The sequence below is a fragment of the Rhinolophus sinicus genome, linkage group LG10 (genome assembly GCF_036562045.2).
Source record: "Rhinolophus sinicus isolate RSC01 linkage group LG10, ASM3656204v1, whole genome shotgun sequence".
Taxonomy (NCBI): domain Eukaryota; kingdom Metazoa; phylum Chordata; class Mammalia; order Chiroptera; family Rhinolophidae; genus Rhinolophus; species Rhinolophus sinicus.
In genome coordinates, this window is record NC_133759.1 from 6,739,116 (window position 1) to 6,958,424 (window position 219,309).

Here is a 219,309-nt window from a genome sequence, read left to right on the forward strand (position 1 = left end):
CTGTAGAAGCGCTGAGGCGAGGCTTGTGGGCTGGTGGGGGAGCTGGGGAATAAGGGATAGGAAACGAGGTGAGTGAACGGCCCAGGCCACAGCTGAGGCCTGAGAGCAGAGCAACAGCTCTTTCAAAGGACAGTGCTAGGATGGCCGTGGGCGGGAAACGGATTGCAGTGTTCCCCACATGCTGGCCATTGCTATCTAGACACATGGGTCTAGACCAGTGTCTGAACTCTCGCCAGGTGAGCTCTGGGGGCCCTTCTGGTTAGTAAGCCTCTGTCTGTGTGGCTCCAGCCAGCACAATAGGGCACGGAGGCCTGCCTTCTCATCTCTGGCCCTCAGGGTTCCCCCTCCATTGCCTCCTGCTCCCCTCACTAGAGGAATAGGGGAGCTACCTCAGGACCCACCTGCTCTGGCTCCCTGGCACTGTCCTGGACCCTCTACTTCCAATCCTAGGGAAGAGTCCCAGGGGGTCAGGAGACCAGGAGGAAGGTGACAGACAACATGGGGCCCATGCCCCTCACGTTTGCACCCGGGAATGTGCTGGTAGCACCCACCTCATCTGGGGACTTGTGAGCTGTTAACGATCAAGCTGATGAAAAGGCTTTGCCAAAGAGGCCCAATTCAAGCCAGTCTCCCTGCTCCAGAATGGCCAGGCCACGGGCTCACCTGGTACCAGAGTGGCACCGCCCCTAAGTGAAGCACGAGGCCTTTAATGTGGCAGTGAACGAGGCGTGCAAATGAGGGCGGCCACCATGCCTGCCAAGGCTGGCTGGCATCGCGGGACCACCTGAGGCTCTGGCAATTTGCTTTCTCCCTGGAGTATGTAGAAGGACATTAATATTTTAGGTTCCAGTTAAATATTTATAGAGCGAACAAAGTTTTACTCAGGAAATCTTGACAACGGATCCAGTCCTAGGGGGGATGGATCTCTGTGGTAGGCCAGCTAGAAACTGCCTGATTTGATGAAAAGTTTTAGCCTGAGGCCTGGCATGAAGAAATGTTCAAAACTGCTCAACGCTTGTAGGAAGCAGCTTTTTTTTTTTTTTTTTTTTTAAAGGCAGAAAGGCTGTTGTATTCTGGGCACTTTGGGTGGAGAGCGGCCTGGGAGAGAAGTGGGCATCTCACAGGAGATGCCTCATCAGGAGCCCTTTGGAACTTCTGAGACAAAACCCAAAAATGTCAAGTTGCAAGGGGAGGCTGAGAGTCTGCCTTTCAGGACAGGGCTGCGAGGAGCTGTGTGAGTGAAGAGCCCGCAATCTCTTCCCACAGGATGTGTTTGTCAAGTGTGTACGCGTGTCAGACACTGTCCTGGACGCTTAGTGGACATGGGGAGGAGGCAGACGCTGCTCTTTCGGTTTATATGTCATTGGGCAAGGCGGTAAAACACTGGTATACACATTAATACATCCTTTCGGGTGGAGCTGTATGAGAGAGAAAAATGGAGCAAGGGAATAGGCCCTGAGTACGGGGAGCTTCAGACGGGGAGAGGTCAGGAAAAGCTCTCTGTGGGTGACATTTAAATTGACACTTGAATGTTAAGACAGTGAGGTGCTGCCGCCGCGGCTTCATTTCCATCCTCAGACTGTCTGGAGTTGTATCACAGGGAGGAGCCGCTCGGTCGCTCTCTGGGCCCGACGCCCATGGACCTCCCACCACATCGGCTCCTGTGTAGCCACATCTGCGTGTCCCAGGGACGCGCCTGAGTTGTGTCACACTCACCAAATCTGACGGGAACATGGGAGTTAAAAAAAAAGCCTTAGGAATAAAATAAGAAACAGAGTATCCTTTTCTGACAATTGCCAGAGACAGGCAGTGTAGTTTTAATTAACCCAGCCTTGTAAGGAGATAAATTTACTGCTCAGCCTACAAAAACACTCAGCTCATGGAACATTGAGTCACTCTGACCTTTGACTTCATGACATAAAATAAAATACTTCTGAAGAAATACAAGAGTTCATAACCCACAGCAGAATCAGGACAGAGGATCCTGCTTTGGCATTACAGTTGCACAGACCCTTCAATGCGAAGGCCATGGTCATAAATACTATGGAGTTCTTTCAACAGGTCTCAACTTTGAATTAAACTGATTAAACTTGTCAACTTAGAGCAATAAAAGATTTCCAGATACAGACCCTCTGGTCTGTAAGCCTCATGCTAACCGCTCAGTTTGGAAGTTTTGGAAGTTTGGGAAGGCCTGGAAGGAATCCCTGGCGTGCCTGAGCCCTTTCCGCCCAAACCAGCAGGGCAGGCAGTGGAGGCTGGCGGAGGGCGGGTGAGGCAGACCCTCTGACAGGGCTGCTGCCATCGCCTGCGGCTCCCAGCTGGTGCCCGGGACCCCTGCCAAACGTAAAGCAGGCAAACTAAACTCTGGGGCTTCTGTAGGATACACACCCCTGAAAAGAAAAAATATAAAAATAAGAAATCAAGAACCATTGCATTTTATAATGGTTCACACAGAGGTCCCAATGTCATTCACTGTATGGACTTGAAAATGGGCAAATTCTGGAAGCCGTGCATCCCATGAAGATTTTTACTTTCATACAATAAAGGAAAAATCAGGTGTCATATATTCAAAATCATCTTGTGAGAAGCCTACGGAATAAAAACATGGTTTGCATCTTACCTATTTGATTGTCTTAAGTAAACTGATGGCAGATCAGTTCAATAAACTTAATGAAAGGAAAAAACTATGCTTTAAAAGTTTTATCTTTTATTTATTTTTTAATTGCAAAAGAAATACATATGTATTGCAAATATTCTAAAACAGCAAGATATAAAAGGAAAACCAAAGTCTCACAGGCCCACTCATCTCCAGAAATAAAACAGGGCCCACAGCTGCTCCATTCACTTTAAAAGTGGTTGAAAAACAGGACGCGGGGCAAAGGAATTGTGTGGCTTGTGAAAGCCGTGCTCTGGGCATCTGGTGCTGTCACCTCTCTGTCACTAGTAGCTTTAACACTCTCTATTTCTCTGTTCACAGAAGACTGACTTAATGTGTCCTGTAACACGTCCATTGAAAAATGCAAATGCCCTGGCAGCAAAACGGGATAAAAATAATAAGAAAAAAAATCCTGAGGCCTGGAAAGGTATTTGTCATGTGTAGGGAATACTGTGAAGACCAAAGATGTTGTGTTTGAGAGTTCAGCTCCCACGGCAACAGTTCTGAGAGAGCCTTCTGCTACTCAGTACTCCCTTTGGGGACCAGCCTTCCTTTCACCAACTCAGCCCTTCTTCCTGATGCCCCACGCCAGGCTGCTGCCCAGCTCTCATCACCACCATCTTCATTCCAATAAACAAGGATGCACTTGTCCCTTACGCCCTGTCACGGGCAGCACCTGGTATCCAGGATGCCAGACCTGCACCCCCCTGAGGGTCCCAAGCAGGCTTGGGGGCTTTCTGCTGTTAGCAGCCCAAGTGTTCTGTGCTGTGTCTTTCCAGCGGAGACCAGTAAACCCTCAGCTGAGGTCACTGTGGCTGGTCAGAACCCATCGTCGCTGCTGTCGAAGCCTAGGTCATAGAGCAGGTTCTTCTCTGGCTTCATGCACAGAGGGGACTCGGAATTTTCAAGGTTGAGGTCACTGAACCAACTCATCTGCTGGTCCCCGTGGGAGCTGTTGTCTTGAGAAGAGTACTGTCTGGGCAGCAGGAGGTCCCCTTGTGCTGCATTTGCCCTCTTTCTGGGTGTGACTGTCCCTCCCGGAATGGGGCAGGCTGGCCCTGGGGGGCTCCTGGGGCAGCACCGACGCAGGGGCTGAACAAGGGGTTCCTGCTGCCCCAGGGAGGAGCTTTGGGAGCCCGAAACTGGAGGTGGAGGACATTTAAAATTGAAAGCATGGGTTTTGCTTGAGTTTTGCTTTTGCTTCCTGGCGAGGGGCCTGCTTCTGCGGGCTTTCCTGGGCCGCTGCTGTTTGCCTGTCCCCCCCCTTTTGATAGCTGTGCCTTTCTGTTCAGTCACTGCACTTTGTTCACAGGGGTTGGCTCGACATTTCTGGCGGGTGTTCCTACTGCTGGTCGCAAAGTTGTTTAAGTCCAGGGACAGAAGCTGTGGGGCTCCTCGGGCAGCCGCAATGCCGGCCCCGTGCCTCTCAGGGCCTGTGTCAGTAACACCCCGCTTCTGGCAGTGGGTCTGCATGGCCTTGTCCCTGATGCGCCTGCTTCTTTTGCCCCCTCCAGCTGCCGGCAACGCAGCCTCTGTTTGGAGAGCAGCACTCTTGGCTCCCTCACCCCAGACACCCACGTCCTCAGGCCGCAGGGAGCCCATCCTAACCTTCCTTGCAGCAGGGAGGGCCTGGGCCTGCCCCATGACTGCTTCCTCAGCGGCGAGTTCGTCCTGCCTGCTGAAATGCGGGCTCTGGGCCAGAGGCGGTGAGGTCTGGGAGGTGCTGTCTTTCTTGTGCCTGGGCACCCGAGGCCCCGACGATGTCAGTCTCTTCAGCTCTGCTAGGACACTGGGCGCAGTCAGCTGGCCCAGCTGCTCACACAGCTGCTGGATGTCCTTACTCTGCTGGGTCACTAAATTTTCAAGGTGCCTCAGGCTGGACTTCATTTCTATAAACTCTGCTTGTCTCTAGGGAAAGGCAGTGAGAAAGAAGATAGTTATGGACAGTGCAGCTCAGACGCTCAATGCAATGTGCGATCAGACCAAAGGAAGTGCCAGCAGAAGCCAAGCTTGTCCTTTGCTGGGCATTACAGGGCAGCAGGGCCACACTGAGCTGGCGAGCTGTGGGGCAGGAAGCTGGACTCTCCCCTGGCCCATTACCAAGGAGCTGGTGTTGGCCTCTGTCCTTTGCTGAAAAATTGCAACATTAAAGGTGTCTCTCTGAGTCTTAGTGACAAAGCCAAAAATGCGCTTGAGGAGAAGGTTGGGGTCTATACTTACGGCTTCAGATCTCTTCTGCATTTCAAGGATGGCCTGTTCCATGTTGCCTTTGTCCTGCCCCATTTCCAACGCCCGATCACTCTGGGCCTGCGCAGCTTCTTGCACTAAATACGGAACAATGACAGGTGACCTCATGCAGACTCTGGTAGGCCCCACCCTGCCCAGGCCACACTGGTGGAGAGGGAGAAGCGAGGCTGGCCTGGGCCACGTGAGCCTGCATGCAGGCTCTCAGACGCTATCCGCCCAGACCAGCCTCGGTGAGGAGAAGCCGGGGCAGATGGTTTCCCCTCCCTGAGAACGTCCTGGCCATGGCACACTCAACCTGAGCACCTGCTGGGGACCCTGAAACCTGTCCCCCAAATGACAGCACCAACCTCCTCCTTGGCCTGCCTTCTTGGCCCTGTCATCAGAGTTACCTTCCTAGAATGTAGATTTGATCATGCACCTTACTGGCCATGGGATGAAGTCCATACCTTTAAAGTTGGCTCACTTCCCCTTCCCATGACTCGCCCCTGCGAGTCTGAGCAGGGTTCCTAGGCAATCTCTCTGTCGCCATTGGCCTTGTGCATGCGCTTCCCTCAGCCTGGAGTACTTCTGCTTCTATTGCTGTCACTCACCCATCCCTTCAACCACCACCTCAGTCCAACTCTTCTTCCTTCCAATTCCTGTTCTTTCTTCTGCCCTCGGCAGTCACCTCCTTGGAAAACACCATTTTCTGGGTGCTCCTCTCTGCAGTGGCAGTTATGTGTGTTCTGCCATCACTTCTCACCATCCACTTGTTTATCCTGCATTTACACTTGGGCTCTAATGGGCTTGGAGAACTGGGTGCTCACCACTCAGGACTGATTGGTTCCCCTCTTTCTAACAGGGAGATTTTACACACCCATACACCCACACACACATTTATTTAATAACACATATTTTGCAATTAATTATTGCCATCCTCTTGCTAAACTACAGGTCATGTGAAGATGCTCTTATCTTCATTCAACAAACACTTAACGGGCATCTATTATATGTGAGGCGCTGGGCCAGGTGCTCTGGATTTAACAGTGATCAAGATAGATAAAACCCTCTTGAAATTACAACTTAATAGGGAAAGTGGGTAGTTAATGAGTAATTATACAAAGAACTATGTATGCATGTAATTTATAGATGCTCCAAAGGAAAAGTATACTGGGGTTGAGACCATGTATCAGGCAGATCAGCTCTAACCTCAGAGGTGAGTTATGACTTCCGGACAGAAGTGATATTTAGCTGCAACTGCATTAACCAGGGGGAAAGAATATTGCCTGCAGAATAAAGAGCATGGTCTCCAAAGAGGAACCATGAGATCAGCATGGCTGAAGTATGATGAGAGAGGGGAGGGAGGACACAGCCAGACAGAGGAGTCTGTGGGCCATGACAAGGTTTGTGGCTGTGATGCTAAGATTTTATTCATTGACTGAGGTTGACATGATTACATTTTCTCTTTAAAAAGAGCACTCTTTCTGCAATAGGGATGATAAACTGGATGGGGAAAGACTGGGTACAAGACCAGAAGAGAGATCAGAAATGACCCAAACAAAAACAGGAATTTGAAATCAATGGGGAAAAGATGGATTTTTCAATCATGTCATTGGGACAAACTGGGTAGTGATTTACAAGAGAACCTGAATCTCTACTACTATCCCGTTAAAAATATCAAAGTTCCACTATATGTTTTAGTTTAGAAACCATCAGAAGTTCTTTTACTTCTGACTCAGGCTCATTGCAAATACCTGCAGAAGAGAACAAAGAATTGTAATGGCCATTTCAAAACCCCTTTCCTGGCCTTTTCTGCTTTGGAGAATGAAGCCTGAGCCGTAGGAGGGAGCACAGGGAAACTACTGCAAGTTCATGTACATCTCAAATGCATAACAAGTACAATTTACACCAGATATTATTTTATCTTCTTATCACTATCTAAAACATGTTTTAAGGTTCTTGACATTTTTTTTCATTTCAGATGGGTCAAGACAATCTGGTGGCAAGAGTGCTTAACTCTTCACAGTAAATGGAAGGAAAAACAGAGTAACCTCTAGTGCTCAAAAGACAGGAAAACAGACTCAAGTCAGTCTTACTTGAAAACTTGCCTCAATCTGATCGGTGCTTTGGTTACTTCCCTGTCTTCTAACTATTTTTTCTCTTTTGTCTTCTCTTATCAGCCAAGGGCAGCGATTTCATAAAGGTTCTTTTAAGTTCAAGTGATTTACTTCAGAGTTTCTCTTTAAAATAAAACAAAATTCCCTTCCTAAAAGGAGGCTTACATTTCAGATTTCTCATCTTAACATAAATTCTACATAGATTAACAATTTTAGTATAATCAAATAAACCATAAAAATAAAAGAAAGAAACATGGGGGGAAATGGTAACCTTATAATGGGGAAGGCCTTTCTAAGCAAGATTATATATATATATATATATATATATATATAAAATATATATATAAAAGGGTGAGTTGTGTGTCCTTATTAAGTTTATTCCTGGATAGTTTATCTTTTGTGTTGAATTATATAAATGGCAGTTTTTCCCCATTATATATTTTATTAAGTTCTGCTACATTACTAAATTATCTTGTGGTTTGTGGCACTTCTTTGGTTGAGTCTCACAATAGCAAGGTGAAATTCAAAAAATGTCCATAAAGGGTTGGGGGGAAGAACCGATAACATAAAGAATCAAGAAGCAGAATGGCATCAAACATCTCAACAGTCAAACGAACTAGAAGACAGTGGCGCCACGCCTTAGAAATTCTGAGGGCAAAGTATTTCCCACCTAGGATTCTACACCCGTGTGGAGATAGGAGACATTTTCAAACAGGCCATGTATCACAGAAGTTACCTCCCATATACCCTTTCTCTAAAAGTTACTGGATTGACATCATATGCTGTACAGACAATACCATTGAAGCATTTTCACAGTGAAAAAAAAGTTACTGGAGTATGTGTACCACCAAAAGCATGTGCAAAACAAGGTCCAGGAAACAAAGGGATCCAAGACTGGGGATGAAAAAAAGAGCCTCAGAATGAGGAGGAAGAGAAGTCCTAAAACTAGGGCCTAATAAAGAATGATCAGCTCAGCCTCGAGCTGCAAGACTAAGCTCCAGGCAGGACGCCTCCGATGAGCAAGTGAAACAGAAAGAATTCCCGAGGTGTTTGAACATGTTGATTGGAGATTTAACAATTTTATCTGAAAGTTTATTATTAAACACTATGCTAGGAGCATGGAAACAATTTTGAATACAACTGTTTACTTACGTGAATTTTGCAAGTCTTGAAGAGGAAAAAGGAAAAAAATAACAATAGACAAGTAAACACACATGCACATAAATAAATGAAAATTGTAATAAATGCTATGATAGAAATGATAATAAAAGTAAGAGGGTGGGGGCACCTACTTTAGATACGGTCATCAGAGAAGGAGACATTTAGGTGAAACCAGAAGGCTAAAAAGGGCTGGCCCTGCAGACATTAGGAGAATGTTATTCAGGTGGAGGAGACAGCCGGTGCCAAAGAGCCTGTTAGGACTAGGAAGAGACAAGCCAGTGTGGTCTTGCAAAAAAACAGTGATAAATGGTAAATTTTATATTCTGTGTATTTCACCACAATAAAAACACAGTAAGAAGTTTTTAGAAAGCAAATCTTCTCTTATTGCCCAATGCAAGTTAAATTTCAGGGGCCAACCGGTTAGAAAAAGGCTGTTTACTTATGTTTCAAGTACTGGATTCCTGTTCCTAAACTCAATTAGTCAAATATTTTTCCAGACATCCATGAAGATATTTGTAGTAGAAAGCAAATGTAATTATCATACCCTAGATGAGTTCCTAAATAGCGATGCTTCTTAGCAACAATGAACATCACCAACCACAAACGCAGAGCATGAGGAAAATAAGCAAAGTGTTCAATTCTAGACTTAGCCTGTCCCACATTGTCTTTCCTTGTCCCCTGGGAAACATGACTGGGGGCTTCTTTATAGGAACTTTTGTATGAAGCTCATTACTTTCAAAGTCTGTCTTTTCTTTCTTTTAAAAAGTTTATTTCTGAAAATAACTCAAAACCATAACAGTATAAACAGGCATACAATGAAAAATGATCAACTCCATGCAGACCTTGGTTCCACTTCCTGAGTTTAACATGAGCAGTCCTGGAATTTTGCATTAATACAGATGCATATCCATGGACAGAGTGTAGATTGTGTTGTGCGTGTGTGTGTTCTCCAGAAGGGGACTCATTTCATTTCTGCTTTGGCTATAAACCTCAGATATTTTAAGCTTTTTTGTAAAAATGCCATTTAAAATGTATTTCCATATTCTGGACAATATCTGTCTTCTTGTGAAGATGATTTTTAAAAATTTGTTTCTATTTTAGTGACTTGACAAAGGCGCCATTGAGATGAGATCAGATTCTGATGCTTTTCCATTGCTGGCCAGTGATTTTCCTGTTACTCTGTAGTTTTGTTCTTCCTGCTGTGCTGAGAGCCTGAGCAAAGGTCTGGGAGCCACCGTGTGTAAAAGGAGATTCCTCAGACCCCTTTTTTTGGGTGGGAGGGGGGTTACCCTTCCCAATTTTCACTGACTGGTCACACTCCCTTACGAGATATGTCCTGGAGCAAAAACTATGTGCACATGAGCTGTTTTCACTTCACAATGAATAAGTATTTGCATTCCAACATGGTTCCTACAGATGGACCGCATTCTCTTCAATAATTATATGCTACACAAAGGAAGCATCCCTGGTTTGCTTCTGCTCTTTGTCTTGCTACTTCTTTGGAGGGTAACAGTTCTAGGCTTACAGAACCGGTTTCCAAACAGATGCACAGTTGCCCTGTGTGTGGGATACCCAGGTTGGAAGCCAGCAGACAATACAGTGCTTCTTTGCAGACATATGGGGATTGATTTCTAAGCCACACAGTGATTAATTTTTGTAAATCATGAGCAATCCAACCCATGGCATTTAAATAAGTTGGCTTCAGTTTATTTAAAATAAAAAATAAACACACAGGCAAATGCAAACAAGTGCAGATGTAGCCATCATCTTGCTGTTTAGCTGAGAAGCTGTTGGTTTCAGGAGGAGTCTGCCTAAGGAAAGCTGTGTAATGGCTCTCTCCTGTTTACCAAAGGCCAGGACCATCCATGGTTTCAGCTAAATGCAAATAACTGATTGGCAGAGCCTGGGACTTTACAAGCCACAAACTATAATTGAAGTTGAGAAAGATGCTGTGATTCACTATAAAAAGCTCTCATTGAAACCAAGGCAGCCAGAAGAACAGTAGGTGACTGGAGTATTTTAACTCCTAAGGGAGCAGTTTCTTTCTTTCTAAGTCTGGAGGGAGCAATGTCTTCATAGACATCACAGGCGGCAACTGTTTGGAACTCAGGGAGGCCACTGTGTCATGTCAGGCAGTGAGATGAGAAATGGGGCCGAGCTTCTGTGGAGTCACTGGCTGAAGGATTAGAGCGTCACACAAGTCATCCAGGGACAGGGGCGTTCCCTCCCAGGGCTGGGTCCCTCTAGCTAGCTGAGTGTGCACCACGTGTCTTCAGGGCTAACTATGCACCCGACCTCCCATCTGAAATGCAGTAGGAACCTCACCACTGGCAGACACCCATCAAGGGTCAGCAGGTTCACGTTTACTGCTCGCCAGTGCCCTCTGCTGATAGCCACAAACGCGACACACTCACATGTCTTGGCTACAGTCTCCAAAGAATCCAAGATAGATTGGCTTCTTGCACTGAGATGTTCCTCAGACTTTTCCACAGATGTCTGCAACTAAGAAACCCAAAATGACGAAAGGATTCACAGACTGTTGCCTTATTTTACTAACTTGGAGAATTGTCATTTAATGATTAAAAACAGTAGTTAAAATATTGCTCCTCTACATGAACTAAAATCAATACAATATAAATAAAACGTAAGGTGTTCTAACTCTGAAATGTAGCTATACTTACCTTGTGAATGCTTTCTCTGGTATAGGAAATGAAGTTGTACAGAGTCTCGCTAGAGTAGGAGAGAAAATGAAAATAAATCTTTTTGAAATACTGAAACAATATGTAACAGAACAGATTGCATGAAGTGGCAGGCCTCCATCTAGTGTGGCATCAAATAGCGCTTGATCAGAACTGGAGACCCAACCCTGAGAAACCTTAGTGCCCAGCTGGAAAAAGAAGAACATAGACTTTTCAGGACCATTTCCAAGGCAAACCACTTTTTTCTTTTTTAAATTCACTCTATATGTATCTTAAATTAGATTAAATTTTAGCAACTCCAGTGGTTATCTACTGAACAGACTAACTTTTGCAGTCACGTGCTGCCTCACTACATTTTAGTCAACGATGGACTACATATACAACTGCAGTCCTGTAAGATTATACTGGAGTGGAAAAATTCTTATTACCCAGTGACTCCTAACTCCTGGACACAACTTAGTCTAATGACCATTATTTTGATTGTAAGAATGAGGTAGTACAGAGACAATTCTGGGAACAGTATTAATTTCTAATGAAAAAGAAACGATCACAATTATTCCTCAAATAAATATCCTACTTTTGAAAAAAATCAGACATGGATTGTCATTTAAAAATTTTGCAGATTTTGTCTCTTTAATCTACATAATACAAAAGCAAATATTAATTTTGAACCCCAGTAGAGCAATTCTTCATACCAAGTATTTTGCATGCTCCAACTGACCGACTTTGAAAGGAGAATTTAATAGAACCATTTGGAAATCTAATATATATATATAATATATATATGTATATATGAAATGAAAGATATTGGGACATTAGTTGAAAACAATAAAAATATTAAAAATGAAAAAAATGAATTAAGGATATTAAGAACAGAATGTCATTAAATTATAAAAGCAGAGAATAAGGGTACCTAGAAATTTAAAATAGCATTGATTAAACAAGTAGAATAGTTAGAAATAAGATAGAAATAGAACTAGAGATGGAAATATGATAGAAATAGCTAAGGAAATATGATAGAAAACAAAGCAAAAGACAAAGAGATGGAAAATAGTTTTAAAAAATTATAGGATCAATGCAGGAGATCCACACTGTACCCATAATTGGAGATCCAGAGAATGAAAATGGAGAGGAGATTTTCAAAGATATAATAAAAATTCCCAGAACTAAAAGACGTAAGTTTATAGGTCAAAAGGAACTACCCAATGCCCTGCGATTATGACATGCCACATCAAAGCACATTACTGTAAAATTTCAAAACTTTATGGATAATAAGAAAATCCTAAAACTTCCAGAAAGAAAAAAGCGAGTGACATACACAGGATCAGGAATCAGAATGGTATTATAATACCACTGACTATATTCCCTATGCTGTATTTTACATCCTGTCACTATATATATATTTAATTATAGTTGACATTCAATATTATTTTATATTAGAGTTCAGGAGTATTGCACAGTGGTTAGACATTTATATAAATTAAGAAATGATCCCACCTGGCACTATACATAGTTATTACCGTATTATTGACTATATTCCCTGTGTTTGCTTTACATCCCCTTGACTGTTTTGTAACTACCAACTTATACTTCTTAATCCCTTAAATTTTTTCACCTGCCCCAAACCCCCTCCCATTTATCACCTCAATAAATCTCGTACACATCTGACACCATACAATTATTACAATATTATTAACTATACTCCTAATGCTATACCCTACATCCCCATGACTACTTTGTAACAACAAATTTGTACTTCTTAATCCCTTCCCCTTTTTTCACCCAATCCCGCAACCCTCCTCCCATCTGCCAACCATCAAAATGTTTTCCGTATCTATGAGTTTGTTTCTGTTTTGTTTATTTTGTTTGTTAGATTCCATATACAAGCTTAATCACATTGCATCTGACACTCCACTCAGCACAGTACCCTCCAGGTCCATCCATGCTGCTGCAGATGGCAAGAACCCATCCTTCCATGGCTGAGCAATATTCCATTGTATATATGTACCACCTCCTCTTTATCCATTCATCCATCGATAGACACCCAGGCTGCCTCCACATCTTGGCCAATGTAAATAATGTTGCAGTGAACATATGGATGCACAGGTCCCCTTGAAGTAGCGTTTTGGGTTTCTTCAGCTAAATACCCAGAAGTGGGATTACTGGTTCTTTCTTTGTCTCTTGTTATATAGTGTTTGTTTTAAAGTCTATTTTTTCTGGTATAAGTATTGCTACCTCAGCTTTCTTTACTTTTTTATTTTTATTTCCATTTTCATGAAATAACTTTTCCATCTCTTTACTTTCTGTCTGTCTGTGTCTTCCAGGCTGAAGTGTCTCTTGTAAGCAGTTTATGCAAGGATTTTGTTTTCTTATCCATCAGCCTTGCTATGTCTTTTGATTGGCGCATTTAATACATTTAACGAAAGTAATTATTGATAGATATGTAGTTATTGCCATTTTATTATTTACAATTTTGTTTCCCCTCCCATCTTAAATAAGTCCCTCTAACATTCCTTATTATACTGGTTTGGTGGTGATGAACTCCTTTAATTTTTTCTTGTCTGGGAAGCTCTTTATCTGTCCTTAGATTTTAAATAATAGTTTTGCTGGGTACAGTAATCTTAGTTGTGGGTCCTTGCTTTTCATCACATTGAATTTTTGTGCTAAGTTTGTGTTTGTTTCTATGTACTAGGTAGATCTGCTGTGTTTCCTAGTCTTGGCTGGGTGGCCTTATGTAGCAGGTGCCCTGTGGGGCCCTACCTAGCACAGTCTCCCTGGTCACCTGTACTGGGTGCTCCAAGAGTGTCCGTGTGTGTTGTATGTGCCGTCCTGTTCTAGTTGAGCCTTGATTGCTATTGGCATATCAGTGGGTGGGATTGACCCTTGGGCTGACTGGCTGTAGGGTTTGGCCACATCCACAGCTTACGGGCTGTGTAGGGCGCTTACCCCACTGAGTGGGAGTTGCCCCAGCAGACTCTGGTGCCTGTTGAGACCATCCTTTGGGTGTGCCACTTGGGCTAATTCAGCAGTGCTCTGCTGTGGTTTGAAGCCAACCTCCAAGTATGCTGGTTCTGGGGTCTCTTGGGAGGGGCTCTGGTGCAGGCCCAGGTCACCCACTGCCTGTGACTACCCTCTGGCTGGGGACTACCTGGTAGAAGCTACAAAGTGATCGGTGGTTGTTCACTGCCTGTGCTAAAGTGGAAGGCATGTGGGAGAGGCCACACTGTGAACCGAGGATGGCTGCCACCAGTAGTGGGCCTTGGGTAGCTCTGCAAAAAGCCAGGACACCTGGAGGCCTGCTGCCACCTGACGGCTCCCTTAAGGTTCAGCCACTGATAAAGCTTCTGTGGTACACGAGTTGCGTGAAGCAAGGTCTCAGGGAGTCACTAAAATGGGAAGAGTTGCGGTCACCAGGTTAATGTAGACTCTGGTTTAGTGCCAGTGCTGAGCCTGGAGCTACTCACGAAAGTCTCAGAACACACCAAGGCCAGGACTCTGAAAATTTTCCAAGAAAGAGGGCAATTCAGGTGGGACTGGCTACTTCAGACAAAGTGCCTATAGCATTGGGGAAGTTGGGTGGGGCAGGGTCCCAGCAGAGTCAGCAGGGTGGAGCAGCAGAGCTCACCAAACCAATCAGATTCAGATTTGGCCGTAAGTGTAGGGGGAGGGCTCAACACAGGAAAGATGGTGACCGCCTGCCGGTTGCTCAGGAGAAGGACCCCATACAGGGGAAATGGCGACTGTCCTCCAGCCTTCCCACTGAAGCCTGAAACCTCAGTCTGCCCCCTGAATGCCTCTGATACCTCCTGAGTCACTGTCCCTCCACCAGAGCCCAAGGTGAGTGTCTACTAGCGAGTGAGTCTGTGCGCAGGCTGTTTAAGAAGACGTTTGGGTTTCCCGCAGCCTTCCGTCCCACCTGATGGTCGGAACCCCCACTGTTTTTCACAGCCAGATGTTGTGGGGGCTCTTCTTCCTGGCACCAGTACTCCAGGCTGGGTTTCCTCGCTCCTCTGGGGGGAACCTCCGTGGCCAAGTTATCCCTCCTGGTTCTCATCGGCCACACGCAGGTGTGGGGCCCATTTTGCGTCTCCAACCCTCCTACCAGTCTCGATGTGGCTTCTTCTTTATATTTTTAGTTCTAGGACTTCTGTTTGGCTAGACTTCAGATGGTTCTAGAGGTTGATTTGTTCTGTAATTTAGCTGTAATTTTAATGTGTTCACGGAAGGACGCAGGGACTGCCTACTCCACCATCTTGGATCCTTGACCTCCAAGCAGTCTGCAAACTCCAGATTAATTGTCCAGTTTCATTTTTTTTGCACATATCTGTCTAGTTTCCCCAGCACCATTTATTAAATAGACTGTCTTTACCCCATTGTAAATTCTCGCTTCCTTTGTCACAGATTACATGACCATACAGACATGGATTTATTTCTCTATTTATGCTCTCTGTTCTGTTCCATTGATCTACGTGTCTGTTTTCATGCCAATATCATGCTGTTTTGATCACTATAGCCTTGTAGTATAATTTGATATCAGGTAGCGTGACACCTCCTGCTTTGTTCTTATTTCTCAGGATTACCGTGGATATTTGGGGTCTTTTACGGTTCTACATACGTTTCAGGATTGTTTGTTATATTTCTGTGGAAAATGCCATTGGTATTTTTATAGGGATTGCATTGTATCTATTTATTGCTTTGGGTAGTATGGACATTTTAACTATATTAATTCTTCCTATTCATGAGCATGGTATGTTTCCATTTATTTGTACCTTCTTTAATTTCTCTCTTCAATGTCCTATAATTTTCTGAGTACAGGTGTTTTACTTCCTTAAATTTATCCCTAAGTATTTTATTTATTTATTTATTTTTGATGCAATTATAAATGGGGTTGTTTTCTTAATTTCTCTTTCTGATAGTTTATTATTGGTGTATAAAAAGGCAACGAATTTCTGAATATTAGTTTTGTACCCTGCTACTTTACTAAATTCATTTGTCAGTTCTAATAGGTTTTTTTTTGTGTGTGTGGAATTTTTGGGGTTCTCAATGTATAGTAGCATGTCATCTGCAAATAATGACAATTTTACTTCTTCCTTTCCCATTTGGATGCCTTTTCTTTCTTTTTTTTTTATCTAACTGCTGTGGCTAGAATTTCTAGTACTATGTTGAATAAAAGTGGTGAAAGTGGGCATCCTCGTCTTGTTCCTGATCTTTTAAGAGGAATGCTTTTAGCTTTTCCCCATTAAGTTTGATATTAGCTGTGGGTTTGTCATACATGGCCTTTATTATGTTGAGATATGTTCCCTCTATTCCCACTTTCTGACAGTTTTTATCATAAATGGATGCTGGATTTTGTCAAATGATTTTTCTGCATCTATAGATATGACCATATAATTTTTATTTTTCATTTTGTTTTTGTGGTATATCACATTAATTGATTTGCAGATATTGAACCAACCATGCATACCAAGAATGAATCCCACTTGATTATAGTGTATGATATTTTTAATGTATTCCCGAATCTGGTTTGCTAATATTTTGTTGAGGATTTTTGCATCTATGTTCATTAGGGATATTGGCCTATGTAGTTTTTTGGGTTTTTTTGTAATGTCTTTGTCTGGTTTTGGAATCAGGGTAATTAATGGCAGCCTCATAAAATGAGCTTAGGAGCCTTCCCTCCTCCTGGATTTTTTGGAATAGTTTGAGAACAGGTGTTAATTCTTTTTTGAATGTTTGGTAAAATTCACCTGTGAAAACATCTAGTCCAAGACTTTGTTAGTTGGGAGCTTGTTGATTACTAATTCAATTTCATTGGTAGTAATTGGTCTGTTCAGATTTTCCATCTCTTCTAGATTCAGACTTGGAAGATTGTATGCTTCTAGGAATTTGTCCATTTCTTTCAGATTGTCCAATTATTGACATATAGTCGCTCATACTATTTTTTTTTAAAAGATTTTATTGGGGAAGGGGAACAGGACTTTATTGGGGAACAGTGTGTACTTCCAAGACTTTTTTTTCCAAGTCAAGTTGTTGTCCTTCCAATCTTAGTTGTGGAGGGTGCCATTCAGCTTCAAGTTGTCCTTTCAGTCTTAGTTGTGGAGGGCGCAGCTCAACTCCAGGTCCAGTTGCCGTTGCTAGTTGCAGGGGGCACAGCCCACCATCCCTTGCGGGAATCGAACTGGCAACCTTGTGGTTGAGAGCCCGCGCTCCAACCAACTGAGCCATCCGGGAGGCAGCTCAGCTCAAGGTGCTGTGCTCAATCTTAGTTGCAGGGGGCAGAGCCCACCATCCCTTGTGGGACTCGAGGTATTGACCTGGCAACCTTGTGGTTGAGAGCCCACTGGCCCATGTGGGAATCGAACTGGCAGCCTTCGGAGTTAGGAGCATGGAGCTCTAACCACCTGAGCCACCGGGCCAGCCACGCTCATACTATTTTCTTTAATTTTTTTGTATTTCTGTGGTGTCCGTTGTTACTTCTTGTCTTTCATTTCTGATTTTATTTATTTGGGTCCTCTCTTTTTTTTCTTGATGAGTCAGGTTAAAGGTTTGTCAATTTTGTTTATCTTTCCAAAAAACAAAAAAACAAAAACTGCTCTTGGTTTCATTGATCTTTTGTATTGTTTTTTTAAGTCTCTATTTCATTTATTTCCACTCTGATCTTTATTACTTCCTTCCTTGTACTCACTTTGGGCTTTGTTTGCTGTTCTTTTTCCAGTTCCCTTAGGGGTAAAGATAGACTGTTGATTTGAGATATTTTTCCGTGGTTTGTTGGGCAGGGCCCGCCATCCAGGCACCCAGAGTGCCCCTGGCAATGCAACTCTAGGTGGGTGGGGCGGGGTTCCAGAGAGCTAAGGGATGTGGTGGGTGGTTTCTACAAAGTTAATATAGTCTTGGCTTCTGCACTGGTGCTGGGCCCGTGACCACGCACAAAAATGCCCCACGAACACCAGGGCCAGCCACCACCCATCTCAGGCCAGTAGGTTCCCAAGAGCTGCCCAAGAGATGCTGCAGTGCAGGTCATGGGTTACTGCCCACCAGCAAATGTTTCCGGGGCTACTGCAGCCCATTTACCCCTACAGACTGGGTTCCGAAGCTTGTGGGGTAGGGGCAGCAGTCCAACAGTCAAGAGTTTCCCGGACAGTGGAGCACCAGCTATGCGGGGGTAGGGAGATCCAGGACATCACCAAAGTGTTGCACATCAGCAGATTCCACCAAACCAATGCAGTCCAAGACATGGCCCTTTGGGGGAGGGCTTAACACTGAAAAGATGGCGTCCTCCTGTAGGCCATACATGTGTCTGGCTCCACACAGGGACAACAATGGCTCCTCTCCCTCCAGCTCCCACACCGAAACCACACAACTCAGTCCTTCCCCACGTGTCCCTGGGTCTCCTGAGCTGCTGCCCCTCCACCAGAGACCAGGTGAGTGCCCACAAGTGAGCGAGTCTGTGTGCCGGCTCTACACGAGGGTGTGTGGATTGCTAGCCACCCTCTGTCCCACCGGAAAGGGCAGACACAGTCCTCACTGATTTTCACTGCCTGATGCCGTGGGAATTCCTCTTCTCGGCACAGGACCTGGTGTGGGGCTGAGACCCTTCCCTTTCAGGGGGGCTTCTGCCACTGAGGTGTCCCTCCCAGCGTTCAACCACTATCTGTGAATTTGGCATCGGCCCATTTCATGTCTCTGCCCCTCTTCGATGTGGCCTCTTCTTTATATCCTTATAGTGGTTTTGTTCAGCGAATCTTCAGATGATTCTTGAGATTATTCTATAATTTATTTGTAATTTTGGAATTGTCCTGGAATGCAGTAGGCATAGTGTTTACCTAATCTGCCATCTTGCCACGGTGTGTCTGGCTCTGAGCTGTTCAACTCTAGAGATGAGGGGTGTCTTCCAGGTGTGGAGAGGATACCTTTTATCATTGGAGATTTATTTTCTGCCTCCAAGGAGACAAGTGAAGGCCAAGGTGTCCTTGCACAGGCAGCTTGTCAAGTAATCAAAGTAATCAACTTGCCATTGTGGGATATTTTGGAGTGGCCTGTCTCAGGCACCAAAATCTTCTTTGGAAAAATGTCCTATTCCGTTCCTTTGTCCCATCTCTTAGTCAGGCTATAAGGCTTTTTTGGTATAGAGTTGTAGGAGTTCCTTATATATTTTAGATATTAACCCTTTATCAGATATATGGTTTATAAATATTTTCTTCCATTCCATAGGTTGCCTTTTCATTTTTTTTATTGTTTCCTTTGTTGTGCAGAAACTTTTCAGTTTGATATAATCCCATTTGTCTGGTTTTGCTTTTGCTGCCTGTGCTTTTGGTATCATCTCCAAGAAATTATTGCCAAGGCCGTTGTCAAGAAGCATTTCCCCTATGTTTTCTACTAGGAGTTCTATGGTTTCAAGTCTTATGTTTCAGTCTTTAATCCATTTTGAGTTGATTTTTGTGTATAGTATATGGGTCCTTTTTCAGTGTTTTGCATATGGATCCAGTTTTCCAGATTATCCTTTCCCTACTGTGTATTCCTGGCAGTCTCTCATGCTGTATTAAATATTAAAAACATAGCCCCCTGAAAGATCCATATGATAGAGTACAATGCAACCATTAGAAATGATTTTGTAGATGAAATACAAATATAATCATTAAATACTATTAACTTTAAAAAGCAGATTACAAAATAGTTCCTAGGAAATGATCACATTTTTATTTTTAAAAATACAGAAAAGCAGAACAGTTATACAAAACAGTTTAATGATAGTTCACAGAGTAAGTTGATTCATAGGCAGACTTGAGAATCTGACAGACCCAAGATCTCTGCCCAAAACTCCCACTGAGTTTAGATGTGCTCCCTTGGATGGAATCTTTCCTGACGCCCCCATTCAGGGCTGGGAGCCTATCCTCAGGGATCCCAAAGCATTTGGATCCAACCTCTACTACAGAATTTACAACTTTGTACTTAGAGTGGAATGTCTAGAGTCTTATGTTTATTCTTCATCTGCCCCTCTTTTCTGTTTGAGGGGTTCCTCAAGTTAGGGATCTTGAGGGGAAACAGAGCCTCTTTCCTCCTCTAGAGACTGAGAGTACCAGGTGTTTGCTTCTTTAGCCTCTCCTGAGCCCTAGGCTCTCGTCTCACACATGCCTTGTCAGATCGGGAGGCAGGAGAAAAAGTCTATGAGCTCTCTCTGGTAGCTGTGGCTACAGTAATAGGAAAATGGAATTCCAGGGGCTAGGTAAAAATGTCCAAGACCTACACTGGCTACAGTGTGGGTCTAATGCACTCTAGGTAGGGGTGGAGGGCAGTGGAATTTGCACTGGACTAATTTTGAGACTTGTTTGGAAAGTTGTCCATGGTAGGTAGCCCTTGGCAACTGTATGACAGTGGAAGAAACTTATAGTGGCCTCATTTTCTTCCTTGGAAATCAGAATCCTGATTTCCCCCCACCCCTGGTTTCACTGTCACCCAGAGAGATGACATTCCCAGAGCCCCTTGCAGGTAGTTGTGGCCACATGTGTAAATTTTAGCCAGTGTGAGATACAAGCAAAAGTGTTTCATGCAACTTCCAAGAAGAGTCCTAAAGGGAAGGGAAGATACCTTTCTTACCTCCTTCATCCATCAGCTGTATGGAACTCTGATGTAATAGCTGGAACCCCAGCAACCACAAAGTACTGTAAAGATGGGGGGGTCACACTTTAGGGATGGCAGAGCAGCGTGCTGGAATGAGCCAGATCCTCAAGGACCATGGAGCCACCATTCTAGCCCTGGACCACACACTTCAGGATGATTTTTGCATTAAAGAAAAATAAACATCTATCTTTTTAAAAGCTTCTGTTATTATGAGTTTATATACCGGGAGTGCCAAAAAAAATGTATACACATTTTAAGAGATGTTAACGTTGGTCAACATTGCTCAAGCAGTAGTTTGCCGTAATCAGAAGTGTCTGGACGCTGATTGTAACCACTTTGAGCACCTCTTATAATTGCAGAAGTCAAACGTGACTTGCATTCATCTTTTGTTATTGGTATATATTAATACAGTTTTTTCCTTTCTTAAAATGTGTATACATTTTTTTTGGCACCCTCTGTATGTTATATGCAATTGAAAATAATCCAACCTAATAAAATGAGCCACCCATATCTTTCACTAATTCTTTAACATTTAAAAAATTTTAAATTAACATACAAAATTAATGTGTGTGTGTGTGTGTACACAGTTCTATGAGTTTTAACACAAATTTAGGATTCATGTTATCATCACCACGATCAAGATATAGAACAACATCCAAAAAAATCCTTCATGCTGTCCCTTTGTGGTGAAGTCCCTAACCCCTGGTAATCACTGATCTATTTCCTATCCTCAAATTTTGCCTTTCTCAGAATGTCAAATAAATGGAATTATATAGTATGTAACCTTTGTACTGATTTCTTTCACTCAGCATAGTGCCTTTGAGATTAACCCGTGTTGTTGCATGTTGACAGTTCTTTCTTTTTTATTGAGACCTTCAAAGACACTTACCATAATTCTTCCCTTTGGGATTACCAGTTTGTAGTATTAGGCCTAGCACAATGTTTACTGGGTAGATAAATGAACAAATTTCACTATGGTTATCAATAATTGTTGAAAAAACATGATCATTTATATAATTTATTTGTGGTCCTTGGCTTATTTGTTATAAAACTAATCTATTTTCTCAAATAGTACAGATAAAAAACAATAATCTGGGTAATAGCCATCCATTGTTTAGTGTACCCAGCATCCTCCTCTAAGGGGAACTTCTTTCTGTATCCAAAAAGTGGCTCTGGTGAGGACTTCCAGTCACACCCCTCTACTCACCTACATGACCTAAGCAAACCAATCAGATGCCTTCACTAGGATTTTTCAAATTGAGGCTAAGGGAAGAGAGTCTCTTCCTTTATGATAGTAGGAAGTGGTCGCTAGTAGGAGAGAATGAAGTGTAGATGGAGAGAGAAGCACAGAAAAGAGATTCTGATTCCATTTCATTCTCTATCTTTCCCAGGTTGGTTAAGAGAGATAATGTATCCTCTTTTTTGTCAAAACTATGTATTTTTTTGCCATCTTGTAAATAATTGCTAACAGAAACTCATTTCACTACAAAAAAAAACACCAAGGAAATGAAACAGAGAAAGGAAGGAAGGAAAGGAAGAAAGGATCGAGTGGGACTTAATGTTTCAAGAAAAATTTTTTTAGTTCAGAAATCTTGGTCAAACAAAATATAATCTAACTGAGAGAACAGCAACAACAACAACAACAAAATGAAGGCTGATCTATCCGAAGCAGAATGAGAGTGAGGGCAGCCTTTGTCAGCAGTACACTACCATCGCCTTGAGGGGCCTTTGAGAAACCACTCCAGTGCTAGAACCTGGATTCCTAGGGGAAGGAAGTCCGTCAATGTCTGGGAAATGTTTATTTATCAACAGAATCAAACACTTCAAATAGAGCATTTTGTTTTTCTCAATGAAAGAAAATAGTTATAGTAGCAAGGATACCTAATCTAGGTATTCTTTAAGGAATTCTGGCTCTTTCAACATGAAAGTACTAGTTGTGACGCTAAGCAATATATCTTCACTGTCACAGAAATAATAAGGCATATCTCTGCTTGGGTGTTATGATTTTTATGATATCTAAAGATGTTGCCCTGATAAGTTACTACAAGAAATGAACATGTTAATTTCCTCAGTGACTTCAACTTATTTAAAAATTATTATTGCAGCCCTAATTTAGCTCACATATTTGCTTTCAAAAATACACTAACGCATAAGAATATGTATAAAATTTAGAGTATATCCTAAAAATTGCAATATTTCAAAGTGAGAAAGTCAGGCTGAACTATGACTTAAGAATACATGTGATATATTCTTGACCCAAAAATAATGTTCTTATTTTCTAGTTGTGATCTAAAAAGAAAACAAATTAAAGGGCAGAATTTTAGGCAGAATAAACATATTACTTGAATATTGCATTTCTCTAAGAAGTCCTTTAGCTCACTTTTCAGAGGGAGCTAAAGGACTACTTAGAGAAATCCAAAACTGTGACAGTCATACAGAAATCTGCCAAAAGTCACATTGACAAGAAAGTCAATGAAGAGTAATTATTAGATGAGTTATAAAGGCAAGAGTGCTATCATGCACTTGAAATTGAATTATTTCACTATAGACATTCCATTTTCTGTTTCCCTCAGAAAAGAGGAGTTGTCTTGTCTACTTGAAAGGTCAACATACCTGTCACATTTATCTTTGGCCCTTTTCTTTTTCTCCTCAAACTGTTCCAAGAGGCCTTTTGATTTTCCAACTGGCAAAGGAAGAGGAAATAAGCCTCCACCTTTTGTATCTCCTCCAAACAGCTGGGGCTTTGTCTGGTACTTTGTGAAAATACTAGGTTCACTCTGTTAAAGTAAAAAAAAAAATCATTATAGCATTTCACATATAAAAATACTTATAGCATTTACTATTTTCTATACAATGCAGACTCACATTAAGAGCAAACCATAATACTAAATAACAACATAGAATGTAGTATTTCCTTTTATTTCATATATGCCAGAAAATTATATTAAAATAAAGCAACTCTTTATTAATACAGGTTCTGTCTTACCAGCCCAGAGATATTTAAAATGTCAACTAAAATGGCTTAAAATTCACTGCATAAATTTAAAGGCTACAACAGAGAATTATTTTTTTCTTCTATCAACTATTATTTAAAAATTCTTAATTATAGGTGACACATAATATTATATTAATATTATATTAATCTCAGGTATACAACACAGTGATTCAACATTTCTTTTTTTTTTATTATATTTTTATAACGGCTTTATTGCATAAATACGTATATGGTCCTAAACACTATATTGTTCAGTTTTGCTTGTATTTATTTCTGTTTAGAACATTTATGTTGTAGACCATAACATTACCTTTGAGTGAATATGTTACATCTCTAAATTAAACAATAAGTAACATACATTAGTACCATTCAATAAATTGCTTTCACCAAACATTAAGTTCTCATAGTTAAACTTTAGACTCTGAAAATGACAAGATGAGATGTCAGAGGGTTCCTAAATGCCTCTTTCCCTGTTGAAAATCTTCAAGTAACTCATATCTGCATTTAGACTAGGTTTCATTAATTTTAAAAAGTGAACATACTCTGAATTTGAAAGTAGCATATCTCTTTCCCTCTGTAGTTTTGCTTGTTTTTAAGACTTATAAAGCGTGTCATACTTTATGTAGTCTTCTTGGTCTTGTTTGTTTTCATTCAATAGGTTGCTAGTATATTGATCCATATATTTTTTATATTTATCTTTTAAATTTATTGGGGTGACAATTGTTAGTAAAATTACATAGATTTCAGGTGTACAATTCTGTATTACATCATCTATAAATCCCATTGTGTGTTCACCACCCAGAGTCAGTTCTCCTTCCATCACCATATATTTGATCCCCCTTACCCTCGTCTCCCACCCAATTCAACATTGATATACCGTACAAAGTGATCACCACCATAAGTCTATAACTATCTGTCACCGTGCATAGTTATTACTATATTATTGACTCTGTTTCCTATGCTGTACATTACATCCCTGTGACTTGTTTTCTAATGGAAGTTTGTACTTCTTAATTTCCTTCCCTTTTTCTGCCTAACCTCCCACCCATCTCTCCAGCAACCATCAATTTGTTTACTACAGAGAATTATTTATGCTCCCTCTGAGATGATTTGTTAAAGTTTTCATATTACTAAGTGTAACTCAGATTGCTGCTGCTCAGCTGCTAGCCTTGTTGATAGGTTTGACATGGACGGCCCAGTGGACTGGCATGCCATTTCCCGCATTCTGAAGCAAAGCTTGCTCTGAAACATTCAGGGAGGACCTTTACTCTTTCATATCACTGGGTACCAATGTTTGCACTGAAATACTTACCTCAGAGCATACCATACTAACTTAAAACACTGACCTAGTCTTATTTATTAAATCTCTCTTTAGTGCAAGTGAGTCTGTATATAAAGTCAAATCTGGTTCTAGACCAAAATAAATAAATAAATAAATATATAAAAATATTTCTGGCTCACAAAAGAGGACATGCTAGTCTCAAAAAAATCAAGGACTCAGGAGACTTGGTTCCTCATTCTGGCCCTTATTCATTAACTTAGGCCTCAGAATCCTACTCTCCGTCTTCAAGGAGATAATGTAGCACAGTACACTAAAATCTACAAAGCACCTGAAGTTTCTTAGAAAAAAATGTCCATCTAAAATAAAATTTATGTTACTTTATTCCTATTTTTCTAAAATTATGTTTTCTTATGAGATTTTTATAAATAACAGTATGACTAATCTTAGAAAATGTCATGCAATATTTGGCTCTCCCTAGAAGTTGTCAATGTACTGACACTTTTTTGTATTGCTTTAGCAATAGAAGAAACGGTAAATATATTTTTTCCATTTCAGACTACCAAGTCAAATGAGTCACCAATCAAGCACAAATCCATTTGAGAGAGTATTCCTTAGAGATGTACAGTTCTAAAATAGAATCCAACAGAATAAGTCTCCTTTATAGCTTATCTCCATAATGACTGTGGAATGTGTGCAGAGAAATTCTGGAAATCAGACTCACATCCAGAGAATTCTGTTGTGACTGCTTGGGCTGTCTCAAGTGGGCACCAAAGTCCAACGGTGCTGACAAGGTCTCTGAACTTTCTGGACAGAACTGAGACCCAAAGAGGAACTGGGAATCACTGAGACTGGAGTAATCAGTCTGATTATTGGTCCAGGTAGATGACTTAGTGGGCCTGGAAATAAGCAAGAAAAGTGTAGCAAATGGAAAACATCCTGAACAAATGAAACCATAATTTACAAATAGTCATTTCAGAATATTCTGGACAGAGTACTGGCTTGTCCTGACCTGAACACTGCCAGTACTACCTATAAAGATACACAAGAATATTTGAATGCCAGACATTTTGATTACAACAACCTGGGAACAATCAGACGGAAATTCCAACAATAACACTGTTATTCCTTGTATAACAGCACTGTGGGCTATAACACCATTTTGGAGGTCAAAGTTCATAAAGTCTTTAGGGATTAAGAGAACATTATCTTTTAAAAAGTTGAATCTTTTCATCACTAAGAGAATAGATAAAAAATAAAATACGATATATGCATGTAACTGATGCACTAGTCAGAAGCAATAAGCTAGATTTACATATAACCACATGGATAAAGCTCAAAAATTTAGAGTGCAGAAAAAAGGTAAAAGCTAAATGAGAACTAGCACATGTCATTTATATAAACTTTTAAATCTACATCATACATACTATGAGGGTGGGGCCCTCATGATGGGATTAGTGTCCTTAAGAGAAACCAGAGAGCTCTTCCTCTCTCTTTTCCTCACTACTACGTGAGGACACAGAGAGAAAGTGGATGTCTGCAGGCCAGGAAAGGAGCTCTCACCAGAAACTAATTATGCTGACATAAGGTTCTAGGACTTCCAACCTCCAAAACTGTTGGAAAATAAATTTCTGTTGTTTAAGCCATCCAGTTTATGGTCCTTTGTTTTGGCCACCCAAGCAGACTAATGAAGGCCTCATCCAGACTGAAGGATGATCAATTCAGATCTGCGCACATGAGGATGCATTAACAATTGTTTTTGAAACACGGTATTATTCCCTTTCACACTTGCAGCGTCTCATCCAATTTGCTTTTAATGGATATCTATGGCAGTCTTTGAACCTCACATATGAAAGGGATAGTAATATCGATAATCATACAATCACATTTGAACTGTGTACTAAGCCTACTACAGAGACAGCACATAAGTAGGAAGTAAAACACAGTCTTCAAGTTTGTACTTGAAAGACGCCGTAACAATTTATGTTACATAATACTGTTGAGTAACCCAAGAAAACATGCATTTCGTTAAAACACACACACACACACACACACACACACACACATCATTCCTTTTCCAAATGTTAAATTTCAAGTAATTAGATAAGCTAACGAAACCATCATATATTAATACATACAAGACAAAAAGAAACACTAAAGTTCAGACACAGGAAAGAGCAATTATTTTGACTCGTAGAACCATTTTCTAAGATTAGCTAAGGTAATAAATAGGCTATACACACATAGTACAATTTAGTTTGCATAATCATTAGTCAAAATAGCTAAACAGCTCTCTGTGACTCCCCTCTTAGGTCAAAGAGACTAATTAGGTGGGCTGGGGAAATAAAACACAAAACTCAGTGAGCCTGAAGAAATCACGTAGGATTTACATCTTAAAGCTATGATCTGGATTAAACAAAGATAGATTTTCCCTACTCTATATCAACTGTAAGCACTTTTATTTTATTTTCAAAAAATAAAAAGAACAATGCTCTAAGTTTTTGCTAAATCAACTGTGTTTAGGAAGATGTCAGAAAGAAAATAAACTATTCAATGATAAAAGCATACCAAAAGCAATTAAAAATCCCTTCGATCTATACACTGCTGGGACACACCCACCAAGTTAGCAATGACAGGCCTACTGCATGGCTGGTGGACACCAGTGGAAGTACCTCCGTGGTGTAGTAGAGGAGGCAATATCTCAATGAGCCTTGTCAACAGCTGGATTGGCTCTTAACTCCACAGTAACTACAAATTGTACTACATAACTGAACACATATCTGAACATTGTTTTGATTTTTCTTCTTGCTATCTCAATAGCAATCATTCCAACTGAGGTGAGAATTTCTGGATGTTGGACCATGTCTAACTCTCACAGGCCTCAGAGTCCCTGGGCCCAGTGCTGGACACAGAGTTATTGCTCAGTTAACACATATATGAGCTGAATTGCCATTGCTTTTATAATCAGAAAACAGGCAAAAGGAAAAAGACAAGTATGGGAAGGTGCAACAGGTGGGGGGAAGAAAAGGGAAGAAGCTGTAAGGGGTAACTCTATTACTATAACCCAAAGGAAAGAAAGTGTCTTTCTATGAAATTAATATAAGTAAAAGATCTTAAAGTACCAGAGTATGTAACCACAAAACTTACCCAGAGCCTGAGGGAATACTGAGCATCTCTTTGATATTCCAGACATTAAAATTCATTTCTTATGATTATCCCTATTAAAAAGAAGAGGAACATTAAATTAGAAGGTTAATATAGTATACTTTATTTCCCCAAAGATTACTTTACTGGTGACTATTACCTGTAGATGAGGACACTGCAGCAGTTAGAGTCCCATCCAATTGATGATGATTCCCATTACCAATGTGCCAGAAACAGGTATTTTCTATTGTTAAAATGCATACAAATTTCTCTCCTTCTTAATACTACCAGAGAGTCCAGTCACCTGTGAAATAGTAAATTTGCCTTTCATGCTCTGCTCTCTTGTCCTTTTTGCTTGCCACCCTACCAATAATCTGCTTTTAAGAAAAGACCATTAGGGGATCAAATATATGGTGATGGAAAGAGAATTGACTCTCTCACTGGGTGGTGAACACACGATGTGATATATATAGACGATGTAGTACACCCGAAGTCTATGTAACTTTACTAACAATTGTTACCCCAATAAACTAAAAAAAAAAGACTAATAAACGCCATCTTTCATTGCCTGATACAATGAATGATTTAATCTATAACCTCTCCCAAGAAGACTAGACCAGACCACAGGGTATTAAAATGCCAAGGAAGCTGTGGAATCAGGCAGGAAAGAAGCTGAGTGAGTGTTTTGGGCAAAAGTGCCTTCCCAAACCTCTACTAAGTGGATGCCTCACAGCCATCCCAATACACTGCATGCTACAGTTCATTATGATGATCATACAGCTTGGATTTTATGAAACAAGTCCAATTTCTAAATTTTGTCTCCCTGGTTTCACAGAACGTTCATATGTATCAGATTATATATTGCCATTGAGGGCATTAGAAAATGATTCCTACACATATGGTGGACATATTTGATCAAATACCAAATACTGTTCCAACATAGATCCGAATAAAATGAAACAGAAGTTCTGAACAAATATAGACATTTAGCATATATAATTTAACCTTGTTGACAGAAATGGGTTACATTGAAATTTTCTAATTTTCTAGAAAAACAGATGCATTTGGGTGTTTTTAGCCACCTGGTATGCAAGCATGTTAAGTATAGATCACACGATCAAGGGGCTAACGGCACTACCACTTACACAGCCCCTATTATGTGCCAGGACAGTGCTAGATACTTGCAAGATACAAGTTTAATGGTTTTGTAAGGCAGGTGTTTTTAATCCCCATTTAGAAGTTTGTGAGGACAGAGATGGGCTAAATAATTAGCTCAAGTTCTCTCTAATAATTAGAGGTAAGTAGGTTCTATACTAGGTCAGCCCAGAAACAAAGTTCATGCTGTTTCAAGCACCCCATGGTCTTGTTTCTCAACACTGGCTCTGTTTTAGTTACTTTCTAGAATCAAGCCATTCCGTATTTCTCTCTTTATAAGCAGCAGGGTAATGACTTGCAAGAGTATGGCTTTAGAGCAGGGGTGTCCAAACTGCGACCCGTGGGCCTAACACACCAAGTCTCTCAAACTCACCCTAGATTGCTACAGGGTTGGGACAAAATACAATTAATTATCTTATTTCACCCTTATTGAACACAGTTTAGATAATGTCTTCTTTGTAGACTACCTTCAAAGGAATTCAGTGCAACATTACATTCCCAATAAATTAATAAAATAACTTATTGATATGAAAACCAAAGAAAACTCAATATTGTCCAGATGGGTTCACAAGTGGATACTACCAAACACTTAGGGAGAAAATTATACCAATTCTCTACAATCTCTTCTAAAAGACAGAAACAGAGAGAATACTTCCTAACTCATTCTATGAAGCCAGCATTACCCTAATATCAAAACCAAAGACATTACAAAAAAAAAACAAGTTCAGACCAATATCTCTTACGAACAAAGGTGCAAAGTTCTCCACAAAATATTAGCGAATTGAATCCAACAATGTATAGAAAGAATTATACAAAACTAACTGGGATTTATTTTAGGCATGCAAGGCTAGTTCAACATTTGAAAATCAATTAATATAATCCATTATATCAACAGGCTAAAGAAGAAAAATCATATGATCATATCAATATATCTCAAAAATTATTTGATAAAATCACCATCATCTATAATAGCAAGACCAGAAACAACTCAATGTCCATCAATTGGGAATAGCTGAACAAACTATGGTACAGTCATTGCAATGGAGTTCTGTGGAGTTATTAAAAGGAACAAGGAAGAGCTCTTCTATATACACTGGGAGTGATCTACAGGATATACCGCTAATTAAGAAAGCAAAGTGAAGAATAATAGTGTGTATGGTATGTAATATTTCATCCAAGAGAAGGCAGAGGAACATAAGTATAGATAAATACACACACATACAAATATGCTTATATTTTTTCAAAGGAAGGAAAGAAGGGAGGGTGGGAGAGAAAGAGAGAAGATAAACTGAAAACCAATAAAAATGGTTACTACTTTTAGGGGGAGAGTGGGAATAGTTAGGGTGGAGAGGCTAAGGTTGGAAACTAGACTTCTCCAAATGGGGCAGTTTTCAAGGTTTCAACTTTAGAATTTTGTAAATATTGTTTATGTGTAACCACATAATTACAACACAAAATTAAATCAATATAGGAAAAACAGAGCAATCCCTACAAAGAAGCAAAATGAAACAAATGAGTAGGTGAGCCAGCCCCACAGAGAGGGTTAATTTCTTGTGCCTCTAAACATGGTGATTTGACTCCATATCCCTAGTGGAGTGTATCCTAGAGACAAAATAAGCAGCAAAGGAATCTGTGTATCTGTTTTTAATAATCATACTTAATAAAAAAGGTACTGTACATATATATATAAATAATATCTCAGAATAAAATAATTATATTAATGTGATTAGGAATCAAAATTTCCAGTGTATGAGAAAAGAGATACAAACACAAAATCAACGAAGTTAAGCAAAAACCCTGTAATCCCAGACTTGAAATAAATTGAAAATCATTATTAATGTCATGTATTTTTCTCTTTAAAAATGTTTCATAGCTCTGTCCACTGAAAATGCCAGGATATAATGACCAACCCTAGCACCCAGCTTTCAGTCTTGAAATACCATTCCTCATATGTAAATATGTAAAAACAGTACATATTTTTAACAAAGGAGGTGAAATGAAGTAAATGTAAGATTCCTGACTCTTGTTTACTTATTTCTTTGACAGCCTGAGTTTTTTTTCTTCCAGCGACACTAGCAGAAATTCCTCCTTCTAGAGTCTAGATTTAGGATCTTATACAGTTTTATACACATCACTACAAGGCCATTATTTAAGGCCATTACTACTACATCTAGGTGATAAAGCCTGTTGTCTTCCATTTGTTTATGCTGATGGGAGAGTAATTTATATAGCATGTGGCTTGGGGTTTAGAATACTAGTCCCAGGGTTCCAGACCTAACTTATTCTTAAGAGGTTTCTTAAATGTGGTTGAAGAAATTCCATGGTTCCACCCTTGCCCATGTCTAAGGACGACTGGGGCTTGATGTGCTCAGCCTCAGGTTTGTGAAGAGGCAGTCAGTCATTCTTCAGTAGGACACGAGTCATTCTGAGGTAAATGAAAACTGAAACGCACACGTTAAAAACTTTGCAGGGCACGGTTCCCTCCCCCTCTCATCCTGCATCTCTCTTAAAGAAAGCATAAAAGGAAAGGTGTGAGTGCAGGCAAAGAATGCGACTACTTCCTTGGGAAAGGTCCTGGCGAGGTGGTAGGCAGAGGAGGAATAGCGGGCTGAAGAGCGCCCCCGCCAATCTGACCCCGTCTTCAACTAGGAGGGCCTCCGAGTGCCCCTCCGTTTCTCCACTGGGTCGCAGCAGGTCTCTCCCTCAGACTTTGTGGCCCCTCTGGCCTCGACCCGGCCCGCCTCAACCTCCTACAGCCGCTCTCTCCCGTCTTCTGTCTCTTCTTTTCTATCAGGAGACAAGCTCTGGGCTCCTAGACGCAATCATTCCGATGGCCTTTCCAGAGGATTCCACGGGATTTTCCGTAATAATAAAGACAAATCCCGGTGAGTTTCCCTGGCTTCCTGTTCACCCTGACTTCCCCCGGCCAACGCTCTTCCTTGTCTGGGTACTAGGGACGGGAGGCGTGGCCCCGTGGAATCTGACAGAAACATCTCTCAGAGGATAAGCGCAGAAGTCATGTCTCTGCGGAAAACCAGAGCGGCCTTCCGTCGCAGGGAAAGAAACAGCGGCTAGGAACTGGAGAAGCCACGTGTGTCCCCGGAAACTCCTCACAGTCCCGGGGAATCTTGCACCTATCGGCAAGGCCCATTCAGATACCCGACTCTCCTCTACCTCCCCCGACACCACTCCTAGGGCCTCTACACAAACCCCACCTGCCCTCTGAGGGCTACACGCACCACACCAGACCTGAGGCGGCCCGGAGTTGGCTTCGAGGCTTCTTGGTCCGGTGAAGGCCGCCTAAGCATGTGCGGCCCCGCCCCTAGGGCCTGCTCTGACCAATGGGGATTAAGCCTCAAGCTCTGGGCCCGCCCCTGCTGCAGCACGTGACTAACGGTTTTAACAGTTATAATGGTTTTAACTCTGGGATTATTGGCCAGGCCTGGTGGCCTACTTTGCTCCGCTCCCCACTACACAGCACACTCAGCCCACAGACATGTCCTGAGATGTACCCTCACACTTCCACATCCTGCTGCCCACGCACACCCAACCCGTCACCCCATCGCTGATGCAGACCTGCTGAGGGGTCACCAGGCGCATACCCTGCTGTATGTGGAGTGAACTGTGTGTTCATGGGTCAGGGCATGGCTGGGGCCTGGTGGTCCTAAGGAGAGCTGCAGGATGGGTAGCTGGGGCAAGAGATGCTGTGGTCAGAGAGAGACACACAACTGGGGGCCTGGAGGGAAGAGAAAGGAGGAAAGAAAGCATTCAAGGTTCCTGGCCTGCTAAATGCTGCGGCAGCCTGATGGCAGGTTGGGCAGAGGTCGAGGGTGTCAGGCAGGAGGGGTCTATTGAACTCTGCCTCTGATGGCTATAGATGGATTTTAAAGGCATGAAACAGGATGAGATCACCAATGAAGGAGTATGGATGGAAAACATAATTGTACTGAGGCTGAGGACACTCAACATCCAGAGGCCTAGAGGAGGAAAAAGCAGCAAAAGGAGCCAGAGCAGGTGTGGTCAGAAACAGAGGAGGGACACCAGGAGAGTGAGGCACTATGGAAGCCACCTAGAACATCTTTCAAGGAGGAGGAGGAGAACAGTTGTATCAAATGCTGCTGACAGGGCAAGGAAAATGAGGAGGTAATTATTGGTGACTTTTGACAGAGCAGTCTCAGTGGTGAAGTGGGGACAAAAACCAGGTGGGTGTGTGGGTTCAAAAGACATATCTGATAAAGAACTGCTATCCAAAATATAGAAAGAACTCTTAAAACTCAATAATAAGAAAACAACCCAATTAAAAAATGTGCCAAAGACCTGAAGAGACATCTCACCAATGAAGATATATAGATGATAAATAAGCATATGAAAAGATGCTCAATATTACATGTCATTAGGGAAATGCAAATGAAAACAACAATGAGATAACACTACATACCTATTAGAATGGCCAAAATCCAGAACATTGACAACACAAAATGCTGGTGAGGATGTGGAGCAACAGGAACTCTCATTCATTGTTGGTGGAAATACTAAATTGTACAGCTACTTTGGAAGATGGTTTGGCAGTTTCTGGCAAAACTAAACATACTTTTACCATACCAACCAGCATTAGCATTCTTTGGCATTTACCCAAAGGAGTAAATACATTTGTTATTTACCCAAAGAAGTTGAAAACTTAATGTCCACACAAAACTTGTACATGCATATTTATTGCAACTTTTCATAATTGCCAAAACTTGGAAGCAACCAAGGTGTCATCTTCAGTAGGTGAGTAGATAAATAAACTGTCATAAATCCAGGCAATGAAATATTATTCAACACTAAAAATAAATGAACTATCAAGCAATGAAAAGACAGAGAGAAAATGTAAGTGCATTTTACTAAGTGATAGAAGCCAATCTGAAAAGATTACAATACTATAGAATTCCAACCATATCACATTCTGGAAAAGGCGAAATTGTGGAGATAGTGAAAAGATCAGTCATTGCCAAGGTCTAGGGGGAGGAAGTAATGGATAGGGAGCACAGAGGAATTTTAGGGCAGTGAAACTATTCTGTATGATACTATAATGGTGCATATATGTCACTATACATTTGTCCAAACCCATAGAATGTACAACACCAAGTGTGAACTCCAAGGTAAACTATGGATTTTGGGTGATAATGACATGTCAATTCAGGTTCAGCAATAATAGCAAATGTATAATTCTGGTGGAGAGGTGTTGATAATAGGAGAGGTTATGCATGTGTGGAGGCAGGAAGTATCTGAGAAATCTCTGTATCTTTGATTTTGCTGTGACCCTAAAACTGCTCTAACAAGTGTATTAAAAAAAAATTTTTTTTTAAAGGCAAACAGAAAGATTTGGCATATCCATACAATGGAAAACTACTAAACAATATAAAGGAATGAATGATTGATGGGCACAGCGGCATGAATAATTCTCAAAATAATTATGCTGAGTGAAAGAACCCAAACACAAAAGAAGACAGGCTGAATAATTCCATTTATATGAAATTCTAGACAATGCAAATTAATCTATAGTGACAGAAAGCCAACCAGCAGTTGCCTGAGGCCTGAGTGCCACAGACAAGGATTAGCAATAGGCAGAAGGAAACTTGGGGATGATGGGTATGTTTACCATCTTGATTGCAGTTGTTTCATAGATGTACACATAGGTCAAAATGCACCAAATTGTACACTTTTAATATGTGTAGCTTATTGGGTGAATTTTACCTTAAAAAGCTTTGAAAAATAAAAACATTACAGGGTTGAGGCTCCACTCTCCCTTCCCTGATACCATTTTCCAGGTGACTTCTATCCTGAATTTGATGCTTCTCATTTCTACGCCTGCTTTATACTTTCAGTTCATATGTTCTAGTCATAAACAATATAAAAACATTGTTTTGCATGTTTGTATAATTTTAGAAATGGTATACTTTGTGCATCTTCCTACAACTTGACTTTTTGACTCACCATTTTTAAGATTTATCTCTGTGGATTCAAGTATCTATAGCCCATTAATAGTAATTCCAGCATTTCAGTGTGTGACTGTAGGTCAATTTCCTCATTGTCCTGTTGGTAAACATTCAGGCTTCTTATTGTTTTTCCCCTGTACAGATGCTGCAATGAAACTTCTTGTACCTGTGAATACATATAAGAAGGAATTTCCAGGGTAATTATACTAGGGTGGACTTGCTGGCTAGTAGGTCTTGTACCAATGACACCAGCAGGGTTTGAGAGTTTCCTGTTGAACTTTTCATTGGCACATTTTCAGAGGCTGATTGCCAGCTTCTTTTGCTTAGCAAAGGAGGTGAACTGTTCACGTTCCTGTGTTATGAGAGAGAGACAAAGACAGAGACAGACAGACAATTATTTGCCCAGAGATAGCTTGGAATGAAACCACGATGTGAAATATTTTCATGTTCCTTCTTTTGTGCCTCTGTTATGCTCTCCTTCAGTCAGGCCCTTGTAACATTCACCTGACACAATCATGTTCCCAGTCACCACAAACTCCTGAGAAATTGACAGAGCCTCACTCTGAAGCAGCAATTTTAATCTAAGAGCCACCAACACCTTTAACATTTCTTCTGACTCCATGGAATGCTTTCTAAATTTATAACCCTGGCATTTGGGTTGCACAGTTTTAAAAATCCCGGATTCGCCTCTAAATGCTCTTTAATATTTCATTGACTGTGAGTTCATCAGACTCCACTGGAGCCTTATGTGTTTCTATATAAGGACTTTCTCAAGCTGTTAATGATGAGGGGAAGATTTCTCTCATAAAGAAGTGAAAACAGGGGCAGCTGGATGGCTCAGTTGGTTAGAGAGCGAGCTCTGCACAACAGGGTTGCCGGTTTGATTCCCGCATGGGATGGTGGTCTGCACCCTCCACAACTAGATTGAAGGACAACAACTTGGAGCTGATGGACACTGGAGAAACACAGTGTCCCCCAATATTCCCCAATAAAATGTATTCTTTTTAAAAAAAAAAGTAAAAACAGAGCAGGAAGCACAAAGGGGTAGCCGGCTAGGCGCCGCCTCAACAGTCAGCAGCATTATGCAGTCACAACCTCCCTTTGTCACTAAGCAACAAGAAGTTGACCTCCTGAGATTCTCTTCCTGAGATTCTTTCCTTAGCCTCAGAAAGACAAGAGGGAAGTTTGTCTTTTCTGCTCCTTTCCCGAAAAGATGCAAAGTGCTTTAGTGGGCTCCTGGGTAAGAATGCACTTTTTAGTTAATCCTGGCCCTGGGGTAGTACTTAAAATTTGAATGAATCATGAGAGTAAAGTGAGCAGGGTTTCATTCAGCATCCAGGCTAGTGGAGGGACCCAAACTGCTCACTCGCCCTCTGCCATCCTGAGGTCACCTTGGAGCTTACTTAGTCTTTCTGACACCATGCCACCTTCCATGTGTCCTGGTCTTGTGCTAACCAGCTGAACTTTCTAGTCCTCTAGCCACCCCATCCGGTCCCAGTCCTATGCTTGATTCCCCCAAACTTCTGGAGTTTGACTGCTCGCTAGATTGGGAACATCTTGAGGGCAAAGATTGTTTTCCTTCATCTGTATATCCCATGCCCAGCCCCATGCCAGAAATACAGTTAAAGCCCAATAAATATCATTGAACTAAACAGAATATAGAGCAAGGGAATTTCAATACATAATAGAAGGATGGACAGTAAAGTTGGATGACCCAAGTCTTCAGTGGGATGAAAAAATAATGAGCTTCCCAGTCATGCTTAGGACCCCACTGTGATGGCCAGAGGCTGGCTTGGGACAGGTCCTTTCTGTTCAGGTATGTGATCATGGAGGACCAGACACACCATCCTCTCCAAGGAGCGCTCGGGACACAGAGGATGGGCCACAGGAGCTCCGTGGCCGGATACCCACAGGGTGTCTGCCTAATGACAGCAGCACAGTGCAGCCCCTCCTTAGACCCCTAATAGATGCTCATTTCTGTCTGCTGCCAGTCCCCATCTCTGAAATTCTCTCCAGATGGTATCCACTGTTGGTGAAACTTCTATTGGAAAGTTCATCCTTTAGGTGCTCCAGTTTCAGAATAGCTGCAAACAGGTGTTCATGACTTTGCAATGGATGGATCCATTCGGTCCTTGCTCTTCGGGGACCTTTGACCTATTTGTTAACATTGCGGGGAGGACAATGAAGGCAACTTCCTCTCAGATCCCCCAGGGAAGGACCATGCCACTAGACAGTGGCCCTGTCCTCAAAACTCTGCTCAGTGCTCTGCATCACCCCAACTCCCCAACTCAGAACTTGTCTGGCCCCTCCCTGAAAAGTCTTCTCTTGCTCTTTGAAGAGAATCCATATTCCTAACCTTGTCCCTCCCTAACCTCACTTCGCTTCTCTCCAGCTCATAATCCTTTAGTCGTAAGGCCTTTTGTTGTTGTGGTTCTTCCAACATCTCTCTTTCTGGCCGCTGAGCTTTACAATTCCCACTACATAGAATGCTCTTCTGCTGCTCCTCACATGGTTGACTCCTTTTTATGTTCAGATCCCACCCCCATTGTCACGAAGATCTGTCCCTGTCCCTTGTCACTCTTGAGCTAGTCATCAGGCTATTTTTTCCCTGACCTTATTCACTGTGTGTGACTCCCCCTCAGAAGGAAGAGTCATAGGGGCCAGGATCCTTCTGTCTTTTCACTGCTATCTCCCCAGTCCATATTAGGACCTTATTAAAGAAAGAGAGAGAGAGAGAGAGAGAGAGAGAGAGAGAGAGGAAAGGAAGGAAGGAAGGAAGGAAGGAAGGAAGGAAGGAAGGAAGGAAGGAAGGAAGGAAAGAAAGAAAAGAAAGAAGGAACTCCTTCACACACACATAACCCTCGCAGGTGAGCCAGCACAGCTGAAGCCGACTATTCTAATGATTGATGGGAGACACCTCTTCATAGGCTCCTCTCCAGGGATGTCCCTCCTCCTCAGATTCTTTCTAGTCTGTCAGGAACTCCCACGAGAGGCTTCCAGCCTGGGAGCCCTGGAGTCTGGGGCTGTGGGTGGGGTATGGGTAGGATTTACCCTCACACCTGACTTATTATAGCACAACAATGGCTTCTATGGGCACTACAGAGGCCAATTCAAGAGTGAACGTGCTCGAGAATACCGCCTTGCAGCCAAGCCTCAGCCTCCGGCAGTGTTCCAGCAACGATGTCAGGTACGAGCAGCCTTGCGGGTAGCTGTGGTGGCTTGGCCAATTGCTGCTTCTCTCAGGCCCCAAGGGTACCATCCTCAGCCCTACCATAGTTAGACCGGAACCTGGGGCCAGCCTATCCCCAGGACATGCATGAGGCATGGCCCGTCTTCCCTGAAATGTCAGGTCTTCCCCCTATAGACAGGGCGGAGAGGAGCCAATACCACGATGGACTGGAAATACCAGTCTTGCTCAGTGCTCCTAGATGGAGGAAGGGTCAGGGCCCAGGTGGGGTGGGCAACCATTGGAGAAAGAGCCTCCAGAATCCAGGAAGTAAGCCTTGAGTTTTGCTGACCACAGCCCTTAGGATCAGATTCATTGAGGCCATGGAAGCCCATGGGCTAGCCTACAGTGAGCCTCATAGCCCAAGGACTCAGGGGTGAGTGAGGGGGAGGCCTCCTCTGATCAAGGAAGCAGCATAGGAAGAGGCTGGGTACCCATCCGCATGCCTGGCCAAGGAGAACTGGAAAGCGATGATGGCAGAAATGGCCTAGAGTGGCTGGAAAGGGCTTCCCATAGCAGAAGAGGGATGCAGGGCCCGAGGCCTAGAGATGAGGAGGGAGCACTGGGCATCAGTTGGGCTCCCAAAGGAAAGAGCCCACTCAAAGGAGAACAACTCAGGAGGAGTAAGTGAGGGGCCTCAGGGGAAGGCAGTCTCACAGATTGCCCACAACCAAGTGGTCAGTACAGCTGGGCCCGAAGGGACAAGTGGAAGGCATGGCTCCTAGAACCCAGAAGGACAGAGTGGTATGGAGAGGGCCACCCTGACAGCAGTGGCGATCTTGGGTAGAGAGACATAGCCAGGTGGGGGCTGGCCTGGGAGGGAGCCAGGAGAAGACACACTTCTTACCTCCGTCCCCCCGTGTCCTCCCAGGGCTTCCTAGGTGCCAGAGGGAAGGCAGCCTGATGAGACGTGCACTCAGATTAGCCTCCTGGGCAAGAACAGGGTGGAGGAGGATTGGGAGGGTCCTGGAGGGGTGCCTGGAAAATGTCCACTGCACCTTCTTGCTTCCCAGCCTTTAGCCACGTCCTACTTGATTTGCCATGTGGATTCTCAGGAATCACTTTCCCAGGCCAAGAGAAGGGTCCTGGAGGCTGCCCTGCTGTGAAGCCTAAACTGCCTTAGCATCCCCAGTGAAAGAGCAGGCAGGCCCAAAGGCAGCCCCAAACTGCTCGGCTGGGGCCACCTCCCTTGTGAGAGTGATGGGCCCCAAGTAGTACAGGGACTCCCTACTGGGTGTTTGTAGTAGTCCTCAGTGGCAGCGGTTACCCCAAGACAACATCCTCTCAACCTGTGCCCCAGGGACAGAGTAGGGGGACATGTTTTGGTGGAAGACTTGATATATAAAGCATTTACTAGCATTATCAGCAGCCACAAACATCATGAGCTGTGTGTTTGGGGCTCAGGTTGTATAAATGCCAGTCTCGTAGCTCTTTCTAGGTCTAAAGCTGTTTTAGTTAGTGGGACTGTTAAGGGAAGGTGCACATTTTATTTTCTTATTTGCTGAGTGATACAAGGTTTCAGCTGGCTGATTGCAGCTATTGTTGAAAACCTTTCCAAGAGGTGGCATCCGCTTTAGTTTGGGGCAGGTAGAAATTTTACCCATGTCATTCAAATGCAAGGAAATTCTTTTACTTCTACACTAGATAAATTTATTTCTGTCCTTCACCTGCCTGCCTCTTGGGAAATGTATCCTGGTCCTGTTTGTTCTTAAGGTGCCATAAGAGTCCTGGGGCTCATGGTTGGGGTGGGTCCTTCTCTGGTGGTGCCATGGTTGCTGCGTCACTGCCCCCTGTCCCCACCATGCCTCAGACTGCCACGGATACTCATCTCTCAGCACCCCATGACTGCAGACTGCCCAGCCTCTGCATGCAAACACTACCCCTCCCAGGAAACCTACCCCTCCTCAAAGTCTTCAGCTGGAACCCAAGCCCCACCTGGTCAGAGACCTGGGGTTTTAACACCTCAGTGGAAAAGAACCCTGGATGCTAGAAGCGAAGATGTAGGTGAAATTCTCCTCAGGGGCCAGAATTCTCAGAGCTGCCTGGGTGGAGAGGAAATGACTGCACGTTTTACCAGGCTCCCACAGCTGTGAGAACAAAACTCCAGTCAGTGGGCGTCGATAGAATATCCTACCATGGTAAGAATAGTGGGTTTCCAGAGTCAGAGCTGCCTCCCATACGAAGGCGAACACATTGCAGGGCTGTGTACAATTCTACAGCTGAGGATAGTGATGGGGGAGAACTTGAGGTCAATTGGAACGTGCCCCAGACCCCCAGATGTTTTTATTAGCTTCAGGTATACAGAACAACATATCATGTTTCCCTGAAAATAAGACCTAGCCGGGCCATCAGCTCTAATGCATCTTTTGGAGCAAAATATAATATTATATAAGACCCAGTATTATATTATATTATACCCAGTCTTATATTAAAATAATACCGGGTCTTATATTAATTTTTGCTCCAAAAGATGCATTAGAGCTGATGGTCCGGCTAGGTCTTATTTTCAGGGAAACATGGTAGTAATTAGACATTTATACCCCTCACAAATTGATAACCCCAACAAGTCTACTACCTATCTGATACCGTACATAGCTATTATAATACAATTGACTACATTCCCTATAGTGTACTTTACATTCCGTGACTATATATTTTTAAGTGATAGTTGACATTCAGTATTATATTAGTTTCAGGTGTACAGCATAGTGGTTAGGTATTTATATAATTTATGAAGTGATCCCCCTGATAAGTCTAGTACCCATCTGACACTATACATAGTTTTTACAGTAGTATTGACTCTCCCCCCCAGATTTTTTACAGTAGTATTGACTCACATCCCCTCCCAGATTTTTTAAATTGAAATTTTTATTGAGATTCATAAGCAATTGTAAGAAATAATAGATTCCTTCTACACTTGGCCCAGTTTCTCCCAATGACAACATCGTGCAAAGCTATAGCATAATGTGACATCCAGGACACTGATGTTGGCGCAATCCACTTGTCAGTCAGATTGCCCCAGTTTTCCGTGTACTTATTTGTATGTGTGTATAGCAAGATTTATAAATTCTTATCACCTCTGTAGGTTTGTGTATCCACCAACACAGTCAAGGTCCTTGCCAATGTCACAAGGATCCCTGGTGCCACCCTTTTATGGCCACATCCACCAGCCTTCCACTCCTGCATCCTTCCTCTGTCCTTCACCCCTGGCAACCACCAATCCCTCCTCCATTTCTAAAATGTTGTCACTTCAAAAATATTATATCAATGGAATGATACAGCATGCAATCTTTGGGAATTGGCTTTTCTTGCTCAGCATCATTTCCTAGAGAATAATCCAGGTTGTTGTGTGTATCAACGGTCATTCCCTTTCATTACTGACTAGTATTCATTGTATGGTATGTACACATCAGTTTGTTTAACCCATTCACCTATTAAAAGATATCTGGGCTGATTCCAGTTTTTGGCTCTTACAAATAAAGCTGCTATGACTATCTGTGTACAGGTTTTTGGGTGAACATAAGTTTTTGTTTCTTTGGGATAAATACCCAGGAGTGCAACTGCTGAGTCATATAGTAATTGGATGTTTAGTTTTTAAAAGAAACTGCCAAACTGTTTTCCAGAGTAACTATGCCATTTCACATTCCCACCAGCAGTGTATGAGGAATCCAGTTTCTCTGCATCCTCACCAGCATTTGGTGTTGTCTCTTTTTTTTTCACTTTAGCTATTCTGATTGATGTGTCGTGATATCTCATTGTGCTTTTAATTTGCATTTTCCTGATATTTAATGATGGTGAACATCTTTTCATGTGTTATTTGCCATTTGTTATATCCCCTTTGGTGAAATGTTTTTATGTTGTTTGCCCATTTTCTAATTGGATTGTTTATTTTATTGTTGAGTTGTGAGAGTTCTGCATTTCTAGTTGGTAGTCCTTTATTGGGTATGTGGTTTGCAAATATTTTCTCCCAGTCTGTAGCTTCTCCTTTCATCCTCTTCACATGGACTTTCACAGAGCAAAAGTTGTTTTATTTTGTTTTTTAATTTTGATGAAGTCCAATTTATCAATTTTTAAAATGGCTCTTTCTTTTGGTGTCAAGTCTAAGAGCTCTTTGTCTAGCTCTAGATTCTGAAGATTTTCTCCTGTTTTTTCTTTTCTCTAAAAGGGCCCTGGGTTTTTAATCCCAGTCATGTCAGCTTGCTTTATGAGGAATGAAAGGTAAGGCCGGCTGGCTACCCACCTTCATGGAGCTTTCATTCTATTTGGAAACTGTCAGTGGCTGTCTAAGGCAGGAAGTCCTAATATGGGAGTTTGTTAAAGACACATACCTCCCTGAAGACTCTGGCTCAGCAATCTAGGATGAAGCTAGTACCTGCCTTTTACTTGGGAACCTGCTGTCAGCCATTGCTCATACCCCCAACCCAGCCAAGACTGAACTCACCAGATCAGGTACTATATTGGGCCAGGCACTGTTCTTCAGGATGCAGTTACAGATGTGAGCAAGACGATAACATCAGACAATAAGCAACATCATAATATATAGTCATATAGTATGTTAGAAGGTGAAAAATGCAGAGTTGGGGTGATGGGACTGCTGGTGTAGCACTCAAGGAAGGCCTCCGAGGAGGTATGTGAGAAGGGGTTATATGGCCAGCTCGGCAGAAGGAACAAGGGGTTTGAAGGTCAGAGGTGGAAGTAGCTGGTATGTTTGAGGAGCAGCGAGGATGCCGGTGTGTCTGGAGGTGATGGAGAGATCAAATATTGAGTGGGTCTCACGGGCCACTATGATGACTTTGGCTTTCACAAACATGAGGAACTGTCATGGATCTTTGGCAAACAAGGGATGTGATCTGACTTGCATATTAAAAGAATTACTCTGCCTGCTCAGAGGACAATAGACTGGAATGGCAAGGTTAGAAACAGGGACACCAGACGGGGATGCTCTTGCAATTATTCAGACAAAAGAGGAAGGTGGCTTGGACCAGGGGACGTAGTGGCCATGCTGAGGAGTGGGCCAATCCTAGGTACATATTGAAGGAAGTAGCAACAGGATTTCCTGGCACATTAGACATAGGGTGTAAAAGAAAAGAATCATGGGGATCTGAGGTGTTTGGCCAGATCTAGCTGCCATGACCTGAGCTGGGGGAGGCTATAGGTGGGGTGGGTTTGGGGAATGATCCAGAGCTCAGTCATGTGTTTGAGATGCCTGTTAGTTATTTGTAGTTGGCTACTGAGTCCGGCATTCAGGAGAGCTTGACTTATGGAGAAATTTCAGTGTTTTTGGTGGTATTCAGGATCAAGTGTTTGGGTTGCTGATGAGGGGTAGTAAGTGTGGACAGAGAAAACTGAAGCCTAGTCCTGAGCAATATAGAGTTAAGGGCCCAATGTAAAACTTGAACCACTGCCCCCTGATGGCAGGATATCCTAGATAATAGCTCAGCCCTTTCCTCAATCAGAGGCCCCGGAGGCTTCTGTTTTAGGGACAAGTGCCAGGATGAAATATCCCAGAAGTGAGGTGTTGCTTTAATTTGTATCTGTCCTTTCAGGGTATTAGCAGTTTAGCAGTTTAAGGGTGGTGGGTCCTGGCATCTTCCCCCCATTATGGGATCTGAAGTAATATCTTGGGGGCAGATAAGCATCATTTTCCCCCACTACCTTCTTTTTCCCTGTCTTTCAAGGAGCCAGTGCAGCAACACTTCTTCTCCAAGCATGACAACCGTACTCCCTTCGACAAAGTGAGTGCTGGGCAGAGGAAGAAGAGTGGGGGCTCCAGCCTAGGTTGGTGTGGAGGTAGGATGGAAGGGGTAAGACACTGCAGGCAGGGAGAGCTCCTTATACAGACAGGTGAGTGTCTGTCTTCCTGACAACCTCTCTCCCATGAGAAACAGCCCATGCCCCGAAAGAAGGTGCCTCTGCTTTGGTTTCCTTCACCAGCTTGCCTGACAATATGCAAATATCCTAGGGGTCACTGACTGTCTGGGGGCTTCACCCTGCAATGAAACACATGGCCGACCACAAAGGCTGGGGTACAGGCCAGGGAGTCCAGGCACAGGCCAGGCATCATCAAGAGGCTGGGTTTAGGAGGTGCGCAAGGCAATGTGTGGTGCCAGGACTGTGGGCTAAGGGCCTGTACCATTGAGGAGGGCCCCTACTGCCTGCTGCAGGGAGTCGGAAGGCGGAAATACCTGGAACGCCTGCGGCAGCAACACACCTTCCTGCGCTGGGCACCCTGTGAGCTGGAGTTCCACCCGCAGCGGCCCCTTGAATCCTCCTACCAAGCCAATTTCCGGTCAGGCCCAAGACTCAGTGATCTCCCACAGCGCCTTGTCCACTTTATGCAGATCCAGCTTCCCCGTGACAGCACTACCTACCAAGAGAACTTCTGCCAGCCATCCCGAGGTGGCCATCGTGGCAACAATGTGGGACCCCAGGCCCCTGTCACTGACACACTGCCTAACCTCCCAGGGAGCCCAAGACCCAAGCTGCTGCAGCATTACCTTCATGCCGGGGTCTCCGAGTGTCTTAATTGGTCCAAAACATTAAACAAGAATGGCTGATACAGCAGCCTGTCTGTGCTTGCTGCCCAAGAGGTCTCAGAGGCTGTAAGAGCAGTAAGGCCCTACCAGGCCCTATGCCTGACTCCTACGGTGCTTGTGCCCATGGTGCCTGGGTGCTGGGTAGGGGAGGTGCTGTCCTGGGAGCCCTGCCACTGAGTGAGAAGGGGTAAAGCCTACAGGAGGCTAAGGGTCCAGAAGGGTTACCATGGCCACAATAGATGGGTTCCGGGACCCCAAATCCATTGTTGCAGCAAACCCAGCTGTAAGATGCTTGCAGTCAGTGTGGCTGCAGGGAAAGCAGAGTTAATAGTCCCTATTAGTGGGCAGCAAAGACTGGAGGAGGAGGCCTGGGCTGGCAGCTTTGCTTTCTCTGGGAGGCTACCACTAGGGATCTCATGGGTGGCCACACAGTCCTGCCACAGCTGGGACAGAGGGAGACTGCCCTGGCCACAGCCCCCACTTGACTACCCCTCCCTATGGAGGTGAGCAGAGGCTTTGAGGAAATGCTACATGACAAAGACCGGGAGCACATCCTGACCCGATGGTGTTTTGTTGTAGTTTTCTCAGCTCTTCTCTGGCCATCCTGACCATGCCCTCTAACACCCAGGACAGTGGGGGACAGTAGTCATCCTATGTCACCAAAAGAGAAGCTGAGGCTTAGGAGCGGCTGAGACACCAGAACACTTTGGGGGCAGAGGCCAGATCCAAAAGGCTCCTTTGGACCCTCATCCCTTGGAGAAGTGAGGCCCCCAAAGGAGGGCCAGGGGCTGCAGGGGTAACATAGGAGTTTACACCAGGGGTCATACACCAGATTTTAGCAGCACTTTTACTTCCATATCTAAACTCCCTGGATCCTCACAACAGCCCTGTGAGGTAGGTAGGGCAGGAAGGTTTCAGAGATCCCCATTTACAGATGAGGATGCTGAGGCACAGAGAGGTGAAATGACTGGCCTAAGGTGACATAGCCAGAAGTGTAAAGGGTCCAAAGCCAACATTATTCTGGCCCTCTGGAGGTTCCCACATCCACTCTTCCATTCCCTCTGTGTCCCCGGCACTCTCTGAATTCTGGTGCCCACAGGGTCTTCAAGGCAGACTGGCAGCTAGGATTTTTCAGGAACAGTCATTGGGGTGGGCCTGGTCAACTCCAGGTAGCCACTGACCCTGCAGGGCATGAGGCCAGCTCTCCCTTCCCCCCACTTCCCTATAGGACACAGGGCCCAATAGGTTCCAGAGCAAGGGTGGAGCTAGGCATGGTCCATGAATGAATGGGTGTAAAGGTGGTGTATGCAGACGTATGTCCTACGCTAAAGACGAAACACCCCCCCCACCATTCCCCGAGGCAATGTCTCAAATTCCCATGCCTGTGCCTCCCTCATCCCACAGAGCACAGTGCGCTTCCCTAGCAGCAGAAGGAGCGACAGACATCTGCGTCTGGCACTGAGCTGCTCCAGTGGACAAGGTCCCATCAGGCATTCAGACTCCATCACGCAGACACAGAGCCTCCACAGCTTGGCTGGGACCCTGGGCCACACCCCCAATCACAAACAGCCGAGGCCCAGCCTGCAGACTAGAACAGGAGCAACGTGCTGTGGGCATGACAGGCAGTGCCTCCCAGCGCCTCCGTGCAAGGCTGAAGCCCTCCACAGAGCCCAGAGGGCACGGCTGGTTTCCTGCAAGAAGGAGACAGAGGTTGTAAAGGGTACAGGCTACAGGGCTCCAGCTCTATTGCTCCCTGAGCCCAGAGTATGGCCCAGCAGGCATCACCCCAGGATGGGCTATCAGTACCTTACTGCTCATTGCCCCCATTTACCATTCATTCATTCATTCATCCATTCGTTCGTTCATTTATTCCTATTTGTCCATTCATTCCATGGTCATTTGTTCTGTTTCTGTCTCCTAGGCCCCTGCTGGCACAAAGTCCTGAGTCAGGCACTGAGGATATCCCAAGGGCTGGGCCATGCAGACCATACCCCCTGCCTGCTTCACAAGTTGGGAAAGGGAAGCTCACAAAGCCCTGAACACTGGAGAGCCTAGAGAAGGGCAGGAGGTGGTGCTCAGGCTGGGGGCCACTCCTTCCTGTCTTGAGCTGCCCTCCATGTCTAGCCCCAGAGACTCACCAAGGCCCCCGATGGCCACGATGTGACCCCCAAGGGAGCCAACCACAAAGTCAGCCCTCTTATCCCTCATACGCAGGCCACGGGGCAGCTTGGTCCAGGACCCTGCAAGAGAGGGGAGGTCAGATCTGGCCCCCCCACACTGTGCCCCTCCATCCCATGGAGAGAGGGAAGACAGCCCAGGCCAGTCACTGCTCACCATGCTCCAGGTCGAACATCTCCACAGTGTTGACAAAGTGTGGGCGAGAGTAGAAATTGTGGGGCCCAGGCTGCTGTAGGCCACCCAGACTAAAGACGCTGCCTTCGGCCATGGCGCAGCCAGCAAAGGCCCGGCGGCTAGGCAGGCTTGGGTGCCGGGTCCAGGTACGGGCCTCCAGATCAAAGGCCTCAAAAGCAGTCACTGGAAGCTTGCCCTGGCGGCCCCCTGCCAATGGAATTGGGGCACCTGGGAGGGAGCCCTGGGGGCCTGGCAGGCTTCTCCTCTACCAGTTTGCTGAGCCTTCACCACTGCCCACCCCAGCCACCTATACCCAGCTGTGTGCACACCAAAGAAGGGATGGCCCACCCCTCAGATCCTCAGGCACTGGGGTTTGGTTTTCCAACTGCAGCAGTGCCACCACAGGTCGGAGCCTACAAGCAAGCCTGGCTCACCCCAACAAAGCTTCTCTCGTCCCTCCATCCTGCACTAAGCCTAATCCCAGCTAACTACAGGGATAGGTGCTTCTGGACTTCAAGCCCCTTTCCCACATCCCCCAGGCCCTTACCCAGGACATAAATCTTGTTCCCGTGCAGGAAGGTGGACGCCCCATAGCAGGGTGTAGGCATGGAGGGTAGCGAAAGCCAGCAGTCCCGGCGGGGCTCATATACCCGAACCTGGGCCTGGGGTGCCGTGTCTGGGCCCATTCCCCCAAGAGCATACACCATTCCATCTGCATAGAAAAGAATAGTTCAGACTGTACCATGGCCTGGCCAGAGTACCCCACACTGACAGCTGCCCTGGTCAGGCCTAGGGGTGGCTGGGGACCTGCCAGGAGTGAGGGCTAGGAGAGCTAGGATTCCTGCTTTGGCCAGGGCCCCTCCAAGTGAAGAGCAAGAGGCAGCAGATCTAATTATAATCTGTCTCCGTCTCCCTGGAGACGCTATGGCAACCAAGTCTGGCATCCAAGCAGAACCAGACCTGGTCAGACCTGGAGGCCACAAGGTGGGAGCACCCCTGGGGGAAGGAGGGTAGAAAATGGTTTAAGGCAGTAGTGGAGGGCATATGGGGATCTGCTCAGCATGGAGCTCAGACTAGGGAGGGGCTCTGGGGATCAGTGAGGGGGTAGCTGGTAAAAGGGCTTGGGCCTACAGGATGGGGGTGCTGGCCATAAGCCTTCTGCCCAGGAGCTCTGCCAGCACCTCTGCACCCTGCCTTTTCACTAGAGTAGGTTCTTGCCCTGTTATGCCCTCAGGGTCAACTGGGGGCATGTCTGAGGACCTTGGGGAGATAGGCCAGTCAGCTGGGGGTTTCCATGGCAACTGTCCCCAAGCCAGGTTGGCCTTTGTCCATCTCAGGCTCCCTGGTGTGTGTATGTGTGTGTGTGTGTGTGTGTGTGTGTGTGTCTGTGTAGGGGGACAATCTAAGCACTTGCCTGGTTCTGAGCCAAGGTCCTGCTCCCTTCCCCCTCCCCCAGACTATTTATAATCATGGGAGTCATTGGACCACCCCTCCTGTCTCTTAGAGAAGTAGATGGGGCAGGGAAGGGGTTGGGGCCTGGCATCATGCTGGGGGCCAACCGGAACGCTACCTGTCCTCCCACAGCTAGAAAGCTAGAAAAGGCAGTTAAGGCTGCTGCTAGCCTAACTGGGAGGTAAGTAGGGGCGGGTACAGGAGGCAAAGCCACGTCCAAGGCACCCAGGCAGAATTTGCAGCTGTTATCCAATCTCTGCGGGTAAGGGATGAAATCAGAAAAGAATGTGGGTGTTGGGGCACCTGAGGGACCTTTCTTGGGATGCCACTCACCTCTCTCCACAGTCGCAATTCCCATGGCTGCCTGCGGGAGGGTGGCCCGACGCTCCCAGCGGCCCTCCTCAGGCAGGAAGGCCTCCACAGCAGCTACTGGACTCTGGCCCTCATCCACACCACCCACCACTAACACTTGCTTGTCCAACACCACGGCAGCCGCGCCAGCCCGGGCAGTGGGCAGGGGCGCCAGTGCCAGCCATGTATGTGAGGCCATGTCCAGTGTCTCGGCAGTGTCCAAGGGCATTCCAGCCCGGCCACAGCCCCCCAACACTAGCAAGTGCTCATCCTGGTATGCCACGGTGCCATAAACCCGGCAGGTGGGCATGGGTGGGAACACCTGCCAAGCAAAGGCCCGGCTACCTCCTGTAGCCATGGTGTTCACCTCCAATAGCAGTTCATGCTATCTGCTCAGGCTGCAGGCCTCACTGATGAAAGCCTCATCTTGACTCTACCAGGGCTACAGGGGGCATCTGACCAGTCCAGGGACCTGGAAGAGAGAGGGGAAATAAAGGGTCGGGCCACTGGCCAGCCCTCAGGGTATAAATGAGCAGCCTGTAGCTAAGGGCAGGGCTGGCCCCAAATCACTGGTAGGAAAGGCAGGAGGACCCACCCCAGCTGGTTAGCAAACCTCTGTGGAGGCCTTCCTGGAGGGAGAAGGAGGGCAGACTCCCAGATACCGAGGCAACTTGCCCCCTTCCTCTAGGGCATGTGGGATTCTCCTCCCACGCCCTTCCCTCACCTAAGAGCGCCCTGGTCATATCTAGGTCTAGGTGGGAGATAAGGTAATTAGGATAGGACTCTCCATCCTAGCCCCCTTGCTTTCCCCTCAACAATCCTCACCTTGGTGCTCTGCAAGAACGGAGTCCTACTGTACGTTCCCCCTAACTGGCTTCCTGTGTGCCCTGGGCAGCCATCAGGGTCTCCCACCCGCTGCTGGGATCAGACTCCAGGGTCTCCTTAAATCCCTTTGGGAGCCATAGAGTTCATCCATTCTCACCACCAAAAAGCCAGTATCAGGGCATTCGGGACTGGGAGGGGGAAAGCTGGACGCCAGGGTCCCACCTTCCCACTTGAGGTCTACCCTCAGGGGGTTGCCCACGTCAGTTCCCCAAAGGCCAGCCTCTTTGGTGTCCAGATTGGGGGAGGAGGAGGATTTGGGGATCCCATAAGCCCAGAGTCTCACAGTCCAGGGGGGTTCCAGCAGGAATGGGCAGCTAGAGACTTCTGGGTCCCCTCACAGCAAATCCCCAAGTTCCCCAGCCTAGCCTTTCCGGAGGGAGCCACACTCCTGGGACCCCTGGAGCGAGGGCCTCCCGGCACCAAACTTCCAGCTCTCGGGACGGCAGGGGGGCGGGTCCGGACGAGTGCGCTTAGGGTTCTACACCCCACGCCCCAAACTTCCCCTGAGCGCAGCTCCCGCGGGACTCACCGGCAGGGGCTCCGGCGGCGCGGGGTCCGCTGTTCTGGCTCCGCTGGTGTGGGCTCTGGCTGGGGCTGAGGCCGGGCTCCCGCGGGGCTCTGGCTCGGCTCTTGCGCTGGGCGGGGCTGCACGGGGTCCGCCCCTCGTCCCCCCTCCCGACTCGGGAAAACCTCACCCCCACCCCCCGCCTTAACCCTGCACCTGCCGTGGCTGGAGCAGGGCGCGCCGACCCATAGTCACACGCAAACGGGCAAACAGACAAACGGACATGTGGACACCCGGCCTTCCCAGAATTGAGGGTCCGAACTGGGGCTGGGGGAGAAATGAGGCAGCAGTGAGCAGCACATACGTATATGGTGGGGGGCCGTTCTGAGCGGGACCCAGCCTGGGAGCATCGGCGGGGGTTCCGACCAGCAGAACCTGGAGGCTTGAGGGACCAGCGCCCGCCCACTAAGACTGAGCTCTGGTGAGCCTAGACAGGCTTCGTGGCGGGGCCCCGGGAGGCTACTTGGGGCGTGGCCTGGGCCTCTCTGGTGGGAGCAGCCTCTGGGTCGCTCTTCCCCAGGCACAGAGCAGGGCACGGAATATAGGTCTATGGGGTACATTGAAGCTAGCAGACGCTGGAGGAGCAGACAGTGCCAGCGTCAGTACTTGACAGGCCCTTCCACAGGCCTGAGTGGGGGGCCTCCTGGGAGTAGGGTAGCTCTAAGCAGGGGATGAGCTCGAAGAGTCCAAGGCCAGGCAGGGCACTCTGGCCTCACGTTCTGTAAGGCTTGAAGCCTGGGCTATTCTGGGGCTCAAGTCACTTTGTGAGGACTGTCCATCTTCAGGTCCTGGGCTTGCCTCTCGCCAACTCTGGGGTCAGGCCAGAGCAAGTTGGTGTGACAGAGGACTACCCACCTCAGACCCAGACCCTGGCCCATCTTCTGAACACTCAGAGTCCTGGCTAAGTCTGCGAGCTAGCGGCTCATTCATGCAGGTCAGTGGTCACCTAAGAGAAGAGGTGCTGGGGTTGTGCTTGCTACTCTCTTGCCCCTGTTTCATGAACAATGTCTGTCTCACTTTTCCTAGAAGAACACCTGGAGATAAAGATGCCAGTGCATCTGGTTAATGTGGGAGATGAAGCCAGGAAGCACCAGCAGAGGAGTGGCAAGGAGACAAGGGAAGCAACCAACCAAGGGGGTGTCACCAAGCAGGTTACCACTGTGGGCAGCTGGGACCAAATCCTGCTGGGGACTCTGGGAGCCAGTGTAGAACATGGGCCTCATAATATTGTTCTCTCCCAGAGCAAAGGTTGCTGAGGTCCCATCCTCAGATCTCCATCAGTCCTGGGTTGAGACCTGCTTGGGGGCATTAATTGGGGGCCTAGCTCACCTGACCTCTGGCCTGCCCAGAGTGTGGGCAGAGCCTTGACTGTGACCAGAAAGAGTCTTCAGCCCCTTTTAGGGGCTGGCAGTTGGAGTTGGAGGGCCTACATAGAAATGGTGGTGCCAAGGCCAGTTATAGATCATGGCTAGAGGGTTTCCATCCTTCCACTTCACTCTGCCCCAGACTTACTCCTCACTTAGGGCACTGGTACCTTCGTCCTCGGGGTGTTCACACTGCCTTGCAGACCTTCTCACGTTTTCCACTATTCCCTTTCCAAGGCCCCTTTCCTTCTCCTTTCCAGCAATTAAGCACTTAAAAGCATCTTATCCTTAGATACTTCCCAGCACCCCAAGTCCCTCCAGTCTCCTTTCCCCTCCAATCAAACTCGTGAAGCCATCTGCTTTCACAGTTTCCACTGCCTTGATATTTGCCAGCTAATGTCTGCTGCCACTGCTCCCCAAAATTCTTCTTGCCAAAATCACCATGGCACACCATATAGCTAAAACTAGGAGTTCCCTGTGGTCTTCGTCTCAACTGAAATGTTGCTGGCATCTTCAAAGTTTCACCCCTTGTGACTTTGGCTTCCTCTTGCTGCTGTCCTGCCTCTCTCTCTTATAGGCCCTGCTTCCTCTCCCTTCCCAGGACGTGGCTCCTCAAGATCTGGCCCTGGCTTTTCTCCTTGGCACACAGACACCCTCCTGGGGTGGTCCCTCCCAGGCCACTGGCCTCACTCACATCTAGATCTCCACCAGATCTCTCTGCTCAGGTGGATATGGGTCTAGGGTCCATCCTGCAGGGCTATAAAAGATACCAAGTGGAGAGCAAGGGCTGGGTCTTAGGAGGACCCTGTGGTCTCTCCCAAACTCATCCCATCTGATCCCAGTTATGCCTATAGGGTCAGCATCCATCAAAGTCTAGGTCAAGGAGACTGCTCTGGTGAATGTTTCCAGAGAGTTCCATCTGGGCCATGCCGGACACTAAAAGGCAGGAGGATCAGCCTCCACTCAGGAAAATAGGTAGTTCATGACCCTTACCTCTTAACCTCTATCACCACCCCTAATGTCTGAAAGGGACACAACCTGGGGATGGAGCTTCCCTTCCCAGTCCTCCACTTTACACTGACCTCTGGGCTGGACATCACCAGAGAGGGGTCCCCTTTCTAGAACACACCTAGGTCCATGAAATCCTTGAAGGCTGGGCTCTGCCTCTTCATGAAAGTGGCTTCTGTTTACACAGCCCTGACCCCACCTATACACAGGAGGCCAACACTGCTGGCTTTGCAGAAGCTGTGGAAGACAACTGGGGCAGAAGATGAGGCTGGATTGGTCCTGAGAGTGAAGAGCTAATCCTCAACCATGGATGAAACAGAGACAGGGAGTGGGAGTGCTAAGGTGGGACTTCCTGGTTGCACCCCCTAAGACTCTGGCCCTTGGGACCCCCACGCTTCCCTTCTCTCTGCCAGGATGAAGGGCTAGAAGCACTGACCCCAGAGGGACAGGAGAGTTTACATTTCCTGTTAAACACTTTGGCTATACTTCAAGGCACTGAGGACCCCACCATCATGCTGAGGCCCTGGGAAGCTCAGGGGCACCAGGGGAGACCTAGGGTAGGGTGGGTGTTTCTCTTTAGGGGTGCCCAGATGCCTCTATATAGGCAGGGAAATGTAGAGCAAGCTGAAGACCCTGGAGTGAGATGGGGAGGGAGGAGGTCTATTAACCAGGTCCCAAGTGAAGCATCCAGCTACCCTCTTGTGACTGTCCATAGGCTTCCACCTGCCCCTAGCTACCAAATTTGGCACCATTGTGTCAAGAGTCACAGAGTTGTGGCAGTTTTTCTGCCTCCTAGCTCAGGCTCTGACTCAAGTGCAAATGACCCCACCATCTCATCCATGAAACCAGGGCTCTCATGCTGCCTCCCAACCTGGATTTGGGGGCCTTGACCAAGAGAGTCCTTTGGTCAGAGCAGTGGAGACCTTTCTAACCTCTCAGACTCCTAGGGTTAATGTTGACCTGTGTCCTTTCACGTGGTGCTTCTTGGGCAGTGGACACTGTAACCACCAGCCCTATGCTGGCCCCAGGGTATAGGTGGAAAGACTGAGGTCTCAGTCTCCTAGGCAAAAGGACAGAGATTCTGGGCAGAGTAAAGACTGGAGGGAGGGCTTCCTGTCCTTGAAGGGGCTTAAGCTGGCCAGGGTCCTCCCACCACACCCATGCACAGGTTCCTGTGCAAGTTCCCTCAGGCCCACACTGGTACGCTGGGACACTCAGATTGGACATGCCCAGCTTTGGGCTTGTGTAGCACATGTGTGCACACCAGCCTTCCATGACACTTCTGGGGGGCTCCATTCACAGGAAGAGAGGAGGGCCTACTGCCCTTAGAGGAGGTACCCCTGCTGCTAAACAAAGAGGCTCCCTGCTACACTCCCAGGTAGCAGGCACTCCTCTTTTACCCTCTGGTCAGACGCCTGGAACAGAGGCAGGCCTTGTCAGTGGATGCCGGAGGCCTAGAGGGTGGAGGGTGGCTTGGATCTTGCTGCCAGTCCCTCCCAGATGTTGCTGCACTACCAGATCCCTCAGAGAGGGTGCCAGTCGGGCCCCTAATCCAGTCCCCGCTAGGCTCCAATGGAGTCCTGCCTGGGAGTGTGTCTGAGAGCACCTCTACTCATCAGAGTCCAGCACAGGCCCGGAGGGACTTAGAACGGTCCCCGCGGCTACCTCCTCCAGGAAGCCCTCCTTGGTACCCACCTGTCCCGCCCCCAGACTTTGGGGGAAACGGGGTCTCGGGGTCAAAGGTCACGAGGGCGTGCCAGGTCCCGGAAGCGGAAGCGCAGCGCACTTCCGGTGCGCAGCGGGCGGCCATGTTGGAGCAGCGGAGGCGGCGCAGAGGCGCGTCCTGGGTCCCCGCGGCGGCGCCGGTAGGTTGGGGCCGTGGGCCTAGCCGCGCCGTGGAGGGGCTGTCCGCGAGGCGTCAGGGCAGATGGGCCGGGCGGCCGGCCCAGCCGAGACCCCCACCCCACCCCCACCCCCACCCCGTGCCCAGCGACCGCACCCTGGGGCTGCACGACCCGTCGGGCTCGCCCCGCCGCCCAGAGTATCTTGTTGCTTCTGAGACCCCAGCTTCTACTCGCGGCTCGGGCCCCAGGGACGCGGACTCCTATACCGAGGGCTCTGATCTCCCTCCTCCCGGCGTCCGCTTGGAGGAGGCCTCTCCGGTCCCCCATCTTTCATCAACTTCCCTTTCCGCCCCCTAGGGCACGTATGAAGGGAATTCGGGGGCCGGGCTGCAGTCTTTTTTTCCGGAGCTTCTTGGAAAGTCCAGAAGACCCCTCCCAAGAGTCCAAACCATCCTGGGAGGAAGAGCACCCAGTTCACCCCTAATATCTTTGCCTGGTATCTGAACCCCTCCCTGTCCTACAGTTCACAGCCCTGGGAACTACACCCCTTTGAAAAATAAAAGAACTAAAGCCACATGTAAGGATTGTATTTGGGGAATGGCCTCTGGAGAGGGGAAGTGCCCGAGACACCTGAGGATCCGAGAATGTTTCCAAACAAAGAGCCCCAGGGCACGTCCTCCAGGGGATTGTAAAAACTTTTTCTGCTCCATTAGGGCGGTAGGAAGAAGCTGCACAGACACGCTTTCTGGCCCCAGGGACTTGCCTGATCCCAGCTGATCTTTTAATGCTCCCTTGCAGATGGGGAGCTCCCTCAGGGGGCCCTCAGTACTGGGTTGGGCTTTAGGTATTAGTCATGATTGACAGCCTACAGCTTCTTCAGAGAAGCCTGGGCCAACTTGGGTGTTCCTAGACAGCTCCATCTAGGTTGTACCGAGGTCTGCAGCGCTTCAAGCCCTAGTTCAGACAGATCACATCTCTGCTGTCCACCTTATTAACCGTCCTGCTTGGAGCCTTTGGATCCCTGGGTTAGACTTTGGGCTCTTGGTCTGGCTGCGTTGCACCCAGGTTGCCTAGTTGCCTAGAGCTGTGTCATTAGTACCTGCTGCTCCTCATCTTTAGTTTCTGTTGAAGGAGAGTCTGGTTGGTCTCCATGACTCCAGTGCTAGGAATTGGACCTCCAAGTGGCCTGTCTGGGAACTCTGAAAGCAGAACTTCTGGTGAGCAGGGAGATTCAGCCCTGGGCACCTGAACAGGAGCAGCTGGAAGAATAGAGAAGGGGTGTGGACATTGGGTGTAAGTCTGGACCCTTTGGCTAGCATTCAAGGAGTATTAAAGGCTTGTGTTGCCCTGCTTTCACCTGTTTTTCCAGCTAGATTCTCCCATCCCTGACCACAGACTCTGGTTACACCAAGGGTGCCTTACTCTTTCTCACTTTGGAGTCATTTCATAAGCTGTTCCCCTTTTTTATTTCCATCTGGTCCTTTCCCATTCACTCATGTCCCAGCTAGGTGTTGCCTCTCCCAGGAATCTTTTCCTGATTCATTGGCAAGCGGAGCTGGCCATTGTGTACTCCCAAGAGCTTAACGATGTCTCTGACTTGCTTTCTGTACAGTGCTCCTTGAGGACAGTCATTCACCTGTGTTCACAGGGTTGATTCTAATACTAGATTTCTGGCCTTAGAAGATAAAGAATTGAATTAAAATGGGCTGGCCAACCCCAAATCTTTCCAGGGACCCAGCAGAAGGTTGGATGGCTCTGATAAGCTTGTGGAATGTATCCTGAAGGCCCTGCCTCTGACCCACATGGGTCCTCTCTCCCCATCCCCCACCCCGCCACCATGGTAGGTCAGGAGAACAGCATTTTGCTTCAAGGAATGGCTTGCTGTGGCCTGGCCCCTCTGCGTCAGTGGATGTTATCATGGAGAGTGCAAGCCCTGATTGACCCATCTACCTACTCCCTATCTTCATGCCATTCTTACTGACTCTTTTCCTCTTGCCTTGGAGGTGCCGAGTGCTGGTTTGCAGATACCCAGGCAGATCTGCAGTGCCTAATGCCATGAGCGTGGTGGTGCACCATGTGGAGGAGAAAGCTGTACACTCTTGGTCACGGATCTCCACGGCAGGGAAGAAGGCCCTGGAGGAGGCGCTGCTTGTCTTTAACCCCATGAGCCAGGATCTCAGTGCCACAGAGGCCCAGCTTGTGGCCTTCCTGCAGGGCCTGCGGGATGATGGCTTCCAGCCTACCATCCTGCGCAGTGGTGATGTCTACGGCTATAGTTCATGCACAGCCAGTCCCCCAAGCCAGACGAAGCTGCAAGCTCGTGCCCCCACCCCATCCACCACATCTCCTCCAGCCAGTGCTCCCCGAACTGCCATGCGGCTGCCTACAGGTCGGACCACACTGCTCCCCGTGGCACTGTCTGGCAGGCTGGCCAAAACGTCCACACCAGCCCTCGCCAAGCATACCACCACCAACCTGCTACTGAGCTCCTTGAAGCAGTCAAGTGCCAGCCGTGCCCGGGGTGCGGCAGTGGGCTTCCCCGCCCACCTGTATCCAGGTGTCTACCCTGCCATGAGGCTCTCTGTTGTCCTTGAGGCCCTGGTTCCACTCAAGACTTCCATGCCCTGCTTGGATGCCAAGCACAAGACACAGTCACTGCAGCTCTCACTTGCGGACTCTCCCCTGAAGCTGCGGAAAGGTCCAAGGAAGGGCCCAGGGGGTCCTCAGTTCAAAGCTCCCAGAAAAGCCACAAGCAAGGGCCCTAAGTGTCTGATTCGCAGAGGCCCCAGGGCTGGACCCAGAGGCCGACAAAGTACTGGGCCTCAGAGCAAGACCTACAAAGCCACTAGGTCTCTCAGTGGCCCGCGGATAAAAGGTGTCTCTGCTTTGGGCACCAACGCAGCCCAGGCCAAGGTGGCTCAAACACAGGCCAAAGCTGCCAAGGCCCGGGCAAAAGCCAAGGCCGCACGGGCCAGAGCCAAGGCCAAGGCAGAGCAGATCAAGGCCAAAGCCAAGGCAATGCAGGCCAGGGCCAAGGCCAAGGCAGTGCGGGCCAAAGCCAGGGCAGTGCGGGCCAAGGCCAAGGAGGCTCGGACCCAGCACAGGGGCCGGGGCAGGCCGAAAGGGTCTGTTCAGGGCCGGACTGCAAGGAGGGGCCAGAAAAGCTCCCCTGGAACTGGGGGACAGAAAAGGAAAAGGACTGAGGAGGCAAAGGATCTTCCTCCCCAGAAGAGAACACGGCTTGGGCCCCGAACCCCTAAGGCTTGGCTAGGGCCTGGAACAGCAAAGCTGCTGAATTTCCGGGCCATCAAAGTGGACAGGTGGTCCTCGGATGATGAGGTGCGACAGCGAGCTCAGCGGATCCTCCGTGTGAACCTGTCCCCTGTCATACAGCTCCAGCCGTTGCTGCCATACTCAGTGATTCCTTCACATAGTAATGTTTGGGGAAACTGAGCCCAACTGTGTGTGTTGTCAATGGCACAGTGTGCAATGCCCATGGACTCCACAACTCTGAGGACTGGGTGCCTCTCTACGGCCCTGGCAGCCACCAGCCTCCTTTCAAAGACTGGAGGACGTGGGGTAGGGTGGACGGGCGGGAGGGGTGTTATGGCGCAAGGCACTGTGACTTGTTACTCTTCAAGTTGTATGTCCACTGTTCCATCTATCATGTTTTATACCTTTCCACCTTCCAGTCTCCCTGCCCACCTTCCATGGGTGTGTGTGTGCGCGCGTCTGCAGGAAGTCAGCTTGAGCATAGAGGAACAGTAGCCCCAGCAAGAGGGCTGCCAGAGGGTCCTGGTAGCTGGGAGCAGGTCATCAGTGTGAGTGATGGGTTGGTGTGAAGGGGCAGCTTCCAGGCCCCTCTGGAGTTGCTGGCCTCTGGGTATGTGAGAGGTAGCCCCTGAGTGTAGGGACAGAGCCACTCAGATGGGACACCTCCCCTTGGGGCTGCCCTGGTTTGTTACCCAGATAGGCCCCATGCAGGAGGACAATAGGTGGCTGTGCAGGGAACCTTGCACCCTAAACGTTTTTAGGCCAGGGAAGGGGGTTTTGTACTGCTCCCCAGAGGCCTTGCTCCCCAGAGGCCGTGCAGACAGCCTGGCCTTTGCCAGCCTGCTCTGGCTGAAACCCTAAGGGTTTGCCTGGGCTTGTCAGGGCCAGGGCCAGCCCTCAAATGGCTGACATGCCTCTGCCTCTCCCCTCTGCTCCTTCCAGGAGAGTGACTAACCTCAACTTCCCCAGTTTGCCGCAGGGGGTTTGGGTTTGAGTCGGGGGCCAGAGCTCTGGGTTGTAGGGCCACAGAGTCTTCTCTGACCAAGGGATTTTCTCCTTGGATGGGTGGGGTACTGTGGTATCTGAGCCAGGTGAGTGTCCAGACTGCCTCCATCAGCAGTGCTTTCTGCCTGGGTTCCATGTGCTCTGTCTATTCCCAGGTCCAGCCTCATCATGCCTCCCGACGGACCTGTATGTTTCAGACTTTATCAGCTCTTCCTGCCTTAGAGAGGGGGCTGGGCTTTAAGCCCTGAACAAAACTTGTTCCCTGCCCATCTGCCAGTCCTTTGCTGGCTGCCCAGCCTGAAAAGCAGTGGCTGGGGCTGGCAGGGAGGGGGATACATTCCCCAGAGGCTCCTGGAGAGACACAGCCTTTCAGTGCTGGGGGTGGGAACCTCATTTGAATGAGAATAAGATCTTTTCTGTGTCTGTGGGTTAGTCTGAACCCTGGCCCCACTAGCCCCAGCTGCCTTGGATGGCGGACCTGCAAAGAAGCTCTGCTTCTGCTCGTTTCTTGGTGGCCCTCCCCACCCCTATCTGGTGGCTGTTACTAATCTTTCCCCTGGGTTCAGCCTCCATTGGTTTCCCTTGCTCCCAGCTGCATGGTGGCCCCACAACCTGCATGCGCCTTATCTCTGCTTTCGTCAACCATGTAAGTATGGGGAATGAGCTGAGGGCCACACAGCTCTGCAAGGGCAGCCCAGCGTGGGGCCCACTGCCTCCTCTCTCTCAGGCCTGATTCCAGCTCCCACCGCTCAGGACCCCCAGCTGGGTTAGGCCCCTTCCTTTCGGTCCTACTGCTGCTGCCACCACCAATGGGTGAGAGATTGGCTCTTTCCCTGAGAGCGGTCCAGAGGGGAAAGAAATTTCCAGGGCTCCCTGTGGGGTGGGGTGGGGGGGTACCCCTCGGATCTCAACTCAGGCCCTGCTCCTCCCAGTCCAGGCTCCCAGAACAATTACCCAGGAGGTGCCAGACATGCTTCCCCCTCCCGGCTGCTCAAGCAGCATCTGCTACCCCCCCACTGGCAACCTGATTGTTGGCCGTGGCCAGAGCCTTCGAACCTCATCGACCTGTGGACTCCAAGGCCCTGAGCCCTACTGCGTTGTCAGTCACCTACAGGTGGGAGGAGGCTGAGGGCTCTGGACATGGTATCTTAGTTTTCCTGGGAGGTTCTGCCCTGTGGGATTTCAGGTCATTGCTGGGGACTAGAGGGAGAGGACTGTGCTGTGACGTTTTGGAGCGGGGGGTGGGGGGGACTGACCATGTACCTCCTGCCTGATCTATCTCCTTGGGCACTCCCCCAGGACTCTGAGAAGTGCTTCTTTTGTGACTCTCGGGGAAGGGGAGGCCATGGCATTGAGAATGTGATCTCCCGGAGTGGTCCTGATGGCAACAAGACGTGGTGGCAAGCAGAGAGCGGTGAGGGTGTTGTCGTGCTTATATGTGGGGTCTGAGGTCAGGGCCTGGTCACTGACCAGGCCTTGTGCTTACAGGTGTTGAGAACGTTACCATCCAGCTAGACCTAGAGGGTGCCTTCTACTTCACCCATCTCATCATGACTTTCAAGGTGACCCAGTGCCCCACATAAAGGTTTGCTCTGTGCCTCCTAACCTGATGGCTACCAGTGATGCTTGCCCCTGGTGACCCAAGGACCCTCTCCTGTCCCCAGACATTCCGCCCAGCAGCACTGCTCCTTGAGCGCTCAGTGGACCATGGCCACTCCTGGCACGTATACCGATACTTTGCCCACAACTGCTCAGGCCTCTTTCCAGGGATCCCTCCTGCCCCTGGCCACAGTGTTAATGACCTCGTCTGTGACCAGCGTTACTCGGACATGGAGCCTTCCACTGAGGGCGAGGTTAGGCCCAGAGGAGGGGGGGGTTGGGCCGTGGGGTGAAGCCAGAGGCTCAGGCTTGCTTCTTCCTCTCAGGTAGTTTTCAAAGCCCTGGACCCAGCCATTCTGGTGGAGAACCCGAACAACCCCAAGATTCAGGGTAATCATCCCACAGCCAATCCTGTACTCCCTGTGTGTCAGGAGAGTCAGATGCTGCGGGGAGGTGAAGCCCTGCCTGGGTGTGTGTACCGGTGGGGCAGGGTGGTAGGCAAGCCAGCTCAGTCCCCCAGCTCTGCCCCATCATGGTCCTCTATTGTGGTCCCTGGTATGGCCCCCATTTCTGTCCCATCATTGTTCCCCATACCTGTGCCCAGTGCATAGGGACTGTCATGAATAGCAGTTTCCATCTCTGCCCCATCATTGAACTCCTTTGTGAGGCCCTGTTGTGGTCCCCATCACTGCTCTCCATGCCAGCCCCCGACACTGTCCCCCATATCTCTGCTCCTATCACTGTACCTCAATTCACTCCTTTGTGAGCCTCCATCACTGCGCGGAGTCTTGGTCCCCCCCTGTCATTACCCTCCCACTTGATGGATTATCCTGGCCTTAGTTAGTGCCCTGCATCCCGGCAGCTACCTCTAGGTGGCGCCGAGGTGTCTCTGGGTGTGACCTCTTGTAAAGCCGAGTCTTTGTTCAAGGACAGAGATTCAACATAATCCAACAGGGCAGCCCCGAGCCCGGCCAGGATGATGAATGTCCACAGCAGGAGGACAGACCCCAAAGTAGCTTTTTCTCTACGTTCTCCACCCTCCTTGACTGGTGATTACCAAGTGCTCACCCTGAGCTCCACACTAGGTCTCCAAGCAACTGGCGCTTGTTCCTTTGATCAGGAGAAAGGGGAGACCTGATAAGGGAGAGATACAGAAAATAGACTTGGCCTGGTAACTGACTTAAGTGTGAAGCAGAAAGAGGAGCTGTGGACCCATCTATCCATGTGTACATTTAACGAGTGCCCATCGAGTCCCACTGTGTGCCAGGCACCTGAGCACTGCTCAGTGGGGAACAGATAGACAAGGTTCCTGTCTTCTTGGAGCCGACATCAAAATGAGACAGTTGACAAATAAGCAAACAAGCTAATACCTTATGTGGTTTGGATGATAGGCTGATTTCTAGTTTGGGTGATGAGCTGGGGAATGCAATCCTTTACAGCACTGGGGAAGCAGGTTTCAAATATCTAGAGAGGCCAGAACGGGGTGTCCAGGAAGTAGTGGGATGTGTAGGTCGCAGCTCAGGAGAGACATCAGGGCCGGAGCAGCGCAGAGGCGGAATTATCACCATTAGGCTGTGATCATCCTAAAATGTTCTGTCCAGGGATCAGTGGGACTCTGACAGCAGGGGGTGGGAGGAGGTGGCTGCAATGACGCAGAGGGGAGAGGGGAGGGACCTCCCACCCCCGATTCCTTCCCCTCCATCCCTGCCATGGAGGAATGACGACCAACGCACATGAGGTCCCACAATCTGTCTCTAGAGTTCCTCCGTGTGACTAACCTCCGTGTGAACTTTTCCAAGCTGCACACACTGGGTGACAGGCCCCCGGGGGGCCTCACGGGACACCCCTTCTACTACTACGCCCTCTATGAGCTCGTGGCCCAAGGCAGCTGCCTGTGCCATGGCCATGCCTCTGAGTGCAGGCCCGTACCTGGGGCACCAGCCAATGTGGAAGGCATGGTGAGCCCCACGGGAAGGTCTTCCTGTGGCTGGTGGGGTGGGCAAACTGGGGAACTGGGGCAGACTTGTCGTGTCCTCCTTCCTGCCAGGTGCATGGCCTTTGTGTCTGCCGCCACCACACAGCTGGTACCCACTGTGAGCTCTGCCAAGACCTGTACCAGGATCACCCATGGCACGCAGCAGAGCCTGGGCACTCCCACGCCTGCCGGGGTAGGTGCCCTACTCTGTCAGGCCATACGTGCCGTGGGTCAGCTCACTCCATATCCACCTTCCTTGTTCTTCCCCAGAATGTGAGTGCCATGGGCATGCCCGCAGTTGTCACTTTGACATGGCCCTTTATCTGGCATCTGGCAATGTGAGTGGAGGTGTGTGTGACGCATGTCAGCATAACACAGCTGGGAGCCACTGTGAGCTCTGCCAGCTCTTCTTCCACCGAGATCCACGGGAAGATCCCCGTTCCCTTCACTCCTGCAAACGTGAGCCCTGCGATCCCAACCCTGACCCCGCCTATCCTTCCACTCCACGGTGACGTCTGACCTAACTGTCCTCACTCTGACCCCTGATCCAGCCTGTGACTGTGACCCTATGGGTACCCTGGAAGGTGGTTTATGTGATACACACACAGATGAGACCCGTGGCCTCCTCTCTGGGCAGTGTCGCTGCAAAGTAAACGTCTGGGGCCAGCGCTGTGACTCCTGCCGGCCCAATCACTATGGTCTGAGCGTTACCCAGTCAGAGGGCTGCCAGCGTGAGTGACCCTGAGAGTGGACCCCCACCCCTATGTCCTCCTTGCTCTGCCCCCAATCACTGCCCTGATAACACATGCGCCCCCCTACCCCTGCAGCAGTCCCATGAGCACCCTGAGAGCCTTGTGCCTTAGCCTGCAGGTGCGACCCCCGGGGCCGGGTCCCTGGCACTCAGGCCTGTGATCCCTCCAGCGGTGCCTGTCATTGCAAACGCTTTGTTTCTGGACGGGACTGCAGCCGTTGTCTGGTGAGCCTTGACCGACCTTCTGATTTGACCTTGATCTTGGGTCCTGAGCTTCTAGAAGCTGACAGGTATAAGGCTATAATCAGTGTGATTGTAAAGTGGGCCTGGCACATGAGGTGGTGCCGCTTCCTGACCTGGTCACCAGGTCAGTGGCACCTTGGCCAGCTGACCCAGCATATGCCCTCAGGTGGGAGCTTTGGAAACAGAAGGAAAAGCAATGAAACGAGATCCAGCAGTATTATATACTGGGTTGAAAGGTGTTTCACAGCCAACGTGTTTGAAGGAAGACTTAGTCCAAGGAACAACACCATCCCCTTCTTGCCGTCCCTCAAACATTACAAATCCTTCGTTTAACTTTTGTTTTAACCCTGGCAGTGTCCTCTTCTTGCCGCTTACCTCCCGTCCATGAAGCAATGCAGGCATTACACCAGGGTCTCCTCTGCCCTCTCCGCCTCAGGCAGAGGAGCATTCAAACCCTGTACCCAGCCCCTTTCCTGCAACAGGCAGTCCCAGGCCCCTGACCCTCCTCTTCCTGTCCAGCTCTTCCTGTCCTTCCTCCACCCCCCTGCTCTCTTACAGCCCGAGTTCTGGGGTCTGAGCAGTGACTCTCTAGGCTGCCGGCCCTGTGACTGTGACTTTGGGGGTGCCTACAGCAACAGGTACAAGGCAGGGCCTGGGGGTAGGGCAAGTGGCAAAAACTGGGTGTTGATTCTGTCCTCTTCCTGTCCCCATGCTCACTCAGGTGTTCTGCAGGGGAGGGCCTCTGTCTGTGCCGCCCCCATCTTCATGGCCGCCGCTGCAATGAACTCCAATCTGGGCACTTCTGTGCTGCCCTTGACCAGGCCACTGCTGAAGCGGAGCTTGGCCAGGGCCTCCAGCCAGCTGACCCCCAGCTGCCTGTACGTGTCCAGGACGGTCAGAGGTGGGAGGAAATCAAGGCTCAGCCCTTGGAGCTCAGGGGAAGGAGGGAGTGTCCAAAGAGAGCTAGTTGGAAGAAGAGTCTGGGCAGGGTTAGAAGGTGAGGAAGTCCAGGTGGGGGGTGTCAGCATGGTCAGAGGTTTGGTGTCTTAGGCAGAGCCCATATTCCCAAGACAGTGTAGGAGAGGATAGGGCCAGAACGTTGGAGGACACTGATATCCCACTTGCCCCCAGGGAGGCCCCTGGCCTGCTCCTCCCAACTGTACACAAGCCCCAGGGACCTCCCCTGGTTGGCTCTGGCCCCGACTTCGGAGACAGCGTGACCCTCGATGTGCCCTCTACCCTGCTAGACGGGCCCGTTACAGCCACCAGCTGCCCAAGGTGAGGAGGCTACAGAGTGGGCTAGGGTCCCTGGTTCTAGGGTCTTAGTAGGGACTGGGCCCAAGCCCTGGGGATCTTGAGGGAAGGGAACCTAAGTGTTGAGAGGATCCTCGGTCCTGGAGTGGTCTGAGCCTGGGAGTCTGTGTCTCGCATCCAGGTCCCAGAAGAGCCCGTGCCCCTGCATCCAGGAGCTGGCTCTGCACTGTGGACTGGCTGGGACTTTGCACGTGTGGTTGATGGAGCTGGCCTCTCTCTGCTGGCTCCCACAGTGCCTCATGCCCTGGAATATGACATTGTCTTACGCTATGAGACCCAGGTCAGTGGCATGAGTGCCAGGCAGGTGGATGGGTGGTACTGGGTGGTGGGTAGGGGCATTTCTGTGACTGCTGACCCTTGACCCTAGGCACCTGAAGACTGGCAGGCATTAGTCAGGGTCCGTGCCCAGTCACTGCCCAGCAGCGCTCGCTGTGCCCATCTGCTGCCCTCAGAGCAGCTGTTCCAGGCGACCTTGACCCATGCACACAGGTAGGCAGGACCCTATGACTCCCAGTACCAAGACCCTATTATGTTGCCAATACATTTGAAACAACACCCAGTAGAAACAACATGGAAAATTCCCAGTATGGAATACTGTGTTTCCCCGAAAATAAGACCTAGCTGGACCATCAGCTCTAATGCGTCTTTTGGAGCAAATCTTATATAAGACCCGGTATTATATTATTATATTATATTATATTAATTTATTATATCATACCCAGTCTTATAGTAAAGTAAGACTGGTCTTATATTAAAATAAGGGGCCAGCCAAGTGGCTCAGGTGGTTGGAGCGCTGTGCTCCTAAGGCCAAGGTTGCCGGTTCGAATCCCATGAGGGCCAGTGAGCTGCACCCTCTACAGCTAAGATTGTGAACAATGGCTCTCCCTGGAGCTGGGCTGCCGTGTGCTGCTGTGTGCTGCTGTGTGCTGCCGTGTGCTGCCGTGTGCTGCTGTGTGCTGCTGTGTGCTGCCGTGTGCTACCGTGTGCTGCCGTGTGCTGCCGTGGGCTGCTGTGGGCTGCTGTGTGATGCCAGGAAAGGCTGGTGGCCAGTGTTAGTGGCCGGCAACCAGCCTGAGCACTGACGATGGGCGACTGACTGCCTCAGCCGGGGGGGGGGGGGCAAGGAGCACAAGGCTCATAATACCAGCATGGACCAGGGAGCTGTGTCCTACACAACTAGACTGAGACACAATTGCTTGAACCGGAGTTTGGGGCGGGGGGGGGGAGGTGAAAGAAGGGGAAAAAAGAAAAAAAAAGAAAAAGACTGGGTCTTATATTAATTTTTGCTCCAAAAGACGCATTAGAGTTGATGGTCTGGCTAGGTCTTATTCTTGGGGAAACACAGTATCATCACGTCAAAGAACAATTGAAACAGGGACTTAATTTAAAATGGAGCAGGATTTAAGAAACTGGTCATTTTCTATGTGCTCATATGGTGAAATGTTGGATCCAATAATTGCATAACGGAAATGGGGCACCCTGGGACCACATGATTATGACCTCCTTACCCCACCCTTCCTCCTCTCCCCTACTCCCTGTAGAGCTGTGGTTCTATCCAGGCCTTTCTGCTTTGAACCGGGAACACGCTACTCCATGACCCTGCGGCTATGGCGGACCAAAGCTGTGCACAGGCCTGAGGCGAGCACCATCCTTCTGGATTCGGTGAGATCCTAGGGGCTCCACCCCACATTGGGGGTAGAATAAATCATAGCAGGCCATTGCAGGCTGGGAAACGGGGGTCTCAGGCGTCTGGAGTTGTACCAAGAGGACTGAGGCAAGTGGGAGGAGGAGCCAGATGAGAAAAGCACATGCCAGAGAGGAGGTGAGAATAGACAGGGACCTTACAGGATGCTGTGGGCTAGGAGAGGGGCTTAGCCTTTATCCTGGGGCAGTGGGGAACTGTGGAAAGGACTTGAGCAGGGAAGAGACATGGGAAGAATAGATTGTTAGGAGGAGGCTGCTGCAATGAGACAAGTGGCATGGCCTGGACTAGACTGGGGGCATTGGAGGGGAGGGAGAAACAGACTCAAAAGAAAAATAAGAAAAAGGCTGGGAGAGGTTGTGAGGGCCTATGCAAGAAGGGTAATAGGTGTTCGTGAGTGGGGCTTGGCTCGTTGCCCCCCTGCCTGCCACCCTCCACCCTCCTACCAGATTGTGCTCCTGCCACGAGTGAAGGAGTTGCCTGGGCTGAGATCCATGGACCCCGGGGCCACAGGGCGCTTGCAGGAGCTGCACAAAGCGGGCTGCCTGGATGCAGCGAGGACGGGCCTCTCTAGCACCATGGCTGAGGCCTGTGCCCGCCTTGTCTGCAGCATCTCGGCTCTGCTCCACGGGGGTGGCCTCCGTGAGTGTGTGCCCCTGGGGGCTGCAGGATAGGGGTTACAGGAGGCACCATGAGGCTTGTCTGATCTTCTCCTTTTTCCTGCTAGCCTGTGAGTGCCACCCCCAGGGTTCACTGAGCACTGAGTGTGCCCTGCTGGGTGGGAAGTGCCCCTGCCGTCCTAACATCATTGGTCGTACCTGTGACCACTGCATGCCTGGAACATATGGCTTCGGTCCCACTGGCTGCAGTGGTGAGCCTTCAGGGTCAGTGGGTGTGGGTATGGGGTCTGGGACCAGCCATATCCTTTCTCTGCATGGCTTGATCACCCTATCATTCCCCACAGAGTGCCACTGCCACTCCAAGGGTGCCACCAGTGCCATCTGTAACCCTATGAGTGGGCAGTGCACATGCCGGGCAGGCCTTGCTGGTCGCCGCTGTGATCGCTGCCTCCCTGGCCGATGGGGTTTCCCACACTGCCAGCCCTGTGCCTGTAATGGGCATGCAGAGTTGTGCCACCCACTTACAGGCATCTGCCAGGCCTGCCATGGAGCCACAATAGGCCGGCACTGTGAGAGGTGAGCCCTGCCACTGGAAGGGTTGGGTGGGAATTAGAATGAGTGGGCCAGGCTCCATTCCATGTGCTCCTGCCCCAGGTGCTTGGACGGCTACTACGGAGACCCCACCCTGGGCTCAGGCCAGCAATGCCGGCCCTGCCTCTGTCCTGGTCACCCTGGCTCTGGCTTCTATCACGGGACTTCCTGCCATGTGGACAGTGCAAGTGGACGTGTCCTGTGCCTCTGTGCACCTGGCTATGCAGGTGAGGCATGGTTGGCAGTGGCAAACCTACGGACCTGCTCTCTTGTTTATAATCCACTCAGGTCCACGAGGCGAATCTTTGCCAGTGCCATCTGTATGTTGAGCTGCAGGTTGGGTACCTCTCCTCAAGGGATTCCCATTAGGGGGAGGGAGGATCAAATGTGAGGAATTACAGGCATGGAATTTGGAAGCCAGGAAGATGGGCCATAACATAGCTATTGTGTTCTCTGCCCTCCTGGCTAGACCTTAGACTTTCTGGCTGGGTTTCAGGGACCCATTGCCCCCAGAGTTCCAGAAAGACGCTTGAGACAATCTACATATACCCCAATCCTCTCCAGGCCCCCGCTGTGACCGCTGTTCCTCTGGCTACTTTGGGCGCCCTTGGCCAGGAGGAGACCCCAGAAGGAGTCCATGCCGACCCTGCCAGTGCAACAACAATATTGATCCCCATGATCCTGCTGCCTGCGACCCCCACAGCGGGCACTGCCAGCGCTGTCTACACCATAGCCATGGCCCTGGCTGTGCCCACTGCAGGCCTGGCTTCCATGGCAGTGCCTTGCGCCCAGGGGGCTGCCGGCGTGAGTGTGTGTGGGTGGGGTGGGTGGGGACATCCCAGGTGGGTGGGTAGGTTCTTGTTCCTCTGTTGCTGCCAAGCCCTTCCTATTCCTAGGCTGCAGCTGTGACCCCCGCGGCACTGTTCCTGCTAGGTGCCCATCTAGGGCTGAAGCCTGCTTCTGCAACCAGGTCAGCGGGCAGTGCCCCTGCCGCCCCCACACACTGGGGCGGGACTGTAGCCGCTGTGCCCCCCTCTTCTGGAACCTGGGAGGGCCCCGGGGCTGTGAGCCCTGCAGCTGCCATGCCCAACACACTTTGCAGCTGGTGTGTCACCCGGTGAGTGAGCTCATGTTGCACATAGCACGTGGCGGTGTCCAGGTGTGAGTGAATGGGTGTGTGCCTATGACAGGTTGTAACTCATGGCTGGTGTGAGTATTCACATGACCACCAGCACTGGTGTATGTGTGGCTGCAAGCAGCTCTGTGAATCTCTGTTCTTGTGTGACATTAACTGAGCTAGTGGCGGGGCCTGGGGAGAGCAGACAGGAGCCTGCATGTGCCCTAACCCATGCGTTAGTGTATAGGTGAACCCCCGTGTGTAGGTCATGGCTGATCCCCGTGATCCTGCTGCCTGCGACCCCCCACAGCGGGCACTGCCAGCGCTGTCTACACCACAGCCATGGCCCTGGCTGTGCCCACTGCAGGCCTGGCTTCCAAGGCAGTGCCTTGCGCCCAGGGGACTGCCGGTGTGGGTGTGTGGAATGGGCATGGCGGTGGGGGTTGAGGGGTGCTGGGAAGGAGACTGAGGAGACACAGGCAGAGGGTTAGGATGGAGAGCTGGTACAGGAGAGAGGGATGGCCACGGGAAGCGAATGTTTCCAGGAGAGTGGTGGGCCACTGAATGAGATGAGGCATGACGTGTTCTTGCATCCTTGGTGAGGAGAGGGTAAGAGCTGGGGTGACGGAGGCATGGGAGTGAGTGTATGGAGACTGGGGTGTTCAAGAGGTGCAAAGGACCGCAGGTCATAAGTTGAGAACCCAGAGAGTCTATGGGAGGCAAGGCTGGCAAAGTGGGGAGGTGGGGCTGGTCAAGGGGGTCAGGCGAGAGGAAGCAGGGAGCAGCCAAGTGCAGGTGTGGATGTGCCAGTAGCCGGAGCAGGGCTCAGAGGGGAAGACGGTGTGCTCGGCGAGCATGTGCTGCCTCTGAGCCCCCGTATCTTCTCCGTCTCCCAGAGGAGCCTTTTTGTTCCTGCTGACGGGTCTGCATGCTTTTCTCTCAGGTCACGGGTCAGTGTCCCTGCCGGGCAGGATTTGGGGGCCGCACATGCTCCAGGTGTCAGGATGGGTACTGGGGTGACCCGGAGCAGGAGTGCAGAGGTGAGGGGGCATGCACGTGAACCACCACCATGGGCAAGGCTGCCGTGAAGGGGCCACTGGGTGTGGAGCAGCAGGGGAGCGTGGGGTTTTCCTGAGGGAGAGTATAGCATGCTGATCACTGCTCCAAAACTTCAAGAAAGACTTGTGAAAACAGCTGTAGGGAAACAGTGTTGGCAAAACCGGGTGGAGTATGCCTGCAGAGGACACATTTGTGGCTCTTTCCTGACCCCACCTGCCAGTCCTTGACCCTAGTTGACCCCTGACTGGGCTATAGAGCCTCTGCATCCCTGTGCTGTTTTCCTGCCCAAAGGCTGCCATGCAGTATGGCCTCTCTGGCCAGGGTAGATGCCAGGGCCCATGGCAGATCTGAGCAGTGGCTTAGGCCAGGGCAAGTGCTCCCTTCTTCCTGCCCTGACCCTGTCTCTCCCCCACAGCCTGTGCCTGCGACCCACAGGGCTCCATCTCTCCCAGCTGTGACCCATACACAGGTGCCTGCCTCTGCAGAGAGGGCATCTCAGGGCCGAGGTGCCAGGCATGTGCCCGTGGCTCCAGAGGTGGCTTCCCACACTGCACGTCCTGCCCAACCTGTTTCACCTCCTGGGACCAACATCTGGCTCTACTCCAGCTGCAGCTGGAAGCGATGGCCCTAGAGGTGGCTGCCCTATGCCAGGGGCTGCCTGGCTGGAGTGCTAGGGTCCGAGGCGGACACCTGCAGGCCCTGGAGGGGGTACTCCACCAGGCACAGGCGCTCCTGGAATCGCCTTCACCCACTGTGGGCACCCTGCAGCAACTTACCGAGTGGATAGCTGGACTCAGGCAAGGGGTCTGGGGTCAGTAGGGAGGAGGTCTCCAGCCAGCTTCCCAGAATGAGGGATTCAGAGGGTCACAGGTTGGCCTGTCAGAGTCCTGGGTGTGGGAGTCAGGTGGGTTTTGTTGAGTGAGGACTCATGGAGGAGAGGACATCTCCAGCCATGCTGTTGCTCCCTCTTCCCACAGGAGGGAAATGACTACTCTGGCCCAGACACTGGGGGCCACAGGACAGGTTGTGGCAGAAAGAGAGCTGCGGGTTAGGGGGCAATGTGAACGTCTGGAAGAATTATCCCGGGAGCTAGCCTGTGTCAAGGGCTTGGCTTGGCCCAGGAGGGCCACCAGAATCCAAGGTGAGGCCATATGGACGTGTGGGTGGGCAGCAGGAGAGGGCAGGGGCTAGGTTGGGTCAGGAGGAGGGGATCAGGTGCCCTTGCTTACATACCTGGGGGACCCAGGAGGTTGATTGGCCCTGCCTCAGCCAGTGGAGCCCTAAGCCACCCCTCTGTCTATCCCTCCCATCTTCTGCAGATGCTGAGGCCCAGGTCTCTTCAGCTGCCCTGCTTTCCCAGGAGGCCATGCTTGGAGCCCAGACAGTGGCCACACTTGGAGGACCAGACAGCATCCTGGGACAGGCCCGAGAGGCCCGGCGGTGGACGGAGCAGCTGCTACGGGGGACAGCCCAGCCTATAGGGACAGCTGTGTGGGAGTTGAAGCTGAAGGGGCTGGTCAACAGGGTCCAGATGCTGCACCCACAGCTTCTGGGACTCCTAGTCAAAGCTGGAGTGGTGGGTGGAGATATGGATCACTGTGGGGGTTTTGCCAAGGCGAGGATTCTCTCCTAGGAGTAACCTGGGTGGAGGGCAAAAGGCAAAGGGAATCTGAAATGTGCATTCTGGATCCCCTATCTTGTTTGCAGGAATGTAGGGGTCAGGGACCTGGGCTGGCCTGTGTTCCTCTACCCTGTGGTGTTCCCTCTTGCTCTGGGACGCTGCCCACTGCCCAGTGGGCTCTGGTTGCCTCCCGTAACTCCTCCTATAGCCTGGACATAGCAATCACAGCCTTGGAGCAGCGTCAGCAACTGGTACAAAACCATGGTGGCCACGGATGGGAGCTTTGGGGGGAGTCACAGGGGACCATGGCTTAGCCATGGGATTGCTGGAGACACATTCCATATCTGAACCCCGCCCACCAGCTGCAGCAAATCCAGGCCACAGCAAGCTCCACGGGAATCCAGGCTCAGGAGATCTGGCATCGTGCCAGGGGGCCCTGGGGCGTGGCCACCAGGGCCCCTGTGCAGGCAACTGTGCATGTCATCCAGCGTTTTCTCTTGGGTACATGTCTGCTTGTTGTGTGTCCACATCTGAGGGCAGGGGCAGGCAGGTATCCAGGTCACTGCTATGACACTCCTTCCAGAATAAGGAATACACTGAAGGGCTGACCAGGGGTCAGATGGCAGCATTAGTGCGCTGGTAAATGTTTCACAACTGGCTGGGGCTCAGAGGGAACTGATTAGTGTTTGTCAATTTCTATGATATAAGTAATCCCACCATGGCTGATGAGTCTCCCTACCATTTAACATCTGATTCACAAAATTTCTGAAAATGTAACAATTGTCTCTTGTAAGCTTCCAGCACACCATGCATTTGTGTCAGAGGCAGGGTCAGTGAGAAAGAAGTTAGGGTCAGGGGTCAGAGTTCACATCCAAGATTCCTACGCTGGTCCCCACAGATGAAGGTGCAGATGCTAAGAGTGTGGAGCTGGTGGCATGGCGTGCGCTGGCAGTGCCCCTTCCCCAGGGTGGGGCAGCAGGCATTGCCCTTCTGCTGGATCAGATTCAGGGTGCCTTCCCTGCACCAGACGGAGGCCGGGAGCTTCCCAGAGCTGAAAGTGTCCTCCGTCAGGCACAGGAGACCAGGTGAAGGGCCAGAAGGCTGGAGGCAGAAGTCAGAGGGTGGGGAGGAAAGGGATGCCCGCCTGATCATCTGTGCCCTTCAGGGAGGGTATAGCCTGGGCCCATGACCAAGCGCTGGATGTTCAGGGTGTGCTGGCTGAGGCGGGAACTCACGCAAGAGCTGCAGAGGAAGGTCTCCAGGTGGTGAAACAGACACTCGGAGGCCTGGAGGCCAGTGTACAGGAGGTGATTCCCCCTTGGACCCCTCAGCTCCCTCGTATCGTACCTCTTGTTCAGTTGCTGCTGTGGCCCCATTCTCCCCCTGAGGTCCGTGACCCGCTGTGATCCCATGATGCTGCCATGTAGACACTCTACTTAGTTGCTGACCTCCCTGTGATCCTCTGACCTTTGCCTCAGGTGGAAGGGCGCCTAGCCCGGGTGACACTGGCAGTAGATGTGACCCCAGTCCTGGGGCTTCTGTCCAGTGCAGCTGTAGCTCTCAGGACTCGCCTGGCATTGAGTCAGCGACAGGTCCAGGAGGCAGAGGAGCGTGCAGCACAGGCCATGGGCTTGGCTGGGGGCCTGGGCAAGGTGAGATGGGAACAGTAGACATTGGGCTCTCAGGGACCCTTCTGGAACAGGGTGAAGTGGGGTTAAGGTGGGGACTGGGCTATACTGGGCTGAGGCAGGGTCTCCATTCTAAGACCCCCTGCCCCCCAGGAACCTTAGGCAACGATGTGTTTGGGACAGTAGGGTCTAGGTGGGGTAGGTTTCAGGTGCAGTCCTTCTCTAGGAGATGCAGGTGGCCCGGATAGGTGTGGCGGAGTTGCAGGAGGGCACATACAGCCTGATGGCTACGGTGCAGGACGCTGAAAAGAGAGTACAGCAAACGCGAGCTGAGGCCCAAGAGCTGCTGAAGTGGGTGCAGAACAGCTGGAGCCGCCTGGAGGGTGTGTGGCTGGGCCATGGTGGGGTGGGGACCAGGTGGGGCAGGGTCACAACAGGGATGGTATGGGAGGGTCAGGGCTAGGTCCAGGTCAAGTCCAGAGTTGTGTAGGGATCAGGGCTGGGGTCAAAGTTCAGAATAGGAGGTCAAATGTAGATTAGGGTTAGAGTTCATTTAGGGATGGGGTCTGAGTCAGGGTCATGACAGATATGAGGACCAGGGTCAGAGCTCAGAGCCTGGCTCAGATGACTGATCCCTAGGGTTGGAGAGCCGCCTGGTGCAGAATGAGCAAGCACTGGGCAAGAAGGTGGCCACCCTGTGGGCCCTGGAGCAGCGGGCAGCAGAGCTGCTTGAGCACATGCAGCTGTGGGCCACCGCATATGCCACTTGCTGACTGCTGTCTATGGACGCCAAAAAGGGATTGTGGGACTACCTGGGTGACTCAAAGTGACCCCAGAGTGACCCAGGAATCGCCTGACCTTGAGGGACCACAGACCCGATTGAGTGCCCACTGACCCTGAGTGACCGCCATGTTACCCCATGGTGTCCTTCAGTGACCCTCGACCCTGAGAAACTAGATAGATCATGTAAAACTCTGAGGCCATCTGGTGACCCTGACCCTGCAAGTTCCTTATCTCGGAGTGATGTAAAATTCTGAGTCACCTGTAGTATCCCTGAGACCCCCAGGTTGACTACATGACCCCCAGGGTGACTGGGGTCCCCTACTGCAGATAACGGGTAACTCCCAGAGACACTGCAAGTTCAGCAGATTGACCCCCTGCCCAGACTCTCCTTGTGAAGCCAGGTGATTCCCCTAAAGAACCCCAGGCTTCTCCCCTGGGTCCACAGCTCCGGGTACTCTGCACCGGGCCCCACAGAGCCAGCCCGACCTAGCCCTACAGATCTTCCAAGTCGAGGTCCCAGCCGCCCTCCCAGGGGCCTGGGTGGGGCAAGCGATCGCCGGCAGCCCGCATTCCAAGCCTGGGCTTCAGCGCTTCCGGCAGGCCAGAAAGTCCGGAGCGGATAACGAGCTATAAGATCTGGATCCACTCACTGCTTCTCCTGTTGGTCTGTTGTTGGCAATGCAGCACCCAATTTCTTACCGGACGACTGAGACAGAACCTCTTGTGCCTACTCACTGTAATGACTAAGGGAGGCGGAGACCCCTGGGGCCATGCCTCGGGCAGGGGATGGCCTTTCTCTATCTCTCTCCCTAACCCCATCTTGTCTTGTCCCTTGAGTGGGGCGTCCTAAAGCTTTCCAAATCCCTGAATAGAGGTGCTTGACGCCCAGTGTGGGTCCTCCCATTCCCTGCTGATGCTGGATCCCTGGGACTGAATACCTATTTGCTCGTAACTTCCACAGCACCCACGACCCTGGGGACAAAGATTAGCTTTCATGGGCTGTTTGAGGTCTCAAAGAGCAGACTCCTCACTTTTGCTCATGCCATAGCACACTTGGTGTGTCCCTTGACTTGTGGCCTAAAGCCCCAAACCCCTACCTTCCCCTTGCTCTGCAGGGGTCTGGGCATGGGGGCACAATAAAGATTTGCAGGAAAGCTGGTCTGGGTCTGGCTTCTAGAATGAGGGTCTTTTTGGAGGGGGAGCGCTACATGATGTTGCACTCCTGCCAGTGATCCGCTCCACGCTTTCCTTCCTGCCATGCTTCCCAACTTTGCTCAAAGTCGCCAGACTACTAGCAAGTGGAGGGACCGCCTGACCGACACTGGACTAAGTGGGACGCAACCAAGGACCCATACGGGCAGGGTCATCACGGGACCTCAAGTGGGGGTGGGTGGGCACGGGCCCCAGACCTCTCATCCTTCCTCATCCCGATTCCCTTCCTCTTTAGGATGGAGTGGGCCACAGGGGAACAAGGGAGGTACCCGCAGGGACAGCCTGGGCCCTGGGAGCTTCGAGTGGGCCTGCTGCTGAGCGGTGAGAGGGCCTGGTGAAGGTCTGGGGGTTTGGGGATGCGATGGTGGGTCCTGGGATAGCGGCTACTGGGGCTACGGGGTGGGAGCACAGCAGAACCGTCCGATCCACTGTTTCCAGTGCTGGCCACTGCACTGGCTCAGGCTCAGGCCCCTGATGTGCCGGGCTGTTCTCGGGGAAGCTGCTACCCTGCCACGGGTGACCTGCTGGTGGGCCGCGCTGACAAACTGACTGCCTCATCCACCTGTGGCTTGCATGGCCCCCAGCCCTACTGCATCGTTAGTCACCTGCAGGTGCGTCTGGGGGTGGGTGGGGGAGTCAGTGTGGGGCTAGTACTGGCTGAGGCCCTGACCCTGACCCTGACCCAACCCAGGATGAGAAGAAGTGCTTCCTGTGTGATTCGCGGCACCCCTTCTCTGCTAGAGACAACCCAAACAGCCATCGCATCCAGAATGTAGTTACCAGCTTTGCACCACAGCGCCGGTCAGCCTGGTGGCAGTCAGAGAATGGTGAGGTCATGGGTGGGGCATGGGGTGAGCAGGGCTGCCCACCAGTAGCCTCAAGTCCCTGACCTCCAACTCCTGCCTCAGGTGTCCCTGTGGTCACCATCCAGCTGGACTTGGAGGCTGAGTTCCATTTCACACACCTCATTATGACCTTCAAGGTGCCGGCATGTCTGGGAGCCTGCTTGAATCCCCCTGCTTGGCTCCCCATTACCCCTGAACAGAGTCCCAGCTCCTTAGCCCAGTCCTCCTGAGCTCATATGCTGTGTGTGGGAGGTTCCTTCGTCTCCCATGCCTTCTACTGCCTTTTGCCTCCAGACCTTTTCACGTGCTGCCCCAATCCCAGGCTGGGTGAGGCGCTGCCTCCTTGGATCCCATGATCCCTGAGCCTCCCCACTAGAGGTGGCTACTCTCCCTGATCATTGCTTGGCTTCCCCTGGTCAACCCCATCTGTCTGTGAGCTGCTTGAGGGCAGGTCCTAGCTGGGCAGGGCTCTTGATGGGCTTTGGCTAGGCTTGGGTCCTGGTGCCGCTGATCAGCCACGCTCATGCTCCCCACCCAGACATTTCGTCCTGCTGCCATGCTGGTGGAGCGCTCAGCAGACTTTGGACGCACCTGGCATGTGTATCGATATTTCTCCTATGACTGTGCGGCTGACTTCCCAGGAGTCCCACTGGCCCCCCCACGACACTGGGATGACGTAGTCTGTGAGTCCCGTTACTCAGAGATCGAGCCATCCACTGAAGGCGAGGTGAGGGCTGGGATCTGGGCTTGGTACAGGAAAGGGGGATTGATGGGCCTGAGGCAGGGTCTGGTATCTCTAATGCCCCATCCTCCTCCAGGTCATCTATCGTGTGCTGGACCCTGCCATCCCTATCCCAGACCCCTATAGCCCACGGATCCAGAGTGAGTGTTCCACCCTTTATGCTGGCATAGTCCCAGTGTCCGGCTGGTGACTATTTGGGGCCTTAGTAGCTATTTTGGGTGCTTCCTAGGGCAGATGCCAAGTCCAATTTAGCTCATATAGCAGTAGACAGGAGGTCTCCCAAGGTGACCTTGGCAGCTGCAGACCCTGGGTGGGTATGAGGCAGCAAGAGCCTGCCTGGCCAGCTGACCCCCAACACTTTCCCCCCACTTAGACCTACTGAAGATCACCAATCTACGGGTGAACTTGACACGGCTACACACACTAGGAGACAACCTGCTTGACCCACGGCTGGAGATCCGTGAGAAGTACTATTATGCCCTCTACGAGTTGGTTGTGCGTGGCAACTGCTTCTGCTACGGACACGCCTCACAGTGTGCACCCGCCCCAGGGGCACCAGCCCATGCTGAGGGCATGGTGAGGGGCTTCAGCTGGCTGGAGTAGGGCTGGGGTCAGGGGCAGGCATGGCTGGACAGAGCTGACCACATGCTTGCCGACCCTCCTAGGTTCATGGGGCATGTATGTGCAAACACAACACTCGTGGCCTCAACTGTGAGCAGTGTCGGGATTTCTATCATGATCTGCCCTGGCACCCAGCCGAGGATGGCCACAGTCACGCCTGCAGGAGTAAGTGAGATCCTGGCCCCTGTAGCCCCAGAACTCTGTGGCCTGGTTGTGGCCTGGGTAGACCCTAGAGCTGGCTGGTCGAGCCTCTGACATCCAGACTGTGTCTGAAAGGTATCCAGGCCTTGATGCCCCTGGGTTCCCTCAACGCTCCTCCCCTGCTCTGGGTAGGGGCCCAGTGTGGTGCTGAAGCCTCAAAGTCCTGAGCCCCCACCCCAAAATCCTGGCCTATGGCAGGGACCTAAGGTGGCAGTGAGGCCCTCTACGCCATTTACCTTTGGGACACGGTCCCTCAAGAGGCCTTTTGCTCTGCCCTTCCTTCCCCTCCCCCAAGAGTGCGAGTGCCATGGGCACACCCACAGCTGTCACTTCGACATGGCCGTATACCTGGCCTCTGGCAACGTGAGTGGAGGTATGTGTGATGGATGTCAGCACAACACAGCTGGGCGCCACTGTGAGGTCTGCCGACCCTTCTTCTACCGCGACCCAACCAAGGACCTGCGAGACCCAGCCGTGTGCCGCGGTGAGGCTGGGATTGGGCGTTGGGCTGAACCTGGGGTAGGAGCCGAGGAGCCAGGCTGCTGTCCAGCTTGTAGAGATTTGGGGTAGGGGGCATAGGTGGAGCCACACTGGGAATCTGGGGGAGGGGAGGACTTGGGAGATGACTGGTTCTGGACTAGTTGAGATATGGTGACCTTCTACCTCTTCCTGCCCTCAGCCTGTGATTGTGACCCCATGGGTTCCCAAGATGGTGGTCGATGTGATCCCCATGATGATCCTGCACTGGGGCTGGTGTCAGGCCAATGTCGCTGCAAAGAACATGTGGTGGGCTCTCGCTGCCAGCTGTGCCGTGATGGCTACTTTGGGCTCAGTGCCCATGATCCTGTAGGCTGCCAGCGTATGTGCTCCCTGCCCTAACTCCTGTGCTGACCTTAACCCGTGACTTCTTACTCTTGACCCCACTGAACACAAGCACTGCCACAGCTCCCCAAAGTGCTGATGGGTTTCCTTTCCCTCCAGGATGTCAGTGTGATGCACGGGGCACAGTGCCTGGGGCCACTCCTTGTGACCCCAACAGTGGAACCTGTTTCTGCAAGCGTCTAGTGACTGGACGAGGTTGCAACCGCTGCCTGGTGCGACTGGAGGAGGCTGGGGATGTGGGGTCCAGCACTTATCCTCAGAGCACAGGGCAAAGGGGTAGTGTCCATGCCCCACGGGGTGGGTGCTGAGAGCTTCAGGTTTAGTCCTGGCTGGGAGGCCTCAAGTCTAGGAGCCAGTTTTCACCAAGGGGTGGTGGAAGCTAAGAGAAAATCATTGGATTCCCTGCTGGGTGGCGAGGGGTTCTGTTTCTGGCTCCCAGCAACCTCTTCTCCCACAGCCTGGCCACTGGGGCCTGAGCCATGACCTGCTCGGCTGCCGTCCTTGTGACTGCGATGTGGGTGGTGCCTTGGATCCCCAGTGAGTGCTATAGAAGGGCCCTGCGAGGGGTGGGAAATGTTACTGGGCAGGATAGGGGGTCCTTCTTGAGTAACTGTGTGCTCCCCAGATGTGACGAGGCCACAGGACAGTGCCGCTGCCGTCAGCACATGGTGGGGCGACGCTGTGAGCAGGTGCAGCCTGGCTACTTCCGGCCCTTCCTTGACCACCTAATGTGGGAGGCTGAGGACACCCGAGGTCAGGTAGGGGGGCAGTGTTGGAGGGCAGGTCATGGGTGCAACTATGGCTGGAGAGGTGGGGTTATGGGCGGTGCCTTGTGTGGGGAGGGTATATGGCTTTGGGCAGGGCCTCAGCTGGAGAGCTGGGGTTTGGGGATAGGCTGTGGCAGAAGAGGTGGTGCCTTGCCTGAACCCCCTCCCACAGCCACATCTCCTCTCAGGTACTCGATGTGGTGGAACGCCTGGCCACCCCCGGCGGAACTCCATCCTGGACAGGACGGGGCTTCGTCAGGCTGCGGGAAGGCCAGGCACTGGAATTCCTGGTGGCCTCTGTACCAAGAGCCATGGACTATGACGTGCTGCTGCGCCTGGAGCCCCAGGTCAGACTCTGTGACACCTAACGCAGAGCTGAACCTCTGGGTGTGGGAGCATCTCCTCCATCATCGCATTCCCCCAGGTCCCTGAGCAATGGGCAGAGATAGAACTGACCGTGCAGCGCCCAGGGCCTGTGTCTGCCCACAGCGTGTGTGGGCATGTGTTGCCCAAGGATGACCACATCCCAGGGACTCTGCAACCAGACACCAGGTAGGGGCACTAATGGTAGCACCTACAATGGTGGAAGGTTGTGGGTCAGCCCTAAGCTCCTTGAAGGGTACTTGGAAGACCCTGCCTCTCATTTATCTGTCCCTTCCTTCAAGTGCCTACTCCTAAGTACTGTTTGCCAGGTGCTGTTGGGCATGACACTGGTCAGAGGAAGAAAGTAGACAGAACAAGACTTGCTCTTTCTAAGTTCCAGCGGCTAAGCAGGAACTAATAATGGGAAACCATCCAGCATCACTATAGGGAGTGCCCCTGGAAGGAATGGAGGGCATCAGAACACTCTGAGCAAAGATGTGACTGGTCTGATTACTGTGTTATTACATTGTGCATAGTATTTGTTTCATTATCTTATTTCATCACTTTACTTCTTTTTAAACTTTTTATCATGTAACTATTCAAACACAGACAGAAGCAGACAGAATAGCATAATCAACTGGCTGTACGCATTATAGACATTTTGCCAACTGTGACTTGTGTTTAACAGAGATCCCTCTAGTTGCTGAGTGGAGAATAGACTTAAAGGGGTCAAGGTGAAAGCCAGAAGATCTGCTGGAAGCTACTGAGTTAGCTAAGTGACAGTGGATTGGACAGAGGTGTAGCAGTAGCGGGGCAAGAAAAGGAAGGTTCCAGAGGGTTCTAGTGGCAGAGCCAATGGTTTAGACATATAGGAAAGGGAGAGAAAGTAGAAAGGTGATTCTAGGGTTTTTGGTTTTGGCATCTGGGTGGGGATGGGGCTCTTAACTGAGATGGAGACATAGGAGGAACAGTTCTGAGATGCTCAGACATGGGGGAGAAGGCCAGCGGGAGATTGGATTTCTGTGTCTGGAATTACGGGGAGGGCTCAAGTTGGAAATACAAATTTGGGACTTGTCACTAAAGAGGTAGGTATCGATGAAACAACCAGAGAAAGGAGGGAAGACCAGAACCAACCATCTAGTGTTAGAGGCCAGTAGAGAAGGAGGAGCTGGGGTAGGGGGGAAATCGGGAGTCTGGACAGGATCCCAGAGAACAGAAGAGTGTCTCAGGAAGGAAGGTGCACTGATCTCATTGTGTGCTGCTGAATGCTGGCGCAGATAAGGAGAGAGAAGTGGCTGCTGGGTTTGGCTACACGGAGGTCATTAGTGACCTTGGCACAGGCTGTCTCCATGGCGTGGTGGGGCCAAAGCTCCACTGGAGTGAGGGGGGTAAAGAGGGGAGGCAGTGACTACAGTCAGATTTTAGGAGTTTGTTGGGCAGGAGAGCAACAAGGCAGCAGCTAGGGGGAAACTGAAGGGATTGAGGGAAGAGTTTTTTCAGGGGTAGAAAAGAACCCCAGCGTGGGTTTGCAGGCTGATGGGAATGACGTGGGGTGGTGGGTGATGCAGTCTTGGTGAGGAGGAGCAGAGGTTGGAAATTGGAGATCGAGGTCAGAGGAAGTATGAAGAGGCCACTGAGGAAAAATTGGCACGTATTTGTGCCAGGGAAGCGCTGTGGGTGGCAAGGTTGTGTGGAGTGTTTTCAGTGAGATTGGTCTGCACAGGTGTGTGATTCCAGTGAGGCAGGTTTGCAGGAATCTTCTGCACAGATTCTGTCAGGCTGTCCAGCTGTCTTTGGCTTGGCCCATGGTTTGGTTGCTATGTGTGGGTTGAGGGAGGTCCAGGGTGATGGGTACAGGGACCCCGGGTTATCCTCATGCCTGTTCTCGCCTCCTCCCAGGTACATGGTGCTTCCCAGACCTGTCTGTCTTGAGCCTGGCGTCTCCTACAAGCTGCATCTGAAGCTGTTGAGAACAGGGGGAAGTGCCCAGCCTGAGGCCTCTTACCCTGGACCCAGCCTGCTCATTGACTCGGTGAACAGTCCCTTCTCCTCACACCAACAAAGATGGCAGGGCCTGTGGGATGGAACCTATAGTGACTGGACAGGAAGAGTGTGTGACAGAAGCGGCAGGCCAGGGGTGGTGCTGAGCTCAGTGCTCCGGCAGTGCCCGTATGACCCCGGGTCTGAACCTCACTTCCTTGCTCATTTCTTCAGCTGGTGCTGCTGCCCCGTGTCCTGGTGATGGAGATGTTTAGTGGGGGTGACGCTGCCGCCTTGGAGCGCCGTGCCACTTTTGAACGCTACCGCTGCCACGAGGAGGGTCTGGTGCCCAGCAAGACCCTCCCCTCTGAGACCTGTGCCCCCCTCCTCATCAGCCTGTCCTCCCTGCTCTACAACGGTGCCTTGCGTGAGTGTCTGTGATGTGGGCTGGTGGGGCCGAGGTGTGGGGGTCCAGCCTAACTCGGCCCTGTCCCCACTCCCCACAGCCTGTCAGTGTGACCCCCAGGGCTCACTGAGTTCTGAGTGCAACCCCCATGGTGGTCAGTGCGTGTGCAAACCTGCAGTGGTTGGGCGCCGCTGTGACCTTTGTGCTCCTGGCTACTATGGCTTTGGCCCCACAGGTTGTCAAGGTATTTGCCTGCCCCTTCTTTCCCTCCGGCCCATGACCTTTCTGCCTCTTCTTTCTGGTTCTCCTTCTTCCTTCCTCTGTGTTGGACCCCATCCTCTTAGCCCTGGGTTACTTGAAGTTCTCTGCCATTCTGTGACCTTCCCACCCTGACCCCACCCAGGTTCCCCTCAAACCCCCTCCCTGGCTCAGCCTCTGCCTCGCCCCTAGCCTGCCAGTGCAGCCCTGAGGGGGCGCTCAGCGGCCTATGTGAAGGGATCAGTGGGCAGTGCCCCTGCCGACCTGGTGCCTTTGGACTTCGCTGTGACCGCTGCCAGCGTGGCCAGTGGGGATTCCCTAACTGCCGGCCATGTGTCTGCAATGGGCATGCAGATGAATGTGACACCCACACAGGCGCTTGCCTGGGCTGCCGTGACCACACTGGGGGTGAGCACTGTGACAGGTGAGCCAGCAGCAGCGATGAGTGGGTTGGTGGGAGGGCAGGCTGCTCAGGGATGACACCTCTTCCCGCCTCTCCATGCAGGTGCATTGCTGGCTTCCATGGGGACCCACGGCTGCCATATGGGGGCCAGTGCCGGCCCTGCCCATGCCCTGAAGGCCCCGGAAGCCGGCGGCACTTTGCTACATCTTGCCATCGGGATGGGTACTCCCAGCAGATGGTGTGCCACTGCAGGGCAGGCTACACGGGTGAGTAAGGTACAGGCATGGGAGCAGGGTGGGGCAGCTGGGCTGAGCACTCACGCCTTCCCCCTGACTGTGGGCAGGGCTGCGGTGTGAAGCTTGTGCCCCTGGGCACTTTGGGGACCCATCAAGGCCAGGCGGCCGGTGCCAACCATGTGAGTGCAGTGGGAACATTGACCCCACGGACCCTGATGCCTGTGATCCCCACACGGGGCAATGCCTGCGCTGCTTACACCACACAGAGGGGCCACACTGTGCCCACTGCAAGCCTGGCTTCCATGGGCAGGCTGCCCGACAGAGCTGTCACCGTGAGTGTGGAAGGGGAAAGGATGGTTGGGGTGGGGCTCTGCTGCTCGGGCTCCCCTTCATTAATGTGCTCATCTTGGCTGGCACAGGCTGTACCTGCAACTTGCTGGGCACAGATCCCCAGCAGTGCCCATCCACTGACCGGTGCAACTGTGACCCAAGCAGTGGGCAGTGCCCATGCCTCCCCAATGTCCAGGGCCCTACCTGTGACCGCTGTGCCCCCAACTTCTGGAATCTTACCAGTGGCCTTGGCTGCCAGCCCTGTGCCTGCCACCCAAGTCGAGCCAGAGGACCCACCTGCAATGAGGTATGGGTCCCTCCCATGAATCCCTGGGTAGATGGGGCCAGTGTCTGCCTCATATCTCAAGGGCTCAGCCTTTGATTGAGGCTCTGACCTCTGCCCTATTCCCACTCTAGTTTACAGGGCAGTGCCACTGCCATTCTGGCTTCGGTGGGCGAACCTGTTCCGAGTGCCAGGAGCTCCACTGGGGAGACCCTGGGTTGCAGTGCCGTGGTGAGGAAGCCAGTGGGCCCAGGGTGGATGGAGGACTTTCCAGGATGCCCCACTGGTGCCCTAACTCTGGTCTGCTCTTTCCTGCAGCCTGTGATTGTGAACCTCGTGGAATAGACACACCTCAGTGTCACCGCTCCACAGGCCACTGCAGCTGCCGCCCGGGCGTATCTGGCGTACGCTGTGACCAGTGTGCCCGTGGCTTCTCGGGTGTCTTTCCTGCCTGCCACCCCTGCCATGCGTGCTTTGGGGACTGGGACCGCGTGGTGCAGGACTTGGCTGCCCGTACACGGCGCCTGGAGCAGAGGGTGCAGGAGCTGCAGCAAACGGGTGTGCTGGGTGCCTTTGAGAGCAGCTTCCGGCACATACAGGAGAAGCTGGGCACTGTGCAGGGGATTGTGCGTGCCCGCAACACCTCAGCTGTTTCCACTGCAAAGCTCCTGGAGTCCACAGAGGAGCTGCGGTGCGGCTGGGCCTGAGATACGTGATGGGATGGGGTTGAGGCCCAACGCCAGGGCTGAAGCCTCTATAAACACCTCCCTCTCCACCGGCGCAGGCGTCAAATCGGGGAGGCTACTGAGCACCTGACCCGGCTGGAGGCAGAGTTGACAGATGTGCAGGATGAGAATTTCAATGCCAACCATGCACTAAGCAGTCTGGAGCGAGATGGGCTGGCACTTAATCTCACATTGCGGCAGCTTGACCAGCATCTGGACCTCCTGAAGCATTCAAACTTCCTGGGTGAGTTGTTGGCCAACTAGGCAGGTGGGCCACGGCTGATCTTCAGCTGACCGCCTGCCTCTGCCCAATTCAGGTGCCTATGATAGCATCCGCCATGCCCACAGCCTGTCTGCAGAGGCAGAACGTTGTGCCAACGCATCGGTCCTGACAGTGCCCAGCCTTGTGAGCAACTCAGCAGGCACCCGGCACCGGACTGAGGTGCTGATGAGTGCCCAGAGGGAGGACTTCAATCGCAAGCACATGGCCAACCAGCGGGCACTGGAGGAGCTCTCTGCCCGTTCCCAGAGCCTGAGCCTGACAGGCATAAATGAACTGGTGAGGCAGAAGCGTGGGGTGGGACACGTGTGTGTGGCCGTTCCTTCTACAGGGTCCTGACTTATTCTGTGCTTGGCAGGTGTGTGGGGCCCCAGGGGATGCACCCTGTGCTACGAGCCCTTGTGGGGGTGCCGGCTGTCGGGATGAGGATGGGCAGCCTCGCTGTGGGGGCCTCAGCTGCAATGGGGCAGTAGCCATGGCGGACCTGGCACTGGGTCGGGCCCGGCACACACAGGCAGAGCTGCAACGGGCACTGGCAGAAGGTGGTGGCATCCTGAGCCAGGTGGCAGAGACCCGTCGGCAGGCAGGCGAGGCACAGCAGCGGGCCCAGGCAGCCCTGGACAAGGCCAACGCTACCAGGGGACAGGTGGAGCAGGCCAACCAGGAACTGCGGGAACTTATCCAGAGTGTGAAGGACTTCCTGAGCCGTGAGCCTCCCGTGTGGCGCAGGCCATGTGGTTGTTTCCCCTGTGTCTGTGTTCATACGTTGTGTCCCTGGGTTCATGCTTGGTCAGAGCTGGCACTGGACCTGTGTTTATGACTCCATGTCTGGCCCCTAAGTCCTTGCCCATATGTGGTCCTCAAGTCCATGACCCTGAGTCTGTGCTCCACATATCTTCCCTGTTCTTATGGTTACATTGTTATGCCTATTAGCAAACCCATATCACATGTGCAGTCCCTGAGTCCATACCCCAAGATTGTGTCCCCACACCCGTGCTGGGGAATGTGTCCCTGAGCCCTTGCCTGTGTCCCCATAGAGGAGGGGGCTGATCCTGATAGCATTGAGATGGTGGCCACACGGGTGCTAGAGCTCTCCATCCCAGCATCACCTGAGCAGATCCAGCACCTGGCTGGCGCGATTGCAGAGCGGGTCCGGAGCCTGGCAGATGTGGACACAATCCTGGCGCGAACTATGGGAGATGTGCGTCGGGCAGAGCAGCTCCTGCAGGATGCACAGAGGGCACGGTCTGACCCCAACCCTGGCCCCCGTCCTTGGCACTTGGTCCTGATATTTGCAGGTCCTGATTCCTTCTCTTCCCCAGGAGCCGTGCTGAGAGTGAGAAACAGAAGGCGGAGACAGTACAGGCGGCACTGGAGGAGGCCCAGCGGGCACAGGGTGCTGCTCAGGGTGCTATCCAGGGGGCAGTGGTTGACACACAAGACACAGAGCAGACCCTGAAGCAGGTGTGGTCTCTATGGGACATCAGTGGGGAAAGGTTATGGGCATGCCTCATACATCTGTTTAACCCTGGGCTCACCCATGGCAGGTGCAGGAGAGGATGACAGGTGCAGAGCAGGCACTGAGCTCTGCAGGTGAGCGGGCTCAGCAACTGGATGGTCTCCTGGAGGCTCTGAAATTGAAACGAGCAGGGAATAGTCTGGCAGCCTCTAGTGCTGAAGAAACAGCAGGCAATGCCCAGGGTCGTGCCAGGGAGGCCGAGCAGGTAGGTTGAAGCAGAGCCAGCTAGAAGGGGTGAGGGTAGAGGCTAAGTCCCCACTGGCCTACCACAGTGATCCTGCCCTCTACATCCCCAGCTGCTGCAGGGCCCGCTAGGCGACCAATACCAGACAGTGAAGGCCCTGGTTGAACGCAAGGCCGAGGGTGTGCTGGCTGCGCAGGTGCGGGCAGAGCAACTGAGGGATGAGGCTCGGAGTTTGTTGCAGGCTGCTCAGGAGAAGCTGCAGAGGCTGCAAGGTGAGGATAAGGGTGGGTGGGCACTAGAGATGTGGGACTGTGGGAATAAGATCCTTCAACTGAGACCTGCCCCTTCTAGAGCTGGAGGGCACCTATGAGGAGAACGAACGAGCGCTGGAGGGTAAAGCGGCCCAGCTGGATGGGCTGGAGGCCAGAATGCGCAGCGTGCTTCAAGCCATCAACTTGCAAGTCCAGATCTACAACACCTGCCAGTGACCCCTGCCCCAGCCCCGCCCCGCCCCGCATGAGTTACTGCCTGTGCATGGAATAGGGCCCAACCTGGCAAGGCCCCCAATAAACCGTTGTGAATCCCTCCTGTGTTGTCTGGACTCTGATTTGGGGAGGGTGGGGTCTCTGGGCGGAACCTCAAGGCTGCCCCCAACTGGGCCGGGGCGAGGCCAAGGCACCGGAGTCCCGCCTCCTCCGTTCGGGCCCGCTCCCGCCGGAAGTGCGTCACCAAATCAGCGCTAGGCCACCCGCGGCCGTAACTAGAAATCGAAAGAAAACAAGCAACAGAGGCGGCGGTGCCGGGGACGGGGGAGGGGCGCGCCGGAACCGGAACCGACCTGACGCCGGAACCGGAACCGAGAGCGGGTTGCCAGGGCCCGAAGAGGGCTGGCGGCGGCGGCCTCGCTCGGTGAGTGGGACGGGCCGCTAATCGCCTGTCTGGCGGAGCGGGGAGGCCGCGACGCGGGCCCAGGGCGGCCTGTTCAAGGTCACGGGCCGTGCGAGCCTCTGCCCCTCGAGTCCCGCGGCGTGCCGGGCGCACCGATGAAGGCGGGGCAGTAACGCTACGCCCGTGACCGGCCTCCTGCCTCGGAAAGGGCTGGCGGCGAGCGAGGGCGGCTTCCTGGAGGAGGTGGTGGCAGGCCCAGGGTTCGGAGGTTGGAACTGGGTTGCAGCCCCGCTGGGGCGCTGGTCTGCTGTCCTGTAACCCCGAGCGGCCCTATTAGACCGGCATGGTTCTCTAAGGCAGTCCATTTACCCGCTCGAAGTTCCGGGAGGATGGGGGAGGGACGCGACCTTCAGCTGGGGCCCGGGTGCAGAGAGGCGGAGGGCGCCCGCTGCTTGGCTCTGGACTTGTCGTCATTAAAGATCCAGCCTACTAATCACACATCTGACCCATAGAAGGGTATCTGCCCCCACATACGCCCAGTGAACAGAAACTAGTCACTGTCTCTCCTGCTACTTGCAGCCAGGGGTCCTGGACCCATAGTTCATCCCCGCCCTTGTCTCAGTTTTGAGAACTTTATTTTGGATGGAGAAACAGCCCAGAATCCACTGGTGGGTCTGTGGGAAAATGGGTAGAAGGTCTCTGGCTCAGAGCTGATGAGTGAGTGGACCCGAGAAGGAAGGGGATGATGTCTGTTTCAATCTCAAACTGCCTGCCTGCCCTGCCTTGGCTCTGGGGCAGGATTTCTGCTGAAAGGGTAACGTGACATCTTTTCACCCCAGCTTTTGCAGTCCCCTCTCTGCTTGGGACAGCAGCTGGACAGAGGAATCTCTTTTGAGATGTAGGAGGAAAAAAAAAACACCTCAGGAGCAGGTTCAGAGGAGGGTGGAAATTGGGAGGCAGCAGGTGCGGGCACCCTTAGCCCAGGACCTTGCCTGGGCAGTGGTAGCACCTGGGCTAGGCCTGTTTTCAGCCACAGAGCCTGGTCTTCCTACTGCACGATCGTCTTTTCCTTTCCTGCCTTCCTCCTCCTCCTACTTCTCAGGTGGTGACTAAGCAGCCAGTGAGAGTGAAGGAAAAGTGAGCACCCTGCTCAGAGTGCCAGCCCTGTGGGCTGGAGCCGTGGCTCCTCTCCAGATTGGTGGAGGAGTCTGGTCCTAGGCCACGGCTGCCTTGACCTGGCGTCTCCTCAGTGAGGCTTCCATCTTTGGCAGTCTGTGTAGCAGGCATCTGTGAGGCTCGGCCAGATGTGGTTGCTGCTACTTGCATTATTTATTCCCCCTTCAGCATAGTCTGAGTGTGTCCAAGGCTACATCAGGTGGTGGAGAGAGATTGCTCTGTAGGGTTAGGAGTATCCCAGGTTGCTGAGCCCTGGATGTAACCAAGGAGCAAATTGTTGGGCCTTGGTAGTGATCCCTGGTCCCTTCTTGTTAGGCTGTCGGTTCCTTGCTGGAGAATTTAGCCACAAAGAGTTGCCAAAATAGCTGGGCCAGGAAGAAAGCGCCGTAGCCCTGACCCAGACGCCGTCGCTGACCCCGGGGCACTCTGGCTGTCGACCAAGCGGCTCAAGATGTCTGGTGGGACCAGTGCCACTGGCCCAAGGAGAGGGCCCCCAGGATTGGAGGAGGCCACCAGTAAGAAGAAGCAGAAGGATCGAGCAAACCAGGAGAGCAAGGATGGAGACCCTAGGAGAGGTGGTAATGAGATTTGTAGAGTGACCTTCTCCTCCTCCCTCCCTGTTGAGCACACAGATTGGGGGTTGGGAAATGACTTTTTTGCTGTTCCTTCTGCCCTGGTCTGATGCTGAGAGAAGGACCCATGGCAGGCTGCGTAGAGCCTCAGCTTTGATGTCTGGATACTTGGCTGAAATCCTAAAGATGGTGTCTGGTGGGGTGATGAGGTCTTTAAAGCTGTCTCTCCATCATCGTTTCTCTATTCTTTCCTTTGTTGTTAGGGTCAGTGTCCACTCCTCAAGAGGAGCAGACCAAAGAGGGTGAGTAATGAATAGGCCTTTTGGGTGCTAGAGTGCCAGGGGAGAAGAGAGGTCCCTGGGGGTATAGCCCTCATCTGGAGCAGTCCCATTAGGGCTGGCTCTCTGGTACCTGCCTATCCGTCAGGAGTTCGTGGAAACCCTCACAGTCTTATTGGCACTCCCCCTACAGAATTGTTGCTTGATTGGAAGCAGAGTGCAGATGAGGTGATTGTCAAGCTGCGTGTGGGAGCTGGTCCCCTGCGGCTGGAGGAGGTGGATACTGCTTTCACGGACACGGACTGTGTGGTGCGGCTTCCAGGTGCGTGCATCCCACCTGAGCCCGGCAGTGTCTTTGAATTCTCTGATATCCCCCACCCCAGCTCACTGCCGCCACCTTGTCTCCAGATGGTCGGCAGTGGGGTGGTGTTTTCTATGCTGAGATAGAAAGTTCTTGCGCCAAAGTACAGGCTCGCAAAGGTGGCCTCCTGCAGCTGGCATTGCCCAAGAAGGTGCCTCTGCTCACATGGCCTTCTCTCCTGGTAAGTTCCAGAGTGGGGTAGGGTAGGGATACCCAGTGTAGTTGACAGAGCCTGACTGTTGTATCTTTGGCAGAAGAAACCTCTGGGGACCCAGGAGTTGGTGTCAGGGCTACAGTGCCAGGAGAATGGGCAGGAGCCGTCTCCCATTGCCCTGGAGCCAGGCCCTGAGCCCCGCAGGGCTAAGCAAGAGGCTCGGAACCAGAAGCGGGCCCAGGGACGTGGTGAGGTAGGCGCGGGGGCTGGCCCCGGGGCCCAGGCAGGGCCCAGCGCCAAGAGGGCTGTGCATCTCCGCAGAGGGCCAGAGGGGGAAGGGTCCAGAGATGGCCCTGGACCCCGGGGCGATGCCCCCCCCTTCCTGGCTGAGTCAGCTACCCAGGTGAGAGGGGGGTGCCTTTGTGGGAATAGGGAGATGGGGGGAAGGGTGTGGGCTGCAGTAGTGGGACCACTTGCCAGGCCCATCGCTGATCTTGCCCACAATCTCACCATGAATAGGCTGAGGCTGAGGAACAGCTCCAGGTACCACTGCTGAACCCCCAGACCTGCCTCCTGGGCTCGGAGGAGAGTCTAGCACTTTTGGCAGGAGAGAAGGCAGTGTCCCCCAGGAATGACCCAGTCTCCCCCGCCATGACTCGGAGCCAAGACCCTGAGAAAGGTGATCGTTCCAAAGAGGAGATGGCAGTAGCAGCAGATGCTGCACCCTTGGTGGATGGTAAAGGTGGGGCTGGGGGTGGGTGGGCAGAGCCCTAGGTTGGGTTGCTAGGTTGGTGGGTGGGTAGGGAGTAGAATAGTAATAGGTGGGAACCTGTCCTGGGTGGCGCTGAACTGTGGTCTCGACATAGAGCCCGACATGGTGAACCTGGCATTTGTCAAGAATGACTCGTATGAGAAAGGGCCGGACTCCGTGGTGGTGCACGTATACGTGAAGGAAATCTGCAGGGACACCTCTCGCGTGCTCTTCCGTGAGCAGGACTTCATGCTTATCTTCCAGACCAGGTCGGTGCGTGGCAGGAGACAGGGAGACAGTGTGCTTTAGGCAGGACAGTGCGTCTCATGCTCTTCTTCCTGCCCTGCCCCCTCTCTGCCTCTGTAGGGATGGAAACTTCCTGAGGCTGCACCCGGGCTGTGGGCCTCACACCATCTTCCGTTGGCAGGTGAAGCTCAGGTGGGTGGTGCCCGGCCCCACCATTGTGCCTTTCCCACCCTGGGCTCCATCTCCCTGGCTCGTCTAGTCAGACCCCCACTCTGCCTCAGTTCCTGAGTTGAGCCTTTTTCCACAGGAACCTGATTGAGCCAGAGCAGTGCACCTTCTGCTTCACGGCCTCTCGCATTGACATCTGCCTCCGAAAGCGGCAGAGTCAGCGCTGGGGGGGCCTGGAGGCCCCAGCTGCACGAGGTCTGCACACGAGCTCCCTTCATTGCCCAACCTTCATGACTGGGACCCCCACCCCCTGCCACATGCTGCTAACCACCAGCCCCCTCATTCCCCCTTTTTAAGGTGCAGTGGGTGGTGCAAAGGTGGTCGTGCCGACAGGTCCAACCCCTCTGGATTCAACCCCACCGGGAGGTGCCCCACACCCCCTGACAGGCCAGGAGGAAGCCCGGGCTGTGGAGAAGGAGAAACCGAAGGCTCGATCTGAGGACACAGCGCTGGATGGTGTGGCAGCCCGCACCCCCATGGAGCATGTAGCCCCAAAGCCAGAGCCACACCTGGCCTCGGTGAGATTCCTGGGCGGTGGCGGGCCAAGGATGGAGGCTGGAGAGCCTCTCGGCTGCTCTCTCATGCCTCCCTTGCTCCCACAGCCCAAGCCCACATGTATGGTGCCCCCAATGCCCCACAGCCCTGTGAGTGGAGACAGCGTGGAGGAAGAGGAGGAAGAAGAGAAGAAGGTGTGTCTGCCGGGCTTCACTGGCCTTGTCAATCTCGGTAACACTTGCTTCATGAACAGTGTCATTCAGTCTCTGTCCAACACTCGGGAGCTCCGGGACTTCTTCCATGGTGAGAGCAGGGCCTGAAGCAGGGGCCACGGGCACAGAGGGTGCCTTCCCTTGCTTACACTTCTGCTTGGCTCCTGTCCCCAGACCGCTCCTTTGAGGCCGAGATCAACTACAACAACCCACTGGGGACAGGTGGGCGTCTGGCCATTGGCTTTGCCGTGCTGCTGCGGGCGCTGTGGAAGGGCACCCACCATGCCTTCCAGCCTTCTAAGTTGAAGGTGCTCTGTGGTCACTCCTATCCTTGGCTGGAGAGGGCAGGGAGGGCCAGCCAGCTGGGTGCATGGTAGGTGCTGGGGTTCCACGCTCACCCCTTATTCCTGTATCCAGGCCATTGTGGCGAGCAAGGCCAGCCAGTTCACAGGCTATGCACAGCACGATGCCCAGGAATTCATGGCTTTCCTGTTGGATGGGCTGCACGAGGACCTGAACCGCATACAGAACAAGCCGTACACGGAGACAGTGGACTCAGATGGGCGGCCCGATGAGGTCAGGGTTGGCGACAGAAGTGGGCATGTCTCATGAACAGCCCAGGCCCCAGTCTCCTGGGTGCTCACCATTCTGCCCCGCAGGTGGTGGCGGAGGAGGCATGGCAGCGGCACAAGATGAGGAATGACTCTTTCATCGTGGACCTGTTTCAGGGCCAGTACAAGTCGAAGCTGGTGTGCCCTGTGTGTGCCAAGGTGTGATGTATTCCCCTCGAAAGAGACTCCGTAGCTTGGCCTTGCTAGCCTGGTCCACTTGAGGCCAGAGGCCTGTGCACCTTTAGGTGCTGTGGACAAGGTTTGGTCGAGGAAGCTGACGGGAAGCTTCAGGCCCCTGGGTGGGCTGTGGGGGCTGGCAGGGTAGGCTGCTTGACTGAGGTAAAAGTGGAACTTGGGCTCGAAGACAGCTGTAAGGTGGGGCTCGAGTGTGGGTAAGGTTGAAAAGGCGCAGGGGGACAAGTGACGGGCACAGTGATAAGATGACTTGGCTGGGCAGGGCCTCAAGTGCCAGAAAGAGGGAGTAGTCTCTCCTGGTGGCCCTCCGGGTCTGTCCAGTGTCCTGAGAGTTTGCTGGTTGTCTGTGAGGCCCGGAGAGCCATCCGAGGGCCTGCGGCCTGCCCCTTGCCCCCTGTGTGGCCACCCAGTGCCACCTGTGTATCCGCAGGTCTCCATCACGTTTGACCCATTCCTGTACCTGCCAGTGCCCTTGCCACAGAAGCAAAAGGTTCTACCCGTCTTCTATTTTGCCCGGGAGCCCCACAGCAAGCCCATCAAGGTAAGGAGTGAGCGCCTCCTTCTGGACTGTCCAAGAGACCTTGGCCCACGTTCCCCATGGACTCTTGACTACTCTTGTCACCGCAGTTCCTGGTGAGCATCAGCAAGGAGAACTCCAGTGCAAGTGAAGTGTTGGACTCCCTCTCTCAGAGTGTCCATGTGAAGCCTGAGAACCTGCGTCTGGCCGAGGTGTGTCTGTCCTTCCCCAGGTTCTTAAGCGTGTGGACACGTGTATACTCACAGCACACAGACACTTGTGAACAGTCACTGGCATGTACATGCACATATGAATATGTGTGTCACTGCATAAAAACAGGTCACGTGCTACTGGTTGAGGCATGGTTAACACCAGGCATTTGGGCTGTGCAACATATACGCCCTCAGTTCCCAGCCATCGTCAGGGTTTACTCCCCCTTTTGGTGGTGGCCCCCAACTGCTTTTCCTTCTTTAAAAAAGGGTCTTGAGCTGTAGAACTATCCTCCCGCAGCTGTGGTTCTCTCTCCATCTGCTGCTCCTTTGTGTTGTCCCAGATCTGTGTGCAGTGTTCCCCAAAGGTCCCTAGCTTCCAGCCCGGCAGTGTCCTTTACCTCACGGGTACGGGTAGGGAAGAGCCCCCTCCATGGCCCCTCCATGACAACCTGTTGCAGTCTCAGCAGGTCCCCACTAGTTGACAGCAGGGTAGAGGCCCTCAGTGTGGAGAGCTGGTGTGGTTGATACCTGCCCCAGTCCTGCTCTTTCAGGCTCTGATGCACCAGGCTCCTTATTCCATTGGGCACTGAGGCTGGTGCTACCAAAAGCATACGCTTCTTGTGGGCCACCATCCCCACCCCTGCTCCCATAGATCCAGGTTCAGGGCCAGGCCTTGTCCCTGTGCTCTGGAGCAGGGCTGGGGGAAAGTCTAGTTCTCATGTTGGATCTGTGTGTTCTCTGTCCCCAGGTGATTAAGAATCGCTTCCACCGTGTATTCCTGCCCTCCCAGTCATTGGACACTGTGTCCCCATCCGACACGCTCCTCTGCTTCGAGCTGTTATCCCCAGAGTTGGCCAAGGAGCGGGTGGTGGTGCTAGAGGTACAACAGGTGAGTGGAGGCCACCGTGGTGGCGCAGGGCCCTGATGGGGTGGGGGAGGGAGCATTCCCGCCTGGCATGGGCTTGCTGAGCCGACCGTCCACCCTAGCGCCCCCAGGTGCCCAGCATCCCGATCTCCAAGTGTGCAGCCTGCCAGCGGAAGCAGCAGTCCGAGGACGAGAAGCTGAAACGCTGCACCCGGTGCTATCGTGTGGGCTACTGCAACCAGTGAGCACCCCACGGTCTGCCCCCACCCCTCCCCACCTGCCACCTGCTACCCTACCTTCCAGTTACATAAAACCACATATGTTCTAAGCTCTCTACCCACCAGCCCACTGTACCAGGCCCTGGGGGAGTCAGGGCTGGCATCCCCATTTCCCCAGCCCAGAGGCTAGCCCTCACTCTAGTCATAGGAGTTGGGGCCAAGGCCCTGTTCTTCCCTCCCCTGTCCCTCCAGGCTCTGCCAGAAAACCCACTGGCCTGACCATAAGGGCCTCTGCCGCCCTGAGAACATTGGCTACCCCTTCCTGGTCAGTGTACCTGCCTCACGCCTCACTTATGCCCGTCTTGCTCAGTTGCTAGAGGGCTATGCCCGGTAAGTGCCTTGTGGTTGAATTCTGGTGGGGTAGGTGGAGGGCAGAGGTGCCGAATGGGCTCGTCAGGATTCTTAACTTGCCTTGCTGCCTGTTGTCAGGTATTCTGTGAGCGTATTCCAGCCACCCTTCCAGCCTGGCCGCATGGCCTTGGAGGCCCAGGGCCCTGGCTGCACCACGTTGCTCTCCACTAGCTCCCTGGAGGCTGGGGACAGTGAGAGGGACTCCATTCAGCCACCTGAGCTCCAACTGGTGACCCCCGTGGCTGAGGGGGACACAGGGATTGCCCGGGCATGGGCAGCCCCTGATCGGTGCCCTGTGCCCAGCACCAGTGGGGTTTCTTCCGAGATGCTGGCCAGTGGGTCCATTGATGTTGGCTCCATGCCTGCTGGTGAAAGGGTGTCCCGGCCCGAAGGTAAGAGGCAATGAAAGGCTCTGCCACTGGGGGAGGGGAAGTAGGGGAAGCTCGTTTAGGTTCTGGTAGACAGGGGTGCTCTCCTGTGTTCTCTCATAGCTGCTGTGCCCGGCTACCAACATCCAAGTGAAGCCATGAATTCCCACACATCCCAGTTCCTTATCTATAAAATTGACTCATCCAACCGAGAGCAGCGGCTAGAGGACAAAGGTGTCATGAGGCGTGGGTGGGGGCCGTGGGTAGGATTGGCTGGCTGTCCTGCACAGCTAGGTGACTCCCCCTCTGCGCCCGTCTCCAGGAGATACCCCACTGGAGCTGGGTGATGACTGCAGCCTGGCTCTTGTCTGGCGGAACAACGAGCGCCTGCCAGAGTTCGTGTTGGTGGCCTCCAAGGAGCTGGAATGTGCGGAGGATGCAGGCTCTGCCGGGGAAGCTGCCCGTGCCGGCCACTTCACTCTGGACCAGTGCCTGAACCTCTTCACGCGGCCGGAGGTGCTGGCACCCGAGGAGGCTTGGTGAGGATGGCGCAGCAGGCAGGTGGGGTGGCAGGGTGGCGTGGAGATCTGCTGGTCTTGACCCGCCTCTGTCCCCACTCAGGTACTGCCCACAGTGCAAACAACACCGCGAGGCCTCCAAGCAGCTGCTGCTGTGGCGCCTGCCCAACGTGCTCATTGTGCAGCTCAAGCGCTTCTCCTTCCGCAGTTTCATCTGGCGTGACAAGATCAACGACTTAGTGGAGTTCCCTGTTCGGTGAGCCGATGGGCCCTGGTGACCGAGGCAGGGTAGGGGGCCGGGCAGGCATCCTGGGCACCTGTGAACTGTCTCACTTCTCCCACTGCCTCACAGGAACCTGGACCTGAGCAAGTTCTGCATTGGTCAGAAAGAGGAGCAGCTGCCCAGCTACGACCTGTATGCCGTCATCAACCACTACGGAGGCATGATCGGTGGTCACTACACCGCCTGTGCACGCCTGCCCAGTGACCGCAGCAGCCAGCGCAGCGACGTGGGTGAGGGCACATGCAGCCAGCTGGATAGGTGGTAGGGGTGGTGGTGCAGGTCGTGTTCACACTCTTCCCACCTTGCTATAGGCTGGCGCTTGTTTGATGACAGCACGGTGACAACAGTAGACGAGAGCCAGGTTGTGACGCGTTATGCCTATGTACTCTTCTACCGCCGGCGGAACTCTCCTGTGGAGAGGCCCCCCCGGGCAGGTCACTCTGAGCACCACCCAGACCTAGGCCCTGCAGCTGAGGCTGCTGCCAGCCAGGTGAGGCAATGGGCGAGTCTTCGCAGGTTAGTGGGCTGTCACTCATTGATGGGAGGGGGCGGGGCACAGCCTCCTCTCCTCCAGCCGTGGGCCTCTGCAGCCTTGGAATTCGTGAGTCGCAGGTATGGTTCTCTTACGTCGAAGCCTTAGCCAGAGGGATCCCCATTCTGTGGGGACACTTAGGCACATGCACCCCGACATGCTGCCATTGGAGTGCACGTAGGCACCCACTTGGCACAGGCAAAGTAGCTTCTCTGAACCTCACTGGGTGCGATGCCATGAACAGACTGTACCTGACACTCTCCCCGCTCCCAGCTTTCCTCCGCACTCTGCCCACATGCCAGCCCACAAACTCTCACTTGTGATCGTCCCTGTGTTCTGATGAGCACTCAGGACAGGGCCTGTCCAGGCTGGCCATGGCCTAGGATGGCCGGCACCCTCTCTGAGGTGAGCATGTGTCCCTGCTGAGCCATTGGGATCTTGTCTCTTACTGACATGGGGTGCCATAGGCCTAGTTGGTGGGCATAGCCACCTCTTTTTTGTACGAGTTTCCTCCTTGCTGTCCTCTCCTCCCTTGAGCCCTCTACACTCAGACTCAGAGAGATCCCTGGTAGGCCTGGGCTGAAAAACTGACCAGCTACCTGCCCCGCCCCACCCACGGGAAGCTGCATGTCAATTGGGAATGTTCTTAAAGCCAAAATGCTGTTCAGATTCGCCTACCCTAGTGCTCTTGGTTTAGACAACCCTGTGAATGGCCCACTTGGTTCCTGCCTTCCCACCTCCCTGCTGCTTGACCTGGGATGTAGGGATTTAATGCTAGTTACTTTGGGTAGGACTGTCCTGGCCAGGGGTCTCAGGGACACTGGGCCCACCCCCACCCCACCCCCACTCTGGCTGCTGATGGCCGTTTCCGCACACTATAGGCTTCCCGGATTTGGCAGGAGCTGGAGGCCGAGGAGGAGCCGGTACCCGAGGGGCCTGCGCCCCTGGGTCCCTGGGGGCCTCAAGACTGGGTGGGCCCCCCGCCACGTGGCCCTACCACACCAGATGAGGGCTGTCTCCGGTACTTTGTTCTGGGCACCGTGGCAGCATTGGTGGCCCTCGTGCTCAACGTGTTCTATCCTCTGGTATCCCAGAGTCGCTGGAGATGAGCTCGCCTGCAGGCAGCTGCTGTGAGCTGGCCCACCTGCCTGCCCACCAGGCATGCCTGCCTCTGTGGTGGGGACCAACTCTGGGCTTGGGCCTCAGTGTGTGCATCTGGAGGGAGAGGGTGGGGACTGTGGCTCCTGCAGGGGCAGAGCATCCCAGGGTGGGTATCCGTCTAGCTGTCTGTCCATTCGTCCTGCTGCTCTGACCCTTGGTCTGGGGCTTAGCCCTGCCCAAGCAGCTTCCTGTATTTAAAGTGTTAATAAAGCAAGACTGTTCAGGCCTGATCTTGTCTCTCTGTCTCAATGCCGCTGCTGTCTGCGCCTGCCTATGGGGCCCTCCCTTGGGTGCCGGGGCTCCGAGCCAGCACCCCTGGGATGCCAGGCAGCATACCGGGCAGCCCCCAACCCCTGTCCTCATATTCTGTTGCAGGGACTAGGCCCTGGCCAGGCCCCCGAGGTGGCCCCCACGCGGACAGCCCCTGAACGCTTCGCCCCCCCTGTGGACCGCCCAGCCCCCACCTACAGCAACATGGAGGAGGTCGATTAGCAGGTCCCCGGCTGGTGGGGGGACTGGGTTTGGGGACCCCACACAGAGGGCCAGCTCTTTGCCGCTTCTCCTTCTCTAACCCAGAGGACTCTGGCTTCATCAATGGCGAGTTCGGGGGTGTGATTTGAGGGTGGGAACCTCACAGTTTGGGACCTCTTGTCAGCTTGAACCCCCAACCATTGGGCCTTGGCTTCTCCAGCCACCCTCAGTGCTGCGTGATTTGATTCTCAGTTGTACCTTCAATTCTTTCTGACTTGCATTATAAACGTTATAATTTTATTCTAAAAATTGTAATTTTTTTTTTTCATTTTGGAAGTGATTGCTGCTGTTAAATATATTTTAAAAATAAATGATAAATAAGCAGACTTAGTGACTGTGATGCACCAGGTGCTGAGGCCCCTCCCTCCCCATCATCTGATCGTGTGTGTAAAAGACCCAGCAAGTGCTTTGGCCTGAGGAGAGATGGTGGCTCCCCACCTCAGGCCTCGTGGGTCATGAAGTCCCGTGCCATCAGTTCTCTAGGGCCTGCCTGCTGCCTTTTGACCCCACTGGTCCTGGGTCTCACGTGGAGGCAGCTGTGGTTGGCATCGTTGTTAGTATCTCACACCCAAGGGATGGAGCCCACGAGGCTCCAGAAGCTGACAGACAGCAGGTCAGGGGGGACTTGGAGAATCTTCTTCCTCCTTTCCCATTCTCAGGTCTTTCTTTGCTAGTTTGAGTACCATCTGGATCCCTCAAGGGAGAACACAGCAGGAAAAAATTGGGAAAAGAGACCCCACTCTCCAAAAGAGGACAGGCAGAAAGGATCAGAGCTAATCTTGGCTGACTTCCTGTGGGAGAGCGGGTACTGGGTCCTTCCAGGCCATTTCTTCGCTTGAGTCTTTGAGACCTTGGCTCCTGGCAACTGCCCCAAGCTGCTCAGCCACAGTGGGTTTGCAAGCTTGTCTCAGCCTCAGGGCCTCTGTGACTGTACACTCGTACAGCAAGGACAAATCTTGTGAGAAATCAACCTCCTTGCCTCTTCGGATAATGCTACCCCCTCCTCTCCAATTCTTGGGGGTAGCGATGGGTGTCTCCAGCTGGAGGGAGATGGGGAGCAAAGGTACTTATGAGGCAGGTATTCAGACACACCAGAAAGAGTGTAAGGCAGAGGTGGGACGGGTCCTGGCAGCCCTCTCGGACCATCCCCACTCGCAAGCCTGTGGGGCCAGTCTTACAAGAAGCTCATGTGGGCCCTGCTAGTACCTCTCAGCCTCAACTGGAGTTAAGAGTGGTGGTAAGCAGAGGGAGCTCCTGGGGAAAGCTAGCCTGTGATCAATGCTGGCTTTTCCCTATGGGGACAACAGCACAAGTGCCATGTGGGGTTGCTGGCCTTGGATAGCTGGGTGTGAGACCCTGCAGAAATGGTGGAATTGCCAAGCTGGGAGCTGGTGCTGGCATACTGCGGGAGGGCCTACTAGGCATGGGCTGCAACAGGATTGTGCTGGGCCTACACTGTGTAGTCCCAGGTGTCTGGCCACCAGTGGTCTATATGTGCCGGATGCACTGATCAGGGGCCCTGTTCTGTCCCTGATCACAGCCCTGCTGCTGCTGATCCTGCCACATTACCCTTCTGTGGCATCTATAGAAGGCTGCTGTGTCCATCAGCACTGCAGCCTCTCCTGCCGCTATGTTTACTGTTAGCCTACACTGCAGGGACCTGTCCATAGGCCTGGCTGCGGGACCCTGCCTCTTCCCATGCCACAGCTGGCCTTTACTGGCTGCTGCCTGGCTTTTCTCCTTGGTCTTTATCTTGATTTTCCTGGAAGTAGTGCCCGGGACTCAGGCAAGCAAGCCAGCCCTCTGGGCTGGGCTCATACAACTTCATGGTTCTGCTCTGTGCAAGTCATAGGGCTCCAGAGGACTGCTGGCCTGCCACTGCCACTTGTGGCCTTCTTGGTAGCACTGGCGGAGCTACTGCCTCATCCTGTGACATGGGGCCACAGGCTCCAGAGGGTAGGTATCCTGAGGCCAGGGAAGGGAGTGCAGGCCCTGACCCCATTGAAGGGGCCATTACCAGGCCTGCAGGACTCAGCGATGGTGCTATAATAAATCCTTCAGTGGTACCGGGTACAGAGGAGACAGTGGCATTGGCAGGCACTCTGCTCATCATAGACACCTTTGTGGTGGGCTGGGCAACTGCAGCTGTGGACTCAGCACAGGGCTGTTGTGGCCATGGCTCTGCTTCTTGGTGCCTATCTGTGGCCCACTGCACTCATCACCTGACCAGTGCCTGTTCCTGGACTTCACTGGGCTGTGTGTGTATTAGGCTGAGGCCAAGGGGCCCCACGGAGGTAGGAAGCCCCAAGACACAGGACTGGACCTGGATATTGGTAACTGTGGGGTGCTGGGCAGAACCTGGCATTGGTCATCATCTGGGACCCCGATGTAGGCCCAGAAATGGAACTCAGTCATTAATGGAATATGGCCACAAAGCAGGACACAGAATACAGATACAGACTGTAGTCAGGATCCTGCCGAGTCCTTGAAGATAGAGGAGTATGAGCGACACCAAAACCTCCAAAAGCCTGAGTTCCAATTCCAAATTTGGGGATATCCGGATATCCTCACCATCCCACCAGCAGCAGCTCCAGTTCCACAAAGAAGAAAACTTGTATGTTCTATTTAACCTGACGATTCCCAGCAGATTCTGGAAGTCCAGTGAGAGACTGGGGAGACCCCCCCCCCCAAGCACAATAGCCATCATAATGAAGATTCTACTTCCTCTGCCCCACTGTATCCCAATTTTAATAAAACACACTGTCAAATGCTTGTAGATGGATTTCAAGGTATAACATGCTTGTGGTTTTCGTGACATTTACATGCTTTGGCAAGGGGAGCTAAGTGTGCCAGGAGATTTTAAACCAAATCATCAGAGAACTTCTGCGAGGTCCTTCCTGGCCCTAAATCTCTCCTCCTGTCCAGGTGTGTCCAGGTGGTCCCCTGAAAGTGCCAGTCTTATGGGGCCCTCCAGCGGCCATTCCGCCCGGTCTCTGCGCTGGAGTATTGACCAGATTTCCAGGGCTTCATTTTGCTCAACTGTTTCCACGGCAACTCCAAAGCTGTGACTTCAGAAACACGATAGGGACTCACATTTGCTCCCGAGAAGATTGGGATGGTCCCAAGGTTTCCAGGGCGGAAGGAGAAAAGTCGAAGAGCAAAGGGCTACGCATGCGTCTGCATCCTGCCTAAAGTCCCGCTGCCCTCTGCCTCTTCAAGTAACCAGCAGCGCGGAGACGGAAATGAAGCGCCAGGAAAAGCTGGTGTGGCCGCACTGTGTCCTTTAAATGGCGCCGACATCCCTGAAGAGCCGCGCCCCAGCCCGCCAAGGAAAGACACCATTGGCTCTGCCTGGCGGCTCCGCTCTCCTATTGGTTAGCGGGCTAACGTCATCGGGCAGAATTGCCCCAAAGTTTTCTTTTGGTTTCCGGTGTGCCTGCCATGGCGACTGTGGACTCCTTGTCGCTCTTCACTGGCCTCGGCCTGAGCGAACACAAGGCTCGCGAGACGCTCAAGAACACGGCTCTGAGCGCGCAGCTGCGTGAGGCGGCGATCCAGGTGCGAGCCCCTCTGCCCTTGGCCCGACTGAGGACTGTATCCCCACGCAGCGCCCGTCCGGTCCCCATCCAGATCTACCCACCTGGTCTCGCGCACGCCTTTCTCACTGGGCGTGGTGCTTCTCTCCTGACCCCTCTGACCCCAGGCGCAGCAGACTCTGGGCTCCACTGTCGACAAGGCTACCGGGACCTTGCTGTATGGCTTGGCCTCCCGACTCAGGGATCCCCGGCGTCTCTCGTTCCTCGTGAGCTACATAGCCAATAAGAAGATCCACACCGAGCTCCAGCTGAGCGGTGAGACCCCCGTCTGTCCTGCCACTTCCACCTCCAACTCTCAGCCAAGACCCCTTTCTGCCAAGTCCCCCAATATCTCTCTAGATGCCTAGCTCAGCACTTTTCTCTCAATCAGACCTACTAACACTGAGGGATGGAGAGGCTTTCTGGTGAGACTGACTGGGGAACTGTGTAGGTCTGGGGAAAGCCTGCCTCAGAACACATACGTCTGTCTTACGGCCTTGGGGTTTCTCTAGAGTGGTGCAATGCTTGGCTTCCCAGAAGGCCAAACTGTAATTGGGGTTTCATGGGATTAGGGCCCAGTCTACCTCCTTCTTGGAGCTGACATGCCATAAACTCATTGGCTCTCCTTCCTCAGCTGCGCTTGAGTATGTGCGAAGTCATCCCCTGGATCCTATCGATACCGCGGACTTTGAGCAGGAATGTGGCGTGGGCATCACGGTGACCCCAGAGCAGATTGAAGAGGCTGTGAGTCTTTCCCCACGCATTGGCTGCTGCCTTAGTTCTGACTCTGGAAAGGAGTGGCTTAGCTTCTCCACCCAGGAAGACCCAGGGTGAAGGTGTGGTTCTGAAAGACACTTTCCTGAATGGTATGCTTTGGCTTTTTATAGGTGGAGGTCGCCATAAACCGCCACCGGCCCCAGCTCTTGGTGGAGCGTTATCGTTTCAACATGGGGCTGCTGATGGGTGAGCAGAGCCTGGGGAAGGGACTATACTGTTCTCTCTGGTCATGCCTTCTCTTCCGGGTGTGAGAGAGGGCGGTGTGGGGAGGCGTAGAGGAGTGGGAGCACCTTAAAAAGAGGTCTGGCTGGGCCCAGACCTCTAGCTCCTGAGGTCAGCCAGGACCTTTTCTTGGGAAAGAGGGTGGGAAGTGCCTTCCTTTGCCTTTCTGCAGCTCCTTGTGCCCACGTTTCTAGGAGAGGCTCGAGCTGTGCTCAAGTGGGCAGATGGCAAAATGATCAAGCATGAAGTAGACATGCAGGTGGGCGCCTCCTTGAGCTGAAGCAGACGAAGACCCTACTGTGGAAAGGGCCTAGAGTCCACAGAGATAAACGGGGGCCGGGGGGGGGAGACCCTGTCCCTATTCTGCTGGTGACTAGTAGAACCCGGCGTGGAGGGGGAGCACCTGGGTGGGCAGACTTGGGCCTCTGAGTTGTCCCGAATTTGGGATGAGTTACTTTACTCTGAACCTCAGTTTCCTCACGTAAATAGGAGTGATGTGGCCTTCATCTCATTTGAAGATGAGCATCTTCATTTAGGAGGCTAAGGGTGATGGCTGAGGCAGATGGCTTATCTTGCTGCTGGGCCCACAGTTTCTCTCTAAATGGCAGTTTTTGTTACCTGAGCCCAGTATGTTTGCTTAGGAGGGAAAGAGGCCAGCAGGACCATGTGAGGAGCAGAGGAGGGATGGGCTAGGTAGGTTTTTCAAGGTGGTACTGGTAAACAAGCCAGGTAGCCCTTGGGTGGATGGCGTCAATCAGGAGCTCTTGGAAAGAAACCCCTCTCTGTCTCATGCCTGACTCTGGTCTCTGCTCAGGTCCTCCACCTTTTGGGTCCCAAGACGGAGACTGATCTGGAAAAGAAGCCCAAGGTGGGGTTGAGCATGGTTCTGGGTCCCTGGGGATGAGGTGGTGAGACCTTGAGCTGGGGAAGGGAGTGTCTGACCCCAGTGATCCCAAGACCCTGCCCAGGAGAGACCCTGACCCAACTTCTGGGCTTCTTGCAGGTGGCAAAGACTCGAGCGGAAGAAACAGACCGGAGGACAGCAAAGGATGTGGTGGAGAATGGTGAGAGACTTGAGACTCCTGTCGCATTCAACTCCCTGACTTCTGGGCTTTCTACCTGATGGGTCCTTACTGCTTTGTCCCCTCAGGCCATTGGCTTGCACAGCACCCTTCCTTCTGCTGTGAGACTGGAAGTCTTGGTGTTTACTTTGTTCCCTTTACCCAGAGACAGGCCTGAGAAGTCTGGCTGTGTATCTCTTGTCTCTGGGGTTGGGGGGAAGAGGGGCCTGCTTGGTTCTGTTCTGGTTGCAGGATATTAGTGCCAACAGGTGCCTTTCTGAGCTGGATGTGGTAGCTGTGTCCAGAGGGTAAGTTTTCCTTGGTCACTTCTCTGCAGGTGAGGCTGCTGGCCAGACCCTGTCTCTGATGGAGCAGCTCCGAGGGGAGGCGCTTAAGTTCCACAAGCCTGGTGAGCAGGCAGGGCAAAATTCTGGCGAGGGCTGGCTCTTGATAGCAACTCTTGCAGCCAGGCCCCTGGGGTGGGGAGCCTTGGCCTGCAGCCTGGTCCTCAGACTCGTTCTGGTCCTGGCAGGTGAGAACTACAAGACTCCAGGCTATGTGACCACTCCACATACCATGGAGCTACTGAAGCAGCACCTGCAGATCACTGGGGGACAGGTGTGTAAGAGTATGGCCAGGCAGGCTAGTGCCATCGGCATTGGGCAGGGGCCTGGGCTGCCTCCATACTGCCCCGTCTCACTTATCACCATGGCCTCCCTGAGGAAGGGTGTCTGTTCCTTTAGGGTAGTGTGAGCTCTGACCTAATTCCTCTGCTCCCATTCCCCTCATCTCAGGTACGTACCCGGTTCCCACCAGAACCCAATGGAATCCTGCATATTGGACATGCCAAAGCCATCAATTTCAACTTTGGCTATGCCAAGGTGAGTGTGTGTCTGGGAACCTGGCGAGCAGAGTGACCACTTGTTGTTCCCATGACTGCCTTCCCTGCTGCTTCTGTAATGTGCCCAGAGCAGACAGATAGAGGGGAATCACACGTGTTACAGATACCTAGCAATCCATTGCGCTTATTGGGAAAAAGCTCTAAGGTGAGGCAGTGAGTCCAAATCTGAGGGAATGTCCAGTGCTACCTCTCTTTGATCCACGTTGGTATAGAGGTGCCTCGTTTGCGGCATTTAGATACAGAAAGATGAGTGAACTTCTGAAGATGTGTCCAGTTCTGACACGGGAGAGCTCTGAGAACTGCCTAGTTTGATGAGCGGAACTATGGGAGCTGATGACATGGGAGCTCACAGATAACTGCAATTCTCCTAGGCCAACAATGGGATCTGTTTTCTGCGCTTTGATGACACCAACCCTGAGAAGGAGGAAGCAAAGTTCTTCACTGCCATCTGTGACATGGTGGCCTGGCTGGGTATGGGCTGGGAAGGCCTGGGCAGAGCTGGTGGTCAGTGGGCCTCTCCTTGGGCCATGGTCATCCACTGGGTGTCCCTGGTTGGTTGCTCATACAATATATGTGTCATTCTGCCCCAGGTTACACACCTTATAAGGTGACATACGCCTCTGACTATTTTGACCAGCTGTATGCCTGGGCTGTAGAGCTCATTCACAGGTGAGGCCAGGGCATGATGTGGAGCCAGGCAGGCTGACCAGGACACAGCCATGCTGGGCACTCACACCCGTTCCCCATAGGGGCCAGGCCTATGTGTGCCACCAGCGAGGAGAGGAGCTCAAAGGCCACAACCCGCTGCCCTCTCCCTGGAGAGACCGTCCCATAGAGGAGTCACTGCTGCTCTTCGAGGTGGGGTTCTGCAGGGGCAGCTGGGTCCGGGTGGGCCAGGATGCTGAGGGTGAGATGCCCCTATGCTGAGAGGCAGCCTGAGCCCTTGCTCCCCTCAGGCAATGCGCAAGGGCAAATTTGCAGAGGGTGAGGCCACGCTGCGGATGAAGCTGGTGATGGAGGATGGCAAGATGGACCCTGTGGCCTATCGAGTCAAATATACCCCACACCACCGCACGGGGGACACCTGGTGGGTATGAGCATGGGAGGGTTGGTGGGCCATGGGTAGGGCAGAGTGGGGCTGGATGGTGGGGCTCACTGCCTATGCCCCGCAGGTGCATCTACCCCACCTATGACTACACGCACTGCCTCTGCGACTCCATTGAGCACATCACCCACTCACTCTGCACCAAGGAATTCCAGGCCCGGTGAGGGATGTGGGCCCATGTGGTGGGCAGGGCCAGTGGGATTCCAGCAGCCCTTCCTGCAGTCTCTCCCTGGTCTGAAGTCCTGACTCCACCCTCCCACCCCAGACGTTCGTCCTACTTCTGGCTGTGCAATGCCTTGGATGTCTATTGCCCTGTGCAGTGGGAGTATGGCCGCCTTAACCTGCACTATGCGGTTGTCTCTAAGAGGAAGATTCTCCAGCTTGTGGCAGCTGGTGCTGTGCGGTAGGTGTGGTTGTGGTTTGACTCATCAAGGATTGGTGGTACTAGTAGCATGTGCTGCCAAAGGCCTTCTCACCACCTCTTTGCCCACAGGGACTGGGACGACCCACGGCTCTTCACGCTCACAGCCTTACGACGGCGGGGCTTCCCACCTGAGGCCATCAACAACTTCTGTGCCCGGGTATGGCCCATTGGGCTGGGTGGGCAGGTGGGGGCTGAGCACCGCAGTCTGTGGTTGTGGCTATGACTGATGCTGACCTTTCTTCTTAGGTGGGGGTGACAGTGGCACAGACCACAATGGAGCCACATCTGCTAGAAGCCTGTGTGCGTGATGTGCTGAATGACACAGCCCCACGGGCCATGGCTGTGCTGGAGCCATTAAAGATCGTCATCACCAACTTTCCTGCTGCCAAGGTAAGTCTCCCTCAATATGTGTGTGTGCACGTGTGTGTCTGTTGGGGCGGGGGGTGTCCTAGTGCCTAGTGTGACTCAGACACCCATCTCTTGGTATAGTCCTTGGACATTCAGGTGCCAAACTTCCCAGCTGATGAGACCAAGGGCTTCCATCAGGTTCCCTTTGGATCCATTGTCTTCATCGAGAGGACTGACTTCAAGGAGGTGAATGGGAGGGTGGAGGGTCCTATTTGCTGCCGAGCCCAGCCCTGCAATCCATCTACTTCCTGCTTCAGACCAGCTAACCCCTGCCAGACATAGGGGTGAGGGAAGGAAGCCTCTTGTAACTTTCCGACCCTTGCAGCCTCTTGTGTCCACCCTACTTCCTACCTCTAGGAGCCAGAGCCAGGCTATAAGCGCCTGGCATGGGGCCAGCCTGTGGGCCTGAGGCATACAGGCTACGTCATCGAGCTGCAGCATGTTGTCAAGGTGAGAGCCAGCTGCAGCCTTCCTACCGCAGTGACTGCTGGGGAAGGATCTGGGTGCAGCCTGCAGTCCTGGTAGTGGACCCCAGGTCTGATTACAGGACTGTTCCCTCAACTTTCAGGGCCCCAGTGGTTGTGTGGAAAGCCTGGAAGTGACTTGCCGACGGGCAGATACTGGAGAAAAGCCCAAGGCCTTTATTCACTGGGTGTCACAGCCTCTGACATGTGAGATTCGCCTCTACGAGCGGCTGTGAGTGAGCAGAGCAGGGGTGGGGTCAGGTACGAGATGGGCATTGCCTGCTGTGGCTGCCCAGCTGGAGTCTGACCTTCACTCTGGCTGCAGATTTCAGCACAAGAACCCTGAGGATCCTACTGAGGTGCCTGGTGGATTCTTAAGTGATCTGAACCCGGTAGGCTCATGGGGTATGGGGGGCGGGGGGGAGGAGCTTCCCTGACTGGATGGCCATCTGAGTTCCCTGCCCACAGGCATCGCTACAAGTGGTGGAGGCAGCATTAGTGGACTGTTCTGTGGCCCTGGCAAAGCCCTTCGACAAGTTCCAGTTTGAGCGACTTGGCTACTTCTCCGTGGATCCAGACAGCCACCAAGGACAGGTGCCTGAATTTACCTGCCTGGCCTTTCCACAACAGTGATAGTGGCAGCTGCCATTTACTGTGCGAACCGCTTTGCCTACATTTCCTTAGTTAGTCCTCACCACCTGAGGTGGCATTCATGTTCTGTTGATGAGGAAACAGACTCAGAGGTTAAGTCCATGCACACAATTTTGTACGGACCCTGCCTTTCTTATTCCTCAAGGTAGGGGGCAGGCCTAGGGGTTTTATAATTCATATAAAACGGAGGCCCAGAGCCATTCAGTCTCTGATCCAAAGTCATAAAGTTATTGAGAACCTGAGTCTCCTGACTCTCAGCTCCTCTGGGATGAATGAATGAAGTGAGGGTAGCAGTGGGGTATCTGTGGTGAGACCCACCCTGGTCTCCTGGCCTGGTTCTGGCTTGTTGGTCATTCTTCCCCCTCTGCCCTTTAGCTTGTCTTCAACCGGACCGTCACACTGAAGGAGGACCCAGGAAAGGTGTGAGCTGGAAGCCCTGTGGACTTACCTCATCCTTCTGGAGGCCAGGGGAGCCCAGACTCCCATGTCAATAAAGAATAGCTCAATCTCCCTGGAGTCTGTGTTACCTGTCTGCCCTCAGCACCTGAGGGCCTTAGAGACACGCTGGGGGTAGGGGTTGGGGAGGGAATGATGCACTGCACACACAGCAGTACTTACAGCCTTGAAACCACTGGTGCACTTCTTGGTGCTCAAGGGCAGGGGCCTGAGTCTGATGAGATCTCCTCCGCATCAGGTCTGAGGGAATGGTGGGTCCTGAGGTGATGCTCCACTGCTTAGGAACCCCGTGCCAGAGGGATCTGGAAAGTTTGTCTGCCTGTGTGCCTAGTAGATGCAGAGAGGCCAGGCTCCCTGTCCAGTTATTCAGCAAATAATGATTGAGGGCCTACTACGTGCCAGGCACAGTGAAGCACTGTGCAGGAGAGGTCTCCCTGGGGCCTGTAGGTGGCTGGAGGAGGATCTTGAAGCCTGGGCTTCAGAAGACTACCCTCAGGAAGTGACTGCTGAGGGGAAACCTGAAGGATTAGGGGTAGTTTGCCAGGGCAGGAGGAACAAGTGCAAAGACTCAGGCCTTTTAAGAGTATTGCAGGCCGGATGCCCTCTAGGGAAGTGTGCGCTACTGCAAGGCCCACAAGTCCCACAAGCGGGTGCCTGCAGCTTTAACACCCTCCACATTTTCCCTGTATACAAACACCAGGCTACCAGAGGCCCGTTTTAAGGTGGACTGGGTTGTGGAAGGGTGAATTAGACAAAAGGTGGGGGGTAAGGAGGATCCCAGATGCTAGGGACACGAGAGGAGAGTTCCCCGGGGGGTCGTCCCAGGTGGGGCTGCGGCTGGAGGCGACAGGCCTAAGTCAGAGCAGTGAGGACCACCTTAAGCAAGAGGCCGGGCCCCGCCCTGCGTGGGGCTGCGCGACCTAAGGAGGCCCAGGTAGGCGGCAGAAGGTGGGTCCAGAGAGCAAGCTTGGAGCCCCAGCCTGCCTAGACTCCAAAGCTAGGCGAATCTCAGGCCCTGGCTCCGCCCCGCATGGAGGGGCGTTCGAGGGCAGCGAGCTCCGCCCTACACCCCTCTTCCTGCCGCTACTGCAGCCGGAGGCCCGGCCTACCTGCACCGCAGAAGCGTTCCCTTTAAGCCTAGCCAGGAGGCAGCCTCAAGTCTCGCGGGATCCGACGCTCAGATTATCGCGAGAGAGGCATTCAGCACCCATTGGCTGTGAGGGTTGAATGTAAGATGGCGCCCAGGGAGCTGTGAGGGGAAAATCCTGTCGGTCTTAGAGCGGCGACGGCAGAACCGGGGCCCCGAACGGTGCAGCGGGGCCGGCGGGTAGAGCGGCGGCGGCGGCGGCGGCGACGTCGCCGGGTGAGGGCTCCAATGGGGGCAGGGATGCGGGGAGGTTGCGGGCCTGAGATAGCAGGCCCACCCCACACAACAGCGGGCGGGGGCGGGCGGGTCGCTGTTGCTGGGCCCAGGAGACCTCGGGGCGGCTCCGGAGCGGAGAACGTCCCTGGCCTCGCGCGCCCCCGCCCCTTGGGTGGGGGAGGGGCGGGTCGGACATTCGGGTGGGCGCGGCGCGCGAACGCGCGCTGGTGCTCACGCGCGGCAGGGCCTGTTTATATGCGCGGGCGCGCGGGCGCTGTGCGGCCCTTTCGGGGCGCGTGGCCGCCGGCGTGCGCGTTCCCGGCCCGGATGTCTCGGTTCCTGGAGCTGCGGCCCGTAGGCGAGAGCGGTTTTCTGGCGCGCGCGCCCGCCCGCGACCCCCGGCTTCGGGGCGCGCGCCGTGCTGTTGGGTGGCGGCGCCGCCGCGAGGGCGCGCAGGTGTACACCCCTGCTGCGCGGAGGGGCGGCGGGAGGGAGGCTAGCGGTGTGAGGAGGGTTGCGGGTTGGGCCCTTCCTGCTCTGGTGACGTCCCCGGACCGCTCGGGAGAAACCAGCTGGATTTGCGGTCTGGGTAGCGGCCCCACTCCTCTGCGAGGCGGGCGAGATTGCTCGTTTTCCTCGAAGAATGCGGTGACCAGAGGCCCAAGTGCGGGGTGGGTGCTTGGGGTGGGTGCTGCCCTGCTTCTAAAACCGAGTTCTCTTGGTCTGTGAGGGCTGCGAGCTCCTTCGAGTTTCCTCACCTTGTTCTGCTGCTTTGTGTTGGGGAAGGAAGGTTAATCCTAGAAGGCCCTTCTTCCTTCAGCGGTACCTGCTTTCTTGTCATTAGAAAGTGATTCTTCCATAAGCGCAATTCCTACACATCTCTGCGCTCCGGAAAAGGGGATCTGTTTTTGTGGACGAAGTGAAACTACTCAAGCTCTAAAATGCCACTTTAATTACATCCTTAATTGCAGCCGCCTTCTGTGTGGATGGGAGGGACTTACTTGTACTGTTAGACTAAGGGCCCACTATTGCCCAGCCAGAAAGTTGCCCAGAACAAAATTGAACAACTTGAAAATCAGTGCTTTGCCTTCTTTTGTAATTCCTGAATTCCCAGCAGAAGAATGACCTAAAATCAGTCCGTGTATCACTGCATAAGTCACTTTTGATACAGGTTTCAATCCTTTTCGGCTTTTTTCTTTTCTTTTTCACTCCAGCACTGTGTTCTGGTGCCAGGGGGAGTTCTAGGTTTGTCCTAGAGAAATATACACGTATTTTTTCCTAAGACAAAACATCCTCTATGTTTTACAGTCTTTTATTAAGTGTAAGGGAAAAGAAGCTAAGAGGAAGTAAAATTAATCAGATTTGATAATGATGGGGGTAATTTTTTCTAATACAATGTATTATTTTAAGAGCAAGGTTAAAATTTAAAAAGGCTGAGGATGGAAGGAACTTCTTTGTTCTGTCTTCTTCAGAATGTTACAAGTCTTAAGAACTCAGGACAAGCAGCAGAAATACATGCAACATGGTGACTGGTGAGTTAAAATCGTTCATATGCTGGAAATATGTGTGCAGTTTTTTCTTGGTAATACTGAAGCATTATGAATTCCACCAATCATTCTGGGTGCTTTCTGCCAGAAACTACTAGGTGCTGGAAAATTGAAGATGTAGAAGAACTACATCTTTGAATCCAGCCATAGTTTGCTGCTTAAACAGTTTTCTCTTAAACTATAAGTCAGTGCAGATTTTAGGTTTTTAGCGTGACGAGGCTTCAGCTTTTCTAAGGACCTGAATGATTCAAAGAAAAGCAGTCAAGTTTATCTAGGATACACTTAAATTTTTAATGTATCTCTTAGGCCTTATTTTCTGGGATAGCTTTGTTTTTAGCTATTAAGTGTGAGATATGCCTTTTAAACTGGTATTTGCCGATATTTTTTGTAAGCTCATTAACTTAGATTTACCTATTAGATGATGTCCTACTTCCAGCCCTGTATGATGAATAATTTGTGTACCGCTCCATGAACCTCTGGCTTTCCACATCCCCTTTCCAGCTTATGTTGCCATTTCAAACAAAAGATTAAATAGTGGTTGAAATTTCTTGTAAATTTGAATTGCTTCAAAAAGGTAACCAAAGTCAACGGCTCTTGGGTGTGGCTGTCCTCCATTATGACATCTTCAGAATCAAGAATTTCTTCCTTCAAGCTTGCATGCCTTTAATCAGTTGTGAGTTGTCCTTGATGTGCCATATTTCTTGCTTGTTGTCTACTCTTTAAATCGTCACCCTTTATCTCTAATGGTCTTTTCATTTCTCAGTCTCAGATTGAGGTGTACATGGACACCTGTTGTTTTCTGTTACTTTGTATTTAGTTACCCTGCATTTTGTTCCATATATTGTAAGTCCTCTCCAGCCTTCACGTAACTGCTTCATTCATTTTTTTCCTAATTGTCCTACTGGATTGTGATTTCTGATTGTGGCTGCATGAAGAAATGATGGATTAACCTCTTGCTTTGCTGAAAGGGGGGAAAGAATTGTCCTTTGGTCTGACACTATAGGTAGAGCTGGTGGGCTATGTCAGAAAGCTCTTTTTCTTTTAAAAAATTTGTGAAATATCCATATAAGTTCAGGTGATCTGTATACAATTTAGTGAAAACTGTAAAGTGAACTACTGTGTGTGTACCTCCCACCTCTTCAAGAAGTAGAGCAATACCAGCATCCCTGAACTGAATCTTTCGGTCTTTGTTTTTCACTTTACTTGTACTACCGTGTATCCCTCAACAACATGGTTTGGTTTGCTTTTGAAATTTATATAAATGGAATCATGCTGTGTTTTGTGTCTTCATTTTTTTTTTTTTTTTATAGCTTGTGTTTGAAATTCGTCTACCTTGTGGGCAGCTAGTTCATTCATTCCCCTTTCTGTATAGTGTTCTGCTGGATGGATATACCATAATTTATCCATTCTATTGATAGACATCTAGATTCCTTCCATTTGGGTCCTATTATTAACTGCTACTATGAACATTCTAGTATAAGTACCTTTGTATATGTGTGTGTCATATATACCTAGGGGATAGAATTGCTGGGTTGTATGGAATGGATATTTTCAACTTCTCTAGATGTTGCAAGTGATTGTGCCAATTTACAGGACACCATTCTTTGGTACAAATGTAAATTTTAAGTTCCTGGTTGAAAATTTGTTGTCCAAAAATAGAACCATAGTTAAAATGCCCCTAAATGAGGGACTCCTCTGGTAAAAGCACAGGGCAGATGAATGGCCCAGTGGGATAATTTCTATCACAAACCCTGTAGTGAACCCACTTATATCTTTAAGAGTAGAAATATATCTCTGAATTTGCTTCTTTGAAATGACTGTTAATTAGGACAAATGTGACCGCAGCTCCTTGAAATGGAAATTGATTTTTTTTTCATGTGACTGTGTTCTTCAAACTAGACTTCCTAGGCTATGAGGAGCCATTGCTAAGAGTAGATGGGAGCCTTGAGAGGGGCCCAAGAGAGGGGCCCAAGAGCCTGACTGTTGGGTAAACAGGAAGAGGCAGGGCTTTGAGGCAGCTTCCAGTAGCTTAGTCCATCACATATTCAAGACCTACTCTGCAGAGCTGCATGGGGAGTCAGGAAGAGGTATCGGATTTGAGGGGCCCAAGAAAGGATAATTCTGCTGAGTACCTAGTTCTTTCCTTGGTACCTAAATAGAAAAAAGAAAGAAATTAGCAAACAGACTAATAGAAATATAATAGATTGCTGCTTTGGAGTAACCTTTGTCCCTAGTACCATCTTGTATTCTAGTGGTAAAATAATGATGTGTGAGGGCCTGCTCTATGTGAGGAGCTGTGCTAAGCTCCAATAAAAGAAAGTACAGGAGAAATACTAGTGATTAAAGTGTGCATACAAGAGAAAATTTATTGCATCTGTTGGTGGGGAGCTGGTTTGTCTGTTCATTGTTTTGCAAAGCAGCTATACCTAAGGTATTCAGAAACAAATGCTTGTTTACAGACTCCTCCTACCCCATTGAGCCCCAGGGTGTTTTCCCATCTCTTTTTTCTTTTCTGACTCCCAGAAATTGGGAGTACTCAACTATCACTTCAGCTTCATGTTTTTCATAAGTACTTTAATTAATATTTACTGCTCCTCACTAAGTCTTTGACGTGGAGCTAAATAAAATCTGGTTTCTTTGGGGGTTTTATTAAGTTTTTGCATTTCTCTTTATTATCAAGGTTTAGCCTTCTGTGTCTTGTGAGCAGCTTCTTGAAGAAGTTAACAATCTTTGTTATTATGCAAACTTCTGGTGCTTCTGGTTTTGTCTAAAAGTTTCAGATTGTGAGGGAAAAGTCATACTGTGAGCAACCAGAATCGTTTGTATGTCTGTTACTGTTAATGCACTATAACTGCTGTGCAAAAAAGATTGCTTTTTAATTAAATTTTTTGTTTAATAGAAATTGTGGAAAATACAGGAGAGTATTAAACAAGAAATTTAAGTCCTCTGTGATTCCACCACCCAGTTGAAACTACTGTTAGCATTTAGATGCATTTTTTGCCAGCTTTTTTTTCTTACGCATATGATTAAACAATACTGTAATATATAAATTGAATTGTGTTGGCTCCATTTTCACACATAGTGTGCTTCTGTGTCATTAAAATTTTTTTTTTTTAACCCAACTTGTTTTTTAAACCAACTACCTTCCAGGTACTAACATACTTTTTTTTTTCAAAGCTACTGTGTTATAGAAAGACCTGTGGAATCACACTAAAAGCATAGAAGCAGACTTTCTTTATAGGAATTTAGTATATAATGACAGTGGCATTTCAAGTCAGTGGGCAAAGGAATTTCAATAATAAATGATAAAGGGACAAGTTGTTTGGTCTTTGGAAAAATTAAAATTGGGCGTTTACCTTACACTATGCAAAATAAATTCTAGATGGATCAAAGCATTATATAAAAAATACTGTATATTAAAAAAATTGGAATTGGATAATTCCCTGATCTTACGGTAGAGAGGACTTTTTCTGAACATAAAAACAAAGGAAGAAGCTATTACCACTGTTGAGAATTTAATTTTTCTCAGTGTTTTTCTTTACTCACTAGTCTAAAATATTTCAATATATTTCTGAAACTTTTTTTCTTCTTCTAAGCAGCACTTTGTATCAGGTCAAATGCTGACTTAGTGTACTTTCATTACTAGGATGTGTCAGTTTGGTGGATAGTGCCAAGTGAGCCGGTTAAAAGGATAAGAAATGCCTGTGTGTTTTAGTCTGTATAAATGGACACATTGAAATGTTCTTTGAAATTAGCCTTTTCCATTAATTTGTTTTAATTTGCCATTGAATCCATTATTAATATTTTTTAGCTTCCTCTGATTCCGTGGTTCTCAAATGATTTGGTGGGCTTATACAGAGTCAGTGAAGAACCGCCTGCGGTCTTAGTGACAAATAGAGTATTTGGAAGCAAATAGCTTCTGGCACCAACAAAAGTAGGCTTTAAGCATGGAGCACTGCAGAGGGTTTTATACTTTGGAGTCTAAACTACTTCAAACACATAGCTAGCTACTAACCAAAAGGTGTTTTTATCATAGAATAATTGAAATATTTTCATAAAAAATAGGAATATAATGAACACCTGTGTATGAAACTTTTATCAACATTGTCTACGTTTTATAGAATTTTTTCTACTTCAAAGCTATTGGTCTTTTCCTTTTTTTTGATGAAAGCTTAAAGAATGAACTTTGAGACTTTGTAGCAGATACTTTTCTAAGATACTTTCATTCCATTCTTTTTGAGCACTGAATATCCACCTTATTTGTTCTTCTGCTCAGGGAATAAATTTAAATTTAGATTGGAGTTTCTTGTAGTGACTTTTGAAGGTTGTGTTCTATAAATTACTGACAGGTAAGATTTGTTTGGAGCAGAATGGTTTTTCTTTAGAACCTTGATTTAAAAATTAGTTCTGAGTTTGGTTTGATATGAAATACTGTATTCTAAAACTAAAAGATTGAACAAATTATACTCATTTAGCTAAATGCTTGTCAAAAATAGGGGACATGGAACTTTAATTTCCTTATGTTACATAGTGGAAAGTCTAGAGAGCCTCTAAAATTAATGAGTCCACAACTAGAGATTTACAGCTATGCAAGTGATCATGGCAAAAATAAAAATGTGATTGGCAGAGGTTGGTGAGAGGAAGTTGATTTAAATGACTTAAACTCACCTTTCCTAAAGGACAGATCAGTGATTATTTAAAATTGGTAGATCAAGAATCAGAGGTCAAAGCATACTTAGCTATTTTTTGCTTTTCATATTATACATTCCTGTACTACTTGAACATCTTTTTCTTAGAAAGTGGATGTATTACTTTTACCCTCCCCACAGAAAACCAAAACTTACGTGGAATTCTACACTGAAAACTGAAGAAAGCTTGTTTTTAGGAAGAAAAGTTGGTGCAATTCTCCTTTATACTTAGTATCAGACCTCTGGAATTACTGAAACTTGAAAAAGTGAAAGGAAATAAAATTTCTAGGAAGATTCTAGGACTGCCTTTACCAACCACTATTTTAATGAAGGTTTTCTGGTTCTATAAACTGAATTTGCAGTTTTTCTTTGTATTTGTGTTTGCTCACATTTCTCTTCTTGCAGATTGAGACAAAGTTTTTGCTGCATTATTCTCTATACTTTTTAAGAAAATTGCTTTGACACAGTAGCTGTGGTTCCAGCACAGGCAATCTTCAAAATTCAAGCAGCCTCAGTATTTTATAGGAATGCCACTAATTTTTGAAGAAGATAAATTTTGGGAAAAGTAAATTTCAATTGACCTCTACTGTTCTTTTATAATGGAGGTAAAAAAACTGAAATATGTACCAGCATGGTAGAGAACTGGTTAATTGCTGTTCAGATAATCTCTCCGTTGTTCCCTTTTGAGCAGAAGGGTATATGTGATTAAGTATTAGAGTCACATGTTGTGCACTTTGTAATGCCGTTAGGTCTATATTTTGAGAGGTACCTTCTTAAGACGGACATTCCAGCCCTGTGTTCTTAACAAAGGGAAGCTTTGACACATGCTGTGCCACGGTAGTGAGTTTGTGAGTCACCTACTCTGGAGCGGCCTGCTCTGAATATGTAACAAAGGATGGCCTGGATGCTCCTCCTACTCATGTGCCATTGCCATCATTGATAGCTTAATTTTGAAGTCTCACAGCAGACCTCCTAATTTTCTACGAGAGAAGATAACTGAAAGCCCCTGCAGACAAGGAAGAGCTGGACGAGGGAGATGGTCGGAAGAGAGGTGAGAAAGGGACAGACGAGAAGTAAATTTCAGGAGCACTTGTGATCCTGCTCCCCAGCATAGGTTGTCAGTTTGGCTCAAATAAACTCATAAAAATTTAAAAAAAAATTAAATTTGATAAGACAACAGGCCATCAGCAGCAGTTTCACTTTGCACCCCCTTGACCTGCACTCTATTGGGTTTCCTGAGAAGTGGAGGCTCTCCAGAGAGTAGTGGCCTAGGAATTTTGATTTTAGACAGGATAAGGTGTATGTGTTGTTCTTTCTTTATGCCGAAATCTATTTTATAATCTGTACGTCATTATAAAAGATTTATTGCTGGGTCTATTCTATTTGAAAGCACCCGAATACAATTTGTATGCTTACATAGCACCTCACAGAACTAATACCAGTGTCAGTAAGAATTACATTTTTTCTTTGATCTCTTGCCGTGGTTTTTTTCCCAACGTATATACTAACCATTTACTAGGGAAAAACATAACATTTACGGTGGTAAGTTATAGATGTTATACGAACAAAGTCAATTCTTGTTTCACATTGAACTCTAAATGCAATGAAGCCTACCATGTGTGAGCCATTCAGAGAGTACCAAGACACAGTCTTGTCTGCCAGGTAGAAGAGATGAGATACACACACCTTATATCTGTAACGTAAGGCAGAACATGTGGGCAGTGAAAGAGAGACTGATATTTCTAGCCTGATGGCTCAAGGACACAAATCACTTTTCCAGACATTTGAGATTGGCTGAGAGTCCTTTTGGCAAAAAGGTTCACTTGGTTTGTGTTACTCTCATACCGTGCTGCTGCTTTTGTTCTGGAGGTGGGACTGATCGAGAAAGAATGGTATGAAAGTAGCAGCGGCAACCATCCGTGGATAGATTGCATGGTTGTCCCTGGTAATTGAGAGTTGCTATCCACCCCTGCAGATTAATTCTTAAGGTAAATACCCTGATGAAAAAAATTGTGGAATAGTCACATAGCAGTGACTTAGTTATTTAAGGCACTATTCAATTCCCTCCCACTTATTCTAATAATATTAATACTTATGTAGCACTCTCTGTGTGTAATGTACTTTTTTAAATGCTTTACATGTTTTTCTCATGTCAAATTTGTGAGGTAATGCTATTTTATACTCATTTTATAGACAAGAAAACAAAGGTTAACTGACTTGTCCAGGATTACACAGCTAAGGAGAGATTGAACTAGTATTTGAACCCAGGCGTTCTGGCTGTAAAATCCATGCTCTTAACCAGTAAGCTATGTTACAAAGGAATGTGAGCAGTGCATGGCAAAATGGGATTTTAGGTGGTCCCAAAGGGAGGTGAAGAACACGTCCCATCTCTTGGGTCTTGCCACAGCTGGATGGTATACCTGTTCCTTCACTGTAGGACATAGTTGGCAGTGGACATAGAACATGGCAGCAGGAATCTCGAGCTTCCTTGGTAGTCCTCTCTGTGATGGTCAGATAGCAGTTCTGCATGTGACTTATTGTCCAGTGCTTGGCTCTGCAGAAAAGATGGGTTGGCCTAGTGCTGGGTGGAAAGTGTGTTTTTGGCCTGTTTCATCTACTACTGTGACGCATGCTTTTGTTTTTTGTCTTCAGTGTGGGTTTGATTTATGAAATGTTTATGAACATATTTTTCAGATGCCATTAACTGAAAAAATAAGGTGGTATAGTAAAACTTTACTTTGGATTCCAGATGTATACAGCTGCCCTGAATATTTCACACTCCTGCAAGAGTGATTGCCCTGTGCATTTCAAAGTATAAAAACAATAGCATAATTTTGACTTCTGGCTATTCATTTTATTACTAGGAACCCTAAGGACTCTACAATATGAATAATTCTCTGGAGAACACCATCTCCTTTGAAGAGTACATCCGAGTGAAGGCGCGGTCTGTCCCGCAACACAGGATGAAGGAATTTCTGGACTCACTAGCCTCTAAGGGGCCAGAAGCCCTTCAGGAGTTCCAGCAGACAGCGACCACTACCATGGTGTACCAACAGGGTGGGAACTGCATTTACACAGACAGCACCGAAGTGGCCGGCTCTTTGCTTGAACTTGCCTGTCCAGTCACCACCAGTGTTCAGCCACAAACCCAGCAAGAACAGCAGATCCAGGTTCAACAGCCACAGCAAGTTCAGGTAAAGGAAATGTTGAGGTGCATCCTATTTAATAGGCTTTATTTGCCATCACAGTTTTGGTTAGTAGGAGCATCACATCTAGATACAGATGCCAGAGGTTATTTTCACTAGGGGGAATACTCTGGTTTTTTTTAAACATTTTCTTTAACACAAAGGCTTTCATATTTCATAGTTAATGCAAACTAAAAATATTTAGAACCACTGTAAACTGAAAAGACTACAGATACTTGTCATTTGCTTTAGAGAATTGAATAGTATAGAAATTAGAGGTCTTCTGGGACTGATTTGGGTGTGACATAGCTCTGTGTGACTGAAGCTTCCCTCTGTCGCCCTGAGCAAATGAAGAATACAGGGTTCATCTTGGTTCATCACTAAAAAACATGACATTTGGCACTTGTTTTTAAATGGAAAGGCTGATATATTTTAGTGATCTTCGTTTAGTTGTATGGTTTCATGATTCAGGTCACCTGTAGATTTTTAGGTCTGCATTTGCTATTTAATAATGCTAATTGATAAGCTTACTGAAAGAAGACTAATAAGCTTCTGAAAGGAGAAACTAATACATTTGCAGACCTGGTAAAATTTTTCTTTTTAGGGGGTCTTTATGTAAAACTAGTAATCTCCAGTTATAAATGCTGTTTTCTTGATACTGTCTATTGTGGTTGCATTTCATTTTGCCCTCAATACGTTTTCCACCAAGAAAATAGGAAAGGGGGTGGAACATGGAGAGGCAGGAGTGTGGGGAGTTGTGTCTGATTGATAAAGGTGGCGCCTTTGCGCCTTAGGAGTGCAGGCAGGCACCGTATGGGAAGAGCATGGCTCTGGGTCTCAATTGGACTTAGCTCTTATTTGTTGACACGATCCTACTCTTCTTAGCCCTAGTTTTTCTTCTGTCAAACAGGGATGATACTATTTAGTGAGACTAAAGGAGATAATAGACAAGAAAGCATCTGGGACATGGGGATGCAGTGACTTATTCCAATCTTTGTAAGGAAGGAAGGGCACAGGAAAGTTAGGTAAGAGAAGGCTGACTTTTGGTTCAAGAAATTATTCTGTTATTTTACAGCTTGGACCTCCTTTTTCATAAAATTAAAATAGTTTGGGATTTGAGTTTAAAGTGTTGTTTGAGACTTTATGTTCAAGATGGCTGATTGAGATCACCTATTAATATCATCTTCCATAAACCCCTTGTAAATAAAAGAAGAAATGTAAATAGTAAAATCCATGAGATAAGTTTAATATGGTAGACTCGTAAGAACACATATTTTCGCCATTCTGTGTGACTAAGTAGATACTAGAAGTGCTGGAAAAAACAAAGGCCATCCACAAAAAAACCCCATTAAATCTGAGAAATTACTAAAAGAGGGGACGCAGACAGAATCGGGTGACAAATGAATTCATGTAGGAGAGAACTTTTAGGTGAGGTAGAGCAGTTCTTAGGGTGCCCTGAGCCTAGAAGTGAAGAATAGAGCCTAAAGGATCCCCTGGGGCAGTCTCAGACCCATGGCTTGGGAGTTGACAAAGGACACACACGTGACTACATACATTGTGAATAAATGTCAGGTGCAGGATGAAGGTGACGCTGCTGATTGGTAGGGAAAGGATATACTCCCATTTAGTGGAGTAAGGCAATCTGCTCTTCTTTTGGAAATAAAGTCAGATATTTCTCAGAATACAAATAAGATACAGATGGCTTAAAAGTTCAGATAAAAACAAAACAATAAAACCATTAAAAGACAGTATTGAAAATTTTTGTACTTTTAGGTTGTGGAAAGCCTTCCTAAAGAAGAAAGTAAACTGAGAGATCTTTTCCCAGTCTTTTACCCTGAAGAAATCCTTGAAATAATTTTCAGGTCTCAGGGAACCCCTACATAAAAATTATATTTACAGATCATGGAACGTTAACTTAATTAGCAAGTTAGAGATATAATAATTCAATAATAATTGTCAGTGCTCTTTTGATAAGAATCATTTTTTTCTGTGGATCTACATTTTGGCCAAACTGTTAGGCTACTTTTTGTTGTGATTCCCTTCACATAGGTTATCAATTTTAATTCAAATTATTAGTATAGGTAGAGGAAACCTCATTTTTTCCTTTTTAAAAAAAATTTCTCACTTGAGGTTTTTTTTTTTGGTTGTCTTTTTCAAGTACTCCTAAAAATCTTATGACAGATTTTTACTATACAAGTTGCTGAGTTATGGTTTGTGGTATATAGACTTGTATGTGCAAGCGTAGTTTTTTTCCCTTCTATTTAAAATTAAAAATGACCTTTTAGTCAAGCTTTCTTGGGTCAAAGTGTAGTTCAGCCTAGCTTATCTTTCTTGAGACTAATCTTTCTTTCCTTTTCATAAATTTTAAAAATTCTTAAGGCAAATATATTTTCATTAATAACTGGCTTAAGCCAAATGAGATTTAATTTTTCTAAAAGTTGGCTCTGCAGATTTAATTTAAATATTAAAAATTGATGTTAACTAATGTTACTTACATAAAAATTGAGTGTTACTAAATCTAAAGCTGAATTGAAGAAAATTGAGTGTTACTAAATCATAAGTCAAATAATAAAAATGTGGCTGAAAGTACAACTTTATATAAAACTCTGAAAAACATTTTCTTAGTGACATCAGACTAAAATATAGGCACATTAGACTCAAATATAGGCACAGCAATTGTAGAATTATTGTACACACGTTGGTTTCTTGATCTTTTTTATAGGTCTGTATATACTCCTTTAAAGTATAATTATTTTGGGCAGGGGGGAATGTTGGGGAACAGTGCTTTTCCAGGGCCCATCAGCTCTAAGTCAAGCTGTTGTCCTTCAGTCTAGTGGTGGAGGGCGCAGCTCAGCTCCAAGTCCAGTCGCCATTTTCAATCTTAGTTGCAGGGGGCGCAGCCCACCATCCCATGTGGGAATTGAACCGGCAACCTTGTTGTTAAGAGCTCACTGCTCTAATCAACTGAGCCATCCGGATGCCTTATAGTATAGTTTTTGCAACTAAAAGCACAGTGAGGCACAGGGAGGTTGTCATAGTCTGACAGCTGGCATTTGCACCCACACTGTTTTAACTCAAGCCTATGCTCCTAACTAACTAGTGTTTCTAACACATAAAGAACTCGTACAAACTAGAAAAAAAAACTAATCAAGTAGAAAAATGAACAGAGGGTACAAGTAGACAGTTAATCGAAGAAATACAGGTAGTATTAAATAGGCATATCAAAATATGCTTTGTGCTACTGGTGATTATGGAAGTATAAATTTTTAAAGTGAAATGTATCATCTAGGGCAGCAGGGATATGAGAGCATAATAATGTAACTTTCTTGGAAGTGAATTTGGCTATACTTGTCAAATGTTTTAAGTGTGCATACCTTTGGCGTTGCATTTGTGCTCACAGATATATGTTTATATAAGGATATTCACTGCTGCATTGCTTATAGGTAACATTGGAAACAAGTTACTCTTTCAATGGGGGGGTGGGGGAAATGGCAAATAATGCTTCAATTGTAACAGCGTCTTGTCCTCTGTGATCAGAAGAATGAGGTAGACCTATACATATTGACAGGATAGGGTGTTTAACAAATCCGTGAGCGTCAAAGTTAGTATCATTGGTTAACATAGTAGCAAAGCCCAAAACAGTAATTGGACTGGGCAGTCGGGTGCTAAGGAGGAGAGCTTGAATTTCTTTGTAATTAAAAACACAAGTGTTGCTTGGAAATGTTTTGCTCTTTGAACTGGTAGGTATAGGACAAAGATTATTAACCTTTCCCCCCATCCTAGACATTTCCATGTGCCTGTGTTTACATGGAAAGCCCTTTCTTTGCTAGATGCTTGAGTATAGCAGTGAACAAGACAGAAAGCTCCTTGACTTTGTGCAGCCTACATTATAGCTGGGAGGCGATAGGTGATACCTAAAAAAAATCTTGTTATATAGTGATAATTCCAAAGGAGAAAAAGCAGTGGGGATGGCCAGGGTAAGTAAGTCTCAATGTACTGGTGATGACATTTGAGTTAAGACCGAAGAGCGTTGGCAAAGGTGGTTATCTGAGGAAAGAGCATTCCAAATCAGAACGTCCTCAGGTGGGAGCCTGCTTTTTGAAAAACGGCAAGAAGGCTAAAGTAACCAGAGTTCACTGGGTGAATGGGTGAGACTAGAGTGTATGCACTGAAATGCAGCACTGAGCAGATCTGCCTTCTCAACCCAAATGTTAGAGGACTCTGCCCCATAGCATTGTGTCTCAGCCTAACTCTTGATAAGAATAAAAAATTATGTCTATATTAATATTATTTGAAATATTAAGACAATTTACTACCTTGAGGGCGGAGGCTGTTTTCTAGATTGCTTTTTTAAATTAAATTGTGGTAAAATTAGATTGCTTTTTAAAAACCATTTGTCATCACTGGCTCTGCTCCTCTGACTTCATCTTGTCTAGCCTACGAGCAGCACATATTATATAGATTGTTGAATTTGACAAAGGAATTACATCCTTAGAACAGTTTTAGTGAATTGCTGGGAGACGAAGGTATATGTCAAAGGTTAATTAGAAGAGTAGCTGTCTGAATTAAATTGTTCCTTTACTGCCTCCTACTATCACACATTTCTTTTTTTTAATGGGGTGACAGTTGTTAGTAAAATTACATAGAATTTCAGGTGTACAATTCTGTATTACATCATCTATAAATCCCATTGTGTGTTCAACACCCAGAGTCAGTTCTCCTTCCATCACCATATATTTGATCTCCCTTACCCTCATCTCCCACCCCCCACCCCCCCACACTCACATTTCTGACCACCAAATGTGTGGGTTTTTCCCCCACACTGACCAGTTCTCTAGCACTAGCTGACTTTCCTACAATTCAGTTCAGTTCTGACACTATCTACTAGTAATTAGCATCAGATACCACAAGTTAAGGGATCAGTCCCATAAGACTGACATCCACTTAAGACACAGTCCCAGGTCCCAGGACTTCTGACTTGATTGGCTATAAATTGGGGTTCTCACTATACCTCCTTTGGTTCAGTAATTTGCTAGAAAAGCTCACAACTTGGAAACACGTTTACCGGTTTATTATATAATAAAGGACACAGATAAACAGCCATATAAAGAGTTAATAGTGTGAGCTCTGAACAGCAGGGTTGCTGATTTGATTTCCACGTGGGCCAGTGAGCTGTGCCCTCCACAACTATCATGATTCCCCGAAAATAAGACCTAGCTGGACAATCAGCTCTAATGCATCTTTTGGAGCAAAAATTAATATAAGATCCAGTATTATATTATACCTGGTATTATATTACTATATTATATTAAAGACCCTGTCTTATAGTAAAATAAGACCAGGTCTTATGTTAATTTTTGCTCCAAAAGACGCATTAGAGCTGATTGTCCAGCTAGGTCTTATTTTCGGGGAATCACGATAGATTGAAGATAACAAGCTGCCGCTGAGCTTCCAGAGGGGGAGCTGGATGGCTCAGTTGGTTAGGGCACGAGCTCTCAACAACAAGGTTGCCGATTGAATTCCCACATGGGAAGGTAGGGTGCATCCCCTGCAACTAAAGATTGAAAACGGCGACTGGACTTGGAGCTGAGCTGCGCCCTCCACAACTAGATTGAAGGACAACGACTTGGAGCTGATGGGCCCTGGAGAAGCACACTGTTCCCCAATATTGCCGAATAAAATTTATTGAAAAAAGAAAAAAGAGATACATAGTGCAGGAGCTTTTGTCCCCATGGAGTTGGGGTACACTACCCTCCTGGCACATGGATATGTTCAACCCAAAAGGTTCCTGAACCCCAACTTTTGGGATTTTTATGGAGGCTAAATCATGTAGGTATGATTGATTAATAACTCAATTTCCAGCCCCTCTTCCCCCTCCAGAGAATGGCTGGTGGGTTTGAAAGTACCAAGCTTCTAATCATGTCTTGGTCTTTTTGGTGACCAGCCCCCATCCAGGAGCCCAAGAGTTGCCTCATGAGAACACAAGATGTTCTTAGCACCTTTATTATCACTTAAGAAATTACAAAGCTTTTAGGAGCCCTGGCCAGGAACCAGAGACAAAGACCAAAATATATATTGCTTATATCGCAATATCACCGCTGCTTATGTCTATTTAAGATAGGGAGGCACCTTCTGAAGACAAAAGGAAGCATTCCCATGTAAAGCCTTAACAGTATGTACAATACTAGGAAAGGCCCAAGTTTCCTGTTGCTGGCAGGTCTGCCTGAGCTAGGTGAAAGAGGTTCATTTGGAACTTCCCTTTCAAGAGCCCTCTTGAGTTGGGTACTTTCCTAAAGCATTGACATGGAGTGAAATGTGTGTGCCAGAAGGAAGGCCCACTGATGGTGAATCCTAGGGGTTGGGTTTCACTTAGCATCTGTAGAATTGCTGTTTCTTCTCTGCCCTTCCACAGGGCAGAAACTGAGGCTTCACGTAAGGCTGGTTCATCAGTCTGGCCTAAGTGAAGGATGTTTTGGGAAAGGACTTCACAGCACTTCTTTTGTTGCCAGAAGTAAGGTTCTCAAAGCTTCAGTGGCTCAAAGTGCACCTCTTCCTCATTTGTCATCCCAACCTCTATCCTTTTTCTTTTTGCTGTTGCACATTCCCTCCATGCTGGGACATTCCCTAACCCCCCATTGCAGAGTAGAATTGCTGAGAGTGAGGAAGGAGGTAATTAAGAGCCAGACTTGGTCCTTAAACAAACATGCATTTGGTCTGCCTCTGCTACGTTAGTTAATGTCATCTTAGGCAAGTGGCTTAACCACTTTGAGTCCATTTCCTTATCTATATAAAGGCATTACAAGAATTTAGGTGTTGTGGTTACTTTGAGTATTACATAAAATATCAAGTCCTAAGCACAATGCCTGGCACATAGTAAGCCCTCCGTAAATAAATAATAGTGCCGCTGTTTTCGTCTTCCTCTTCTCTTCATTAGTGCCAAACATTTATTTATAAATAAGTATTCCGTTTGCCTTTTTTTTTTTTTTTTTAATAAAAAGCATACAGTGTTACAGATGCAGTTTAAATTTCTAGTACCCCTCTGTGAACACCCACCTCTCCCAGGGTAAATAATGAAAGTTTTGGTATGATATTTTCTGTGTTCATCTGGGTTTTGGGTTTTAGTTACAAATACCAGGCAGCATCCCCCCTCCTTCCCCTAGTGGACTCAGAAAAAGAATTGACTGAAGGATAGTAGATAGCTCAGGGAATTGATGGGAAGGCCAGAGAATGGGTCCTGCAGGCCACAGAGCCAGGAACGGGACTCAAGTTGCGTCGCTAGCCTGCGGCAGAGATCTCAGCCATACCACTGGGCACATCCTTGCCCTGTTACAGTTTCTCCTTGGGATTTATGCCGTCCTGCTCCATTTCTGCCACATTCTTCCAGTCTCACCAGAAAATGGAGGTTGTGGTTCCTGTTGCCTCATGTAGCTCCCTTCTGAGTCCAAGATTCATGCAGTGTGTCTAATTTGGGAATCCTTGGTCACATGCCTGCACTCTAGCTGCAGGAGAGTTTAGGAGAGAGATCCTGGCTTCTGCCTTGGGAGGTAGCACTCATAATATAGTGCATTTTACAAACATGGGTGTGCAGCCAAAGACAGGATTCAAATCAGCTACTCTCTCACCCTGATCATCACTTTGGATCAGTGAACCTTTTGTTTATTGCTGCCTTTTCTAGCCTTCCATGTCCAGTCTTTTACCCACATTTAAATCTCTTCCCTGACCATGTTTCTAAATTCATTTGTATAAGAATTTGGTAAATGTTTACTACTTGAATAAAGACCACTTTCAGAGGAGCGTTCTTTGAACAGTGAAATTTGACCAAGATCCCTAAGGTTTTGCTGACTAGTTGTTAACAAGGCACAAGTGGATTTGGATCCCAGGTGCTGTGATTCCTCACCTAACAGGGGGTGGGGTGGGGCGGTGTCTTCTAGCACACTGAGCACTATTGTCAGCAGTCCCTCCTCATGAAACTCAAACATTAAATAGAATGGAAGCCGTATATGCTATTGTAAATTTTCTGGTAGCCTGTCTTTTAAAAGGGGAAAAGAGGTGAAATTGATTTTTTTAAATCACATTTTATTTAACCCAATATATTATTTCAGCATTTAAGCAGTATAATATTACTAATAAACTATTTTTCCTTTTTTTGGTATAAACTTTTGCAATCTGGTTGTCTTCTGCACTTGTCGCACATTGTAGTTTGGACTAGCCACATGTCAAGTGATTGCTAACTACCTGTAACTAATGGGTATTGGACGAGTACAACCTAAGAAAAATGTGAGAAGAGTTGTTTCTTATTTCTTGTGGAAATAAAGTAACTTAAAAAAGTGTTTATGAGGTGGAATTTGGAAATTGACCCAACATATAACCCAGTTTATTCTCCTTTAAATAAAGTATTAGTTTTATACTCTTTAAGTAGCCAAAAGGAAAAAGAAAAATCAAGAAATGGTATTATTTAGATATGTGGTTTTTTTTAGCTTTAGTGATTGGAAGAAAAGATTCCTAATGAGATAATGCATGTGTTACTTTATGGTTTCTCACTGTACCTTAGTTGGAATACTTAGTCCTTAATGTTGTGTTGAGCTCTGGATTACTTAGGTTCTGAATGACACTGAGGAAAAAGAAATAGATTATTCATATGCAAACTAGTTAAAAGCCTACACAAGTGAGGTCCAGTAAAACTTCTAAATTTGGGTACATTAGAATCACCTGGAAGGTTTCTTAAAACAAAAGGCTGCCCCCCCACCCCCCCCATTCTGATTCAGTAGTAGGTTGAGTCAGTTCTGAGAATTTGCATTTCTTTTTTTTCCCCAGTTGTATTGAGATATAATTGACATGTAGCACTGTATAAGTTTAAGACATACCGTTTAATGATTTGACTTATATCATGAAATGATTACCACAATAAGTTTAGTTAACATCCATCATTGCATGTGTATAAGGAAAAAAACTTGTTTTTCCTTGTAATGAGAACTGTTAGGATTTACTCTCTTAACAACTTTCATGTGTACTATACAACAGTGTTAACTATAGTTGTCATGTTGTTCATTACATCCTTAGTACTTACAACTGGAAGTTTGTACTTTTTGACCACCTACATCCAATTCCTCTCCCCACCCCCACTTCTGGTAACCACAAATCTGATCTCTTTTTCTACCATGTTTCCCTGAAAATAACCTAGCCAGACAATCAGCTCTACTACGTCTTTTGGAGCAAAAATTAATATAAGACCTGGTATTATATTTATTATATTATATATTATATTAAAGAGCCAGTCTTATAGTAAAACTATAAGACCGGATCTTATGTTAATTTTTGCTCCAAAAGATGCATTAGAGCTGATTGTCCGGCTAGGTCTTATTTTCGGGGAAACACGGTATGAGTTTGGTTATGTTTTTCAGATTCTGTGTATCAGTGAGATCATACAGTATTTGTCTTTCTCTATCTGACTTACTTCACTTAGCATAATGCCCTCAAGGTCCATCCATGTTGTCCCAAACAGCAGGATTTCCTCCCTTTTTATGACTGAATAATATTCCATTGTATGTATATTGGGGGTGCCAAAAAAATGTGTGCAAGTGGACACTTTGGTCAGTGTTGCTCAAGCAGTAAGAGTTCGCTGTAATCAGAAATGTCTGGACGCTGATGGTAACCACTTTGAGCACGTCTGTAATTGCAGAAGTCAAATGTGACTTGTATTCATCTTCTGTTATCAGTATATATTGAGTATTATAATTTTAATAGTTTTTTCCTTTTCTTAAAATGTGTGTACATTTGTTTGGCATACCAAAAAATGGTTACCATCAGCGTTCAGAAACTTCTGATTACAGCGAACTACTGCTTGAGTAATATTGACCAAAGTGTCCACTTGTATACATTTGTTTAGCACCCCCAGTATCTATTCCATAACTTCTTTATCCATTTATCCATTGACAGGCACTTAGATTGTTTCCATGTCTTGGCTATCGTAAATAATGCTGGTTTGAACGTGGGATCAGATATGTCTTTGACAGTGTTTTTGTTTACAGAGAATTTGCATTTCTAACAGATTCTTAGGTCAGCACTGCTGCTGCTGATCTGTGGACCATGTTTAGAAATACTTTCTAAAAAACTTTATTGATAATATAAGTGAAATAAGGAATCTAAGAAAGAAGTCATGAAAAGAAAAGAAACAGAACTAGCTCAGAAGTAAGATCTAGTCCTGGTTTGGTAGCTGTACAAAAGACCCAGAAAGCAGTCTGTCCAGGTTGAAGTAGAAAGAATGCTCAAAAGAAAGTAATTAGCACTGTATACGTTATATGATCAAGAGCCCAGAAGTACAGTTATTTTAAGTGTATCCCTTCTGAACAACAATAACAAAAAGGCAATTAAAAACTGGAAACGGTGGTGGAAAGGTCTGATGGAAATGTGAAGGTAACTAAAATAGATTATGTGGTATTAATAAAAGGTAAGAAACAGTGCTTTTTGAAGCAGTAAAACCAAACTCTTTTCCCCAGAAGTGTCCCCCTTCTTTTTCCTAGGATACACTAGACTTAGGGATGGTCTTTTTCCTTTTTGTATTTCTTGAGAAGCATCCTAAATCTAGGCTTCAAACTGCTTTAAAAAATTTTTTTGTTTGTTTAGATCTCTCAGTTGGTTTTCTGACCTAAGTATTATAACCTTCAAAATTACAGTCAAACCCATTAAGAAACAGAGTTAAAAAAAAAAGAAAAAAGAAAAAAAGAAACATAGAATTAATAAAAATAAAGCACAGTACCAACTTCTGAATGCCTTTCTTAGAATTTTGCCTTTTCCTTTTTTTTAAGGAATCTTTTCAGAGCTATCTTCAAGTAAATTTTTTTACTTTGCTGAGTTTCCAAATTCTTACTATGACCATGTAGTAATTATCTAATCAGATAAAAACTGTTTTATAGAAATAAAAAATGTAAAGGGAGGTAATCCAAATAATATTTAATTTCTTATTGACTCAGGATACTTCTGAATAAAAGTGATGAACATATCTGATTTCTTATTCACTGTGTTGACATTGGTAAAGAAATGTCAGAAAGCGCTTTAACACTTAGCTCTCACTCCCCTAATTTTCAATTTTAACTACTTCAGCTATAAAATTCCATTAGATTATTTAGGCTTATTTGTTTTGGAGTATTCCTTAGTATTTCAACTGACTTGTTTCTGTTGGAAGCTTGAGTAAGTGGTTTCTAAGACAAATTAATTAAAAGACATAGAGTAAAACCATGAAGGATATGAGCTGTGATTCAATAATGATAACCAGATTTTTGAAAATTTTTAAAAATCAAGTAATAATATAGTTATAAAACATACTGCGTATTTAACTCTGTAGCAGTGGGTCTTAAAGGGTGATTCAGGACCTGGTGGTCCCCAAAACACTTTCAGGTCATAGCTGTTATTATTATAACACTAAGGTGTTGTTTGCCTTTTTCACTCATGAATGTACAGTGAAGTTTTGCAGGGCAATGTGTGATGTTTGCACAACAGATTGAATGTAGAAGAATCCAGCTGCCTTCAGTTAAGTCAGCCAGTAAAGAGGTTTGCAAAATGTGAAACAATGCACCTCCCACTATAAACATTTTGTTGTGGCAAATAAAGTTATTTTTCATAAGAACATGTTATTGATGTTAACGTGATTGGTTTATGTGGTAATTTTTAATGAATTAATATTTTTAAGTTTTCTAGTTTTAATTTCTAATACTATAAATATCAGTAACTATACCCATATAAACAAAAGCTCTTTGGGTTCTTCAGTAATTTCTTTTGAGAGGGTCCTGAGACCAAAAAGTTCGGAAAACTGCTGTTCGATGGTAATTAGCTTCATAGTTTTCTTTCTGTCCTCAGTGTAAAGCACCCGTTCTCAAACTTGAGCATGCACCCGTCACTGGGGTCACTTGTTAACATACAGATCGCTGGAGATGTTCCCCAGAGCTTCTCATTCACTAGTTCTGAGGTGGGCTGAGAATTCTAACAGTCTGGGTGGTGACGCTGTTGGCCTGGGAACGACATTTTTTAAGACTCACTAGTATAAAGAAATAATGCTTATAAGGAAGAAAATCTGCTTTTTGAGCACCTACAATATGTAAATAAATATTGATTTATACTCACGCCAACTCTGTAAGGAAGTAGGCATTCCTTCCCTTTTTATACACCTAAGGAAACTGATACTTAGAGGACTCACAGCCAGAAAAGTACAGCCTTAATTCCAGTTTGTGACCTTAAGGCCTGTGCTCTTTACACAACTTCCTTGCTTATCTCTCTTTTAAAAATTAGTAACAGCTTTATTGAGATATAATTCATTCATTTAAAGTGTACGGTTAAGTGGTTTTTAATCTATTCAGAGTTATGTAACCATTACCACATCAATTTTAGAATATTTTCCCCACCTCAAAAAAGAAACCCTGTACCCATTAGCAGTTACTTCATATTTTCCCCAAACCCCTGCTCCTAGACAACCACTAATCTACTTTCTATTTCTATAGATTTCCCTATTTTGGACATTTATATAAGTGGAATCGTACCTATATAGTCTTTTGTGAGTGACCTCACTTAGCATAATTGTTTTCAAGTTTCATTTGTGTTGTAGCATGTATCAATTTCATTCCTTTTTATTGTTATAATCTGTTGTATGGAAATACTACATTGTATTTATCCATTTATCAGTTGATGGCTTTTATCATTTGGGTCCTTTACCCTTCTTGGCTGTTATGAATAATGCTGCTGTAAGTATCCATGTCCAAGTTTTTGTGTGGACACATTTTTAATTTCTCTTGAGTATATACCTAGGAGTAGAATTGCTGGTTCATATGGTTTGTTTTTCATATCTTTGTATGTTTAACCTTTGATGAATTGCCAGACTGTTTTCCAAAGTGGCTGTAACAATTTTACATTCCCACCAGTAGCAGCATATGAAGATTCCAATTTCTAAACATACTCTCCACCATTTGTCTTTGTTTTATAGCCACCGTAGTGGGTTTCAAGTGGTGTCTCATGGTTTTGATTTGCATTCCCTGATAGCTAATAATGTTGAGGAACTTTTCATGTGCTTGTTGGCCATTTTCATATCTCCTTTGGATAAATGTCTATTCAGATCCTCTCACATTTGTTTGTGTATGATACGAGGAAGATGTCCAACTTCATTCTTTTTATATGGCTTGCCAGTTGCCCCAGCACTACCTTTGGTTATCTTTTGTGATGTGTCTCCTTCTGTTATTAGATAGATACAATCTCTCATCTGTCTTCTTGTTTTCTACTTTCCTAATTCCTACCTATGTTTAGAGTAATTTAGATATGTGTATCTGGTGGGGAAAGCTTTCCTTTTAAAAATTACATACAGGTAACCCCCATATAACATGGTTGTTAGGGTCCTTAAAAATGCCGTGTTACGCGAATCCGTGTTATACGAAACAAAGAACTAATACGAAAAAGGAGGTTAGGTTCCAAAATTTTAAAAAACATACTATTATATTTTTATAATTAAAAGAAATATCTTTATTAAAGCAATTTTCACCAAAAGTGTAACATATTAATATGTATTAAATAGTGTTTTCTTTGTCATCACTATTGTGTTTCCCGGAAAATAAGACCTAGCCGGACCATCAGCTCTAACGCGTCTTTTGGAGCAAACATTAATATAAGACCCGGTCTAATTTTAATATAATATAAGACTGGGTCTTATATTAATGTTTGCTCCAAAAGACGCGTTAGAGCTGATGGTCCGGCTAGGTCTTATTTTCCGGGAAACACGGTAAGCACCATTAACCGAAGGCATTTTCTTTTTGACAAGATATCTTCATCCTCTGAACTTAATACTCCATAAACAAAATGGATTTAAAATTCTAATACATTTTAAAATTTTGCAGTCAAATCTGATACGACATCCACCCTTGAATAAAAAATTTCAAATGAGATATCTTTTGCTCTTAAAAGCTCTTATTATGTTTCATGTTGTTCGGGAATTTCTTTAATTCTCAAACCGTGTTAGAGTGAAACCGTGTTCTAGGATGCCGTGTTGTACGAGGGTTCCCCCCAATTCTCGAACCATGTTAGAGTGAAATCATGTTATAGAAGTGCCGTGTTATACGGGGGTAGCTGTACTATTGCATAGCATCTCGTCGTGCTGCGTTATGTGCTGACGTAGCAGCCATAAGATGAGTTGCATTGTTATCACAAATGTAATTCAGGATATCACACATAACCTTCCTTAGAGTAAATGATCAGGAATCTTGTAAGGTTTTTTTAATAGCTTCTCAATTAAAACAAACGTATCTTAAATAAGCACTCTGACAAAACAAATGAACAGACAAAACAAAATCAAACTCATAGATACAGAGAACAGATTTGTGGTTACCAGAGGGGAAAGGGGTTGGGGGAGTGAAGTGGGTGAAGGAGTCAGTTGTATGGTGAAAGATGGTAACTAGACTTTTGGTGGTGATATCTTTGTAGTGTATACAGATGTTGAATTACAGTGTTACTCACCTGAAGCTTATGTAATGTTATATACCAATTTTACCTCAATTTTTTTAAAAAGGCACTCAAAGGAATCATTGAACAGTGCCTGCTTTTTACCAGTAAAGTTGGAGATCTTTCCGAAAGAAATTTCAGGAGTTTTATCTCTACTGTGTTTTCTACCAGTTGTCTGGTGGGAGTGGTTTTGATCCTGAGTTGGGAATTGAATGCCTGTGGAACATACTTGTCTTTCTGACCTTTTAGAACAGTGGTCCCCACCCTTTTTATCGCTCACTCCATGGATAAACTATTTTTTGAATATACACATAAGTATATATTTCTAAATGATGTACTTATACTACTGTACCAATATGCAAAAACAGAGGGATCACATTTTACAAGAAGAGTAAACAAAGGGAGCGAAGGTTTTGCTCTTTCCTTTGTAGACAATGCAGCGTAGTGCTGGAGACTTCGGCATGTGGTTTGGGAGTTGTGGCCTCCTCAGAAGCCTTGGGTATGGCAGCTCTTCCCTTCATATCACCTGGGCTTCGGCCTGAGAGCCTCCCTTCCCTTGAGAGATGGATTCTCAGTGTTGCCTGTTTCACTGACTGGTGCATCTTATCGCTGCAGGTACAGGTGCAGGTACAGCAGTCTCCGCAGCAGGTCTCGGCTCAGCAGCTCTCCCCGCAGCTCACTGTTCACCAGCCTGCTGAGCAGCCCATCCAGGTCCAGGTGCAGATCCAAGGCCAAGCACCGCAGCCGGCAGCCCCTTCCATCCAGACCCCGTCTCTGCAGAGCCCCAGCCCCTCGCAGCTGCAGGCGGCCCAGATCCAGATGCAGCACGTGCAGGCGGCCCAGCAGATCCAGGCTGCAGAGATCCCAGAGGAGCACATCCCACATCAGCAGATCCAGGCGCAGTTGGTGGCTGGCCAGTCCCTTGCTGGGGGTCAGCAAATCCAAATCCAGACCGTGGGTGCCCTTTCTCCACCACCGTCCCAGCAGGGCTCACCGCGGGAAGGAGAGCGGCGGGTTGGCACAGCCAGCGTTCTCCAGCCAGTGAAGAAGCGCAAAGTGGACATGCCCATCACTGTGTCCTACGCCATCTCAGGGCAGCCGGTGGCCACCGTGCTGGCCATTCCACAGGGCCAGCAGCAGAGCTACGTATCTTTGAGGCCAGACTTACTGACAGTGGACAGTGCCCATCTGTACAGTGCCACCGGGACCATTACTAGCCCTACAGGAGAAACCTGGACCATCCCTGTGTACTCTGCCCAGCCCCGGGGAGACCCTCAGCAGCAGAGCATCACCCACATCGCCATTCCCCAGGAAGCCTACAACGCCGTGCATGTCAGTGGCTCGCCCACAGCCCTGGCAGCTGTCAAGCTGGAGGATGACAAGGAGAAGATGGTGGGCACCACGTCTGTAGTGAAAAACTCCCATGAAGAGGTAGTGCAGACCCTTGCAAACTCTCTCTTTCCAGCACAGTTCATGAATGGCAACATCCACATTCCAGTGGCTGTGCAGGCTGTGGCAGGCACTTACCAGAATACAGCTCAGACTGTCCATATATGGGACCCACAGCAGCAGCCACAACAGCAAACCCCCCAGGAGCAGACGCCGCCGCCACCGCCGCCACCGCCGCAGCAGCTCCAGGTTACTTGTTCGGTAAGTGCAACTTGTCTGTAGGGCAGCCTGCTCCCTCAGGGCCCAGTGCAACACAGAACTTACCTGGCAACCTCTAGCACCTGGCTTGTTTACTGCAATGATGCAGGTAGTTAACGTTTTAGTTGGGGCAGGGAAGGGGCAGAAGCAGCAGCTGAAGCTGTGCAGCAGTCAGGAGTTCTAGTCTCAGACCTGGAGGTAAATGAAAAGACCGGTAACTGCCTTGGAGGTTGCCCGGGGTGCTTCATTGTAATGTCTTTTTAGGAAGAGCAGAGTTCTAGATAGACACTAGTGGGACACCCCAAGTGTTACCTTGTCCCAGCAGCTACCTTCTGCATCACCAGTGAACAGACCTGGTGGAACCCCTGTAGTGTAGCCCACAGACTATAAACTCATCACAGTGGAGGCTGTGGAATTGTTCCTTCTTTAGTTGTCATCTGTGGACACAGTGTAGGTGAATTACTAATAGAAGAGGTGAAACACCTCCTGGTTGGGCTATTACAAGGGAGCACCTTTGGGAGTCTTGAACAAGCCACCTATGCAGTGAGATTGTCCAAAGGTGTTTTTATTTTCCTTAAAAATAATCAAGATAAGCCTTGGTTAACTGAGTTTTCTGTCATGGCAGCTATGTTGAAAATTTCTTTTTTACTTTGAAATAATTTAGATCTACAGCAAAGTTGCAAAAATAGAACTCTGTTGAAATTTAAACTTGAAAAGTGTTTGGCTCTTTCATCTTTAATAATGGTTAATCTTCTTAAGGCTCTCATCTTGTAAGACTGTTGGTAAACTTTCTGGCCCCTTTTCTAGCAGACGTCTAGCGTGGATGTGGGGCTCTGGTCTCAAGGAACTGCTGAAGACTGCCTCAGCGGGCGGGCCTCCTGGGAACGCTTGAGAGGGAGCCGCCGTAAACAAGGCCCTGCTAGACCAGGGAACACGCTCCTGAACGCAGGCCCTGGTGGATTACACAGACACTGACTGAGTGCTTTCAGAAAGGCAACAGTATATTGTTTGAGGTGACTTTGTTAAGGGACTATTAATTACCCAGTTGTCGGGCTTAGAAGAACAAGACGGAGTCATTGCTTCTGGTGGCTTATAGTCTGGCTGTAGGAATAAGAACAAGAACATGATTTCTGTTTCTTTGAATTATTTATAAGGCAGCATAATCAGGTGTGACATTGTGTGCCACACACACAAAGACAAAATGGGAATTCACAAATCATTCTAGGTTAAAAAGTCAGCAGAGGCATCTTGGTGCGAAAAGTGGCATATGCTCTGTGGTTTATAGCAGATTGACAGAAGAATGGAGCAGCCTGAGTACGAGTCAGAGATCGGAAGAAGGGACATGGCCTAGGGCAACATGAGACAGGAGCTGGGAGAGGGGTTAACGTGGGGGAAAAGCGGTTGTCTTCCTAAGTGAAGAGTTGAGTTTGAGCTGATGGTCTGTGGTGGGAAATTTTTCCAGAATCCTGAGTCTTGGTAACATGAAAAATCAGGTGCAGGTGATAGAATTGGTTACATGTAGGAGACCAGCCAGGAGACTTGTGATGGGGCTCTGTGCTCAGCTTTTGCTCATGGGGATGGAGCTCTTCAGGCCTCTTCTCAGCTCTCTCTTGCGCCTGCTGGACCAATTTGTAGGTCAGGCCTCTTGGTCTCATTGGTCTCTTTATAATTTGCATATTTGGGTCCTTCAGGAGAACATCTTTTCCGGAGTTCATTTTAGTGAGCCCATGTTCTTTAGTTCTATTGTTCCCTTTGGGAAAGTCTTATAGGAACTTATATCAAGTATTATTACTAGAAAAAGAAAAGTTGGGAAGAATACCCATCATGCAGTTTGTCCATTTACACTCCAGACATCCCCTGCCCTCCATATCAGGCTCTGTGCTGGAGAACAGCGATGAATCAGACAGTCTCCGGAGCATTCACAGCCCACGGGGAGAGGAGTTGTGCTGTGATGTCACTTGAACCCTAAAGAGAGCTGATGCCAAAGGACTGTGCCCCTTCGCTCCATGCCTTTTATGACAGCCCTCTTACCATACGCCTGTCTTTAAAACCTGATGATGGCGAAGCCTCCCTCCCTTGCCTCTGCTCTGCTTTACTCCGAGTGCTCAGAGGCCTCACCGCACAAGCTGACTCCACTTGCTACCCAGTTTCCTCTTCACCTCATGGCCGAGTCTGCTCTCGTCACGCGGTTCCTCCAAGCTCAGTCCCAGCCCGCTCTTCTCCCTCAGGGATTTCTGTCCTGCATGGCGCTTCTCAGCATCCTCTAGCTGCTGCTGCTGCTGCTGCTGCTGCTGCTGCTGAAGGTCTAGTCCAGGGGTGTCTAGACTTTGTGCACCGTTTGTCACCAAGGGCCACATGTGGTAAAATACACAAACAGCCGGGCAACTCACTCGAGGTGAAGTACGTATTGCCTCACCTGGTTTATTTAAGTAAACTAAATATATTTTTGGAATTTGCTGCGGGCCAATTAACAATGGATTGCGGACCATTGGCCTGCGGGCCGCAGTTTGGACGCCCCTGGTCTAGTCACTGACACCGCCTGCCAGCACGTTCTCAGTGTCAGTCACATGGTAACTCGCACAGCAGCCTAGTGAAGTATATACTACAGTATCTCCATTTTATAAATGAAGAAACTGAGGCACAGAGAGATTAGACGACAGTGCCAAAGCCACCGTTCATAAGTAGCAGAGTTGGGATTCAACTCGGCATCGGCTGGCCCTGCAGCCCGTCTTGGCCCTTGTGCTGCACCGCCACAGATTATGTCTCCTGCGCGCCTTTCCCTTTAGGGCCCTTCCTACGAGTTCAGCAGCCTGCGTATTTACATGGATTTGCTGAAGATACCTCAGCTCTTCATTAGCATCATCTCTGCCATTGTCGAATGCTTCCCCATCTCAGCCACCCATTTGTTTCAGCCAGAAACCCAGGAGCCCTCCTCAAGTCTGCTTTCCCTTACTCCTCACGTCCAGCTCATCAACAAGCCACGTTGCTTTTACCCTTTTAACCACCAAACTTCTCAGAATCTCTTAAATCATCTCCACTGCTACTGTCTTAGTCCAAGCCAGTAGCACCTGCTTCCACTTTTTGCTCTTCATTCTCCATGGATCAGCAAGAATAATTTTCTTAAAATGTAAGATTATGTCATTTCCCAGCTTAAAACTCTCCGAAGGCCCCATTGTAAATACGAAAAAAACTACACTAGTGTCCAAGGCCTCCTTCCATCAGTAGTTTTCCACCTGGGTGAGGTCATTACTTCTCCTACCCACTGATAGACATTTGGACACGTGTGGAAGAACTTTGGTTGTCAGGGTGCTTGGAAATGCTACATTTAGTGGGTGGAGGTGCCCAGTGGAGGGGCCCTGGCTAACAAGCCAGTAGAGAAGCACTGCTCCACTTGCTCTGGCCCCCACCTACTTACCAGTCAGAATCCTAGATTTTCAGCATGAGTAGATGGTGTTGCCATTGAACAAGGTAGGGAGCGAACTCTGAAGAGAATAGTTCCGGATGGGGTGGGGGGTGGGTTCTCTCTATAGACGTTAGTGTGAGGTGGCTGTGAGATGTGCAGTTGGGGGGATACAGTACCCACTGGGTATATTTAAGGGAGGTCTGGTTAGTGTAGTTGGAGGCACATATTGGCAGTTAGCCGTCATTTCCACAAACATGGAAATCCAAACTGGGAAAGGGAGACTTAACAAGGCAAATTGGTAGTTGAACTGAGAAGTGTGTCTAGAGTGGAGCTCCAGGGTTGATAAACATTTAAGGGCCCGGCACTGGTATTGTTTTGGCTCCTTGTTTAATTATGTTATCAAAGCTAGTAGGATAGTTTTTATTTTTCTTTGTTAATAAGCAAATATATGTGTTATAGAATTATTTTGCTTTCAATTTGAATGGTTTGACATTCCTCAGCCCTCAAATGGAGAATTGGTATGTAGCCAGGTGTGTGAGACCCAAGAACCTTTGTGGGGTATCTGTATTCATGTGGGGATTCCGACCTGGGCGTTCTCTGTACCTTTGTCTATGTAGCTCGGCTGTCAGACCATTGAGGACAGGACCACTCTACTTGGGACCTCCTGTCTTCAGAAAATGTCCTTACAAGTCTGAGCCGTATTATTGAGAAGGAACATGACAAAAACAACCTTAGATGTAGCGAGAGAAGCCATACAGATCTTCAAGTCTTACCCTCTCGTCTTGCAGTGGCAGGGAGAGGGACATGACTTGTTTGTTGTACTTTTATTTCTCTAAACAATGATACTCAGCCATGGTTGGACTTGAGAATCACCTGAGGAGCTTTTTAAAATACTGATAGCAGTAGGCCCGCACCTTAGACCCATTAAATAAGGATCTCTGGGGATTAAGGTTCAGGCATGTGAGTATTTTTTAAAAGCAGTCCAATTGATTTTAAGGGGCAACCAAGTATAATATTCACTGCTTTGGACACTTGATATTCAAAAATGTGGTCTGCATAGTAGCTCCCTCACTTGGAAGCTTGTTAGAAATGCAGGATTTCAGCTCCTATCTGAGACCTTTTTAATCAGAATCTGTACTTTACTAAAATCCTCAAGTGATTTGTTTGCTCATTATAGTTTGACAAGCAGTGCTTTGGGCCAGTAGTTCTGAGCAGTGACTAAACTTAGGATTGCCTTTTTACATGCGAAGTTTTTAAAAAGACTGATACCTCTTTAAAAAGAGATTCTGAGGTAGAGCTCAGGTACTGGTTTTTAAATCAGACATTCAAAAGTATAGCCAGGGCTGGGAATCACTATACTAGGCTTTGCTATCCCTGGGGTAAGGAGTAGAACTCCAAAGTTTCTTGACAAGTAGGACAGCAAGGAGAAGAGATTTAAAACAGAACAAAGCTATAACATTTTTCTGGCAGTTTTGCCAAACAGCCTGATGCAAAACAGTATTGACACATTTTGGTGGTTTCTTTTTCATAGGCTCAAACTGTCCAGGTTGCTGAAGTTGAACCACAGTCACAGCCACAGCCTTCCCCAGAACTTCTGCTTCCAAATTCTCTGAAGCCAGAAGAAGGGCTGGAAGTGTGGAAAAACTGGGCCCAGACCAAGAATGCTGAGCTAGAGAAAGATGCTCAGAACAGACTGGCACCTATTGGGAGTAAGTGGAAGGGAGAAGCGGGTCAACTCTGTCTTAAAATGCAGTGGCACTAAAACAGCAGGAGGACAGAATGGCAGGAAAGCGGTGTCTCTTGGCCCTGGGGACTAGGGAGCTGCATCTGCAACAGTATACTGAACTCCAGGCGAGCGATAAGCAGACCTGACCAGCTGCAGATGAACAGGATTTGTGGGATTTGCCCAAGACCAGGAATTTTGGTACACAGAGATTTCTGAAGTCAACCTAGATTCGGGGCAGAGCGACTTCTGGGAGGAGGTGGGAACCAGTGAGTGTGCTCAAGGCCGTTCTTCCTTATCATTCTGCTTATATACTTCCTCTTATTACAGAGGGTGGATTTTTTTTTTCTTTCATGTTGTGGCCCCAATAAAAATTGTCAGGATATGTGAGGTGGGGAGGATTGTGTAAAGGAAACCCTTGGTGTAATAGGGCATACAGGATTATTGCCTTAGTTGGCCAGTTTTGATCATAGATACAAGTGAGGATTTCCATCCCAGTACCCTGATGGACAGTATCTATCTGCTCTGAGCCCTCCTTTCAGGGATATGAGACACCAATAAAGAGATGATTGTTGCTAGGACCCTCATTGACCTTTGGCACTTGTGTTGTAGGGCGCCAACTTCTGCGATTCCAGGAAGATCTCATCTCTTCTGCTGTGGCTGAGTTGAATTATGGGCTCTGTCTAATGACACGAGAAGCTCGGAATGGAGAAGGTGAACCCTATGACCCAGATGTACTCTACTATATTTTCCTGTGCATTCAGAAGGTAGGAAACAGAACTTCACAGGAGCATGTTTGAGCTGTGTTCCCGCTGGGTATTTGCTGATTAGTCAAATTAGTAAAATGACAAGCAAGAGGTTATAATGAGGACATTCTCTTTGAACTGTATTATGTTTTTTAAGTGTGTATTTTTTTAATTGCAAAAGACCTACGTGTTCACTTTAGAAAATGAAATAAGTATCAATCATAATCCCACATCTAGAGAAAGTTCGGTTAAAATATTTAATGTATTAAAAAGAAGAAACAAACAAAAGAACAAAGAAAAACCCAAAAAGTAAATATTTGGTATATTACCTGAGAACCGTTTTTTTTTCCCCATCATGAAGCACTTTTCTTTTTAAAGTAAACATGGTTTGCATAAAAGTAATTCATCCAAAATAAAATCTGGTGCTAACATACAGCTTGTCTTACTGTTCCCTGTGTTAATATAAAATAATTAGAGGAGTCTAGTTAAATATACAACTGTAGTTAGGTTTTCAGGACATCTAACGTGAACCATAACAGAAATTCATTTTAGACTAACAGTTTAGGAAAGCGAAGGTGGATTTTATAGTGTTTGAATGCTCCTGTGGAAAAGCCCACACTAGGATGGGACAAAGCATTTGCCGGTTTGCACTCACCCTCTTGCCTGGGCCTGAGCAAAGTCGGCATCCCAGGTCTTCTTTCTTCTCAGTCAGGGCACTGGGTGAATTGCTTTACGTGCTGTCTCATTCCATGCCTTGCCCAGTCCTGGAAGGCAGACACAGTCATCTCCATTTACAGACAAGGAAACAACCTCTCACGAGTTATTTAACTTCCACCATAGCTAATAAAAGTCTGGCCCCAGAGCCTGTACCATTGTTTCTGCTACCACAAGACAGTGCCTTCCTTGAAATAGCATTCACAGAATCTGCCCCGTTGACCCAACTCTTAAGAGTGTTGTGAGCGTCGGTTCACACAATCTGAAGTGTACTGTGGAAATGTCACGTGCTAGACAGTTTTGACTTGGTGTGTTGATTTATTAAGGGGGAATGGGTAGGGAGAGGTGATGGTACTGGCAGAAAAATGTTTATCTCCCCTGAGAGTCTTACTTAGGAAACTACCAACAACTTTGTGTGTGTGTGTGTGTGTAAGGTTTTCAGTTTATTCATATAAAATGATGATAGCATCCTCACATTATTTTTAGTGTTAACTGAATTCGGATTTGTATCTCCTTTCAAATTTCTAATGTACTCATGCCTTCTGTCTTATTCAATCGCAACAAGGATTTTTCTTTTTTGTGTATTTATACATATTATTTTTGTTTTCTCTTTACTACCAACAACTTTTGTTGATTGTTTTTCTTGTAGTATCTTTTTGAAAATGGACGGGTTGATGACATTTTCTCAGATCTTTATTATGTTCGATTCACGGAGTGGCTACATGAAGTTCTGAAGGATGTTCAGCCCCGAGTCACTCCACTTGGTAAGAGTTCCTAGTCCTTGGATGTCTTTCCCACCTGGGTTTAAAAAAGATCAGCTGCCCGTGTGGCTGGCTGTGAGACAGCATGTGGGTGAGGGTGCTGTAAGCCCCAGGCACCAGCATGGACTTCTGTGCTGCGTGGCTTGATACGGAAGGGGCACTGCTTACCCAACACAGGACCCAGCTGGTCCCGGTGTGGCAAGGACACGGGGTATGCAGAGCATGGGCTAGTTACTTTTTTTTTCCTGTTAAAATTTATTGATTAGAATCATTGAAAAGATTAAGAATTATAAACTGTTTCATCTAGGTTACTCACGTTACATATTGGGGGCAGGTTTCCATGTTTGAACATATACGCTACATATATAGAACATATATTTTTGCTTTACCCATAGGTAATTTCCTAGGCAGCGTGTTGTGTTGGAAAGAACATAAGTTTTGCAGTAGAATGTCTGAAGTGTTTTTTTTTTAAATAAACTTTATTTTTTAGAGTAGTATTAGGTTTATAGAAAAATTGGGCAAGGGAAACAGAGAATTCCCATATACTCCCTAACGTGTTCCCCTATTATTATTTTGTATTAGTGTGGTATGTTTGTTACAGTTGATGAACCGACATTGATACATTATTATTAAAGCCTATAGTTTATATTAGGGTTCACTCCTTGTGTTGTACATTCTGTGGGTTTTGACAAATGTGTAATGACATGTGTCTACAATTATAGTATTATACAGAGTTTTCACTGCCCTAAAATCACCTGTGTTTCACCTAGTCATCCCTCCCTCCTCCCCCTGAATCCCTGGGGAGCCACAGGTCTTTTTACTGTCTCCACAGTTTTGCCTTTTCCAGAATGTCATATAGTTGTAGTAATTTAATATGTGGCCCTTTCAGGTTGGTTTCTTTCACTTAGAAATATGCATTTAATGTTCCTGAGTGTGTTTTTGTGGCTTGATGGCTCATTTCCTTTTATTGCTGAATAATATTCCATTGTATGGATGTACCACAGTTTGTTTATTCATTCACCTATTGAAGATTTTCCAAGTTTTGGCAATTATAAATAAAGCTGCTATAAACATTGTGTGTAGGTTTTTGGTGAAAGACTAGGTAGATACACTAATGGAACAGAATAGAGAGCCCAGAAATGGAGCCACAAAAATATCACCAACTTACTTTGGACAAAGGAGCAAAGGCAGTTCAGTGAAGAAAGGACAGTGTTTTCAACAAATGGTGCTGGAACAACAGGACATACACCTGCAAAAAAAAAAAATGAATCTAGACACAGACTTCACACACTTCACAAAACTATCTCAAAATGGACCATAGACCTCAATGTAAAATGCAAAACTATAAAACTCCTAGGAGATAAATAACATAGAAAATCTAGGTTACCTTGGGTTTGGCGATGACTTTTTACATACAACACCAAAAGCACTGTGATCGATGAAAGAAAAAAATTGATAAATTGTACTTCATTAAAATTAAAAACTTCTGCTCTGTAAAAGACACTGTTAAGAGAATGAAAAAACAAGCCACAAACTGGGAGAAACTCTTCTCAAAACACATATCCAATAAAGGCCTGGTATCCAAAATATACAAAAACTCTTAGCACTCAACAATAAGAAAACATAAACTGATTTAAAAATCCGAACAGATGCCTCACTAAAGAAGATATACAGGTAGTAGATAACATTATGAAAAGATGTTTATCATATGTCATCAGGAAATTGCAAATTAAAATAATGACATACCACTATACAGTTATTCGAATGGCTAAAATCCCAAGCACTGGCAGCACCAAATGCTGGATAGGAAGCAACAGGGACTCTCATTCGTTGCTGGTGGGAATGCAAGGTGGTACAGCCACTTTGGAGGACCGTTTGGCATTTTCTTACAAAAGTCAACATTTTCTTGTATGATTCGGCAATTGTACTCCTTGGTATTTACCCAAATGAACTGAAAACAGTCTAGTTAACATCCATCACCATACATAGTTACATGCTTAACCTTTTAAAAAAATTATTGGTTAAACAAATATTTTTGAGTGCCTACTATGTGCCAGGCAGTATTCCAGGTGTAGATAATATTACATGGTAACGAACAGAATGGAGCTTATAGTCTAATGAGGGAGACATTGTATAAATAATCAATTTATGATTAAGTGCTTTGGAGAACAAAGCACAAAGGAATGGAAAGTGTAAAGGGCACAGCAGGGAGGCCTCTCTGAGTGGGTGTCATTAGAACCGAGACCTGAGTAAGTGAATCATGCTACATGATTTGCAGATTTGCAAGTGAAGTGTGGCTCTGCAGTTTGCTTTTTAAAACTTTTTATTATGGAATTTCAAGCACATATAAAAGTAAACTATAAAAATAGATTAATGACACTTCCATGTACCTACTGATTATGGCAAATTTCGTTTCATATATATACCATCTATTCTCCCCTCCCATATTATTTTGAAGTAAATCTCAGACATTATCCGTAAATATTTTAATATGTGTTCTTAATATGTCACAATGCTATTATCATACTTTAAAAAAATGATAATTCCATAGTGTCATTAAAATATGCCCTCTGTTTGAATTTCTGACTGTCTCATAAATGCTATGGTTTTACCTGAGTTAAGGTGCAGATAAGGTCCACACATTGAAAGTGTTAGTGTACCTTTTAATGTTTACCTTTAATCTTTAATTTCCCCCTTGATTTTTTTGTTGCAACGTATTTATGGAAAAACTAGCCTTTTAAATTGTCACACAGTCTATATTTTGCTGAATACATCCCCATGGTGTAGTTTGACATATTCTTTCCCCTATATTTACAGTTAATTGGTAGTTCCATGTAGAGACTTGATTGATTAGGTTTTTTTGTTTTTGTTTTTCTTTTTGGCAAAGTTACATCACAGATGAGTTATTTCCATCAGATGTCCACAGTGCCTGGATCCATTAATTCATTAGTTGCAAATGGTGATATTCTAATGTTATTACTTCCTCATTATTAGCTGACATACAAAGAAACTTTCCCTTGTCAACTTTTTGAATTCGTAGCAGTGTAGATTATATAGAAGAGGAAATATAAGGGCTTGTTTCTTCTCCCTTGTTTAGCAAGCATTTTTTATAGGAATGAGTTGGTTTACCAGCTTCCCCCAGTGATAACCAATTAGCCAGATGGTGTTTGTTTGTTTGTTTTTAAGAATCATCGTGAACTAATGAATTTGAACTTATTTAATATGATTCGGTCTATTGCAGGTGTTATCTTTACTGATGTGCAAATTGTCCAATCTTTGGGTATTTGGAGCGTCTTTAAATTGGCCCTTAAGTTGTTTTGACACAACCCTTCTTCCTTGATTTGTGATTTACCAAAATATTCCAGGCTCATCTTGGAAATTTCCTGTCCTAATGTAGAATCAGTCTGTTCTCCATGGGGCCTGTTTATTTTAGTGGCAAAGGGTATTTCAGTACCAAAATCTGGATGCTAGACGTGCTCATTGCTCCTGGGTTGGTCATTGTTTCTAGGCTTTTCAGTGGGCAGAACTAAAAATATAAAAAATGAAAACCAAAATAGACCATTTTGATACTTGTAGTTTACAATCAGAACTCCAAGGCTTTTTTTATATGATGTCTCCATTTGTATCTCCCTTCTCCCATGCCAGGATTCCTGGTTTTCAGGCATTAAAGTTCTCTTTTTAAGTTGTGTTGTTAAGGCGCGATGAAAGCTAGGGAAGTAACACCAGGCAGAATGAACCCAGAGAAAATAGGACATGCCAAGGTATGTCTGGGACCAGTCCTAGGGCTGGCCTTCCATGAGGAGGGCTGTCTTCTGCTACTCCTCCGCTCCAGACATGCCTACCTCATTGTCACTGGGCCATAAAATACAAGAGTAGAGGCAGAGCTGCTCTAAAGAGATGGAAGTTCGCAAATGGAGTCAGAATGCCAGCTTTGGCAAGAACAGAGAAGAGGAATGTGTTGGGCAGAATATTTCTTTCCCTGCTCCTAAGAAGTGGCACCCGCACTGCCTGCCTGGAGAGTCCTGAAGCGCCTGCAAGAGAATGCTGCTGCCTGCTGTTGTTTTGCCATGGCCTCTGTGTCCGGCACACACACACTGGTACAGGGACTGTGGAATGAGCACATGAAAGGGGTTTGGTGATCAAACTGCTGGCCTTTGCCCTTGCCTAGCTGTTAATTCGCTTATGAACCAGGGTCTTTCAGTAAAACGTGCCCTGTGAGGGACACCTGTAATAGTTGTGAGTGCAGTCTCCCCTTGGGATGAGAATGGATTTGTTTTCTAGAGATGGAAGACGTGACAGAAGGTTTAGTAAGGGCAAACGGACATGATACCAGTTCTTTGAGTCCTGGACACCTTTGAAAATATGATGAAAGCTCTGTACCCTCTTTCCAGAGATGTATGCGTATATGCAGGGTTTGGTTTACAGTTCTGGGTGTTTCACTTTCCCTAAGAGCTATCCTTTTGCCCCATGTTAACCTTGGATTAAAGGGAGAATTAACATCAGGTAAGACCAGTCATGTGTGGGGCAGTGGTTCTCAAAATGTGGTCTTAGGAACTTGTTAGAAATGTATGTTATCAGGTCCCACCCCAGAAATTCGCATTGGAACCCAGCTATTTGTGTTATAACAAGCTTTCCAGATGATTCTGCCATGCCAGGGAGACTTCTGGTTAAACTTGTACTCTGGTGTGGTCCCTAATCGACTTGCACTTCCTGTCCTGCACCTGTGAGGGACTGCCTGCCACCCTCTTGTTGTAGCAGTCCTCTGTTCCTCCTAGGCTACGTGCTGCCCAGCCACGTGACTGAGGAGATGCTGTGGGAGTGCAAGCAGCTCGGGGCCCACTCCCCTTCCACCCTGCTGACCACCCTCATGTTCTTTAACACCAAGTAAGTGTTTTAGAGGCTCCATGCTTAGCCACTGCTGGCATCTGCCCAGTGAAGAGGGTGGAAACGATCCAGGCAGCCTTCTGAATTCCTTTGACACATATTTAAGAGCCTTTCGGCTACTGAAAGCCCTCAGCGCCACTTGGCTGCATTTTGTGTGGTGACCAGTGAGGCTGACATGTTTGCCAGACCCCGACCATCAGCCTTGATACGGCTTCTCCACTAGACAGTGTATTTGGGTGTGGGCCTGCCCATATCCTGGGAGTGTGGGCAGTGGTTCCTCTGAAGCCCTGATGGCGGAGGGTGAGTCATGGTCTCCCTCCTGGCATCCCTCCCTTTGCCTTGCTTTCACTTGCGGTGCAGGTACTTCCTGTTGAAGACAGTGGACCAGCACATGAAGCTGGCCTTCTCCAAGGTCTTACGACAGACAAAGAAGAACCCCTCTAACCCTAAGGATAAAAGCACGAGTATTCGGTACCTGAAGGCACTTGGGATACACCAGACTGGCCAGAAAGGTAGGGGAAGGAGGTGGGCTGCAGAAACAGGTGGTCTTGTTCAGCCCTGCCCCATGCCGAGTGGTGACTGAAGGTTGGGATTTGCTGGATAGGAATTCTCCATTCCCTTCTCGGCCAGAAACTTCAAACTCTTCAAGAAGCAGACATGCCCCAGAAAAGAGCTTGCCTTTTCCTTTCATAGTCACTTCCCATGCCTCACACCCTTTCCCCTTCCAGTATTTCCTAATTGGGATGGCTGGAAGCCTAAGGGTCCTAATGTGGGCCTGAGCTAAGGCAGTCTGACGCCATGTCTGTGGTGGGGTGTGTTTTATAGTTACAGATGACATGTATGCAGAACAGACGGAAAATCCAGAGAATCCACTGAGATGTCCCATCAAGCTCTACGATTTCTACCTCTTTAAATGGTGAGGAGGCTTTATTCTGAATGGATGACTGTGTGCATGTGCGTACCTGTGTACAGAGGCATTCTGTAGTCCCCAACTGAGTAAAAACACACTTCCCAAAAGCTAAATACAAAAGTATCCTTACTGTTTTTCCCAAAGCATGCGATGTGCTCAGCACTGTAATGTAAAAGGGGTCCCTGCTTCCTGATGGTCCCCTTTCATGGAGAGGAGATGAAGGTAGAGGGAGGCAGGTACAGAGAGGCTCCATCCCACTGAGCATAGCCCTGCTTCTCCCAGGGCTTATCGTTTTGTCACTCCCACCATCAATCTGGAGATGGGGGCGGGGAATTCTTTCCTTGGCTTTTGTTCTCTCTGGTCCCTGCAGTTTGGCTGTCATCTTCACAGCAATGCCAGAATGATCTTTGTCCCTTGTAGGTCTTCTCAAGTTACTTAAATTAAAGCTTGCAATGGTTTTCTTTTTCGCAGTAATCCTGGTGTGGCCAACAGGCCTTATATTCACTCCTCTTTGTTAACCTAATGTCCATCTAACTCTTGGCTCTCTAGCTACACTGCTTCCTCTCCACTCAAGGGCATCATGCTTGCCCTTTCTCAAGGCCTCCGCACAGAATTTTTCCTTATTGGCCAACCCCACGTCACCCCCAGCAGTTAACTGCTCCTCCTATGCTCCCTGTCCTCCAACACAGCTTTACGAGGGAAGCATTTTCAGACTCCCTGCCTATTCCCTCAGGCTGTTTCCTCTATTGTACTTACCACTGTTTTTGTCATTTTGTGTGTATTTGTGTAACTTTAATTACTGTCTGCCTCTCATCGGTAAACTATAAGGTAGGGACTCTTGGATTTTGTTCACTTCTTTAACATCAGCACCTAGTGCAGGGACTGGCATACAGTAAACCCTTTGAAAAATCTTGAGTGGATGGTTGAATAACAGGATGGCATGGGCTGAATACAGTACAACATTGAGGGGATAGAGGTGTGACCCCAGGTAAGGGCCCCACATCATAGCCATACTGGGAAGGCAGATAGAGGCCATCAGGTAGAACTCAGGAATTATCAATGGATTGGGTAAAGGAAGCGACGTGAACAAAGACTTGGAGATAGACCTCTGGGCAGTGAAATTGGTTCCACATAGGACATGGTTGGACTCAAGTAGTTGAGCCCAGGGACCCGAGGCAGTTTGTCTGAGGAATCGCAGCTGGCAGTGTGTGAGGGAGAAACAAGAGAGGCAGCCTATCCCTGGCATTTGCAGTAGTTCCAAAGGAGGGCCTAGGTAGGTATGTGTTGGCTGCATGGAGTTCAGTAACTGCCACCATACCTTCCAGAGCCTGTGCTTTCCCAACTGTTGCAGGCAGCATCTGTCTGGGAGGTTCAGGCGGGAGGGCTGAGACGGGGGTAGATTTAACCAGCTTTTACTGACATATTCTTCAGTCCCCAGAGTGTGAAAGGCCGAAACGACACCTTTTACCTGACGCCCGAGCCAGTGGTGGCCCCCAACAGCCCAATCTGGTACTCGGTCCAGCCTATCAGCAGAGAGCAGATGGGACAGATGCTGACTCGGATCCTGGTGATACGAGAAATTCAGGAGGCCATTGCAGTGGCCAACGCCAGCACCATGCACTGAGCTCCCTTGGCCACGGTGCAAGGGAGAGCATCCAGGAAAAAACGGACAGACTTTCACACTAAAGAAGAGGCCTCCATTTTTGCTTTTCTTTTTTTATTGGTGTAGTTATGAAGCCTTTCGGACTGCTTCTGTTTAAAATACAAAAGGAAACTTTGCCCCAGTGCATTTTCATACACCTGCTGCGGCAGACTCCTCAGCCCGTAGGGACTCTGGGTTTCCTAAGAGCCAGGTGTCCTAGAAAGTTGCTGGCTGACTTTTTCTTTTTTTTTTTTTTCTTTTTTTTTTTTTGTCTGGAGCCTTGGGAAAGGGCTTGGACTGTTAGGAGAAATGTGGCCCCTTCCCTTCCTCCAGAAAGATGGAATTAATGATGGATCGACCCTTCAAGGAGTCTCCCCAGCTGGCTTCCACTCTTAACTGGCCGACTTCGCAGACCACAGGGGAGCCACAGTCATTTCTTCATGCTCAGACATAAACTTAGCATCTTAATGGAAGGAAAATGAGGGGAACTTCAATTATGATTTATTAAAGACAATTTCTATTACACCCTCCTTTATGACAAGTGACATTTTAGATGTTAAAGTAAAAACTTTACCATGCCTTTTTTTTTTTTTTTTTTGGCCTAACAATGAGGCCTTAAACCTGAGGCTCCTGTGCCTGATGGAATTCTTGTAACATACACTTGTGTATCATATAAAGATACCACTCTGTTTCTCTTATGTATTCTTAATCTAGTTGTTTATTAAGAATGACAAGCACGTCTTTTCAACACGCTAGTGAACACCGCCTCTTTATTTGGGAGCAGATTGGCGGGACAGTGGAAGCAAAACCGTGCCTGTTAATTAAATGGGCCAAGGTCTTGCGGGAGGGGGCAGCGACGCGAAACAGCCCAATTCTTTGGCTACGGGCGTAGGTCGTACGCATGCGCCATCTCCCGCCAACCCCGCCCACGATACGCATCAGCCCCGCCTTTAGCGCTGCGTCCTGACGTCGGCGCGCAGAGCGCAGTGACGACAGTGACGAGTATATTGGCGCGGCCCTGACGCTACAGGCCTCTGCAGCGTGGTGCTCCAGGCACGCGACTTTTCCCCGCGCCCGCCATGGCTGACTACCTGATTAGCGGGGGAACGTCCTACGTGCCAGACGACGGGCTTACGGCACAGCAGCTGTTCAACTGCGGGGACGGCCTCACCTACAAGTGCGGGGCTAGCGGGCTCACCTGGGCGAGGAGAGGGGCGGCGCGCTGGGCTGAGGGGCCGGGTGGGGCTTCCGTTGACCGCACTCGGGCCGGGGTCGGGGACAGGTTCCGGAAATTCCCTGCTCATCTCGGGCCCACTGACAGATCGGAATCGGGGTGGGATGGAGGCGGTATCTTGACAGTACTTGGGAATTCAGGCTAGAAACTACATTCTCCGGGCACATGGAGTTGTCGGTGCCAGGGGCGCTGATGACAGCTAGGTGGCAGAAAAGGTCCCCTGTCGCCATCTCCACCTTGTGCTGTGCCTGGCCTGTGACACATGGGCTTAGGTCATTGTCATCTCTGCTCAAGTGCCTATGAGATGATCGATGGGGATGGAGTTTCGGGTTGCACTAAGCCTGAGCCTTCCTTTCAATTCGCTCCCCTCCCCCGTAGTGACTTTCTCATTCTCCCCGGGTACATCGACTTCACTGCAGACCAGGTGGTGAGTATGGCCAGGAATTGGATCCTTAGCATTAGGGGTGGGTAAGGTGTTGCTGTAGCCTGGTCTTTTGACTACCTCACCATATTGGGCTTGGGGTGCATTCTATGGAATGGTCTTACTAGCATGCAGGTCATACAGGGCACCTGTTTTGTGGGGGGAAGCTGGCACCATCATGAGGTATGTGAGGTGCTTTCCCACACTAGCTGGCCCTCTATTTTCAGGACTTGACCTCTGCTCTGACCAAAAAGATCACTCTGAAGACTCCACTGGTTTCCTCACCCATGGACACAGTCACAGAGGCTGGGATGGCCATAGCAATGGCGGTGAGCACCATGAGGTGTGCGGGCAAAAGCCGGGGCCTGATCTCTCTTCCCCAAAGGCACACAGCCATGCCTCTTATTCTTGTCACTTTCCCCGTTGTCTGCTTATTCTACAGCTTACAGGTGGCATTGGCTTCATCCACCACAACTGTACCCCTGAATTCCAGGCTAATGAAGTCCGGAAAGTGAAGGTCAGAAGGGCAAGGATTGTGGTCAGGAGTTCCTGGGAATTCCATTGATGTGGAGTGGGGTGGGAGTGGGGGATTTATTTTGCTTTAATTTAGAATCCTTTTTCCCCACTGTGGCGTTGAATTCCTGAGCAGAAGAGCCTGAGACCCTGGGTTTTAAGGCAACAGGACAGGACCAAATGGACAGTGCCTACAGCTCACCCATGTCTCTTGGGTTGAGATGTTGGTGTGATTTGTCCTGTGGCACTCACTGCCAAAGGGGGAGTTGGCATAGAGCCCAGGCTTCAGACCAAGAGCTTGGTGGAAGTGGTTCAGAAATGCCCTTTCTCACCATCCCTTCTAGAAATATGAGCAGGGATTCATTACGGACCCTGTGGTCCTCAGCCCCAAGGATCGAGTACGGGATGTGTTTGAAGCCAAGGCCCGGCATGGCTTCTGTGGTATCCCCGTCACTGACACGGGCCGGATGGGGAGCCGCCTGGTGGGCATCATCTCCTCAAGGGACATTGATTTTCTCAAGGAAGAGGAGCACGACCTGTTTTTGGAAGAGGTGAGTGACTGGCAGAGCAAAGCCAAGTTCTGGTAAGCAGGAGGAGGCATCTCTGAGGGCTTCTGTTGTCCAGGAAAGATGAGTGCCTTGCCAAGTTTTTGATCCCTTCGTGGGGTTCCTGCATCGCCCCCACCAGAGGCTCTCAATCTGCCCGATGTTTGCCAGCATACATACTGTGTACTTTGTCACCCCCAGGGTGGGGGCAGTGCTTCAGGACCAACTTCAGCCTCCTCTTCTAATTCTCTTGTCATTGGTCCAGGGTGGCCCTTCTTCCTCCACAATGTTAACAGGCTGCTCCATGTCCCATGTTGTCCTTTCTTCTCCATTCTCACGCCGGCCACTAGATTGCTGCAGACTGTTGGTTTCACTTGAGCAGGGTGGTTTGGGTGCAGGTGTGTGAACATGGTCTTTGGAACCTCACGTGAGTTACAGGCAGGGCTGGTCTCTGACTGGCCTTTCCTCACAGCTCCCCTCCCTCCTAGATCATGACAAAGAGAGATGACTTGGTGGTAGCCCCTGCAGGCGTCACATTGAAGGAAGCAAACGAAATTCTGCAGCGCAGCAAGAAGGGTGAGTCCTAGAGGTCTGAGGGGTTCTGTAACCAGAGATCAGGGTCCTGGTTCATGTCCTGCTCTGCCCCCAGGAAAGTTGCCCATTGTAAATGAAGACGATGAGCTGGTGGCCATCATTGCCCGGACAGACCTGAAGAAGAACCGGGATTACCCACTGGCCTCCAAAGACTCCAAGAAGCAGCTGCTGTGTGGAGCAGCCATCGGGACTCATGAAGACGACAAGTATCGGCTGGACTTGCTGGCCCAGGCTGGTGTGGACGTAGTTGTTTTGGTGAGCCTCCGCCCAGGGCAGGCTGGGGCGGAAGGGGCAGCTGCCGTACCAGGCTCACGGGGCCCTCCTCCCTGTCCAGGACTCTTCCCAGGGCAACTCCATCTTCCAGATTAATATGATCAAGTATATGAAAGAGAAATACCCGAGTCTTCAAGTCATCGGAGGCAACGGTGAGGCAGACAGGCATGGAGGACGTGGGGCGAGTGGGAAGCTAGGCTCCCATCTCGACGTTCTCCTGAGCCTTTCTTTGTTCCTCATGACAGTGGTCACAGCTGCTCAGGCCAAGAATCTCATTGACGCTGGCGTCGATGCCCTGCGGGTGGGCATGGGAAGTGGCTCCATCTGCATCACCCAGGAAGGTAGGAGGATGCTTTGGCAGGGCCCTTAGCTCCACGTGCCCTGGAGCCAAGCGCTCTCGTGGGAACTAAATGAGTCCTCCAATAGGGGCAGCCCCAGGGCCAAATAGGCCCCTTGGATGGGTGACCTGCTGGAAGCAAGACGAGCTCGTCATTCCTCACTTGCCACTCCCCCCTGCCTAGCCTGGCCTCCTTGCTCCTGCTCTGCGCCCTCTCTAAACTCTGGTCTGTTTGTTTTATTTAGCGGCTCCCAAGATCCCTCCAGACATAAAGTCCCACAGCCCCAAATGCCCTTCTACTGTCACGGGCTGCTATAGTAAGTCCGGCCCGGCTCACTGGCCCGGCCCAGCTGCCCACCGCCCGGCTGCTTGGTTGATTGTAGCTGTAGCTCCCGGGGTTTGTGGTGCTGGTGGGTGGGCAGGGCAGACTGAATGACAGACCATGGTTTTGGGGGCTGCTCGAAAACAGCTCCCCATCCTCTTCCTGGGGTGTTTACAGGGCAGACCTCCTTCCCCAGGTAGGCCCTGCTCTGCCCACATCTCCTGCAGTAAGCGCAGCTCAGGGACCAACTCGAACACTTTTCCTTCCACACAACCACTACTGATTTTGCCTGAGCTGCCCACCTTCTAGGGAGGAAGGGATGGGCCTCTGGGTACTAACTGCACGGTGACCCCCACCCCACCTGATACTAGTTTGGGGCTTTCTCAGCTGCTGCCTGCATGTGCCTGAGGCTGCCCTGGGCCATGCACATGCACGCGCACACGCAGGGGTGAGTGGTGGCCATCACAGCTGTTTGCACTGTTCAATGCAGGTTGGGCGGCAGCCGTCCCAGACATGACTTGTCCTCAGCCAGGCTGTAGTCCTGGTACAGGTGTAGCTGAGAGCTCCTGGGTGCAGAGTTGTGGCTACAGGGCCCCTTGCCTGTCCCCACTAACTCCACCCACCCATCTGTTCCTCTCTCTTAACAGTGCTGGCCTGTGGGCGGCCCCAAGCAACAGCAGTGTACAAGGTGTCAGAATATGCCCGGCGCTTTGGTGTTCCTGTCATTGCTGATGGAGGAATCCAAAATGTGGGCCATATTGCCAAAGCTTTGGCCCTTGGGGCCTCCACAGGTGAGGCCCAGCACCTAGGGAGCCTGGTGGGACTCCTTCCCGTGCGACTCAGGGTCTGCCACCAGCACTCCATCTGTCCCTAGTCATGATGGGCTCCCTCCTGGCTGCTACCACTGAGGCCCCTGGCGAGTACTTCTTCTCCGATGGGATCCGGCTAAAGAAGTATCGTGGTATGGGCTCTCTTGACGCCATGGACAAGCACCTCAGCAGCCAGAACCGATACTTCAGGTGGGACAGGAAGGTCAGTTACCGTGTGCCAACCCTGCACGGACAGCCTCATCTGTTCTCTGACTTTGTCCATATCTCTTGCCTTTCCCTGCAGTGAAGCGGACAAAATCAAGGTGGCCCAGGGGGTGTCGGGGGCTGTGCAAGACAAAGGGTCCATCCACAAATTTGTTCCCTACTTGATTGCCGGCATCCAGCACTCCTGCCAGGACATTGGTGCCAAGAGTTTGACCCAAGTCCGGTAAGTTGGGGAGCTTGGACATGGGGTGGGGGGGTGGGGGCCCAAGGCCAGCAACCCACATCGGACATCTCCTTTAGAGCCATGATGTATTCTGGGGAGCTCAAGTTTGAGAAGAGAACGTCCTCAGCACAGGTGGAAGGTGGTGTCCACAGTCTCCATTCGTAAGTGACTAACCCTTTTCCACTCCTGTGTCTTCAGGATGGAGGTCTCTGCTATGCCTCCTTCCTGCCACCCTCATCTCACAGCTGGTCCTTCTGCCTGCAGGTATGAGAAGCGGCTTTTCTGAAAAGGGATACAGCATACCCCATTGGTTTTTCAATAAAAGTTTGAAAAAAAGTGATGCTTGATTTTTGAGGTCAACAGGAAAGTGGGGCTGTGCAGCTGCCACATCACACAAACACACATCTTCATTTCCAGGGAAAGCCTCAGCCCCCTCCCCCCTCCATGAGGTAAGGATGCTCATAGACCTGGAAGGGGATAGTTCTACTAGATTCAAAAAGTGCCTCCTGAGGCAGCTCGCAAGCCAGCTCTGATCAGCTGGCTCCCAAGGGCGCCATCTCAGGTTCTGACTGGCTGCTTAAGGGACAAGTCGGGGAACAGTCCAGGGGCTTTGGACTGACATTCACAGGGCCTCCTGCTGGCCCAAAGCTTGGCCACATGGGACCAGGTTGAGACCCACATGCACCTTCTCTAACTTGACTCTCTGCTGGACCTTGTGGAGACAGAACTGCGATCACCTCGAGTCTGCATGTGAGGAAGTAGACAGATGTGCAGTTTGGGAGAGGTGTATGTGCCACCTCCTGGCCTCTGAGGGACCGTGTGGTCCAGATGAAAAGATGACCCTTTGGTTTCTCCACATCCCCCCCCCCATCAAGAGCCTACTGAGCCAAGCAGCCCTTGGCTAGCAACACACCTCGTACAAAATGGGAGAAATACATTAAATTATTAATTTGCTGGCAATAAGACAAGCATTACAGTGCCACAGGGGAGGGGCTAATGAAAGCACTGGGACCCCTGCAGTCTGCAAAAGGTGCCAGGGTCAGGTCAGTTCCTGGGACTCATGCTGCAGCTTGGGCCAGAGATGTGAGCACTGTCCCTCCAGGTGGGGGAATGAGAGCGGCTCCTGTCACTCGGCCTTCATGACACAGGAAGTTGAAAGTGGCACAGGCATTGGGCTGCAAAGAAAAAGCCAGCATGAGCTGGGCTAGGGCTAGGTCTGGGCTCCCCTCAGCCTGCCCAGGGCCGGGCACTGACCGTGTCCTGTACTTCCACAGCGATCCCCCGCTGCCTCATGGCTCGCAGCACCTGGGACTGCAGCCGCTCAGTCCGGTCTCCAGTGCCGACCACAACAATCTCTGGGAAAGGATGGGCAGAGTTAGTCTACAATCAGGTCTGCTGATGGGCTGGGGTGGGGGTGGCTTTGTGGGGCTCAGAGCACCTCAGCCTCTTCAATACCTATTCGCGGCTCCAGCATCCAGAAGAGAGAGAAGCTTTCTTCCGTGATGTCCTGGTGGGATCCTACCTGTGTGGGGAGGAGGCACGTTAAATACAACAAATCTACACAGCTCTCTCCGTAGACCTCCACAACGGGTCCACGATAAAGCTAAGTTGCCGGGGGTAAAATCATGCAGCCCTGGGGCTCTGGCCCTGATTCCTCACTGCAGGGAAGGGCTCACGTTCCACTGCACCACCGAGTGCGGGAGAAGCGCGCAGGGCCCAAACACGCGATTTCCGTTGACCACGAAGCCGCGGCTGCTATAGCTGTCGATGTACATGGTGTGCGAGGAATCGCGCTGCAACAGAGAGATGCGTGTCCGCTGATACAGCTCGTCATCCGCGGGAGTGAGCCGGTGCCCACGCCGTGGGGCCCTGAGGAGGGGTATAGTCAGGGTCTAGGCCAGGAGGTGCGGGGCCGGGGGCCGCCGGCCGAGGAGGATGCGGTGGTCAGGGACGCTGTGGCCGGGCTCACCATAGCAGATCGGCTGGCGGACAGCGGAGAGCGGGTCGCGCTCGGTACAGCGCACGAAACACGAACGAGGAGACCATGGCGAAACCGCGCGCAGTGTCAGCGGGGTCGTAGCGGAGCCCAGCACAGCGCGGCTACAGCGCCCCCTGCGTTCCGGAGGGCGCCGCGCAGCCCGGCGGCCCAGCTCGGGAGCCGGCCCGTGCCATCTGTCCAAGAAAGGCGCGTCCCCCGCGCGGCTCCGGTGTCTGCATCTGCCTCCCGCCCGCCCCGGGCCCCCGCAGACCGTCCTGGGGGAGCCGGACACCTGGTGGTGAGGTCGACCTCAGGACACTGCCTGGGCCCCAGCCGCGGCCTGGCTGCCGGCTCTCAGCCGTTACACAGGGCTTTGGGGGCCCGGGCGGGGCGGCCGCGCACCTGGCCCAGTCCCGAACACCTGGCCAGGGCGTGGTGCCAGTCTCCAAGCCCCTAATCCCGGCTTTGGGGCGTCGGGTTCCGAGGGCGGGGCGGACTGCTCAAGTTTCCCCCGCTCGCCGCTGAAATCACACCCCTCCCCAACCGTCACCCGCGCGACCGTTGCCGTCGCCTCCGCGCGCCGCACGGGGCGTGGCCGTGCGTGGATTGGCTTTTCGGGAGCGCGAGGGGGCGTGGCCGCCTGGTTTCGCCTTAAAATGGCTCCAGTCTGCGGCCAGAGGTAGCGGAAGGGGACGCCGTGATAGGGCAATTGTAGCTGTCCGGGTGGGACCGACCGGGCCGAACCGGACCAGACATTGAACTAAACAGCGGCTGGAGCATCGTTCTGTCCTCGCTCACTCTGCTCGCGTCCCGAGAATCCCCCGTCCCCGGTTTGAGCCGAATCAGAGGGCCTACTGGCGCCCGCGCGGTGCTCGGACATCGCGCGCCCACGGTGTCGTGGCCTCAGGGGAACGTTGCGGCGTCTGCTATCCGCGGGGGCGGGCGGGCAGCTCGGCACAGATGAGGACGGTCGCAGTGGATTCCCAGGGGTCCCGTCGCCGCCTTACGGGCCCACTGGGGCCCCTAGCGCTCTGGGCGCTGGCAGCTTCACCGGACAAAGGGCCCCGGGTGCGGGGGTGTCCCCAAGGCGGGCGCGCGGGTTTACTTCCTCCTCGGCCCCAAGGGCGCGCTTCCCTCTTGCCTGTCCCGAAGCCCGCCCCGCCACGGTCACCGCACAAGTGGCTCTGGCTGCATGAGACCAGCAGGACCAATCCTACCCCGCGGATCTAATCCGGATCGGGACTCGGTCCCAGGGGAGGTCCCCACCGCCCCTGCTATTGTTTGGGGGCCCAGGTGAGCTCCTCGTTCCCACTAGACTCGGTTTCACTGCCTACTCCTAGGTCTGCCTCCTGGGCCTGGGTAAGGGAGGTTCTAATCTGGCCCCAGGGCGAGGGACCCCTCCCCCCAACGGCTGGACAGCGGGCAACGGAATCCCAAAAGCAGCTGTTGTCTCCAGAGCATTCCAGCTGCGCTTGGATTTCGTTCCCTGCTCTCCTGCCTGAGCAGCGTCCTGGTCCAGATGGGGTGGTCGAGCCCCTGAGCCCCAGACTTACTTCACTGGATCGTTCTGGTCTCCGTCCCTCTCTCAGGTGCGCCTTCATGCTGGAATTGACGGGCGTAGACGTCTGAGAGCCTGGGCGGTGGCCATCTCCGGAACCCGGGGTAGTACTGGTGAGGGAGGGAGGACCCAAGTCCTCCATATAGGGCTGCAATGGCGGTGAGTCCCACAGGGCTGCCCCAGCCCGCAGCTAGCTAAAGATAGCCCTTCACTTCCTGAAGAAAAACCACCTAAACCGTCTTCGTGTGTGGAGAGTAGCTGAAGTCCCCAGCTGGGCCTCCAGGCTCAACCCTGTTAACTGTCCCCGAGGCGCACGCCTGCGGCATAGAAAGCGCTTTGGAATGACACGATCACTCCCGTTGAGTGGGCACCGAAGAAGCCATCGGGAATGTCGTGTCCGCCCAGTGCTCTTTCGGCGCCTCCCAGGAGGGCCTTGAAGCCCTGGCCCAGAGAGGGGCTTTGCCAAGCTTTTCCTGCCTCTACGGTTCCCTCCCTTCTGAGTTCTGGGCACTGTCACTGCTCCAGGGCAGAGATCACAGTTTTCCCAGCACTCTGTGCTGCGTCAGGGAAAAAGGGATTTAAGTTACATTGAAGTTAAAACATAGGGGACGGGAAAGAGCTTTCTCTTGGGCAGAGTGGGATGCTCCAGCTGAACTGCCCTTTAGCTGGCTCTTCTCATGGTCACAGTGTTTAGTTGGCCCACAATGGCTCGTTGCATAAACCAGGAAGCGGGAGGTCCCTGTTAAAGTACACCAGGTTAAAGGAGAAAGCTTTCAAAAGCCGGAAATTCTGGAAACCGTCATGATGGTTTTAATTCCTCAAGAATCAAGACGAGAAAACTGGCAATTCTATCAGTGGGAATAAAGACAACCCATGTTCTAAAGTAGGAAATGCAAATAACCTGAAACCGCGGAACACAAATTCTTTTTAAAATTAGATTTTTTTAAAATTTTTTTTTAGTAGCTCGTGAAGGTGGCATTAATGTTAGCTGCCCTATTCCGGTGACAATTCGTTTGGAACTTTAAACATTTTGTTCATGTGTAAAATGGGGAAATGAAACGCAGACTTCGATATGAGCAAGAGTCCCCACCAAGTCGCGAGGATCCTTTCCCTAGTTGGTAACGAAGAACCCTAGGTCCGGGAGGACTCCGAGATTTCGGACCCAGGCAGGTGGGCCACGCCGGGGCAGTCTGTCGAAAGCAGCCCCTACCGTTTCCCTTGGTGCACCTGCCCACTCGGGCCGGATCTCCGTCCCCGCCAGTCGGTCTTCCCGGAAGTTCGACCTCCCGATATTTTGCTTCCGCTTCCGCTTTCCGGTCGCCATGGCGACGGGGCGCCTTGGGATCGAAGAGACTCTGGGGGCCCTTAACGCGGCCCTGGGACCTGGCGGCCCCGTGTGGTTCAAGGAGACGCGCTCCCGCCACCTACGTGCCCGAGACTTCCTGGCGCCGCGGCGCGCGCTGGAGGCGCGCTTCGGGGACGGACAGGTGGGCACGGGCCGGACGGGGACGGTCTGCCAGGGGTAGCTGGGAGTACCCCGGCCGCTCACCCGCCTGTCCTTACGCAGGTGCCCGAGCGTGTGTTCCATGCGGTGAGCGACCTGCAGGGCCCCGGCGTGGCTCCCGTGCTGCGCTGCGCGCCGACCCCCGCGGGCCTAGCGCTCCAGCTGCAGCGGTCGGCTGTCTTCGAGCGCGTGCTCAGCGCCGTGGAGGCCTATGCTGCGCCCGCCGCACCCGCCACGCCGGGCCCGCGCGTCGTCCTCCACTGCCCAGCGTTGCGTGCCGCCCCCTGCGCGCTCCGCATGAGCCAGCTGCGGGTGATACTCGTGGCCGATCACCTGGCGCGAGCTCTGCATGCTCACGGGTGAGCGGGGGCGCGAGACAAAAGGGCGTGGCCCTTGGGGACTGGCTGCACCTGGTGGGAATAGGGGTGAATCGGGCCAGGTGCTCAGGCTGAAGCGGCCACCCTCGCTTCGCAGGGTGAGTGTGTGCCTAGTGCCCGCTGTGCGGGATCCGCACATGTCGACCTTCCTGCAGCAGCTGTGGGTGGACTGGCCTGCTACCTCGGAGCGAGCCGAGACCGAATCCTTGAGGATCCGCGCACTGGCAGAGCTTAGCCCTGCCGGTGACAGGGGAGCCCTGCCGCCTGGCGTTCTGGGCAGTGTGTGCTTGAAGGATCTGTTGGAAGAACGGGGACACGCAGCTGGCTATGACCCCAATCTGGACAACTGTCTGGGTAGGACCTGGAGCCTATTTAGGGCCAGAAAGGCGGGGACCCCTGCAGTCCTGGCTAGTCCCAGCCTGTGTGTTCCCTTTGCAGTGACTGAGGATTTGCTCTCCGTGCTGGCTGAGCTGAGGGCAGCACTGCTGCACTGGCCTGAGGTAGGTTCCCGAGGCTTGGTGAGGGACTGACACCACGCCCTGTAGGCCTCTGGCAAAGCAGGTGTTCTGTGTCCCTGCAGTGACTGTGCTCCTCCCCCACAGGCCGTGGCCCCACGTGCGGGTGCCGACAGCTGCATGGTGGTACATGTGGTGAGCTGCCAGGAGGAGTTCCAGCAACAAAAGTTGGACCTGCTTTGGTGGAAGTTGGACGATCAGGCTCCTCTCATACAGGTAAGTTAGTGATGGCAGAGCTCCCCTGAAAACCCATCCAGGGGCCTGCCAGCTGACTGGTCCAGACACGGACCTTTGACCTTGGAGAAACATTGGGCTTGGTGAACAGGCACGTGCAACAGGTGCAGAGTCCTGGGTGAAGGTGGGGTGGGTCTGGCGGACGTTAAATCGCTAGACTGAGTTCTGAGGGGCTGAGCTTGAGAGGGAGGCACTACGCCTGGTGGTAAAAGGCTGGGGGAGTCCAGGCACCAGATTTTAGTTCCTTGAGGGTTTTATTACTGGAAGGTGTCGACTGCTGGCTGAGCCCCTGCTATTTTCCTGACAGAAGCACCTGGTCTGTGGCTCAGTGAAAGTAGCTGGTGCACCCGGCACCCTGACTGCCCCCGAGTACTACGAGTGAGTGAGGCCAGAAGGCCACCAAGCCAGGGTAGTTGACGTGGGGACTCTGGCCACTGGCCCCCTTCTCACTCTTTTCAAAATGCAGGCTCCGGCACGTCCAGGTCTGCAAGGCCTCGGCACTGAAGTACAGCAGGGACCTGACAGAAGGTGCGCATGGGACGCCTGGCTGTGCTTTGGGGCAGGGCAAGGGTAGGTCATTTGCACCCCGCCCCTTGTTCCTTGCCCACGAAGACTGACTACCCCCAACTCCCTCAGACCCAGCCTGGACAGAAACCTTCAGGATTCTCTCTGTGGCGACCATCAAGTTTGAGATGCTCAGCACAGCCCCGCAGGGTCAGGTGAGCTTGGGTGCCCACTGCACCAGGACGCAGGGGACAGGGTGCGTGGTGGCTGCCCTCCCTCTGCAGCTGTGTCCCCATTCTTCAGCTCGTCCTGGCCCTGGCAGACAGCAGCATTTCCACAAAGGGCACCAAGAGTGGCACGTTTGTCATGTATAATTGTGCCCGTCTGGCCACTCTCTTTGAGGGTTACAAGCACAGCATGGAACAAGGTCTGTACCCCCCTTTTCCACCTGTGAGCAGTCTGGATTTCTCACTGCTCCACGACGAGGTGAGTGACCCACCCTGCCGGTAGCTGGCACCTGGCACCGCAGGAGGCCCGGATTTGCCCTTCCAGCAGCTTTGTCCCCACAGGGTGAGTGGCTGCTGCTGTTCAACAGTATCCTCCCCTTCCCAGCCGTGCTGAGCCAGGCAGCGGCCCTGGACGGCACTGCCGCAGGGCTGCACATCGCGGCGCGCACGGAGATGGTGAGGCGGGCAGACCAGGCCAGAACTGCACTCTTTATTCTCGTCTGGGGACAAGAGCAGAGACCCGCCAGTGACTCTGTCTGTCCCTAGGTGTGCAAGTCCCTGGTGAAGCTCAGCATGGACTTCAGCTCCTACTACAACCGTGTACACATCCTAGGGGTGAGCGCACAGCAAAAGTGGGGGCAGGGGTGGGGGGGGAAGATGAGACCACCAGGCCCCTCTCTCCTCTAGGAGCCTCGGCCACACCTGTTCGGTCAAATGTTTGCCCGTCTGCAGCTTCTGCGGGCCGTGCGTGAAGTGCTCCACACTGGCCTGGCCATGCTAGGTCTCCCGCCGCTGAGCCACATCTAAGGCTACAGAGGGGCCAATGTTTGGAATGTTCACGAAGTCATCAGCTGAGGAAAAAAGAAACCCCACAGATTTTGTTAGAGGCCTGGAGCCAAAATAAAGCGTTCCGAAGCGCTGTTCTGTCATGAGCAGTGGGGCCTATTCTTGGTTGGCCCGGGCAGCGTACTCACCTCCAGCGCCTGCTCCGAACTCAGGAGCCCGCGGCTGCCACCTCCTCCCCTCAGGCACACTGGGCACGGGCACAGACAGTCGCGCCGGCTCCGCTGTCTGCAAGCAGGCCCCATGCCCAGCGTGCCGGCCACCGCGGGCCACCTCAGTCATACCAGTTGTAAACCTCCAGTCCCTGGCCCCCAAGAGCACAACGATGGCCAAACTCGGGGCTCACAGGCCAGCAATCCATGTCGGCCACATCTGGTACATGGTATACGGTACTGTTCATGAAAGTGGGCTCGCCGTGCCCGAGACGCCAGAAGGTCAGCCGTTGGTCGATGGAGGCTGAGACCATGAGGCTTGGGCTCAGGATATGGAGGCCGGTCACGTGGGCAGCATGTGCACAGGGGACAGAGTATTCCTCTAGCACATGCAGCTGGGGCACCAGCTCAGCGCCCCCCACAGCCTCTTCCAGCTCTGGCACCTCCACCGCAAGCACAAAGACGTGGAGGGAGCCATCCTCACTGCCACTGGCCACCAGGTGGCCCTCATGGGTAGGCAAGGTGTGCAGGCTGTTGACACCACAGCTGTGAGCCTGGAGGGTCAGACAGGGGGTGCCCAGCCCTGGAGAAAGAAGATGGTTGTTAGGGCCCAATCTGCCACATGGGTGAAGGCAAAGTGGGAGGTGGGGAGGGACAGCCACAGTTGCACACTAGCTACTGACGGTAGGGAAGGCCAGGGTCCGCTGGGGGCTCGAGGGCGGTGGAGCCATGGTCCAGCACAGTGGTGAGATCCCAGAAGGCCAAGCTGCCATCGGTGGCTGCGCTGCACAGAAAGAGTCTCCTGGGAGCCAGGAAAGGGCAGCTGAGTCAGGGAGATGGAGAGCAACAGGAGCCCCCATAGACCCACACAGGCCCTTCATGCAGCCCCTCTCACCGCCGCTGGTTGGGTGCCTCATGCGTGAAGGAGTGGACCTTGAGGACACACCGCTTGTGGTGGAAGGTTTCAGCCAGGAGCTGCAGCCGCCGCCCAGAGTCCTGCAAAAGAAAGAGCCTGGGGGGGTGGGGGGGTGGCCCAGCTCAGAACCCATTCTGGAGAACCACCCCCCATCTTCTGCCCTGCCCACCCCATGCTCACCTCACTGCCCCATCACTACAGGCTGCAGCCACAAGGGGGCCAAGGTCAGGCTTGTCAAACTCACACACAGCTAGGGACATGTACCTGCAGAGAACAGAGCCATCAGGCAGGCGGAGCGCTGCCGTGACCCCACCCCAGGCCCCTGCCAGGCAGCGCACGTCACCTGGTCTCTGGGTCCACCTTGACCATCCGGCGCCGACTGCGCCGCCGGTCCCAGTCCTCGTCCAGCCGGTGAGATGAAAGATGCATAACATGGCAGGCGAGGCGGCTTGGGGTACTGGGGTCCAGGGTGACCATGATGCGGAAGCAGTGCATCTCAGCCCGGCCCCCCGCAGACACCACGTGGGCAGTCAGGCCTGGCCGAGGATCCTGGGGGCCACCTGGGGTGCCAATGCCCCACACAGCGACTGCACGCACCGAGGAGATGTGGTTACAAACCGCTGTAAGCGCACGGGCAGAGCCCATAGCTGTGGGGAGTGCCAGGACACAGATGGTGGTGTCCTCACTGCACGTGATGACGATGTCAATCATGCTGGGCCCCTCGCTGCCGGGCTCCAGCTGGTCAGGCTGCATGAAGCTGGGCGCCTCAAACTCAGGCCCCAGGACGATGGTGCCCACACGCTTCACACAAGTGATCTCACGGCCATGCAGGCTCTCCCGGAGAATCACGTGTGGCCGGGTGCAGCCACCCAGCGCCCGGTACAGCATGACATCCCCATCCTTGAGGTAGGCAAAGGCCATAGCTGCCTCAGTGTCAGAGAAGGCCCAGGAGCGGTGGCCTCCACCACAGTTGACAATGTGAAGCTTCTCGTGTGACCGGGGGCTCCACACCACAAACTCATTGGCGTGGAACCCCAGGATGACCATGTTCCCATCAGCCACCATGCGGAGCCCAGCCACCCAGTTCATGCCTCGACAAGACTTCTGCCTTAGGACTGGCTGGAGTTGGCCACATCGCACAAAGAGCTGGTAGTAGGCACCATCGCGTCCTGTGCTGTACACGTAGCCACCATGGCAGGTGACCGAGGTCACACCCTGCTTCCCATGCAGAGAAGGGAGAGTAGACACAGGGCCCCACTCAGCTGAGGCGTTCTCGTCCCCTCCACTGCCACTGCCCACTCCGGGTGCTCCGCTACCAATCACAGTCTTGCCTCCAACCCCAAGATCCTTGAGCAGAGCTGGTCTGGAGGGGAACAGCAACACAGAGCCCCGGCGGTCCCCGCACACCAGGAAGTCACCCGGGGGTAGGAAGGCACTGCATGTGTGCCACCTCTGCTTGCTTGGAGGCAGCAGGTACCGGCAACGTTCCTTGACAAAGATGGCCTTGCCAGAGGGCGCAGCTGAGATCTCCAGGCATGCCACCACGCCCCCAGGGCCCGAGGCCAGCAACAGAAGCTCCTCGTAGCCACGCAGGGCCCAGCTCACACTGTACACCTTCCCATGGAACAGGGTCAGGTCCACAGCTGCAGTCGGAGTATTGATGGGCACAACCTTGACACGACCCTCCCCATTGGCCATGGCGCACAGTCCGAAGCCCTCAGGCCCAGGGGCTGCCTCCAGGAGGCAGTAAGACTGGAAGCGCTTGTCCTCTAGCAGTTGCTCCCAGCACTTGACCTCGAGGTCATACAGGTACAAGGCCCCTGCATCAGTCACTGCCAGTACTCGCCAGGAGCCAGCCAGTGTCACCGCCTTGAGGGCACCTGGCCTGCTACGGGACTTAAAGCAGAGAGCCGAGACCCCCGAACCTGGGTACCCACGCCCTATCAGGTGCCACAGGCGGATGCCTGAGTCATCGCCCCCGGTGATCACCCAGGCTTGCCTCTCATGGGCAGCTAAGGCCCGGATGCCACGGCCCTGGTGGCCCCGAAATGCCTGGAGGATTTCACCGTCGTGGCTCCACACCAGGCAGACACAGTCCTCTCCTGCACTGATGAGGTAGTTCTCCAGCAGCTTGACCTGCCACACACGAGCACTGTGCCCAAAGCAGTGCCCAATATTCTGCACCCGACCCCCAGGTACCCGCAGGTCACCCACCTTCCAGATGCGAACACTTCGGTCTTCTGAAGCTGTGGCCAACAAGCCCTTGCTTTCCAGGTATGACATGCTGAAGATGACACCCACATGCCCACTGACCCGACGGTCGGGGGCCACAGGTTTACTGTCCATTAATGCGGTTGCTGGGTACCAGACCAGGAGCTGGTTGGAAACAGCACCCGCCACTACGGTCAGCTCCTTCCAGGTGTCTCCGATCAGACAGGCTGAGGAGAGGGTACACCTGTCTGTGCAGGGTACCTCCTGCAGGAGGCACCCTATCACCGGGTCATACAGCACCACTGAGTTGTGGCCCAGGGCCAGCGCTATGTTCCCCTCGAGCCAACGCGCATCCCAGATCCAGTCAGACATGTTCCACAAGCCCGAGCGCCAGAGCTCCCGGAAGCGGCCCTGTCCCCAGCTAAGTTTCACAATTCGGAGCCCCTTGCTCCCGAACACAGCCACCATGGCCTCAGAGTCAAGGTTGCCATTGGGTTCTGGTCGCACCCGGAATCCATGGATAAGATAGTGGCCAAGCAGGTTCTGCACGCGCTTCATCATCCGCAGGTGCCCAGCAAAATCCAAGCTGTACACCAGGACATCTGGCCCCTCACCTAGAGGGAGGCAAAGAGCCACATCAGAAGCCCTCACGTAACCGTGATGAGCCATGAAGAGGCAGGGAGCAGGGAACAGTCTGCACATGCAGCCTGTGAATGTTGGGACACGCAGTCCGACAGGCTTGAACCCTGAAAGATCCTTGCTCTCGGCCCCAGCTGCACTTTTAGTGCTGATGCTCGGATCCCGTCACTCCTAACTTTCAGTTCAACCACGAATTCCTCAAACCCACAGCCTCCTCCTGACCCCACGGAGAACCCAGACAGGAACCTTTTCAGCTTTACTCCCACAGTCCTTAGCCCCATCTACCTGTACATGAATTCTAATTGACCCTCCCTCCCCCAGGGGAGGGGTTGTCCCACTAAGACGATCTTTCCCCCTTAGGGCCATGGCAGAACCCCTCCTGACTTCCAGGAGCTTCTTCCCTATATCTCAGAAGATGTGAGCACGCTCAATTTCAATGGGGAGAACTAGGAGAGGCAGCCCCCACTTTGGCAGCAGGGGCTCCCGTGGCCCCCAGCGGCCTCCTGGCTGCCCCACAGGCACCTCCCACTCTATTAGCGCGTCCTCAAGTTCTCTTGGTGCTCCTCATCCCAGGGACCCTTACTCCCCCTCCCCTCCCCCAGCCCCAAACCAGGAAGCCCACAGCTTATTCCTCTTAACTTCCCACATCTTCTGTCTCCAAGTTCTGTGGATTTCATTTTCTAAAGAGTTTGCAAATCCTCCCCAGCAGTGACATTGGTCCTGGACATCACGTCTTAACCTGATATCACCCTCCTGCCATTCCTGGTCAGCAATCTCAATCGTGACATTCAATCAACATTTATTGGGCATCAATTACGAACCAAACAATGAACTGTACGCTGGCGTAGTGAATAAGACAAGCAGACCCTGCTCTGTGGACTAGGCAGACTAATTAAGCAATGCCACAGAAGTGAACTACATCATTATAATGTTGGTAGGTTCCAGGAGAGAACTATATAGGTTGCTTTAAGAATATAAACTACTCCAGTGGTTCTCAATGGGGGCAATTTTCCCTCCAGGAGACGTTGGCAATGTCTGGAGACATTTTTGATTGTCACAACTGTGAGCTGTGTTACTGGCATATAGGAGTGGAGGCCAGGATGCTGCTAAACATCCTACAATGCACAGACAGCCCCTCACCCAAAGAACGATCTGATCCAAAATGTCAACTGCACCAAGAATGACACCTGGAGGACACATCTTTGAGGCTGAGGAATCAAGGATGAGCAGTGGTAAGCCAGAGGAAAAGCAGTTAGAGGGTGGGGGAACCTTTCTTGACAGAGTATATAGCAAGTTTGATGTCCCTGAGGTGAGCAAGAGCTTATTGTGGCTGGAACCAGAAATGAAGGGCTCAAGGAGGGGCTAGAGAATGCTACTGAGGGGGTCAGGGAGACATAGCTGCATGGCCTCAAATGATGGCAATGAAGATACAGAAGCCACATGTACGAAGTCCGAATCAACCAGATGGGAAGTCACAGGAGCAGCTGAATTCACTTGAAGAGCTTTCTAACCTGTATTTCCCAAGTCATTCCCCTGCTTTAAAACCTTCAACGGGGCCTCCCCACCACCTTTAGCGATAAAGTCAGATCTAGAGCTAAAATGGTCTGGCCTCTGCTCATTTCTCCAGCGTCTTCCAGATCCTACCCCTGCTCCAGTAGCACAGGAATTCCCTTTCCCCCAAAGTGACAAATTCTCTCAGCCTCAAGACCTTGGCATGCTTACCCTCTGCCAGGAACACACCCCTTTTCTTCTCCTAATTCATTCTTGTGGTCCTATGGGTTTCTGCCGAGGCATCCTCTCCTCCAGGAGCCTCAGGAATTTAGCTCATGGTAGGAATAGGAACCCTGGGTTCCCAGAGCCCCCACATTAGATCAAAACTGGGCCATCCTTCCTCACCCCGACCTACCCCTCTTGGGATTGGTAGAAGCTCACTCAAGGCTTGAGAGACAGTAACCTGCCTTGGGACACATAAAACTCTGCAGCAGCAGGATCAGTCACTAGTGGCTTCCAGTCGGGCCTCACTGCTCCCCAGAGCTCTGCCGCCTCCGGTCCCAGGTCTTTGCCGGCCTGTGCTTCCCAACCCGGCCCTCCTCGGAAGGGGGAGGACGTCGGATTTCCACAAACATCTCAGGAGGGGCTTCAGCCTTCGCCTTCAACTGCCGAAGCACTGGCCTACTCAGAAAGGTCTCATCCTGGCTTTCCTGTGACCCCCATCCTCGTCACAGGATCTTCATCACCCCGCTTCCAGGGAACGGCTTCAACCAGCCCCGAAGCCACACGCCCGCCTTTCCAGGCCCTGCCCTCCTCCGAGGGCACACCGGGGCCCCCGGACCCGCCAGGTGGGAGGGGGGCCTCATCCGCACTCTCCCCGCCCCATCTCCTCCAGAAGGACCAAACCCCCGCCCTCCTCATCGAAGGGGACACACACCTCTCTCCCCTTCCCTCGCTTCCAAAACGACTGCGTGTCCCGGCACCTTCCCGCGGCCCCACCGCCCTTTCCACTTCAACTGCAGGTTGCGAAGGGCCTCGGTAGCCACATCGGTGTTTTTGTCTCCTGGGCCCCTCAGGTCGGGTCTCACACCCGTCACCTCCAAGGCTCTGTCCCACCTCCGGACGGACCTCCCCGTCGCCCGCCCTCCTCCTCCGGGCATCCCTTTGTTCCATGCCCCGCCCATGCGAGCCCTCGGCTGCTTCTCCGCTAGCGCGCTCCTCAAGCCAAACCTCACCCGCTAGCAGCCGTTCCCCCACGCACTCCAGACCCGTGACCGGGAGGAGTATGAGCTCCGAGGTTGCCCGCGGCCAAACGTAGTCCTCATGAGCGTCCATGTCGGTCCTCTAGCCGCTGCGGCTGCCACCGCCGAGAATAGCTGAGCTCTCGCGAGACCGGCCTTCCCCGCGCGCGGCGCTGCCTATCTACAGCGCCCTTAGCAACAGGTAGCCGAGCCCGCTACCGGTGTCCAATGACGACCCCTTGCCCCACGCAACCCAGCTAACGATTGGCGGGGCCGCCCTCGCCCCTCCCCCTCACGTGACACTCGCCGAGCTCTCCTGGTGTGGCCCAATCCCCCTGCCCACTCTACGTTCCGCAGACCTCACCTTTTCAGCCCAGCGGCTCAAAGCTGTGTGGTTTTATTTGGGCAGCATGGGTCTGTACACAATAAATAACACGAATATAGGAATTGTGCCCTAATCGCGGCTGGAGGCGGGGATGGGGCAAGACATGGGCCAGGCCTTTGGCCTACAGCTGGACAGGGGAACTGCAGGGTCCCCCGACCTTGGGTGGCAGGCGACCTGCGGCTGGAAGCCAGGGCTGACCCTTCCCTCAGAGCTCCACGCGCGCATCGCGGTAGGCCCGGTCCAGGGTCCACTCTGGCTGCGAGTCCGCACCACCTTCGCGGGCCAGGCGCGCCATCTCTTGTTGGAACAGCGCCTGCCGCGCCCGGCTGGGGTCCACATTGATCCAGTTGTTGGCAATCCACTTAGTGCCACGCGTGACCAAGCAGCCCCCGTGCAGCGAGTAGTCGTCCACATCGCCCACCCAACCTAGGAGAGGAGGATGGTGTGAGCCAGGGAGGGGACCAGAGGACCGCTAGGCTGGTCTGATTTGAGCTTGGCCTCATACAGCCCAAGGACACAGTCAGGATAGGCCCAGCTGTGCACATCTTCCGTGGCAAACATCTGGTCCCAAGGCCACCTTGGGGGCTCAGCATCTTTCACCAACTAATGCCTTGTCTACACCGCTGGCCCTCTGAAACCAGCTTTCTTGCCAGGCCTGTCCAGAGCCCTTCCCAGCCTTGGTTGGTGAGGTGGGAAGGCTGGGGCATCAGGGAATCACGGGTCCAGATAACCCAGGAGACTACACAGGTACAGGCCACTGAAGCCACTGAGGATGGTTTTGGGGAGGCATTAGGGGCAGAAAACCATTTGTAGGGCAGCCAGAAACAGCTCACCAGGGTGGCAGTCCCAGCTGGGTAAAGGAAAGCTTCCCTCAGGGCATCCCTGCCCTGGCCACAGGCTCTCACCTTGCCCATCAGGCAGGTAGTTGTACCAGAAGACTGCTGTGCCCTGCCGGGGCTTGACACGCAGGTTCCCTTTTTCACAGTGTCTCCGAGTGTCACGGAGGTCAACATCATCCTGAATCAGGCTCTGTGGGCAGCAGGGTGGTGGGTTTTCAAGCTGTCCCCATTGTTTGGCCAGCAACCAAGGCCAGATAGCCAAAGGTAGCCAGAGGGAAATGAGTCAGACGTGCCCAGGGGACCACCGGGGCCCTCATTCCAGATCAGGAGGGGAATGAATGCACCATGTTTGCCCAAGGCCCTGCCATCCCACCCAAGTAACAGCCCGGTTGGCTCACCATTTCATCATAGGTCCTGTTGTCTGCTACAGGGAAGACAGTCTCTCCCCCACCGGTGACGTTGTTCAAATAAAACAGCACTGTCATGTAGCTGTAAGGCAGGGGGGCCATTGAGCATGTCCCCAGCAAGGGCTGCTCCCAGGGGCTTTACCTGCAGGCAGGATAAGCTGCCCAGGTTCCCAAAGGCCACAGGGGCAGGCTGAGATCAGTGACAACAGGGCAGGTCAGTGCCAAGATATCCCTAGCCCGTTCTTCCCACAAGCCTGGTCTCTTCCTGTGTGTCACAATGTTTTTTGTGGCAGATATCACAGGTGCACTTGATTAAATTACGCGGCCCTGACCAAGGGCCCGATGGGAAAGGTAGGCTAGCAGAAGCAGCAAGATCATGGAGAAGAGCTGGCTGCGATGAGAAGGAGCTGAGTCACAGCTGCCACATATAGAGGAGAGACCTGCCTCCATGCCTTGGCAGGGGAGGGGGACACAGCTTCAAAGGAAGAAACTGAGGCCTCCGGCAGTGGAAGCAGGATCAATACCCAGAAGGTGGCAGAAAGAGCTGGGGTCTGGCCACTGAGACAAGATGGCCACCCCCTTTCCTGACACTTGGTAAACCACCTGGGGGGCAGAGGTAGAAGTATCCCATGCCAAGGGAAATGCCCACAGGGCAGGGCTGTGACTGTCATGGGGGTGCCTGGTCTGGGAGTTGAAGGCAGCCCCCAGGTGGGAGGTACTTGCCGGCAGGAGGTCTCGAAGGGTACAGATTCATTGGCTACTAGCTTGGTGTGGGAGCAGATGGTCTCTGGGTACACAGGCCCGCTGTCCACATGGGCATGGTAGTGGCCTCCCTCTCCGTACCGCACCACCTGCAGGGGCTCGCTGAGCTCCACGATCTCAGGTGACAGGCGGGTGAGGCGCAGCACCCTGGTGGGCAGCAGGCATTCAGCTGGGCATCCCCATGCAAGGTGGCACCCTGGAGGAGCTGGCCACAAGCTCTGCCCCTGCCCACCTCCCCTGGGAGCCCCTTAAGCCACCCCAGTCTGGCCCTATAGGAGCAGGAAGAGGTTACTCTTAATGAGCCCTTCTCCCTGGATGTTAGAGACACCCACCGGGTGGGAGAGAGGAGATTTCCACTAAATTGGGTGGGGGACACTCCCCCAGGAAGGAGGTTATCTAAAACCCCTGGATGCTCAGAAGCAGGGGGTCCTGTAGACAGAGATAAGAGGTCATGTCTCTAATTAGCAGAAAACAGACATTCAGTCTATCTCTAATCCCAACCGTATACTGTTTGCCCACAGTTAGGGCTCATTTGCCTTTGTTAATTGCCTGTCTTTCGATGGGTCCCAATCCTGGTCTAACAAGTGGAACTTCATCGTGAGTTAGCTAATCAATTCTGTCCTCTCCACCCCAGCCAAGGCCTTCTGTGGACGCCCTGCATGGTCTCCCCCGCTGTACCGGGAGGATAGCACCGGGTACTCACCTCTGGCGGATGGCGCGCATGACGTGATGGGCACCTTCCCCCTGGTAGAGCCATGTGTGGTGGCTGTTCCGCACCAGCTCGCTGGTCTCTGCCTTGTGTCTCCTCATGTACTTGTGGAAGTCCCGAAGATCCATGTTGGAGAACTCCTGCAGGCTCAGCACTCCTGCACGGGGCACCCACCATCAGTGCCCACCAGGCCCATGCGGGGAGGCCAGTGGCAGGCTGCACCTTCCTACCTACCCTGGCCTCAGGCACTGGGGGGCCATGTGCACCTGTCCCCCAACCTGGACTCCTGGGTCAGACGAACCTGGCTTCTGTCACATCAGGCCCTACAGGAAGACCCAGAGAAGTTCATTTCCTCACTTTAAGCCCTGAAGTGGCCCCCAGCCAGAAGAAGCCCAACTCCTATTAGATTGGCCAGAGCAGGGTCTCCAAAGGAAGTTTGAGCTACATGACCAGGACCCTAGGCCATGCACTGCCCCTGGCCCTCCAGCCTGGCTCTACAGAGCATGGTGACCACCCTTGGTCCTGTAGAGGGTGAAGAAAGAGAGCAGTTAGTGCCAGCTTTTGTCCAGGGCCTTCCACACTACAGTGTATAAGCTAGGGCTGGGCCCCAGAAGTCTTCACGACTCAGGTCCCATCCTGAGTGAAACATACATGTTCAGTCCTGCCTGCTGGGTTACCAGATTACCTCAGCAAAGAAAGCCACGCTCCTCAGTGAGAACACTCTCCCTCTGTTCCTTCCCAACCCACAAAACAGGGGCTCCACCCTCTTGGGGGTCTGGAACAGGAGCTGGTATCTTTGCTCCATATTATCCCGGCTAACCCAAGGGAGACACCTTCCACTCTTTTGTCGAGATTTCTCTGAGGGTGGGGGACACCCAAGGGCTTTGAGCCTGTCACCAGTTCTGTACATAGGGAAATACAGCAGCATGATGCCGCTCTAGCCACAGGTCTTGGGCAGATTTTTCACTCTGGGTTCACCAGCCTCAAGGCCATTCTTCCAAGTCCTATTTGACTGTTGTATCTTCCTAACTTGGTCAAGAACTTGGGCATGACAGAGGTGACTACACCTCCGAAACCTCCTGAGAGTGATTGTCAAAGGTGGGGGGCACTTGCACGAGAGCTCCCCTGCCCACACGCACACCCAGCAGTTAGAGTGACTCCAGATGGGCAAGAGGAAGGCAAGGGAAACCTTGGTCAGACCACAGACGGTGTCTGCTAGAGCGGACCCTGTGCCTGGCTGGAGAGAGGCAGATGGAGAAGGTGAACAGCCAAGTTCAATCTGTCCCTCTCTGTCCCTTTGCTCTCGCTTTCCCACTGTGTCCTCTGCCAGCCAGCAACTCTACCTCCTGTACCCCAGACTCTGCCTGATGAGATCAAAAGAGTCTCCAAAAACCGCCCTCTAGACGGTCACTAAGGAGAATGGGAAGGCCTGCCTCCTGCCTATTTCCTCAACTTCTTGCCTGTGGCTACTCTAGAAGCTGGGCATTGAGGCAACCTGGCTATGGGGACAGGAGGCTCCCAGGAGCAGAACTGTGGCGAGGTATGCACTCACCATCGCCATCAGGGTCGGCCTTGATCGCAGTGTACATCTCCTGAATGTTCTCCGGAGTCATCCACCGTCCATTTCCCAGGCGAGTCTGGGCCAGGACCTAAAGCACAAGATGGTCCCTCAGTGGGGTGGCCCCCATGATGGAGAGCCATCAGAGTACAGGCAGCTACCCAGTTCTTGCTGTGGGGCTAAGGTTTCAGGTGACAGGTCATGGGCGAGGGCACAGGACAAGCCTGAGCTGAAGTGGGGGTAGGTGGCGAGGTCAGGCAGCATCTGGGGAGGAGACCAGGAAGACAGCCCACAGCCCTGAGGGCCATGGGCACATCCAGCCCTGCTGGGACTAGGGCCTCCGTGGGGAGCACTGTCAACTGGTTGGAGAACACAGTGAAGGCCAGGCCCGTGTCTCGCTCAGATACCCCAGGTGAGCGGTGGGAGGTCAGGCCTGGGTGTGAAGAGCAAACAGGCAACGGGGGGCGGCCTGGCCATGGCATGAGCACCATGCCCCTTGGGAAGACCAGGCTCAGTGGGGCACTTGATATAGACAAGGACCCCACACCTCGCCAAGACCTCTCTCAGAAGCCTGGGTGTAAGAGGCATGCCGAGAGAGAGATGCAGACTCCACCTCAGAGCTGCCACCCCATCCACCATGAACAGTTCCACGGGGCTCCCACCTATGGCAGCCAGGAATCCAGACACAGATGGCACAACACCCAGGAACTGTGGTAATAAGTGCCATCACTCCCAGGCAGATTCTTCTGTTAGCCTCTGGGATTCCTGGGGCAGCAAGGAACGCCCCGGGGAATGAAGGGGCAGTGGGCCTGGGCGTGCCCAAGCTGATATGATATCATCTGACTGTTGGGGCCAAGCCTGAGCATGACAAGTGATCTGGCCACCAGAAAGATAATTCTGGGCACTCCCCACCCACATCCTCCTCACCCCCGCTATGCCTACTCCAGGCCCTAGGATCCCAACCTCGCGGAGCTGCAGGCGACCATCACGATTCTGGTCCAGCAGCTGGAAGAGGTCCAGCTGGCTGACCTGCATGGTGCCCATTGCCTCCTCGTACTCTTCAGTGGGCAGGATCTGGCTGCGCTGTAACCCCTTCATCTGTGCCAGGTGGATGATGAGCCGACACTCCGCGTCACTCAGGAAGCCAGGGATTTCTGCCAGAAGAGGAGGTAAGTGAGGCGAAGGATGGGCCAGGGCATGAATACACCCGGTAGCTTCCTCTCTGCAGGGTTCCTGGGGTACTCCTGGCCCCCGGTAGTCACCAGGTTAGGACACACACCCCTTTACATCCGCTCTAGACTCTGAGTTGTCCTGCAAAGGTTGGCCAGCGTTTAGGATGTGCGGCCTCTCTGATGCTGAGAGCACACATTTTCCAGGAGAATCCTGGGAGGTAAGCCAGAGGTACGCTGGGCATGGGCTCACCCACCTTGGGGTGGGACCAAAGGCCAGAGGCTGGACCTGAAGGGCGGAGGGTGGACCTCCACTTCTTATTTGGTACATATTCAAGAAGTGGAGGGATGGTGCCTGACTTTTGCTTTCATTTGTGCTTTTCAGCATTAGTCAAATAAAAACAAAGTATAAGACGTTCGGCACTTTAGGCTGGTCCTTCCCCTCCATCCGGCTGCACAAGTGGGCGCTGGTTATCTGACCGCTGAGTTGTCCGATGCTGGGAGGTCAGTGTGGGGGAGTCACTCAGGTTTTTGGCAGACGCTCTGAGAAGATGCCCCGAGATGGCTTTGGGAACAAATGTACACTGAACATCTGTTCCATGCCTCTAAGTCCCTGAGAAAAGGTCATTGAGGCCTGGGCTTGGCCCCAGTGGCTGGATGACCCCACACCGGCCCCCAACCAGTTTGGTGGAGCTGGACCGTGGGCCTCACACTTGGGGAGCCCCCATATCAGTGGCCCCAGGCACTTCCAGGACAGAAACCTAGGCCGTTTTCATTCCCTTGTTCCTGGGAGAGAAGACGGGGAGGGTGGGGGGACACAAGAAGCCCACAAAAGGAACTGATTGGAGGAAGGACCACACCGCCACCAGGACCCCTGATGGCAGAGTAGCCTGCCACTTCTCTGGGTTACACTTCCAGCATGAACTTCCAGTTATCCCCAAGAAGAAGGAAAATGGCCATTCAGCCAGGATTGGAGTGGTTTTTAATAGTAATCACAGCAGCTCACACTTAGGAAGCACAGACTGTCCTGTCCTAAGCACGTCATGTCCTTAATCTGTACACTTTTCCTAGAAAGCCAGGCCCCACTAACTCGCCCTTCCTACCCACTGGCCCAGGGCCACCCAGGCTGTTGTACTCCAAAATCCAAGCTCACGACCAGAGTCAGCTTCCACGGGTAGGTAACCCAGATGTGATGACCCTGAAAACAGGACAAAGGCCCCCACCTCTGGCGTGCTTGACACCCCAACCAGGCAAACCCAAAAAGAGTGTAAGCCACCCCTTGGGGGGTAGCGCTGCAGGACTATGACTTAGAGTGAATTGCTAATGAACAGTTGCCTCCTGATAGCTTAAAAAATAAACACGCGAACAAGAAAAGCCGAAAAAAGCAAGCACAAGCCCAGGTTTCTTCAGTTTATTAGGTGCTATAATGTGCAGGCCCCTGCCATGTGCTAATCAAATGCAAATGGCCCAGGCCAGCGTGCGGGGCTTAACCAGGTGGGTCCTTGCACCTGGGACCTGAGCAAACATTGATTCCTGGGGTGTGGGTATAGCCCCATAAAGCCCTCAACCTCAGCCTATTAAGGCCAAGGCAGAGAAAGCAGGTGGCAGCTCAAGGGCTATGGCTGCTGCTGGCACTGGTGGTGCTGTGCGGTGATGGAGGAGCAGGGCCTCCCTGGGGCTCCATGCGGTGCATCCCATTCCCCAAGGACATTGGCTACAGAGATGAGGCTGCCCAACTTAACTGGACCATGCCACAACCCCTGACGCCACCCAGCAGTCAGTCAGCTGGCTGCCCCTGCTGGTCAGAGTGCCATCCTGATGCCCGCCTCTTCCTCTGCTCCTTCTTTGCCCCGGTGTGCATCGACATACCTGTCGAGGGGCTCCCAGGTGAGGGAAGGGGGCCTCTCTTCAGCCAGGGCCTGTACTGGCCGCTCTTCACTAACCATTGCTGGGCTCCATCAGTGCCAGGTGCTGACAGGGGCAGGAGGACGAGGAAAGATTTTTTTGTCAGGGTGTTCCTGGCAGAGGGGGCAGGTGCCCATGGGACAAGGAGACACAGGCAGGAGTTCACCCATGGTGAACACCCTTGGTCTGGCCCCACAAACCATCAAGGGCTCTTGATATCAAGGTAGAGCCAGTGGGCAGGCTGCTTTAGGCTAGGGGCCGGGAGTCCCTCTCCAGTGAGGTTTGGAAACTGCTCATTAGGTGGCCTTTTCTCCCAGAGATGGCAAGGCTGATTCCTCTTCCCTAGCCTGACCTATCTGGTGATCAACAGATCCCTCACTTCCTTCTTTGCAGAGCAAGGGCCCTTCCCAGAGCCTCGGGGTGACCATGCCAGTAGCAGCAAGACTGTGTTCTTTCAGTACCCGAGGCTGGGACCCCTGTACTTTTTGCCAACACCAGCCCAGGCCAGAAACTGCAGTATCCTGCAGGTCTTTCAGGACAGGAGTGCAGCGCCCCTCCTACATCCCCCCACACCGCCAGGTATTAGAAGTCCACCAGAGCTGGTGGGGGTGGGGAGCTGGAAAGGGGAAAGCAGCCTGGGCTAAGGGAAGAGGCGTGGGGATAGAAGACAGAAGCGCTGGCAGTGGGGATGCGGGGCTGAGGGCTGAGATTCCAGCAAGCACGAAGCAGGGCTGTTGCTAGGTGACCAAGTGTTGCTCAGCAACCGTGGAGTTACAGGCCATACCTCAGTGCTCAATACCCAGAGGGTCCAGCCTGGAGTCCAGGAACTCTGGTCCTGAGCGCCCTGCCACCCCACGCCTTTCCCAGCAGATCATCTACTCGAGCCGCAGCCCGTGCGAGGTTGTGCAGGCCAGCTGTGCACCCATCATGGCCTGCTATGGCACCCTGGCCAGCCATCCTGCATTGCGGAATCTTTCCCCTCTGGCCAGGGCCTCTGCGTGGTGGCCATCTCCCGCCCCGGCTGCCCATGTGAGTCTCTGCAGCGCTTCTAGGCTGGTTTTCCCCTCCGTCAACCCCACCTTTTCTAATCACTCCCCACGGAGGGCAGGTAAATGGGGTCTTGGGTGGGAAGAAAAGGGACCGCCGACAGCAGCTGTCTGTCTGAAAAAGGGGAAAGCGGGAGGGACCTGGGCTGATGGCCCACCTCCGCCACGAGCAGCCTGGTGGGAGCCTCACTCAGCCCCTCCCCCCAGTGCTATGTGCCAGCTGCAGGAGTTGCAAGAAGCCAGCTCCTCCAAGGAAGTCCTGGACATGATCTGTGCCAGCGACTTTGGTGAGCCCCTAGGGTCCAGCAGGCCTTCCACACATCTTAGAGTGCCTTCATTCCAGCTCCTGGCTTGGTGCTAAGACAAACCAAATGCTATGCCTGGGTTAGCGCTAAAATATGAGTTCCTTTAATAAGTGTGCGACACTGCTAAAACAACAAATCTGCTATGGAGGGTGGCAACCAGGGGGACAGCATTCTCTAGGACCCCAGTTCCAAGAGCAGAGTATTAGACAAGAGGGCCACCAGATGGAAGGGATGGGGGAGGGGTACTACCTGAGGCCGGGCTCATCAACCTGCCCCTCTGATCCCACCCAGCAGTGACTGTTAGGTTCTCCTGGCACAATGGGTCGTCCTCTGGACCCTCAGACTTCGAGCTGGACTCATGGCTAGAGGTGCTGAAGGCAGGCCCACTGCCCCCTGTGGAGTTAGCACCCACTCTGCGAGGCTGGCTGAAGCTGGATGCCACATGTGTGCACAACCTCCTGTGAGGAAGACATGCTGGCAGCTAGGGGCTGAGCAGGGAGGTGCAGGGCCACCCGCTGCTGGTAACCACAGCCTATGCTTGGACACCGGGTCACAGAAATCTGCAGCTGGCTGTGCGCAGGTGGCACCATCACCAGTGCCCAGAATAGGGGCTAACACAGGCAGGGAGAGCCTGGGGCTTTGTAGCCACAGCCTCTGTGGTGGCCATGCAAACCTGTGCTCCCCTGGACACACATAAAACCCTCTTTCTGCTACTCCCGTGGATATTTGCTGATCAGAGTCCAGAAAAGACCCAAGGCTCACCCACAAACAGCTCAAGCAGGCAGAAGCCCACTTCCATGGTCACAGCTAGGAGCCCCTTTCTGAGCGGGTAGTGCTCTGCCCAGACAAAGGGGAGGCCAGTGCCCTGGTAGCTGTGTGTGCTGGGCATGCAAAGCCACCTTTTTGTCCTTCCTAGGCCTGGGATGACAGTGTGGCTTAATGTCATCTACTACCCACAGCCCCAGCACCCCACGCTGAGTCTCAGGGTAGGCACAAAGCCTTGGGCTATGCTCACCCTGGGCCTGCTTGTCAAGCCCCAGACTCAGTTATACCTGTGACTTTTACTGAGTCTAGTTCTGCCAAGCAACAGGCCCATGGAACAGCAATGGGGTGGGGAGGGGGTCCATGCAGAAACGTGCTTTAAGCTGCTTACAAACCTGAACTAACATGCACCCTTAAAATTCTTGCCCTACTTCTGGGCCTCCAGTGTTTGTCAAGAGCACAGTGGTCTTAAGTAGCTGTCTAATTTTTTCTTAAGCTGAAAAAGAATTGGGAAATCCTGTGAAAAAGTAGTCATGGTTTTAAAGTAAGTTGTGTTGTGTACTGGTGTCCATCACTCATTTACCTCAAATAGTTAAGAAGAAATGGATTAAAACTTTGCTGGCCCACTGGAAGTGCCCCTTGCTGCTCTTGAAGAGGGTGAATCAGGGGCACCTGCCCAGGATGGTGGTACAGGCCTCTGCGCGAGCAGGCGGGCGCTGAGTGCCCAGGAAACCCTTCCAGCTGGCCAATAGTTGTCAGTAGTGCACAGGACTCTGGCTGCTGGACACACAGCCAGAACAAATCAGGCCTCCCACACATGCAGCTCACCTTGAGAGGCTGAGGCACACGTAATACAAATACAGAATATTGATGCTAAGCGCTGAGAGAAAACCAGTCAGGCTGATGCAGCCGAGTACCTGTGAACCTCTTAGGACCAGTTTGAGGCCAAGAGGTCTCTGCAGTGGGGATGTCTGAGCAGAGGCCGGGCCGAGCTGAAGTCCCCCTCCGTGGGAAAAGCCATGTCTGAGCCTGCTGGTGGAGGGAACAGCACATAGAAATGCCCCGAGGTAGCAATGAGCTTGGTGTTTAGAGAATCAGCAGGGAGGGCGTGAGGGCATGGCAGGGGATGAGGTCTGAGAGGTGACAGGGCTTGCGGGTATCACATGAGACTTAGAAGTGAAATGGGAAATCTTGGAGGCTTTTAAGGGAGTAATGAGGTCTGATCTGCTATTTAAATACAGAATGAGTGCGGGTGGGGTAGAGGGAGAAGTGAGCCACTTGAAAGAAAGTAGAGTTCCCAGAGAGATGACAATGACAGAACTGCAGCAGCTCCCTTCTGAACTGAATAGGGCCAAGTCCTCAGCTAATGGTCCAAATCCTTGGGAAATGCCTACCACAGTCAAGCAGGTATTTCCCAGGAACTCGGGATGGAGTTCCTGAGTTTGTGGCCCAGGTCCCATTTGCTAAATGTCTCTAGTTACAAGGGTGGGAAACAGGAAATGTTCCCCAAAGAGAGGGGAGATTGCATGGGGCCCTCCCTGTGAAGTGGCGGGGTTCCCTTCCACGGAGATGGAGGCACCCTTGGTAGAGCCCAGTTCCTTTGCCCCTAGCTTACGTTCTGGACATACCCCTTAAGCCCTGGCATTTGGGGCCCCGAAGGCTGGCAGGTCACAGGTTTGGAGCCAAGAGCAGCAGGGCAGAGGTGGCAGAGCCCACAGCACGCCTGTTCTCTTAGGGCCCCTCCTGCCTCTTTAGGGTGACAATGGATGGATGGACAGGCAGGCACAGAGGACAGGCAGACATTGCTCTTTCTTGGGATGAGGCTTCCTTCTGTGGATTTATCCAACACCACAGCTTTCAGGAGCTGCCTTCCCACCCCAGATGTCCCTCCCCTTTGGTTTCCCTCTCTCACAACTGGACGTGTTGTAACCACTGACCTTGGCTTCATTCGTCTCATCTCATTTCACCAAGCAGCAAGCCCCAGGGCTTTCTGGGTAAAACTGGGACATCTTCCACCAACAGACTCAAAGGTAACATAAAAGTCTGGAGGAAATGAGGACCACAAGCAAAGCTGTTGCCGCAGCTGCCCAGTTCTCCTATGCGTGCCCTTTGTTCATTTGTTTGCAGAAAGAGACCCATCTGATGGCTGAACCAGAACCAGTTTACCTTTTGACAAATCTCTTCTGCTTCTTGTAATTTATCCTTGGGTAACTTTGGGTTTTTCCTTCTCTGTTTTGCGAGACTTTAATGCAACAAGCTGCATGTTAGGGGGTTAGGGCGAAGGATTATGGCCTCATGGCTCACTTAACCTAACATACATGTGAATTAAGTACATGCAGGTCCTAAGAAGGCTGAGAGAAAGCACAAACCCCTCAGATGTGTCTGGTCATGGCAGTGTGGAGGTGATGGGGTGCTGTTCTCTTGGCCTGGATCACCCTTTCCTGACAGCGTCTTTGCTCAAATATCTTTCTCAAGGAGGCCTACCTGGCCACCCTATTAAGAGTTTCAACCCCACTTGAAATCCTGCCTTACCTGTCTGTGATCACTTATCCCCACCTGATCACCATGTATATTTATTTATTAGTTTATTTATTGTCTGTCTCGTGTGAATGTCAGCTTCTGGTGTTTTTTGTTTTTGTGTTCCTATTTTGTTCAATGCTGTGTTCCCAGTACCTAAAACAGTGCTTGGCACAGACTTCAACGTTATGCACTAGTAATAATAACAGCAACAACAACCCCCTTTTAGGGCCCCTCCCACAAAGGGACTGACCTCATAACCTATTTCCCTCAAGTAGCATACATGTGAAATCATTCTCCCGGGTCTAGGCATAATCCCCCACCAAGGCCCTCTGCTCCAGGGGTGGTGGCATGTGCTCAGATCCTCTGCTTTGGTCCCCAGCCCCCTCCGGCCCCCTCCATCCTCCAGCAGCCGGGAACAGCCTGGCTCTGCAGATAAGTGTGTCACCGAAGCTGGGTACCCAGGGCTGGGCTCGGCAAACCTATCGTATGCAAGGTCATGGGTCTGGGGCCCTCACCTTGTTGACAATGATGGTCTTCGAAGGACTTCAGAGTCTTCACAGCCAGCACGCTCGCTGGCTTTAGAGTGCAGGCTCTAGAGGCAGGCTGCCTGGGTTCTACTCCTAGCTTCACCACTGAATTAGCTGTATGAGCCTGGCCAAGCAAATGCGGCTCTGTGTGCCTCGCTCTCTCACCCACTAGCCTGAGGGGGGATCTACACCCACCTCATAGACATAAGAATGAAATGAAACCGTCGCATAAGGCCTGCCCCATAACGAGAGCTCAGAAAATGTGAGCTATGATGCTGGTTCCAAATGAGGTCACCTGGGAAGTCTGTGCCCAATATGGCTGAACACAAGACTCCATTCTAAGAAGGATCCAGAGTGCTGGTAGCAAAGATTGCTGCCCCGGTGGGGCCGGTTTGGAGGCACCAGTTTATCCACAGTTGGACAATCTGTTTCTTGTCAGCCCACAGGACCCACTTTAGGAGTGAGATTCCTCTTTAGGGGCCTGAGATCAGCGAGGACCAGTTATCAGTCTCTCTCACCCTTCCCCCATTCTAGAATGTGACAGAATTAATGGTGACAGAGTGTTCAAAGACACTTTCAATGAACTGTTTAGACACTAGCCTCAGGGTCACATTGCCCAGCCCTGTGATGGAAGAATCCTCTGCAGAGAACTGGGGTCAGAGAGGGGAGTGTGGAAAGGTCACCCTGTAACCCTATTACGGAGGTGGGGCAGGCACTTCACTTTGGTAAACCTCTAGATGGGGGGCAAGGGACGGCTACTGGGAAGCAGCCTTTTTCAAAACAGAAATCACGTGGTCAAAACAAGCCTCAAGGCGGCCACCGCACAGCAGCCCCCGGCCCCTCCCAGAGCACCCAACGCACTTACCGAAGAGCAGCGGCTTGAGGCTGAGAGTTCGGATGAAGTGATCCCTGTCGGCGACCAGCTGGACCTTCCGCTCGTGCCCCACCTAAGGGAAAAGGGCACAGTGGGCAGCTCGGGTGCCAGGCCGCGACGCCCGAGGAAGGAAAAGGCGCCCGGGTTGGGGCGAGAAGGGGGATGCGCGCCCGGCAGACGGGGAGAGGCGCCAGGAGCATCGCGGAGGCCGGAGCTGGGCTCCCTGGGCCCGGAGCGCGGCGAGGCGGGGGACCTCACCTTGATGCCCTCGAGCCGGGTGAGGGGAGCCAAGGTTGGCGCGGGCCCGGGGCCCGGGACGCGGCGCTGGGGTCCGGGGTCGCTTCTCTCGTCGCCGTTGCTGTAGTGTACGAAGAACAGCAGCGCCAGCACGTTGCCCAGGTACAGGTGCACGAACACCATTAGCACCAGGAAGTAGGCGCGCGAGCAGATGCCGCGGGGCTTGCATAGCGGCCGGACCGGTGCGTCCTCGCAGTCGCCCAGCCCGGCCGCTGCCCCAGCCGGGTCAGGCGGCTCACACTGCGGACTCGCGGCCTCAGGCCTCGGGCCCGCCGCCGCCGCCGCCATGGCGCCCAGGTCGCGCGCGCGCCCAGGGGAGGGGCTGCAGGGATGCCCGCGCCGCGCCGCGCCGTGCCGTCGTCCCCACCACTGCCGCCGAGCCCGCGCGCGCCGCGGTCACTAGGAGACAGGACCTGGTGATGCTGCGCCCGCCTGCCGGGAGCCGCCCGCGCTGCGCTCCATCTCTCTGCGCCGTGGACCTCGACCCACACTGGAGTTTCTTTTCCCCAGCTGGGTTATCGTCAGGGGGAGATGCACTCCACCCCCCAGGACAGAAGCCGACCCCCCCCAAATGTAGATGCAAACAAGAGCAGCACCGTTCAAGGAAATCCCAGTGGAAGTTTCTCCGTTTCCTAGTTAAGACGCACTTCCCTCCTCCCCGAAAAGTATGGTCTGCATATTCTCGCTCCTGGGAGTGGGGTGGCAGCAAGGAGGAGGCAGTGCCAAAGGATGACTCAATACTGCGGCGGTTTGGGGCCGCTGCGGATGCCGATGGCTGCGCATAGGATGGGGTAGGACCCATGGCTTTCGGCGCTTGACACTCGCCGATTGGCCTTCTACACGTAGGAGGCCAGTAAGGCCTCAGAGGTCCGCTGAGGTCGGTCAGGACCTCCCGGGGAGGCCTGCTGGAGCCAGGCTTAGGAACAAGCTGCCTGATGTGCTGGCTCATAGACGACACGGTGGGACCCAGCCTGGGGTGGTCAGGGAGGGCTTCCTGGAGGAGCGTGGCACTAGGAACGTCAGATCCCTAACAGTAAGTAACCCGCAGGCATGCAGCAGGTGTTTTTAGGTGCACAGAAAAACTTCTTGCGTCAAATCTGGCACATGGGAGGGAGAACGGGATTTTTCCATAATTGAGATACCATTACCTCTGAGGAAAATTTAACTCAGATTATTGCCAAATATGGAGGTGGGAGGACATACAAGTAGCCAAGTGCCAGAGCCTGGGCATTTTGGGGCTCCCTGCTTTTCTAGGGCTGGGTTATCCTCAGGCAGAGGTGCACATGCCCCAGGGCAGAAGCCAGCCCCCCAGGTGACCATGCAGACAAGAGCGACGCCACTGCAGCAGGTCCCACTGGTGCTGTCTCCTTACCCTGTTTAAGACCCACTGCCCCTCCCATTTCCAGAAAAGCAGTCTGCATTTTCTGGTCCCAGGACAGGCCAGGGGCTCCAAGGGGCAGGGTTCCAGCTTCTTCTCAGAGATTCTACACATAGGGGATGCACACCAGTGGGTGCATCCACTCATGCATCCACCCTCAGGGCCTATCTTCTCTCCTTAGAATACTACAGATGAACTGTCCAACAAAAGGAGAGGTTCTGGATGTTTCCAAGGGGAGAGGAGGGCGCACGGCAATGGGAGCTGTTGTGGCTCAGCCAAAGCTGGGATGCTGACCAACCACCACAGTGGTCCAGCATCCCGCTTCAAAACTGACAACCAGGCAAGCCTGGATCCCCCAACATGGATGCGAAGACAGAGGCAGTGAGGATCTGGCCTTGCTCCCTGAAATGAATTCCAAAAGAAATGGAATGGCTGCAAAAGTAATGCTTCTTATTCAAATAGATGAAAATTCTATTACTAATTTAGGAGTGTTCAGATTTCCTTAAATCGGCGTTTCTTTTAATCCACTCTAGTTAGGTCAGATGTCTCGATTTCTTTTAATTTTTATTTTTCATGAAGTCTCTCAATTTGACTACAACAGTATAATGGAAACAAAGTTTTCCAAAATCATACAAATCTCCTAAGTTCTTAAATATGATAAATACAGAGTCACAATTTTACCAAGGATGTCACGGTGTTCTGGTACCCACGAATGAATGTTGAGACCACTTCCTTTTCAGCCTTTTAAGACTTACAATTAGATCACTAGGAAATCCCCATGTTCCTTAAACTATTTTTCTGAAGGAAGCAAGATTGGGAGAAGAGGGGGTGCTGCCTCATCCCCGCTTTCTGCTCTTCCGACTGTTGGCTGTGGGAATTTCACAATCACCTCATAAATTTCTTGGCCTTTTAAGACCTATGGCCCTTTTGATGCCTAAACCTCTCATCAGTTAGGCTGGCTCACCACGTGAGAGTGGCAGGCAAGTCTGGGCCTGTGCTGAGCTGTGTTCTAATCTGTTACAAACATTGTGTTTCCTTTCCAGTTTGTAGCAGTGAACATGTTTTGCCATTTACTAGCAGTGGTGACCTTGGGCAAATCACTTCTCATTTTGAACAGCTACTTGTGGACTGTGACAGCACCTGCTTCGCAGGGCTGCTGTGAGGACTAACTCAGCTCAGTCCACCATTCGTGTTGACTTGTGTTTGGAGACAAAAAGTGGTTTAAGGGGCCGGCCCGGTGGCTCAGGCAGTTAGAGCTCCGTGCTCCTAACTCCGAAGGCTGCTGGTTCGATTCCCACATGGGCCAGTGGGCTCTCAACCACAAGGTTGCCAGTTCGATTCCTCGAGTCCCGCAAGGGATGGTGGGCTCTGCCCCCTGCAACTAATATTGAACACGGCACCTTGAGCTGAGCTGCCTCCCGGATGGCTCAGTTGTTGGTTGGAGTGCGGGCTCTCAACCACAAGGTTGCCAGTTCAATTTCTCGAGTCCCGCAAGGGATGGTGGGCAGCGCCCCCTGCAACTAAAAAAATTGAACACGGCACCTTGAGCTGAGCTGCCGCTGAGCTCCCGGATGGCTCAGTTGGTTGGAGCGTGTCCTCTCAACCACAAGGTTGCCGGTTCGACTCCCGCAAGGGATGGTGGGCTGTGCCCCCTGCAACTAGCAATGGCAACTGGACCTGGAGCTGAGCTGCGCCCTCCACAACTAAGACTGAAAGAACAACAACTTGAAGCTGAACAGAACCCTCCACAACTAAGATTGAAAAGGACAACAATTTGACCATTGTTCCCCAATAAAGTCCTGTTCCCCTTCCCCAATAAAAAAAAAAAAAAAAAAAAAAAGTGGTTTAACATGCCATCATCAATGGCTGTGACCTCAGTGCCCAAAATAGAGCCCTGTCTACAGGCAATGCTCAGATTGTTGCATGAACTCCTGGGGCCATGTGGAAAGACCATTCCTACAAACTTTGCTAGGACATGCTATCTTTTCTTACTCCTTTTTAAGACGACCAAAGGGTATGGTACCAAGGCCATGGTACCCTGCCCACTGATCTGCAGAAGTGGCCCCTGACCTTGCTGCCTCCGTGACAACATTCACCAGCAACCAATTCCATCTGTGTTCCCCATGTTCTGGAGTCTCCCAGAGGGTAGAGCCCATGTATCTTTTGCACACCATTATATGCCCAGGTGCCAGGCATGGGGCTTGGCAAACCCAAGGTCCAAAGAGGAGCAGCTGTGGAGTTCAGACTGGCAACGTCTGTGGCCTCTCTGGCTTTGACTGCCCTGTCCATGCAGCCCACAGCTATGGAGGCTTCAGCCCTGAGCTGCCACTTAATTTGCTGCTAATTTGACACCACAAATGGACCCTCTCAATCAGAACTCACATTCTATTTCCTGTCCTCAACCCTTGGGATTAACTCCAAACATTTCCAGTTTCTATCTCGAGTCCTCTCTTCATAATCTAAGGCTTTCTGCGAAGCCACAACTCCCCCTGCTGAACTCCACAGCACTTTGCTCCCACATCGGCTTTGGAGGGACCCAGGGGCCTTCTGAATAAGGGGCTCAGGGCCTCAGCAAGGGCTGTGGGGCATCTGTACCCAAACCCTACCACAATCCAGGGATCCGTCTGAAATGGGGAGTGGTTTGGCCTGTACCCACGAAAGGAGAGGAGAGCCGAAACTGCCAGGATTCTACTTCCCTCCACAGGTGCCCTCCCCAGGAAGCCAGAAGAGAAACAAGGCTGAGCAGTCAGGCCTTGTTTCTGTGAGCAGAGCCCTCACAGCCCTCTGGAGGAGGGGGCTGACCAACAGGCAGGCCTTCATTTGGTGCTCAGTGCCCACAACCCCCTGGGGGTTGTTTCAGGGGTCCACCTGGATCCTCTGAAGAAAGACTCTACACACATACTTTTTATAATCAGAAACTTTCAGTTTATTTTGAATAAACTACTCAACTTGGAGCAGACGACATTACCTCAAATTTTTCTTTGAAGAAAACAAAGATATATGGTCAATTCATGAAAACACAGTGCCTTCTTTGTCTTCTGTCCTTTGTAGGACAGAAAAATTCTGCCTGATCTTTCCCACTTAGGACAGCCTCTGGGAGCACAAAAGGACGCTCTCTCTCCACAGGGCAAGGGCTGCAGGCTGTGGTCTGGGCACAGAACCTCCTGCAGCACCAGTGGTTGGGGCCATAACTGGATGCAAGGGCACTCACTACACAGTAGCTGTGCAGTCCAAACAATGCAGAGGTGTCCAGGGGCGTGACTTAAGGCGCAGAGCGGCCACTCAGGTCCTGGGCCATGGGGGCAACACAAAGATGGAGGTAAGACTCCAGGATCTTCCATGTACCAACTCAGCATTCACACCCACCCCAGATCCCACAGCAGGCACTCTCCTTGTCCAGTGAGCTCCCACAATCCAATTCTGGGCTCATCCTCTACACTTCTAACTTGTTTTCCCACTCCACCCCCAGTCCCTCCTTTGCAAGAGATGACAGGAAGACACAAAACCTGAGTGGGGAGAAAGGGAGGCTGCAGCTAGCTGTGCACGCCTGACTCCAAGAGTCACAGCTGGCCTCTGTCTTCAAGAGTGATCCAGTTTACAGTTTACATGGCACATGGGAAATTGCTGACTGTGGTGAAAATGTTTGAATATCAAAGAATTTCCAATACAATATTCACGTATCTCTCAAGCAACTCCTTCAGGTCAGGTAGGCCCTGTCAAGTATAGACAGCTCTGCCAGTCTCAGAGTGGAGGCACGGAAACAAGCTACAGAAACCCTAGAATCACAGATTTAACTTTGCAAAGGCCCACAGGACCAAGCTCAGGACAGGCAGGACACCACACACCCCACTTGCTCCTTTGCGCTCAACGGTGCAAAAACTGGCACTCTCCCCTGGCCAGCCTCTCCAAGTACAGGAGCCGGGACCACGAACCAAGGACCCTCAGGGCCTCAGATTCCCAGGCCCTAGAGATGGTGTCCTCCGACACCTGAAATCAGGCGAGGGGGAGAGCACCCAAGCCCCAGAGCAGCCGATGGACACACTCCAGGAAAACAACTTGTGCAAACAAGGCCCCTGAGCCAGGAAGACTAGTGCCCTTGGGAGGGCCAGGCTGAATTCTGACCCCGAAGCTCACCAGAGTGTAGCAGGGCAGTCAGGTATGGCTGCACGTGAACCTGGTCAGTTATACCACTGGGACACTGGCACAAAGAAGGGACCAAGGTAAACAAACTTATGTGGGGGAATAATTCCCTTAGAAAGTACATCTCTATCTTTAGGAGACAAAAAGAAACACTGTGCTGAACTCTTGGCCCCTGGTCTGGAGGACCTCAAGTCTACCCACCTATCTATGCTCTGCTGCAGGCTCTGGCTGCAGCAGCCAGACCCAGGTAAGCTTCACCTTCAAGAATAAAGATGAAGCCACAGATGCGCAGTGCCATCAGAGACAATCAGACACCCGTGGCAAGACCCTGTTCTGTACTGTCTCCTCATTGCCAAGATATGGAAGGTGCACCTGACCACAAAAGGGTCTGTGAGGACCAGGTGGGAGGCATGATGTGATTCCCTGGGCGCCGTGCCCATTACACAACCCGACTCATTTCCCGTCTGCTACCCATGCTCTTCCCTTGGGACTCCAGCTGCAGCTGTGGCCAAACACCATGTGAATCTGGAAAGCAGAGACCACCCTGGGGCTTTCTTGCAGGACAGGTTTGGAGGCAGGGTGTGCAGGCAGCAAATGTTACATTCTAAGTAAAATACCTAGAGGGTAAAACACTCCAATGCCAATTTATTTTTTAAAAGGGTTTTGTGTAATTCTATGGTTGCATTGCCTTTTTTTGGTATAATTGCACAACCTTTGAAAATTACATAAGTTGTATTGATCTAATACTATTAACAGTCATTCAGAAAAAACTTCCCTCCCTCCCAACAACCATCCAGGGGGAATTAAAAGTCCTGAAAAGAGGCCAACTCAACATGGCCGCTTCCATAGTAGAAACAAAAAGCGAAAAGATGAGAAGGAAACAGAAATTGACTAGGAGGTGTGTGTGGCCAGTGTCTCTCAGGAGTGGGGCCCTGGCTGTTGCCTGATGTCGTGAAAGGCAGAGCCTTCAGCATGCAGCATGGCAGCTGGGAGAGCTCGTAGCCACGTCTTCCTCACTCCGGCACGTCCATGCCCCAGCCTAGGTGTCGTGGAAATCCTTCAGCAGGGTTCGCCTCCGCTGCTCTGCTATGTGCATCTGGTTTTCTAAGTCCTGCACCAGGGAAGCAAGAAGGGTGATTGCATGGCCCAGCCTCATGAGCAAGGGGCTGCCAAAGCTACGCCCACGTCAGGGGCTCCGAGAAGTGAAGGCCCTTCCCACCCTTCTCAACACAACAGCAGCTTCCAGGCCACGTTATTAACATGGCAGTGTTCACCTGCCTGCAATAGAGGGTCCAAGAGGACAACTGGCACTTACCCCTCTGTCATAGCTGTCCGCACGCTCCACTTTCCATGACAGGTTTTCGATCTCAGCCTCCAGCTGAGCCTGCTGGTATTCAAACTGTATGGGCAGAGCAGGAGGGTCAAAAGGAGAGGGGGCTGTAGCCGGGCAGGGCCTGCAGATGGAGGGGCAGACGCAGCACCTCAGGCTCGCATGAGCTACAGACAGCCCTGATGCTGTCCTCAGAGAGCAGTGCCAGCCCCTGTACCCGGAGCTAGAACCCAATCAAAGGCTACCTAAAGAGTACAGCCAAATGGCAAGGCCACTGGCTCTCAAACCCCAAAGAAAGGGCAAGAATTTAAGCCACTGAACAGAAAGCTCCCAACATACAGGGAAACAGATGCTGTAAAAACAAGTCAAAAGGGATATCCAGACACTGTACTCCCTGAATACTGCATTTCTTTCCAGCCCTTCTGCAAATCAAGTCTTAAAAATAATCAACCCATTTGACTTAGTAATTGTACATCCAAGCTCTATGCACAAAAGCATTCCTCAGTGCCTTATTTATAATAGTAACAAACAAAAACAATACCCCAAATGATGGTACGCCCATATAATGGAACACTTATGCAACTATTAAAAAATGGTATTCACCAGCCTGGTAAATGACAGCTGCCACAAAAAACTGCTATAGCGATAAAATGTTCTGCACACACACACAACCTTGATTATATACACAGTATTAATTTTGAAAGGCTGAAAAATCCTAACAGTGGCCATTTTTTCTAGTAGGATTATGGATGATGTAAATGTTTTTCTGTTTTTCAACACTGAAACAATAAATGTGAATTACTTTATAATTAGAGGGCGGGGAGACAACTCATATCTAAGAGGAAGAATTAAACAAAGATGTACAAAGTCCACTCGCTTTTAGAGACATGCATGCTGGATATCCTCCCAAAGCATGGGCACTGGCCTCCCAAGTAGCCGTAGACCTTTCCAGTCCACTGCCCTATAAATATGGTCGCATTCAAGGGCTTCAGTGTATCTGCCTTATCATTACCCAAAATGCCAGCACCTGAGACCTATTTTGGAGCTGCCTAGAGAAATGCAATTTGAAAACTGACAGTTGCGTTGATTTTGCGTTCTTCTGGGCACCTCTGAAGGAAAGAGGGCAGAGTGGAGCGAATGCTTTGCCTTACCAGCTTCTTCCTGGGTCCAGACTCCATGTAGTATGCGTACGGGTAGGTGTATTGCAGGGTATATCGACACTGCGATGGGAGACAAGAGAAGGTACCTGTGTCTATGATCCCAACCCATGTGCAACTCAGGTGGCTTTCACAATTCTTACCCCACCATGCAAATAGCTTGGCCCTACACTGGAAGAAAGGAGGCCAACCCAAATAAAGGATTAAGTGGGGGGACAACGTGGGAAAAAATGAAACCAAAGTGGCCACAGAACACCCACAGTTCCTTTTTCACAGATTTATCAGCAGCTGTCTCAGGAGCTGCCTCTTGAGTCGGACATCAAAGTCCACACATTATCTCAGTAACTGTCCAGAGACAGTCCCTTATTTTCCTTTGAGTGATGCATGGATGGGAGAAAGAAGAAAAAGGCTCTAGTTCTGCTCACAGGCAAAGGCAGTGGAGTCTTCCTCCTGAAGCCCTGGGGCACCCAGCTGAGGCCTGGGTCCTGAGTGGGCACAGCTCAGGGAAATGAAGTGTGCAGGGCCGCACAGGGAGCTAAATCCCCTCCCCGCTACAATGGCCCCCACCTTCAGGGGTCTGGGCCTGGCTGGGCCAGGCATTAGACCGGGATCAGAACAGTGAGGGGTACAGACCTTGGCCAAGAGCTTGGCAGCGTTCTGTAGGTACTGCCAGTCGATCCACGTCCCCAGATTATTCATGACCCTCTCCTGAATCTTCTCATGAATCCGCTGGTATGTCTGTGCCTCCAGCTGCAAGCTCTTGTTGTGGTTTTCCCACTACAGGGCACAGAAGGAGAGAGCTGTAACTGTAGAAGGTACAGAGGTCCACAGAGGAGTGCAGAATAGACACGGTGGCTGGCAGGGCACGGCCACAGCTTCAACTAACTTATGGGACTGTGTGTCCTTGAGACTGCAGGAGGGGGGACTTCTCCAGTCCACACGACTAACCCTGCCCAGAGCCGCAGTCTGCCTGCCAGATCATTACGCCCCTCTGGGGCAATAGGGCGCCCACCTTGAGGACTAACAGATCCACTGCTCCACTGTGCTTAGAAACCAAACGTGCCATGCTCTGTGGGCTTCTAAAGGGTCTGCCTGAGAAGACATACCCTCTAATTCTGACTATTAAGATGGCACTGGATGGAAGACTGCCACTGTCCTCTAATCCATCTTTCAAACAAGGTTAGCACCATGTCCTTCTGTGGTGGCCGTGGCTGTCCTGTGGAGCCCAAAAGCCACATGTATGGAGGCAGCAACCTGGGCCCCGGCGGAAGCTCCATTCCCTGACTTGTGTGTGCGCACACTGGCTCTGGCTACCAATCACTGGAAATGCCACCCCAGGAGGCCAACTGGAAGAAGCACGCCCTGGAGGGGCAGATGCAGGAGAGGACACCTACCCGCTCAAAGTAGAACAAGTACTTCTTGAGGGCCTCCCTGGCTTGGGCTTGCTGGCTCTGGTTGACAATGTCGGGGTTCTCCTTGTACCGACTGCACTCATAGTACTCACTGCCGTGGGTCTTCCAATCTCCTAGACACATCCAGCAGAAGTCTGCACAGAACAGAAAAAGAGGCATTTATACCCTCAAGATAAGCCCACATTCTTCCAAAGGCACTGGCAAAGTAGTGGACAGAGATCCTGCTGGGGGGCAGGGGGCGACCCCCTGACCAAGACTTCCCAAGGGTGCCCCTCTTTCCAGAGGAAATGGGAATGTGCACCTCTCATTTTGTCATATCCCACTGTTCCTGTAGCCTGTCCCTGCCAATCTGAACAGCAGCCTATGGATATTCTCAGTTCCATGAGCATATATGCTTTGTACCCTTTTAATCCAATGCAGGCAGATGTTGACTGTATAAAGCCATTAGTCTGCTGTGTCAATGCCACTATGAGAAGCAGAAACTTGTCTGACTGAGGCTCAACTGGTTCTTCAGAACACACATTTGCCCTCCTGACTCCCTCCCACCCTTACAACATCTGTCCTAGAAAGATTTTGTACATGAAACTGGGAATAAAGGCTTCCCCCCTTTTTCTTGTTTTTAAAAAAGCACATTTTTATATAAAATCTACAGCTATTTAGTTAGTTCATACCCAGAATTGTGACTCTGCTTCCACACTGAGGAAGCAAAAAGGGAAAAATAAAGTTCCCTTGTGGATGCTAAATATCCAAACAATTACTGTGATCTAATGAAGAGGGACCAACGACGGTTCTGTGAGTTGTCCAGTATATTGTCTCTGCCAGAGACCTGACAGCGGCAAGCCCTGTTTCCCAGGATTTATTCCTGTAAGTTGGCTCACTGACTTCCCAAAAAAGACTCCTGTAAAATTTAGGAAAACTGAAGCCAAACCCAGAGACCCAGACGTCATTCACTTCTCTTGGGAGCCTTCACTGCACATTGGCAATACTGCTCTCTCCTTAATCAGCTAGGTTATGCTTGTGACTGTTTTAAATACCACTACATTGTTTAGGGTTCTCTATCCAGGTGGTAAAACCACACAGCAACACCAGAGAAGACAGTTAACTCTAGGTAGCCAGGCATGAGGAGACCGTGGCTGCGGAGGGACACACAGGGGACTTCTTAGGTACCAGGAACGTGGGGGCAGTCACTTTGTATTTCTCTTTAGACTCTACGAGTGTCTTACTCACTGTAGATGATACATCTCCCTATAACTCAAACACACACAGAAAGATAGAGAGGGACACATCTGAGGATATCTGCCACTATCCTTAGCCCATATTTCTTCTACACTTCAGAGCTCCCTTCTTAAGACCTTGCATGTCCACTTTGATTACAGTGAGCTCCTGGGAAACACATGAATAGCATTAGATGGGCCCTTACAAAGATAAAGTCTCAGGGCCTCCTGGTCGGCATCCAAACATCCAAACAGCTGTGGGGGAGATCTATCCAGACATACTTTCTACTTGCAAGAATTTTATTTCTTTACTTGATCTGGCAGGAAGAAAGCAAAACAGGTTGTATGTAACCTACTCCTGACAGATGGAGGAGGCCTGAAAGGCCAAATCAAAACTCCTCTAAAGACTACCAAGTTATGGCTTAAATTTGTAATTAATTTTAGTATCTTGCAATAAACTGACAGTTGAAACAAGAAAAAAAACAACCCACTGGGAACTTTATAAAACCTCAAAGGAAAAGTATTATTTTACTATCTCTAGCAGAACCAGGTAACAACCTGCTTTAAAAGGTATCTGGAAGGTAGCACAGAGAAGCCCCATGCTACTTACCTGCCTCGGCAAAAACAGAACATGCTAAAATCTTCTTGGGTGACTGAGGAGCATGAAGGTCTAAGAGTCATCCCCAACTTGATTTCTGACTACATGTGTCAGCAAGATGGCAGTGGGATTACAAGGGGACCAAAAAATATACAGCACGACTATAACTGACCGAGACTGTCCTTTGTTTTGTCACACCACTACAAAAGTACTCACTAAATAAGCAATGGAGACCCATGCACAAGAGACACAGACTGTGCCACTGGGCCTTGAGCACCAAGCCTGGGACTCACCGTGTTTACACTTGGAGCATTGCTGTCAGAGGGAAACAGAAGAGAACATGTTAAGGGCATGCTGACCAAAGGCTCCACGTCACATATGCAAAAGGTACAGGCTTCTGCTCACCATGTGATTGCAGCCTCCGTTCTTCTCAATGCAGATGTTGCACTTGGGACACTGAGGAGACAGAAGGGCGCCATTAGGCTCACGCACCATCAGGCCGCCTCTAAGATAAATTACACAAAGCTCCTGGCACCCGTGCCCAGTAACTCATCGTGCGAGCACTTCTGGGGAGGAGCATCTCCCTTAAATGTGGCGGGTCGCTGAGGCTGGAACAGCAATCCAAGGAAATGAGGTCAGCACGTTTGGCTCTGAAACACTCCAAGCACCAGCTGAGCCCACTAAGTCTTCCACCATCTGTCCTTGCCACAGGCCGCTCAGGTTAAGCACAAGCTGAGTCAACAGAGAGCCTGCCTGCATGGGAGGAATGCCAAAGTGGCACAAGAGCTGCACTAAGTCCTGGTCAGCTTGCCTGGACTTCTGTTCCTAGAAGAGGGCAAGGAGCAACCTCTAAAGTTTGCTCATTCTCATTTGAGAGATGCCTGCAACCCCAGGAAACACTGCTGAGACCAGTCCGATATTGTGCCATGCAGTGGACTTTGGTTAATGATGTCATGGTCACAGCTGTGCTTGTGAATGCATCAACTCAGCGCGTGACCGGTACCGGGTAGTGCCTTGGGTGCCGAGTCATCCAGCGCTCAAGGGGCTGCTGGCCATGCTTTCCCAGGGGAAGTTGCAGAAAAAGAACTGGGCAGGCCTGGGCTTGCGTTAGAGCCTTGCTATTTAGTAGGTGTGGCTATCAACATGGGAAGCTTCAATAAAACCTAGCTTTTTTTCCTAATCAGTTCTCCTAACTTTTCCAGGCATTTCAGCATCTTATTAAAATAAATGCACCAATGCATATGATAAACCGCTGCTAACTCTGCCACGTTTGGGCAAGGGTCTGCAGCCTCCAGCAAGGGCTCCGGGGCCCTGTGTTCTGCTCTCAGATGGCAAGGCCTTGGGCAGCACTAAGGAGGGCAGATCCATGACAGGTAAGATACAGTCCTTACGTCTTTAGTGTGAGCACTAATGTAGTTGGCTGTTTCAGAGTCGTCTGCACACTTCGTGAGCCATTTCCGGATTGTGGCGCAGTCTGTGGGGGCGTGATACATCTGACGACACTTGAAACTTAAAACCAAAAAAGAAAAACACTCAAATAACCGTTAGGTCAGGGTCCCATGTTTTACATTTTCCTTCTGTCCATGCCAACAGATCCTGAATTAAAGCTTTTCAGAGGGAAAGTCACCTATCTAGGCCTTTGAGACCTTTACTTACCCAGGATTATACTGAAATACTGTGAATTTCTTTTCAGTCTAAGCCTTTCTAAGATATACTTTCAACAAACCCAAATGAAATGCTTCTATTGTAAATATCTTGTATGAGGTCAACCTTCCTGAAAGGATGTCATATTCAGAACTCAGCCGCTCAACAGGCATGGTGAGGTGCTCTGAGACGGACACTTGAGCTCAGACCCATGGCAGGACCGAGATCCACTTCTGGGAGCCTTGGTTTATCTCCCAGCCAGATGTGCACAAAGAATGCACGAATGCCAGAACGTGGGCAATGTGCGGGGGCATGATGCAGGTGACGATGCCTGAAACTTCAAATCAGAAAAATCTCCGACAGTCATCGAGCCTGGCTCTTGTGACTTTAATTTCCCTTTTGTCCAAGCCAACAAAAACTTCATGGAGAATAAAGGCTCTTAGGCAGATAGCCTAACACGTGCCCTACGGAAAGAAGTTCACCATGTGGGAAAAAGGATGGAGAGCAAGTACACCCGTAGTTCTTTAACACTTTGGTGAGCCACATACTCCCTCAACAATGCCCTGAAAGGCAGGCACACGTGCATACATGCCACATTTTCCACGTAGTTTTCTGAAGCCCCATGAATCTTCCAGGCAGGCCTTTTCTCTCCCAGCCCCAACCTCACTCAGAGCGGTAGCAGTGGAGCACTGAAGGAGGAGAAGGCATGAGCCCAGGGCTGCTTAGCACCCACACTCACTCTTACCAGAAGACCTCGTTGCACCGATTGCACTGTACTCGGCGAGCTCTGGGCTCCTGTACCTGGATAACCATGGGGCAGTCTGCACCAGGGCACAGCTGGAGCTGGTAATGACTCTGTGAACACACCAAGGAGGAAACATTGAGGTCACCCACTAGTTGCTGCCTCCAAATTAGACCTCCCTGAGTGCTTAAACACCTTCTGTTCTTTCAGCTCATTACTTACATCAAAGTGGCTATAGGAATTCAGGATGATTGTTGTGAAGAGCAAATATTAGGCAGATATTGAAGACCTTTAAATGTTAAGTTAAACTAGGTAGCAACTCACTAGAATGATCTAAGGTTAGATTACAAAACGGAATACAGAATTGTATCTGTGAGAAAAGCACAAAGGGACAAGGGCTGGACAGGAACGTAGCCTAATCAGCTGTGCATAAGACTCTGAGGCTCAATGACCCTCAGGCATCCACCAAAGGCAGCAAACAGCATAAGACACCAGGCATCGTTTATCCCACAGCATGTGCACAAAAAGACGCAAACCGTCAATCAATCCAATAGCTTAGGCATAAAAAAGATGACAACTATGCTGCTGCATGGAACCAGCGAGCCTGAAAAGGTAGCCCAATGCGGAGGAAGCTGGAATCCTGGACAAAACTGACCAGGCTGGAATCCTGGACAAATTTTCAAACTGCACGAGAAACAATACCCCTTCTCTGTGCCGACTCACACAGTAAGCCGAATGGAATGGCAGCTCCTGAGATACGCCTGACTTGTGTCCATCCCCTGGCATACAATAGCTTGTTTAAGCACCTGTGTATAAGGTGGGCATGACTCACCACTCCACAAGAGAAAACCAAGGCTCAGAGAAGTCAAATAATGGGTCGAAGGTTACACAGCGAGGAAGTAAAAGAACGGAAATTCACAGAAATGTCTGTCTGACTCCAGGGCCTGTGTTCTTCACTACCTTCTAGTGGTTTTCAAACTTTTTTAAAGCCATGGAACTCTTTCTTCAAACACCAGTACCTAATCACAGCCTAGACCATAAAGCAACTGTAGTGAGCACCTGATGGAAAGCAGGCCCAGGAAGACAGAGCGCACAGCACCAGGGGCTGGCCGTACCTCCACGTAGTCCCTGAAGAGGTAGCGCCTGTATTTGTCTCTCAGTTCTTCGTTGGGCAACAATGGAAACACAAAATCTTCTGGTGTTCGGAGCAGGCAGTCCTGAGCCATGCAAGAGACTCCTGTTGAACAAAGACAACCTGATGGACAACTGTCCTGTGGAAGACACAACTTATAATAATACATTTGCCCGAGTTCAACTAGTGAATTCATATTCCACATAGAAAACCCCTGAAGCAACAGAATTTCTTCAAACAGAGGGATTAATATATCTGCACAGTGATGCAACTAAAATAGCATCCCAAATTACATATACATACATCACAAATAGCGTCACTAAAAAACATTTAAAAAAATCCTATAGGATTCTTTACTAACAATTTAGTTTTATGATGTTCAATATTATGTGCAAGTGATGACCACCCACATATGAGATTTTTCGGATACAACTAATGTGATGCTAATTTCACTTCAATATCATCAAGTCACAATGTAACAAACACTCCTGTAACCTGATCATCAGGTATTTTTTTTGTTTCTTTTTTAAAATATTTTATTGGGGAAGGGGAACAGGACTTTACTGGGGAATAGTATGTACTTCCAGGACTTTTTTCCAAGTCAAGTTGTTGTCCTTTCAATCTTAGTTGTGGAGGGTGCTGTTCAGCTTCAAGTTGTTGTCCTTTCAGTCTTAGTTGTGGAGGGCGCAGCTCAGCTCCAGGTCCAACTGCCGTTGCTAGTTGCAGGGGGGCAGCCCACCATGCCCACCATCCCTTGCGGGAGTCAAACCGGCAACCTTGTGGTTGAGAGGACACGCTCCAACTAACGGAGCCATCTGGGAGCTCAGCGGCAGCTCAGCTCAAGGTGCCGTGTTCAATCTTAGTTGCAGGGGGCAGAGCCCACCATCCCTTACGGGACTCGAGGAATTGAACTGGCAACCTTGTGGTTGAGAGCCCACTGGCCCATGTGGGAATTGAACCGGCAGCCTTCGGAGTTAGGAGCATCTAACTGCCTGAGCCACTGGACGGGCCCCCCACACCCCCCCATCATCAGATTTAATTTGTGCTGTTACCTAAATCGCAGCAAACTCTCTGGGTGTTTCTAAGTTATGGCTCCTACTTGGGGAATCAAGACAGCATAGGCAGCTTAAAGGACAGTTCTCCCAAGATGTAGCCCTGCACTCACACCAACATTTACATATATGCCCAAACAATAGCCTTAATTTTCTCATTTTGCTCAGGACTGGGGAAAGCTTTGCCACTATTCAGACTGATGTGTTTGAAAACCAATGGTTCTAACAATAAAGTCCTCAATCAGGCTCAGAAAAAAACACCCAGTTGACCTGAGTACTGGAAAGGGCAGAGTCAGAGATAAATACTGTTCATACCAGCCTTTTACAAATTCTATGGCAGACTTACCCACACCCACGCCATCTTTGACAAGTACTGCGCAGTGTTGCTCCCAGCAGCTGCGGCAAAACTGGTGCTGACAGGCCAGAGAGAGTAGGTTTTCCTTCCGCACAAACTGCATACACACTGCACAATGGTGAGGGGGATGGGCTGTGGTGACCTGGGGAGGGGCAGAGCCATGAGTCAAAGAGGAGCCTTCAGTTCCCAGGAGGCCACAGGGGTGCCTTGTGTAGCTAGGTGCATGGGACGCAATCCTGACCCTGTAACAAGGGTCAGAACTCAGCTACAATGTGTGGACTCGGAGTCCCAAGAGTTCTCAGCAGAAGACATCTATCAAGGAGGAGGAGGAGGTGGCATCTGAGCTGGCTTGCAGAATCACTAGGATTCAGAGAGGCAGAGAGAAGGCTAGAATGAGAACTTACAGTAGTTCATAATGCCAGGCTGAAAAGCTCAATATTTCAGAATTGCCAAGGTCCTTAGAGGTCATTCAGTCCAACTTCTTTTGGAGGCTACTGGATTTCTTTTGTAAACTGCCCCCCTTGTAAAACAGCATAGTTGCCTCCCAACAGGTACTACAACCCAATCATAACATTCTTACAGGCTGAGTGAACAAAGCTTCTAACAGCCCACACCGCAGTTTTACTTACCAAAGACAGTGATTTTCCCAAACCAATGTGCCCAAAATACAAAATATTACAGCTTTTACCAAGTTACAACTCATCCTTCACACAACAATGAGATGTCACATACAGTTAATTTAGAGGAACAAGGAAGGCTCCTACTAGGGAAGAGACTCTTCTAGGATGTGGAGGACAAATAACTATAAAGCTTAAACTCCCAGGTCCATGCCATGCTACACAAACTGCCAAAGACAATGACCACCTGGGGACCCAAATCACAACCAATGGAGAAGCCCGCTCCAAATTTACCTTCGGTGCTTGTTAGCTCACTGGAAATGCAAAACACAATTTGAGGACAAGGACCATCCATATTCTCATGTTTACCACGCATGGCTCCTACAAGTTTTCTCTTAAGAGGCTACAGAAGTTCTGTGGTGATCTGAGCCCCAATCCTCCCCCGAGAGCTCTTTCAAGATGGCCCTCATTCATCTGACGAATGTTTGTTAACTCCAAGATACACAGGAAGTTGTTAGGCATTGTAGAATATGGTTCCTACCCTGAAAGCACTTACAGTCTGGTAGGGGAGCTGAAAGATGAGTGACTCACCACAACATACGTATAAAGGTTTAAAGCTAGAACTAGAGGAGCTTGGAGGGGAGACAGGCTTTGTGAGAGACGGCTTAGATTTGGGTCCTTAAAAGTGAGTTGCATTCCCACAAGCAAAGATGGGGACAGGGACTGGACAGCCTAGGCCAGGGAAGGCACACGCAAAGTCAAAGAGGCAGCAGTGAGCTTGGGGACACCAAGGAACCCAGCAGGAATGGAGGGCGGGCTGTGTGTAGTAAGTGCAAAGACAAACGTGAGGCTGAAGAAGGGCCCAGGACTGGCAATGACTTACTCCTCATCTACGAGGAAACTTGTCAAACTACAATGGAAATGAAAGATTTAGGCCTCTATTGGAACACACACCGTAGGCAGGTTGCATTACAAAGCTCGACGGTTCTCAATAGCACGGTACATCAGGCAAGAGCCATGTGCACCACAAGAAGCCTTAGCAAGTAAGAGACACTCACGTGTTTTGATGGATTGGGCTGAACTCGAGCCTCAACGAGCAGCTGAGCAGAATTAGACTTGTATCTACAAAACAAAAAGTAGAAATAAAGGGAATCAGAAACTGAAGATGAACATTTTTACCTCTGAACAAAAACAAAGAGACCAACACGTGCTGTGGTCACACTAAAGTCTCTGTCTTTAACTAGCTTCTCACAGAACCAAGCTTCCTTTTCCCTTAGGACAAACACTTTTTTCACTTTCCATGTTTTAGCTCTCAATTGGTATGAGAATAATAACCCTGATTCAAAGGCACTGAACTATAATAAAAATACTTATGAAAGACCATTTGCAGTTTAAATCCCTTTCTGGAAATATAATCAAATATCTCCATGGCTTCACAACAGGAAAGGATATCTTAAGACAAGGAAAATGTGAAGCATTAAAAAAAAAAAAAAAACCTGACAAAATATGCTACATTTAAAAACTTCAGTTCATCAGGAGACACCCTGAAGTGGAAAGCAAAGCTATGAACTGGAAGATAATTCAATACATATAACTGGCAAAGGACTGATACTCAGAATTAAAAAAACCCCAAAACTCCTAAAAGTCCACTTGAAAAGACAAAACAATAAAAATAGGCAAAAGAGAGAATGGACATTTTACAGAAGAGGAAGCACAAATGGCCATTAAACATATGAAAAGATGCTCAACCTCCTTAATAGTATGGGGCATTGAAATTAAACACAATTAGATGCCATTTATACCCACCAGACTGTGTGACACTCACATACACTGGTGGGCATGTAACATGATACAATCACTTCAGAAAATATTTTGGCATTATCTAGTAAAGGTTTAGAAACACATACCTACAGCCCAGTAACTCTATACCTATAATTAAACCTACAAAAATTGTATGACACTAGGAGTCACATACAGAAGTTTTCAGAGCTGTGTTATTTGTAACAGCAAAACCCCCCCCCCCACAGATGGGTTTTTGAAAACAGGATGAATAGGATGTCATGAAATGTAACCTTGTTAGTGATTTAAAAAGTTGAAAACACATAGCATGATTCTATGTCTGTAAAGGTCTAAAAACATACAACACTGAAAGACATGGAAGGGGGTGTGGCCAGGTGGGAATCACCACCTCGGGCTCCTGAGTAAAGTCAGGGGGTTTCTTATTTGGGTGGACACATTAAGACTTGTGTTTGCTTTATTATTCTTTAAAACCTACACACATCACACGTGTGTGCATGCATGCACACACATTTGTGAAAAAGTATTTCATAATACAAATTTAATTCCTTCTGGAATGAGGTACGGCATAAATACATTTAAAAACAACATCACATGGCAATAAAAGTGCCACAAAAAGCCCGGAAAACTTATTATCAAGGTACCAGGAATCTGAGCAGGGAAGAATTATGTCTTATATATGTGATGTCCTTACTCCACCTTTGACTATTTTTACCTACTTCTCACACTAGTATCCGTAACATCTTTAGCTATCCAAATCTCCATTTCCAAATTAGACTAAAGAGTTTGGACAGTGAGAGATACTCCACTGCCGGAACCTATGTAGCTCCAGAGTTTGGGGTCGCATAACAGTGGTGCAGACGGTGGAAGTTCACCTGGAAGTCTATCTACATGTATTCAGCTCTTGCGTATGGACAGTGAGATGCAGTTAGTGAGTCAGGAACACATTTGCTCTTTCTGAGTGGAATGAACTGTTCCAGCTGGTATGGCCATCCCAGTTGTGTTTAGCCTGGAGAAGAAAGACATGACCTTCCTCTGCAGATAAGTGGAATCACACCAGGCAGAGAAAGGCTGACTCACTGGAGTGTGAAAGGGCAGAATGGTGGCCAGTGTTTCTCACCAGAGGACATTTTGTTCTCCAGGGTTATTTGGCATTGTTTAGAGACATTTTTGATTTCAAGGACTTGGGGATGCAATGACTTGTGTTAAGTAAAGCCTAAGGGTTCTACCAAACTTCTTACAATTCACAGAACAGTTCCCCTACAACAAATAGTTATCTAGCCCAAACTGTCAACAGTGCTGAGGATAAGAAACCCTGAACTAGACAGAAGCATGTGTCTCTGAGTGTGGGGCATAGGGAATGTCGCCAAAGATCCAGGGGGAAGAGAAACTCCTCTTCCTGATAACTTCCAAGGTATCTTAAGATTCCAAGGTCTGTGCCTCAAGAACTCTGGTTCTGGAGATGAGTGGTAAAGCGGCCAACCTTTTCTGAACCTAATACATAGTATGTTATGATGCACGGCTCACTTGATTTTTCCAAAAGAAATAACTGGAGATGTTGGCAAATGTTGTCTAGAAGGGCACTGATTACAAACAAGGGCATAAAAATTTTGAACTTCACTGTCCAACAGTAGAGGTTTAGAAACAGTATGGAACAGCTATATGATGAAATACTGTGCCAGCAATAAAACTGGGGTAGGAAAAATATGCTGAAAAATATATGGGAAAATGTTCACCATATATTGAGAGAAAAAGGAATATATGATATGAAAAAGGAATATATGATAATAATATGATCTAGTGTTTTAAAAATAGAATATGCACATTGTAAGGATATATTCCAAAACATAAACAACAATCACCACTGGGTGGATGGGCAGAGAGAGGAGCTATGGGTGATGCCATCTCTCCGCCACCAAATACCTTACCTGTCCAATATTTCTGCAACTTGCCAGTGGAAATTAACTAATATAAGTTTAGCAACTGAATGAGATACCTAAAAAAAGAAAGAAAGAAATCAAATTATAACTGTAGTTTCTTTCAGAGAGGTCCACATTTTGAGAAATGCATACATTCATGCCTGTAGCAGGCCCAGGCTTGCTTTCCAAATTCTTCCTCTTGGTTCTCTGCTTCGTCTTCTAAGTTCAGACACTTATAATCTTAGTTGATTTCTGGATCGCTCTGATTTTTCTATTTTTGTTTTCATTAATGACCTTTCTAAGAAATTAGCTTGAATTGAAACTTAAACAACACCACCCCATCTACAGTAAACAACAATTCAGCATCCAACCTAAGCAAAAGAGCTATGGGCTCCCTACTGTGGTACATGTTCCCTCCTGCTGCTGTAGGAGGCCACACACGGGAAGCATACTTCTTGTTAGGCCTGTTACTTGCAGAAAATCTTCAGGCTTGGAATTTTTGTATAAATCCGGCAAAACAAACAAAAAAACCCCCGCCCGTTTAAAATCTCTGAATGCCTGGCAACCACAAGCCCCAATTGCAAGGATGACTTAAAAGTCTATGGGCAGATTTTATGGGTATATGCCTACCCATTCTCTCTCTTTTCCCCCCTACATTGTCTTTTAAAGCACACTGGTTATGGCTACCAAAGAGTGCGCTGAGCTAGCGATTCTACTTCTGTAAATTTTTCTGAGGAAATGATAGAGGATATGCGTACCAGTGTTTTACAAGAGTGAAAAATTAGAAATAACCTAAAAGTGCCGAACGAAAAGGATCTAGACAATGTATGACATTCATGCAATGGATTGCTATGTAATCACTGAAAAGGATGGTGCAAGAGTTTACTGACATAGAAAGAAGTTCACTTTTTTTTTTTTTTTTTTTAAGATTTTATTGGGGAAGGGCAACAGGACTTTATTAGGGAACAGTGTGTACTTCCAGGCCTTTTTTCCAAGTCAAGTTGTTGTCTTTTCAATCTTAGTTGTGGAGGGTGCCGTTCAGCTTCAAGTTGTCCTTTCAATCTTAGTTGTGGAGGGCACAGTTCAGCTCCAGGTCCAGTTGCCATTACTAGTTGCAGGGGGCACAGCCCACCATCCCTTGTGGGACTCGAGAAATCAAACTGGCAACCTTGTGGTTGAGATGACGCACTCCAACCAACTGAGCCATCTCGGAGGCAGCTCAGCTCAAGGTGCCGTGTTCAATCTTAGTTGTAGGGGGCGCTGCCCACCATCGACTCGAGGAATCGAACTGGCAACCCTGTGGTTAAGAGCCCACTGGCCCATGTGGGAATCGAACCAGCAGCCTTCAGAGTTAGGAGCATGGAGCCCTAACTGCCTGAGCCACCGGGCCGGCCCAAGAAGTTCACATTTTAACATTAGGTTAAAGTAGCCCGTAGTAAGACAGCATGTACATGTTATAGCCACAGTATCTTGTTAATAATAAGGGAAGTAAGCTAGTTACAGAACAGACCACCCTGAGTGTCAAAACTGAGGCGGGGGCCCACAGAAGATTGGTTAAGTGTTTGGATGTCTCGATCAGTCTTCCCACAGAGACAGCACTGCACAGCAGGAGGGGGCTACTGAACCCAGGAGAAACAAGGAGCACGCTTCAGGCTAGGGAGCGAAGAGCACACACAGAATCTTGGTATGCTGCTCACTGGACCGAGTCTTTAAAAGAGGAACTACCTTTAAGGTAGTATATGCCTGGTCCACAGGTGAGAACTGTGTGGGAAAGACACACAGTGACCAACACGTGATCCCTGCTCCTAGAGATCACGTGATTCCTGAGACAGGTGCACCCCTCCTAACAGTGACCTGTCCCAGAGCACAGTCAGTGTCAAAGGCTACTCAGTGAGTGACGGCCTTCCTGTCCTAAAGCCCAGGAACATCTGGAGGAAACCAAGGACTCAAGACCGCTTACTTCACCAAGGGTGGGGGCCCCCGATTCCCTTCCACGCGAGGCAAGAGGCATCTGACCCAGGCATCCTGCTGTAGTATTTTCTTGTGGAGGCCCACGGAGACTTTAGGCCAAGGATCCCTGAATTATAGCTGACACTTCTAACTATGGCCACAACAAAACTATTCATCCACAACAGACCACTATCACAAAATGAAAACAGAGACAAAACATTTGGTTTAAACTTTAATGACTGCTTGAATGTAGCTTTTGGCTATAAATTTTTTTGAAAAAAACCCTGACAGTGATACTGTTTAGGATGAGCACCTCGCTGGAACCTTTTCTCTCCTCTCTTACCCAATGGGGCTCAGTCAACTGTCCTGACTTCTCAATGTCTCGCCATGCAGTGGCCACCAGGTCCTAGCAAAGGCACTGAGCCACGCGAGAAACCCAGAGGAGTCCTGAACAATTCCAGCACGGGTGGCTCAGATGGAGCTTTGAAGCTAAGAATGGGGTTCAGGCTGCCTCTCACAGATCCACAGAACCCAGAACTGGACTGGACACAGGGTGGCCACTCAACACATGCTGATCATTAAATTACACCAGGTCTTTAATCTCTGTGTATTTTCAAAGTGGAATTTCTCAACCTTCCTGAAAAAATAGAATTTTAACACAATACCTGGTCTGATCACGTGATCTCAACAGCACTAACAGTAGCAACAAAGCCTCAGACTTCGCATACCAGATGCCGCCCACCTATGGAAAACAACATGGCCCTCTGTTGAAACTGAAAATTGTATTGGTGACTACAAGTCCACTAATGACCAACTCAGAATATCCCAGTGGGGTTGAGTTTTGGTGAGAACAGACAATGTGAAGAGAGGATGCATCTAACACTTTATAAAACCGACAGTGGAGTGATGTGAATCTATTCTTTTAATGCCAACAGCCAAGACACACCAATATAAACAAGACAGTAGGCTCACTTGAGCCAGCTGTATGCACCTCCCACCAGCCTTCTGCAGGAGGCGCTACTGTGGGCCACACACCATAGATGGGGGTTGAGAATGGCCCATATCATGTCCACTGTGTATCACAGAAACACGAAGGAATTCTGAGACCATTAATTTAAGCAAAATGCAGTGTAACTGCATCGCACCCAGACCAGGGAAGATCTGTAGGGAAGTCAGGTTCCAAAAGGCTCTCTGAGCAAAAGCAGCACAAGGGAGGAGAAAGAGTGCCTAGAATAATTTACGCTAAAAGGCAGTCCCAGCAGGAAGCCACCCTTTCCCTGATTTGGGTCACAAGAGAAAAGTGACTGACTGCACTCACCCCCAGCAGTCCCAGAGGAAGCAACCTCAGGTGATTTGGGGACAGAAAAGGGGGTGTGTATGTGTGTGTGGGGTGGCCAATACGTACTAAGCCACCTTCAGGGGGCAGGCCAGGGCAAACCTTGTATGTGCTATTTTAAACATTAAAGATAAAAAACTGTCTTTCTCAGAGTGGAAACAGCCGAGCTCTCTCAGGAAAGAAGTACCTGAGTAGTCATACCACTACTGTAATGCTCAATGAGCTAGGCAATCCATTCTGAATCTATTAGAGTCAACACTTCACAACTGGCAAAAAGTGTTCCCCTCTTCTGAAAAGAACGTTTCAGCATCAAGATGAACTCTTGCTGGTCTGTTTCAATGAAGAAACAATCTGTTACTAGGTTATGTACAGTTCACCCTTGAACAACACGGTTTGAACTATGCAGGTTCATTTATATGCGGGGTTTTTCAATGGACCTGTCCAGTTCAAACCCATGCTGTTCAAGGGTCAACTCCAAGATTAGGAATCGAGTATACAGAGGGTCAAATGTAGTTATACTCAAATTTTTGACTACACAGAGATCTGTGCCCCTTCCCCCTGCATTGTTCAAGGGATGACTGTATTATCAAGAAGGACTTAATGAAAAAGTCAAACCTCTTCCAAAAGGAAAATGGATCCAGGGTAGTAATCAACCAGTGAAAGCCAAAAAAGACTAATGACTTAGAGAGGAACACACCTGATCATGTCATGTTCAAGATAAATGTGCAGTTCTATTAGGTCAACATGTAATAGGATTGTTAAGTCTTATTTATTTGAGTTCTTATTCTACTTCTGGAAACACCAAGGAAAAGACTAGAAACTACCCAGTTTCCCCAAAAATAAGACCTAGCTGGACAATCAGCTCTAAGCATCTTTTGAAGCAAAAATTAATACAAGACCCGGTCTTATTTTACTATAAGACACGGTATTATATAATATAAGACCCGATCTTATATTAATTTTTGCTCCAAAAGATGCATTAGAGCTGATCGTCCAGCTAGCGTTTATTTTCGGGGAAACACAGTAAGAACTAGTAAGTTTCTTTATAAAAACATGTAGTCCCAAGTTAATTACTCACAGACTAATCTGAGCCTTTACTCAGAGAGACAGAATCATAGAGGCCACCATTTTCTCCATCTCAGGGGCCAAAGAGAGCCCCTCTCAATAGGAATAGGGGTAACTACTTCTAGCATGCCTACAAATCTCACCCCTTCCTCCACTGCAAACCCTGAGCTGGTGGGACCTGTCTTTGACAGCCACCTTGGACTTTCACAAGATCATGAGTCAAGGACAGTTACAATGAATTTAAACAAAGACTCTCAATAGCAAAGATAAGCTGTTTTCCTATCCCGTACCCCCCCAATCATGTTAAATTACATCTTAAATCTATTCTCAAGAATCATGTTTGATCATTTATGTACTTTAGAAAGTTAGTGCACCTGCCAAAAGCAGAAATAAAAAATCCATAGGTTATTTCTGATTTTAAGTCAATTTGGTTCATAATTTGACAAGATGTTGGTTCAACTGCTGAATTTTAATCTACTCAGAACTGCTGACAGTAGATATACGAAGGTATCCTTTATACATATACAGAAGGCAATATAAACTTCCTTTTGCCAAATTCAACGAACATTTCTCATGCTTTATCTCATTGGTAGAATCTGTCACATTCCCTCTACCTTAACAGCCCTCTTGGTCTCTGTGATGAGTCTCTTACGGCACCTGTTCGGGTCAGGCATACCTCGTTTTATTGCGCTATACAGACAATACATTTTTTACAAATTGAATGTTTGTGGCAATCCTGTGTCGAGCGAGTCTACTGGCGCCATTTTTCAGACAATGGTTAGTATTTTCAACAATAAAGTATTTTCAACGAAGGTATGTACATTTTTAAAGACATAATGCTAGTGCACACTTAATATACTACAGTATAGTATAAACATAACTTTTATATGCACTGGGAAACAAAAAAATTTGTGACGCACTGTATTGCGATATTCGCTTTATTATATTACCTGGAACCAAATCTGCAATATTTCCAAAATATGACTGTATCTAAATGTGCTCTTCCTTCTGTATGCCCAGCTTGGCACTGGGGGCACCATACTCTCACACCTTGCAAGCTAGAACCCTTAGCCTTTTGTCTCACTCCATGTCTGACTCTTCTTACCTCTTCCCCCTCACCCATCACCACCTCTCCACTGCCCAATCTCAGCCCTTCCTTTCTAAGAACTTCCATCAGAAGAGCCTCACTGATCACCTGGACAGCAGAGAGGTACCTTATATCTATTTACATGCCTGACTGCTGTCTGGACCCCCCCCCCCCACTCCACAGTCCTTAGGATGAAGCTTCCTGAAGGCCTGACCCAGCAGGACAATAATAGACAATTCTTACAGAGCTCTTACATCTTGCTAGGTTCAGTTCCCACCCAGTTACAAACCCATCACTGCCCTCCAGGGCCCACAGACAAACCTTAAATAAGCCCTCAGGGAAGAGTCAACAAGAGTCACCGCTGAGCCACGCCCACTCGAATCCATCAATACACCCATAATTCCAGCATCCCCGTGCACTTCCCTAACTGTTCTGTCAAGAATGCCCTTCTTTGTAGCAAATATTTGGAAATTAAGTAATATGCTTCTGTAAAACCTGTGTGTCAAAGAAGAAATCAAAGAGGAAATAGAAAAAGTTTTGAAGTGAATGATAACAAAAATACCACATAACAAAATTTGTGAGATGCAGCTAACATAATGCCTATAGGAAAATTTACAACTGTAAATGTTTACACTAGAAAAGAAAGGTCCAAAATCAATGACATAAGGGCCCACCTTAAGAAGCTAGAAAAAGGGCCGGCCCGGTGGCTCAGGCAGTTGGAGCTCCATGCTCCTTACTCCGAAGGCTGTCGGTTCGATTCCCACATGGGCCAGTGGGCTCTCAACCACAAGGTTGCCAGTTCGATTCCTCAAATCCTGCAAGGGATGGTGGGCAGCGCCCCCTGCAACTAAGATTGAACACAGCACCTTGAGCTGAGCTACCGCTGAGCTCCCAGATGGCTCAATTGGTTGGAGACCGTCCTCTCAACCACAAGGTTGCCGGTTCGACTCCCGCAAGGGATGGTGGGCTGTGCCCCCTGCAACTAGAAAACGGCAACTGGACCTGGAGCTGAGCTGCGCCCTCCACAACTAAGACTGAAAGGACAACTTGAAGCTGAACAGCACCCTCCCCAACTAAGATTGAAAGGACAACAACTTGACTTGGAAAAAAGGCCTGGAAGTACACACTGTTCCCCAATAAAGTCCTGTTCCCCTTCCCCAATAAAATCTTTAAAAAAAAAAAAAAAAATTACCGAAACGGACACAAAATTAAAAAGAATAACTGAACAGCTCTGTATTTATTAAAAACATTGAATTCATGATCAAAAATTGTCTCATAAAATTCCAGGCCCAGAAGATTTTACTGGTGAATTCTATCAATACTAATCTTACACAAACACTTTTGGAAACTAGAGGAAAAATGAAACTTCCTCCAAAGCCATTTTATGAAGTAAACATAGCCTTGATACAAAAATCTGACAAAAATATAACAAATAGATTACAGACCAATATTCCTTATGACTATAGACACAAAAATCAATCTATTTTAGCAAATTAAATCCAGCATTATAGAAAAAGGACAATGCATCATTATCAAGTGACGTTTATCTCGTGAATGGAGAGCTGATTTAACATTTGAAAAATTTTAAAAGTAATTCATCAAATTAACAAAATAAAGCGGGGGAGGGAACAAATAATCATTTCATTGGACGCAGAAAATCCATTTGACAGAATTCAATATTCATTCAAGATAAAAATTCTCATCAAATTAGGAAGAAAAGTAAACTGCCTGAATCTAATACAGGTTGTCTATGAAAAATACACTCAATGATGACATAGTGAATGCTAGTCTCAGAAAAATGGATAACCACTCTCACCATCTTTTTTAACATTATATTGGAAGCCCCAGCCAGGGCAGTAAGGCAACGGGAAAAAAAGATATAAAATAAAAAATAATAAAAGATTGGAAAGGAAAAAACAAATCTGTCTCTATTCCTACATAAAATGACTGTTTATGAAGAAAATCCTAAAAGAATCTACAAAACTACTTCTAGAAGAAATAAATTTAGTAAGGTAACAAAATATAAGATCGACATACATAAATCAAATGTATATCTATACAGCAGCAAACAAATAAAAACTAAAATTTTAAACAGGTGAAATGTAGTTTAATATATTTTATTTAACCCCAAATATCTAAAATATTATTTCAACATGTAATCCACAAAAAAATTGCGTTATTTGACATCCTTTTTAAATCTAAGTCTTCAAAGTCCATTGTATTATTACGGAAATATAGTACATACCAATTAAATCTGGCCATATTTCAAATGCCCAACGCTACATGTAGTCATAGCTACCATATTGGATAACACAGCTATAGACTGCACACGGCAATCAAAAATTAAACAAAATCAAAGCAAGGTTGTTGGGGTTTTCTTGTACAAATTAATAGTTGATCCTAAAAATCTGCAGAAATGTAAAGAATCCAGACTATCCAAAGCAATCTTGAAAGAGCAAAGTTAGAGGACTTATACCATCTGACTTCAACACTTGCTATGAAGCTACAGTAATCAAGCCAGTGGCATAGTGGCTTAAGGACAGGCATATAGATCAATGAAATAGAACAGAGTCTAGAAGTAAACTCATATTTATGGTTAATTTTAAACAGTTGCCAAAGTAACTCAATGGAGGACGGGATAGTCTTTTCAACAAATGGTTCTGGAATAACTAATCATTTTACAAAACAAACAAACAAAACATAGAACAGAGACACTTCATATCACACACAAAAATAACTCAAAATAGTTCACAGACGTAAATGTAAAACTGAAAACTATAAAACTACTACTAGAAAATTTTTGCAACCTTGGTTTAGGCAAAGATTTCTCAGCTGTGACAACAAAACCACAAACCTTAAAAGAAAAATGGATAAATTGGCTTTCTTCAAAATTACTTTTACTCTTCAAAGGCATTATTAAGAAAATGGAAGAGACAAGCCACAGACTGGGAGAAAATAACTGCTAGTCATTTTTTTTTATAAAAGACTTAATTTAGAATATATAAAGAACTCATGCAACTCAGTAAGATGAACCAATTTTTAAAAATGGGCAAAAGACTGGACATTTCACCAAATAGAAGTATGACAACAAATAAGCACAAGAAAAGAGCCTCCGGAGCCGGCCCAGTGGCTCAGGCGGTTGGAGCTCCATGCTCCTAACTCCGAAGGCTGCCGGTTCGATTCCGCATGGGCCAGTGGGCTCTCGACCACAAGGTTGCCAGTTCAATTCCTGCAGTCCCGCAAGGGATAGTGGGCTCTGCCCCCTGCAACTAAGATTGAACACGGCACCTTGAGCTGAGCTGCCTCCCGGATGGCTCAGTTGGTTGGAGCGCGTCCTCTCAACCACAAGGTTGCTAGTCGGACTCCCGCAAGGGATGGTGGGCAGCGCCCCCTGCAACTAGCAATGACAACTGGACCTGGAGCTGAGCTGCGCCCTCCACAACAAAGACTGAAAGGACAACAACTTGACTTGGAAAAAAATGTGGAAGTATACACTGTTCCCCAATAAAGCCCTGTTCCCCTTCCCCAATAAAATCTTAGGAAAAAAAAAAAATTCAAGCTTTGGAGACTCAAATTAGACAGCATAATAAATATTAAAAAAAAAAAAGAGACTCAATCATTCCTCACTAGGGAAATGCAAATTAAACCACAACATGCCACTTCATACTCAGTACAATGATTATAATCCAAAAGACTGACAATACCAAGTTTTAGCAAGGATGCGGAGAGATGGGAACCCATCAGTAATGCTGGTGGGAATGGCAAATAGTAGAGTCACCTCGAAAACAGTTTGGCAGTTTCTTAAAATGCTAAACATACATTTCCCATCTGACCCAGCAATCCCACTCCTAGATATCTACCCAAAAGAAATGAAAACACATGTCCATATAAAGTCCTGGACATGAATGGTCACAGCAGCATATTTCGTAACAGCCCAAAATTGGAAACAACCCAATGTCCATCAACTAATGAATGAATGGATAAACAAAATGTGGTGCATCCATAAAATGGAAAATCATTATTCAGCAATAAAAAGGAAAGCACTACTGACCTGATACAACATGGATGAATCTCAAAAACGTTGTGCTAAGAAGCCAGACACAAAAGACTACATATTGTATGATTCCATTTATATGAAATTTCTGGAAAAGGCAAAACTACAGAAAGAAAAATGATCAGCAGTTGCCTGGGGCTGGGAGTGGGGACTGACTACAAATAAACACAAGGGAACTCTGGGTGATTAGTATGTTCTGTAAGTTAAATTGTGCTGATGGATGCACAGTTGTATAACTTTACTAAAAATCATCTAATGGTATACTTTAAAATGAGCGAATTTTATGAAACATAAATAATACTTCAATAAAGCTACATAAAAACAGATTGGTGGATATACGACAAAGCGTATGTAGCAAAGGTCAGAGACTGTATGATCTAGATGATAAGTATACGGATGCGCACTGTGCAATTCTTTAAACTTCTTTGAATGTTTTAAATTTTTCATAACAGAAGTCGGGGGAAAGTTTGTCAAATTTAATTCAATGACAATCACTTGCATAAACAAATGTCACAGTAAACAAAAGATTGACCCTTACACTACTGCATCAAATAATTCACTTGGACCTTTTACTTACTCCTCAAAACGAAAAATTCAAAGGAGTCTTGAGCAGGTTAAACTGATTATACAACATGAATTTTGGCGTAAGTAGATGAAAACTCTCACATGCATCTGTAATGCTGGTAACTTCACGACACGCTCGCCCTCCCAGACCTCGCCTTACTGCTCCACGGGATGCTCTCCTCCCAGTCTAGTCTGTCAGCTCCTTAAATGTTGCTGTTCCACAAGCTCTCAGGCCTGCCCTCTTCTGATTCCCTGGCGTGTCCCTGAGAAATCACATCCATCCTAATCCTTGGTCAGTGCGACTATAAGCCCCAAAGAATCCCTCTCTTTTCCTGGGAGCTGGGAAAGGAGTGTGACTGATCAAGATGGGGAAGGGAGGGTGTGTAGTGGTACAGGCAACCCCCGTATAACACGGCACTTCTATAACATGGTTTCACTCTAACACGGTTCGAGAATTGGGGAAAATCCTCGTACAACACGGCATCCTAGAACACGGTTTGAGAATTAGAGAAATCCCCGAACAACACGGAGCGTAATAGGAGATTTTAAGAGCAAAAGATATCTCGTTTGAAATTTTTCATTTGAGCGTGGATGCCCTATCAGATTTGACTGCAGAATTTAAAAATTTGTTAGAATTTTAAATCCATTTTGTTCGTGGAGTATTAAGTTCAGAGGATGAAGCTATCTTGTTGCTGATAAAGCCCTGAGTATCTAAATCCAAGGTATTAGCCTTTGCTGGCCACCAGGGGAAAAAAAATCCCTAAACTAGTAGATAAAGCAACTGTCCTAGAAATCACACATTGCACACCTTAGTTATTTTCCTTTAAATACCAACAAGAAAATTATTTGGTTGAAATTATGCCAATGTGCCCCTGATCTTCTATTTGGGCAGGCAACAAAAATCCATATAATAGTTCCAGAAGGAAGGTCAGGGAAAACAGTAAAGTAAGAGAAATGTCCCCATTTATATAATGACCAACATCAGAGAAACGTGGTGGGAAATTGTCCAAATGGCCATAAGAATACCCACCATACACAGTTCTATGTGAATGTACTATGTACTGCTGCAATATCACGGGCTACAAAACATACACAGCCAGGGCAATGACTGGCCCGAGGGGCAAGACATTGCAAAGTACGCCAGTTCAACTGTTAAAAATAAGAGTCTTGCTGGAATAACCAATTTTATTAATTCTTTTAAAATTCTTTTAAATATAAATATCCCCGCCCCAAAATCAGTTAAATACAAGCTATGAGAACTTTATTCTTACAATTATTACGAAAATCTCTTTCAACATTAAGCATTAGTCATCAGTATATGAAACAAATGAGCTCATTACCCCCAGAGACACAGATTATTCAGGGCAAACTGAGGATCTAGGTACTTCTCAAAACATTTACCAGTTACTCACACATGGTTGTGTAGAAGATGGTGATCTGATGCTTATCATTACCTTACCTACTAAAGTTTCGTAAGACTTACTTTCTGAAACAAATGTTAATCTATGCAATTCTGCTACTCGTACTCTGAACTATTATCTCCTGTATCCACCCCACCCCTCCTTTCTAATTCTTAGCAGTCCGTAAATACACATATGTTAGAAAACAAAGTAAATGCATCAAATGTGTCCAAATGATGCAACGTATACTTAAGTTTGATTCCAAGCTACAGGGCCATTCAGCCAGTCTGGAGGAAATGGTGGTTAACAACAGCTCACATTTAGCTTTAATTGGGGGGATTCCACTTGGAACTGATAGTAAGGCTCACCTTTAGGACAGAGGCTAAGCTGGTCATGTGGTCATTGAGGGCACCCTCGGACTCCTTGTAGGTCAAGCAGGTGAACTGGTACTCCTCAGGATCAAAAGCGTCGGCCCCCTGCTGCTCCACATCGCTGGCTACTCCCACGTAATAGTCTTCTATGTCACCAGGGTCCTCGTCCTCTTCCTCTTCCTCACAATTGGGGTCATAGTCCTCCTCATTGCTATCAGACCCCTGGCTATTCATGTCCACGGACATCTTAGCATCCAGCCAAGTTGCAGATCAGGAAAGCAGGGTTTTTCCCCTCCCCCCAAACTTCACCACTTTCTCAAATGCATTCGTGTTTTTGTCTTCTAAAGGAGAAAAAGAAAAAAGAAAAAAGAAAAAAGAAAAAAGAAAAAAGAAAAAAGAAAAAAGAAAAAAGAAAAAAGAAAAAAGAAAAAAGAAAAAAGAAAAAAAGAAAAAAGAATGAAGTACTGATACAGGCTACAACTTGGATAAACCTAAAAAACATGCAAAGTGAAAGCAACCAGACATAAAAGGTCATATATTGCATAATTTATATGACATATGTAGAATAGGTAAATCCATAGAAACAGAAAGCAGATTAGTGGTTGCCAGGGGCTGAGAGGAGTGGAGAGTAAATGCTTAATAGGTGCCAGGTTTCCTTCTGGGGTAATGAAAATGTTTTAGAACTAGATGAAGATGGTGGTTGCACAACACTGTGACTGTACTAAATGCCACTGAATTGTATACTTTAAAATGAGCGAATTTTATGAAACATAAATAATACTTCAATAAAGCTACATAAAAACAGATTGGTGGATATACGACAAAGCGTATGTAGCAAAGGTCAGAGACTGTATGATCTAGATGATAAGTATACGGATGCGCACTGTGCAATTCTTTAAACTTCTTTGAATGTTTTAAATTTTTCATAACAGAAGTCGGGGGAAAGTTTGTCAAATTTAATTCAATGACAATCACTTGCATAAACAAATGTCACAGTAAACAAAAGATTGACCCTTACACTACTGCATCAAATAATTCACTTGGACCTTTTACTTACTCCTCAAAACGAAAAATTCAAAGGAGTCTTGAGCAGGTTAAACTGATTATACAACATGAATTTTGGCGTAAGTAGATGAAAACTCTCACATGCATCTGTAATGCTGGTAACTTCACGACACGCTCGCCCTCCCAGACCTCGCCTTACTGCTCCACGGGATGCTCTCCTCCCAGTCTAGTCTGTCAGCTCCTTAAATGTTGCTGTTCCACAAGCTCTCAGGCCTGCCCTCTTCTGATTCCCTGGCGTGTCCCTGAGAAATCACATCCATCCTAATCCTTGGTCAGTGCGACTATAAGCCCCAAAGAATCCCTCTCTCTCTTTTCCTGGGAGCTGGGAAAGGGAGTGTGACTGATCAAGATGGGGAAGGGAGGGTGTGTAGTGGTACAGGCAACCCCCGTATAACACGGCACTTCTATAACATGGTTTCACTCTAACACGGTTCGAGAATTGGGGAAAATCCTCGTACAACACGGCATCCTAGAACACGGTTTGAGAATTAGAGAAATCCCCGAACAACACGGAGCGTAATAGGAGATTTTAAGAGCAAAAGATATCTCGTTTGAAATTTTTCATTTGAGCGTGGATGCCCTATCAGATTTGACTGCAGAATTTAAAAATTTGTTAGAATTTTAAATCCATTTTGTTCGTGGAGTATTAAGTTCAGAGGATGAAGCTATCTTGTCAAAAAGAAAACGCCCTTGGTTAATGGTGCTTAGTAGTGATGGCGGAGAAAACATTATTTAATACATATTAATATGTTATACTTTTGGTGAAAATTGCTTTAGTAAAGATATTTCTCTTAATTATAAAAATATAATAGTATATTTAAAAAATTTTTGGAACCTAACCCCTTTTCGTACTAGTTCTGTTTCACATAACACAGATTCGCATAACGGCATTTTTAGGAACCTAACAACCGCGTTATAGGGGGGTTACCTGTATAAAGTTCATCAAAGACTGAAGGATGCCCTCAAGTCTCTGGTCCAGACAAGGCTTTCACAGAGTCAAAGATGGGGTCAGAGCAGAGGCCAAGTGCAGCCCATTTTCTGTGCCCCCAAAACTGACCCATAATGGGTCAGAAGCCTCTGAGGGAGCTTTCCGTCCAGCTTGAAAGGACTGTGGGGTCACCTGCTGCCATTTAGCCTACATACTACTCTGCATTACCAATCCAATCTAGCTGTGGTTTGCTATTGCATTTACAATCTCAGTACCCTCAGATGTTTGCAGATCTTTATTTCAGGAAGCACTTAGCTACGTGCATGTCAAAAAGCACTTTGCTGCTGTTTCATAGTATTTCTCAAAGGTTGCATGCAAACATCTTACGTCATCCTCTACATTCTGTTTGGGACAGACACAAAAGATACTTCTCTCATACAGGTCCTTAAAATATGTCCACCTATGCATAGATACCTAAAGAAGAAGACTGCTGCCGGGGAATCAAGTTTTCCTTTGTTTTTATTTTTTTATTTTTATAAAGGGGAACGCAGTAAATGTGCCACACAATTCTATCCATGTTTCCTAAGTAAGGCTTGGGAGGGTGGGGGGTGGCGACCAGGGGAAATCCAGGATATGGGCCAATGAAGCTAAGTGTATCTGCTTCAGCTGCTGTTTCCAGCAAGCCGTTACTGACATGGCTAACAGTGCACGAGTCCACAGCCTCAGCATTTCATTAGATATTCTGGAGGCACTTTCTTCTATGATCTAAGGACTTCAGAGACTACAGAAATGAAACAGTGTAAACATCAAACTGTCAGCTGGGAATGGAGACCATCTTGGCAAGATAAAACTTCAGCATCTGTGTGGCCTCTGAGCTACTCATTACCAGGAGGCAGCTGCAGGATTCAGGAGCTTGGGGAGGGCAACTGCAGCCGCGATTTGGTTATCAGTTTCTACTATGACTTGCTGCCTCGTTCTATGTTTCAACTTATTGTGTGTCTCTTTTCATTAGGTCCCTAAGCAGAAAGCAGACTGTGGTAAAATAATTTTTCAAATCACAGGTCCCCCAAGTCCACCTGAAGTTTGTTAGTAAACAAGCCACAAATTTCTTCTCTGGTTTCCACCAAACCCTTACCCTCCACCTGCCCTCCCCAAATCTCCAGGCAACCAACCACTGATTTACTTTCCTTTACAACAGATTTGGCATTTTCCAGAATTTTATATGATTGAAATCATAAAGTATTTACTCTTTGCTCCCCTGGGATCCCTCATGCAGCACAGTTATTTTGAGATTTATCAATGATGCTTATCTGAGCAGTTCACTCTTTTTATAATGCTAAGTATGTTGTTCTACAGGCATGCCATTATTTGTTTGTTTATCTGTTTGTGGATATTTGGGTTGTTTCCAGTTTT

General features: G+C 49.5%; 15 protein-coding genes and 2 long non-coding RNA genes across 58 annotated transcripts; 11 read left to right on the forward strand and 6 right to left on the reverse strand.

Moving 5' to 3' along the window:
• Nucleotides 1–2,846: 2,846 nt before the first annotated feature.
• IHO1 (interactor of HORMAD1 1) lies at nt 2,847–27,951 on the reverse strand. Its single transcript, XM_019723707.2, has 7 exons — nt 27,896–27,951; nt 25,473–25,647; nt 23,088–23,251; nt 10,842–10,890; nt 10,575–10,662; nt 4,877–4,980; nt 2,847–4,564 (listed from the first exon to the last, which is right to left on the reverse strand). Exons 1-7 carry the CDS (start codon nt 27,949–27,951, stop codon nt 3,476–3,478), a joined length of 1,725 nt encoding a protein of 574 aa, XP_019579266.2. The 3' UTR covers nt 2,847–3,475.
• Nucleotides 27,952–36,238: 8,287 nt separating this feature from the next.
• On the forward strand, nt 36,239–44,987 carry CIMIP7 (ciliary microtubule inner protein 7). Its single transcript, XM_019723708.2, has 4 exons — nt 36,239–36,265; nt 38,099–38,212; nt 43,930–43,986; nt 44,395–44,987. Exons 1-4 carry the CDS (start codon nt 36,239–36,241, stop codon nt 44,806–44,808), a joined length of 612 nt encoding a protein of 203 aa, XP_019579267.2. The 3' UTR covers nt 44,809–44,987.
• A 628-nt stretch (nt 44,988–45,615) lies between these two features.
• Nucleotides 45,616–50,484, reverse strand: KLHDC8B (kelch domain containing 8B). The gene is made up of 6 exons (XM_019723872.2): nt 50,357–50,484; nt 48,925–49,414; nt 47,687–47,851; nt 47,122–47,346; nt 46,926–47,027; nt 45,616–46,478 (listed from the first exon to the last, which is right to left on the reverse strand). Exons 2-6 carry the CDS (start codon nt 49,298–49,300, stop codon nt 46,282–46,284), a joined length of 1,065 nt encoding a protein of 354 aa, XP_019579431.1. The 5' UTR covers nt 49,301–49,414; nt 50,357–50,484; the 3' UTR covers nt 45,616–46,281.
• Nucleotides 50,485–50,570: 86 nt separating this feature from the next.
• Nucleotides 50,571–51,861, forward strand: LOC141567150 (uncharacterized). Its single transcript, XR_012489568.1, has 3 exons — nt 50,571–50,813; nt 51,178–51,326; nt 51,419–51,861. It is a non-coding gene; the product is annotated as an uncharacterized LOC141567150 (long non-coding RNA).
• Nucleotides 51,862–54,482: 2,621 nt separating this feature from the next.
• CCDC71 (coiled-coil domain containing 71) lies at nt 54,483–58,292 on the forward strand. Its single transcript, XM_019723875.2, has 2 exons — nt 54,483–54,629; nt 56,612–58,292. Exon 2 carries the CDS (start codon nt 56,664–56,666, stop codon nt 58,059–58,061), a length of 1,398 nt encoding a protein of 465 aa, XP_019579434.1. The 5' UTR covers nt 54,483–54,629; nt 56,612–56,663; the 3' UTR covers nt 58,062–58,292.
• A 145-nt stretch (nt 58,293–58,437) lies between these two features.
• LOC109443471 (laminin subunit beta-2) lies at nt 58,438–75,035 on the forward strand. The gene is made up of 35 exons (XM_074312349.1): nt 58,438–59,532; nt 59,614–59,699; nt 59,819–60,000; nt 60,186–60,300; nt 60,375–60,448; nt 60,551–60,739; nt 60,812–60,875; nt 62,244–62,443; nt 62,533–62,653; nt 62,731–62,919; nt 63,012–63,191; nt 63,324–63,436; nt 64,013–64,092; nt 64,176–64,332; nt 64,586–64,732; nt 64,890–65,048; nt 65,136–65,257; nt 66,310–66,430; nt 66,920–67,112; nt 67,198–67,341; nt 67,435–67,666; nt 67,745–67,908; nt 68,246–68,485; nt 68,578–68,798; nt 69,742–69,838; nt 70,273–70,654; nt 70,835–70,998; nt 71,177–71,433; nt 71,565–71,729; nt 71,841–71,979; nt 72,377–72,563; nt 72,644–72,785; nt 72,957–73,130; nt 73,333–73,489; nt 73,746–75,035. The coding sequence occupies exons 1-35, from the start codon at nt 59,483–59,485 to the stop codon at nt 73,877–73,879; spliced, it is 5,541 nt and encodes a 1,846-aa protein (XP_074168450.1). The 5' UTR covers nt 58,438–59,482; the 3' UTR covers nt 73,880–75,035.
• Nucleotides 75,036–75,150: 115 nt separating this feature from the next.
• On the forward strand, nt 75,151–86,712 carry LOC109443473 (laminin subunit beta-2). 3 transcript variants are annotated; one of them, XM_074312351.1, is made up of 33 exons: nt 75,151–75,219; nt 75,337–75,422; nt 75,540–75,712; nt 75,793–75,928; nt 76,010–76,083; nt 76,485–76,673; nt 76,765–76,828; nt 77,062–77,264; nt 77,354–77,474; nt 77,806–77,994; nt 78,190–78,369; nt 78,492–78,604; nt 78,850–78,929; nt 79,018–79,150; nt 79,348–79,506; nt 79,584–79,711; nt 81,422–81,554; nt 81,737–81,929; nt 82,009–82,152; nt 82,359–82,590; nt 82,672–82,835; nt 82,913–83,137; nt 83,225–83,442; nt 83,553–83,649; nt 83,737–84,109; nt 84,203–84,387; nt 84,461–84,702; nt 84,782–85,130; nt 85,461–85,668; nt 85,746–85,887; nt 85,971–86,147; nt 86,239–86,398; nt 86,478–86,712. In XM_074312351.1, exons 2-33 carry the CDS (start codon nt 75,338–75,340, stop codon nt 86,612–86,614), a joined length of 5,406 nt encoding a protein of 1,801 aa, XP_074168452.1. In that variant the 5' UTR covers nt 75,151–75,219; nt 75,337; the 3' UTR covers nt 86,615–86,712. The 3 variants fall into 3 exon arrangements, with proteins under 3 accessions (XP_074168452.1, XP_074168451.1, XP_074168453.1); XM_074312350.1 differs by having other exon boundaries at nt 75,153–75,251; XM_074312352.1 differs by having other exon boundaries at nt 75,188–75,246.
• A 160-nt stretch (nt 86,713–86,872) lies between these two features.
• Nucleotides 86,873–98,235, forward strand: USP19 (ubiquitin specific peptidase 19). Of its 28 annotated transcripts, none has more exons than XM_074312369.1 (27): nt 86,873–87,035; nt 88,506–88,765; nt 89,026–89,064; nt 89,234–89,362; nt 89,449–89,582; nt 89,656–89,808; nt 90,075–90,291; nt 90,422–90,575; nt 90,673–90,744; nt 90,860–90,975; nt 91,084–91,298; nt 91,383–91,578; nt 91,662–91,795; nt 91,905–92,063; nt 92,147–92,257; nt 92,724–92,834; nt 92,921–93,022; nt 93,771–93,911; nt 94,010–94,128; nt 94,358–94,495; nt 94,595–94,908; nt 95,008–95,118; nt 95,207–95,423; nt 95,506–95,658; nt 95,755–95,915; nt 95,997–96,175; nt 97,754–98,235. In XM_074312369.1, exons 2-27 carry the CDS (start codon nt 88,642–88,644, stop codon nt 97,868–97,870), a joined length of 3,816 nt encoding a protein of 1,271 aa, XP_074168470.1. In that variant the 5' UTR covers nt 86,873–87,035; nt 88,506–88,641; the 3' UTR covers nt 97,871–98,235. The 28 variants fall into 28 exon arrangements, with proteins under 28 accessions (XP_074168470.1, XP_019579448.2, XP_074168468.1 ...); XM_019723889.2 differs by having other exon boundaries at nt 86,896–87,035; nt 88,506–88,768; nt 89,656–89,958; nt 90,075–90,297; nt 91,078–91,298; XM_074312367.1 differs by having other exon boundaries at nt 86,896–87,035; nt 88,506–88,768; nt 90,075–90,297; nt 91,078–91,298.
• A 3,073-nt stretch (nt 98,236–101,308) lies between these two features.
• On the forward strand, nt 101,309–108,007 carry QARS1 (glutaminyl-tRNA synthetase 1). The gene is made up of 24 exons (XM_019723894.2): nt 101,309–101,467; nt 101,613–101,760; nt 102,119–102,228; nt 102,372–102,447; nt 102,678–102,742; nt 103,298–103,351; nt 103,487–103,547; nt 103,882–103,953; nt 104,077–104,162; nt 104,339–104,425; nt 104,817–104,916; nt 105,036–105,114; nt 105,195–105,303; nt 105,402–105,532; nt 105,618–105,710; nt 105,816–105,953; nt 106,044–106,131; nt 106,221–106,364; nt 106,464–106,568; nt 106,740–106,832; nt 106,951–107,078; nt 107,172–107,238; nt 107,315–107,440; nt 107,873–108,007. Exons 1-24 carry the CDS (start codon nt 101,351–101,353, stop codon nt 107,921–107,923), a joined length of 2,328 nt encoding a protein of 775 aa, XP_019579453.2. The 5' UTR covers nt 101,309–101,350; the 3' UTR covers nt 107,924–108,007.
• Nucleotides 108,008–109,150: 1,143 nt separating this feature from the next.
• Nucleotides 109,151–150,388, forward strand: QRICH1 (glutamine rich 1). Of its 5 annotated transcripts, none has more exons than XM_019723899.2 (11): nt 109,151–109,316; nt 110,789–110,848; nt 118,416–118,745; nt 133,824–134,858; nt 139,790–139,967; nt 140,594–140,748; nt 142,091–142,205; nt 146,978–147,086; nt 147,447–147,598; nt 147,912–148,002; nt 149,428–150,388. In XM_019723899.2, exons 3-11 carry the CDS (start codon nt 118,437–118,439, stop codon nt 149,618–149,620), a joined length of 2,337 nt encoding a protein of 778 aa, XP_019579458.1. In that variant the 5' UTR covers nt 109,151–109,316; nt 110,789–110,848; nt 118,416–118,436; the 3' UTR covers nt 149,621–150,388. The 5 variants fall into 5 exon arrangements, with proteins under 5 accessions (XP_019579458.1, XP_019579457.1, XP_074168476.1 ...); XM_074312375.1 differs by lacking the exon at nt 109,151–109,316 and adding an exon at nt 109,591–109,987; XM_074312376.1 differs by lacking the exon at nt 109,151–109,316 and adding an exon at nt 109,591–109,772.
• Nucleotides 150,389–150,612: 224 nt separating this feature from the next.
• On the forward strand, nt 150,613–155,486 carry IMPDH2 (inosine monophosphate dehydrogenase 2). 2 transcript variants are annotated; one of them, XM_019723902.2, is made up of 15 exons: nt 150,613–150,815; nt 151,251–151,299; nt 151,521–151,622; nt 151,736–151,810; nt 152,151–152,357; nt 152,840–152,927; nt 153,001–153,200; nt 153,280–153,370; nt 153,464–153,559; nt 153,801–153,872; nt 154,525–154,668; nt 154,752–154,896; nt 154,991–155,134; nt 155,212–155,295; nt 155,399–155,486. In XM_019723902.2, exons 1-15 carry the CDS (start codon nt 150,718–150,720, stop codon nt 155,418–155,420), a joined length of 1,617 nt encoding a protein of 538 aa, XP_019579461.1. In that variant the 5' UTR covers nt 150,613–150,717; the 3' UTR covers nt 155,421–155,486. The 2 variants fall into 2 exon arrangements, with proteins under 2 accessions (XP_019579461.1, XP_019579462.1); XM_019723903.2 differs by lacking the exon at nt 153,801–153,872 and having other exon boundaries at nt 150,616–150,815; nt 155,399–155,485.
• Nucleotides 155,487–156,058: 572 nt separating this feature from the next.
• Nucleotides 156,059–158,812, reverse strand: NDUFAF3 (NADH:ubiquinone oxidoreductase complex assembly factor 3). Of its 4 annotated transcripts, XM_074312377.1 has the most exons (6): nt 158,666–158,796; nt 157,104–157,306; nt 156,811–157,003; nt 156,590–156,656; nt 156,389–156,489; nt 156,059–156,309 (listed from the first exon to the last, which is right to left on the reverse strand). In XM_074312377.1, the coding sequence occupies exons 2-6, from the start codon at nt 157,178–157,180 to the stop codon at nt 156,193–156,195; spliced, it is 555 nt and encodes a 184-aa protein (XP_074168478.1). In that variant the 5' UTR covers nt 157,181–157,306; nt 158,666–158,796; the 3' UTR covers nt 156,059–156,192. The 4 variants fall into 4 exon arrangements, with proteins under 4 accessions (XP_074168478.1, XP_074168480.1, XP_074168481.1 ...); XM_074312379.1 differs by lacking the exon at nt 157,104–157,306 and having other exon boundaries at nt 156,811–156,927; nt 158,666–158,812; XM_074312380.1 differs by lacking the exon at nt 158,666–158,796 and having other exon boundaries at nt 156,811–156,927; nt 157,104–157,756.
• Nucleotides 158,813–159,197: 385 nt separating this feature from the next.
• Nucleotides 159,198–162,963, forward strand: DALRD3 (DALR anticodon binding domain containing 3). The gene is made up of 12 exons (XM_019723905.2): nt 159,198–160,157; nt 160,238–160,533; nt 160,649–160,905; nt 160,990–161,051; nt 161,154–161,282; nt 161,608–161,678; nt 161,767–161,828; nt 161,937–162,019; nt 162,108–162,290; nt 162,374–162,487; nt 162,578–162,646; nt 162,719–162,963. Exons 1-12 carry the CDS (start codon nt 159,993–159,995, stop codon nt 162,836–162,838), a joined length of 1,611 nt encoding a protein of 536 aa, XP_019579464.2. The 5' UTR covers nt 159,198–159,992; the 3' UTR covers nt 162,839–162,963.
• WDR6 (WD repeat domain 6) lies at nt 162,500–169,757 on the reverse strand. Of its 4 annotated transcripts, none has more exons than XM_019723895.2 (7): nt 169,519–169,754; nt 164,286–166,767; nt 164,123–164,206; nt 163,922–164,038; nt 163,710–163,828; nt 163,006–163,609; nt 162,500–162,882 (listed from the first exon to the last, which is right to left on the reverse strand). In XM_019723895.2, exons 1-6 carry the CDS (start codon nt 169,616–169,618, stop codon nt 163,149–163,151), a joined length of 3,363 nt encoding a protein of 1,120 aa, XP_019579454.2. In that variant the 5' UTR covers nt 169,619–169,754; the 3' UTR covers nt 162,500–162,882; nt 163,006–163,148. The 4 variants fall into 4 exon arrangements, with proteins under 4 accessions (XP_019579454.2, XP_074168473.1, XP_074168475.1 ...); XM_074312372.1 differs by having other exon boundaries at nt 164,286–166,762; nt 169,514–169,750; XM_074312374.1 differs by lacking the exon at nt 164,123–164,206 and having other exon boundaries at nt 163,922–164,022; nt 164,286–166,762; nt 169,514–169,757.
• Nucleotides 169,758–169,905: 148 nt separating this feature from the next.
• On the reverse strand, nt 169,906–184,274 carry P4HTM (prolyl 4-hydroxylase, transmembrane). The gene is made up of 9 exons (XM_019723910.2): nt 183,551–184,274; nt 183,284–183,365; nt 175,148–175,338; nt 174,179–174,275; nt 172,621–172,783; nt 171,879–172,064; nt 171,147–171,237; nt 170,815–170,938; nt 169,906–170,335 (listed from the first exon to the last, which is right to left on the reverse strand). Exons 1-9 carry the CDS (start codon nt 183,875–183,877, stop codon nt 170,115–170,117), a joined length of 1,482 nt encoding a protein of 493 aa, XP_019579469.1. The 5' UTR covers nt 183,878–184,274; the 3' UTR covers nt 169,906–170,114.
• Nucleotides 184,275–184,450: 176 nt separating this feature from the next.
• On the forward strand, nt 184,451–185,448 carry LOC141567151 (uncharacterized). The gene is made up of 2 exons (XR_012489570.1): nt 184,451–184,622; nt 185,149–185,448. It is a non-coding gene; the product is annotated as an uncharacterized LOC141567151 (long non-coding RNA).
• A 4,284-nt stretch (nt 185,449–189,732) lies between these two features.
• On the reverse strand, nt 189,733–216,238 carry ARIH2 (ariadne RBR E3 ubiquitin protein ligase 2). 2 transcript variants are annotated; one of them, XR_012489569.1, is made up of 14 exons: nt 215,901–216,238; nt 204,086–204,153; nt 201,419–201,482; nt 199,735–199,885; nt 198,320–198,441; nt 197,208–197,317; nt 196,210–196,327; nt 195,224–195,274; nt 195,112–195,133; nt 192,989–193,140; nt 192,228–192,371; nt 191,589–191,657; nt 190,423–190,561; nt 189,733–190,218 (listed from the first exon to the last, which is right to left on the reverse strand). XR_012489569.1 is itself a non-coding variant. In XM_019723911.2 (14 exons), the coding sequence occupies exons 1-14, from the start codon at nt 216,147–216,149 to the stop codon at nt 190,147–190,149; spliced, it is 1,476 nt and encodes a 491-aa protein (XP_019579470.1). In that variant the 5' UTR covers nt 216,150–216,236; the 3' UTR covers nt 189,733–190,146. The 2 variants fall into 2 exon arrangements, 1 of the variants encoding a protein (XP_019579470.1); XM_019723911.2 differs by having other exon boundaries at nt 190,423–190,506; nt 215,901–216,236.
• Between the last annotated feature and the right edge of the window lie 3,071 nt (nt 216,239–219,309).

Coding starts and splice junctions, on each gene's coding strand:
- IHO1 (XM_019723707.2), bottom strand. CDS start 27,951: ATGAATTTTAATGTCTGGAATATCAAAGAGATGCTCAGTATTCCCTCA. Junction 10,891..23,087: donor GCCAAAGATAAATGTGACAG/GTATGTTGACCT, acceptor CTCCTACTCTAG/CGAGACTCTGTACAACTTCA. Junction 10,663..10,841: donor CCAGAGAAAGCATTCACAAG/GTAAGTATAGCT, acceptor TGGGTTTCTTAG/TTGCAGACATCTGTGGAAAA.
- CIMIP7 (XM_019723708.2), top strand. CDS start 36,239: ATGCAAAGTGCTTTAGTGGGCTCCTGG. Junction 38,213..43,929: donor TGTTCCAGCAACGATGTCAG/GTACGAGCAGCC, acceptor CTGTCTTTCAAG/GAGCCAGTGCAGCAACACTT. Junction 43,987..44,394: donor ACCGTACTCCCTTCGACAAA/GTGAGTGCTGGG, acceptor ACCATTGAGGAG/GGCCCCTACTGCCTGCTGCA.
- KLHDC8B (XM_019723872.2), bottom strand. CDS start 49,300: ATGGCTACAGGAGGTAGCCGGGCCTTTGCTTGGCAGGTGTTCCCACCC. Junction 47,347..47,686: donor GAACAAGATTTATGTCCTGG/GTAAGGGCCTGG, acceptor TTCCATTGGCAG/GGGGCCGCCAGGGCAAGCTT. Junction 47,028..47,121: donor GATGTTCGACCTGGAGCATG/GTGAGCAGTGAC, acceptor CCTCTCTTGCAG/GGTCCTGGACCAAGCTGCCC.
- CCDC71 (XM_019723875.2), top strand. CDS start 56,664: ATGAGCGTGGTGGTGCACCATGTGGAGGAGAAAGCTGTACACTCTTGG.
- LOC109443471 (XM_074312349.1), top strand. CDS start 59,483: ATGGTGGCCCCACAACCTGCATGCGCCTTATCTCTGCTTTCGTCAACC. Junction 60,301..60,374: donor GTGGTGGCAAGCAGAGAGCG/GTGAGGGTGTTG, acceptor TTGTGCTTACAG/GTGTTGAGAACGTTACCATC. Junction 63,437..64,012: donor GGGACTGCAGCCGTTGTCTG/GTGAGCCTTGAC, acceptor GCTCTCTTACAG/CCCGAGTTCTGGGGTCTGAG.
- LOC109443473 (XM_074312351.1), top strand. CDS start 75,338: ATGGAGTGGGCCACAGGGGAACAAGGGAGGTACCCGCAGGGACAGCCT. Junction 75,713..75,792: donor GCATCGTTAGTCACCTGCAG/GTGCGTCTGGGG, acceptor GACCCAACCCAG/GATGAGAAGAAGTGCTTCCT. Junction 84,110..84,202: donor GAGTCCACAGAGGAGCTGCG/GTGCGGCTGGGC, acceptor CCACCGGCGCAG/GCGTCAAATCGGGGAGGCTA.
- USP19 (XM_019723879.2), top strand. CDS start 88,642: ATGTCTGGTGGGACCAGTGCCACTGGCCCAAGGAGAGGGCCCCCAGGA. Junction 93,023..93,770: donor AGAACCTGCGTCTGGCCGAG/GTGTGTCTGTCC, acceptor CTCTGTCCCCAG/GTGATTAAGAATCGCTTCCA. Junction 94,909..95,007: donor AAGGGTGTCCCGGCCCGAAG/GTAAGAGGCAAT, acceptor GTTCTCTCATAG/CTGCTGTGCCCGGCTACCAA.
- QARS1 (XM_019723894.2), top strand. CDS start 101,351: ATGGCGACTGTGGACTCCTTGTCGCTCTTCACTGGCCTCGGCCTGAGC. Junction 105,711..105,815: donor ACCAAGGAATTCCAGGCCCG/GTGAGGGATGTG, acceptor CTCCCACCCCAG/ACGTTCGTCCTACTTCTGGC. Junction 107,079..107,171: donor ATTCGCCTCTACGAGCGGCT/GTGAGTGAGCAG, acceptor CTCTGGCTGCAG/ATTTCAGCACAAGAACCCTG.
- QRICH1 (XM_019723899.2), top strand. CDS start 118,437: ATGAATAATTCTCTGGAGAACACCATCTCCTTTGAAGAGTACATCCGA. Junction 118,746..133,823: donor AACAGCCACAGCAAGTTCAG/GTAAAGGAAATG, acceptor TTATCGCTGCAG/GTACAGGTGCAGGTACAGCA. Junction 140,749..142,090: donor TTTTCCTGTGCATTCAGAAG/GTAGGAAACAGA, acceptor TTTTTCTTGTAG/TATCTTTTTGAAAATGGACG.
- IMPDH2 (XM_019723902.2), top strand. CDS start 150,718: ATGGCTGACTACCTGATTAGCGGGGGAACGTCCTACGTGCCAGACGAC. Junction 151,811..152,150: donor ATGAAGTCCGGAAAGTGAAG/GTCAGAAGGGCA, acceptor CATCCCTTCTAG/AAATATGAGCAGGGATTCAT. Junction 153,560..153,800: donor CATCTGCATCACCCAGGAAG/GTAGGAGGATGC, acceptor TGTTTTATTTAG/CGGCTCCCAAGATCCCTCCA.
- NDUFAF3 (XM_074312377.1), bottom strand. CDS start 157,180: ATGGTCTCCTCGTTCGTGTTTCGTGCGCTGTACCGAGCGCGACCCGCT. Junction 156,657..156,810: donor ACTCGGTGGTGCAGTGGAAC/GTGAGCCCTTCC, acceptor CTCCCCACACAG/GTAGGATCCCACCAGGACAT. Junction 156,310..156,388: donor CTGTGGAAGTACAGGACACG/GTCAGTGCCCGG, acceptor TTTTCTTTGCAG/CCCAATGCCTGTGCCACTTT.
- DALRD3 (XM_019723905.2), top strand. CDS start 159,993: ATGGCGACGGGGCGCCTTGGGATCGAAGAGACTCTGGGGGCCCTTAAC. Junction 161,283..161,607: donor ATCAGGCTCCTCTCATACAG/GTAAGTTAGTGA, acceptor TTTTCCTGACAG/AAGCACCTGGTCTGTGGCTC. Junction 162,020..162,107: donor GCACAGCCCCGCAGGGTCAG/GTGAGCTTGGGT, acceptor CCCATTCTTCAG/CTCGTCCTGGCCCTGGCAGA.
- WDR6 (XM_019723895.2), bottom strand. CDS start 169,618: ATGGACGCTCATGAGGACTACGTTTGGCCGCGGGCAACCTCGGAGCTC. Junction 164,207..164,285: donor AAGGTGGACCCAGAGACCAG/GTGACGTGCGCT, acceptor TGTTCTCTGCAG/GTACATGTCCCTAGCTGTGT. Junction 163,829..163,921: donor GAGGCACCCAACCAGCGGCG/GTGAGAGGGGCT, acceptor CCTGGCTCCCAG/GAGACTCTTTCTGTGCAGCG.
- P4HTM (XM_019723910.2), bottom strand. CDS start 183,877: ATGGCGGCGGCGGCGGCGGGCCCGAGGCCTGAGGCCGCGAGTCCGCAG. Junction 183,366..183,550: donor CCCGGCTCGAGGGCATCAAG/GTGAGGTCCCCC, acceptor CTTTTCCCTTAG/GTGGGGCACGAGCGGAAGGT. Junction 171,238..171,878: donor CCCTTCGAGACCTCCTGCCG/GCAAGTACCTCC, acceptor CCTGCCTTACAG/CTACATGACAGTGCTGTTTT.
- ARIH2 (XM_019723911.2), bottom strand. CDS start 216,149: ATGTCCGTGGACATGAATAGCCAGGGGTCTGATAGCAATGAGGAGGAC. Junction 192,372..192,988: donor ACTTGTTCTACTTTGAGCGG/GTAGGTGTCCTC, acceptor TGTGCCCTGTAG/TGGGAAAACCACAACAAGAG. Junction 190,219..190,422: donor CGGACAGCTATGACAGAGGG/GTAAGTGCCAGT, acceptor TCCCTGGTGCAG/GACTTAGAAAACCAGATGCA.